The sequence below is a fragment of the Lissotriton vulgaris genome, chromosome 7 (assembly GCF_964263255.1).
Source record: "Lissotriton vulgaris chromosome 7, aLisVul1.2, whole genome shotgun sequence".
Classification (NCBI taxonomy): domain Eukaryota; kingdom Metazoa; phylum Chordata; class Amphibia; order Caudata; family Salamandridae; genus Lissotriton; species Lissotriton vulgaris.
Window position 1 is genome coordinate 422409110 of NC_141695.1, and position 288358 is coordinate 422697467.

The following is a 288358-nucleotide window of genomic DNA, read 5'->3' on the forward strand; positions in this document are numbered from 1 at the left end:
GGGAAATTGGTGCATCAGACAATAAAATAAGCCCGCAAACATGTAGAAAACTGCCCCAAAGACTCACCTGCCAGACCAGCACTGCCTGACTGCCCTCTTGGCCAGTTTGACATTGATTACACTACAGAAGTTGAAATTCATTCACATGGTTTTGAGACAACACTGGAACTCAAATCCGGTTCCTAAGTTCAAAGGTCAGCAGCTCTGGTTGTTAGACACATTGCCTCCCGCAGAGAGAGATTTATCTGAAATGGCTTGCTGAGCATTCAGAAGTGGTTAAGAGTTAATAGGCAGGGAAGGAGGTGGCACAAGCAGCAAGAAAGAGACCCACATGATGCTTTTGAGTGGGAGGGAGGGTTCCAGGTTGGAAAGGAGGCAGTACACGGTGGTAATAAAGACAGACCCACTGAGCACTCTCTAGTGGTTACTAGGGTGACCAACTGGCATGGGTGCGAATTCAGGATGGTCAGAGTAAAAATTCAGGACAAAGGGTCAAAATGCAGGACAAAAATTCAGGATAGAAGGTCATAATTCAGCCCAAAAATTTGAGACAAAACATACGTTTTACCGGCATATCAGAGGAAGTCACACAATAGTATATAGGTAAATAGACAACCAAAATAAGTTTATATAAGGTTGAGACAATCGTGCACAGTTTTCAGATTTTCAGTATGCGCGCAGCTTTGCAAAGGGACATCAGGCCCTTTCTGCTATCAAGATTTGTGCAGCAGAAGGCACACCAGATGCTGTCACTATAATAGGGCCCATTGTCATGCTATCTGTGATAATCGTCTGCAGTGTCAGAATGACAATGGGCCAGTCCACAGTCTTTGAGAGGTCCAGGAGGGGCTGCTGCAGGCAGCCCCAGCCTACAGATTAAAAGATAAGTGCGAGAGGCAACTTTTAAACTCATGGGGCCTCTCGCAGGGGGACAGCTTACCTTCCTGAAATTCCTGAATTTAATTTTAGTAAGATATCTGTAAGGTGTCTGTAATTTGGGGACCCCAAATTACAGATGCCTTACAGACATCTTACTAAAATAACGGACGGTCTGTGAAATTTACGGACAGTTGGTCACCCTACTGGTAACAAGGGACCCAGCAGAGGAGGCGACGTACAGTGGCAATAAAATATGACCGGCCGCCCAATCTGAATTGGTGAGGTGGGGCGCAGGAGGAGAGGGAGGGAACACTACACTGAACGCTGGCTACGAGCGTCATATTATTTTTTATGCAGATTTATATAGCCCGGACTTGACCCAAAGGTATTGGCGCGCTTTACATGAGCACCAGTTACGTTACACAAGGACACATGATTTATTTATTTTTTTGGTAGATACAGGGGGAAAGAGAATCGCAGGATGTGGAGTCGACCAAGGCTCAAACCTTGGTTTTTCAACTCCAAAGTCAGCAGTCTAGCCATGAGACCACATCCTCTCCCCAAATATAAAATGAATATGGGGGCTCAAATTCCAAAATAAAATAATACTTCTTTCTGGTGATGACTTGGGCATCATGATGTTGATGTTACGCCACCTTCAATAAAGATTTCCCTGTTCTAATGCAATCGTCTCAGCAACGACGCTCAACATCCTGTGATTCTGGGCAAATCACTAATTCTCCCCCTGCCTAAGAAAAATGAATGTGTCCTTATGTAATGCAACTGGTGCTCATGTAAAGCACTCTGATACCTGGTACCTTTGGGTCAAAATCGCACAATATAAAACTCTGAATGAAAAAAAAATAGAATTGGCCTGATGGACAAACTTGATGTGCACGGGTACTGAACCTGCCTGTTTTTACATCATCATGCTTGGGGAACATCCTTTACAACGCAGTAATGACACCGCAGTGCCATTACAACGCGGGTTTCACAACGCAAGTCGTTACCACGACTTGCGCTGGAGGGCGCTCTAGGCTAAGGAATAGTAGATTTACTATTCCAGCACTTTCCCTACTGTACGTAGGCTGGTGTTATAATAGTATATCTTACTATTCCTAAGTCCAGCACCCTACAGCGCAAGTCGTGGTAACGACTTGCGTTGTAAAACCTGTGTTGTGATGGTCTGCTGTGTTTTATACTGCGTTGTACCATCATACAGCCTCATGCTTCTGGCAGACCCCTTATGCGAATGGCTTCTATGGAAGAGAAATCACAGCAAATGGCATTAGCATATGACGGAGGGCTTCTAATAGCATACAGAGACCAGGTTAAACAGACAGGGATGGAGGTGGGGGGCGACATCCTTCATTAACCAACAGACATGTCAAGTACTTTTTCGGCAGAAGCGAACATCTTCTTCCCAATCATATGCTGTGCACATAACCACCACCAAGTGGGCATGGCCAATGCCCTGCTCTGTGTAGTACTCCTGAAAACATTTTTTAGGTCGAGGCTAGTGCAGCAAGCATGTGCTGTTAGCTCTGTGAGGCATGCTGTATTGGAGCATGCACTGGAAGCCCTGCCCACTCTCTGCCCATATTTGTTATTGGCTTGTGTCAATGTCCTTCGTAAATGCTGGCTTATGATTCGTAAGTAGGCTTGTTAGTGTCTCCTTGGTACCGCCTTTTCTTCATTTGTAATCTCCCATGAGAACTGACCCTTTTACTTCTGTTGTTACATGGTACGACTTCTTTAGCCTGGAAGCACTCTTTTATTTAATGCCTTCTGCTGCAGGCACAACATGCTTTTCTTTGCGCCATGCGCGCTTTCACTTGTAAAGCAGTCTGGGACAATCGAGGCCACTTCTTTTCAATGAAATAGGTCTCGTTAAAAATGTTAAAGGTTTTACCTATGTGTTATTGACACCTCCGTTTCAGTCTTTCCTTAGGTGAAGATGGCATGTAATGGTTAGAGGGCGGTGAAACTATTTAAACAAAACCGGTCTGGCTACAACCCGAAACTCCTGGCCCATTTATCAAAGCCTTGAAGTGAAATTTCAAATTACGTAACTCTACTAATGCTACTTTTTAATATAGCAGCAGCAACTTCTCAAAACTGCTCCCTAGGGACCTCCAGGAGCAGCTTGCGGTACTGCACCTAGGCATGCAGTGCTGGTGCCATGCTCACTAGGGACCTCTAGGAACAGCATGCAGTACTACACCTAGACATGCAGTGCTGTTGCCTTGGTCACTAGGGACCTCTAGGAGTGGCTTGCGGTACTGCACAGAGAAATACAATGCTGGTTCCTGGGTCCCTACGCAAGCATTTGCAATGCACTAGGTCTGGCACGATGGAAAATATGAGCTATTGGCGTTGCATTATTATTTACAACGCCAATACCTCAAACTATCAGTAATGCAATGCTTATTGCATTGCAAATGCTGGTTTTAGGTTGAGCCTGGCCAGCTCATGTGCTGCTCTTTGAGGCATGCTGTATTCAGATATGAACTTGAAGCTCCGCCCATTTTCCGCCCCCCTTTTTTTCAATTTGCTCCTGTTACTGTCCTTTCTAAATCGTTGCTTTTGACTCATGAATAGGCTTAGTAGTCCCTCCTTGGTACCGCTTTGTCTGCATTTGTAACCTCCCATGAGGACAGGACTTTTTTTGTTACACGGTCTGCTTCATTTAGTTTGTGAGCACTATTTTATTTGACGTGCTTTCCTACAATGCAGCACATAGCCTGCTTTACTATTTTAATCAGTAATGGCGGTCCACTTTAACTGTAGCGGCTGCGCTTCGTTATTTATTTTATTTACCAGCACGGCCCGCTGAAAGCATAGCGGCTGTGCTCCTTTCTTTATGTACTTTCACAGGTCGGTCTACTTTCACTGTAGCGGCCGCACTTCTTTCTTTAGTTAGGTTGCCGAAGAGGTCCACGGCCGCGCTCCTTTCTTTATTTGTCTTATCACGGCGGTCCGCTTTACCTATATTGGCCACCATCTTTTGTTTTTTTTGGAGTACTAGTCAATGGGGGCCGCACCCCTGGAGTGGGGAGGCGTGCATTTTGCACATAAAGGCATGCAGTCGACATTGGCTAGTACACCATACTCCCTTATATCCCAAGTTGTGCCCAACAGCATCCCACCCCTCCCGCTTGCCCACCCCTACCACTCCTCCGAAGTTGAGGTCCAGAGTTTAAGCTATTGGCATTGTAAATGACAATGCTTTTTGTTTGTGTTCGTTTCTAAACACATGAATAAAAGGCATTGCCATTTACAATGCCAATAGCTTAAAGTCTCGCAAGTGCGAGACCTATTGCATTACAAATGCTTGTTTAGTTAGCACAAATTAAGCACTGAAAAATCTAGTTTATCTATTTCACAACCAATAGATTTTGTCACAGGTCAGTGCCTCAAAAAGGCTGGCAAAGTGAGGTCTGGTCAATGGCGTCACGTATGGGATTGTTTGTTCCACTTCTACTCTTCTTTCAGCAGCACGGTCCATTTGGATAGCTTCAAATGTTCTTTTACAGCCAGTCCTTGGAGTCAGAGTTAAGACTTCTAAAGCACTCTGATGTAACCAACTTTCGACACAGGCCTTCATTATGAGTGACTCCTTAATTCTGATGGGGTCAGTAACAACAGTTACAGCCCCTTCGGAATAATGAGGTTTCTGGAAAAAACGCAGATTTCCTAATATTCGATTGTAGATTTCGGCTGCTAAAAGCAGTCAAAATCTCCAGGTGAAAGTATTGCCCACAATGAGGAATTACTGGGGGAATCAGACCTGAAATTTCCGATTTTAGCTAGTAGTTGCTAATTTCTTAGTGGACCGTCAGAGTCCAATTTGTAATGCCCTGGGTTCTCCCCACCCCGAGTCATAGGTACCCCAGAATCGGTAAGTAAGTGAGTGGAGAAAATCCGACTTTAGGGCCAGATGCATCAAGCATCCATTTTGCGATTCCTTATTAGTGAAAAATAAGGAATCGCTAATAAGGAATAGCAAAATGGAATGCATCAAGCAATCACTACAAAAATAGCTATTCCTTAGAATTCCTTAATTGCGACTCGCAAATTGCGAGTCGCAATTAATGAATTCCTCCCCATTCAGGCCCATAGGAATGAACGGGAAGATAATCTCAATTTGCGAATCGCAATTAGCGATTCACAAATTGAGATTGCGAGTTCAAGGGTGCAGGGGTGTCCAAAGGACACCCTGTTCAACCCCTGAATTTAATCTGTGCACATATGTTGCGCACACACATGCCCTTAGGGCATGTGTGTGCGCTACATGAAACTTTGAAAAAAGCACAAAAGTGCATTTTTCAAAGTTTTTGCAAATTACCATGAAGTTGTACTTTGTGGTAATTTGCGTGCCCTATTAACGAATTTGCTATTTTTGAAACTTTCATGCATTGCATTTAAGGAATCTCAATTTGAGATTCCTTAAATGCAAACAATCGCAATTTAGCGAATTCTCTATTTGCGATTTTTGCATTTGGGATGATGCATCCCAAATGCAAATATAACGGTCTCAAAGGGGCAGATTCTGAGAATCTGCCCCTTTGCGACCGGTTTTTAGCTCGATGCATCTGGCCGATAGTGCTTTATAAAACTTCTAAATAAATAAAAGCCCGCTTTCTTTATTCCAAGACATTATTTTTGTAGGCAACACACACGGCAATCAAATATCTGTGGGTTCGCGAAAATGGATTAGAAGACGCTTAACTAACTGCCATTCTAACTTTAATAAGAACATTTGGTATTGTGTGTTTTGGGAACTAAACTGTATGGCTATATGATATATTGCTTCATCATTTATTTAGCTTTCCTAACCGGTAGAATGTTCATGCAACAAAGATCTGCAGTGGTGAACAAGTTTAGTCTGTATTCTAAGCACAGCCACAAATCTGAAATGTGATCTTTTTTTATTTTTCAGTAAACGTTTCATTTTGAGTGGCCGTGGCCATCACTGAGACCACAGCCGACGAGCAATCTAATAGACAGGATTGAAAACTATTGCAGCTAACTCTGCTTGAATATTTCATCAATGCAAGATGGATGAGCTCAGGTCCCATAATACCCCGGAGCCACTCGAGGGATTCTTTGTGATCAATAACTAATGAATGATGAGGATCAACTCGGATCATTGATAGTTCCCATGCTGGCCGCCCACTTTCTGTGCACTTGACATCATGCTGCTTTGCCTACTGCTGTTGTGTAAAAGTGCTGGCTTATAACACCTGTGTTGAACTGCAGGAGGTGAGTGTGTTCATTGTCTCTGAGGCAGGTTAGTGGAGTTCTTCGTATGAGGACATTTACAAAAATAGGGTCAGATGGTGCATTCGTCAACTCAATCGCATGTTAAAAATGAGAAACTCTTCAGAAAAGACAGGGTGGAAACAAACATATTGTGCAATCTGTGGAGCTTTTGTCTGTTATTTACAATGTTACACCTGTTACATATAAAACTACACCTGTTTATATGCCAATGCGATCACATCCTGAGGACCACTGGCAGTGGAAATAGGAGATGGGTGAAGTGTTGATGAGATGAAGCCCTTTCTCCCCTACGGTTGAGATGCCACCACCTTCTGTTCATGTTGAATCCAGGCACCACAGCAGAGTACAGGCTCGCTTTAATACGTGTACAATGCAGTAGCGGCTCCTGGAGGGAGTGCTGCGGGCGGTGAGGCAGGGCGGGCGGGAGAGGGTCAAGGTGGGGGGTAGTAAACTCCAGCATAATGCAGAATGGAGGTAAGTAAAGAAAGAAAGAAATAAAACAAATGACATTGCACGCACTGCATCGCTATTTGGCAATGCAGCGCGCAATGTCATTTGTTTTATTAATTTATTTCTTTACTTACCTCCGTCCGTCCGTATACCGGAGTTAACTACCCCCCACCTTGCCCCTCCACCTCCCTCAGCACTCCCTCCAGGAGCCGCTACTGGTACAATGTTTGCAAAATAGCATCATTCTAGCTTTGGAGTAAAGGCAGAAAGGTTTATACAAGACATTCTTGGTTCTCTACAAATGGGCTCTGGTGTCTAGTAAAACTCTCTGTATAGGGGCTAACTGGCCGGAGACATCATGATAGGCTGACAAAAAGTGTTGGTAGTCCAGGGGCAGAGTCATCCAGCAAGTGGCAGGCATGCAACCGGCTTTACTTGTACTTACAGAGCACTGCTCTGTAGAGCCACACCACCTTTGCTTCCCATCTGTCATGGTATGCCAAGGGCTATATGCTCATGGTCCACATACTTTGGCAGGGCATCTAGAACTCCACACACATTGTGACCACAGACAGTTGTTGTTAAAAATGGGGTTTCTGTTTAAACCCCCAGGCAAGGCAGAACCCACCAATCTAGTCAGGGTAAACTAGATACACAACTCAGATAACCTGTGCTCTCCTTCGGGTAGCTTGGAACAAGGCAGTCAGGTTTTTCTAAAGAGGCAATGAGTAAAGTATTTTTGTAACATGCACACACACACACTCACACAGTGTATTGTAATGAATATGCCCCAGGAAGGTTCCACAGCGGTTTATAAAAGTAATGTATTGTATTATAAACAAAACAAGACCAAAACAATAAAAGTACAATATATAATTTTCATCTTATCACATAAAATGCCCACAGTAATAGAGAGTGCTAAACAAGCCACAAGCTTGCCACATTTTTCCGTCATTAAGGTAAACCCCTTGCTAGTAGCATGTACGATATTGTGGTTACTGAGAAGTATTGCTTCCTCACCATTGAAGTTCAAAACAGAGCGCAAAACAGCACAAGAGGTTAATTGTTGTATGGTCCCCTGGGTCTGGGGAAATTCCACAAAATGCAAACTGCCCACGAATGTGCGTGTCGGGACTAGAACCTCAGGGTCTGACTCCTCCTCAGACTCATGAGCGTGCCCGCATCATCAACTGACCGGCGTCACAACAGTGTGCGCATCGACAGCTGATGAACCTCACACCCTTGGATATGCCCTGGTCACCTGGGCAATGCGTCGCATTAAAGTTGTGCGGGAAAGTGCTACAGCCACTAGGAATTCGGAGGTGACTTAGATCGGCACAAGCACAGCTGGAACAAGTTGACCCTCATAGACGGGTTGTAGAATAGCAGAGCGCTAGGCCCTTGGCAAAGAGGAAAAGGAAGCACTGGTCGTTGTGCTAAAACCGAGGAGTGATCGATTCTGTTAGAAAAGGTGGTCTCTAATTCACGAGGGTTTCCACCTCTGTCCAAGTAGGGATCCTTCTTTCTAGTCAGGATAAGGGAGTTAGACTCCTAAAATAACCCCTGCAACCCCCTTGGTAGCTTGGCACGAGCGGCCAGGCTTATCTTAGAGGCAGTGTGTAAAGCTTTCGCACACAACCAACAGTAATACAGTGAAAACACTACAAACTTGACACCACACCAGTTTTAAAAAAGATCCAATATTTATAAACTTAAAATAAGAGCAAAACGAGAAAAATCCACCATACACTACTTAAAAAGTTATACTTTGCAAGAATACTTGAAAAACACAGTTCGTAGGAGTCGGTAGTCCCATCTGGGGCTACTGTGATGCTGAAACCAACAGAGTCTAACAGTTCTAGTCAACTGCGTCGTTAGGGGCCAGCAAAAGCATGATCAGACTCAGTAACAGTACCTTTCTCGTTGTGGCTGACACATTGGCGCTAGCCGGTCCTGGCAACCATTGCGGTTGTGTTGCAAAATGGAAGCGGTGCAGGGTGCAATGTCCTCTCCATGAGGTGCAGGCAGAGGCTCGGTGACGATCGTCAACACGGTGGTCGATAAAGTGCTGGCAGGTTGCGGTGCAGACGACCGTGCCGGTTAGCGAGTGCTGGCATTGGCCGGCCCGGACAGCTGTGTAGGACAAGGCGGTGTGTCGTGAAACTTACGAGCAGTGCCCCCAGCCACGATGTGGTCAAGGGTTTTAAAGTCAGCAGCAGAGACGGCGTCAGTGAGACCAGGATGGCGAGGTGAAGCGAGGCGGTGCGGAGGGCGGTGCCCACAGGTCACAGTGCAAGCAGCGGCTCCATGGCTGTTGCGTCGGTCATCGTCAACCGTGAGACCAGGGTTGCGGTGCAAAATGCGTATGGTGCGAGATGCGGACGGTGCGGTCTGCAGTGCAGTCAGGTCGCAGAGGCAGCGCCAGAGTCGGTGACGGGGTCTGTTGTGTTTCCCTCCTCTGTGGCAGCTGAAACAGATGTTCTAGAAGCCATACCAAGAGATTGGTGAAGCCTTTGGAGAAACTTCAGAACTGGAGGTAAGCTCTAATTCAGGCCTTTGGGAATTCTCAATAAAGAAGTTGCAGAAAGTTCAAGTCCATTCCTTTCACTGCCCAAGACAAAAGCAGCCACTGCAGGCCAACACAGCAAGGCACTCAGCAAAGTGGTAGTCCCTCCTCATAGCTTCTCCAGCTCTTCTTCTTGGCAGTCTTCTTGGCCCAAAGGAGTTCTAAAGTTCTGGGGACTGGGCCACAATATTTATACCACAAAACCCTTTGTTCTCTGGAGGCAGAGAGTGTTTTTTCCCAGCCAGAACCAGTTCTGTGCTCCATAGTGCAGCTTCCTGGCAGGAGGTGGAGACAGCATTGTCAGAGGCAGGCCAGGCCCACTCAGGTGAAAGGAAATTTCCTCCCCCTGATCTAAATGCAGCCCAGGTATATTCAGCCCAACCGTGACTCATCCGGCTCTCTTGAGCCACTGCTCCTCCCCAGCTCCTGTCTTCAATAAGCCAGACATGCAATACACAAACCCTGCAAACTGGATGACTAAGCAAGAAAATATCTACTTTCTAAAAGTGGTATTTTCAAACACAGAGTGTAAAAATCACCCCACTAAAAGATGCATTTTAACATTCTGAGTACAGGCATACTAAACTTTATTTTCCTACCTTGTTCCCAGGGCTAGTCATGTTTATAAATTGTTATAAGCAAACTCCCCATTCTGTCCTATGGGAACAGGTAGCCTTGAAATAGTGAAAGACGAAATTGGCAGTAGTTCACTATTAGGACATGCCACACACCAGGGCATGTCCCACCTTTCACATACACTGCACCCTGACCACAGGGATACCTTGGGCCTACCTTAGGGGTGACTAAAATGTAAGAAAAGGGAAGGGTAGGGCCTGGAAAGTGGGTGCACTTGCAAAGTCGACATGGCATTATTAAACTGCATACCGATACTGCAGTGGCACAATCAGTGCTGCAGGCCCAGACGCAGATTTTGATTTACAGGCCCTAGCACACTCAGGGCACTTTACTGGGGACTGACCAGTAAACCAAATATGCCAATCATGGAAACACCAATCCATAATAACAATTTACAACAGGAGCACTTGCACTTTAACATTGAAAAGCAGTGAGAAAGTGTGCAGAGACACTAAACCATCAAAAACAGAGTCCAAACTAGGAGGTCAGAAAGCAAAAAGACAGGGGAAACATGCCAAAAGCTGCCTAGTCTAACAGTCTCACACACTGATCTGTATCAAAACCCACTCGCCAAATTCACTAGTTACTGAGTCCCACAGCAGTGGAATGGGGAGGTCTTTGTTGATCATGAGTCCTCCTGAACATGGGGCAAACCAGCAATCCCTTGGAGAACACTTGTAGTTCAGCATAGTACAAAGATAGCATGAGCAGGTCAGCAAAGCAAGGCAGGTCAAAAAATGGCAGTCCCTCCTACAGCTCAGCAAGCAGCAGGCCAACACACAGAGCTGTCCTTCTGGAAATGCGCAAATGTAGACCCAGCAGTGTCTGTTTACAGGTCCAACGAAGTGTATCCTTAGAGGGATTCAGAGACCCAGTACTTATACCCAAAAGTGCTTTTTATGTGGGGATGACTTCAACACAATTCTCCGAAGTGCACATGTTCACATTTCAATCCAGTCCTGTCTTCAACCTAGCAATGGGGTAGGGGTGTCGATCAGACCTTTTTGTGGGGACACGACACCACCTATTCATGTGAAGTGCCAGCTCCTCCCCTCCCTCTTACCCAGGAAGACCTACCAGTATGCAGATGAATGCAGATGCAGTCGAGTGTCCTGTGTTGTGGTTGCTTAGAGGGAATGGGCAAATGTAGCTATCACGAATATATAGAAATTCGGGTGCACTCCTTTTTAATTCCGTTCAAAATCCAGTGAGCTTTGGTTCTAGTTTTAGCGTGCATCCTGGATATGTGGTACGCCCTTCCACCACATGGAGTAAATATACCACGATGAGTGCTGGGAGCATGAGTTCAGCCCCCTTTCCAGAAGCACTGCGTGAGTTCTGTCTGTTGTAATAAAGTATACCACACTTAAACTGCGTTGTGTTTCTTTTATTCACAATTCTTTTCAATTATATTCTTACTTCTTCATCACTTTCTTTTGTCACATGGAACCATCATTTTATGCATTTGTAATTCTAATGCTGTAGACGTGTCCATCAAGACTTTCATTTTCTAAAGCAGGAATATATACATAATTCATCCTCAATAGTGTTAAGTTTCCAATGCATTTCGGGCCTGTTTTGTGGCCCTTCGTCAGGGATTCACTATAAATGTAAACGGAAGCATTAGACTCGATATATGTACAACCCAACAATTAAAAACAATTTACAAAGCATTCGTTTATACGATGACATTTTTAAAAAAACGACGTTTTCCCTCTAACTGATCATGATTATAATGGAATTGAGTAAAGTGACTATTCGTCCTTCTTATGCAGACTAGATGCGACGAGAAATTGTGAAAACTTTTATGCCCTTATTTTAAATTAATAAGGTAACTCAACATCGTATACATTCCCCTCTTACCTATCCCTGACGAAGGGCCACAAAACAGGCCCGAAATGCATTGGAAACTTAACACTATTGAGGATGAATTATGTATATATTCCTGCTTTAGAAAATGAAAGTCTTGATGGACACGTCTACAGCATTAGAATTACAAATGCATAAAATGATGGTTCCATGTGACAAAAGAAAGTGATGAAGAAGTAAGAATATAATTGAAAAGAATTGTGAATAAAAGAAACACAACGCAGTTTAAGTGTGGTATACTTTATTATAACAGACAGAACTCACGCAGTGCTTCTGGAAAGGGGGCTGAACTCATGCTCCCAGCACTCATCGTGGTATATTTACTCCATGTGGTGGAAGGGCGTACCACATATCCAGGATGCACGCTAAAACTAGAACCAAAGCTCACTGGATTTTGAACGGAATTAAAAAGGAGTGCACCCGAATTTCTATATATTCGTGATGATTTACTTCAGCCCTACGTGCGAGGTAGCACCCACGGACCATACGGTAAAAAATCAAAAGGAACATAAATTCACCAGTCACATGTTTTACCAGTTCTCCTCGTTGAAGGGAGCCATTCGAACTATTCCGACGCCTAACGAACATTGTGGAAATATATTTACATGACTCGCAATTATTTGAACATTTATACCAAGCTCATACGTTTCTGAATAATATTACTATTACATATCGTTTTAAAATAACGGCGCGGATGTTTACACCTTAAGGGCGGGCGGGGTAATCTAATTAAAGAATGTTTTTCACGTTCATGTATATTCATCATGGTGAATCATGGGGTTTGTAGTAGAAGGAATGATTTTGAACAAATAGAGGAGGAGTTACGTCTCAGGAAGTGATAAGGGCAACAGGTGTTTGAAAGTGATTAAACGTTCAGTTAACCTAGGAAAGAGGCGAATACATACGAGATAGGTAAGAGGGGAATGTATACGATGTTGAGTTACCTTATTAATTTAAAATAAGGGCATAAAAGTTTTCACAATTTCTCGTCGCATCTAGTCTGCATAAGAAGGACGAATAGTCACTTTACTCAATTCCATTATAATCATGATCAGTTAGAGGGAAAACGTCGTTTTTTTAAAAATGTCATCGTATAAACGAATGCTTTGTAAATTGTTTTTAATTGTTGGGTTGTACATATATCGAGTCTAATGCTTCCGTTTACATTTATAGTGAATCCCTGACGAAGGGCCACAAAACAGGCCCGAAATGCATTGGAAACTTAACACTATTGAGGATGAATTATGTATATATTCCTGCTTTAGAAAATGAAAGTCTTGATGGACACGTCTACAGCATTAGAATTACAAATGCATAAAATGATGGTTCCATGTGACAAAAGAAAGTGATGAAGAAGTAAGAATATAATTGAAAAGAATTGTGAATAAAAGAAACACAACGCAGTTTAAGTGTGGTATACTTTATTACAACAGACAGAACTCACGCAGTGCTTCTGGAAAGGGGGCTGAACTCATGCTCCCAGCACTCATCGTGGTATATTTACTCCATGTGGTGGAAGGGCGTACCACATATCCAGGATGCACGCTAAAACTAGAACCAAAGCTCACTGGATTTTGAACGGAATTAAAAAGGAGTGCACCCGAATTTCTATATATTCGTGATGATTTACTTCAGCCCTACGTGCGAGGTAGCACCCACGGACCATACGGTAAAAAATCAAAAGGAACATAAATTCACCAGTCACATGTTTTACCAGTTCTCCTCGTTGAAGGGAGCCATTCGAACTATTCCGACGCCTAACGAACATTGTGGAAATATATTTACATGACTCGCAATTATTTGAACATTTATACCAAGCTCATACGTTTCTGAATAATATTACTATTGCATATCGTTTTAAAATAACGGCGCGGATGTTTACACCTTAAGGGCGGGCGGGGTAATCTAATTAAAGAATGTTTTTCACGTTCATGTATATTCATCATGGTGAATCATGGGGTTTGTAGTAGAAGGAATGATTTTGAACAAATAGAGGAGGAGTTACGTCTCAGGAAGTGATAAGGGCAACAGGTGTTTGAAAGTGATTAAACGTTCAGTTAACCTAGGAAAGAGGCGAATACATACGAGATAGGTAAGAGGGGAATGTATACGATGTTGAGTTACCTTATTAATTTAAAATAAGGGCATAAAAGTTTTCACAATTTCTCGTCGCATCTAGTCTGCATAAGAAGGACGAATAGTCACTTTACTCAATTCCATTATAATCATGATCAGTTAGAGGGAAAACGTCGTTTTTTTAAAAATGTCATCGTATAAACGAATGCTTTGTAAATTGTTTTTAATTGTTGGGTTGTACATATATCGAGTCTAATGCTTCCGTTTACATTTATAGTGAATCCCTGACGAAGGGCCACAAAACAGGCCCGAAATGCATTGGAAACTTAACACTATTGAGGATGAATTATGTATATATTCCTGCTTTAGAAAATGAAAGTCTTGATGGACACGTCTACAGCATTAGAATTACAAATGCATAAAATGATGGTTCCATGTGACAAAAGAAAGTGATGAAGAAGTAAGAATATAATTGAAAAGAATTGTGAATAAAAGAAACACAACGCAGTTTAAGTGTGGTATACTTTATTACAACAGACAGAACTCACGCAGTGCTTCTGGAAAGGGGGCTGAACTCATGCTCCCAGCACTCATCGTGGTATATTTACTCCATGTGGTGGAAGGGCGTACCACATATCCAGGATGCACGCTAAAACTAGAACCAAAGCTCACTGGATTTTGAACGGAATTAAAAAGGAGTGCACCCGAATTTCTATATATTCGTGATGATTTACTTCAGCCCTACGTGCGAGGTAGCACCCACGGACCATACGGTAAAAAATCAAAAGGAACATAAATTCACCAGTCACATGTTTTACCAGTTCTCCTCGTTGAAGGGAGCCATTCGAACTATTCCGACGCCTAACGAACATTGTGGAAATATATTTACATGACTCGCAATTATTTGAACATTTATACCAAGCTCATACGTTTCTGAATAATATTACTATTACATATCGTTTTAAAATAACCGCGCGGATGTTTACACCTTAAGGGCGGGCGGGGTAATCTAATTAAAGAATGTTTTTCACGTTCATGTATATTCATCATGGTGAATCATGGGGTTTGTAGTAGAAGGAATGATTTTGAACAAATAGAGGAGGAGTTACGTCTCAGGAAGTGATAAGGGCAACAGGTGTTTGAAAGTGATTAAACGTTCAGTTAACCTAGGAAAGAGGCGAATACATACGAGATAGGTAAGAGGGGAATGTATACGATGTTGAGTTACCTTATTAATTTAAAATAAGGGCATAAAAGTTTTCACAATTTCTCGTCGCATCTAGTCTGCATAAGAAGGACGAATAGTCACTTTACTCAATTCCATTATAATCATGATCAGTTAGAGGGAAAACGTCGTTTTTTTAAAAATGTCATCGTATAAACGAATGCTTTGTAAATTGTTTTTAATTGTTGGGTTGTACATATATCGAGTCTAATGCTTCCGTTTACATTTATAGTGAATCCCTGACGAAGGGCCACAAAACAGGCCCGAAATGCATTGGAAACTTAACACTATTGAGGATGAATTATGTATATATTCCTGCTTTAGAAAATGAAAGTCTTGATGGACACGTCTACAGCATTAGAATTACAAATGCATAAAATGATGGTTCCATGTGACAAAAGAAAGTGATGAAGAAGTAAGAATATAATTGAAAAGAATTGTGAATAAAAGAAACACAACGCAGTTTAAGTGTGGTATACTTTATTACAACAGACAGAACTCACGCAGTGCTTCTGGAAAGGGGGCTGAACTCATGCTCCCAGCACTCATCGTGGTATATTTACTCCATGTGGTGGAAGGGCGTACCACATATCCAGGATGCACGCTAAAACTAGAACCAAAGCTCACTGGATTTTGAACGGAATTAAAAAGGAGTGCACCCGAATTTCTATATATTCGTGATGATTTACTTCAGCCCTACGTGCGAGGTAGCACCCACGGACCATACGGTAAAAAATCAAAAGGAACATAAATTCACCAGTCACATGTTTTACCAGTTCTCCTCGTTGAAGGGAGCCATTCGAACTATTCCGACGCCTAACGAACATTGTGGAAATATATTTACATGACTCGCAATTATTTGAACATTTATACCAAGCTCATACGTTTCTGAATAATATTACTATTACATATCGTTTTAAAATAACGGCGCGGATGTTTACACCTTAAGGGCGGGCGGGGTAATCTAATTAAAGAATGTTTTTCACGTTCATGTATATTCATCATGGTGAATCATGGGGTTTGTAGTAGAAGGAATGATTTTGAACAAATAGAGGAGGAGTTACGTCTCAGGAAGGGATAAGGGCAACAGGTGTTTGAAAGTGATTAAACGTTCAGTTAACCTAGGAAAGAGGCGAATACATACGAGATAGGTAAGAGGGGAATGTATACGATGTTGAGTTACCTTATTAATTTAAAATAAGGGCATAAAAGTTTTCACAATTTCTCGTCGCATCTAGTCTGCATAAGAAGGACGAATAGTCACTTTACTCAATTCCATTATAATCATGATCAGTTAGAGGGAAAACGTCGTTTTTTTAAAAATGTCATCGTATAAACGAATGCTTTGTAAATTGTTTTTAATTGTTGGGTTGTACATATATCGAGTCTAATGCTTCCGTTTACATTTATAGTGAATCCCTGACGAAGGGCCACAAAACAGGCCCGAAATGCATTGGAAACTTAACACTATTGAGGATGAATTATGTATATATTCCTGCTTTAGAAAATGAAAGTCTTGATGGACACGTCTACAGCATTAGAATTACAAATGCATAAAATGATGGTTCCATGTGACAAAAGAAAGTGATGAAGAAGTAAGAATATAATTGAAAAGAATTGTGAATAAAAGAAACACAACGCAGTTTAAGTGTGGTATACTTTATTACAACAGACAGAACTCACGCAGTGCTTCTGGAAAGGGGGCTGAACTCATGCTCCCAGCACTCATCGTGGCAAATGTAGCTATCACCCAGCCCAGGCGTTTATTGGAGACATGCTGCCAGGCACACAGAGCAATAAGTGCAGAGAAATGGACATTTTTTAAAAGATGCATTTATAAAATAGTAAAGTTAAATCCAACCTCACCAGTCTGTAGGATTTATCACTACCATCCCAAACATATGAAACATGAAAAAGCTACTCCTCTCTTATCAGGAATTACAGCTTAAAGGTTTATTAAGGGAATCCTAATGCTAACCTATGAGAGGAGTCGGCCTCACAGTAGTGAAAAATGAAGTTAGCTGTTTGTCACTACCAGGACATGTAAAACCTAAAATTACACATCCCACCTTTTAGTTACACAGCACCCTGCCCATCAGACTATCTAGGGCTTACCTTAGTGGTGACCAATGTGTAATAAAAGTGGAGTTTAAGGTTTGGCAAGTAGTTTTAAAAGCCAAGCTGAAGTGACAGTGAACTGCTCACATAGGTACTGAAGTGGTAGGCCTGAGACAGGTTTTAAAGGATACTTCTGTCCGTAGCACAATCAGTGCTGTCGCCCTCTAGTAGCATTTATCTTACAGGCCCTGGGTACAGGTGGTACCACTTTACAAGGGACTTACAAGTAATTTGAATATACCAATCAGGTATGCACCAATCATAACATTTTTAGAGGACAGAGCACATGCACTTTAGCACTGGTCAGCAGTGGTAAAGTGCCCAGAGTCCTAAGGCCAACTAAAATGAGGCCAAAAAACATTGAAGGAGGGAGACAAAAAGTTCGGGTTGACCCTTCAGAGAGGGCCATTTTCCAGCAGTTCTGTTTTTGGCTGTCCTGTCACGGTCAGATGAAATACTTGCCCCATAAGAAATGGCACTGTGATCTATGCCAAGGGCCGGTTTGGTAACCCATATAAGCCCTGGCAAGCTTTGTCAAGCCAGCCCGGTGTGGTAGATAGTGAGTGCAGTGAGCGAGCCTGACCCCTGCAAGGAGGGTTTGGGGGGTTACCCCCCTAGAAAATTTAGGCAGAAATCCAACACATTTTTAGGTCTTGCCTATGCTGCACGGATGCCCTGCATAGGCAAAAAGACCTTTTGGAATGGCTTCGGCTTTTCAGCCAAAAATGTGCACGCATTCCATTGCCTTCAATGGCAACGTGTGCACGTGTGGCGATTCACTTGCAGGGAGCGCGCAGCGCCATATGGTAGTAATTATCCTGGCGTCAGCCTCTCACTCCTGCAAGTGATTTACAAAAGGGGGTGGTGATGAACAGAGTGTCTGAATTGAGCAGACCACTCTTACCCAGTCCAAAGATCAGGGCTTGATCCATCACCGTTATTTATCTCACTGCCCCATCCCAGCTCAGAACCTGGCTATATGCAAATCAGTCTGTCCCTGGCCCAGTGCATCATGGGAACAGGGCAGACTAAACTACCAAGCCAATTCTTTACCAGAAAGGAGACAAGCTACCGGGGACCGGTTTCTGGCATTTCAGCCTCTTCGGCCCGGCTTGCTTGAATCCTGATGGAGCAGTGAGAAAGGGACTCATGTCTGAGTATACCCTGCCACACCTATAGTGGCCAAAATCGATTTACAAAAGGGGGTGGTGATGAACAGAGTGTCTGAATTGAACAGACCACTCTTACCCAGTCCAAAGATCAGGGCTTGATCCATCACCGTTATTTATCTCACTGCCCCATCCCAGCTCAGAACCTGGCTATATGCAAATCAGTCTGTCCCTGGCCCAGTGCATCATGGGAACAGGGCAGACTAAACTACCAAGCCAATTCTTTACCAGAAAGGAGACAAGCTACCGGGGACCGGTTTCTGGCATTTCAGCCTCTTCGGCCCGGCTTGCTTGAATCCTGATGGAGCAGTGAGAAAGGGACTCATGTCTGAGTATACCCTGCCACACCTATAGTGGCCAAAATCGATTTACAAAAGGGGGTGGTGATGAACAGAGTGTCTGAATTGAGCAGACCACTCTTACCCAGTCCAAAGATCAGGGCTTGATCCATCACCGTTATTTATCTCACTGCCCCATCCCAGCTCAGAACCTGGCTATATGCAAATCAGTCTGTCCCTGGCCCAGTGCATCATGGGAACAGGGCAGACTAAACTACCAAGCCAATTCTTTACCAGAAAGGAGACAAGCTACCGGGGACCGGTTTCTGGCATTTCAGCCTCTTCGGCCCGGCTTGCTTGAATCCTGATGGAGCAGTGAGAAAGGGACTCATGTCTGAGTATACCCTGCCACACCTATAGTGGCCAAAATCGATTTACAAAAGGGGGTGGTGATGAACAGAGTGTCTGAATTGAGCAGACCACTCTTACCCAGTCCAAAGATCAGGGCTTGATCCATCACCGTTATTTATCTCACTGCCCCATCCCAGCTCAGAACCTGGCTATATGCAAATCAGTCTGTCCCTGGCCCAGTGCATCATGGGAACAGGGCAGACTAAACTACCAAGCCAATTCTTTACCAGAAAGGAGACAAGCTACCGGGGACCGGTTTCTGGCATTTCAGCCTCTTCGGCCCGGCTTGCTTGAATCCTGATGGAGCAGTGAGAAAGGGACTCATGTCTGAGTATACCCTGCCACACCTATAGTGGCCAAAATCGATTTACAAAAGGGGGTGGTGATGAACAGAGTGTCTGAATTGAGCAGACCACTCTTACCCAGTCCAAAGATCAGGGCTTGATCCATCACCGTTATTTATCTCACTGCCCCATCCCAGCTCAGAACCTGGCTATATGCAAATCAGTCTGTCCCTGGCCCAGTGCATCATGGGAACAGGGCAGACTAAACTACCAAGCCAATTCTTTACCAGAAAGGAGACAAGCTACCGGGGACCGGTTTCTGGCATTTCAGCCTCTTCGGCCCGGCTTGCTTGAATCCTGATGGAGCAGTGAGAAAGGGACTCATGTCTGAGTATACCCTGCCACACCTATAGTGGCCAAAATCGATTTACAAAAGGGGGTGGTGATGAACAGAGTGTCTGAATTGAGCAAACCACTCTTACCCAGTCCAAAGATCAGGGCTTGATCCATCACCGTTATTTATCTCACTGCCCCATCCCAGCTCAGAACCTGGCTATATGCAAATCAGTCTGTCCCTGGCCCAGTGCATCATGGGAACAGGGCAGACTAAACTACCAAGCCAATTCTTTACCAGAAAGGAGACAAGCTACCGGGGACCGGTTTCTGGCATTTCAGCCTCTTCGGCCCGGCTTGCTTGAATCCTGATGGAGCAGTGAGAAAGGGACTCATGTCTGAGTATACCCTGCCACACCTATAGTGGCCAAAATCGATTTACAAAAGGGGGTGGTGATGAACAGAGTGTCTGAATTGAGCAGACCACTCTTACCCAGTCCAAAGATCAGGGCTTGATCCATCACCGTTATTTATCTCACTGCCCCATCCCAGCTCAGAACCTGGCTATATGCAAATCAGTCTGTCCCTGGCCCAGTGCATCATGGGAACAGGGCAGACTAAACTACCAAGCCAATTCTTTACCAGAAAGGAGACAAGCTACCGGGGACCGGTTTCTGGCATTTCAGCCTCTTCGGCCCGGCTTGCTTGAATCCTGATGGAGCAGTGAGAAAGGGACTCATGTCTGAGTATACCCTGCCACACCTATAGTGGCCAAAATCGATTTACAAAAGGGGGTGGTGATGAACAGAGTGTCTGAATTGAGCAGACCACTCTTACCCAGTCCAAAGATCAGGGCTTGATCCATCACCGTTATTTATCTCACTGCCCCATCCCAGCTCAGAACCTGGCTATATGCAAATCAGTCTGTCCCTGGCCCAGTGCATCATGGGAACAGGGCAGACTAAACTACCAAGCCAATTCTTTACCAGAAAGGAGACAAGCTACCGGGGACCGGTTTCTGGCATTTCAGCCTCTTCGGCCCGGCTTGCTTGAATCCTGATGGAGCAGTGAGAAAGGGACTCATGTCTGAGTATACCCTGCCACACCTATAGTGGCCAAAATCGATTTACAAAAGGGGGTGGTGATGAACAGAGTGTCTGAATTGAGCAGACCACTCTTACCCAGTCCAAAGATCAGGGCTTGATCCATCACCGTTATTTATCTCACTGCCCCATCCCAGCTCAGAACCTGGCTATATGCAAATCAGTCTGTCCCTGGCCCAGTGCATCATGGGAACAGGGCAGACTAAACTACCAAGCCAATTCTTTACCAGAAAGGAGACAAGCTACCGGGGACCGGTTTCTGGCATTTCAGCCTCTTCGGCCCGGCTTGCTTGAATCCTGATGGAGCAGTGAGAAAGGGACTCATGTCTGAGTATACCCTGCCACACCTATAGTGGCCAAAATCGATTTACAAAAGGGGGTGGTGATGAACAGAGTGTCTGAAATGAGCAGACCACTCTTACCCAGTCCAAAGATCAGGGCTTGATCCATCACCGTTATTTATCTCACTGCCCCATCCCAGCTCAGAACCTGGCTATATGCAAATCAGTCTGTCCCTGGCCCAGTGCATCATGGGAACAGGGCAGACTAAACTACCAAGCCAATTCTTTACCAGAAAGGAGACAAGCTACCGGGGACCGGTTTCTGGCATTTCAGCCTCTTCGGCCCGGCTTGCTTGAATCCTGATGGAGCAGTGAGAAAGGGACTCATGTCTGAGTATACCCTGCCACACCTATAGTGGCCAAAATCGATTTACAAAAGGGGGTGGTGATGAACAGAGTGTCTGAATTGAGCAGACCACTCTTACCCAGTCCAAAGATCAGGGCTTGATCCATCACCGTTATTTATCTCACTGCCCCATCCCAGCTCAGAACCTGGCTATATGCAAATCAGTCTGTCCCTGGCCCAGTGCATCATGGGAACAGGGCAGACTAAACTACCAAGCCAATTCTTTACCAGAAAGGAGACAAGCTACCGGGGACCGGTTTCTGGCATTTCAGCCTCTTCGGCCCGGCTTGCTTGAATCCTGATGGAGCAGTGAGAAAGGGACTCATGTCTGAGTATACCCTGCCACACCTATAGTGGCCAAAATCGATTTACAAAAGGGGGTGGTGATGAACAGAGTGTCTGAATTGAGCAGACCACTCTTACCCAGTCCAAAGATCAGGGCTTGATCCATCACCGTTATTTATCTCACTGCCCCATCCCAGCTCAGAACCTGGCTATATGCAAATCAGTCTGTCCCTGGCCCAGTGCATCATGGGAACAGGGCAGACTAAACTACCAAGCCAATTCTTTACCAGAAAGGAGACAAGCTACCGGGGACCGGTTTCTGGCATTTCAGCCTCTTCGGCCCGGCTTGCTTGAATCCTGATGGAGCAGTGAGAAAGGGACTCATGTCTGAGTATACCCTGCCACACCTATAGTGGCCAAAATCGATTTACAAAAGGGGGTGGTGATGAACAGAGTGTCTGAATTGAGCAGACCACTCTTACCCAGTCCAAAGATCAGGGCTTGATCCATCACCATTATTTATCTCACTGCCCCATCCCAGCTCAGAACCTGGCTATATGCAAATCAGTCTGTCCCTGGCCCAGTGCATCATGGGAACAGGGCAGACTAAACTACCAAGCCAATTCTTTACCAGAAAGGAGACAAGCTACCGGGGACCGGTTTCTGGCATTTCAGCCTCTTCGGCCCGGCTTGCTTGAATCCTGATGGAGCAGTGAGAAAGGGACTCATGTCTGAGTATACCCTGCCACACCTATAGTGGCCAAAATCGATTTACAAAAGGGGGTGGTGATGAACAGAGTGTCTGAATTGAGCAGACCACTCTTACCCAGTCCAAAGATCAGGGCTTGATCCATCACCGTTATTTATCTCACTGCCCCATCCCAGCTCAGAACCTGGCTATATGCAAATCAGTCTGTCCCTGGCCCAGTGCATCATGGGAACAGGGCAGACTAAACTACCAAGCCAATTCTTTACCAGAAAGGAGACAAGCTACCGGGGACCGGTTTCTGGCATTTCAGCCTCTTCGGCCCGGCTTGCTTGAATCCTGATGGAGCAGTGAGAAAGGGACTCATGTCTGAGTATACCCTGCCACACCTATAGTGGCCAAAATCGATTTACAAAAGGGGGTGGTGATGAACAGAGTGTCTGAATTGAGCAGACCACTCTTACCCAGTCCAAAGATCAGGGCTTGATCCATCACCGTTATTTATCTCACTGCCCCATCCCAGCTCAGAACCTGGCTATATGCAAATCAGTCTGTCCCTGGCCCAGTGCATCATGGGAACAGGGCAGACTAAACTACCAAGCCAATTCTTTACCAGAAAGGAGACAAGCTACCGGGGACCGGTTTCTGGCATTTCAGCCTCTTCGGCCCGGCTTGCTTGAATCCTGATGGAGCAGTGAGAAAGGGACTCATGTCTGAGTATACCCTGCCACACCTATAGTGGCCAAAATCGATTTACAAAAGGGGGTGGTGATGAACAGAGTGTCTGAATTGAGCAGACCACTCTTACCCAGTCCAAAGATCAGGGCTTGATCCATCACCGTTATTTATCTCACTGCCCCATCCCAGCTCAGAACCTGGCTATATGCAAATCAGTCTGTCCCTGGCCCAGTGCATCATGGGAACAGGGCAGACTAAACTACCAAGCCAATTCTTTACCAGAAAGGAGACAAGCTACCGGGGACCGGTTTCTGGCATTTCAGCCTCTTCGGCCCGGCTTGCTTGAATCCTGATGGAGCAGTGAGAAAGGGACTCATGTCTGAGTAAACCCTGCCACACCTATAGTGGCCAAAATCGATTTACAAAAGGGGGTGGTGATGAACAGAGTGTCTGAATTGAGCAGACCACTCTTACCCAGTCCAAAGATCAGGGCTTGATCCATCACCGTTATTTATCTCACTGCCCCATCCCAGCTCAGAACCTGGCTATATGCAAATCAGTCTGTCCCTGGCCGAGTGCATCATGGGAACAGGGCAGACTAAACTACCAAGCCAATTCTTTACCAGAAAGGAGACAAGCTACCGGGGACCGGTTTCTGGCATTTCAGCCTCTTCGGCCCGGCTTGCTTGAATCCTGATGGAGCAGTGAGAAAGGGACTCATGTCTGAGTATACCCTTGTTGTAAATATTTTTGTCCACCCTAAGCGTGGAAGGGTATTCTCAGATGTGAGACCCTTGCTCATTGCACCATCAGTATTCAAGCAAACCGGGCCGAAGACGGCTGTAATGCCAGAAACCGGTCCCCGGGAGCTTGTTTCCTTCCCAGGGTAAGAATTGGCTTTTGTAGTTTGGTTTGCCTTGTTCCCATCATGCACTGGGACAGGAACAGACTAATTTGCATACAGCCAGGTTCTGAAACTGGGATGGTGCAGTGAGCTAAAAAACGGTGTTGGATCTAGCCCTGATCTCTTGACTGGGTGAGAGCTTTCTGCTTAATTCAGAGACTCTGTCCCTCACCATCCCTTGTTGTAAATATTTTTGTCCATCCTAAGCGTGGAAGGGTATTCTCAGATGTGAGACCCTTGCTCATTGCACCATCAGGATTCAAGCAAACCGGGCCGAAGACGGCTGTAATGCCAGAAACCGGTCCCCGGGAGCTTGTTTCCTTCCCAGTGTAAGAATTGGCTTTTGTAGTTTGGTTTGCCTTGTTCCCATCATGCACTGGGACAGGAACAGACTAATTTGCATACAGCCAGGTTCTGAAACTGGGATGGTGCAGTGAGCTAAAAAACGGTGTTGGATCTAGCCCTGATCTCTTGACTGGGTGAGAGCTTTCTGCTTAATTCAGAGACTCTGTCCCTCACCATCCCTTGTTGTAAATATTTTTGTCCACCCTAAGCGTGGAAGGGTATTCTCAGATGTGAGACCCTTGCTCATTGCACCATCAGGATTCAAGCAAACCGGGCCGAAGACGGCTGTAATGCCAGAAACGGGTCCCCGGGAGCTTGTTTCCTTCCCAGTGTAAGAATTGGCTTTTGTAGTTTGGTTTGCCTTGTTCCCATCATGCACTGGGACAGGAACAGACTAATTTGCATACAGCCAGGTTCTGAAACTGGGATGGTGCAGTGAGCTAAAAAACGGTGTTGGATCTAGCCCTGATCTCTTGACTGGGTGAGAGCTTTCTGCTTAATTCAGAGACTCTGTCCCTCACCATCCCTTGTTGTAAATATTTTTGTCCACCCTAAGCGTGGAAGGGTATTCTCAGATGTGAGACCCTTGCTCATTGCACCATCAGGATTCAAGCAAACCGGGCCTAAGACGGCTGTAATGCCAGAAACCGGTCCCCGGGAGCTTGTTTCCTTCCCAGTGTAAGAATTGGCTTTTGTAGTTTGGTTTGCCTTGTTCCCATCATGCACTGGGACAGGAACAGACTAATTTGCATACAGCCAGGTTCTGAAACTGGGATGGTGCAGTGAGCTAAAAAACGGTGTTGGATCTAGCCCTGATCTCTTGACTGGGTGAGAGCTTTCTGCTTAATTCAGAGACTCTGTCCCTCACCATCCCTTGTTGTAAACACTCCTGCAAGTGAATCACGCAGGCCCCCTCCTCTTTTCCCTCCCTCTGCTGCCGCGCGTGCTTGCTTCCTATGCAGTCTTTTCCCGTCCCTCGTGCAGGCTGTCCCCTTCCTCCCTTCTGGCCCCACACTGCACCTGATGCAACAGCTCCCCTGCTGTACCTAATGTTCCCTACTGCGTGCTGGGGTACAGAGACCAGAGCCGGCGCATATTTATAGATATGCAGTAACCGTGCACCTGCTAATAATGCAGCTTTCTCATACCGTTTGGAGGAGGGACTCGCCCTCGATTCTGTGAAGAACTCAGTGTAGGTTGAGGGCACCATGCGGAGGGCAGAGACAGTCGTCCACACTGGAAAGCATGCACACCGGATGCGAGTGCTGGGGTCTACATCCAGGTCACTAAAACAGTGGGAGGTGGGGGCTGCTATATTCAGGGACCCGCCCGGGCTTGTTTGTAATTGATGAATACGATATTGCGAGGGCATTGAAGGAGGCAGGAGCAGCGCTGAATCTTTGGGATTGCTCCTTCATCAGAGCGTTCTGGGTACCCCCACCTCCCCCCCACTCTTAGGGACATCTTTACCTCTGTCTGAGCCTGGTGCCGTCCTCTCTGGCGGGCAGAATCTCGCTCTATTCCCAGACTTGCCTCGAGAACCCGAACAGCAAGCAAAAGGTGGACGGGGGAGGCGGGGTTGCAATACCGAGACATTTTCTGTTGTTTAAACTTTTACTTGGGGAGGGGAGGCTGTTCCGTTGTGGTGTACAGCTTGTTGTTAATGTTCAATTTTTGGAGGGAGAAGTCGAGGAGTAAAGCATGAGCTTGCATAATGAGGATACCAGCTCCCTCCCCACTCGGGTCATCCATTGTCCCGGGCCATAGATTCCTGGCATTCCATTTCAGGCTGAGGAGAGATGCACCAAGAACGGCTCCTTGTGACAGTAGTCCCATTCCTTATGTTTATTTTGGTGCTGCAGCCCTGTAGTGGGCTGGGCCTGGAGCTTTGCAAGCTGCTCCCCCTCCATCCCCTCTGTCCGTCCCTGTGCACAGCCCGGGTGCGCGTCCACACTGTAGCACCCGATGTTGACCACTCCCATTCCATACAGACGTCAGCCAGCCGTTATCCTTCACTCTTCCCTGCACAAACTGGTCTATTATGCCCCTACCTCCCTAAATCATCGCCCCCTCCATGTGCACTGCTCCCCATAGTGCGCTCAACACACCGCGCCCCTTTTCACTCAATGCGCAGCACAACTCTCCCTCAGTCACAGCTGCACAATGAGTGGAGCCCGCCCTGACCCGGACGTCTTTTTTCCGTACACATTCCATCCACCCTTCCGCTGCACACTGTGTGTGCTCCTTTTTACACTGGTCCACCTCAGTCTTCACACACTGTACACTCTAGGTGCCTTTTAAAATGTTACTCATATGTTTCTCTACAGACTGCTCCCCAACATTTCCTCGACCCCTCACTGCACACCACAACCTACTCTTCCACCTGCATATTCAATCCATATTTCCTCGTAATCCACTACACCCGGTTGCTTCTTTTCTTGGTACACTGCTTCCAACTTTCTGCCTGTCCCAGACCTCTGTGCAAATTTTGCTCCGTCATTTCCTTCACACAGATGGTTCTTATGCCCCTTACTCTGCATGTCGTCCTCGCACACTGCTCCCCTTCCTTCCCTGGAAACTGTCCTTTTTTTCTTGCTTGTGTGGCACCCAACCTTATTTCCTCCCTTCTAGGTGCCAATTTAGCCTTGTTGCAGGAGCGTAGATTGGTCAGTAAGATTGGGGAGGCGTTGAAGATTTCGCAACAATCACGCTGGAATGTAGGGGTCTATTTCCAAAATTTTCAGGCATCACAGCAGCAGCCAAAAATGCTGTGCTGTGTGACAAGTAAAGAGCAGGACAGCGCCATTCGGACTGTCCTCCCCTCTTCATAGCGCCAGAGCACAACCAGATAGCTGTGAGCCACACACACCTTTGCACCATAGTTTAAGGGTGGCTGCGTGAGTCTAGTATAGGTTTTGTACTGGATGGGTACCCTTCCAGTACAAAATACAATGCTGAGACTAACTAACTTTTTCCTCTTTGTATGTGTGCTGTACAGTGCAGCCCACATGCAAAGTTGGAAAAGAAAGGAGAAAAAACAAGCATTGGCATAGCCAGTAGGTTTCACCTTTGGGACCTTATAAGTTGTTACTGGAGCCTTTCAATAATTTTTCTCACTATCACTCTTGGAAGAGGTGTGGCACAGCAGCCAGGGCGACTGACTCCAGAACCTGGGGGCTCACGGTTCGATCCCTGATGCCGGCGGCAGATCAGCCCAGCACCATGTGACTCTGGACAATAGCTCGCTTAATCTTCCCGGCGGCCCCCAGCGCCTTGACATCTTCGGGTAATTGTTCGCACTTTACAAACACTGGAGATTTACAAATACAAATACTGGACATTCACAGGGCCCCTCATCTCTCCATAGCCCCTCTCTTGCATGTATTTCATTTATTTTATAACGCCTCTCATTCCGATGCAGTGTGTTGGAGCACTTTACTTCACACACACATAGAGACAATAAATAATACGTGTGTAATTCAGTGAACAGAAAATGTTACAAAAGACAAAGGGGACTATAAGGTGTAGGATTCCCATGTCATCCATGCTTGTAGGTATATTTTAAGAGTGCTTGGTCTGGAGAAGCACAAACCCATGATTTAGATCATAACACAATGGTTAGGGTTGGCTTTACTAATACGAATTTATTTCTACCCACAAAAACCCTTTTTAGAAATTCTAGGATAATGAAAACTCAGAAAGAAACAACTTTCTTACCTGTGCCATGTAGTTTTCATGCAGCTCTTTGATGACACTTCATAGCTCACTGTGCTATATTATGATTGCAACTTATTAACTGCACAGTAACAAAAGGGTCTGTGTGACAAAAGCAGTAATCCACTAAGGTATGCACATAAAACACTGTTCTGTGATCTGCATGGTACACATCCTTTGCAGCAGGCATATTAACCCTCTGTGCTACCTTAGATGAGTCAGCACTGTCACTAGACAAAACTCTGATCTCTCTCCAACCGGTACATTAATCACCAGTGTTATCTTGAACCTTTTATTGTTGTCTGAAAACACTGAATATACAAGAAACTCTGCAGTGTGTACTTTCAAATCTGCTTCACTGCTGCAAAAATGGCCCCCCAGTAACAAAACTCGCCCCCACCCTTCCAGTCTCCCAGGAAAATCCCCGGTACGGCCAGTCCGGCCTTGTCTATGCCCAAAAAAATAATAGTTTCCCATGTCCCTGAATATGACCTACGCTCTCTTCTTCACTCCTACGAATCCGAGCTTTGGATCCCCATATCTCCTGCACACATACCCATCCCTACTATCCCCTCCAACCCTCACAGACCCTCCACATACAACAATAGAGGTACCATCAACAATAATCTTAGAAGAGTCTCACTCATTCAGGATCCCACTTCTTCCATCTTCACACCCCGACTTAAATTCACACTCCTGAACTGTAGATCGGCCTCTAAGCATGCAGCAGACATAGCTGACCTCATTATCACACAGGACTCAGACCTTATAATGCTAACCGAAACCTGGCTAACAGAATCCTCATTGCCACTCATTGACATTCTAGTACCCCCAAATTATGACATCAGATTAGACAGGAGTGGTAAAACAGGGGGTCGAATCGCATGCATACACTGCAACAACATCGCCGTTAATAGAGCCATATCCCTAGTATTCACCTCCTGTGAATACATATTCCTCGACACTAACAGCAACGACAATCCAATCTGCTCTTTACACATTATCTATCATCCACCCGGTGACAACCTCACCTTAACGGAACACATCATGGGCATTGTTAAAACGAACACCGGGCGTAAAAACATCCAAATATTCCTTGGTGATTTCAATCTCCATTGGAACGACCACAGCAACTCAGTGGTCAACAGTCTCAAAAACTTCCTCGGCGCTCTAAAACACACCCAAATTTGCAACAGCCCTACACACAATAAAGGGTAAATCTTGGATCTAATAATCTCCAAAGGTGATGCCATTCAGCGTGAGTCGATCAAACCTTGTGATTGGTCTGACCATCATATTATCACCTTCTTTATCAATGAATTAGTGAAACATAATTCGGTTCAATCCACAAAATCAAAGGTATGGAAAAGAGACCTCAAAAAACTAAAACTAACACATTACCCTCTGCCTATCACAACGTTCTTCTACCCCCTGCCGGCTCCTCTAATGTACATCATCTCACCAACCACTATCTCAACTCTATGACCTAGATAACTAATGAGGTTGCTCCCCTTCAACTAAAGAGAGTTTCTTCAAAAGTCTCAAAACCCTGGTATAACAGTCTACTTAATGAAGATAGACGCTCTCTGAGAACCTCTGAATGCAATTGGAGATCAGTCCCATCCGCTAAACACCTCAAAATTCTAACGGCAAAAAGAAATGCATGCTGCAGAAAGATCAAACGCACGAAAGCAGACTTCTTCAGCCACCAACTAGACCAAGCAAGAAATCGTCCAAAAAAACGGTTTGATTTAATCAAAAAACAATCTAAGGATGAACCGCAACGACTACAAGACACAGCACTTCCACAACCGACTTGTGAAGAATTCTCTACCTTCTTTAATCTAAAGACTGATAACATCAAGAAAGATCTCCTCAATGACCTAAGCGTACACTCTATTCACCACATCAATACCTCCCCCCTTATCCCAACTTCGGCACACCAAACCCATGCAAAGTTTGAAATAAAAAAACAATGCGGTATGGTCCTCCTTTGAAACTTACACTGAAGAGGCTATTGGCAAGATGCTCAGCACCCTGAAGCCAGCCAATCACCTCACCGATCCTCTTCCCGCAAACGCTGTCAAAGACTTAACCCCATTGCTTTTGCCTCTTTGAGCCAAAATCATTAACAGCTCACTTCAACAAGGTTGCATCCCGGACACCCTTAAAGTGGGACAGGTTTCACCCATCCTAAAGAAACCCACAGCTGACCCTACGGACCTAAACAACTATCGCCCTATTTCCAATATTTCTACATTGTCCAAACAATTGGAAAAATGTTTCCACCACCAACTGACAAAACAAATTGACCACTTCGACCTGCTTAACAAACATCAATCAGGCTTCCGTGCAGGCCACAGCACGGAATCAGCTATGACACACATAATTGATGATACGCTACAAATACTTGATCTAAACAGTACTTAGTATAGTAAAAGGGTCCATAATCAATGACCTGATCTTCTTCACGCATAAATCAGCCAAATGGCGCAAGGCCATCACAGAAATGTTGCGCATAAAAGACGTGAATAACATCCCGCATGGCACAAAAATACTGACTTCACCCTCAAATAGATGCAATGCAGAACTATGCATCACATTATATAAAACGGGAATAGTGCTGATACAAGCAGCCAATAGGGACCTTGAGGAATTTGAAAAGTCCTTCATAATTATAAAAGAAACTACGGAGGGACCAAGATACCAACTACCCACGACCACAGCTGATGCCACTCCGGACAACAATGATACTACCACGGAGGACACCAACCGAACTGGGAGACATAACACTCATACATCCAGCTCTGGAGCTATAACGGAAAGCGAGACGGAATCCCCAGAGAACGAGTCAGAAAGGACAGAGAGATCTACTAATAGTTCAACCGAAGAGCAGGACCAGGCCCCAAGGGAAGAGCTGAGGTCACCACCAGTCGTCGCGAATCTACTCGAAGAGGGTACCTCAGGACCAAGCGATCTACCCTTTGACCCACGACCGCGCGTGAATGCGATACCAGAGTCTTATAGACCCCCCCCCACAAACCCACGGATAGCACCACACAGCACAGATAATACCCGTGACATTCCAAACAATATCGGAAGCGACAACCTAACCAAGGATGCAAGAGAAGGAACAGCGGGACCGAGAACAGAGCAAGTACGAAGAAGAACAAAATGCAAAACCCGGATTGACAGATCAATCCTCTCTAAGAAATCACCTCGAAACCAGAAAGAAATTAGGGAGCTCGTGAAATTAGTAGGCAACATGGCACAAGGCTCGTTGGAAATTTCACAGGCAATTGAAAAAATGTGGGAGATGACAGTAAGCACGCACTCCAAGGTCTCGCACATTCAGAATCTAGTACTCTCCGCACAAAGAAGGAATGATGAGATGGCCTTGTCTCAAAAAAACAGACTCAATAGACCAGGCAGGACAAATCCCTTGTCAAAGGAAGAAACACTAGCCCTACTCCGAACATATGAACAACCGGACCGGGGAAGGGAGGAGAGAATCAAAATAGTACCAATTGATTCTAACAGAGTGTCTAGAAAGAATGACCGGAAAGCAATTCACCTCAACTTACAACAAATCCAGCTAACAGCAACTGAATCTGAAAAAGGGAACCCCATTAAGTCAGAAAAACCCTTGAATTGCCTTCTACTCAATTGTCGTTCTGCAAACAAACATGCATCAGACATAGCAGCCCTCATCATCAATAAAGAAATTGACCTGGCAATCCTCACGGAAACTTGGCTCAATGAATCATCATCACCGGTCATTGATCTCTTAGTACCACCTCAATATAACATCGTGAGACTGGACAGGCCAAGGCAAGTAGGAGGAGGTATAGCCTGCATCCACCGTTCAGAGATTGATGTCCGCCAAATTCAAGCCGACCCCCTGGAATCCTGTGAATACCTTGGTCTGAATATAAGATCATCAAGTAACCAAAAATGCAACCTGCATGCGTTCTACCATCCACCAGGTGATAATGCAAAGTTCACAGAGCAACTAATAGAGATCATAACGGCCAACTCCAATTCCACGACCAACAACATTTTCCTGGGAGACTTTAATTTACACTGGAACGACGATAATGATAAAACGGTTAACTCGCTCAAAGAGTTCCTGGCCGAACTAAACCTTACACAAGCATGCACACAACCTACACATGCACAAGGAGCGACCTTAGACTGGATTATCTCAAAAAAGGAAGAGACATCAATCCGCGCTATAGATCCATGTGATTGGTCAGACCATCATACCATAACATTCGTGATTCCCATAGTGAAAAAGGGTAAGACTGTGCAACCCCCCAAGTCCAAAAAAGCGATCCGAGATACAAAAGTCGCGAATATTGAGCTACTGGTTGCTAACTGCGAAAGAAGCCTAAAGCCACCTAATGACATGCAGAATGTAAACGAGCTGACCGATCACTACATAACCTCAATTGGAAATATTGTCAATGACACCATGCCACTAAAACTAAAAAGAGTCACAGAAAAGCCAAAAAATCCTTGGTTTAGTGAGTCACTGAATGAGGACAGGCGCAAACTGAGAATGGCCGAAAGAAAATGGAGACAACACCCTTCCTCCCCAGAGCTGAATGACCTCAGAAAAATCAGGAACCAATATAACAAAAAGATAATCAACTCCAAAAAAGAATTTATAAGGGCAGAACTTGACAATGCCAAAAACAGACCACGGAAACTCTTCGAGATCGTAAAGCAACAGTCTGATAAACTAGCCAAATCGGCCCAAGAGAACTCAAAAACGCCCTTAAGCTGCGAGGAATTCTCTGCATTTTTCACGGAAAAGACTAAATCGCTAGAGGCGGAGCTCTCAAACGCTGTGGCTATCCTTCCAACCCAACCGTTGCCGACCAGCGAGGCTTCCTTGACGGCAGAGAATACTAAGACAAAAAATAATGCAAATTGGGACACATTTGAATTATACGACCAGGACAAGATCGCCAAAACGCTGTCTGAAATCAGACCGAACAACCACTATCAGGACCCTCTACCTGCAAAATGTGTTAAAGAAATCAGCCATATCGTGGTCCCGATCTGGACCAAAATAATAAACGCATCTCTTGCACAAGGGATCCTCCCTGACTGTCTAAAAACAGGACAAGTTGTGCCAATAATCAAAAAACCAACAGCGGAAACAACAGATCCGAATAACTACCGACCAGTAACCAACATCCCCCTATTGGCCAAAGTAATTGAGAAATGTGTGCAGAGCCAATTGAAACAACACATCACCAAGTTCTCCTTACTAGACGAATGCCAATCAGGATTCAGAGCAGGACATAGCACGGAAACAGCGATCTTGCATATTGTAGATGACGCGCTTCAAGCCCTAGACCAAAATCAAGCATGCCTACTGATTCTACTTGACCTATCATCCGCATTTGACACGGTAAATCATGAAGCATTATTGTCCAGGCTGCAGGACAGGATGGGACTATCCGGGAAAGTGCTGAAATGGTTCAATTCTTTTCTACGGAACAGAACACAGCGATTTCTGGTTAACCAAGCAATCTCACCCCCTTGTCCTAATACAATTGGGGTCCCACAAGGTTCTACGCTATCACCGGATCTATTCAACCTGTATGTCGAACCTCTTACAGACATTCTTCGGAACTCTCAGATATCCTACCACATGTACGCAGATGACACGCAAATATACTTGAAGATCACCTCCCTTGATGACATCGTTCTAATGAATGAGACATTAAAGATGGCGTTACAATGGTTAACTACTAATCATTTGAAACTAAATGCCCATAAAACAGAATTCTTGCTAATCTCACCTCCAAGGAGCCACTCTGAAATAAAGGAATGGACCAAATTGGTGACTGCGCTTAACTGCACCCCAACCCTAGTCAACTCTGCTAAATCACTAGGAATCACATTGGATGAGAACCTTGACATGAAAGCCCACATTAATTCAATGGCGAAAAGCGCCCGCTACCATTTGAGCTACCTAAGAAGATTAAAACCATTCATTTCAGAGGCAGATCTAAAACTGGCTATACAATCTCTAGTTATATCAAGGATTGAATATGGTTGCTCCACATTAGCTGGCCTACCTAAAACATCCACAGCACCACTAAAAGCCTGTCTCAACGCAGCGGCAAGACTCATCACAGGATCTAGGAAATTTGATCATATATCTCCTCACTTGAAAGCACTAAACTGGCTTCCTTATGAGGCCAGAATTCAAATGAAGTTAGCATGTATTACCCACAAAGCTGTGCACTATAACACGCCAAGATACCTAGCCAAGAAAATCAAGCTATCGGGAGGAAACAGACCAACTAGAAGCGCCAAGGAGCTGCTGTTGCGGCCAGCCATCTTCCGAAAGAAAAAGTCTTATGACCGAACTTTCTCCGGAGCTGCCCCCAGAGTCTGGAATTCACTCCCTCCAAGTCTGAGGAAGATTCAAAATATTGTAACATTCAAACGGGAACTGAAGAGTCTTATGTTGAGTAAATACCTTGCATAGGGAAGCAGGCGGATCGGAGGTTCGAATACTCATGTCAGCGGATGGAGGGCCCTCTCAAGAATATTATTCAAGAATGTTATCATTGATAAGGAACTAACTCCTCACATAAGCCCTGACTGTGTCCTGAACGTTACCACAGTCCTAGGCGAACTTATAATTGTTTTCTAAAGCCAAAACTATATAACCTCTACCTCACTTTAGTCGTCGATATAGACATGGATATAAGCTAAGCCTCACCTACCTCTATTGCTAATTGCACATGCGTTTGGATTAGTTAGATTTAGGCACCCTTTCATAGCCACAGTTCCTCTACCTCATATCTGTTTGTTTGTATAAATGATTCTGTATTGCCAATATGTAACCTACCTCGATGTTAAGCGCTCTGATACCCACGGGTCTTGTTCGCGCTATACAAAACACTATAATAAATAAATAAATATACTTGCTTCCTCATCCTATTAGACCTCTCCTCAGCCTTCGATACGGTCAAACATGAGAACTTGTTGGATCTATTGAATCACAGAATGGGTCTATCAAGGACAGTGCTTAACTGGTTTTCTTCCTTTCTTCAAAACCGGACGCAAAAATTTAAGGTCAACAACACCCTGTCCAAACCTGTTCCAGTAACGTTAGGAGTCTCGCAAGGTTCCCCGCTATCCCAACATTGTTTAATCTATTCCTGGAACCACTCACTGAATTGCTGCAAGCGTCTAGAGTGCAATATCACATGTACGCAGACGATTCCCAACTATACCTTAAGATACACACCCCTGAAGACATTAAACTGCTTAACACACCGCTTGGGTACACCCAGACATGATTGGCAGAGAACCGTCTCAAATTGAACGCCTCAAAAACTGAATTCCTCCTTAAAGCCCCTCCTGCCAAAGTCTCCACCATACATCATTGGTTCAAACATCTTACGGCATTAAACATTGTACCAACCATTGTGGATTCAGCAAAATCACTAGGTACAACCTTCAACTGCAGCCTCAATATGCAGAAACACATCTGCAATGCAACAAAGGGAGCAAACTTCCAGGTAAATACACTGAGGAAGATGAAACCCTTCCTGCCCGCCAATACTTCAAGTTGGCAGTTCAAGCTCTAGTTATCTCTCGGTGGATTATAGAAGTGTCGCTCTCTGCGGCCCTTCCTAAAGCGACAACAGCTCCCCTTAGAGCCTCCATTAATGCTGCAGCGAGACTCATCACAGGCTCGAAAAGAAGCTCCCACATCTCCCCAGACTTAAAATCTTTGAACTGGCTACCATTTGAAGCCAGAATTCACCTACAAATAGCTTGCATGACGCATAAGGCCATACATCACAATGCACCCAGATACCTCACTCAGAAACTGACAATCTCTGGTGGTTCTTGATCCACAAGAAGTGCAGAAAACCTTCTATTGAAACTACAACGATTCAACAAGAAAAAAACATACGAGTGATCCTTTTCAGGGATGGTACCTAGGATCTGGAATGTACTACCTGCAGAAACCAGACTTATTTCCTCCACTGCTTCTTTCAAAAAGGAGGTAAAATCGATTCTCATGGCAAAATTCACATGATTATAGACTAATGAATCTCTGAGAACTCTTGCACCTACCCTAGTATTCCTTTTATGACAAGGGTCAACTTTATCACCTAGGCACTTTAGTTGCCTTTCCTTATCTCATTTGCTCTACGTTACACAAGATGTTATGTTTACCTGATCTATCTGCCTTATTTGTTGTATAAGTAACCTCTTTGCTGTATAAATAACTACTATATCTGTAAAGCGCTCTGATATCTGCAAGCGTATAGTTCACTCTCTATAAAACTTTTAAAATAAATAAATAAAATCAAACAATGGACTCCTGAAGGTAGATGACTAATGTTTAGCATTCATCTAGCACAGGCTTCTTCAACAAGTAGCTCCTAAGCTACTGTTATCTCACATGTGCAGCCCAACTTACTAAATTAGAGGATTTTCCTTGGTTGAAATATATGCATTCAAAAATAGAAAATTTTGTATTCGAGAAGAAAATGTGTGCATTCTCAGAATTCATAACCTGATGTTTGGAGAAAGATGGTTGAATATCCAAGCTGATATTTGAGTGATCAGCATTTATCCATGGAGAGTCTTATGACTAATATCATTTTGCTGCATGGAGCAGCTTTTGCCGTTTTATATTACCCATGTCAAGTCGTTCCAAATTGACAAATCCTTTTTTTTACAATATTGCTGGCAACCCTCCTGATGCAGTGAGGTGATCACTTCTTGTATTCTTGCACAGGGTAGCCACTAAGGTAATCTTGTCTGAGGGGCCACTACTGCAACACCAATACTAATACTAGTAGGGTGAATTTCATTTAGCAAAAAATAGCTCTTATTACATGACAGGTTTTAGACTCCTAATCTAGCATGTATTATACACTTTGATGTGCCTCGCAAATTTTATTGTAGGTGTTTTCTATTGGCTTCCAATTTATTAACCTCGGAATGATGAATGCTAAATTTGCCCAACAGGACTTGAAACTAATGACCTGCAGATTAGTCCTATCAATATTTTGGAATTCAGCACATTAGTCTACTGAGCTGCCTTACTGCCAGAAGTATTAGTTAGCCACCACGTATTGATAGGGGAGTGACTGTCATTTAATAAGCATGGCAGTAGCCATAGAAAGAAACCTAAATGGACTGGAAATATGCACATACGGACACCGCTTCAGGCTAGTTAGCCCCCATTGAGCCTGCTGGTGCATCATTGTCACAGCTTTGGTAGAGAATCTGTTAAGGATAAATATACCCAGTTGCAGCATTAATCTCACTATAAATAGGATTACCAGATGACTCTGTCACTGAGCCACCTTGTGACTAGTCCCAATCCCAGGCTTGCAGTGAACAAATGAATACATTCTGGGAGTGCTGGTCTTGGTATTTCAAGAGAAACAATCCGAAAATATAAGATGACCATAAACTCTCAAAAAATGCCCAGACCTGGAAAATGTACAACACAATATAATACACAGTCTTTTTTAACTCCACTGAAACAATGAATGGATGCTGCTCAGTCTGTTTTTAAGATAAATACAGTAGTTCAAATTATGACCGATTGATCTTCAACAATCCGCTCTATGGCAGACAACTCTCAGGCACACAGGAACTGATTACCTCTTTGTAGTGTCTTCCTCTAAGGTTGAGAATTCCTGCGCCATGATGTTCTGGTCACTGGCATTCTCATTAGAATGTTAGGCTTTGAATGTTGATGGTTGTCTTGAACTGTGAGGGCTGGGGGCCTGCTGCTGCGCAGCACCTGTCTGCATCAATAAACCTTATCTTCAATTTACATCGTGAGTGGTCTTCATTACTACAAAATACGTGGCGACAATCGAAGAAAGGTGTCTGCAGAACCCTCAAACAGAAGAGAGAAACTCTTACCTGAAATCCTGCTTTGATCAGCGAGGTGGCATATTCTTGTCGGTCCAGTCATCACTTTGTTAAATCGGTGAGATCGAGAAGGGATATCGCCGGAGCTGAAGCATTGAGGCACTGTGTTTGTTAAAAAAAAATTATATGCAGCAAAGGCAAAGAAGAGGACATTGATTTGATCCTAGTCCCAGGGTGTCACAGTACGTCATAAGGAAGTTGACGTTTCAGACTTCATGCCATTTTGGGCATTTCACCCGAAGTTGACTTGAGCATTAAAGTTAAAGTACGCACAAGTTCATGAATTGTCTACGTCAGTATTGACGTACGACGTATGGTAGAGCTAGAATTTCTTCTGGTAATTTCTCAATGCAAAACCTTCATGCTACCTCTTATTTACTGCTGAAACGGTGTGAGCCCTTGACACCATGTATTACCTTCAGGAGACTTTAAATCATCATGAACAGTCAAAAAATGCAATTATTATTTAAGCCAATAAAGAGAGTTGTTGAGTATTTTAAAGTGTTTTATTTTCTAGTCAAAAGTAAAGTTTTTCTCTGACCCTTTATTCATTAGTAAAATATCAATCAGGTTACAGAATTTGGAAAACAGGAAAAATAGCATTAATACAGAACACATTACAGTCTGCATATAAGTATTACATGTAGGAAAGAAAATGTGGCGCAAAATATCAGTCATAACTCTTAAAGAGTTTCTAAGAAAAATAGTCTTGCAAGGCTAATCAATAATTAAATAGTTTGCAAAAATCTCCCATTAAGAGAAATAAATGCATAAGTCAAATAAATCTTTTCAGACCTAATTAATTAGTCAAAGCATAAACTTAAAGTTTAGCATCTAATTCTATCCTAATCAGTTGCACTCTCTGCTCCTGTCTGTGTCTATAGAGCAAAAAACAGCCCGCCCTTCACAAGACCTTAAAGGAATGTGGCCTGCAGTGCCAAAATATGACGTGCCAGGACTTGGAAGAAAAAAATCACCAGGGACCCCCCCACCTGACTCTCCTCGGACGCCCAAGGCTGCCCCCGTGACGATCTCGTACCTAACCCATAGAATGTTTGATCTAATCTGTTCCTTCTCTCAAGAGCTCACACGCCACCCTGAAGCCTAATGAGCCGAGTAGCCAAAATGAGCAAGAAGCCAACCACGCCTCCAGAGAGGTCATTATTAATACTCCAATTCTTGGCAGACTACACAAAAATGTTTCATCTTCAGGAAAACTTGTACGTGATTGGTCAGTCATGATGGCATGAAATCTCACTATCCTGACTCATTGAAAATTCTAGAGCATACCAGTCTTAACAAAAGAAGCATACATGAGTAACTATATTTTATAAGTTTGCAACACCTGCTAGGAAAAATGTGTCATTCTAATTCTCTTCCTTCCTTTCACAGCGCAGTAGGACGGATATTTTTACTAACTGGTACATTGGCACAATCACAAGAATGTACAAAGTTCAAAGTGACCGTGACTCCTTCCGCAGTTTGAGTAAAGATGGTGTCTGCGCAGGCACTCTTCTCTTTAAATGCAAGTCATAGCCTTGCTGGATCCACAAGCAGCCATGTTTTCTTAGGCCCCAACAAAAAAAACAGACAAAAAAGAGAATATTAATTTCATGTAAATCAGCCCATTATGTTTCCCAACTCCATACTAATACCCCTTATAAATGTTTACCTAGCCAAGCTATTAGTTTGAAGCAGCTTTTCTATTATTTATGACAACAAATGCAAATGCAAAATAAATGTGCAATATGCAACATAGCATTTTTATGCTTTAGTGTAAAATTTAAAAGCACACACAGTTAATACAGCGCACACAGTTAATACAGCGCACACAGCAACATGCTTTAGTGTTTTAGATAGCTTTTCATGCAAAAAGCATTTAGCCCCATGTGTAGTGTTTGGTGCATTATTAATTCACACACATTATAAAAAGAGGTGTTTTAAACTAAACATGTTTATCAAAATATGCAACAAGCCAAAGTCTTTTAAGACATTGGAATACTTAATTTAGATTGCAAGGAATGAGCTGGGAAAAGAGAACCACATTCTATTAATCTTCAAAGCTAAAAAGGCCACTTTTCTCTACACTGCAAAAACAAATGTTAATTCAGGACAAGCATTTCAGACTGACTTAGGCCTCACTTTCATATTTTTCATGTGCCATGTTTTAAACTTGCACCAAAATGTGCGTGGCAATTTAAATGCAGTCTGTCTGAAGCACAAAAATAAAACAATGCCTGACTGCAGATGAAATCTGCTCCAATACGTAGACGCCATTTTGTGGTTGGCATTACAATGATTTAGTATACGTCGTTGAAGTAAAATAGACCTGCGTGCGTCATGTTTTAGACGAAATAAAAATAACCCTGTGAGTGCCATTTTTGCCGGAAAGGTCACATCCATGGTGCTTGCCATCAGTGACATGCACACCAGTTTATACGTTGTTCGAGTCAAAGACATATTTCATTTGTGCTTGTTATCGGTGACATGCACACCTGGTTGCAGATTGTCATCGGTGACACGCACACCAGTTTACATATTGTTTAAGTCAAGGGCATGCTTCATTTGATCCAAAGAATGCCTGCGCCATGATGTTCTGGTCACTGGCATTCTCTTTAGAATGTTAGGCTTTGAATGTTGATGGTTGTCTTGAACTGTGAGGGCTGGGGACCGGCTGCTGCGAGGCACCTGTCTGCATCAATAAACCTCATCTTCAATTTACATCCTGAATGGTCTTCATTAGTACTCTCTTCAATTCTTGAATCATCTTTCCTTTCTGGAGTGTGGTCCTTGAGCAGAGCAGTCCTAGGATACAGGGCAGCACCCTGGCTGGGCACTGACATTTACCACTGGTGTCCCCAACACATAATCCTGGTGCTTTCCAATGGGACAGCCAAGTGAATCCCTTTAGGGACTTCACTTTCTCAGAGTAACACGTCTGGCAGTCAAGGTTTACTCCTGGGAATTGAGGGGTTAGAAACTCTGATTCAGTATAACACCGTAACCAGCACTGAATAGCATCTATACGAGCTGGTAAGTGAAACAGACAAGTTGCCACTAAACTACAAAAGGCACAAATAACCAGAAGGTGCTAGCACTTTACGGAGCCAATGTATGACGTATATTTGGCCATGAGCTCTAAATTCAAGGGATACAGATTTGGGGGCTTTAATCCACCTCTGGTCCTTAAATTGCACTCTGTTACCAAATGTAGAAAATTAGAAATATTGATGTACATAAGCAACGTTCATTTCCCTTTTCCCACTTCTCTCCCTGCATGCACCATGAATACCGTAGAGCATTGACTGCATCACTCTGTCAGCAAAGGCCTGTACCCATGTGTACATGACAGCCATTTTAGGCACCCTAGCCTTTTGCCCGCCTAAGATTAGAAACACCGGCTTCCTCTCTGCGCGTATTTGAAACCCCCCCCCTCTCTCTCACATGCATGGATTAATGAAACCCTCTCCCTCTGTGCGACCCTGCCCTGAAAGGCAGCCCTTCTGCTTGACCCACGCAAACCCCCATTCCCTCTTGAAGAGGCCACCTTCGCCCCAGCTGATATAGCCCTCCCCAGCTGCACCTGACTACCACCGCTCACTCATGCATGAGTCATAAGATCTCTCTCTCTCTCTCTCTGTGTGCGACTCTGTCCCTGTGCACACCCTGACTCCCCCTTCCCCTTCTCCCTCACACGGGCAAGTCATAAACCTCCTTCCGCAAGATCCTGTCCTTGGTAGTCACGGCCGCGCCTGACCAACACCTCCTTTCCTTCCATGAATGCCCCTCTGTTGACAAGCCCTCCCTCCGCACTCGAGTGTCCACAGGGCATGAATACCACTCCTTTGATGACCCCTTCCCCCGAGTCCGACTGACCACACATGTCCGAGGCCATCGTCTAAGCCAGGAGATACCATTTACTGCCCTTTTTGTATGAAGTCACTCCTCTTCAAAGGACCCACTATTGATCCTGGCCACCCCACCCCCTGGGCTATGATCAGGCGCACACATTCTAAACAGTTGACAGAACACTCAGCTGCGTGATTGCCCTCCCCTCTTATCAGCAGTTCAAGGGTCCCTATTGTGAATGCATGTGGGGTAGGATTGACACGAGGATTATGGGGATGTCTTTTCCGTGTTGCACAATGTCATGATTGTAACACTAAAGTGTTTTGTGAAGTATAAAAGACGGAGTCTCAGCTCACTTGTTAGAGCACCTCCCGATGGCACCTTGTTTCGTGTCTGAAATGACAGGCTCTCCTCATGAGAAATAAACTCTGTTCTTTGATTCCGGCTCCCAGCGCCCGTCTCTTTATTTTGGTAACTATTCAGAATGGGAACTAATAGGCGACTTGCGCCACCAGCCTGGGCATCGATAGTAATGCGGGCTCATGTTCCACAATTGGCGTCCCAACGCGGGGTCCATCAGTGACATAAGGTCCAGTAAGAGAGATCCAGACGATGAGGTGAACATCTAAATGATCGGAGTATACCTGCCTTGAGAGGGCCCTCGTCCGGCTGCCGATTGAATGAACTTCACCTATTCTGAACGGACCTCTCTTGAGTGACCTACTGTCCTGACTGGAATCCCACAGGACTGCTGCGGTAAAATCATGGAGTAAGAGAACGATCGAGCGCTGGAAGGAGGAAGGCGAAGAACTGCCCACACGGTCCGGTCCGGGTAAGGTCGCGTAAATGCGACAAATTGTGAAATGATTGTCTGTTGGATAATACTAGTATTACGCTTTGTTGGTACCTCTGGAGATTCACCGTCTGCAAACGGAGAAACAACAGGCTCTCCCTTTGCAAGCAGTGAAGGATAGGTAACGCAGACTTTTGTCCCCGTTGTAATCCGTCGTGCCTATCTTCCTCCCCCACTGTTTCCCGAACTGCCGTTCGTGGATTATTGTCTGGAGATTCTTTGTCTGCAAACAGGGAGGAACAAGGTCTCTCTTTGCAGGTAGAGAAAGAGTGGGTAACGCAAACTTTTTGTACCCACTTATTCTCCCCACTGATTGTTTGATTGACCGTACATTAAGTGTTCGGTATTGGTTCTTTTGAGGTATTCACCGCCTGCAAACAACGGAGAATAGAAATATTCTGTCTAGTCTTTGCCCGCCGTGATAAGATAGGTAGTGCAGACTTTTGTCCCCGTTGTAATCCGTCATGCCTATCTTCTCCCCACTGATTGGTAGCCTGTTTAGCCCGGACCACTTATTAGAGTTGAACCATCCAGCTCCACTGGAGGGCACATCTAATAAGGACCTGTTCATTAAGTGTGGACTAGTCGCTATAGCTTATAATAGGTTATGGCATAAAAATACAAGAAAAGGAGTTGAGCGAAATCAGTAGGCCACTGAGGAGTTATCAACTTCGCTAAAAATAAAATAAGAAATGTTAGAAACAACCCGTAATAAGAAACATAAAAATGGCGAGGGAAGACAAGCTTGACACCAAGGCAAGCCACGAGGTAACTAGGTTCCGTTGCCTATTCCTGCCCTAAACATGTCTGCCTCATTGCCCACCACGCCCAAATAACGGTCACATGAAATAGATACAAATCAATAGGTACCTACCCCCATTCCGGAAACTCCCGAAGTGCCACAGGTCCGCGGATACGCCCATCCGGTAGGGGAGGCCTCGAGGCATGCGGGGCTCGCCTGGACGCAGTCGGAAGGGGAGGCTGTGGGGCGGACGGCCCAGAAAACGGTGATGGCCTCTCCTTCTCTCCTCTTCTGCTGCCCCTGCAGGCCACGGGGGGGGGCTGTCTTGCCTCAGCTCCCGACCACCCCCCCCCTCTGTCTCTCGCCTGGACCGGCCCGCGAAGAAGGCCGAAGCCAAAGCAAGAACGGCGGCGCTTACATGTAGTCCCGCCACATGTCAGCGCCTGGACAAGTGCAAGTAGTCCCGCCACATGCCGACGCCTGGATAGTTACAGGTAGTCCCGCCACATGTCAAATTCCTGGAGAGTTGGAGGTAGTCCCGCCACATGTCAAAAAAGGGGGGGGCTGTCTTGCCTCAGCCACCGACCCCCCCCCATCTTCAATAGCCGGCACGGCCAATATCGAAACGGCGGAGCCGAGGATCGGCGAGGGGTCGCTGGAAGGGGGAGGTGGCGCGAACGAGCCTCCCCCACCTCCCTCCAGGTGGAGGCTTCCAGCGACACCCCAACGCTCTTACTTAAAGAGGGTCCACATCGAAAAGCGGTCTTTTTGCCCGGGGCGGGCACATGCCCCATACCGTCTCTCCTCAACCTTGAAGATTCTATGAGAGCCGGGGGGGCCCCCGACCCCTCTGCATGGGTGCCCCCGTCCCCCTCACTGGGACCCGCGACATCGACACACTCCTGCCGGCGCCAGCCTCAGTTTGGAAATGGCTAAAACACAGCCAAAGTACAGACTTGTTCAGTTCCGGTGGAACACCAGAATGACCCGGTAGGAAAATTGTTGTTGCCCTCCCCACTCTTTGACTGATGGTCCATATTGTTAGACTGTTACCACATTGCGAAAAACTTTTTGAACTGCCAACGGAAGGTTCTGGTCCAACCATGAGTCATTGGAGACATTCTGACTATACCGGAACCTGCCTGACCTCGCCCAAAATGGCGCCGATACACGAAACGAAACTTTCGAACTCCCTGTTCACCCGGATTGCTCGAATATTGATGCTCTGAGATATGTATGCATTTTTGGACAATGAAAGTCGATAAGATGGATAGTGATTATGTGCTTATAGAAGAAAAGCAATACCGATATTGATCATGTGTTTGGACAATGAACTGATTTAGGGTGGGTACTAATTATGAATGGGAACAATGAATTGGTGTAATCTAGACAGTGAACGAGCATCTGGATAATGAATTAATGAATTAATTGAAAAACTGAATTCTTGATATGCATCATGCCTGCTCTGTAGTAAAGTTCGATACGATTTTATTGCACTGCCGCACTTTATGCAATGAACTGCCACCAACTTCTTTCTTCCTATGTACAGTTCCAATCTGCTCCGTGGCTGGTCCACTGGGTTGTAGGCCTGTATTTTATACACCAGCACTTTTTATTAAAAGCATTTTCGAAAAAGAAAGCATAGTTGTAGCGGTTGCATTAATGAGTTTTGAATGTATTACTATTGTGAGCAACGAGAAAGTATGATGAAGGCTGAAGGTTAAAAAGGACCCGATATTTAGCAGCTACATTATGTGTGACAGGCAGCCGGAAAAGTGTTTTAGACGCTTTTAAACGACACCACAGAAATGCCACCTGACCGCCACCCTTGCACGCAACCTAAAGGGGTCGCGACCAAGTAACTCATGTAGATACGCAGATCGTCAATGATTATCTATCTGACACTACTGGTCCCTCTGGGCTTAAACGCCGAGATGGCAAAGAAATGCACTACGTGGAGATAGGTCGAGTATGTGGTAGGTAAAAACATTTCCGGATTACTGCATGCTGATGTGGTTTGAATGCTGCCCCCCACCCCCTTCTTTCTCCTCCCTTCTGCAGGTCACGTCGGAACCTCGGCTGAAGTATGGGAGGACGATGACCGAACCACCGACGAGAAAGGGAAGAAGGGAATATGAGCATGGTCCTTATGACAATAAGTTCTTAAAAAGACGTAGACTTGACATGACTGTATCTCCTCAGAACATAGCGACTGGGAGGATGGACTGACATAGAGACTTGACGGGTACTGTATGACGAAAAATTGGCTCGAAATAACACGTTAGGGAATGTAACTAGACATTTGACTAGGTAGGGAAAGGACGAAAGAGAAGTGCACGGGTAAGGGTTACCAAGACTGAACCAATCTGGGGAATTAGAAATGTTGCTGATGTTCAAAATGTACTGCCCCCCTTCTCACACTCTCATAGATCTAGCAAAGCTGTCCAACTGTTCTCCCGATCAATACTTGCCGTTGCCTCAGCCGGAAGAACTTCCGACCAAAGGAAGAAACTGGAGAATGGTTTAAAATCCAACCATGGGTAAATAGCGCGACCAGGTTCATTTCTGATCGACTAACCAAGGTGTAAGTATTGGCAATTGAGAACGCTCGAAAAGATAACAGGCGAGCAGGAAATGGGAGGGAAAGGTAGAAAGAGCTAAGCACGTAGGTAAATAGGATAGTAAAAAGATAAATAGGATATATAAAAAAATATATATATATATATATAGATCTTGTTGGCCAACTATTGCTTTCTGTTTTTGTTGTGAATGTCTTATATATGTAATACACGTACTGTCTTCCTTCGTCTGAGTTTGTGTGTGTGTGTACTGTAGGGGTTTGTGTTCTTTCTTTGTTTACGTCTCTCCGTTACCTGACCCCCTACTGTTCTGTGTTATGAACGCACTAAATGACCTATTTTTGTACACGTCTCTCTCTCTCTCTCTCTCTCTCTATCTGTCTCTCTCTCTCTCTCTCTCTCTCTCTATCTCTCTACATGTCATGCGTGTACCAAATGGCTCATTTAGATTGCGGACAACTCTCACTCTATGAGAGTCTCCTTATTTCATCTTCCTTCTTATGGTAAAATCGTGCCTCACAGGCACCAGTCTGATTGGGTAATTATTGAACGCGAAGGCGTTCAGCGAAATTGACCGAAAACTAAAAGGATTGTATATCGCCATGTTACTACCTCTCCTTTCTGTAAAATGAATGTACTCGAATTGGCTGAGAAGGAAAGGACAGGTAAGACGACTAAGGTCCCCCAATCCGGCCTTTATAAGGGAACTGTATGTCAATGGCACCTTATTTTTCTGTTCATCAGAGACGAACGCCAACGTCCAGCTTGACCCCCAATGCCCAGATTGCCCCACTCCCTTTGCACCCAAGCGCGAGCGCCCGAAGCATCCCCGCCCCATTTGATAGACCCCAGCTGCTGTCCCGGGTATAAACATGATGACCATGAGTAACTGTCGTCCCTCGAGAAAAACTTGTTTTACCTGACTCTCGATGATAGCGCCCCCGCCCTGTTCGAAAAGGTTAGCCAGCCTTGAAGGGAAATGTTCCGAAATGTTGAACATGATGAAATGCACAGTTGATGGGAATATTATTTTGTCCTCACTTGAATTATAAATGGGACGATGAATAAACTTGGCATGAACTCAGTAGGAATGCCGACATATGCACTACTTGGTAATAGACCTCTGACTGTGACCGATGAGCGTATCTCCCAAACGCGTAGAATTAAGGGAGGAATTCACATGCATAAATGTCTTCGTCTGCCAGTTCTCTAAAAGCTTGTTTTGTACCTATTCAAAGATTCACGATCACCGGAGGAGAAGGGTCGGACGTGGCGTACAGCCTAGCTGCAGATCTTGAGACACATGTGACCTCGACCAAAGGTGGAGCCGCAGAGCAACAAGATACGGGACGAGACAGCAATTTCAAACGTGGAAAATGAAGCTTGATGGGCTGCCCTGAAGCCCTCCGTCTGCTAAACCACGTGTGCCTGGAGTCTCCGTCCCCCTTCTTTGGGCCCGATTGATGGGCCTGCCTGCTTGTTATCCTTTGCTCCCTTGGTCCCTTTTGTGTGTCCCAGGAACTCTGACCCAACTCCACTCTCTCTCCTATCGACTATTTGAACTACACACACCCTCTTTTCCACGTGACTTATTTCCAAAAGGAAGGCCAAAAGGAAGAACTGCATTCAACTGGGAATAGGGTGTTGCCACAGAAATATGGGTGCCGAGCATAAGGCGCCGACAAACGGATTGTTTAGGGAACAGGACTGTGGTCTAACAGCAGAGGACTGACCGCACCCTGCAACGCGTAAGGATAGACCCGAGCTGGACCTATAGCTCCACCGCCGGTGCTCAACAGCGCCAACGAAAGGACACGGACTAGAGCCTACCAGTGATGGCTCATTACTAAAAGACACTGTGACGAAGAGATCTTGTGTATTGAACTGAATTCCGCCCTCGACTACTTGATCAAAATGCTCATTGGTCACATTTTTAAGTCAGAAACATTTATGCTATGTAGTGCTTTGAAACAACAGGAACTCGACAAATGTAATATCCTATGTGCTGCATTCTGCCAAACACATCAACTGTCCATGATTATACGCCCTATGTTAGTATTGACAAATGCTAATTCTTTGACGGCACCTGTTTATATGTACCTTCATCGATTACAAAAATGAACATTGCTATGTAAAAAGGGGCGACTGTAGAAAATTAGAAATATTGATGTACATAAGCAACGTTCATTTCCCTTTTCCCACTTCTCTCCCTGCATGCACCATGAATACCGTAGAGCATTGACTGCATCACTCTGTCAGCAAAGGCCTGTACCCATGTGTACATGACAGCCATTTTAGGCACCCTAGCCTTTTGCCCGCCTAAGATTAGAAACACCGGCTTCCTCTCTGCGCGTATTTGAAACCCCCCCCCCTCTCTCTCACATGCATGGATTAATGAAACCCTCTCCCTCTGTGCGACCCTGCCCTGAAAGGCAGCCCTTCTGCTTGACCCACGCAAACCCCCATTCCCTCTTGAAGAGGCCACCTTCGCCCCAGCTGATATAGCCCTCCCCAGCTGCACCTGACTACCACCGCTCACTCATGCATGAGTCATAAGATCTCTCTCTCTCTCTCTCTCTGTGTGCGACTCTGTCCCTGTGCACACCCTGACTCCCCCTTCCCCTTCTCCCTCACACGGGCAAGTCATAAACCTCCTTCCGCAAGATCCTGTCCTTGGTAGTCACGGCCGCGCCTGACCAACACCTCCTTTCCTTCCATGAATGCCCCTCTGTTGACAAGCCCTCCCTCCGCACTCGAGTGTCCACACGGCATGAATACCACTCCTTTGATGACCCCTTCCCCCGAGTCCGACTGACCACACATGTCCGAGGCCATCGTCTAAGCCAGGAGATACCATTTACTGCCCTTTTTGTATGAAGTCACTCCTCTTCAAAGGACCCACTATTGATCCTGGCCACCCCACCCCCTGGGCTATGATCAGGCGCACACATTCTAAACAGTTGACAGAACACTCAGCTGCGTCATTGCCCTCCCCTCTTATCAGCAGTTCAAGGGTCCCTATTGTGAATGCATGTGGGGTAGGATTGACACGAGGATTATGGGGATGTCTTTTCCGTGTTGCACAATGTCATGATTGTAACACTAAAGTGTTTTGTGAAGTATAAAAGACGGAGTCTCAGCTCACTTGTTAGAGCACCTCCCGATGGCACCTTGTTTCGTGTCTGAAATGACAGGCTCTCCTCATGAGAAATAAACTCTGTTCTTTGATTCCGGCTCCCAGCGCCCGTCTCTTTATTTTGGTAACTATTCAGAATGGGAACTAATAGGCGACTTGCGCCACCAGCCTGGGCATCGATAGTAATGCGGGCTCATGTTCCACACAAAGGGGTGGAATAAATGACATCACCCAAAAATGTCGAATTAAAAAATCCACGGCATACGGAATTAGGATCCAGCCAACAAAGTCTTAGGTCTAAGCAGAGCTGGCTTTTCTCAAATAGCGCCCTGGACAAAAAACGATTTGGAGCCCCTCTCCCACTCTTCATCTTTAATTAGCACTGTGTTGGGAAAATGTGTGTGTGGGGGGGGGGGGGTATGTGGAAGGTGAGGGGGGAAAGAGAAAGCAGAAAAACAGACTGTTTTCTAACAATAATTAGTTAACACGCTTTTCTTTAGAACCTGGTTGGAGGGAGGCTGCTGCAGACTGCTGTGGGCAGCTCCGGCGCCCCACTGAAGGCCGGCGCCCCACTGAAGGCCGGCGCCCTGGGCATGTGCCCAGCTCGCCCTGTGGCGTTAGATGTGCCTAGTTGTTTAACTGGGACATGTGAGTGTTTTGAAGTTGATCGATTTGCTCGTCTTGGAAGACACACTTCAAATCCTCAGCAGTTTCCTTCTCTCCCCCGGTCCAGCAAGTCGATGCCAGTCGCTCGTCCCGCTGCGAGGCTGCAGGTAAAAGAAAAGAAAACAGTGCCCCACACTCGTCAGCCACCTCTTGGCTACTGAAGCAGACACACAGCCCCTCCAGACGCCATTCAAGGGCAAGGTGGCACTGGAACGGGCGCCCAGGCATGCAGAGGACGCAAGTCCCAAGAACTCTCATAGCAGATAACGGCGCAACCACCCCGTGAACAGGGCCAGGACCTAGCCTTGGCATCTGAAAACAATACAATCTAAAGATACAAGCCACAAGGTCGGGGAAAGAAACAATGAAGTCCATAATTCTGCACGTTTCTAAGTCCTGCAAGGTTTCCTCGAGCTCGATCGGAAGGTGTTTTATTCAGAGACTGGTGACTTAGAGATGTCGATTCATTGAACTTTTGATATATTTCCGTGTGGATCGCGTCTCTCTTTCTAATTTGCTTGTTTATCTGCGTTTGCATTTTATCCTCTTTGGACTGGGGGAGGGAGGATAGGGTAACTGCGTGCCGATGACAATAACTTTTCTTGAAAGCTGCAGTCTGTGCATTGAAAAAGCAATAAACAGAATCGTAAACAAAAGGCGAAATTGGGCAATTAAGTTGCTTGCTCAACAGAGAGATATCTTGGATGAAACCAATTACAGTTGATTTAGGTGAGGCCCTTGGAGCTGCGGAGGGTGGCGTGGGATGCCAGGGGAGCAAGCCCTCACAGAGTGAGCTTCCAACAGGAAGCTTTGTTGGCCTGTAGGCCGGGCTCCACCTTTCATCAGCAGAAGAAACGGCGAACAAGCCCCGCATACGAATTTATGTATGTGTTTGGTATTTGTGAAGTGTAAACCTAGCTGAAAGGCAGTGGGACGCTGAACAGCGGCAAAGGCCCAGATACTGCCTCCAGGTGACTGAAGCAGCGATCACAGTGGGATGGATGCGGTGAACAAGCCACCAATCGCTTGTACCGGAGCCCAAAGCAGGATGGAAGAGGGAAGTAGATGGAAGCCGGAGACAGGGTTTTAAAGAGTTTAAGCTAGCAGAGGGAGAGAGAAAAACAAGCATTTGCAATGCAACGGGTTTCGCATTTGTAAGCGTTAGAGTTTTCGCCACTGCTTATGCCCGTTGCTGCTCTTTACGCTTTTATATAATGTGGACGGCATGGTGCCGGCATCGCTCGCAGCAACGGTATTAATAATGGTTACGTAGTTGCTGGTAGCAAAACATAGGTGGGTAGGGAGCTGCTATTTTTAATACAATAGCTAGTTTTCTCACTGTTACCTCCTCTATATCAGCTGTGAGTGACCGGGGTAAATGGAAAGAGATCAGGCAGATTGGTATGCGGCCGCTATGACTATGAAGCTTTGCACACAGCACTATGTAAAAGCAGTTACACTTTAAAAGGAACGCATTTTAGTGGCGCGCGCAGTAGTAAAGAAGTGCGGCCACCATATACGCTGTATTTTAAAAAATTTAATAAAAACAATTTACAAAGGATATGCTTTAGCCGCGTTATATAAATGTGCTCGCTGCCATTATTAAAGTTAAAGGGATTGGTGGAAAGGCCCGCCGCTTTAAATATAAAGCTTAACATGCAGTGTAGTTATGCGCTCGCGGTAGCCTACAAACAAAGTAAAGCAGCAGACTAAACAGTGTGAATGAAGTGAAGGCAGACAGCACTGAAGAGAGACTATACTTAGGGTCTCATTTATGAGACTGTGCTCCACTTTTACAACGCCGGTGTGTCACTTATTGTGACCCGCCAGTGGCGTAAAAAATGCGCCTTGCTGTGCCACATTTACAAAGTGACGCATCTAGGTAAATGCGTCACTTTGTAAACCCCTGCGCCACATTATACCTGCGCCAGGTATAATGTATGCAAGGGGGGCGTTTTGACGCAAGAAAGGGTCATGGAAGTGACCACTTCTAGGACACAAATGCGTCAATTTCCTACGCCTGCCTCACAGCAGGCGTAAGACTGACGCAGGCCCTTTCACATGGAGCTTGCCCCATGTGAAAGGACACATTGCTGGAGTTGCATCACTTTTGTGACACACTCCAGCAATGCGTCACTTTTGCGCTTTACAGATGTCAGAAATTCTGACGTATCTGTAACTCCTTGTGCCATGATGCGTCATACTGTAAATATGATGCATCATTGGTGTCACAAGGAGGGTGCAGTGAAGAGTGACGAATCGCTGTTTTCACGCAGCGATGCATCCCTTTTCATAAATGAGGCTCTTAATCTTTGTAATGTGTGCAGGCAGAATACGCATTTTTTTTGACAGTTTTAGATAGAGAGAACATCGCCCAAGAACATATCATCTCTCATAACGGACACAGACTATACACTTTATTTCAGGCACAAAAAGATTTGCCAGTAGTTTTAGGATACTTAGCTGAAGTCAGGATTCGAACCACAGTTCCTGATGACACACATTCAGCAGCCTCTTGTAAAGGCTCGGCTCATTTTGGGCTTCAGATTCCAAGAGGACCTCGAGCTGAGCCAGAGCCAGACATCTGGCTCGCAATTTCAGTGGCTCGCCTACCTTGTCTGATGAAGTAGGGAGTTTGGTACTCTTGCCTAACTTTTGCAAGAAGCAGTACCTGGAACACCAGGACAGAGGGAGAAAGGACAGTACCAACCACTGGTACTGTACTGCCCAGTACTGCCCCTGTGCTCCAGGACCTCTAGAAAAGGCCTGACTGTGGGAAAACTGACCACCGAGCACCCCCCCCCCATTGGAAGAGTCCAGCAGGCACCACTGTCTCCAAGGCTCTGGTTCGATCTGAGCAGGAACGACCCCACCACCTGGAGTGACCTTTCTCCTCGTAGACCGTCCAGGCCACCCACCAGGAGGGAATTGATTTACATTTATTTAGCTGTGTATGCTATAAGCAGATGCATAGCCATGGGCATGTGAGTGCTGTACAAAGTGTTCATGTTAACCCCTTCCAAGCTCATGATGAGCTCAGCTCGTCATGAGGCACAGTTGAGCTGTGCTGATGACGAGCTGAGCTCGTCATGAATATAGTAGAATAGCAATTTCCAGCACAGGGGAAAAATAACCACAGCAGCGATGTGGTTAAAGCAATTCTAACGGAATCATTGTTGCAATAATCATTAAAATAAGGTGATAAAGTCCCGCTCCCGCCGTCCTGCTTGCTAGCAGCTGTACAAGGATGCACACTTCGTTTCATTGCCATGTGGGGAATGGGGCTATTGGACTTCGGCGGAACATGCCCTGCGCCATCTTTCTATTTTGTTTGAGTTGCTCCAGAGTTCAGACCATCGCACGTTTGTGTAACCTGCAGGGTTTGAGTGACTGGCCCACTCAGCATGAGCTGCAGTGGGTGAAAGGCCCATCCATGGGCTGTGCAGGGGTTGGGAATGGGGTTGTTACGGTGGGGGGAGGTGGAAGGGGTTTAATTAAACAAAAATGAAAAATATAAAATAAAACTTACCATCCTGCTTCCGAATGGTTCTCACGCTCCCACCGTCCTGCTTTCTCCAAATCCCTGCAGCTCTCGTCATGAAGGGAAGACGTCGGAGCAATCCGGCCGGTGTGCGGGGCTCTCCTTGGTGCATGGGAACCCCGCCTACACTCAGGTACGAGACGCCTGCCTTCTGGTGTTCGCGCTTCCTTTACTTTGCGCACTATTTAAAAACAAGCATTTGCAATGCAATACGACTCGTATTTACGCAAGACGTATTGCATTACAAATGAGAGCTTCCCCATTGAAGACGGCACAAACAGGAGTGGGGGGGAAGGGGGCGAAGAAACTGCAAACTGGCGGAGGGGACGGGGGGACACAGGGCAGCAAACAGTGTTCGAGTAAAGGGGCTGATGGACTCGGAAGGAGCAAAATGACGACACAGGCACCAGGGGGCGGGACTAAGAAGCCAAACACCAATTATAATGAAGTATTTATGCTTAAAGCCAATGAAAAAGATGGGCGGAAAGTGGGTGGAGCTTCCCCACTATAGTGTATACAGCATCTCTCGACGAGCCAGTGCATGCGCTGCCTAGGCGAAACCTAAAGAACGGGAAAGAAAACATTGACACTACTAAGGACAAAGAGTCTTCAGCCCTGTGATTGTGAATATAAAGACCCTGCTAGTATTTAAAGGAGTTGGAGTATCTGAAAGAGAATGAAGCTGTTGAATTTTGTAAAAGACTGGACCTTTGGGAACATAATCTCTAATTTGGGAACAGTCTTAAACGAGCTCTGTGAGACCAACTTGCAGATCTCCTGATACAGTGGTGCACAGCTGTACGTTACAGAAATGTATGACTGTATACCGAATTCACACCTCTCAGAAGTATTTTAGAATATATTATTTGAGTTGTATGCATGTACATTTACGCTATTTTCATACATTCCTGCACGTGCAGACTTAACCACTTCCCTTTGTCAGGTTAGGAAACTGAATACATCTTTAAAATGTTCACCTTTTTTCTAAAAAGTGAATTTCCAGGAAATGTCATTCCTTTTCATACAGATCTTATAAAAAGTAAGGATATTGATAAGTTTCCACACTTAAATAGGGATCATTCATATGCAAGATTATAAATGCAGATTAGTGTGAGAAAGGCATTGCAAATATAATCCTTTTTCCCACATCAAGCGCACTTCACACTTTTAAATGTGCAAATTTCACACCCTGAGCAGCTGCAATGCCTGGTCTGCGTGCTATTCATGCCATAGGCGATTCGGAAATGGGGGTGGTGATGATGAGAGTGTCTGAATTAAGCAGACCACTCTTACCCAGTCCATCACCACCCCTTGTTGTTAAATATTTTGTCCACCCTAAGCGTGGAAGGGTATACTCAGATGTGAGTCCCTTGCTCATTGCACCATCAGGATTCAAGCAAACCGGGCCGACGACGGCTGAAATGCCAGAAACCGGTCCCCGGTAGCTTGTTTCCTTCCCAGTGTAAGAATTGGCTTGGTAGTTTGGCTTGCCCTGTTCCCATCATGCACTGGGACAGGAACAGACTAATTTGCATATAGCCAGGTTCTGAGCTGGGATGGTGAAGTGAGCTAAAAAACGGTGTTGGATCTATCCCTGATCTCTTGACTGGGTGAGAGTATTCTGCTTAATTCAGAAACTCTGTCCATCACCACCCCTTGTTGTTAAATATTCATGCCATAGGGGCATCCCTTTTAGCCTGTGCCATTTTAAGCCAAGCGCCTTCATTCACACAGATGAATCTCGCCCTTATGAACCCTCTGTCTTCATACACTCTGGTGAGCCAATTACACTCCCTTTACTTCGGCTCTGGCCACCACCAGGACAGCCTTTTGGTGGTGCCCTGTCTCACAAGTGTCACACACCACCTCTGTGTATTGAACAGTAGGGTGACACACATCATACTAGTAGGTGGGTGAGTGATTTCTGTGTGCTCCTCTTTTATCCACCAGAACACTGGGCCAGAACCAATGATCCCTAGTTGGGAAGACTAAGGCTTTGTCAATGGTTGATGGACCTTGGAAGGAACTCCTCCATTTATAAATAGTAAGTTCCTTCTCCAGTGTGAACATATGTTTCCCTTTGAATCTGGCTCACTCTTCATTGTCCACTTACACCCCAATTAGGAATTCCAGTATAGAAAGTGTTCACTGAATCTTGCGACTGGGCCCTTGGAAAAGACGAAGAGAGCCTCAAGAATCTGCCGGCCAGTGGCTTGATTTCGCTGAATGCCTAGCCTAGTTTTTGGGTCCCACAAAGGTTCATGTCCATACACTCTGATGACTAGCCCTAGACTAAAAATATTATCAACCTTTTTTTGGACCAAATCAGGCCCTCGAAGATTGACAGGGATCTCTCAGAGTTTGCCGAGGTCAAAGCAAACTGCTTCTGCATGCCACATGTGCCGTTGTCAAAGTATGGCATCGACGTTTAATGCATGTGAAGTCAAAGCACAGTTCCAGCTGCTGTGAAGCAGTTCAAAACAGAAGCCTTCATAGAGAATCTACACATCGTTGGTCAAGAAAATGTTGGTCAGGCCATACATAAAAGTATCATGCCACTATGCAGCATAAAACCATATATAGTATGGAGTGATAACGCTGTGATTACAAGTACTGCCAATTAGAGATCAACCTGGTGTCAAAAAGTACAAAGTGACAGTCAAGTGCAATATAATGCTACAATTATAAGTTCTGTAAGGCCAATCAACCAGGTGTAAGCAAGTACATAAAAATGTCTGAAGCAAAGTGAACTAGATGTAAGAAACAGTTGTCTGCTTACCAGAAGGAATTAAAGAGTCTTTATACTGCACACCGGACACAGCGGCTCAAAGAGAAGTGCTCAGGGTTGTGCTTGCAGAGCCGTCCATAATGGAAGAGACAAGCCACCAAAGCTGCTGAGTGGGGTACAGAATAACTCCACAGGTTTCTGAAGAGTGAAAGTCAGTGAGGAGTCAGTAATAGTGGCATGTTGTTGTTTCAGTGGAGACCAAGGAAAAAATCACTCTTCCAGGTATTATTAAGGATGATCCAGAGGCCACTGTATCACAGGGTCCCAGGGAGAGTGACCTAGGAGCAGTCGCCGAAAGACCGCCACGTCACATTTCAGTAAGTTCTACACTGGTCTACAATGCTGCCATTTTCTTAAAACCAGCAAACACAACACGATGATGGACAGAGTGCTGAAACATTTCAAACACTCACCTCCAATCAAGAGATCTGGGTTTAATCCATAGTTCTTTTGCTCATCATGCCACCCAGGTTGGACCCAGCCATATGCAAATCCGTCTTGACCCTGCTCCTCATGGGAACAGTCTAGTCCAAAGTGCCAGGCAGGTCCTCAATGGACCAGAAACAAGGATCCTGGTACTGGTTTCGGGGCATCACCCCTCATCAGCCAGCCTAGCTTAAATCCAGTGGCACAGCGAGCACGGACCCACATTTGGGCATACACTGAAAGTAATGGTAGTTGGATATGTTTTGTCATTGACAGGGATGCGTCGAAAAACGTTATGCCTGAGGAGAAATACAATGAATTGTATCCTTTGCCACCACTTATGTCGTCGAACACCAAAGTGTACACCTGGTCTGCAGCGACACCCTTAAAAAGTCAAGGTTAATCTGTAGCAACAATAAAACACAGGAAAACAAAGGAGCATGCACCCTTCCATGTGCTTCAAGAGACAGCATCAAAGTGCCTTTCTACTCAGCTTTAGCATAGCTGCTGAACTACGACATGAATGCTCACCATGAAATAGTAAGTCAGTTCCCTTCGTTGTTTCATGGTTTGGTAAAGCTTAAGACTATGAAAGTAAAGTTGTATATTAATGAGGAAGTCCTTCCTGTTGCTCAGAGATATAGGCAAATTGCTTTTCATTTACAAGATGCTGTTGAAAAAGAACTTGAATCATTACTTAAGCTAGCATGATATCATTAAGTGTTTGACTGATCCAAGGCCATAGGTTTCTCCCATCGTGGTAGTGCCCAAAAGGGACAGTGAAGCATATGCGTGTACATGCGTCAAGAAACAAGGCAATTGAATGAGAATGACATCCAGGTCCACACCTTACTGACATGATAATGCAACTAAATGGTGCCAAGGTCTTCTCTCACCTTGATTTAAATAAAGATTATCCTCAGTTGAAACAAGAAGAACATTGAAGGTATATTACAACCTTTTCTACAGATGTTGGTTTGTTTAGATAAAAAAAGACTACGTTTTGGTGAGTTATTCACTGCAGATCTGTTTCAAGATGTCATTCGACATATCATACAGTGTGTCATGAATGCGTTCAGTTACAGCAATGCCATATTGGTTTTTGGAGCTTCCCAAAAATAACATTATTAAGCTCTTACACAAGTGTGACATTCACTTGCAGAAGTAGGTTTAACTTTGAATGAAGACAAATATGAGTTCCATAAGACAAGGCTAAAATTATTTGGTCATATCCTTTGTGATTCAGGCATGACACCAGATCCTGCTAAAGTACAAGCTCTGTCAAATGCTTATTCCACAAGATGTTTCCATTGTGCGTTCATTTCTTGGCATGGCCAGTGTTAGAAATGGGATTTCTGGTTGGCTAAAGCTTGCCCGGAAGCCAGGCAGAAACCACCACATTAGTCAGGGCAAGGGAGGTACACACCAAAGATAACCCCTACTCACCCCCTTGGTAGCTTGGCACAAGCAGTCAGGCTTATCCCGGAGGCAATGTGTAAAGCATTTGCGCACGCACACACCAGCAACAACATTCCAGGCACACTACAAAAGGAACCCCACATAAGGTTATATCAAAAATAGCCTTTGTATTCTCAAAACACATTAGAATATTTAACACATAATGTACACCGTGCCAATTGGCACTGGGCAATATTTACAAGGGATTATGTACACCTGACAGGGCCACATGGACCACTGTCAGAACCATCGCAAAGCGAACTTGGTAAAAGTAAAATAGATCATAAACTGTACAACCAGTAAACACTGTTAATCACTGTACTTTGCATCAGTCTGTGACATGAACTACATTATGCACAGTATCAAACAAGTCTAAATACCTTAGACCCCAAACACCTAAGTATAAATCACATTAGGGGTGTAAATCACACAGTGAAGCATAATCTCACTAACACAAACCATAATAGGCAAAATAACCTCATAATCATAAACCGTATTTAGAGGTATAAAACAGGGTGCGTAAAATATACTATACACAATACATTTCCAAGCACCAAAATCACCTTAGCACATAAATCACATTAGGGCCTGGCGCCCTATAAATGTAACAATCCCCCTGGCCAACTGGCCGTCTCAAATAGTCCACAAAGTCAGGGCTCCTGCCTAGGCAGCGAAAGTCAAGGATGCACAATCTGCGCAGGCCTAAACGTAGCAGCTGGCACTAAGTGCTGCGCAGCTGTGGATATCCAGGGCCCAGGAGTGAAACTCATTCCTCACTCAGACAGGCCCCCAACGAATTGCGCCTAAACGGAGCAGCTGCCCATGACTTGCTGGGCAGCTGGAAGTAGACACATGAGGCAGGGGCTCTCAGTGGCCCTTAAAGCCAATATTCCCCCTTCATTGGAGCCACCCGAGGGCTCTGGAAATAATGCGCCCACTGGAGCCATCTAGGCTCTGAAAACCAATATTCCCTAAAATGTGGCAGCTGCCCTCTAGCAAGCGGGCAGCTGTAAATGACACTAGGAAACCGGCACACAGTGCTTTTGGCCCCCACAGGACTTTTAACTAAACTTGCCCCATCGTTGGAGCCATATAGGCTCTGAACCAATAAATGCCCAGCATTGGAGCCACAAAGGCTCTAGAAATAAACATGCCCCCATAGCGTTGGGACAGCGCGCTGCCATCCGGGGCCGCCCTGGAAAATGGCACTGCCATCGTCCATGCACAGTTAGGGGGGCGCGGGCCCCTCGGGCCCTCTAAACAAGCAAGCGGCATCATGGGAGCGGCCCCCTATTAGGCCAGGGCCGCTCAGGAGAGGATGCTGCCATGCCCCCTGCCCAGCCCTCACTTATCGGGCTCCGGTGTAGGGTGTCTTCTTTGAGTCTTGCGGTGGGGCAGGCACCGGCAATGTGCATTGTGCCCCCCTCCGCCTTCTTCCCCATGTCTTGCCGGTCTGCCGGGGCTCCCAAACTTTCACGGGAGCCTCGGCGGGTATTACCGATGCAGCGGGGGGGGCTCTCTCTCCCTCTTGAGAGCCCCGCTGGTGGTGAAGGCACTTTCCTTCACCCGGGCCCCCTCCTGGGACCCGGGACTCTCCATGGCCACTTGGGGAGGCGGGGTAGGCTCCCGTCCTTCCCTCTCACAGCACCAACTTCCGTCCACCCCCTCCACTTCCGTCCAGCGGACCCGCCCACAGTCAAGTGGGCAGCGGATCGTGGCAATTGCTTCAGTGGCGACTATTGAGGGGCAGGCTCCCTCGGTAATAAAACTATACAACGGGGTGGGTACCCGCTTAATCAAGCAAAGTCGCTGGGTGGGCATCCGCGCATCCATTAAAATCACACACCATGACGCAGGGTGGGCACCTGCTTAACTCGAATATCGGCAAAGTCATGGGGGGGGCACCCGCGCAATTACATCTAGATAAGTGGGGTGGCACCCGCCATCACTGCATGATGGGGCAATTCCTATGAGCGCGGTTCCCTCTAGGGCAAAAGATGGTCAGCTGAGCACTGCGGAGCCCCCACGCTCCTCCTGCATGAAAATCAAATGTAGCGCTCCCAAGGCGCTAGTCAAGGCAAAAGACCAGGAGTAAAGAGCACCAAGCCAAAGGTCCCAGAAGTCCGCAAACCAGGAAACACAGGCAAAAGGTTCCAGGCCATAGCTGGGCCCAGGTAGGCAGCCCTCCTGGCAAGCCCTCCTGTGCCCCAGCAGCAGCACGCCCTGTAGCAATCAGTATCCCAAAGCAGAACAAACTCATGGGGACACAGCCCCTATTTTTATACACCATTTGCCTTTGTGACACAGCAGAGGGCTAGGAGAGAACCAGATACAACTGGTTAAGGAGCTCTTGAGCACTTTTTTTTTTGCTCAGCTCCTCTCCTCTATTCACAGGACAGGCCAGGGACATCAGATGCACCACAGGGGGTGGAGCGAGCATTGTGGAGGGAAGGCACAGCCCTATTCAGGTCCCAGGTGCAACTCCTCCCTCCCATCTACATGCAGATCTCCCCATTCACCACCGGGCAGACCCATCCTGGCTCCTGGAGCCAAGCACACAGGCCAGCCCCTGTCATTCACAAGCCAGACATACAATTCACATCAGGCAGGCAGACACTGCACACAGAAATGCCAACTTCTAAAAGTGGCACTTCTCCACTAGCCACAATCAATCTGTGCACACCATTGTGCAGCATTTATTCTCACGAGTTCGCACACACCAAACTCTCCCCTGTACTCCTCTCACATCAGGAACTACCAGGGTCTCACATAACCCCCATGCATTCCTATGGGAGGGCAGGCCAGTCTCACCACACATACACAGAGAGCTCACGCACTTTACACTGGACCACAGTGAAAAAGTGTGTGGAGGCCTAAAATCACCAACACTAGGTTACAGAAAAAGGCTAGGAGAATGCAAACAGTTTCGGGGTGAAGTTGCCAAAAGGGCCAAGTCCAACAGCCAGCTACTTTTCTAGATGTTATCTAAGACGTTTCAGGATTCACCAGTCATGCTCATGGTATTAAAGTTGTATTTTCCTCTCTTCTCTAGCAGTAATTCTGTTGGAGGTGTAGATGGCTGCAAGCAACTGTGCACCTTACAAGCTCTGTGGAATCTGCTGTAGTCATGCAGCCCAGTTCTCTACAACACAAAACTGTGTAACCCACAACTTCTGATTGATCAGTTCTACCTCTTCTTCAGTGACTGATATGTTCACTGTGGCATTCCAGAAAGTGATGCCTTTTTTTTGTCCAAAGGAATTTTATTGATTCTCTTTTATAACAAAAGAATAAAAACCAAAGCAAAAGCATGAAATCCAAAACAAAAAAATCTGAAAGCTAAATGGTCAGAGCTTCAGTGTTGCATTTATTAGTGGGAAATCATTTGCCAAGTATGTATGAAATGTTACAAAACAGGATTCAATTGCAAATCCTCAAAATTCTCAAGTAGGTGATATCTGAAAGTCAACTGTTACAAACTTGCTTAAAGGTTCAAACTAAATCACTTGAAATGAATAAATCCTGACAGCTTATATAAAATAGTGAATCGTGAGTCAAAATGCTGATGATTAAAATGATTACACGTATGATAAGAAGTGAGATTTATTGGAAACAACCTATCTAAATCTAAACTGGATAAGATTGGATTTAGACGGAATTCTCAGTACAGAAGTTTGATTAAAACTACATGAGATGTAATTTCCTGCCATTTTGTTCTGCTTTCTGTGTAACTGAAGTAGGGCTCAGATAATTTCTGCTTTACTTACTTTAGAGAGTTTGATGGTGTGTTTTTGGCTGGTATGTAATGAAGTAAGTGGTCAGTGCCTAAATAATGTGTTCAATATTCTCTCATTTTTGGAATGGTGTATTGATCTCTTGGAACCATGATAAGCCCTGTTTAATGGGAAAAGCGTTGGTATAGGGAAAAGTTGGTTATACCCACATTCTTAACTAGACATTGTCATTTTCTTGTTCTTGCATTAAAGATCATACTATTTTTGACCTGTTAATGACCTCAGCAGTAAAAATGGTGCTTGCCAACTGGAAAGAGACAAGTAAGACATCGTACAAGAGCTGACTAAACTGGATCAATCATCTCAGAGGGGCTGACAACATAGCTTTACAAGGCTCCCCATGGAAACCGTCAGAGAGGACACTATGGAACCTCCATGAATAAAAGAGTTCAACAAAGAATCATATTGCTGCCGTTCCAGCTGTATAACTGTATTCAAGAGATATGCCTTCATGGGTACACCATGTGTGCACTAACTAGACTGTCATGCTATGCAATTTAGCCAATGCTGACCTACCTTGCGCAATCATGTGTATAGAAATGAAAACGCTACTCTACAACTCGCCTAACCGCTGCTCCTCCCTATTTTGACTTTTTTTTCTTTGTCTTTCTTTCTCCTTTCCTCTGTCTGCCCTGTTGAACATCTACCAATGATCGACGGGGTAGGCTTGTATTATCCAATAAAGGGGCACCACCCTCATGTTATGCATGCCTCATGTAACATTTTGCCTTGGATACCCTTGCGTACCCTGATATACGCCTTCTGTATACCCAGTGAAAAACCAAGAAAGTATTTTTGTTTAAAATCATGTTATTAAGAGATCTAATATTTTAAAGAAGTCAGACAAGAGTCTTATTTAACACATGCTCATCTAGTATGGTGGTAAACATCATTTTGAAGGGTTCTATTTTTTCACCCACCAGGAGATAAATGTTGGTGGCCAGTTATCCAAGATCTTGTAAATCTTGTCATAAACTCCATGTTCATTTTTCTTGATTGTGTCCACAAGTCGTGATTAAACCAAAGACCTAGGTAGTTCAAATATGTTGGTTTCCACATAAGTCCTATTTTAGCCACAGACTCATGAACACCAAACTTCACATTTGTTTCTGTACATTGAACAGCCTGACTCCATATCATATATTTATCAATCAAGTCAAATAGGGTCAGAATGGATGACTTGGCTTTTTCCATGTCATCCACGTACATCACTAAATTGTAATTGCCTGACCCAAAATGTACACCCCTTATTTTATTGTTGAAGTGTATGCCTTCTAGAAGAGGCTCTGTTGCTATAAAAACCTATTATAATGTTTGTCCTCTTTCTTGTGCCTTGGCTGGCCCCTTCCTATCAAATGATGGGCAAGCCAGCTGTTCTGTACGATGCACGAAAGGGCATCCGTTTTCACTAAAGCAGTCATGTTTGAAATCAATGCGACCATTTCACATGCACAACTCTATCCACTTTCTCTTTGCTGCTCCTCGTTTTGGGATCCAATTCACACTGGCCCAACATTCACATGGAGATCTACAGAAGCTGGTGAAGGTAATGGCTGGCTCCTCAATTTGCACTTTGACCTCTTCCCATGCCTCAGGGAGCGAGGTGCTCTTTCGTTCACATTCTGGTTTTCCACTAAGAGGTGCCTCCGTCTTCATCATCAATGTCTAGCTCTCACTGTTCTAAGAATCCCAATTCCACCTTTATCGCAGTCTTAACAGCAATCTGCTAAGTTTCAGGAAGTATTTAAAGACCCACCTTTTGGCATAAACAGCCTATTTTCTAACAGCATAAATAGCCTATTTCCATTCTCACAAGTCCTGCTAGCTCTGGGAAGCCATGTACTCTACAGGAAATCGTTAAAAATAATAATAATAATCATGGTCCAGTCAGGGTTTCAAGGTACTTAGGGGCAGATTTACAATTACTGGCGCATCCCTGCAAATTAGAAGGGATGCGCCAGTAATTGTGCGCCGCAGCTCCGCCACCCATGATGCGCCGCATTTACAATGCGGCGCACCATGGGGCAAAAACGCCACAGATGCGTCACGCATCTGTGCCGTAAAGGCGGCGCATTGCTGGAGTTGCGTCGCAAGCGTGACGCAGCTCCAGCAAAGATCTGGGGGGGGGGGCCTATTCTTCCAATGCTGCATCAAGCCTTACGCCTGCTTCAAGCAGGCGCAGGGTTTTGACGCAGCATTGGCCTAAAAGTGACTGAGTGAAATCTTGTAGATTTCACTCAGCCACTTTTAGGAGGCGTTCCTGCGCCGGAACGCCTCCCCCTGCGCCGGAACGCCTCCTCATGGCGCAGGGCTTTACAACGTGACGCATCTCGGAGATGCGTCACGTTGTAAATACCCCGCACCATGGCGCATCTTCTGCGCCGCCGCTGTGTCACAAAAGTGACGCAACAGCGGCGTAAAAGAGGAGCAAGGGGCTTTTAAATCTGCCCCTAAGTACTCTTAGCAACACCACTCATTGTCGCAATGTGTATGAAACACGGGCAGGGTGACTTTGACTCTTTCTCCTCCCACTATTGAATCCCTCCTGGAATGTTCCTGTGGTTCTGAATGTCCTAATATTTGATCAGAAATTCTGCATCAGAGGACTCTTTCTGGATCTAAGTACTAGGGCTCTCTGCTCACCTTTACCAAATGTAGGTGTTTTCTGTTCTGCAGGGGCCACATAGGTGGAGTGACATGCCTGCATCTACAGGTCTCACAAACTACAACACCCACAGTGCTTTTGTTGTTTGTGAAACATAACCACACTGCTTTTCAAACAACTGCAGGCCCTGTGTGTTTCTCCTCGAGTTTGCACAACTCTTCCACCAGAGGCTTCTGATAAAACTAAAGCACAGAGCAGCAAAACACAACTGTTGGTGTGTAAGAAACACAAAAAATAAATGTGTGTATGGGTGGAACTCTTCATGTTCCGAACTCTGTTCACAACAAAATGTGTCCTAATGTGCGTCTCTATCCTGTGTAATTTACGGCCTCAGTTTACGTTCTTACATGCTCTAAGCCTCAGCAGCTGTGAGGTGTCTCTCTGCCATTCAGTAAACACCTTCGATCTCTTCAAAATAATACCACTGTATCCCAGACACGTCTGATTAATCTACACACCCTATAAAAGGTAAAGAGTGACACACACATTTTCTTAGACACCTGGCTGTGGGCCACTGCTGGCATTGCCTACGGCCTACGCTACGGTCCAGTAGGTCACAAAGTCATGATTCAGAAATGGCGGAGTCCATTTCAGTTTACTGGCATCATCGCAGTCTGCATCCCCGCTCAGCCCCGGTGCCACTAAGTCTGTTCCCTGACATTCATGGACACTCTCTGGTCGGACAGGGGTGGTGTCTGAGCCTTTGGACTAGGGGGCAGTTTTCACCCCCATGTAGCTGATACAGACTTGGTGGTGGCAACGGGCAGTCGCATTCCACTCCTCCATTTGCTGCTTAGTGATAAAATCAAACCTTTCGACGTCTTGCCCCGGAGGACACCTTCCACTGTCCAACGAAACACTCAGAAACATACACCTCTGACAATTATGGTTACCCGCTCAGGTAGTCTGGCCCATCTGACTGCACTACACTTTACCATCCCGTGGCTGGGTGCCTGTGCTGGCTGCAGTGCATCCGGAGCCACTAACTCTGTGCTGGTCAAGTTCGGGACCCCTTCTCTGGGGCCATAGGCTGGTCCCTGAGGTGTGGGCCTTGGGCTCATCAATGCCATGACTGTGTGGCCTTGCGCTGTATGCAGCCTCCGGGCCCAAATGCGTCCCACCAGGGCTCACACACCAGAGCAAATCCAGGCCGGCTCGGACAACGCATCACCGCAGGGACCACCTCCAAACGCCATCTGCCAGAGTTGAAGCGGTGGTCCTGACAGACTTCGTGGTTGCTCAGGCCTCTTCTGGCTGCCATCATCGGCCTGTTACCCTGCTCAGCACTTCAGGTGCCAGTGACTCTGTGCACCGCATGCCATTGTCCGTAGCTGATTGTGTTTTGTGCTGTGGAGCGGTTACGCAGGTTTGTCACCTCAAACAGTGTGGGGGCCCTGAGACGTTGATGGTGAAGATGATGCAGGTCTGACACACCCCACTGCATCCGCATCAGGAATGAATCGTAGGGACACAATCCGAGACTTTTTCTGCACATGAGAGTGCTCATCTCTAGTGTCCACAGCCCAGTGCACTGTGACCGACGGACACTTCTGTTTGCATGTTGGCTGTCCTGTGGACTTTATCCGGATCACCCCATGTTGCTCATCAGTTGACTCTATATTGCATGTGTTTTCAGTTTGCGTTGGCTTACACTCACCCCACACATCCAGCACAGGTGTCACTGTACATGTGGGCCGGGCGCATGTGCCTGTAGCCAGTTCAACATGATCTCTGCGTGTGTCCCTGTGGTCTTTTAGTATGCATGTGGTCCCTGGGCCCTATGACTTTATATTGTGCAGTGTACCCTAGATGCAGACTTGTCACCGGAGGCAGCGGTTTGAGGCTTGGACATGTAGCTTTGACGGCACCCACTCCATTCGTGAGGGGAGTGGCCACGGCCGTCGTACGCAGAGCCAATATGGGTGTGTGACTGCTAATTGTACACCCCTAGGAGTGGTCCTGTGCTGTGCATGTGCATCTGCATGTGTCTCAATCAAACAATCAATCAATCATTTGTAAAGCGCACTACATACCCGTGAGGGTCTCAAGGTGCTGGGAAAGGGGGGGCCGCTACTGATTGAACAGCCAGGTCTTGAATATCCTCCTGAAGGTCAGCAGGTCTTTGGTCTGTCGTAGGCTCAGTAGGAAGGTGTTCCATCAGGTGGGAGAAGGTTTTCCCACTGGTGGTGGTTCTTCGGATGCGCAGGACGTTGGCGAGTGAGAGGTTGGTGGAGCGTAGCTGGTGGTTGGGGATGAAGAAGGAGGGCCGTCTGTTGAGGTAGGCTGAGCCGATCTTGTGGAGTGCTTGGTGTGCGTGGATGAGGAGCTTGAAGGATATCCTCTTGTTGACGGGGAGCCAGTGCAGGTTTCTCAAGTGGGAAGTGATGTGGCCGTGTCGTGGTACATCGAGGATCAGTCGTGCCGAGGTGTTTTGGATGTGTCGTTTGATGAGCTTGGTAGGGGCTCCCGCATAGAGGGCATTTCTGTAGTCGAGTCTGCTGCTGACGAGGGCCTGGGTGACTGTCTTCCTTGTATCTGTCGGGATCCATCTGTAGATCTTGCCGAGAATGCGGAGGGTGTTGAATCAGGAGGAGGAGACGGCATTGACTTGCTTTGTCATTGAGAGCGTTGAGCGTTGTCTCACTGACCAACCCCAACTTTTAATGCCTGCATCTCCCCTCATCTCTCTCTCCCCCTATCGCTTCCTCCTGATTCCCCCCTTCCTCTCCCACTTCCAATGATCAACATATTAGCACTTCATTCCTTACCCGAACCCTGCCCTCTCACCCCATCTAACCCTAGATTCATCAGCCCCCATTTCATCCTCTTCCTCTCTGACCTACCCCAACCCCCAGCGCCTACATCTCCCTTCATTTCTCTCTCCCCCCATCGCTCCCTCCTGATTCTACCCCTCCCTCTCCTACTCCCAATGAACAACACATTAGCACTATATCCCAAACCCCCACTCCATCCCCCTTCCTCTTATCTTGTTCCTCTGACCGTCACCAACTTTTATTGCATGCATCCCCTTTCATTTCTCCTTCCCCCCTATCGCTCCCTCCTGATTCTTCCCTTCCCTCTCCTGTGCCCAATAAACAACAAATTAGCAGTCTATCCCAAACCATCACACTGCCCTCTCACCTCTTATACCCCTAGTTTCATCACCCCCATTTCATCCCCGTCCCTCTTACCTCATCCCCACGACCCTCCCCAACTCATATTACCTTCACCTACCCTCACTTCTCCCACCCCTTATCGCCTCTTCCTAATTCGCTACGCTCCAGTACACACGCCTCTCCTTTCAACCTCCCCCCAACATCCTTCCTCCTTGCAATACTTCTAACATCCAAAAAACATTACCTCCTACATCCCCCTCTTACCCCCTGATCTCCCCCGATTCCAAAAACACACTCCCTTCCCCACCTTCCAGGCTTTACACCTCTTCCTCCACACTTTATCCCCCCACTAAAGAACCCTAACTCGACGAACAGATCAATAAATACAGACCCTCCGCACTCATCAACTCACACTCTAGCTTCCCCTACCATTGAACTTGTCCTTTTGTCCCTCATCTTAGAACTCTCCTCTCTTAGAAGCGATATCTCACTCCTTAATAAAAATATCTCATCACACATTGACACCCTCCTCAACACACCCACATACTGTCAGCCTAACTCTATCACCTACAGAAACACGCCTTCTTCTAACAACCACACAACCTGCACATTACCCAATCAACCCTCACAAGTCGTGACCCCATACAAGTACCAGCATGTCCACACAACCACAACGTGGTACTCAACCAACAACCTCTGAAGCTAACAGTCCCTCTAACCTATCTATCTATCTCTATCCTCTAAAGCTAACAGTTCCTCGAACTTAACTATTTCTCCACCAACACCGTCGTCCAATTTACCCTCTAGTCATAAATCTTCCATCCCAGTTCTCTTAGGAACTAGAAGACTCCCCCTTCCGCCTTCCTCCCCTAGACAACTCCAACAACTTAGATATATCCCCACTTGGCCCCCCTCCCAATCGCCCGATCCCACTCCCTTATGTTGCACGATGACTAACTGCCGATCCGCCTCCTGCCCTTCGCATCTGTCTACTATTCCAGTTCTTTTAGGAACAAGCAAACTCTCCCCTCCTCCTTCCTCCCCTAGACCACCCCAACTACTCAAACCTATCCCCACTTGTCCCCCCTCTCTACCGCCAGTCCCCATCCCCTCTGCTGCATGCTGATTAACTGCAGATCAGCTTCCTGTCACGCTACGGAGATCGCTGAAACCATTCTTAGTGAAAACATTGACATTGCTTTCCTAACTGAAACATGGCTCACCTCCCACTCCACTCCCATCCTCGACTTACTTATCCCCCTGGTTATTCTATCATCAGAAAAGACAGAATCGAACAAACAGGCAGTGGTCTCGCCATAATTTTTAAAGCTGAACTTAAGATCTCACTAGTCAATCTACAAGACCCTTCATACTTTGAATATCTTTGCACCGATTTCATCATACCTGACTCCCCCACTACCCGGTAACACACTATCTACCACCCCCCTGGAAAAAACATCCCCTTTAGGGAAGAGTTGACTGATCTTATCATACAATCGTCACTCTCACATTCTAAAAATCTCTTCCTCAGTAATTACAACATCCATTGGAACAATAGTGCTGATCCTGCTGTCATCCTACTTAACGATACCATGGACATCACCAATATGTCCCAACTCTGCCATTCTCCCACACATAACAAAGGTGCCACCCTTGATGCTATTATAACGAGCAACGATCTAGCCTTCCTCTCAAATATTCTTGTGGTAGATTGGTCTGGCCACTACCTTATCCTTTTAACCATGGCCAAATCCACTACTCGCCACACCCCCACCAGCATATTATCTAAGAAATACACCTGCAACCTTCACCTTATTCTTCCGGGCGAATTGGAAACCGCAATTAAGGCTCACTTAGCTCTACCCCCTCTCTCTGACAGCACCACTGACCTAACCAACCATTATAACAATTCTATACTTGAAACCCTCGACCAAATTGCTCCAATCAAACTCAAACAACAAAAAAACCTCCTAAGTCTTGGTTTAATTCTGAACTCAATAATGAAAGACGGTCCCTTAGACATTCTGAACGGATCTGGAGAACTCATCCAAGCGTGAACAATCTGGCTATTCTTAGAACTGCTAGATCCCAGTACAAAAAACTCATATTTAACGAAAAAGCCTCCTTCCTATGTTCTCAACTGGATCAGGCCAGAAACCGCCCTTGAGAACTCTTTAACATTGTAAAAAAACAAACCTCCACTGGCCCTCCTAAAATATTAGCCTCCTTTGACAAATGCGAAGAAATTGCCAGCTTCTTTACGAGCAAAATCAACATGATCAAACTTTCCTTCTCTTCGCTCCCACTCTCACTCCAACCTACCACCATCCTACACACCCTCCCCAACACCCATAACTCTCCTTCGACCACCTTTTCCACACCACTCGATACCTCTGTTTCCCTCCCTGCTCTACTCCAACAGGATACCCTTCCAAAACAAACCCCCTACTAAAAACAATGCCTCTTGGAGCGATTTCAGTCCAGTAACAGAATCTATGATCACTAATATCATTGTCAAACAAAAACCTTCTGCCCACTCCAAAGATCCTCTACCCGCCCTTCTGGTTCAAAAACTTAAATCTATCATTGCCCCCATATGGACTAAAATGATCAACTCTTCTCTGTCCACTGGATGTGTCCCTGCCTTCCTTCAACTTGGTCAAATCTTGCCTATTCTCAAAAACACCACAGCTGACCCCAATGATCCAAACAACCTTCGTCCAATCTCTAACCTCCCATCCCCCTCCAAAGCCCTTGAAAAATGTGTCCTATTACAACTCGAGAAACATATTGTCTCCTTCAACCTCCTTGATGTCTTCCAGTCCGGCTTTAGAAAGGGATGCAGTACAGAAACTGCTATGCTTAATATCATTGATGACATTCATTCCCTTGACAAAGGAGAATCCTCAGTACTAATCCTTCTAGACCTCTCAGCTGCATTTGATACCGTCCACCACCCCACCCTCTCAGCACTCTTAAAGATCGATTCGGTTTGGAATGCACTGTATACAAATGTTTCTCCTCATTCCTACAAAATAGATCTCAACAAATCAAGCTTAGCCATTTCCTCTCTAAACCTCAACCTGTCTCACTCGGCGTCCCTCAAGGATCCATCCTCTCCCCTACCCTATTCAATCTGTTCATGGAACCACTCACCCTCATCCTCAAACATTCTAATATCAACTACCACCTCTATGCTGACGACACCCTATTATATTACAAGATCAAATCTCACAAAGACATCCTTCACCTCAATGAGACCCTGAAAAAAAATTCAAACCTGGTTCCATCTGAACCATCTCAAACTGAACCCCAAAAAACCAGAAATCATCATTTTCTCCCCCAAAAATAATTCTCTTCCCATTCAACTTTGGTTAAATGACATCAAAGCTCTAAAGTGCCCTCTCTCCACCTCTAATTCTGTCAAATCCCTAGGCATCAGTATTGACCAGAATCTTAATCTCATCCCCCACATTAAAAATGCATCCAAAGCGCTCTTTTCACCCTTCTCCACCTTAAGTAACTTAAACCTTTTATTCCTGCAGAAGATTTCAAACTTGTTGTCCAACATCTGGTACTTTCCAGGATTGACTATGGCAACGCCACTTTGGCTGGCACCCCTAAAATCCATCTTGCTCCAATTAAGTCTGTCCTCAGCCTTGCTGTTAGACTCATCTCTGATTGTAGAAAATGTGATCACATCTCCCCCGTCCTCAAAAATCTCAAGTGGCTCCCAATAGAAGGTAGATCCACCTATAAGATTGCCTGCATCACTCACAAAGCTCTCCAAAACACCCCTTTCTACCTTGCAGCAAAACTACACAAAGCAGGTTCCTCTAGATCCCTGAGGAGCACAAACTCCCTTGTCCTGATCCCACCTAGACTAAAATGTCAAAAGACCCAATCCTGTGCGTTCTCTGGTAACGCTCCCACAATCTGGAACTCTCTCCCAAAAGATATCCGTTGCAACCCCTCTTACCCTCTCTTCAAAAAAGAACTAAAAATACTTCTTCTCAACAAATATTGGGGTATCTAATGTTACTGACACTGTACATGTTCCAGTTATTGGGGTATCTAATGTTAATGACACCTTACATGTTCACTCCTCTCTCCTCTATTATGCACTCCTCTTTACTCCCCCTCTCTATGCCCTCATACTCTTACTCCCTCTCTCTTCACCCCCCTCTCTCTCCAAACTTTCATTATTCATCTACATCTTAATTTCTATCTCTATTCTCTTTGCCCCATTAGACATGCTGGTTAGACTATCATTTTGTAACTCGTTCTTGCTAAATTTTTAGTTTATTTCATTGTTTGTTTTCACCTGCCTTGTAAAGCGCTCTGATACTCTTGGGTCCAGTAGCGCTATATAAAACCTTTGAAATAAATAAATAAATAAATAAATAAACAGACACAACAATGAAATACAGGTAATACAATAAAACAATAAAGCGGAAGATGAACAAACCTACGACCTACCACTGGCCTCCCAGGGATGAGGCGCAGGTGGTAGCCTGCAGGTGGTGGAGGGCCTTGAACTTCCTCAGGAGCGGCAGCAGGGGCAGGGACACACAGGCGGTGCTGTGCGGAGGAGGAGCGACCTACCTGGTGGGGTCAAGGGTCGCTCTCCTCAGCGGCCGGCCTATATGGGGAGGTGGGAGGGAGGAGCAGCTGGGAGACGGGGCAGGGAATGGGAGGTGGGCGGTCGGGGGTGGGGCCACAGGGGACACAGCGGCAGGGACGATGAAGAAAACAGAAGGCAAAAGGGCACAATAAACAAGGGAAAATTAGTGGCACAGAGGCAGAAAGGGCACAAAATCGAGGGAAAACGAGTGTCACAGAAGGCAAGAGGGCATAGAAATACAGGGAAAAAATTGGTGGCAAAGATGGCAAAAAGGGCACAGAAATACAGGAAAAACAAGTGTCACAGAAGGCAAGACGGTAGAGAAATACAGAGAAACAATGAGTGGCACAGAAGGTAAAAAGGGCACAGAAATACAGTGAAATAGGAGTGGCACAGAAGGCAAAAAGGACACAGAAATACTCGACAAACGAGTGTCACAGAAGGCAAGCAGGCACAGAAATACAGGGAATAAATGAGTGGCACAGAAGGCAAAAAGGGCACAGAAATACAGGAAAAACAAGTGTCACAGAAGGCAAGACGGTAGAGAAATACAGAGAAACAATGAGTGGCACAGAAGGTAAAAAGGGCACAGAAATACAGTGAAATAGGAGTGGCACAGAAGGCAAAAAGGACACAGAAATACTCGACAAACGAGTGTCACAGAAGGCAAGCAGGCACAGAAATACAGGGAAAAAATGAGTGGCACAGAAGGCAAAAAGGGCACAGAAATACGGGAAAAATGCAGAGCCAACATGGGTATGTGACTGCTAATTGTGCACCCCTAGGTGTGGTCCTGTGCTGTGTATGTGCATGCATGTGTCTCTATGGTAGCTTGGGTCTCCTTTGTGGGGTGTCAGTGGGCCCTGTAGAGTGATAGACCCCTACGTATGTGTCCTGGTGCGCATTCCAAGGGTTCGGTCCCCTCCAACACCAGTTGGACCACCTCCTTTTTGCGTGCTGACACATGCCATTGGAGTGCCATGTGTGGGTGGGTTGTGTCTGTTAGGGGGATGCTGGATTCCTCTGCTTGTGGGTCAGTTGCTGGTAGTGTTCTGTCACCTCCGTAAAGCTGGTTTTCCTGCGGTCTGCACCACGTCTTCCTCTCTCTCTTCTCCTTGGCCGTCCCCGACCCGTTGTTCCTTGCTGGGTCACTGTGCATTCATGTTGCTACATGCTTTGACTTGTCTCTGGTGCATTTTTACTGGGGTTTTTATGGTGCATTGTCCCACCGGATGCATGGGATTTGCAGGCCTGTGGCTGGTTTTCTCTACTTTTTGTACCGCGGTTAGCCTCATCGCATGTTTTTTGTGTTCGCGTATCGCATTTTTGCAGCATGGCACTGATTTTCATGTGTACATTTGCCGCGTTGTCTTGTGTCTATCGGATGCTACCGCCTTGTTGTGAGTTCCACGTTGACACAGGGTTATTTTCCCACTATGAGCTGCAATGTTGAAAATTGCGTTACACTACTCTTGCTGTAGTTATCACACGTTCTTGTGAATATACCCCTCAGTCTGAAACCTCCTTCTTGAAAGTTCTGCTTTAACACCTTCTGAGCACCCAGTCAGCCAGGCACACCGCCAGGCATACAGAATCTCATTGGTTCTTACATTAACCTTCCTTTCTTGAGAATATACTTTGTTTGTGTCTTCTCCGGCCTCTAAGCATGTGGCTTGTTGTGCTTGCTGCCTAGAAAATCCCATGCTGTAGACCTCTAGGATAACATATATGCCCTCATTTACCTCTAACGAGGTAGCCCTTCACAAACATACACCCATGGAGTTTTGTCTTGGTGGTGTTCACCTCATTTGACAAGCCTCTGTGCTTGTGCGAACTGCTTTCAATCACCTTCATTTGTATGTGGATTGTTTAGTACTTCAACCTTGAAGCTTATTTTGGATTGTGTAAGTCAAACATCACTAAACCCCATAGCTTTCTCCTTGCATCCCAAGTTCTTCAGAATACTTGAGGCAGGGTTAGAACATTAGCCATTGAAATATGAGAACCATGTAAAGAAATCTGAGGGTTTTGTAACCGGTAATCAGACAAAATATCGAAAATAAAATATCGTAAAGACAAAATATCGAAGATAAAATATCGAAGGTAAAAAATATTGGGAAGCCAAAATATCGGATACAAAAATATCGTAATAGGTAAGTAAGTATAAATATCGAAAACAATAATATCGTATGACAAAATATCGACAATACAAAATATCGTGTAGTAATGGAAAAAATAAATAGTATAGGAAAATATAAAATAATTGTACATGAAATTTTGATAAAATGGTCTATCGAAAAAAATTAAAATATATTTAATTAAAAAATGTTTTAAAAAACATATCTAGTTTTAGGAGTGGGTAATTGGGTTTATAGGGGATAAGGGTGGGGAGTGTATTAAAATGTATGTAAAAAAACCTAAAATAATAAAACAAAATATAAAAAAATTTAAATTAAATATTTTTTTTAAATAAATTATATAAAAAATTAATAATAGATATCAAGTTTTAGGAGCGGGTTATTGGGTTTATAGGGGATAAGGGTGGGAAGTAATTTAATAATAAATAATTAATTAATATATGTTTTTAAATATTTTTAAATTATAAATAATTGGTAATTAATTAAAATTAATTAGTTAATTAATTAATATAATTTAGTACATATTTTTAATTAATAATTAATTGGTAATTAATTACTATTAATTAGTTAATTATATTAATTAGCTTAATTTTTTTATAATATCATATTTTTTGTTATTGTTAATTAATTTTGAAAAAATAATATTAATTATTAAATTTAATTAATTACAGCTAATGTGCTAATATATTTACTTTATTGTTATTGTTAATTAATAATTAATTGGTAATTAAATAATATGAATTAATTTTGGGTAAAGGAGTATTTTTAGGGTTCAGGGTCAGTTTTCAGTTTTTGGGTAAAGGGGCATTGCTTGGGTTCAGGGTCAGTTTTCAGTTTTTGGGTCAAGGGGTATATTTTGGGTTCTGGGTCAGTTTTCAGTTTTTGGGTAAAGGGGTATTTTTGCGTTCAGGGTCAGTTTTCAGTTTTTGGGGGAAGGTGTATTTTTTGGGTTCTGGGTCAGTTTTTAGTTTTTGGGTAAAGGGGTATTTTTAGGGTTCAGGGTCAGTTTTCAGTTTTTGGGTAAAGGGTTATTTCTTGGGTTCAGGGTCAGTTTTCAGTTTTTGGGTAAAGGGGTACTTTTTGGGTTCAGGGTCAGTTTTCAGTTTTTGGGTAAAGGGGTATTTTTTGGGTTCAGGGTCAGTTTTCAGTTTTTGGGTAAAGGGGTATTTTTTGGGTTCTGGGTCAGTTTTCAGTTTTTGGGTAAAGGGGTATTTTTAGGGTTCAGGGTCAGTTTTCAGTTTTTGGGTAAAGAGGTATTTTTAGGGTTCAGGGTCAGTTTTCAGTTTTTGGGTCAAGGAGTATTTCTTGGGTTCAGGGTCAGTTTTCAGTTTTTGGGTAAAGGGGTATTTTTTGGGTTCAGGGTCAGTTTTCAGTTTTTGGGTAAAGGGGTATTTTTTGGGTTCAGGGTCAGTTTTCAGTTTTTGGGTAAAGGGGTATTTTTAGGGTTCAGGGTCAGTTTTCAGTTTTTGGGTAAAGGGGTATTTCTTGGGTTCAGGGTCAGTTTTCAGATTTTGGGTAAAGGGGTATTTTTTGGGTTCAGGGTCAGTTTTCAGTTTTTGGGTAAAGGGGTATTTTTGGGTTCAGGGTCAGTTTTCAGTTTTTGGGTAAAGGGGTATTTTTTGGGTTCTGGGTCAGTTTTCAGTTTTTGGGTAAAGGGGTATTTTTAGGGTTCAGGGTCAGTTTTCAGTTTTTGGGTAAAGGGGTATTTTTAGGGTTCAGGGTCAGTTTTGGGTTTTTGGGTAAAGGGGTATTTTTAGGGTTCAGGGTCAGTTTTGGGTTTTTGGGGTACAGTCGTACAGGGTACAAATAAAATAAATTTAAATTCCATCAATTAAAGGAAATTACAAAAAAATAAAATTACACCTACTCTAATTTTATGTACACTGGATTTGGTATATTAATAATTACATTATTAGAGTCCAACATATACTCACATTTAATATACACTGCAAAATTTCTAATAAGATTGTTACATTATAGTAAGATAATGATAAAAATAGTTCAACATGATTGTAGAAACATTATTTTTATTTATGTTTCACAAATAAAATGTTATTTCATAACAAAAATATTTTTATTACATTTGGGTTAAAAAACATATTTTATAAACACAATGATAAGCAACTATACAGAAGCATTATTATTTTCATAATTTTTTTAAAAAATGACAATTATTTAAAATCTCTTTTACATATTGTAATTTCAGAAAGAAATGTAGAAATATCAAAAGTATTTTTCTATTATGATTTTTTCAACTTCATTTCTAAACATCAAATATTTATAATATAAGTCACACATTTTTAACACATTTTTAAATTATTATAATTTGTGACAATGTAGTTATATTTCTAGACATTGTTGACATAAATATTATTGTTTTCATAATATTTATTTATTACATTCATTTACATATTTGTTAATCAAATCATTGTAGGATTAAAGTAAATTTTTTTTTACAATATTAGAAACTTAATGTTTATTTTTGCCTATTTAGTTAAGTATAGATATTATATTTTATACTTGGGACTATTTTATTGCATTTGGGTGCTTTATTTTGTAACCGGGTTAGGTCGTTTTGGGTTATTTGGAAGAAGGGCTGATCGCGGTTGGGAGACACTTCACGTCGCTTCAGGTAAGGTTTATTTTATATGTTTTATGTGTATTTTTATGATGTTTTGAGACTAGTGACCTTATATTTAGTGTTGTTGAATGTGAGGGAGTTATGTTTTAGATTTCGAAAACAGATAATTACTTATGGTATATACACGTAGTGTTAGTCAGTTAACTCATTATTTATAGAGTGATTTTTAGTCTTTTAGGGTATATCTACAAGTGAAATCATCAATTTTAATATGTTTGTACCCAATTACTAGCTAATTAATGTGGGTGGGAATGTCTGTTTTCTATGTTTTTGTCATAGGTGTACGCTACATCGGAAGTTCCGTTTTTTTTTAAAGGAAGTGTTTGTTTGTTTAATTCAACACTGCTTTACAAACACTTCTTTACATTTTTCGGTTTTCCAGGAGCGATTCTTTCTATTTTTCTACTTTTTCGGGTTTTTTATGGTTATTCGATGGCTCGGAACAACGTGGATTTCTTAATTTTGGAACAGTTGTATTTTTACATTTGTTTGGGGGTTAATTTTGCACTACCTGGATTACTTTGGTGGAGAAGGACGTTATTGGATTGACAACATGATTGGTAAGTCCTTGCTTTCTTATTTTGTGTGGGTGGGTAATGTTATTTTTATTATGGAATTGTGTTTTACTTGTTATTTAGTTTTAATGTGTGCATATATTATAATAATATCTCTATATATTGCATACATTAAATACTTTAGAAGCTCACGTTACATATTTTTGCATACTTAGGTGATAGTTTTAGTGTTTTATAACATTTTGGGAATTAATTAGAGTAGTGTTTTGGCTATGATGTTTAGGTATTCTATGCCTTTTGTACTAGGGTAAAGTTTTACTTGTTCTTCCAGGTACTTGTGCATTTGTTTATTTTGCTTTGATGTTTTAGGGACAAGTTCAGTTACAGATTGGTCCATTCTAAATTCCTGGTAGCTCTGTTCTTTCTGTAGGCATTTAATGAAATGTTCTAGAGTAGGTTTGGTTCTGCCAGTTGATTGTACAAATGCATTGTTCCAACCTTCCACTGCATTGTTAGTTTTTGATTCTCCGTTAAGGGTACTTTTGTAAACGTTCCACCAGAGTATGAGGAATTTGGGATTTCGTCTGTGGCCAGATCTGTGGAGTCTGCCTACCCATGTGTCTTCAAAGTAGTCAAGAAATTGACTTAATTTAGCTTCATTTTGTTTGTAGAAGGGGCTGTCTATAAGCATGTTGTAGTATTCAGCTACATCTGTTTCAGGGACATAAGCAAGTGCAATGAGTTTTTTAATTTGGAAAACAAAAGAAGAGTTTGTAGCATATTCGACACTTAGGGTAGTTTTTTGAAGGTGTCTCCATAAACACTGGTTTAAATGATAATGGCAGCCTTGAATGCAGGTATGGGGGTGGATTTTTAGGATAGTTGAGAGCATTGCATGCTCAAAATCGAAAATGATTTTTTCTGGAGAAAAATCATTAGTTTTTTGTTTTACTATATTTAATAATTCCATATATGTGGAATTATTTTTGTTTGGCAACAGTGCATATAGCAAAGGTATGTTGCAGTTGTGGTACAGGTCATGTATTGTGTATAATTGGAAAACTGGTTTGGGACAGATGTTAAATGTTCCATCCATCATCCAATATTGGCTTTGCTGCAGTTTAACTAAATTCATATTGGTACCAAAAATTATAAGCCTTTTGTCATTGTTTTCGTTGTCGTAAACTATAAATGGTTGTTTATTTAAAGTGATTATTTGGTTTGCAGTTAAATTTATATCCTGATATGTTCTGGGAGATGGTGTTGTAGCAGTAGTAGCTTTTTTAGTTCGTGCTATAGTTCTTTTTAAGGAGAGAATATTTGGCATTTGGGTTGTGGCTGTTTTTGGGATTTTAGGAATGGCTTCTTTTAAAATGACATTTGTTTGCTTTTGGGAATCTGTACTAGCTTCTTTTATATTTTCCAAAGCTGTTCTAACTTCTATTTCAGTAACATTAGGTGGGTGATTGTGTTCCCTAGTATACAGTACTGTAGCTTCTCTAGTTGTTGCTCTTCCATAGCACTTGTTAGAATAATATTTACAACATTTCCAATTAACTTTCATGCCATATTGCTTTTCTTGTGTATAAGTGTAACTCATGTAGCATAGTAATAGTTTTCCTTTCTGGCTGGTCACAAATTCGGCTCCTTCGGTCATTTTGGACTTTGTATATCTATAAAATATATATATAATAGTTAATGTCAAATTAAATGTGATAAATAATCTATGTTAGTGATAAGTAGGAATGTTTATACTTACGTGTTTTAGAATTTACAGCAAAATTAGGAGTTGCTTGCTTCTTTAGTTGGGGATAATTGTTTGTGATGTTGTTGTAGCTGTTATGAAAAACATGAAAGTAGTATATTATTAATTAATGTTTCGGTACATTTGCAATGTTAGAGCTCATTTCTACTACAAAAGTGTATCTTCATGATTCACATTGTGAAGATACTTACATATTTTGTTAGGTTGGTCTTTGCCAGTATAGTTGTTTCTTCAGCTTCTGGAGAGTAGTTTGTAGTGTTATCTTAAAAAAAAAGGAACATATGTGTTAGAATAATCACCATGTTGGTACGTTTTTTAATAGATTATCTGGTAATTATGTTCTTTAATATACTTACTTTGTGATTAGTATCTGTATTATTCAGAATGTGGAGTTCTGTATTATGTCTGTATATCTATTCGTCGTGTTTGCTCTGTAAATAAACAATATATAATACAAAATAATTAGAACAGTTCTAAATGTTTGTATGGTTTTTCCACATTTATTTCATTTGCATAATACTTACTTAGTAAAATGTATTGTAGAAATAGTACTGATGTCCTTAGTTCATTAGTAGTGCAGTTTTCAGTAGTAGAATCTACAGAAAAAAAGAAATATGTGGGGCAAAAGTCATTATTTCTGTGTGTTTAGATTTATGTGCACATAATGAAACAATGTGAAATTACTTACATAGTTATTAGAATCTGTATTCCTATGCTTTGTTCACAGTTATTTTGAGTAGAATAGTCAGTAGTCGTAGTATCTAAAAAAATAGTTTTATATAATTATTTAGCATGTTAAGTAGTATGAATAGCAAAGGGGCACTGGGTATTTAGCAGGTAAGTAAGTAGTAGTAGCAAATAATGCAGTTTCTATTTTATTTACTTACTTAGAAGATGTAATAGTAGGTTGATAGTCTGGTTCTTCTAGTTGTTGTGCAGCAATTCGGATAGAGATGAATCTCCTTCAGTGACTTTTGGCAAGTAGTTTGTGCTTAGATTTTAATTGTTTATATAGGGGAGTGTCTGTACTAATTACTTTGCTATTGGTTCATTAAAAAAATTAGGGTTGTGATTGGTTAGTTAGTATATTTGAATTTCAGTTGTGATTACTTTGTAATAGAAGAGAAAAACCAAAAAAATTATAAAATTATACAAACTAGCATAGAATATTTTTATATGTGTAGGTGATATAATTATACCAATAGGATATTTTAGACAAATTAATAGTGTGTTTATAGTATTAATTTGAGTATTGTGTGTTTATTTAGATGTGAAAACATATAAAACGTTAATTAATTATGCTAACAAATGCATATAAAAAGTCGATATAGCTGATAATCCGATATTGATGTGCACGATATTTTTGATGTCGATATTATAGTTAATGTCATTACTTTTTGTAGAAAGCGATATTTTTGTTTTCCGATGTTAATGTAGTCGATATAAAAGTAAACGATGTTTTTGTATATCGATATTAAAAAATCGATATTTGTGTATATATCTAGTTAAGTATAGGAAGCCGATATTTTTGATTTAGATATTTTAGTTCCGATATTTTTGTACGTCGATATTGTGAATTTCGATATTTTGTCAGACATTCTTTGTAACCCAGCACATCTCCTATTAAACTTGCAGTTTATTTACATCGGCAATAACCATATTCTTGGCTCTAGTTGCATTGGAAATTACTCAGCAGGGTGCAGTTCACTTCCCCTAGCTTCTGAAAAGGTTTACAAGCATTGAAGGCAAGTTTCTCTTTTCCCCTCACTGAGCCACTTCTCCAAAGAGCAATTTTAGGACTGGTATCTCAGTATGCTTGGACATATAATATCCTCTCTGAATAAAGGTAAGATGAGTAATAGTACTCGCAGGTCTGTGCCATGAGAAGTACTGGCCATCAAGAATCGGGTGCCAGACGAAATAATGACCCTCACTTTGCAGAGCTGACAGAAACACCACAGAAACGGCTCAGAAAGCTCCACATATGAAGCAGACAGAGGACAGAGCAATGGAGACTATGGTCGTGAAGGGCAGAGACTTCAAAGTCACAGTTCCAGATTACCAAATCGGCAAAGTAGGTACCGGCTTATGGGCCCACACATTTTAGGGGCCCTATGACAATGGATCAAAATAATATTGATTTGATTTTGAAAGAAAATTTCAATGAAGCTTTCTTAAATTGTTTCTAATTAATTTTTGTTTAATAACATTATACTTGTTAATGTTTAGATTACTTTAATAAAATTGATTTATTAAAATTATTGGTTGGTAAAATTTGAAATGTGTTAAGAGATAATTTGCGAGGGGGGGCCCTGAAATTTCGACTGCCTCGGGGCCTCCACCGGGTTTAATCTAGCAATGCAAAATCACTACGACCTGTGTGGTATTTCTCTTCTGCACTATTATCTGCATGCAGAGTACTCTTTATAAAATGTAGTTATTTCATTGGGGGTTTGAGAATTGGCTGTGCGGCAGTTGGAATGAAGCGGTTGATTGCTGTGGTGTTCTTAATGAATATCTTTCTACTGCCAATTTGGTTGTAGTTCATTTTGGGGCCACCACGTCACAACATCGACGCTGCACCAGAGCTTTTAGGCTGGTTGAAAATAGATGCCCTTCCACTGTCGAATAGGTAGAACCCTCTAAAGACAATGTATGAACTGGAAGTTAGTGTCTGGTGACAGCGTTTATAACGGCTCTTTCGCATTCACATACATTTGCACCTGTTCTCGTTCTCACTCCTTTATTGTTTTTCCCTTCTCTGTTCCCTCGATCCCTTCCTGTTGTAGTGACGGAGCTACCCGGCCCATTCACGTACACTCCTCACGCACCCATGCACCCCGAGGGCGGGCTCGCCCGAGTGTATAAATAAAGGGGGTCAAGACCGCACTGGGTCTTGGCCCAGTGAGCAAATTGCTAGTGTGTCTTCGCATTAATTGCGGCCGAAGGTTGCGGCCTAGTCTATGTCCGTACGTATCCTGCCACTCCTGGACACTGCACTGGCGATGAAGGTGGGATAGAGACGTGTCGGGCCCCACACCATGGGTGTCTTCTCTCATTGTAGCCCGGAAACAGCCGGGAGCCATCCTGCTCTGTGTAGACATGCGCCTACCAAATAGAGCCGTAAAGAGGGAACGCTATCTCACACCCATGATGGACTACATCGTGGCCGACCTGAACAGCTCCAAATGGTTCACTAAACTCGACCTCAATGCGGGGTATCATCAGCTGGAACTCCACCCCAACAGTAGGAACATCACAACGTTCTCCACTCACGTAGGACTAAGCCGTTACAAGAGACTGAGCTTTGACGTCTCGTTGGCTGCGGAGGTGTTCCAGAATGCAATAAGGGAAACTCTCACAGGACTGCAAGGTGTAATAAACTTAAGCGATGACATCCTTGTGTTCTCCAAGACACTAGAGGAGCACCACATACACCTCCGGGCCACCCTTCAACATCTTGCAGACAACAGACTCACCCTGCACAGATTCAAGTGCTCGTTCTACCAGGAATTGGTAGACTTCTTCTGGTACATCTTCTCTATGGAAGGGCTGCAAGTGGACTCGAAGAAAGCGGAGACCATACGATCTGCCCCAAGGCCCACGCCAGCCTCCGAAGTCCGGAGCTTCATGGGGATGGCCCCGTACTGTGGCCGGGTCATTCTCAACCTGGCGTCCCTATCCGAGCCTCTGTGGGTTTGGTCCAAAAAGAAGATCTGAGGTTTCATGCCATCAAAGAAGCCCTCATCGATGACCAAGTCATGGCATACTTCCGCCCTTATCGGCGCATGGAGGTCATGGTAGATGCCAGCCCTGTAGGCCTAGGGGCAGTCCTGATGCAAGAGAAGGCCAAGGAATGGGTCCCTACTGCGTTTGCCAGCCTGGCGTTGACTGCAACAGAGATGCGGTATGCACAGATAGAAAAACGAAGCCCTGGCCATAAAATGGGCATGCCAGCACTTCAACTTGTACCTGTACGGACGCGAATTCTGAGTGGTCACTGACCACAAGCCTCTCGTCCCACTCTTCGCCGGCACATCTCGACTTGCTCCTCCCCGGATTGAGAGGTGGGCAGTGAAACTACAAGCATACCATTTTGAGGTGATCCTCCGGCCCGGGGCCAACAACTCGGCCGACTTCCTGTTGCGTCACCCTGGCCCGATCCTGCAGCTCCACGCACCGGTTGACGAAGACTACAACGAGGAGTTTGCCCGGATGGTCTCTCTCAAAGCGGGTCCAGTCGCCCTCACGCTCGAAGACGGTGGAAAAGCAACGGAATCAAACGAGTGCCTCATCAGTGTCAAGGCCACGTTGGTCAACTGGAAATGGCGCCACTTCCTGCACTGTGTCAGCTCCCTCACTGCAGAGGAGCAGCTGTTCTGACAACAAGTTTGGAGGGTACAGAGTGAGCCTAGTGAAGGACTACATGGAGTGGTCTTGCGGGGGACCACACTAGTGATCCCAAAGAGCCTGCAGAAGGAGGTGGTCCGTCTAGCCCACCAAGGCCATCAATGTGTCTCCAGGACCAAGGCCGGACTCCGGAGCAAAGTCTGGTTCCCAGGAATGGATGGTATGGTTGAGCAAGCATTATGGACCTGTCACTCCTGCAACATCACAGGCGGCGAGGCTGCTCCGCTAGCCTTGCCCTCGCCGCTGTCTCCCACATCCATCGAACGACCTCCTGAGACAGATCCTTCTCCTACCTCGCCGCCAAGACCTGGAACACCCTCCCTGCCCACCTACGACAGACCCAAGACCTATTCACCTTCAGAAAACTCCTCAAGACCTGGCTCTTTCAGCAGTAGCGCCACCCCCTCCCCTCAGCGCCTGGAGACCCTCCCGGGTAAGTAGCGCACTTTACAAGTACTCTGATTGATTGACTGATCGCACTCCATCCTGTGATTACTGAAGATCCGTGTCTGGACCAAAGTGAACATCGACTTTGGGCGGAACATGCTGGTGCTGGTTGACTCCTACTCGAAGTTCCCGGTGGTGGAGGTAGTGCCGTCGACAGCGTTCCACCATGTCAAGACAGCTCTAGAACGTGTGTTTGCCATAATGGGACTGCAGGAAGAGATCAAATCTGACACTTAAAGCCCTGCCTGCCACAGAGAAACACTCCCAGCCCTTCACTCTCAGCATGTGAAATCTGACTGAATGAACAACTTCCTGACATTGTCTGTATGGTTCCTACTGAAATGAGTTCATTAACTCATGCCCACTGATATATAAATAGTATGCACGGACCTGAAACAGAAGGAGGAATACATTAAAAGAGATTATTGTGGAAGAAGATGTGGATACCTCACTGTGACAATGTGCGTTCTGAGTGTTCCAGACCATGAATTGAACTTTACACAGTAATACATATTGAAGATTAGGCTGTATCAATTTAGGCATAACATGGCCGTACTGCTCTATGCAATTTTCCAAAATACTAACAAAGATAGGACGATTCTTCAGAGGATCCATCAGGCAAAAGTGATGGTTATTTGGAAAATTAGCAATTACGTCACAGACCTTGTAGCTATTTGAAGGTGGTAATTATTGCAGTGCAGAGATGCTATGAAGCAACTGAGCAAAATCAAGAGGCTGCAGAGGGTGGACTGAGGACTGTCAGATTATATGAATTTAGGGGCAACACTCAGTGTAGAAACAAATGGTCTTTGTATTGGTATTGGTATTGTGGTATACTTATATAGCGCAAACCTGTCACCACCAAGGGCATCCTGGCGCTTTGACCCATGATCCAGCAAATTCAGCAGCTCAGCCTGTCCTAGGGAAGAGGTAAGTTTTCAGCGCCTTTCTGAAGGCTAAGAGATCCTCAAGACTTCTCAGGGATATTGGCAGGGAGTTCCAGAGTTTGGCTGCCGCTACTCTGAACGATCAGCCACCCATCCTCACTCTCTGGAAGCGCGGAACTATAAGTAGCCTGGATGAAGAGGAACGTAAAGCTCGGGATGGAAGGTACCAGGCAAACATTCTCCGCAAAGGGATTGGGCCCAGGCCATGGATAGCCCTGAACACAATGCACACTGCTTTGTAGCGAACGCGTAGATGGACCGGCAGCCAGTGGAGTTCCTGTAACGCTGCCGTAGAAGAGCTGTGGTAGGGGCGGGAAAGGGCGAGTTTGGCAGCCATATTTTGCACCCTTTGAAGCTTGCCCAGAAGTGTTACCGGGGCCTCCAGAAGTAGTGCGTTACAGTAGTCAAGTCGACTTAGGATGGTACTTCGCACTACTTCTGGTCTGGCTTGCTCAGGGAGGAGGGGTAAAACCTTGCGCAGCATGCGGATCAACATCATGCACGTTGAGGTGGTCTTGTTTACGTGCAGATCCAGCTGCAGGTTGGGCCCAAAAATGACACCCAGATTACGTGCCGATTGTGCGGCTGACACCGTCTCTGAAAAAGAACTGCCTGCCCACAGATTAAAATCCCCAAGAATCAATAACTTGGAGTGGGAGCTTGAGAGTTCGTAGATCAGGTCAATGAGGAGAGATATGGAAGGTGCCGGTCCCGGGGGACGGTAGCATAGGACACCCGAGCAAAGTATCAGCTCCTGCTGTTTGACTGTAAAACCCATCAGTTCAAATCCCGGTACTTCTCGAATCTTTAGCTGGGAAAGGGTCAACGAGTCTCTATAAATGAACCCGATTCCCCCTCCTCGATTGAGTGGGCGCGGGGTGTGACTGATTTTATAGCCTGAGGGGCAGGCTAGGCCCAGCTCAACCTCACAGTCCTCCCGAGTCCACGTTTCTGTGAGAAAAAGGACATCGAGTTTTTCTGAATCGATGAGGAAGGCTATTTCCGTGTAGTGCTTGCAGAGGGATCTGACATTAAGCAGCCCACAGGAAATTGGCCTAATAGTTGGTTGCCTGATCGGGTTCTGACATGGTCTGAGTCTGAGTAGCTCAGCCCGAGAGTAGGCTATGCGAAGTGGGCCAGAGGGGCCAGAGGTAGCGGCCCTAAGCGCGTCCGTTGCGCGAACTGGCGCAAACGGGCTTACCTCTGGCGCACCTCCGGCGCCCCTACGGCGCCCTCGCTGCGCACCGTCGCTGCGCACTTGTCTAGCGGCCATCTTAAATGGCCGGCGGGGTGTCGCGTGGGTCCTGGCAGGGCGAGTGGCTCTCCCTCACCCAAGATGGCGCTCAGTGAGGAAAGACCTTCTCCCCACTCCAAAATGGCGCTCGCAACCGGCGCGATGGTTCTACAGTGCCCCCGAGTCCCTTCTGTCCCACAAAATGTGGGTGTACAGCAATTAGAGTGCGGGTAAGAGCTCCCTTAATTCCTCCTAAGCGGCGCTAGCAATTTAGAGTTAAAAGCGCGAACGCTCGGCGCAAACAAGATAAAACGAAGTAAAGTATTAAATTTTAAAAATTACAAGGCAGGAGGAGCGTTATTCACGCAGCGCAAATGCAGGAGTTAGAGTCAGACGGAAACGAGGTAGGAGGTCCTACTATTATTACCTCCTCCTCCAATGCGTGGGTCCTGGCAGGGCGAGTGGCTCTCCCTCACCCAAGATGGCGCTCAGTGAGGAAAGACCTTCTCCCCACTCCAAAATGGCGCTCGAAACCGGCGCGATGGTTCTACAGTGCCCCCGAGTCCCTTCTGTCCCACAAAATGTGGGTGTACAGCAATTAGAGTGCGGGTAAGAGCTCCCTTAATTCCCCCTAAGCGGCGCTAGCAATTTAGAGTTAAAAGCGCGAACGCTCGGCGCAAACAAGATAAAATGAAGTAAAGTATTACATTTTAAAAATTACAAGGCAGGAGGAGCGTTATTCACGCAGCGCAAATTCAGGAGTTAGAGTCAGACTGAAACGAGGTAAGACAACATACTATTATACTAACATACTAACTATTTGTAAAAAAAAAAAAATAAATCTCCGTTTAAAATTTAGATCCAGGCAGCTTAGTTGAAAAAAGAGGGCTGGCGGTAACAGAAGGAAGACTAAACTAAAGAGGTGGCAAAGCAGAAAGAACACTGAGTTTGTTTTATCTAAGAAGTTCCGGACACATTAGTTATTCAGTTTGTTCTCCTTGCCAAGGGGAACCTTCAGCACTCTACCTCTATGCTACCAGTTTTGACTTCATTTTTTGGGTTTATGCATTTTTCTCACAGACTAATCAGTCTAATGAACACACGCTATTCTTGGACAGTGTTCAAAGCGAAAATATTTCGTATGTTGGTGTATAAAAGAAGTAGTGCAGACTTGAAGTCATTGGAACTCAAGTGTATGCACACAAAGAAAGAAACAAAGCTAACAAACCAACAGTTACCTACACTGCTGTATCTTATCAGGATATTTGAGGCTTTCATCACGTTGTTCAACAAAATACTAAACAAGAATTTCCAAACTGTTTCTCGATTACAAAGAAGAATAAGTCTAGCAAAAATGCAAACATATATCAAAGACCATAAGTACATTGCTCTTTAAAGTCATATCAAGCAATTTATATGATATAACTTAGAGGAAAAGAAAAATGTTTCCCTTTTCTGGTGTCATGTTGAAAAAGACAGCATAGAGGTAAGAGCCTCGGGTGAGAGCCTATAAGTATAGAGAGTGCATCTAATAGGGTCTATGAAGTTGACACGAGATCTATCCCTTCTGTTTTTCAGCTGCGTGGTCCTGATGAGAACTCTAAACTTAGTCCGAGTTCGAAACGCGTAGACTAGTTTCTCCAACTATAGAAACTATTTTTAAAAAACAGAGTTCAAATGTATTGAATTTATTTATTAATGTATTTTGATTTAATGTACTATGGCTGGTGCTTTTCAAAGAATAACAAAAAAGTTTTTGTTTAAAAAAGTTGTAATTTATGGAATGTGTGAGTGTGTTGAATGTTGAATGAAAGGAAATGGAAAGTATGAAGTGAATATGGGAATGTAGAATGTAGTTTAGTAGAATTTTAGTAATGAAAAGAATTTGCTATGAGGAACAATGTAAATAATGTGATGGTATTTTTGCAAACAAAAAGGTTTAATTTCGTCATGTGAATAACAAAAAAAAAAGATTTATTCTAGGTAAAAAAGGAAGCCTAAAAGTACATATTGTTGCAGCTTCAATATGGTGTCTTATAAATGAATGAATGAATGAATGAAGGGGAATTTGTAAAGCGCGACTAAGCCCAAGAGCATCAAGGCGCTAGAGAGATAGTACCACTGCTTGCGAAATGGAGAGGTGCCGGGCTACACATACGCCTCTACAAAGAGCCAGGTTTTTAATTGCTTATGAAAGAGAGAGAGCGAAGTTAGGCCTCTCAGCTCAACGGGAAGTATGTTCCACAATTTTGGGGCAAGGTAGGAGAATGACCTCCCGCCCCATCTGTCTTTAGCAACTCGGGGAACGGTCATAAGTTTTTTATTAACGGAGCGTAAGGCTCTGCTAGGGGCATACAGGGATAGAAGAGACCTGATGTGTTCAGTGCCAGATCCATGGAGGCGCCATAGGTGAGACACAGGATTTTGAATTTAATCCTGGACTGCATTGGAAGCCAATGCAGATTTTTCCTGGTTAGGGTGGCAGAGGCCCGTCTAGGGGCGTCCGCGACAAACCTGGCCATAGCGTTCTGCACGATCTGAAGGCGATGGACCAGATTTTTGTTGATGCCTAGATATAGTGCATTGCAATAGTCCAGCCTTGATGCGACGAGGGCCATCACAACCTGCTTCTTGGATTCTGGAGAGAGATAGTGAGTGATTTTCCTCAGGATTCTGATAGCGTCACAGCAAGTGGAGACCGTTCTACTCACTTGCTTTTCGAAAGAGAGCGTGGGGTCCAACAGCACACCCAGATTGCGAGCTGATTGAGAAGGCTGGGGGCAGGCTCCGAGTGAGGGAGGCCACCAGTCACCTGACCAGATGTCCTCTTTGGCCCTGAGGCGGCTGGCCAAAATGGAAGGGGACAGGGTATCAAAAGCAGCTGTCAGGTGGAGCAGGACCAAGATGGTAGTTTGGCCCTGGTCGACCTTAGCGCAGATGTTTTTGATGACCACAGTTAAGGCGGACTCAGTACTGTGTGCCCTCCGGAAGCCATGCTGAGAAGAATCCAGCAGGCAGGAGTTATCCAGGAAGGCACTCAGATGATAGTTAAGGTGAGCCTCTAACATCTTGGCAGGGGCAGGGAGCAGGGAAATCGGGCGAAAGTTCTTAAGAATCTCAGGATACAAAGTGGCCTTTTTTAGCAGGGGCTTAACCACTGCCATTTTCCAAGAAGTGGGAAAAATGCCTTCAGACATAGCTGAGTTCATGACCTCCAACAGTGGGAGCAGCATGACCTCCCTGCACTCCTTGAGAATCTTAAGCAGACAGGGATCCAGAGGGGATCCAGATTTTATTTTATCCAGGAGCACATTGAGCTGTTCGGAGGTAAGGGAAGGGAAATTCGAAAGGGTGCTGCCGGGACCCGTAGACTGGCCTGCGGCAGCAGGGGTAGCGGGGGGAACCGCGGTCTCTAAGTCTCGGATCAGCGATTCTAACGCGGTGTGGATATCCACTATCTTGGTATGAAAAAAGGTGGAGATCTGGTCACACAGTTCCTGGGTCCCCTCTATAGGATCAGGTAGCTGGAGGGTGGACAGAGAGTCTATAATCCTGAAGAGCTCCCTGGGGGAATTGAGGGAGGTAGTCAACTTCGCAAAGTGGGCCTTCTTTTCCCCGATCACTGCCGCCTTGTACTCCTTAAGGAGATTTTTGTGTTTTTCCCTGTCCTTTGGATCCAGTTTAGACCGCCAGCGTCTCTCCTGTTTCCTGCAGCCCTGCCTAAGCACCTGAGCGTTTTGAAAAACCAGGGAGCTGAGGGTCTCTTTCTGGCAGAGTAATGTTTTTTAGGAGGGGCCAGAGTATCCACTGCGCTTGAAATAGCATGGGAGAGAGCGAGGGCAGCAGAGTTGGTATCCCTCAGCAAAGAGGGCCTAAGGCTGGACATAAAAGGAGCAAGAGTTTCATTTTTAATCCCTTTATAGTTCCTTTTCAACTCCCGTTTTGTCTCATAAAAGGAAGTTGCAGAGAGCATAAATGAGCATTCAAGTGAGTTAGCAGTACTTGTAATTGTTTAGTTGTGTTATTTAGAGAGGCTTGGCCTTACCGCTGCGAGTCCAAACCCAGTGGTGTTATTAGCTCCCTTTTCACTAACACATCTACTTATATTCAGACACATCCATTCATCCATTCGTATTTTTTATGTATAAATATAACCCCAAGTTAGGCATCTAAGCACTGCCAAACCAAATTCAATATTTTTAATAGTAATAATGAAATGATGAGACTGTTATAAAGATCAGTTATGCTGCATTTCAGTGGGATCATATTCCTTGCATCAGTTTTCCTCAAGACGTTCGCAGATAAAAAAAATTCAAATGCAAGCAAGGTGCTTTTACCAGGTAGATCTAAAGTAGAAGACTAATAAATTAATCACCCTTTCCTTTTGCTTCAAATAATAAACCAATGTCTTACATTTTAAAAAATAGATATATTTTCTACATATTTTGTTTAATGTAACAATGCAAAAATAATGTTCATCATATAACCAGTGCAGAACACTACTTTAACATCGTAGATAACCAGCCCCTGATTACATCATAACAAGTGAATTAATGATAATCGAGTCATATAATTCCTACTAGGGATCCCAAATATATTATTCCCTCACCAAAATTCCACTGAAAGAAGAAAACCTTTGCCAATTTTCCATTTAAAATCTGAGTTCATCCATATCTAAGAGTGTCTGCTACCAAGAAAAGATAACACACAACTCTTCATAATCTCTTTGAATGGCTATCCTTTCTCTCAAAATAAGAACATCTGCATTTTCAAATAATCTCTTGTGTGGAATATCTCCTCATCTGTACTCAGCATTATCTGGTTTTACAATTAAAAATAAGGAAAGGTCACGAAATTACATATCTTGACGACTGAGGGCTTTAATTATAATGCAGCGGCTAGGATACTTTGTCAAAATATGGGAGATATTCTATCTGACGCATTACAAGTGCCATAGGCTTTCATGCACTTGTAATGTGGCAGACAGGACATCTGACATTTTTCTGATGGATTATCTGTATATAAAACTTTAAATAAGGCCCTAATTCTTTACATCCTTCTTGGAGCAGTTAAATTAGGATTTTTTACGAATAAAAAGTCAGTTCCAAATATGCGACCTAGGGCCAGATGTAGGAGCCCTAATACCGGTCGGTAACTTACGAATTCGGCCGTTACCGACCGGTATTAGGGTTTTCTAATGTAGGGGGCCTATATTTTACCGATTCTGTAAATTTACCAAATCGGTAAATTTACTGAATCGGTATATTTACCGATTCGGTAAATCCAGATGTAGCTGGCACTTCAAAGAGTGCCACAGGTCCTTTAGGAGTCGGTATTTAGCACCCAATCCTATTGGGTGGTAAAATACCGAATTCAGGTGTATATGCACATCTGTGCATGTACACCTGTGCCATGTGACACACGGACATGCCCTTAGGGCATGTATATGTGCCACATGGCACACAAGCCTGGAATTGGGGTGCTACAGGGTGTCAAAGTGACACCCCGTTCCTCCTTGCAGGATTCAGTATTTACCGATTCGGTAAATACCGAATCGGTATTTCCCATTGATTCCTATGGTCTTCAAGGCCCATAGGAATCAATGGGAAATACCGATTCGGTATTTACCGAATCGGTAAATACCGAATCTTACAGATTCGGTAATTGTAAAATAAAAATTACCAACATCTGCCTCCTTCCTATTTACCTACTCTTAAATACCGAATCGGTAAAATTCGGTATTTAAGAGTAGGTAAATCGGAATTACCTACATCTAGCCCCAAGTTAGGTGCAGTGTCGGACGGAGGCTGTGGTCAGTGTGGGTTCACTGCTGTCCAGCCATCTCCTCCTGGATCTCTAACACTGGACTTTGGAATGGCATATGTATTAGATTTGTAGGTGACATAGATAATGGCACCAGAACTGAGCGTGTGTTTAGCCAGCGACTATGCCGTGTCCTGCTGGTGACAGACTGGATTGGTGTGAGGCCTGCAGGACCGTGGTGTAGGCCAAAGGTCGCAGTCAGCAAGTGCCCACAGACGCTTTTGATGTGAGTACTATGAACAGCCTTGGTGGCATCACATCGAAGGGAGTATAGTGACTTAACCTCAGCCTTAAATGATGTTCCCTGCCATGGTGTAATCAAGACCCAGTTCCAATTGTGTTTCCTACTTGACCACTGTGTATGCCGGTGGGGTACATCAACGAGAATGGAGTTCTGCGGGCCTGTGTCGCTGAGGCCGTGATGGTGGGAACAGGCTGCCAGGGTCGTGGGCCTCGGGCTTGGAGCTTGCACTGGCAAATGGTGGGCCCTCTTCGACACATAGCGGTGTCAGCAGGTGAGCAGTGAGGCCTGGGTGTGCAGGGGCGGGCAAGACGGTTTCGGGGACCAGTGGCCCGGGGAGCAGCAGGTGCACAGGATTGAGGGCAACACCGCTCACGGCGATGGCGATGGGCTTGGGCACGTGGCGGGGTGAGGGGCACTGCCCTGACAGGGACTTTGAGCATTCCAGAAGAGAACCACACCCAGAGCTACTTGCTTTTTATTCACATCCCTACTCTGGCCTGGCGTACACCAGGCCGGCCCACTCCACACATGCTTATAGGGGGGACGTAACAAGCTACATTTCCGCGATCGTCCCCACTGGCTAGGGTGACATGGTTGCGTCCACTGTCCAGTACACTCCATACACAGGCGGTGTATATCAACATGGATATGTGTGTGGTCTGCATACTGCAGTCTGGCCCTCACATCCACACCTCACTTGGCATTGTGTACATGCTTATTCATGGGTCACTTGCCCCCTTAGCACATGCCTGGTTCCCACCTCCCCCCAAAATCTGCTATCATGTGGCAGAGGTGCCATGCTCTTGATGTCTTCTGTGCATGGCTGACCCAGGTTCCCTCAGTGAGTTGTGCATTTGTGGCTGGTGGGTGGGCATGTTGTTTGGCATGTTGTATGAGAGTTTGTAACGTGCACACTCCCAGAGTTGTGAGCTGCATGATTGTGGCGTTGAGGTGTGCGGTATGTTTATTTGGTACTTAGCAATGAGCAAGGCATTGTCATAGGTGCCATCCTGGAAGCGCTGGTTGATGATGGACTGTCAGAAGATGTAGGAATAATGCACACTGCCTGGGGAGTTGGCAACAACATTGATGAAGAGTCCCCGGTGGTCCACTATTGCCTGCACATGGAGTGCGTGTGCTTTCTGTTGCGGTCATTGTGTGCAGGGTCGGCAGGGGGCACAATTACGACATGTGTGCAGTCTATTGCCCCCAAAACATGTGAAAAACCAGCTATGGCGTAGAAGACTTGCTTGATCTCCAGCTGTTCCTGTGCAGTGTGAGGGAAGTATAGGTACCGGGGTACCAAGCTGATGATGGCATCCAGGACAGGTTTGGGAAACTTTGATATGGCTGGCTGTGAGATTCCTCCGACTCTGGCGGTTGTTGACTGGAAGGTACCAGAGGCCAACAGATGCAGCACGGCCAGCAGCTTTGTCTGCGGAGGGATGTTGGTTGTCCTCTGTGTTGGTACAGTCAGTCAGTGGGCAATGATGTTCAGGATGCGGAGGATGGGCGTCCTTTTGAGCCTGTAGTGGGCAATCACAAACCCTGGTATCATGTCTGTGTGGCTGTTGTGTTTTCTGAAGGTCCACGGTCTGTGTCTGTGCTGCCTCTGTGGTGGTCCGGGGGTTGGTACAGGGGGCGTTCCGGGGGGTGGTGGCGCTCCTGGGGTGGTGGTGGTGGGTTTTGTGGCTGTGTTGAGGCTCCCAGCAACATGATCAGTAGCTCCATGGCATCTGTTGTTCTTCAGGTGTGGCTGTGGGATGGGCTCCCTTTTGTGGTGCAGGCTGCCGTCCGGCTTTGCACCAGGTCAGAGCAGGTGTTAAATTCCTGCTGCTAATGCACCTTATCACATGTTTTGTGATCTTATTGCCGATCTGGCTGGTGGTTGCAGAGTGGGGATGTCGCAGCTTTTTTCACGGGAACACCTACTCTGCATCTCATTAGTGATCGTTGCCAGGGTCCTCTGTGGCAATGTTTTTTGCGGCTGCTATCACAGGTAAACTTCTGCTGTGGGCTGTTAGCACCAGCTTGTGAATGGGGTGAAACATTTATCACCACTTTGGCTGCAATAAAGTGCTGTTAACTAGGCGATAGCTCCTTGAGAATATGCCCCTCAACCTTTTAGTGCTAAAAATATATTGCACACAAATGATAACATGTGGAAATCAGGTTTTAGGGAGTATTTATTATTTGTGCAACAGCAAGCAGAGTGTCTTGATTTGTTTTGATCCTAATAAAATCTTTGTTTTCATCACACTTCAGAATTACAAAAAAGTGGTTAATATTTGCTTTTCTAACTGCTGAATGTGCACAGTTCAATTACAGGTATTTACATGTTATTGAGTGATACAAAAAAGGACATCCTGCAGCCTTTCCTTTCACCCACCTGTACCCCTGCAAGATTGCAGCAAAATTCACTTTTTTTTCTATCTCTCTGACTGCAAATTGAGAGGAGCTTTCAAACACAAAATCTTGTGTTAAAAAAGCAAAAATTTGTTACAGGATACAGCCTGACATTGGGGGGCTTATTTATGGAATTTTGGCATAGGGCAGTGCAACAAGGCAACTTGCTGTGCTGCCCTACACCAAATTAAAAGGGCTGGAATGCACCATATTTCAGCAATACTGAGTATCCCTGTCCATTCTCCCTGCCTTGTTGCCTTTTTAGCAGCCTAGTGCCAAAGGACACCACCCTGCACAAAAATAATCCTAATAGAGGCATTTTCCTCTTTCTATGTGTGCTGCAGAATGCAACACACATGGAAAGAAAAAAAACCTAGGAGCAATAAACATATTTCTCCTCATTATGCATCACCACTGGAGGCATACGGATTTGGAAATTTTTTCAGGTTTACATTACTTTATAAATCTGAGATAGCGTCAAATTCCATGTTTGTTGCATGAGAAACCTCACCACAATGACCATGGAAGGCCTCCCGGGTGCAGAGTCAGGCAATGAAGCGATTTGCACTGCATTGCATTACTCATAATTTCTGAGGCCACTCAGAGCCATACAGGGTGGCTTTTGTGGCTTCATAAATTTAAATGAGAGCCCTGCATCATGCATGTACCACTTTACATGGTGCAAAAGTGATGCAGAGATCTCATAAATAGGCCCCTTGACCTCTGTCTTTGAAGCATTGCAAATGTGACAAGATAAATTCTGAATTTAAAGGTATCTTTATTTATTGCTTGGACTTTCTTGACTCCCCAAAAATCGACTCACAGCTGGGGAAACATTCCTGTAGAGCACTGTGTGCTGGTTTTCCCTCAAGCGAGATACTCATCTTCAGAGACATTAGAGCGCAACAGTCCGCCCCGGTCCATGTCACATCAAGGCCCTTGCGGCTGGTAAGAGAGAGGGTTCGTTTAACCCCTTGGCCGTGGTGGTAATTCCGCCGCGGTGCTGGGGGGGAAGGGAGGTCCGCACGGCACCGCCATGCTCGTGATGGAACCACTCCATCACAAGCCACGGGCGCGCTGTGCTTGTGACGGAGTAATTCCATCACGGCCCCGCACGCTAAATAGAATGCCTACGCAGGCGCAGAATTCCTACAGCGTGGGCAGGGCGGCCGCGCTGTGACAGAACCACTCCGTCACCAGCACAGAGCATCCGTGGCTCGTGACGGAGTGGATCCGTCACGAGCACGAAAGAGGTTGAAGCTAAACGACCTAGCCTTCAAATGCCTCCCTGGATGAGCAACGCCATACCTTACCCTGAGCATTCATGCCCTCATACCTTCCATATGCTCTCACCTTCTCCTGGTAGACAGGCACCAGGGTAAACCATTCCTTGAAGGGGGGTAGTCCGGTCCTACCAGGGCCCTGTATGCTGGAATAAATTGCTAACAGTTACACAAGGTCATTTCCTTCTCCCCCTCTGTGAGGCCTTGAAGGCCCTTTGTTTAGAGGACCATTCAAGCTGCTTTTTTAATGGCCTATTTTCTATTTTGTAGTGTGAGATAAGTGCTTTCGTTCATCAATTGCTTGTTCTGAATAATTTTTTTAAACAGTGAATACTCCACTAATCTACCTCAGTCAAGGCCATAACAAGAAGAAGAGCAGAGGGGGATGTGGAGACTGGTCACGTAGAATTCACTGAAAACAAAGTTGTCCTTTGGACAATTTTACAAAAAAGGGGCTGAGGCAATACACTATCACACCTAACACCTGGGGAAAAAATGATAATAGCTTAAAGTGTTGCACGGACCCGGATGATCAGCCCCTTTCAACTTTTAATAAGGAAAAACTTGCTTAAACATTAACAAATTCAAATAACTCAGCACCCCAATTCAAATATAAGGGACCACACTTTGTTTATGATAATTCTGCACAGATGTTATATTTTTCAGCACACACGTTATATATAATTCAGAAACTCTGTTGAATTTGTTTGGAAGATACTTCTTTATTCATGTTCTTTTTTTATTGTTTTCTTTAAAAAAGTTATTTTTTCTTTTCTTCAAAGTGCACCGTTGTCATAAACAAAATGTGAAGCATAAAATTCGAATTGTGGTGCTGGACCATTTGAATTTGTTAGAGTTGTCCTTGTGTTATAATTTGCAGTATTTTTGATATTACGAAACTTCAGGTCGTTCATTTTCTTATCACTCTCACAGGGTAGAAAGATCAGGATAGACATCCCTGATAAGGGGTTCTGCCTGTCCTAGACCTACACTGCCCCTTTAGATGCACCGGCCTGTTAAATAATATTCTCAATATCGTCAAACACAATGGTGCTTATCTGAGCTCCTGCCCTACTGACGGGGCTGACACACCCACAGAGCTCTTAGGTTGCTCCATGCACCGACCCTCATCAGATCTGTGCATGTGAAATGAGGCGCCTTCTCGGTCACACTTTTCAGTCATAAATGTATCATCATTGTTGACAGAAAATGAAAAAAGACTTAGCAGGAACATCTTACAAATACGACGTTTCAAGGACAGTAGCCTGTCAATAGATTTCCTCATTGAACTCATGTAATATTCTATTCATCAGTTGCACTTATTATATGCAGGTCAAGGTGAAATGCTGAGCGGAGCTTCCCGGTTTCAAACCTGGGGCCCAGGTCTCTGCAGCAGGTATATTAGCCCACTCAGCAACCAGATCTACAATGATAACAGATGATTGGCTTGCTGCACACCAGGCCATTTGCACACTGCACTCACAATAAGCAAAATTCGACATTATTGTCACCGAGCTCATTTTTTAAGTTTCTCTTCAATCATAAGTTATTGCTTAACACAGCACATTCGATGTGCTATGTTTAGCAATAACTTATGATTGGAGAGATGACGGGAACTTTAACCCGGTGGTAGCGGGAGAATCCGAGGAGGCCGTCATGGGGTGTGGCGGGGCCAAACACGGTTGTCGCACAGGGCACCCCTAGCGCTAACGCTGGCTCTGTTCGCGCTGCTCCACTGGTGCCAACTTTCTGCTGTGCACATTGCATCACCGGAAGAAGCTTCACTTTCTAGTTGCCTCATGTAGAGTCAATGTGTATATTTTTCTTTCTCACCCTCTTTAGCTAAATCCATAAATCCGTATAGAAATTGGGCAAAGACCTGAAGGGACTATTGTGCTCATTAGTTATTCGGAGCCAAATTCCGGTTGCTCAATTATGAGTTGTGTTGCCATTTTCCCCCTGACAGATACCTGCAGGACAGACCTGTCGAACTTTATCTTGGGGGGATGAGGAAGCCCACAAAAAAAGCTAAAATACGAGATATTCTGTGCTTTCAAAACGAATTCTGCATTCCTGTTGAAAAGTTGGAATCAGAGGTATGTACCATGATTTGATCCCACAAGGAAGAACACATGACGCTCCCGACACAACTTAATCCCCAGGACAAAAAGAGGCAATAAATATGCTTGGAACCGCAACGTGATACTTTGGCCAGCTTCAATACATATTAGGTATTTTTCTATCAATCAATCAAATCCGTTGTTTGTTCTGTGCAGGAAGGAATACCTTCCTGCACAAAAACAATAAATGGAGGCATTTTCCCTCTATGTGTGTTGCTGAATGCAACGCACATAGAAAGAGGAAACAACGAGGAGAAATAAAGTTATTTGTTCTCATTGCGCCTCCCCTATGCCTCCCCTGGTGAGGCGTAGGCTTTAGACGCATTCCCAGGTTTACAAAAGGTTTTGAATCTGGGACTGTGTCAAATGCAATGGGTTTTACATGGGAACAGCCACTGTAACGCCCCTGGCATGCCCCCCCTTCGCAGTGCGAGGCAACGCAGGGGCTTGGGCTGCTTTGCCTCACACTATATCTACAAGGCCATGAAGAGCCACGCAGGGCGGTTTTACGTGGCCCTGTAGATATGGCACTGCACTGTGCACTGCCGGAACATCAATAAAAGTGACCTTTCAGCAGCACACAAGGGCTTGTAAATGAGGTCCAAAGTGTCCAGTGTGTTTTCCTGTCAATGCTGGCTTCAGATATGCTAAAGGTGTGCTCAGCAGGGGCAGTGATAGTCACCAAGGCTGGGTCACTCACAGTCCAGGACTCTGCTAGCTAATCTGGTTTTGGGGTGGGGGTTCTATGGCTCTTATAGCCATTGGTCAAAGTCCAATGATAAGTTCTAGTTACTTATTGCCCTCAGGTTAGTGAACTTATATGGTCAGGTCCACACTACACATTTGCATCATGTAGCCGATAGTGCCATGATGCCAAGGTTTGCGTGCCGCCCGCTTCCCGTTCTACATTGCGTCATATGAAAGCACACATTAGGTTGCCGTCAACTTTATAGCTTTAATATTTTCATTATGCTTGCCACCTTACTAGCATGTAGTGCATCAGTCCCATAGCATTTTATACAATATTCCTCCCGCATTGGCAGGTAAAGTGTCATTGTCATGCATCTTGTTCTATGCCAGATATCCAGAAGCAGATATGAGACCACATATTTGCTCAAATATGTGATTAGATCGCCCCAAAACAATATTTATCAACTTGAACCCTCGTATCCAAAATGTCGGTTTATAAAATTACTATCTATTAACATTTTTGATCAATTTGGAAATGGCTGAAAGACAAAATGAAATTTCCCATTATATATATATAACATTATGTTTAACAATAATAAGGTAATAGACACAAAGCATTTCAAATGACAACAAACATATGTCCAGGGTTTTATGTGTGAACTGCTTATATTTAATAATTGTGTGTTACAAAGGCTGTACATTTTGTGAAGCATATAGACACACAAGGGTGTGATCATAATCAGGTGATTTCCCACCAGTAGAATGGCTAACAGAAACAGCAGTTTACCCTCCCGTTAGTATCTATGCACTTGCTAGATAAGGCATATTTTCAGAAATAAAAATATATACTTTTTTTAAAGGATTACACTCAAAATAAAACAAACAGATATTAAGGGGAGGTTGAGCTGTAACAAAAGATGTCCATTTAAAATTACTAAAATACATTATAAAAAATAGTAAAAGAAAAAGTACTTCAGAAAAGATATTTTTCCAAAAGATTTGTCAAAAACACTATTTTGACAAATAAAACTGAAGTAGCAGCCAGTAAAACCAAATAGGGTTCTTTTTAACACCATTTCTCTTAAAAATTCGAAATTAGACTGCTAGCCATTCCTCTTCAGAGTTTCTTAAAACGCCATCTGCTTTCGGAATTACTGAGTGGTGCCAAGGGATTAGTTCATCTTATTCTTGCAAAATAGCAGTTCCAAGTTTTTCGACATAAACTGTGAATGTAACTAGTCAACATAATATGTGGTTCCCGGCGAGGCTCATGATTATCACCCATATCCTGACTATGTATCTTCGGCTACCACACTACTACAGTAACTCCTCTAAGAAATAGCTTTTATTTGCAAAAAAAGAAGACGTGGACTTCGGTCTCATCACACAAATTAAATGCCGGACACCCACTTGTACTTCCACACGACCATTTGCCCATGAAAGCATGCAGAGGGTGGCAGCCATGGCGAAACTGGACATATAGTTTCCTTGCTAGTGCCGGGCGGATTTCATCGAGATATGCATCCAGCCTGCAGGTGTCTTTTATTTCCAGGAAGAGTGAAGTGAGGGTGCCGTGTGCGGGTTCTACATGTAGTTTTGTGGATATTCTGCCCCAATAGCTAGTACTCAGAGACTTTCGGGATATGCTCAAACAGGCTGCGTCGGGATTGTCCCATAAATGTTTTAGTCCTATTTCATAGAGGCTCTCCCTCAAAAATAGTAGCCATGGCAGCTTCCCTTAGCCAGGGAGTTTTAGGATTTCAGAAAGCTCTAGTCTGTACTCAGATAATTCCTGCGTTCCCCAAAGGCGTCACCAGAAGATTAGTGGCCTGCAAGCAATTACCTCAGCAATGGATCTAACCCCTAGGTCCATACGCAATGGAACCAAGGGGGAGCTTATTGGTAGCCCAAGCAATTGTCTAAGGAAGTTGTTCTCTGTAATGGCTAAGGACCTGTGATTAGAGTGCCCCCATATAAGGCAGCGCTCCTCGCCTGGCTTTTATAGATCTCCATAACCGGGCTAACTGGCTTATGGAAAGTCTTTCTAAAAAGCTTAGTTTTTTGGTTTGTGTCAATTTCAGGTCAGATTTCTTAATCTGAGCCCCCGTCTCATATTTTCAGTAAGGGTTAGGCCCAAATAGTCAAATACAGAGACCTGGTTCAAAGGGATTCCATGCATAAGTGGGTTTGGGCGTGTGGATTTACTGGGGTTGAAGATCATGAATTTAGTTTTATTGATGTTAATCTCTAAACCCATACTACTACAAAACTTGCAAAACCCATCTAGAATTCTTTGGATGCCCATTGGCGACTTGGAGAGGAGGAGAGTATCATCTGCAAACATCATAGCAGGAAAATGCTTTTGGGTGATTTTTGGAGCATCTGTGTCTTTGCATGATCTCAAACCATTATCAACCCTTTGATGTAAATGGAGAACGGGGTGGGGGCAAGCACACATCCCTGCCTGGCTCCCTTTTTGACAGGGATGGGCTGCGTTAATTCCGCATTTTTCCTAAACCGGATTTGGGCATAATTTCCATTATGTAATCTGCTCAGTATATTTAAGAGATAAGAGGGAAGTCCCAACTCACTTAAAACCCTCCATAGTGCATCTCTGGGTACCAAATCAAAAGCACTCTATCTACAAATATTCCCCAATCGGGGCAGTCAAGCTTGTTTTTAATGCCTGCCACGTTCCAGGACATGATCTTAAGCTTGTCTGAATCTCTATTACAGCCTGCAAGACCCCTCTCCTCTAGAATCTTTGCTTGAATAGCAGTGGCTGGTTTAGATACAATGCCTGGAGTTATTACCAAGGGCTTGTTTGGGGGATCAAAGTGTATTGTGGTATCTGCTCCCCCAGCTGCATTGTCTTTGTTTCCCTTGCTGTCACATGGGTAGACCGGGGCTAATGAGTAAGTAATACCAGATTGTAATACCATAGGGGTAGGGGAAGGTTTAGGGCTGGCAGGTGAGATTGGGATTAAGGGGTGATCAAGGAGAGTGATTTCCCCAATGTGGGTGTTTTCAGTGATCATGGTGGGGTTAATTTCTTGCGAACTAGGTGACTTCTGGTTAAGGTCCAGGAATTTTCCCATTGGGTGATCCATCGCAATGTATGTCCAAGGTTGCCCCATAATAAAGAGTCAATCAACCTCCTCTAAGGCCCCAGATCTATTTGCCAGGGCCAGGTTGAAGATATAGGGTTGCATTAAAGGTGGGCCATGTCCTGTCATTGGCTGTGTCTGGTGCCATGTGTTGTATTTAACACTGGGACCTTCCCTGCCTTCGTTGGAAAGTAGTGGGACATATGGGGGGCCCTGCCCTGTACTTTGCTGATACTGACACCATGTGTGAAGCCTCGGTCTAGGATTGTCCCTTTCATCATGAAAAGCTGCTGGTACATAAAAATGAGTGAGCCGGGACAGTCTAATAGTTGTACCTATAAATGGAAAACAAATGCTTGAATGCAGTAGACTGTACACAGTAGTGGGGTTTCTGAAATTAACTATAATACAGTCCCCCTGACATCTTTGGGTTTGTTGCCCAACCAACCCACTCTACGTGTCAGGAGTATTTAATCAGCATTGGCAAAATTAAATTGGCTGTGTCTGGCAAACAGATGTAAACATTTTTTTGTCCTTCTTTATGAGATTGAACTCCTGTAAGAACGATGACATAAGGAGCGGAGGCTGGTGGGAGGTTTATAGTGGGCAAATCCATCACCTCCCCACCTCTCAGTCTCGTAGTGTCCCTCTTATCATGAAGTGGCCCAGTGGTACCCTCGTGTCCAGATACAGTGCCCCTTTCTTCATGGCCTTTCTCATGCTATTTGTTTTGGCCCTCCTGAATGGCGTTTGGGTCCCTGCTAGTAATATTGGACTTCACTCTGATCTTAGTAATACCAGATTCGGCTGGATCTGCGATCACTTTGTCGATCTCACTTGCTGGTGTACAGGGCTTAGATACTATCCTAGCATTGCAAGTGCATTTAATGGTAAGTAGGTCCAGACAAGCGCATATGTGCTGGTAGAAAATGCTGGTGTCAGCGGCTCCCAAATATGAACTTTCTCTGATGTGACGGGTTTTGTTTAGTGCCATAATTAAACCATTCACAATACATCAAGTGTTAGTACCTTATAAAATTAACTTATGGGTAGAGTCCAGCATTTTCCACAACTTTGTCCTATACAGGCGCAAGCCCCGCGCCCATCCAAAATGCAGCTAGTAAAGTGCATCAACCACCCTCCCAACAGACACCTGGAAGCACGCAGAAGTCAGGCCCCTCCTCAAGAAACCCACAACTGACCCCACCGACCTCAAGAACTACCGACCCATCTCGCTTCTCCCCTTCACAGCTAAAATTGCAGAGAAAACAGGGAAATGACTCAATTCATGGAAGAGAACGTCCTCCTCGACCCGTCCAAATACGGATTCAGAAGCAAACACAGCACCAAGACCGCCCTGCTCATCTCCACGACAACATCCGCACCCTCCTGGACCATGGTCACTCTGCAGCCCTCATCCTACTCGAGCTATCAGCGGCTTTCGACGCCCGTCTCCCACCGCACACTGGTCACCAGACTACACGACGCTGGCATACAAGGAACAGCCCTGGACTGGATCCGATCATTCCTCACCGAAAGAAGCCATAGGATCAGACTACCACCCTTCCTCTCCGATCCCACACAACTCACCTGCAGAGTCCCACAGGGATCATCGCTGAGCCCGACCCTCTTCAACATCTACATGGCCCTGCTTGCAGCCATCGTATGACAACACGGCCTCAATATCGTATCCTACGCCGATGACACCCCGCTCATCCTCTCATTAACCAAAGACCCCACCACTGCCAAACTCAACTTCCAGAAAGGAATGCAAGACCTCGAGTCTGGATGACCAACAGCTGCCTGAAGCTCAACGCTGAAAAGACAGAAGTCCTCATCTTTGGAACCACCCCTTCAGCATGGGACAGCACCTGGTGGCCCACCTCCCTCGGTAGCCCACCTACCCCCTCAACATCGTACTTGACTCATTGCGCACCCTGAACCGACAGGTCAAAGCCGTCACATTCAGCTGCTTCAACACCTTCCGCATTCTCCGCAAGACCTTCAAATGAATCCCCCTGACTCAAGGAAGACAGCCACCCACACACTCATCACCAGCAGACTGGACTATGGAAACGTGCTCTACGCCGGCATCAACAAGTCCTTACTCCACAAACTCCAGACAATACAGAACACCGCCACCAGACTCGTCCTCGGCACTCCCCGGCATGAGCATATCAGCCAACACTTACGAAGACTTGACTGGCTTCCTGTGGAGAAAAGAATCACCTTCAAAATCCCCACTCACGCCTAAAAATGTCTAGACAACAATGGACCCAAATACCTCAACGACAGAATCAACTTCCACGTACCCAAAAGGGACCTCGGTTCTTCCAACCTTGCACTGGCCGAAACCGCACGCATCCACAGAGCCAGAGCAGGCTGAAGATTCTTCTCTCACATTGCAGCCAAGACCTGGAACGAACTACCGGCAGACATCAGATGCACCCCCTCCCTGAACACCTTCAGGAAGGCCCACCTCAAGACCTGGCTCTTTGGCTAACAGATCTCCGGACCCCCCACCCCCTAGCTTGGCATGATCAGATTATTAAATTCAACTTATTAACAGCACAAATCTCCTGCCTATCCTAAATACTGAACTTAAAGTGCAGTGCATAACAGCTTTTACATAATTAAACCTTTCATTTAATCATTACAGATAGAACTTACTTAAATAACATTTTGAATCCTCTCTTCCTTAAATATTACATATATCTTGTCCTGTCTCAGTCTAAAGTGCTATATATTTTACTTTCTTGTTTCATCCATAAATTCCCAAACTTCCCAAAGTTTCTTAATAGCCCCTGCCATTTTTGCATAGGCCTCCTCAAAGGTTTTGCTACGTACCATTTTTGTAGCCAATTTAGGTAGGCTGGAGATTTGGTTGCCCTCCAATTCTGAAGGATCAAGGAATGTGCTACTAAAGCCGAAATTGCCATAAATTCTTTCTCCCCTTGGGAGATTGGAGCATTAGAGCTCTGCCTTACAGACCCAAACAATGCTATCTCTGGTTCCGGTTCTAATTTTCGCTGTAAGCCCTTGTTGAGGGCAGAAAACACTTCCTCCCAGAAATGGGTTAAAAGCGGGCAAGTAAAAAAATTTGTAGCCAACCACCCTGACCCATTTGTTGGCAGCGAAAGTACTTGTCCTCTATTTCTGAATACATCTTATGTAAAACTCTTGGTGAATAATAAGACATCCAGCATGATAAAAATGCCCTTCTTTTGAAATTTGCTGCTCTTAGTGCTTTATTGCCATGCAGGTCAATCTCCTGCCATTCTAGTTCTGGAAAATTGCACTGTGTTTCTTGGGAAATCTTATCTAAAAAGCTTGTTACTAGAGAGTTTTACCTTTGATTCCGTAGAAGTCTGTCCAGTTTACAACTCCCCTTAGTTTAGCTCTATAAATGGCTGTTAATATGGGCGCCAGGACATGGTTTAATTGAGAGCAACATTTTTTCACAAATTGAGTAATCTGAGAAAACCTTAAAAAATACGGCTTACAGCTATCTTCCCACCTAGCCTGGATCTCCTGCCATTTTAAACACCTTCCCCCTACTATAAAGTGGCCCAGTTCCCTAAACCTGTTACTTTCCCAGAATCTTATCTGGCTATTCTGTATATGTAGGCCCAGCATTTTGCATTCTGAGAGTTTTAAAAACTCATATCCCGCAGTTTAAGCCTTCATATGATAGACTGCCCGTATCTATCCCGGAATTTCTGTAATGTCTTATTTCGAGTCTTTTTTGGTAGTTTCGCCATCTTGATAAAAACTGAAGTCTGAGATTCTGCTTCCTGCCCCATCTTATCTGCAGAAAAACTATCCAATGATTCATTGCCATCTAGCATTCGAGCCATTATATTCACAAACGTAGCTTCATTATAGGTTCCCACCAGGGGTACTGCAAATCCCCTTGCCTTATGTCGAGTTGAAGGACTGAAAGTCTTACTCATTAGGCCTTTTTCTTCCAAATAAATTGATGAAACATAACTTCCAACTGCTTAAAATAATGGTAAAATGGACATTTTTATATGGGTTACCCTACCGATTAATGTAAGTGGAGGAAGGGTCCCTCTATCTAAAGGATTTCTAATCTTTGTTATCATCGCTAAAGTTCCTCATAGCTGTTAGTAACGTAGATACCTCAATATCGAATAGGGTCTAGAGATTGGGCTTGCTGTTGCAAAAAACTTGGAAGAATTTGACTGCTTACGTTGAGTAGCAGGATCTCAGTTTTATAATGATTAATGTTATATTCCCCAATAGATACAAACCACATCAATTCTGACAATGGTGTCCTGATTTTTTGTTCCTCTTGCCTAAGGTAAAGAATAATGTCGTCTGCAAACAATTTCAATTTAGACATACCTGACAGAGGTGCTTTTATCTGCATGTTATCCCTAATCTTAACAGCGAGTGGGTCTATAAAACAAGCAAACAAAGCCGGGGATAAAGGACATCCCTGGCGAGTTCCTCACCTTATGTCTACCCTTCCTGCTAACGGAAAGTTTATAAAAACTAGGGCCTGAGCCCCTTGATATAGGTTTCCCAACATTTGTGTTATCTGCATTGGAAATCCCAACTTTGTAAGGACAGCAAAGAGAGAATCCCAGTTAACCAGATCAAATGCTTTTGCAGCCTCAACCGTCATGATTAAGGCAGTTTGTTAGATTTAAAAAGATTAATTTGCTTGAACTAAAAAAACAGTGTTAGATGACATGTATCTTCCTGAGACGAACCCCGTCTGGTTTTTATGTATATCCTTCTGTGCTATTGGAGAAAATCAATTTGCTCAGATTATCATTAGTATTTTATATTCAGCATTCAGCAGACTTATTGGTCTATATGAGTTAATATTTTTAGGGTTCTTGTCCCTTTTTACAAAACTAACTATAGTGGATTCCTTAAAAGTAGAAGGTACCTCCCCTCCTATTCTCACAAAGTTAAAGAGCTCTACCAAAAACGGTGCTAATTCCTCTGAGAATACCTTATAGAACTCAGTTGGTAGGCCATCATTTCCTGAGGCCTTTCCACCCGGCATTGAGGCAAGAGCACTTTTAATTTCAGTTAAGGTAATTTTACTCTGTCTGTTCAGTTGTCAGCTGTGGGAGATGAATGCCCTCAAAATATTGATTTATCGCCTCGTTTGACACCGTATATTTAGTTGTATATAACTTATAATAATGGTCCACAAAGATTTTTGCAATTTTTACCTTGTCAAAAGTCAATACTCCTGACTCTGGTTCTTTCAATTCTGTAATTAATGTGGCTTCCTGCTTAACTCTGCTAGACCAGGTGAGCAATTTCTCCACCATTTGACTCGCCTCATGTATGCCCTACTGATACATCTGGGAACTAGCCATTTCTTCCAAGAATACATTTTTTTATTAGATGGCTTACCTCTTTCTCTCCTCAGGTTTTATATCTCCAGGAGACCCATTTAAAAGCAAATATACCTAAACTCTTTATACCTGAATACTACTCAACTGCTCTTTTTGCCTCTGCAGGGCTAGGAGTTAGAGGAGTAGCTATTTGTTTTGGGCAAGGGATTAATTGTGAGATCTGTCAAGTTACGAGAGACCCTCAAGGGAGGTGGATTTGGATCATTGTCAGGGTGGATGGGACATTTGTTAATTTTGTAAACAACTATGCCCCTATTGAGGATGATCCAATAGCTCTCATAAATATTAATGAGTTGGTTAGAGGCGTAGAGGCGTAGAGGGTCCTATAATATTAGGAGGTGATTTCAACTTTATTCAAGATTTAAAAAGAAACACCTCTAATAAAGCAAAAAAACAACTAAAGCCTATGACAAAAAAATATGAAACTTCATGAAACAGGATCATCAACTCATAGATCCATGTTGTGAGGGGCATCAAGGTGATACACAATTTACTTGCTACTCCCATCAATTTCAGAGAGCTTTCCGTATTGATTTCTTTCTTATCCCTCGCTATGTTAATTGTCTAAGCACTGATATCAGGGCCAACTAATTCTCAGATCATTCACTAGTTACAATTGAGATCAAAGTAGAGGTGGAAGGGCGGGAGAGATCCAGGTGGCAGATGGATTGGCTCCTCCTTTCGAACCCTAAATGGGTAGAGGACATGAAAGAATGGATTAGGAGGACATTCTTTCAGGCGAATAAGGGCACAGCAGCTCTCTTCTCGGTCTGGGGCCTTCAAGGCAACACTGTGGGGCCAGATGTTGGCATATTCGGCAGCGCAATTTAAGATGCGGAGACTACAAATAACTAAATTGCAATACGCCGGTGGGACTGCTTTAATAATACGGAAGAATAGCTGTAAGGGGAGGTGCTCAGAAGTGGAGGAACACATAACTAAAGCTAAACAGGACCAAGAGAATTTTTTACTCTGCACTACTGATCTCTGTTTTGTTGTAAAACGTGCTATTGACGCTTCCTCCACTATATGATCATGACAAAAAGTGTCCCTGTAACCCCCATTCAAAGTCCATACAATTCCTTCCTGATTCTAGCTGCATTCAGTCACAGGTAAGCCTACCTTGGTCATTGTTTTCATGAATTGGTAACACTTTCTTTAGCAACTCCCGAATCTCTTATCTGATTTTATCTTCTTATTGTACGTTGGCTATTTTCTATCTAAAATTTTACCTTTAAATTATTTCTTTATCTTGATGTTTTTTTGTTGGTTAGTTGCATAACCCAACACCTCCTGCATTTCTTTTGTAATTTGTCTTACTACATAAGCCAAGCTACAATGATGTGTTAAGAATAAACTTGAGGAATACTGGTGTACACTTGTAATTACTTCTCTCTGGGCAATTTGGGAGCCAGGTCCCAGCTCAGGGAAAGGCTATGAGTTCTCCCCAGCTCTCTCACAGAAACATAGGGGCATATTACCAAGCAATAGCGATAATTATCGCTATTGCTTGGTTAGCGTGAAACATTTACCGCTGAGCTGCGGCGATTTTTACCGCAAATAAACCTTGACATTACCAAGGTTTATCGCAAATGCGATAAAAATTGCCGCGATGCATGAATATCGCTGAAAAGTCAACGATATTCATGCATTACTGAGCTAATGCTCTTAGCCATGTTATCCACCTCCCATTGGATAACATGGCTAAGAACTGCTCAGGGCAGGTGTTAGCTTTTGGAGATATTCGCGCTTAGCACGAATATCTCTAAAAGTTGGTAATAGGAGATAGCGATGTTAGCGACTGTTTTCAGTCGCTAACATCTTGGCACGCCCACTTTGCATGTCATTAGTGATAAATATCACTGACATGCAAAGTGGGGCCCAAGAAGGTCGCTATCTCCTACTAGCTGTCGCTAACTGGTGCTAGCGATAGCTAGGTAATAGGGAGATAATTTTATCTCTGCTTTCTTGGCTTTTAAAGCCAAAAAAGCGGAGATAAACCCCCTTGATAATATGCCCCATAGACTTTCTGTGGGATTCGCCATATTACTGCTGTGTACAGTCGTGTAATGCAAAATGCTTGGCCCCACCCTGCAGAATGTGATGAGTGGCCCCTGAGTCTTCCATATGTCAAAGATATTCATTGGCATTTGGCTCAATGGGTACCTGAAGGGTGGGTGGGCACAGTGGGTGTGCCCCTCCCGGTGGGCGCCCTCGTTGCTGAAGGGGCGGTGTAGAGGGGGGGGGGCTGCAGGCACCTGCTTTACTTCCTTGAAATGGTCCACAGGGCTTTGTCGGATAATGCCACCCTATTTAAATTAGGGGGCTAGCATGAGGATGCTGGTGTATTTTAAGTAGTGAAAATAGTACATCTCTCCTCATCAGATAATAACTCTGTTAAGTAAATACGAATATATTCTATATCCCCGTACAGTATGCTTCTTTTGAAAAAGAAAGTCTATATCAAGAAAAGAAAGAATAGGTTTGTTTGCTACCATTTGCTCTTCATAAGTATGTAATTTGTAGGAGACAGTTGCATTACCTGATTGTTCTTGTAAAGGGTTGTGAAACAAGTAAAGGCAAAACAAGGTGGCCAGTTATGCATTATTTTGCACGTATTTTGCCAAACCTGTTATAAATCAAGGTAGAGGTTTAGATATATTGTCGTAATTAAGCAAATCTGCATCTCTGGTCCGGAAGTGTTGTCAAAGATGGGGGTAGAAGGTATGGTATGTTTCCAGTAAACTACAGGACATTCACATAGCTGAAAATTGCTATTTGAAGTAACATGCATTTACTCAGACAAAGGGTGAAGAAATAGTACAGATTGGCAGATGTATGCCTCTGGGGATGTTTAACCCCTTGTCTGCTGATGACGGAACCGCTCCGTCATCAGCTGCGGTGGCGCTGTGCTGATGACGGAGCGGTTCCGTCATGGCCCGCTCGCTGCTCATGCGCGGCGCGAATTCCGCGCCTGCGCTGAGCGTTCTATTGAGCGGGGCGGGCCGTGACGGAACCGCTCCGTCATAAGCACAGCGCCACCGACGCTGGTGACGGAGCGGTTCCGTCACCAGCATGCGGCCGCCGCGCGGCCGTCTCACCCCCTTAGCACTGCGGGAAGCACTGACCTTTGCCGCCACCGCCGAGAGTCAGTTGAGGGCTGACACAGCACCAGGGAGCTTCAGGAAACATCGCCGCCACCGCCAAGAGTCCTAAGGCACCGGACTCCGCGCCGCCGCTCCGGGAGACCACAAATCCCGGCAGGCCTCGCGGCGGCGCGTGTAGCGTGACGCGGCTCGCGCCCAGAGAGCGCCAACGCCTGCATAAAGACCGGGAACCCCGGCAGAGCGGGGGGAAGCACTGACCTTTGCCGCCACCGCCGAGAGTCAGTTGAGGGCTGACACAGCACCAGGGAGCTTCAGGAAACATCGCCGCCACCGCCAAGAGTCCTAAGGCACCGGACTCCGCGCCGCCGCTCCGGGAGACCACAAATCCCGGCAGGCCTCGCGGCGGCGCGTGTAGCGTGACGCGGCTCGCGCCCAGAGAGCGCCAACGCCTGCATAAAGACCGGGAACCCCGGCAGAGCGGGGGGAAGCACTGACCTTTGCCGCCACCGCCGAGAGTCAGTTGAGGGCTGACACAGCACCAGGGAGCTTCAGGAAACATCGCCGCCACCGCCAAGAGTCCTAAGGCACCGGACTCCGCGCCGCCGCTCCGGGAGACCACAAATCCCGGCAGGCCTCGCGGCGGCGCGTGTAGCGTGACGCGGCTCGCGCCCAGAGAGCGCCAACGCCTGCATAAAGACCGGGAACCCCGGCAGAGCGGGGGGAAGCACTGACCTTTGCCGCCACCGCCGAGAGTCAGTTGAGGGCTGACACAGCACCAGGGAGCTTCAGGAAACATCGCCGCCACCGCCAAGAGTCCTAAGGCACCGGACTCCGCGCCGCCGCTCCGGGAGACCACAAATCCCGGCAGGCCTCGCGGCGGCGCGTGTAGCGTGACGCGGCTCGCGCCCAGAGAGCGCCAACGCCTGCATAAAGACCGGGAACCCCGGCAGAGCGGGGGGAAGCACTGACCTTTGCCGCCACCGCCGAGAGTCAGTTGAGGGCTGACACAGCACCAGGGAGCTTCAGGAAACATCGCCGCCACCGCCAAGAGTCCTAAGGCACCGGACTCCGACCCGCCGCTCCGGGAGACCACAAATCCCGGCAGGCCTCGCGGCGGCGCGTGTAGCGTGAAGCGGCTCGCGCCCAGAGAGCGCCAACGCCTGCATAAAGACCGGGAACCCCCGCGTCGCTGGACGCGAGCGGGACGCCCGGAGCGAAGCCCGGGCAAAGGGCGGGCCGTCTGTGGCCGTCAGTGGACTGCAGTGGACGGGCGGGCCACCCCTCTAATATCTAACTTCTGTATCAAAGGTGAGAATTAACATTGGAGTACAAAATGAGTGAGAGTAATATCACTGATGCTGAAAATAAGGCTATTGACACTTCTGTCTCCCTCATCACTTCCTTTGAGTCAATGATAGACTCTGCTTTTAATGAAATAGTGGAGACTGAGAGAAGGTTTTCTATGGGTTCCCATTCCACTTATAATAAAATGTCTCTCACAAGTATCACTAGCTGTCCCAATGGAGACGTTCACATAAACCCGGAAATTTTAGTGGTAAAATCATCACATCCCTTTGTTGATGTGCCCACTATTACGGATGATGAAAACACTGTCACCTATATAGCACAAGATTCAGCTTCCACAACATCAGGGGTAGCAATATCTAAACCCATACGGACAGTGACATCTCCAGTTTCCCTCCAGACAGAAAATGTTTCTACCATCATAACTGCCTCGCAGGATGATGCTATTACTTTGGACAACACCGACTCCAGTTGTAACAAAACAGGAAGGGAAAAACGCAAAAGAGGTACAACTAAGCAAAGTGCTAATAAAAGGAAACAGCCCCTATTCCACAAAAACCAGCCGACACCGCAAAGCCTGTGGAATAAAAATACACCTATAGGGGCACAAATTGTCCTTACAGAGGATAAAGATTCCGCTGATATGGGCAGTACTTCTGATGTATCTACCACTCACCAGCGCGGGAATTCAAAAACCATATGGACCCAAACAGCATTAATGGGTGATAACTACAATCTATCTAGACAGAATGGAAACATAATAGAAACTATAGTCGACACCATTTTTAACCGGATTGAAAAGCAAATGATCAGTCAGTTTAATAATATTTTTAAAAGACTGGACAGATTAGATAATCTGGTCAAGACTGGGGAAACAAAAAAGAAGGGGTCAATTGTTTTGGACCAAGTTAGAGCAGATCGCCTCTTGAAGGAATTGGAAAATACAAACAATATACTGTCATTAAAGTCACAGGATACCACCAGTACCTTGGGTGGGGTATTGACCAATCCTGCTTCTTTACCCCCATCTACTACGTCATCAATAACTAAACCCATAACTACTAAAGAAGGGCTAACTGTGAATAAAGCTAACTTAACAAAACCGATTCCCATACCTGCTCCCAGGAAAGTTGTTACTCCATCTACTTCTAACATTCCTGTTCCAAATAGCAACAAAGGCCCAATTAAACCAACTATAGCCCCAAATGCGACTGCTGCTAATAATACTGTGGGGACCGGCTCCCAAGGGTCTACCAAATCTTTCAAACATCAAGGACCAGCTTTACATTTGCCACCAGATGCTTGTCCATTTGTATTGATTTTAGCGGGTGTTCCACCATTGAGGGAGGACCAGGGGGAATCATGGGTGCTTATGGCTAATCGGCCAACATTGCCGTCTAACCTAGAGTCTGCAGTAGATTTATTCAATGCTTGGGTTAATCAAAGTGTCACTGTGCCCACCAATAAAGGGGGCTGCACACGGGTTAGGTCATCACCCTCTAAACCCTGGTTCTCCCACGCTCTCAGGGAACTTAAAGTCGGCTGTAAAAAATTGGAGAGAGCCTGGCGCCGCGAGTTCCGCCCTGATTTGAAGACTGATTTGCGGAGGGCGCAGAAGGTTTACTACGCGGAAATTAAAGCTGCTAAAAGCAGGTACTTCTCTGATAGGATAGAGAAGGCGGACAAGAATGGCAAAGAAGTCTTTGCCATTGTTCAGAGTTTCCTCTCTCCCTGTGCTGCCTTCCCAGTTCTTCCGGCTCCTGTTCTCTGGTGTGAGGAACTGTCCTGCTTTTTTGATAACAAAATCATCAAAATCCAAGAGGAGCTCCGAAATTCTTGCGATCTTCTTCAGCCCGCGTTACCCTTTGCCAGTTCTGGGGTGAAGCAATCTACCAGCCAATTTTCCACCTTTGAGCCAGCTGTGCAAGCGGACGTGCTGGCCATCCTGGAGTCTCTTAAGTCAGGCTCTCCCTCTGACCCGTGCCCCGCTAGGGTTCTGGGGGGTGCTGCGAGCTTGGTATACCAGGAGGCCACTCATGTGGTCAATCTGTCTCTGGCCTCTGCCTCTGTGCCCCTTTGTTGGAAACAGGCGAAATTGCTTCCCCTCCTTAAGAAGTCCGGCCTGGACCCTCTAGCCACGTCCAGCTATCGGCCGATATCGCTGCTCCCGGCACTGGCTAAGGTTTGTGAGAAGGTGGTCTTTAGGCAGCTGAATAATTTTATTGAGTCCTCTCAGGCCCTGCATCCAGCTCAATCGGGCTTCAGGGCGGCCTTCAGCACCGAGACGGCTCTGGTGGAAGTCTCGGAGGCCATCAGGGAGTGTTTGGATGGAGGCGGCAGTGCGGTCCTGGTTTTGCTGGACCTATCTGCCGCCTTCGATACGGTACCCCATGCTCTGCTGCTGAACCGGCTGGCCGAGGTTGGTCTGTCTGGCGCGGTTCTGGCCTGGCTGTCCTCGTTTTTGTCGGAACGGACGCAGCAAGTTTGGATGCCTCCCCACGCCTCGTCTCCCAAGAAGCTCAGCACAGGGGTCCCCCAGGGGTCGACGTTAAGCCCTCTGTTGTTTAACATTTATATGACCCCGCTGATCCATCTGGATGAGCAGTGGGGAGCCAAAATAATGGCGTATGCCGACGACACTCAGCTGTTGTTTACCTGGCCTAAAAATTGTTTAGATGCCAGTGTCGTCCGCTCTTGTCTATCCAACGTCTTTCGGTGGCTCCTTTTAGCCCAACTTAAATGCAACGAGGACAAGACTGAGCTGTTGTTTTATGGCAATTTTCCGGCCAATTTTAAGGATCTCATCTGGCCGTCCGATTTTGCTTGCCCCAGCTCTCTTGGAGGCCTGGCTAAAAACTTGGGGGTCTGGTTTGGACAGGATCTTAAGTTTGAAGCACACCTAAAAAAACTTACGGCGACCTGTTTCTTGACCCTCAAGTCACTAAAAAGATTCCTTCCACTGCTCCACAGGGAAGCAAAAGAGACGGTTCTGCGTGCTCTGATCCTATCAAGGCTGGATTACGCCAATGCTCTCTTTAGTGGTCTCCCTAAATACCTCATTAACCGAATGCAGATTATTCAGAATGCGGCGGTTCGACTTCTCTTCTCTCTTCCAAAAAGAACTAGCGCATCTGTTTATCTCCGAAAGGTACAGCGTATTGTGTTTAAATCCTTGGTTCTGGCCTTTCGTATCCTGCACCAACAGGGACCACAATATTTGCACAAAAGGTTCATTTTCTATACCCCTCGCCGAGCACTTCGATCAGCTAATCTCCTTCTGATGGACATGCCTAAATTCAGATATGTGAGATTGGGTGGTCAGTCTATTTCTGTCCAAACAGCCCGAGCCTGGAACACCCTGCCGCTCCCTCTGCGAGCGTCAGCGACACTGATAGAATTTAAGAAAGGATTGAAAACCCACCTTTTTAAACTCAGCATCTAGCTGTTTTTCCTCTCTCTTTGGTTTGGCTCTGTTTTAGCTCACATATCGCGCCAGGATACTCTGTAGTAGCAGAGCGCGTAATAAAATATTTTATACATACATACATACATACAACTGAGAAATAAGAGCATAGACTGGCTGACTAAACACAAAGGTGTTGGATTTGATATCTCAAGAGAGATTATATCTGCACGTAGGGTATCGTGGGTTGGCCCTTTACTCAAGGACAAGGAAGGTGACTGTATAGTTCTTAACTTTAACAACCCGGGGACCGTAAGAAACCTCCTTAACAAAAAATTGCAACTATTCATCCATCTCTACTGTTGCAAATATGTTACCCCTGAGTTACTTTTATAGACAATTGGCCACACAACCTCGCCCACAATTTATGCAATTCCCTTTGCCATCAATGCATTTCCAACCACCATCCATGCATTTTCAACCACCATCTATGCACTTTAGGCCATCACCTATGCAATTTCAACAACCTTATTTCCCATTTCAAACGTATAACAGATTTGCACCCCTTTCGGATCTGGATATGCAAGGCTGACCATCCTCGACTATATCTGGCGAACTACCCTTGACTCCGTCATCCGAACCTGTGATTGTTCCTGAATCCTCGCCTCAAAGTACTCCGAGAGAACCTCCTCAGACCCTTGTCCATCTGCCTTTGGACTCTGAACTATCTTTAGTCAGTTGGAATATAGCAGGTTTAAAATCTAAATTGAAAATCATAGAGTGGCACAATTGGGTTAATAATAATTGTGACATATTGTTGCTACAGGAAACTTGGAGCACAACATCACCAACTATTGAGGGCTTTTGTTGTTATAATCTCAAGGCTTCCCCGTCTTATATGGGGCGACTAGTGGGGGATTATCTATCTGGTCCAAAATAAAATGTGGGGTGCAAACTAAGTTGATCCCAACACCAGGTAATTGCTGTTTTATGGCTATAATGTACATTAACAGATTGAAATTATGTATTATTAATTTTTATAATAATGATTTTGTTAGCCATTCAAATGGTAATTTTATATTATTGTTTAATTTTATAGATGAAATTATGGGGGGGCAAAAGTACGGACCCTTTGATGGTATTTGCATCGGTGGGGATTTTAATGCACATATGTATCGCCATAGTCCAATATGTAAAAACGGGGAAGAATTGAAAAATCATATAGCTTCCCGTGACCTAGTTAATGTTATGGATATTGTATGTACTAGCGCAAATAACATAACAACTCCCACTTTTATAGGTCAGGGTAATGCCTCCACAATAGATTATATTTTCACATGTCCAAGATTAGGTGAAATTATTTTAAAAGCAGAAGTCATCTGTTCCATTTACAGCGACCACTACCCGATTAGAATTAATTTACATAATCCCCAGACCTCAAGGGTTGCAGCGAAGTTAGTGGTAGGGCCTCAAAATCAAGTATTATCAACGGATAAATTGAGACTAGTATGGAAGGGAGCTGATAATAAAGGAATACTCTCCAGAGTAATTAAAAAGCACCCTGAGACGGTAGAGACTTGTCTGTCTTATACTAGTCCCAGTAATGAGGTGGTTGGCGCTTTTGGTGACCTATGCAGGGCAATTAGAACTGAATCCTCCAAACCTGTAAGGCAGAACATCGCCCAGGTACCTCGTTGGTTTGATTCCTCCTGCTCTAGGGCCAATAGGGATTTGAGGGCAGCACTTAATATCAATCCAAGGGACTCTCAACTAGTGAGAGAATTAAGATCAAAATATAAAAGTGCCTTACGAATTAGATCGGAAGCCCTAGTAATTAACCATTGGGAATCCCTTACGCGTGCGGCCAAACTGAAGGACACAATGGGTTTCTGGAAAGAAGTTAAGTCTTTAAGATCTTTTGGTTCCAACATCAACCCAATTAATAGCAACATAACAGGCGAGGCGTGGGTAGAACATTTCTCCCAAATCTACGCCTTATCAGCTACCCCTCTAGACACTGTCCCTTTACTTCACAGCACTGAACCTCTGATTTTTTCACTCTTAGAGGTTGAGGATGCAATTACTGATAGTGCTAGTAATAAAGCCCCAGGCCCCGATGGCCTTTCTATTGATCAGATAAAATCAGAAATTAATTTCTGGGCACCCCTTTTATGCAACCTATTTAATAACCTAAATGACAGCTCAATCCCCGAATCCTGGTCGAACAGTGTCATCGTCCCTATATTTAAGAAAGGTGACAGGTCTGATCCCGCCTGTTACCGTCCGATTTCACTGATCGATAATACATTAAAAGTCCTGCGAAGGGTAATTTTTAAGCGGATAAGGGACTGGGCTGATGATAACAACGTCCTTCATTGTAGCCAACTGGGATTCAGAAGTAAAGTAGGAACTGTTGAACAATGTTTAAACTTAAATTTAATTATGGCTAAATATATCATTGTCAAAAAATCCCCTCTTTATCTAGGTTTTATGGATTTGAGTTCTGCGTTTGATTTTGTTAACCGTTCTAAGTTGTGGTCACTTTTGCTTGATTATGGTTTAGACGACTCACTGGTGTATTTTCTTTCTTACTTACATAGGGATTTAAAAGCGCGAGTAAGAATTAATAATGATGGCGACTTATCTGATGATATCCCTATCAGCAGAGGAGTCAGACAGGGTTGCGTACTTGCCCCACTGCTTTTTATTTTATATATTAATAGGTTAAGTAGTACCTTGAGTGAGATCATTAAGGATGTCCCAATAATAAACGGCACCCCCATTACTACGCTACTCTATGCGGATGACGCTGTATTAATGGGGCGTACACCGAAAGCTTTACGCATTTTAATTTCTGGGTTTGTTACCTTCATGTCCGATCTTGGTCTAAACACCAATTTAAAAAAATCTTTTATAATGAATTGCGGACCAAAGAAGTATAACATTACATCAATTAAATCCGGCAACGATATGTTAAAATGCACTAGCACTTTCCCCTATTTAGGGTTGTTATTCTCCAACTCAGGTTTATGGCATCAACATGCTGCCTTCGCGAGTAATAAAATTGGCAAATCAATTAACTCGATCCTATCCCTTCGCCAACCAAAATTGGCTGACGTCGTTACCCCCCTTCTTACCATCTATAGTACCCAATGCCGACCAACTGGGACTTATGGAGCTGAAGTATGGGGTTACTGTAACAGCTCGGCCCTCCAGGTGGAGGAAAATAGATTTTGTAGGAGGGTGTTAGGGGGAGTCCCTTGTGCTCCCACTCTGATCTGTCACAATGAATTAAGGTTGCCATATATTGCTGATTTTATTAAGTCGAGGCCTGCCATTTTTTGGATTAAAATATGGCTAAACCCAGCGGCAACACTAACGCGCAGTATTATAACTGACTGCTTGTCTAGTGATAGATCACATTATATACCCTGGCTTAATGCTGTTAAAAACAGTTTGCAGCGTGTGGGACAAGGAACTTTATTTAGCTCCCCTGATTCCATTATACCCGCCCACAAGAATATTATTAAACGGGCATTAATGGATTTATATACTGAGGAAAGGATGAGTTCAGAATCTATCAAACCAGTGGTCAGTAGATATCTATGTAACATTGACTTAGGTGTTGACAATTCACATAATTCCATAAGATATTTGTCAATGCCTATAGGAAGATGGAATCGGAGTCTCTTATTTAGGTTTCGGGAGGGAAGCATAGTCTATTTGCTTAGCTTCCCTATTGGCTACAACAAAAAACTTGAAGAGTTGGATTGTCCCTGTTTTCACGGTGGAAAACAAAATTTATTACATTATTTCTTTTTCTGTGGCCATTATAAATTGTACACTTGCCAATATTTAAAACCAATCCTCCGCAAGTATAATTTACGAGACTCTATTCCTGCTCTGCAATTTTTACAAATGTTACATAAAGACGATGTCATTTACTCTGTCAGTTGTTTCATAAAAGCCTGTGTAAAATCAAGGGCTAGTATGGAACATGGCTAATGGACTATAGTATTATGCCATCCCATGTATTTGTGCACTTTATTATTATACTAGCTACTGAATAGTGACTCCACTGTATATGTGTTTGTTTTGAACCAATTCTCGTGGGAGAACACAAGTATATCTGAAATTTAAGGACACTAAAGGACTAATGTTCCTCTCGTATTATGTGGTATGCTTTTTTGCACTGTATACTTTATGCACTTTATGCCATATATGCTGCTTAATCTAATTGGATAATTTGTTTTTAATCCTTAAACGAGTTTTTAAAATGTTTTTAAAACTTTCTGTATGTACTTTTATGGATGTACTAAATCCGAATAAAGATCATTTGAATTTGAATTTGAATTTGAAAAGTAAAGGCAAAACAAGGTGGCCAGTTATGCATTATTTTGCACGTATTTTGCCAAACCCGTTATAAATCAAGGTAGAGGTTTAGATATATTGTCGTAATTAAGCAAATCTGCATCTCTGGTCCGGAAGTGTTGTCAAAGATGGGGGTAGAAGGTATGGTATGTTTCCAGTAAACTACAGGACATTCACATAGCTGAAAATTGCTATTTGAAGTAACATGCATTTACTCAGACAAAGGGTGAAGAAATAGTACAGATTGGCAGATGTATGCCTCTGGGGATGTTTAACCCCTTGTCTGCTGATGACGGAACCGCTCCGTCATCAGCTGCGGTGGCGCTGTGCTGATGGCGGAGCGGTTCCGTCATGGCCCGCTCGCTGCTCATGCGCGGCGCGAATTCCGCGCCTGCGCTGAGCGTTCTATTGAGCGGGGCGGGCCGTGACGGAACCGCTCCGTCATAAGCACAGCGCCACCGACGCTGGTGACGGAGCGGTTCCGTCACCAGCATGCGGCCGCCGCGCGGCCGTCTCACCCCCTTAGCACTGCGGCGGAATAGCCGCCGCAGTGAAGGGGTTAAAGTGTCTTGTTTGTATACTGTGTTGGAGGTTCAGTTTGGGGTGATCTGATAAGTGGCTTGAGGTAATTGGCATATTGGGCTATTAACTGAGGTCAGTGCAGTCCTGACAGGACTACGTCTGTGAGAGGATGAGGCTGTGGAACTAACTGTACATTTGAAAACTATACATGTTAATTGGTCCAAAATCTACGTACATTGTGGCAGATTTACAAGCCCCTTGCACCACTTTTGCGACACTTTTAACATGGGAAAAGTGACGCAAAAGTGGTGCAAGGTGCTTGTAAATCTGCCCACTTGTGTTTTGTACGTATGTTTGTGTGAGTATAGTATCTCCCCTCTAAAATATATAATTTCCAGGGCCGGCCTTGGATAGAAAATAGGCGCCAAAATACAAGTGGCCCCATTAGTTTATCAAATAGCTAAAAAAGTGGCCCATGTTTGCAAATCATTGCAGTTTAGAACTTGTATACATATGCTGTATTAGGGTTTTGCAAGATATTGAGACTGCATGGATTTGAGATTGCTGAAGGCAATGTTTGTTTGCATATCAGGCGGGACACTTGACAGTTAAAACCAGCTCACCAGACCAGACCATAACACAGAGCCACAGACAGCCAAAAGACGATCCGCACGCTGACCTTCTAGAGCGGCCATTCGAGCCCTGCCTGTTTGCCCAAACGAACAGTCTGACCCTAATAATTTCATATTCTGGTAAGAATATGTGGTGACAGTTTGGTTACAGGTGAAAGCATCTATAGAGGACTATATTACTATTATTTACGGGTATGTATATATCGGTATCTGTAGGATGGAAATTTAACTTGGGAATAAGGAGCAGTAGATAGCAAGAGGGAACCAGGGATGTGATTTAAGGTCATTTACAATACAGTAAGTAATAGGTAGTAAGGAGATTGTGCTAGTTTCTATCTTGAAAAGCAGAATGGCAGAATCTCATGTTGATTTGTCTCCAGTCTATCCATGTTCTAGCTCCTGGTGTGGTGGGCGCTGTCCACCTAAGGTGATTCATTTCTTGGCCAGGAATACAAAGGATTGGCTCCTGAACGCTCCAATGGCGATGCAGCTGGTCTTGAGTAGGGTGCAGGTTTGACGGGGAGGCTGACGTACGACCCTTGCAGTTGTAGTGCTGTGGCCGAACTTCTTCAAGCATGACAAGAGCAGCTGCAGCGTGTAGTGTTCCATTCAGAGGTGCCAATGCAGTGTTGGGGAGGAAGATGAGCAGAATGTTGCCTTCATCTTGATGAGGTAACACCACTGCATGCACTGCGGTTCTGTTGCATATATTGTTTAATAGGTCACACACACTAACTGGTAACAGCCACCTCAAACTACTAATGCTTTTGATAGGACAGTAGATGTGGTAGGCAAACCCCTTCCACAGTCAACATTCCTTGTGTGGCGGATTGGTTATCTCATAATGTTCAGTAAACCTCTAGGCCCAGTGGAAGTCCAGCTCTGCTCAACTAAGTAGGCAAAAGGCAGGGGCATGTGTGGTGCCCGTTTGATGGGTGGGGTTTTTATGTGAGTATAATCTGCGGTTGTTGCATTCTTGGTCATTTGAATTCAGTGATCCACCTTCTTGCTAGGAAATGATATAGACTAATGTATCTTCATGCTATGTGTAAACTATAGGCATGCTCTTTTGAGTATATGCACACATAAGATGTTGGCCTTTATGAGGTTGGAATAAGTACTCTAAGCTCTTCATACATCCTGCCAGTGCAAGTTCCAGATTGGTAAAAAGTAGGAAGATGACCATTCACAAAAATCAGCAATTGCCAGTGCTTACCAAACTTGTCAACGGAGGGAGCGGTTACGATTCCCTAAACTGTCCAGGCTACAGGCAATAAATACCACGATGCCAAGGAAAGCCATGTTTTCCAGAAGGTTTTGTTCACAGACATTACATAAAAGAATACTGTTAATAATTGGGTTTCTGGTTCGCTGGGTTATGCACCTAAGCCAGGCAGAACCCACCACTCTAGTCAGGGTAAGGAAGTTACATACCCAACATAATCCCTGCTCACCCCCTGGGTAGCTTGGCATGAGCAGTCAGACTTATCACAGAGGCAGTGTGTAAAGCCTTTGCGCAACACACACACACAAGTGACACAATAAATACACTAAAAAAGAGACTCCACCCAGTATTATAGAAAATTAGGGTTCTGTGTTGCATATATTAACATAGACCACATAAACCAGTAAGCACTTTGCCAACTAGGCATTTGTCAAAACATCACAGTTAGTGCAATAAGATAAAGATTTATATGTTGAACAAGTCATGGAAACACCATCACTGTGCACACAATGTACATCCTGAAATAATATTCGTTACCCTGACAATGCAAGGTAAAAGCAATACATATCATTACATCAAGGCATGAAATGCAGTAGTTAGGTTAGGGGGAGAAAACACATGATCTAGCACTCGTTATCCTGACCAGTACAAGGCATCAATAACATCCTGAGATCAGCAAATACTGTGGTCACGATCATCAAGCATCACCTTAGGGTAGGCATTGTATCTTAGTTGCAAACAGCCACCATATTGGGCAGTCATGCGCTCCTCTGGGTCGAAAGGAAACAATTAAAGCACCCAGTATATCAAGGTTCACGTATTTAGGTGTGCACGATGTCTGGACCTCCACATCTGGCCACAAACACACAAAAAGAAGTTCCTTTCCAAGTATTTGGCAAGTCTGTAGACCCTCGTTGTTACATAGACTAGTTAACTTGATCACCCAACAATGGAGCTGCTCAGATGCAGCTCTTGGTAAAGCTAACAGTGAGAGCGCAGATGGCCTCACCCCACTTACATGCCTAATCCGCTCCTCAGTCCATCCATGGGTGCTGAGTCCCAGTTCTTGGGCAATCCAATGCTGGACAGTGTTGGTAGCCTCTCACCTTGGGCCAAGTTGCAGGGCTGCAGCATTCAGTGAAAGCCTACGGCAGCCGGGAATGAGGCCGACTACTCCAATCCTCGAGGTGGGCACCCCCCTACTCCAACACATGGCTGCTTACCTGTAAGGGGGGCCCATGTGTGGATTTCTGCTGTTCAGCAAACGGATCCCCAGACAGGGAGATGTTGCTGGGACGGCACTTCTCCCTCTGGCCACATACGTGGTGGATCCCTTTCCGAAGGGAGACCGAGTTTAAACTAAAGCTTCAGCTGCTACATGGATTTCGGACCCCAGTGTGAAGTTCGGTCTGACAAAAAAGCATTCACTACGTGCTCAAGTTTAGGGTCCTATGAAGCGCTTCTCATGTGCTGGTCTGACAGAGCGCTCAACACGCTCTGGTCATCAGGAGGGGAAAACACACACTGCTTTCTGTTCCAAGGCAGCGTAATCATGGAATTCATAGATGTACCACCTGAACAGGGCGGGGGCCAGACCACCCATCCCTGGAGAGCCTTCGGGGCATGAGAGCACAGATCAGGCAACAGACCAGCATATGAGGGTCCTAATAGCAAGGTTGCAGTCCTTTTTGTGTTTAAAGTATTTTATTGAAGCAGGGTGGGGTAGGAAACCACAGGGGAAGAAAAAGATAAACCACAGGATTCGCTCAATCGGTGCGTATGATATAGCAGATACAGCAAAGCGGTTACATCTTTCCAATAGGCTTCATCAGACTCGGAAACTCAGCTTTCGTGCCTGTGGTCACATACAAATAACGAGGGGGGGGGAGGGAAGGAAGGACGGGGGGGGGGGAGAGGAGGAGAAAAATAGGGGGGACAAAGAAAAAGAAATTAAAGGGGGGGGGTGGAGAAGCAACCCCGCTCCAAAAACCTACCTAACCAAACAGAACCCCCCCAACTACCATACCCCAACCCACCCCCTGTACTGTGCCATTACCATCAGCTCTCTGTTCATAACGAACCTCCCGTAATCCCCGCTAAACAATGCCAGCCCCGTCCGATCAGACAGGCGGGTCCGGTGGCGGCGTCAGCCGTAGCAACCTAAGATATCTGGGACAGGTGATCTCCCGAAATTCAGAGCACAACAGGCTATGAAAGGGCGCCCATAGTTCTTCAAAAGTATGGGTGTCTCCCAGGGCGACTAAGGACATCTTCTCCATTCCAAGGACATGCCATAATCTATGCAGCCAGCCAACTACAGAGGGAAGTGTGGTAGAACGCCAATGTATGAGAGTATTTTGCACCGCCGACCCCAGAGCAATCGCAATCTGTCTACCTCTCCTGGACCTAAGGGGATACATCAACCCATTTGGCAATCCCAGTAGAACATAGGCAGGGAACCTCGGCAGCTCTATCCCAAAACATTTGTCCACCTCACCCAGGACCTCCTCCCAATAAGGAGCCAGAAGGGGGCATTCCCACAGTATGTGCGTAAGAGTACCAGTGTTGCCACAATTGCGCCAGCACGTCCCTGGTATTGCCCTGTCCATCTCGTGCAGTTTCTCCGGGGTGCGGTACCAATAGGTCGAGATTTTGGTGAAGGTCTCCGTAAGACCCGTGTGATAGGCCGAGTGGCGTGCGCGAAAGGAGATGTGTTCCCATTCCTTGTGGCTCAACACTCGCCCAAGCTCCCGCTCCCATCGTTCCCGACCGGGGTTGTGAATATGAAAGGAGGGGGGTTGCAGCATTTTATACAAATCTGAGATCAGTTTAGCGTCCGACGTGCGAGTGATTAACCAGCGCTCATACACCGTGATCTCCCGGTGTGCCGTATCGCGCACCTGGGGCTGAAGTGCCCAGTGACGCGCCTGCATGTATCGCATGCGCTCCGCCTCAGGGAGGCCGTAGTCCCGCCGCAGGTCCTGGAAGGGGACAACTCCCTCAGGGCTGTACAAATGATACAAGGTACAGCAGCGGGCCGCCCGCCAGCGCTCATAAGCACCGTACTCCATCCCGGGGCCGAAGTCCGGGTTGCCAATGAGCGGCGTAAAGGGAGAGGGGAAGGTAGTAAGCTCATGCCTAACAGCCACTGAGTCCCACGTCCGAAGCGGGACCCGCGTCACCAAAGACGCGTAGAGGTTAGGGGGTCGATGGGCCCGCTTCAAGAATGGTACTTCTTGCAGCGTCCTACCTGCCACCGCCTGATCCTGGAACAGCCAGTGCTTGTCAGACTCCCACCGGCTCCATTCCACCAGATAGCGGAGTTGGGCGGCCTGGAAATATTTCCTCAAGTCCGGTATCCCCAGCCCTCCAGAGTCGGGCGCCAGCGTTGCAATGCTCCTCTTAATCCGCGGCCTGCGGCCCTGCCATACGAACCGTGCGATGGCCGACTGGGTCTCCGCGAGCCACCCCGCGGGGGGCTGAAGCGGCAACGCCCTGAAGAGGTAAAGCACCTGAGGCAGGAGGGTCATCTTCACCACGGCCACCCTGCCTAGCAGCGACAACGTGCCCTTATCCCACCGGCCTAGTTCCTCTTTGATTTTCGTGCTCAAAGCCGCATAATTGGCCGTGACCATCGCCCGAAGGGAGGGCGCCAACAGGATCCCTAAGTATGGAATCCGGTCCTTCGACCAGCTCAGAGGGTAAAGCCCCTGTAGTTCCGCTCTGGTGGCGCTAGCAAGCAAGATATCAAGGGCGGTAGACTTCCCTAGGTTCACCTTGAAGCCCGCCACTTCGGTGAATAGGTCCAATTCCGCAATGCAAGCCGGTAGCGACCTCCGCGGGTCGTCTAATGTCAGAATGACATCGTCCGCGTACAGGCTAATCGCATGATGGAATTCACCCATCTTGACTCCGACAATGTTGGGGTTCTGCCTAACCCGTTGAGCAAATGGCTCCATGTATAGGGCAAAGAGCAAAGGGGACAATGGACACCCCTGTCGCGTACCCCGTTCAATGGGAAAGGGCCGAGAGCTGCCTCCGTTCACTCGGACCACTGCAGATGGAAACCGGTAACAATTGAAGATCAGGTGACGGAACTTCTCACCTATCCCGAACTTGCCCAGGACCTTCTCTAGGTAGGGCCAATGTACCCTGTCGAAAGCCTTCTCCGCGTCTATGGACAGGAGCATCCTCTCCCCTGGGATCCTGGAGGCCTTCTCAAGGATGTGGGTCACCCTCTTTGTATTGTCTACTGTTTGCCTGATCCGAATCAACCATGCCCGGGAGATGCAATGCCAAATGAGCCGCTAATATACTGGTGAACACTTTCAAATCCGTGTTCAGCAACGAGATAGGACGATAGGACCCACAGGCGGTCCTGTCCTTGCCCGGTTTTGGGATCACGGAGACCGTGGCCTGAAGAAATTCGGAGGGGATGGCACCCGGCTCCGCAAAGGTGTTGAAAAGGCGGGTCAGCAAAGGCGCCAACTCCTGACAGAAGGTCTTATAAAACAGAGGGATAAAGCCATCCGGGCCTGGGGCCTTGCCCGGTTTGAGCCGGGATATCGCCGTGATCACCTCCTCGACACGGATTTCACGTTCCAGATACTGAGCCTGATCTGGCGTTAACGACGGGAGCGGCACCGATTCTAAATAGTCCACCTCTGCCTGGGTAGAGGAGGCCTCTCCAGTGTAGAGGTCAGCGTAAAAGCTGCGAAAGACATCTGCTATTTGCTCATCGGCCGTGACCAAACCTCCGGCCGCGTCAACCAGTTCCTTCACTCGGTGCTGTTGGTGCTGCACCCTGAGTTTGTTGGCCAAGAGCCGCCCGCACCGATCTCCCCCGTGTAATACTTGTGTTTCAGGCGAAGCATCGCATACTCCGCCCGATCCATGTCCAGGGCAGCCAAAAGTTTCCTGACTGCCTTCAGCTGCCTCCAAACCCTGGGGGCCCCCGTCCTATGATGAACCTGTTCCAGCTCCCTCACCCGCCGGGTAAGCTCATCCCTCTTGAGCTGTCGATCCTTATTCTCAGCCGAGGAGATAGCTATAAATTCGCCCCGGAGCACAGCCTTCAGGGCTGCCCACTGTGTCGCGCGAGAGGTGTCCTCATTATCGTTCACACTCTGGAAATCCAAAATGGCCGCGCGGATTTGGTCCACTGTCGACCGCCTGTGCAGTAGCGTGTCCCGGAGCCGCCAGACCCCTCTCGGCCGAACCACAGGCGGCAGAGTGAAAGCACCCTCCACCGGCGCGTGGTCGGAAAGAGAGAGGACCCCCATATCCGCGTTCGAAGCCAAAAGGAGCATTGGACCCGACACAAGTAGATGGTCCAGTCGCGCATAGGACCTGTGAGCATGTGAGAAGTAGGAGTATGCGCGGGTGGTGGGGTGGAGGTGGCGCCACATGTCATGCAAGTCCAGCTCCTCAAGTCGAGCGCGAATCGAGCCCGAGAGCTCTCCCGACTGGTGGTGCCGCTGCACAGACCTGTCCAGCGTCGCATCGAAAACAAGATTCAAATCACCCCCCCAATACTATGTGCCTATCAGAGGTGGACGCCACGTCTTCTAGTGCCCTGTGCAAGAATTGGTCTTGGTGGTCATTGGGGCTGTAGATAGTGCCAACGGTCATCGCTAAACCCCCCACCCTGATCTTATATGCCAGAAGTCTCCCTTTCTGTTCCGCTACTTTGTGCAAAACCTCTCCCCTAAACGCCCTAGAAAACAAGATCGCCACCCCTGCCGTTTTAGAAGCGCTAGAGGAGAACAGCTGCGTGGGGAACTTGGGGGTACGCATTCTAGAGCAGTCCTTAGCCAGCAAATGGGTCTCCTGCAGCAGGCAGACATCCGCCTGGGAGTTCTCCAACAAAGATAACACAGCCCGCCTCTTAACCGGGTTATTCAGCCCTTTCACATTTAAAGTGATCACTTTAAGCGCCATCAAGGAGGGGAATCAGTGTAGCACACACCAAGAAGCAGAGCCCAACAGGCAAACATGGAAGTCACCACACGAGGCCTCAGCACAGAGCGACTACGAACATCCCCATGGCACAGTACAGTCCCCGAACCCCAACGCCCCGCAACTGGAAAAAGCCCCCCCTCCCCCCGGGACCCCCCACATCCGAATCCATACCACTCCCAACAACAAACCCCCCCGCCAGTCCCCAAATTCAAAACATCCCCCCGCTGATCCCGTTCCCGTTCCCCGCTTCCCAAACTTTCCAAAAAAGACATTGTCCCAGTCGGTCCTTATCGGACAAGGCTGTGGTAAATCAGTCTAGTGGACGTCCAGCCACCACCTCCAGCACTCGCCATTCCTCCCCGCCCTCCCCCCGAATCCCCGCACCTGCAAGAAGAAAAAGCTAGAGCAGACTCCCCCCGGAGTAAGTTCAGGCCGTCAGGGCCACTTCGCCATTCGCCACCACTCTGGAGGCCTCCTGGATAGCGGCCGCCATGTCCGCCCCGATCGTGGGCGATCCCGGCCGTTCCGACGGTGGAGGGCTCCTCTCCCCCGCCTGCTGCCATCCGTCACGGGTGCTTCGTCTACGACGCGGCGCCGGGGTGTCCGTATCAGATGCTGTGAGGCCCAACACCGCGCAAACATCCTGGAGGGACCGGAGCTGGTGCAAAGTACAGTTCCATCGAAAAATCAGGCGGAAAGGGTGCCCCCAAGAGTACTGTGTCCCATGCTCCCGGAGGAAGTCGGTAGCGATCTTGAACGATTTCCTCTTTTGCAGCGTGACCGTGGATAAGTCTTGATACAGGGCCACGGGGTGGTCACGGAAGCGGAAAGGCTGCTGTCCACGCGCTTCGCGGAGGATCCGCTCCTTCAGGGGGAAGTCCGGGAGGAAGGCCAGAATGTCCGGGGCGGGCGCCGTGGCTCTGCGGGGGCGACCCACCCGATGTGCCCGGTCTATACGGATCTGAAAGTCTTCCGACTCCCCCAAAATTGCACGAAAGAGGGCCACCAGGTATGCAGTCACGTCTTCACCCTCCTCTCCGGTCGGCACGCCACGGACCCTGATGTTATTCCACCTGGATCGATTTTCGAGGTCCTCGGCGTGGGCCTGCAATTCAATCTGTTGTTCCCGCAGCCGCAGGACCTCCTGCTGCAGATGGGTGATCTCCTCGTCCCTAGAGTGACCAGCTTCCTCCACGGTGTTGACACGCTCCCCCAGGGAGTCCATCTCTCTCTGTACCTCACGGACCTCCCCGGCCACCTCACGCTTCAGCGTTTGAAAGTCCTCCCGCAGGGAACTGAAAAGCGACTCCAGAAATGATCTTGTCACCGGGGGTTCTCCGCCATCTGCACCCCTGGCCGGGGCCGGGGAGGTCGTGGTGGGCTGAGTTCCTCCACTACGCAGGGCGCCGCGCCCCAGCATGTCCGGCAAGGTTCGGTCACCCCGTCTCTGGCCTCTAGCGTTAGACATTTCAGCTGTGTAGGGGATGCCGAGGCTTTCCGACCGGCAACGGGAGCAGCTGTGCCGGCACAGCTATACACCAGCCGGGGCAGCGCCACACAAAGAGCCCTGGAAAGGCCGAGTCGCCAGGCCGGAGTTCACAAAATGGCCGCCCTGTAATATCGATGGGCCAACGCCCAAGAAGGAAGGCCTATCCTCGTCTCGGGTCCGGTAGCGAGAAAGCCAGCCGGTAGGCAGACTCACGAAGCGATGGTCGCCGGGGTCAGCAATCCCAGGGAAAGATCTGCTCCAGGTGCTCAGTTCCGCTACTCCGCCGCCAACGACCGGCCGGAGCGGCCTCTCAGGACGAGCCCCTTCAAGCCCCGGACCGGCGTAGCAGTGCGATGCCGGCTCCGCCTCCGCCCATCTCCTCCGCTCAACTCCGCTCCATGCGTCCGCCGTTGGCCGGCTCCGGTTCGCTCGCAAAGTCGCTGTCGACTCCCACTCCGACAGCACAGGCACTTCAGCGGGCCTCGCACAGGCGGCGGAGCGCTCCGTCAGGTTCCGAGGCCCGGAGGTCTCGCGGCCACGGCTCACACACAGGCCGCTCAGCGGGCTCCGACCCAGGCTATTCCGGACAGGATCTTACCCCCGACGGGGCATACAAGGCTCAACAATCGATCCACACCTCCACCTGGGGCTCCAGGCTCAGTCACCGCATGATCCGGGGGGGAATCAGCGGATACGAGCGGTGCAGGATTTCAGGGGCCCGGGAGCTCTCGGCGAGTGCGACCTCTCAGCCCGCCATCTTGGCCACGCCCCCTGCAGTCCTTTTTGTAGCCCAGCAGGCCAGAGATCATTAAAACAAGCCAGCAATGTCTGGTTATAACTTACATGCAGTGTCTGAAACCATGGGGTCAGAGCCCCTTTACTTATACTCAAAATGTCTTTGATGTGAAGGTAACAACACCCACAACCTATACAAATGAAAAGCATCAACACCCCTCACTCTTCCAGCCCAGGAAGACCATTCAATATGCAAATGAATGCCAATGCAACCCTTTAACACCTAACCCTTCCTGTGTGATGGCTGTATGAAATGTATGCACAAACCCAGCTGTCACTCTACGCTAGACACGTTGATTGGAGCCAGACTGCAAAGCACAAAGAGACATAAGCACATAGAAATACTGACCTAAACGTGGCATTTCTAAAATCGTAATGAAAAATCCACCTTCACCAATAAAAAGGATTTACAACCACTATTCCAAACATAGCAACACTACTCCTTTCAGATCATAAATTACCACTAAAGAACATATCAGGAAATTCCCAATGCAAACCTATGAGAGGAGCAAGCCTCACAGCAGTGAAGATCCAAATAGGCTGTTTGTCACTACCAGGACCTGCCACACAATGAAGGCACATGTCCTCCCTCTTACCTACACAACACCCTGCCCGTAGGGCTACCTAGGGCCTACCTTTGTGGTGGCCTATGTGTAGTAAAAGGGAGGTTTCTGGCTGGGCAAGTATCTTTAAATGCCAAGTCACTGTGACAGTAAACTGCGCTCACAGGCTCTGCAGTGGCAGAGGCCTGAAAAAGGTGTGTAAGGCTGCTTCTGTGGGGGGCACAGGTATCTCTGTAGGCCCACTAGTAACATTTAATTTACAACCCCTGGGTATATGGGATACCACTGAGCAAGGGACTTACAGGTAAATTAAATATGCCAAACAGGTATAGACCAATCATCCCAAGTTTAAAGGAGAGAGCACATGCACTTTAGCACTGAATAGCAGTGGTAAAGTGCCCAGAGTCCTAGAACCAGTAAAACAGGTCAGCAGAAAAAAATACAGGAGGAAGGCAAAAGGTTTGGGGATAACCCTGCAAAAAAGGCCAGGTCCAACAAAGACAAACAAGGAATATCTTACCTGACACCCAGGTAATGCTAAAGAAACAACACAGTAAGGTACTGGAGCAGGAACCCAAGTGCCCAACTAACCAGAATGAACAACATAAGTAACTAACCGGCGTAGAAAGCCATTTAATACAATGGAAAATTGGATGCATACAACACACTTAAATACTACAGTTACCCGGATTGCCCTGACACTAGGGTTTCTAAACATGGGGGCTTGTTTACACGAGGCCTGAACCTTTTTTTCATGCTCTGGTGGTGCACGCCTCTCAATTATATCTATGAGTTGACGCAAAGCCACCCTGCGTGTCTTTGCATGGCCTCATAGATATGAAGTAAGGCGAGGCAGCAGGAAGCACTGCGTTGTCTTACTGTGCATCAAGTAGGTGTCATGTCACATGATGTGGTGTAGCAAGGGGTAAGGGGAACAGTCCACCCCAGGGCGGCATGAGTTTTGGGGGCGGTGGCCCCCCGCTCTTCCCTGCCGTCCCGTGGGAGCAATCATCAGCACCCCTGCCTTTTAAGGTAGCCCTCGCAGGGCGGCAATAGAAGCAATCTCCTGCACCTCCACTCGCAAGTGAACGTCACGGGTTCCCAAAGGTCTAGCTACACCAGTGGTCACAATTTTGATCACTGTTAGCATTTCACATTGCCCACCACTCGTAACCTTTTGCACTGCATATTATTGTACACTCTTCATACTTTTCACCACCATTACCTATATATATATATATATTTCCGGCCCACCATTCTAGGCTACGGTTTTTACAGCGCCAAGATGCTCCGTGGAGCGATAGCATGCGCTCTATAAAAACTATTTTACAATTACAATTACAATATATGTGTATTGCTTTGTATAAACATGTATAATAATTATGTTTTTAAAAATATACTTATTCGTTTGTTCTGCTTAACAAAATGTTCATATTATTGATTGTTAGATCTGGGGGTCTCTAGTTGGCAAAGGTATTCACCTTTGTCCAAATAGGGACCGTTACTTCTAAGTCAGGATAAGGGGATTACACTCCATAATTACCCCTGCTCACCCCCTTGGTAGCTTGGCACGCGCAGACAGGCTTATCTCAGAGGCAGTGTGTTAAGCATTTGTGAATATACACAGTATTACAGTGAAAACACTACAGATGGACACAACACATGTTTTATAAAAATAAGTATTCTTTATATAGACTGAAACACAAGACAACAAAGGATAAAAATCCACAATACTATACTTAAGATTACTTAAAAGATGATTAAAGTCTCTTAGTTCAAGTTGTTGGTAAATGCGACAAAGTTCTCAACAAAGTACCTGGATGCGTAACGCAAATTGAACAAAAGGCTCGCAAAAGGGGAGATGCGTCGGTTCCGTGACCCGGGGGAACGGTTGCGTCCTTCCTCAATGCTTGCACAGAGTAGGGGACTCGTTGTGAGCCTTACCGGTGCGGAGTTGATGCGTAGATTCTCGGCCTGCGGGCCCGTTGCGGTGCGCAAGATGGCGCCTTGATGCGATGCGATGATCCGATTGCGATGAAAGAAGATGGCGCCCTTGATGCGGCGATGCGATGACGCCCTGGCAGCCTTGCGACGACTCTGTACTTTGGAGCCGCGACAGGCCCTGCGACACGCTTTTCCGGTGATGCCCTGGCAACTCTCTCGATGGCTTATTGCTTCTCCGGTACTGCGACAGCAGGCAGCTTTGATGAACACACGCTTCCAGGAAGATGCGACGAAGGCTCGCTTCTCCGTCGTTGTGATGATTTCAGCTGTGGCGGCGGCACGCTTCTTCTCGATGCGTCGTGCTTCCAGCTCCCAGCGGCACACAAGTGACTGGAGTCAGAATTCCCAGCAAGGAAATTCAGGAGGGAGCTGGAGGTGAAGTCTTTTGTCCCTGAGACTTCAGCAGGAGGCAAGCACAGTTCAAGGTTTCTTGTTCCAGAAGTGATCTAATTTCTTGGGATCAGGGTCCCAATATTTATACCCCAAAAATCCTTTGTTCTCTGAAGGAAGAGAGGGGCTCTGCCTAGTCCAAATCAGTTCCTGAGCACTTTGTTTACATGACTATCTTCTTCCTTTCCCTATGCAGGGCAGAGACATCAGCCGCCCCACAGGAGGTGGAGCCAGCACAGGGGAGGGAAGATACATCTCTGGAGCACTCTGTTGACATGATTCCTCCTCTCCTTTCACAGTGCAGGGTAGAGACATCAGACACGCCACAGAGGGTGGAGCCAGCATTGTAGAGGGAAGGCCCAACCCTATTCAGGTCCCAGGTGCAACTCCTCCCTCCCATCTAGATGCAGATCTCTCTATTCACCACCGGGCTGCCCCAGCCTGTCTCCTGGAATCCCCCAGCCCTGTCACTCACAAATCCAGACAAGGAATACACAACCCAGCAGAGGCAGGCTCAAATGGTTAGGCAAGCAAATACCCACTTTATAAAAGTGGTATTTGCAAACACAGAATATTAAAATAAACTTTACTAAAATATGTATTTTATTATTCTGAGTTCAGGCATACTAAATTCAAATTTCTTCTGTGTTCCCTGAGTCCGGTAGGATTATAAAAATGTAATAATCTAACTGCCCATTCTGTCTTATGAGAACAGGTAGCCTTCAATAGTGAAAAACGAAAATGGCTGTAATTCACTATTAGAACATGCTACACACATCAGAGCATGTCCTACCTTATACTTACAATGCGCCCTGCCCTTGAGCCTACCATAGTGGTGTCTAATATGAAGCAAAGGGAAGGTTTAGGGACTGGCAAGTGGGTGCACTTGGCCAAGTCGACATGGCAGGGCTAGACTGCACCCAGGCCTTGCAATGGCAGGCCTGTGACTCACTTTCAAAGCTGCTTCTGTGTGCGGCACAACCAGTGCTGCAAGCACACTAGCAGCATTTGATTTTCAAGCCCTGGGCACACACGGTGCACTATACTAGGGGCTGAAAGATAAATCAAATAACGAAATCATGGAATAACCTATTAGTACAATAATTTAACACAGGGAGCACTTGCACTGTGGCAGTGATTAGCAGTGGCACAGTGTCCAAAGCATAAATCCAGCAAAACAGATCAAAACAGAGGAGGCAATCCGTCAAAAATGGAAGGGAGACTCATGCCAATGATGCCAGGTGGAACACTGATAGTTACATTATTCAATGTTTTTAACATGTATGTATGTGTCTGCATAAATTAGTAAATCGTTTATCATAAATATTTATTACAGTTGCTTCATTATTGAATTACAAAAAAAAGGATTTCAAAGTACAACACCTGAAAGCTGAAGTTTTAAAAAATACATCTTTAATCTACATATACTACCATCCTGATGCATACATGTTTATATACCTTCCATGTATCTATATAGTTATTACTTTTCTTCTAATTCAGCATATCCTACTCTATTTCTCATCCTACACCTTTATCAATATATCCTCTACCTTCGCTCTCTCATTCATCCCAAACCCAATACCACTACTATGACCCCTAAAACAACCCTTTCTAGACTCTTCTCTACTCTACCCATCCTTGCATCATCTCATATCTCTTTACTATTCAGATCTCCCAAACAAGCCTTTCTAAATCAACCCTTCCCTCTGACTCTTCCCCCTCCACCTCTCTTACTCATCCCAAGCCTCCTCCTACTGCTATGAGCCCCCCCCCCCCAAAAAAAGACATTCTAAATCCTTCCCTCTTCTATGCCTCCACTATCTTTTTCTATCCAAATAACTGACTAGCATATCAACCACTCAAATGACTTTCATATTTTGAATGAAATGAAAAGACCATTTGTAAAGTGCAATAGCTACCCTGAGGCGTCCTAGCTCTGCAAACAAACGCGGGCAAGGAGGCTGCTGAGGTCTATTAGGGTTTGTTGAAAAGCAGTGTTTTTAGGAGTTTACGGAAAGGTAAAAGGTTGGGCTCTGCCCGCAAGAGGAGGGGAAGAGAGTTCCATAGTTTGGCTGAGTTATAGGCAAAGGAGCGGCCACCACACCTTGTTCTCTTGATTTTGGGGACTAGGGCGAGGAAGGAAGATGCTGATTGAAGCTGTCTGTTTGGTTGGTAGTGAGTGATTAGTGACTGGTTGATGGGCAGGCCAGTCTTCCTGAAAGCCCTGTGAACAATGCACAGGGCCTTAAATGTAATTCTTCCCTAACCAGGACCCAGTGCAGGCTCTTTAATCCTGAATTGGTTGAGTGCAGACGGGGGTCTGAAGTATTGTGCGGGCTGCACAATTCTGGATAATCTGGAGTTTACAATTAGTAGATTGACGGGCCCATAAATAGAGGGCATTCCCGTAGTCCAAGCGTGACAGGGTGAGGCCCTGGACCATGATTTGTCTTGCCTAAAATGGGAGCAGAGGAAGGATTTTCCATAATAGCCTGAGTAAACCATAGGTGGAAGCTGAAAGCTTTGCTGCTTGAAAGTTAAAATTAAGGGAGTGGTCCAGCCAGATGCCTAGGCTTTTAATTGTGTTTTTTGGGGCTGGAACGCGGCCGAGGCAAGTGGGCCATAGTAAGTTTGTATTAAACGAGGGAGTGTTTCACCCAGGTAGGGGACTTCTTCGCGGAGAACATTATAATGACACACACAGACTTCACTCACCTACATCATACCCCCGATACGTTCTTCCTGTTGCACGCACAGGTCACATGTTACATAACCTCGACATGGGCACAGGATGGGGCGGAACCACCCACGAACTCGCTTATCACAATGCAGTATTTGATGGATACGGGCAGCCATCTGACGAGGTGGCTGTCGGCTGGCATCAGAGATAGGAGGGCGATCACACGGCAACCTACTGGAACACGATGGGAGGGGATATAGGACGTGCAATGGGAGACAATGAATGGGAAAGTATACTTAAGTTCCCCAAAAAAGTATCCCGCAACCCAAAATTCAAATTTATTCAGTTGATGATAGTGCACAGGGCGTACCTCACCCCCCATGCTTTGCGTGCCATGTTCCCAGACGCAGAGGATTCCTGCCCCAGGTGCAAGGTGAATGATGCTAGACTGCTTCACATGTTATTGGACTGCCCCAAGCTAGGTTATTATTGGACAACTATCCACACAATTCTGGCGAAGGTGGCCCCGGGCAGACCTTACGCAACGCCATTATACAGTCTGCTAGGTATCGGACACAGGGAAAGGAAGAGAAGCGCAGCCTCCCGCTTTGCTCATCTGGCGCTCTTACTAGGTAAAAGATTGATAACAATGCGCTGGAAATCGCCCAGGCCACCGGACCCAGAGGGATGGTACAATGAGGTGCTGAGATGGAGCAAGGCAGAGGGTACGGAACTGAGGAGGGAGGAACGCAGAGGACTAAGGAAAACACATATATCATTAGAATGGGAGGCAATATTAATAGAATTTGAGGTTTGTGCGGGCTCACTAGTAGAATCGGGAAGTGGGGAATAGGCCCAGGTATACGGAACTGCTGGATTCCTACTATTATAGAAGTAATGTGTCAGCGGGATGGAAAGGAGGGTTGTAGGGGAGTGGTATGTCACATGATCAGGCAGAAGAACACACATGAACAGAGAGGACGGATGTTAATGAGCAAAATATGCGACGCAAATGCTTAATTATGTTTGAATTGTAATGCAGAAACGGAGTTGTGTGGACAACGAAATGCTAAGTGTGCAAGAAGGGGGAGGGGGTTCAAGTCTTTGTTTCGGGGAGTTCGAGAACAAAAATCTGAAAATTGTAAAATGTTATAATAAATGCGCAGAGGGCATAGAGATGTAAATGTATTAAATGTATACGTGAGACCTATCAGCTTCTCTGTACTATGCATTAGCACAATAAAGAAATTTTCACAACAAAAAAAAAACAAGGGAGTGTTTCCTAGGAGCATGAGCTCAGTTTTGTCCCCATTCAATTTTAAACAGGAAAGTGTCATCAAGTTGCCCACCTCCTCTAGGCAGCTACTTAGATTGGTTGGGGAGATGTACGGCTAGTTGAGGGCCACCACTAGCTGAGTGTCATTGGCATAAGTGATGATTTTTATGCCGAAAGGACGGACAATCTCTGCTAGGGGGCTCATAAATACTTTGAACAGTGTGGGGCTCAGGTAGGAGCCCTGAGGTACACCACAACTGAGCGGCAAACTGGTGGCAGCGATGTCACCCTCAAAAACATGAAAGGAGCGATCAGCTAAGAAAGATATAAACCAGGTTTTGGCATTTCCTGACACTCCTAAGTTCATAAGTTGGTGTATCAGTATGTCGTGGTTTACAGTGTCGAATGTGGCACTTACGTAGAGGAGTATAATTGCAGCAGAACCTCCTTGATCGAGGATTTTCACTGTACTAATTCACCACTAAAACGTTATGGGTTCTGGAGCAGGGTGCTACTCGCCAAAAAAGCACTACAACACCTTATCAGGGTTAGCAAGCGCTATATAAATGCAAACCTTTTTCCCTTCTCGATCCCTCCACAATCCAAATAACTGACTAACTCATCCACCATTCAAATTACTTTCATATTTTCACTATACTAATTCACCACTAATCCTTTATGGGTTGGGAAGTAGCCTGCTACACACCGAAAAAGTGCTTCAACACCCCATCAAGGGTAGCAAGCGCTATATAAATGCCACCCTTTTTTCCCTCTCCTATCCCTCCAAAATCCTTCACAATCCAAATAACTAACTAGCATATCCACCACTCATGTTACTTTCATATTTCACTATTCTAATTTAGCACTAATCCTTTACGGGTTCCGGAGTAGCGTGCTACTTGCTGAAATATGCTTTGACGCCTCATTAGGGGTAGTAAGCACTATGTAAATGCAATTACAATACAATTTCCACACTATCAGCGCCAGGTTCTCACATTGATCGCCACTGCCTTATTTTATATTGCTAGTGCCAGCTTCTCCCACTGACCACCACTGCCATCTTCGGTGACAGTTTTTCACATTGCACACCGCTGCCATGTCTTCACACTGTCAAGGAAAGACCCTTGCATAGCCCTTTAAGAGTCTCACATTGCCATCCTTTGGCAGTCCCTCACACTGCCCACCAGTTCCAGTCCCTCACAATGGCCTCCATTTATGTTTCCTTTTCCTTAAACTCTTGACAGCCAATGGAGTGACAAATGCAAGGCAATGTGAATGTATGCATGATCCTCTCCAATGCTCTTGTTTTATATGGCATAGTGTAAATGCAACTAGAGAATATGACTAGCTTGCTTCATCCACCCCCACCAGAGGCTATGGCAGGTGAATTTTCAATTGAAAACCTACACAAATACGATTTATGATCAGACATGCAGATTGCTTCTAGCTCACTTGTTTGCTTATCTTTTAAAAACAACTTTTAAAGGTTCGGCTGCTCATGTCTGTAAATATAGCGGCAACCCATTTACCTCCAGACTCCCTTGAGGCTATGCATCAGTGGGTCCTACAGCTTATAATGCATCCATTGTGTGTCTCTCCATTGTGCTAATGCATTACCTTGTGATTCAGCGGCCTTGTAAGGTAATATTTTTTTAAAAAGTAGGTTATTATTGCTTGGCCTCTCCAGCTCGTTCCTCTGCATGCCAGCGACGCTGAAAGGCTATAATGGAAAATACCAACTTGAAATAAAAAGAATGTAAAGTACTAGTAAATGGCATTTTCTCAGCTCTCTATTCATTTGGTTTCACGTTCCCTCTTCGCGCCTATTTTAATTTTAGTTGAACCTTCTGCAAAGATCAGTCACGGGGTTAGCAGCCCGAATGGCAACATATACAGAAGTAGCTGGAAGGAACCCGATGGCCTTTTCCATATCAAATGATCAGATATGCATAGAGCAAAGTACTGCAAACTCCTCGTGGCGAGCTGAATTATAGCGTTCAACCTGCCTGAGGCCTTTTCCCACGCAGACAGGTCTTTGGATTCATGCAAATTATCGGGCAGACCTCACTTCCGGTCTAATGCCCTCTAGACTAGGCATCTTCAAAGAGAAGCTCGGGAGCTACTGGTGGCTCTCCAGCTACTTGTGACTATGAGGAGCTCTCCTATGTGCAGCTCAGCCTTCTAAATGAGAGGTTATTGCTTGGATTAATTAAGATATGTATTGCAGAATTTAAAAGTGTATATTCAAGATGAAAATGTCTGGAGAGAATGGATTGATTTTTCAAGTTATATTTACATTCCAAGTTGATAAAACTTTTCTGGCAACCCTGCCTGATGCACTGAGGTAATCACTACTGGCAGCCTTGCATAGCGTGGCCACTAACATAATGTTGCCTTTACAATGCTAATAATATCAGCAAGATTATTATTGACCATGAGTAGCTGTTGTTATAGAAAAGGTTGGAGGCCCCTGCGCTAGACAGATGGCACTTGTACGCAGGGCCGGACTGGCCATAGCTGGCACCGGACATTTCTACGGAATGCTGCTAGGATTGGGGCCAGTTTTAGGCCCCTTGGGGGGCGTTTTTGTTACCGGGGTCGGCAATATCGGCCCCCTGTAACAAAATCGGCCAAAACTGGCCCACGCAAACTACTCGGCTGCATTTCCCCTCACCCAGGGGGAGCCGGCTAGGCAGTTTGCCAGGGCCGGTTTCTGTTCCCAGTCTGGCCCTGCTTGTACGTAGAGCTCAGATTCAAGGTGAAGACAAATAAAGCAATCTGAGATCTCATCAATCTAGGATAAACATGCATTGGTATTCCCATAGTGTCAATCTAGCTGGGAAGCAATGGAGCTTCTTGGAAAAGTGTTGGTTTCAGGTGAAGAAAATTGATCAGTTGGGCAGGTCTATGAATCATGATAACACGTACGATTTTTTCATGTTATTATAAGTGCTTTTTCAAGGGCCTCGCTTGCATCCAAAAGGGTTCATCCAATCTTGACTGGCCAGGCAGGGCATTGGGTAACCCCTGTGAGGAAGAGAAATGGGCTTATTAGACTAAGTGACCATTAACCCATCCACTCTCAGAAGCAGACAAGAGAGCAGTATGCATTTATGTAGTCTTATGTCAACGTTGCTACAATCTGTAGTTTGCATGTTCAATCCAGTAACAAAGGATAAACTACAAAGCTAAGGCTTTCATCCTTCCTACAGGATGCTGTCTACCATCTTGACTAAAGTTATTCCTTCACCCTTAAAATGAGACATTTGTGATCAACTACTCTTTTTAGGAGGCTATTGGCCCAAAACCCCTGATGTACACCATCATGTTCTCCTTCCTTGAAGAAACCAGTCTCTGCCCAATGGGGATTGTGAACTATCGCCCATTCACTAACCTCCCATTGCTTAGAAAGATGCTGAAGAGGATGTGAGACTGCCCCAAGAATACACTGAACTGAACTGAACTGAACACTATCCACCCATCACAATCATCAGTCTAGTTTCAGGACTTCAAATGGCCATTTCATCAGAGAAGAACCGATAAGATCCGAAAAGTATCACTAATCAAATACTGCTTTCCTAAAATAAAAAGGATAAAATAGGAACTCACCACTGATACTCCTCCACCTTTCAGCAATCTAAACTACCAGGGAGCACAGCATTCTACTGCTAAGGGCCGACAAATGGGTTGGAACATTTCTTAGAATCGATCACATATTCCTTATCCAACTGCAGGCAGCAAGTTATAATTCTAGTTTTGGATCTTTACTCTTGTGCGATAACTACCATATAGAGTTCCCTACATGCCTCCACTGTCCTGCCTCCTATTCATCATTTAGAGGCACCATACAGCATACCTCATGGTACAATGCAAGGTAAAGCACTATATGTGCACTGATGACTCTCACATCCACTTCCAACTGGAAAATGGGGCAGTGAACCAGCATAACATTACAACAAATCTAAATCAGAACATTTTACTGAGTGAGAGTAAGCTTCCTATTTATCACTACAGCCCAAATCGAGGTCATGTTATTTAGAAGAGCAGCCATAGACCAATCGCCATTCATCGGATCCCTTGAACAGAGGCTCATTTAATTCTACTAATGAAAAACCTCAGCATGGTATTCTACTCTGAACTCTCTCTCCTTCCCTAGCAGGTTGTAATGACCAATGGCTGCAATATGCAGCTTTCCGTCTGGCAGAAGCTGCTCCTTCTCCTCTACAGGGAAGGCTGAATTTCCCATAATAAAGTCCTGATGATGCCATCCCTTGATATTTGTTATGTCATCTACACTGAACTCCCAAAGAAGCTCTTCAATAGTCTGTGACGCCTCTAATACCAAGCTTCCAGAATGGGACTGAAACTATGGAGAAGGGGCACATCAAGCCGGCTCTAAATGGTTCCTAGTGGATTCAAGAATTACATAAAAAGGTCCTTTGTGTTCCTGTTTTGTACTCAAATTATACTGGGACCTAGTCTCAGACCAGCAACAGAAATGCACACCACACTATGGCCCACTCATGTGCTCATGGTGACCAACTGCATGTCCTTCCTCCAAAAACATCTACAAATAAAGGAAACATGGTGGATAGACCTTTAGAAACTAGCCCCTAATGTCGTGCAATAGCCTGAGATCAAGCTGGAGGTGTAAACCAAACTAACTGCACCCCAGGAAGGATATAAAAACGGAACGGTCCAAGTACAATTGCATGTGACGTTCATGGGGCTGCAATGAAAAAAATCAGATGTAGGTCTCTCTTGTGTTCTGTAGTTGATTTGTTATTCCTTGGATGACTTGATGTTTCATATGCAATCATGAATGATCGATTCCTGCTTCCAAAAATCAATGAAATGGTTAGTTGCTCAAGGGTGCCAAAATATTCTCCACAATTGACTTATCGGCCGCATACCTCCAAATCACCTTGACATTTGATTAGAAAAAGTACACAGCATTCATCACCCCATTTGGTTGCTATCAGTTTAAAAGGATGCTCTTTGGACTAGTATCTGTGGCCGCAGTTTTTAAAAGTCATATGTTCAACTTGTTTGGGAAGGTTCTTCCAAGATGACATATTTGTCTTTGGTGGAGATAAAAGTAGTCATGACTCCAGGTTATGGAAAATACTAGAGATTTTGGCAGGAAAAGGTTTGACAGTAGACGTTTCAAGATGCAAATTCATGGAGGGAAAAGTGACATACTTGGGGAATGAAATTGGAAGTGAAGGAATCAGACCAAAGAATTCACTCATCAATGCTATAAAGGATGACCCAGTTCCAAGTAACACGGAAAGTATAAGATCCTTTTTAGGATTTGTGGAATACTGTTCGAAGTTCATTCCTAAGTTTGCTGAAAAAAGTTTCCATTTGCGTAAACTTCTGAAAACTAGCATTGGCAAAGCCAAGAGGTCCCATCTTTTAGGCTTTGCCAATGGTTTTCACTGAATCTGTTCAGTATTTAAACACAAACAGTAATGTGCCTTACCACACGGTAAACCACAAGTGAAGGGGTGAGGGTGAGAGCAGTAGAATCGGTGCCTCCTCCGAGTAGGTTGCGGCACCTGTGGACCACCCGCTTGTGACCGCCCCTCCATGGGCTATAATTGATGAAGCAGTGGGGAGACCAGCAGAAAAAGTACAACAAAAGTACGGCGTGAGGGGGGAAACAACATGGACAACGGGAGGTGGGTGGGAGCATGTTGAACCGGACAACAGCACGAGCCACAGCTATCACAGGAACTGCAACCAAGCTCAGGAACCGTAACCAAGCTTGTAAGAAAATTACAAGTACAACCAAGTTTGTTATTAGTCATTAGAGCCCATCGCAAGCACACCCATTACATCCAAGCTTCTGAGGACACACATCGCTGCACAGCACTGGTGCACAGAAAACACAGCTGCACTGTTTATTACAGGAACAAAATGCAAACGAGGTTCCAAGGCTGCGGCAGTGAAACAGCAAAAGTGGTCAGAGACACGCAACAATTGGCAAGCTTCGGCCCACGCAAGCCCCGGCAAAGCGTCTAGTCCGGAACAGTATATGGGTTCAATCGAAGTGCATGACTCACAGCCCAGGTCTCCGGGCTAATACGGGTCACAATCAAAAATGCCCATCGAACATAAGCCTCAATCAGACTTTTAAACAAGCGAGCTGCAGCTAGGCGAAGCTTTAAAGAACTTGAAAGTCCAGCTGCAGCCACCCGAAGGGCGGCCACGATTGGCTCAGTTTTGTCTCCCAGAGGCTACCATGTCCGGGAAGGTTCATTCACTCTTTCGCTTTGATCACAGGCGTGCTGATATTCGGGCCCCCATGTCGGGTGCTGGCAGCCTTGCTGCCATCAGACAGTGTATAATTTGCAGAAGCACCCAGCCTCTGGTTTGGGCCTTCTCTTCCCAGTAAGCGCAGCCTGGCTTGGAGCACTTTCATGTATCACTCAAGGGGGCGCAGAGCACCTCTTCAGGGGAGAGGATGAGAAACACGAGCCGGCGCTGACGCACAGTGCTTTGGAACAGTCATATGAGCTGCAATCAAACCAGGTGAGTGGGTATGTACAGAAATGGTGCCTATCTCTGCACCTCATATGACCCGTCAAACGTGGCTGTGCTGGCAGGCAAGCGAGGGCTTCCAAAATAGGATCTCTCTGGCTAGAAAAGCATCTGACAGTGTGAGTACTCAGTGCGCCAATCCATCTACCGAAAGCGAAAGCACAACCAACGAGGAATGCAGCTGCCACACTGCACGCCGCTGCTGGCGCCCGCATACAAAATGCTGTTGGAGTGAACAGTTGGCAAAAAGGTGGGACACGCGCCCGCCTTTAGCCATTTGCGGGCTACAAAAACAAAATAACACAGGCAAAAGCCAACCAAATGCATGGGGGGAGTCAGACCCACACAGAAAAGTTTTTTTGATTACAAGAAGCCTTGCAGGGTAGCACATGTGCGCTGACTCAGGCTCGACCTAAAAACATCTACATTTCAATAGTCGAAGTATTGTCAAATGGAGTTTGACCAAATCACATCTATTATTGACAAAATTACCGCATTGGATTGTTTTGATCCAAGTCTGAAATGCTGTATCACCAAGGATGCCAACTGGCAAGGGTTTGGGAGCAGTCCTGACACAGAAAAATATATATTATCATTTCATCAAGAGCTCTGTCACCTACAGAAGAGAAGTATCCAATCATAGAAAGGGTAGCCCTAGCATGTACTTGGGCTTTGGACCATTTTAGTGCATTCGTGTGGGGAAAACCGGTTACTATATTGTGCGACCACAAGACCCTTGAGAATTTAATAACGATCGAAGGAACAGTCAGTGCATCAGCAAGGATCTCCAGGCTATCAATGAGAGTGCAAGACTACATCCATAAATTGGTATAGCTACCCCGCAAAGACAATGTGGTGGCTGATTGTCTGTCTTGATTGCCTGCTAAGTTAGAAGAATGTGAAGATGAGGTTTGGAATGGTTTCCAAGTTGCATTCATATATGGTGACGGTGGTAATACGATGTGCAAAGAAGAGTGGCTGAGTGAGTATGAGAAGGACAGCGCACTAGTCCAGGTCATGGAATGTATGGAAGGAAATTGACCTAGGAAAAATGAGTTAACAGCAGAAATCAAACCATTTTTGGAGATTAGGTCACAACTTACTGTGGCTAATGGTACCGTTATGAGGGGAAAGATAATTATTCCTCCAGAGAGACTACGAGAATGTATAAATGCATTGTACCATGAGGGCCACTTTGGCATAGTAAGGACAAAGTGCTTACTAAGAAGTGTTATTTTGGTGGCCAAATATGGATGCAGGGGTTGAGAGGTTTGTACGGAAATTCTTAATGTGTTCCGGTGCTGATAATTCATTAAAAACTATTAGACCTCCCAGGAATGATTATTTTGTTCCTAAACAACTGTGGGAAATGGTAGCCCTTGATTTTGTAGGTTTAGAACGGTTTCCAAGTTGCATTCGTATATGGTGATGGTGGTAATACGATGTGCAAAGAAGAGTGGCTGAGTGAGTATGAGAAGGACTGCGCACTAGTCCAGGTCAAGGAATGTATGGAAGGAAATTGACCTAGGAAAATTGAGTTAACTGCAGAAATCAAACCATTTTTGGAGATTAGGTCACAACTTACTGTGGCTAATGGTACCGTTATGAGGGGAAAGATGATTATTCCCCCAGAGAGACTACGAGAATGTATAATTGCATTGTACCATGAGGGCCACTTTGGCATAGTAAGGACAAAGTGCTTACTAAAGAGTGTTATTTTGGTGGCACAATATGGATGAGGGGGTTAAGATGTTTATACGGAAATTCTTAATGTGTGCCGGTGCTGATAATTCATTACAAACTATTAGACCTCCCAGGAATGATTATTTTATTCCTAAACAACCTTGGGAAATTGTAGCCCCTGATTTTGTAGGTCCTGTTGGAGAAGAAAAGATGTTCATTATTCTATTAATGGATCTAATTCCAAGATGGCCAGTGGTTGAAGTGGTCAACCGAGCTGACACCAACTCAGTTTTGGAATTTCTTCATAAGGTTTTTGTTTTGGAAGGATTACTGTGACAGGGTGTGCGGACAAGACATGACTACCCCAATGGACTGGTCCGCCACCCCCCTCTCATCGTGCCCCTTCTCCCAACAGCTGCCGGAATGCCCGTGGACAGAAGAACAAGAGGCGGGCTGGTCGGCTGATATCCACACACACGGCCCCTTTAACTGTCCGGACCACGAGGAAGAGTCCACGCCCCTTTTCAGCGTCGGAACGTCAAAAGGAGGAAGTGGAAGAGAAGCGACGGACGGCGTTTCCCTGAAGGAGGCTGGAGTAGGAGTCGGAGTAGGAGAAAGGCGAGACCAGAAGGATACAGAGGAGGGAGCAGAGATTGAGACCCAGAAGCCAGGAGGCCAACGTTTCCACTCTTCGCCCCGCCACGTTCCCACGGGAAGAGCGTGGCTTCAAGAGGTACGGGGTCAAGTGGCGGGTTGGGTGGGGCGGAAGAGTCAGCCCCGTGTATAAATTTGTAAAGCTTCCCTTCTTCCCCTTCATGTGCACTCTCTCCTCACGGATTGTATCTAGAAGCTGCACTGTCACTGGTTCCCCTCACTCCCGGCCCTGACTAGTGTAACGTGGTCATATCAGTCACCTGATCTGCTTTTCCTTTCTTTTCCTGCCCCGGAGCTGAGGAGAGCAGAACGGAGAGACGCTCCCTTCCTGAGCCCACCAGTATTTAACGCCATCACCAGGAGAAACAAGCAAAGCTGGAGCAAGCTACCTTTCCCTATGACCCCGCGGATCACTCCAGGGACCAAGCAGCACCCCTACTAAGAAAGACGTATATCCCAATAAAACCCTCACTTAAACCCTTACTCAAGGCGCCAGTGTTTCTCTTTACCCCTAAACCCCCTGTCAGTCCGAGTATAGTAACGGAAGAACCGGGTAACCCGGACCCCTTGGGACAATTACCTTAAACTGTTTTAAGAGATAATGGAGTGCAGTTAATTTCTAATGCATTCAAGGAATACTTTAAAAAGGTGGGTGTGCTACATAAAACTACCTCCCTTTACAACCCAAGCAGAAATGGTATGGTTGAGAGATTCAACTGAGTTGTGAAGAGAGTTATTCAGTTTGCTATTGCTAGCAATTGCGACTGGGAAATACAATTGCATAAAGCAGTGTGGGCATATGGGATAATTAGGAATAAAGCAACCAGTTTGCCTGTGTTTGTAATTATGAGGGGCCGCAATCCCAGGTCTAAGTTCAACCCAAGTTGGTTACATCAGGGTTGAGGAACAATGAGCATTTGAAGATGAAAATATGTTATGCCAATAAACATGGGGTAAGGCCAGTGGAAATTGCAGTGGGTGATTGCGTTCGCATAAAGAAACCAGGAAAGATCAAGAAAGGGGAGAGTCAGTTCTATGTGGTGGAAGAGGTGTGGCGCAGCGGCCATGGCGACTGACTCCCGAACTCGGAGGCTCACGGTTCGATCGCCGGCGGAAGATCAGCTCAGCACCATGTGACTCTGGACAATAGCTCGCTTAATCTTCCCGACGGTCCCCAGTGCCTTAACACCTTTGGGTAATTGTTCGCGCTTTACAAATACTGAACCGGAAGAAGTAATTGAAGTTCTTAACAATGCAGTGAGAATGAGTAAGTAGGAAGGGTTGGAATCTAAAAAGGGGGGCCCACAGTTCTGAAGGTGAGTCTGAGAGTTGTACGCTTAATGACCAAGAACAGAATTATCATTGGTTGGATCCTGAAGACATAGGGAACAAAGATTGAAGACATGAGTCAAATTCTTCTTTTGTAACAGGAAGAGGGTGCTGGTGGAAGTGTAAATGAGCATGGTGGGAGGAATAGCAAAGAAGTGGTAGGGGGTGAGGATGGTGATGGGCATTTGAGATCAACTGAAACTAATGACAGCTGGATAGAGAAGAACATTGGTGAAAGTGCGTACGAGTTGGAGAGGAGTATTGGCAGAGAGTAAGGAGACCCCCAGAGTGGTTGAAGGATTTTGTGTGTAGTGAGAAAGAATTCTTTGGTAAGGAGTAGATTTTAAGTAGAGGTTTTAGACATGCAGTAACTGTAGGATGCACCTTTTAGTGGATGACCTATTCCATGTATATATTTTAGTTTTTGTTAAATTTCTTTGTATATATTAAAAGTGTGGGGGGGTGTTATGCTCTGTTGTTTCTATGTTATTCCTTGGATGACTTGATGTTCCACTTGCAATGTGAAACATCAAGTCAGACTGAGAATGGCTGAGATGAGCAGGAGAGAGGATGTGTTACCTGGCGGCTCCAAGTTAATAACAAGTGTGCTTCTACTGCCCTGTTCTTGTGCTTTTGTGCCCCCTACACTCAGCAGTCTCCCCTTCACTGAATGGACTCTAAATTTGCTCCGTTCTAGTTGTACTTTGGAAAACCCTATCAAGTGGTTTTAAGTAACAATAAAGTAACATGCTTGAACAATGAGACTTTCCGAAAAGGTTTAAGTATAATTCACTGTTAGAAATGGGGTCTCTCATTGGCAATGGTTGCCCCTTTGTGCAAGTAGGGACCCTTCTTCCTAGTCATGGTAAGGGGGATACACTTCTAAAATAACCCCTCCTCAGCCCGTGGTAGCTTGGCATAAGCAGACAGGCTTATCTCAGAGGCAGTGTGTAAAGCATGTGTGCATGCATACAGTAACTCAGTGAAAACACTAAAAAATGGACACCACTCTGGTTTAGAAAAGCAATTCTTTATCTAAGCCAACGAGACCAAAACTAATAAAAATCCAACATACAATATTTGCAAGGACCGCTGAAAAACACTGTTCCTCCGAGTCTGTAGCTCCATCCTGGGCTACTGTGATGTGGAAAACAACAAAGTCTAACAATTTCAGCCGACCACATAGGTACAGGTCAGCTAAAAAGGCAACAGACTCGTAGATAGTACCTTTCTTGTTGCGTCCAACACGTTGGTGTGAGCTGTTCGGGACAACCATCGTAGTTGCGATGTGAAATGGAAGCGTTGCAATATGCAGTGCCCTCACAGTGCGGTGCAGGCAGTGGCTTGGTGGCGGTCGTTCAACGGCATAGGTGAGGCCAAGGCTTACGATGCGGAGTAAGGCAGTGTTCGATGCGGTGCTGGCAGGTCACGATACAGGTGGTGGAGCCTGTCACTGTTCGGGCGGGGCAGCAATGGTGTCGGTGACGTCTGGACAGAGTGAAGTGAGGTGGCGTGGAGTCCAGTGCCCACAGGATGCGGTGCAAGAAACAGCTTGGTGATGGTCGCCTAGCAGTGTCGGTGAGACCAGGGATGCAGTGCAAAGTGTGGCAGTACCTTCAGGACATAGAACCAGTGACGGACTAGGTGACAGCAACTGAAACCAGTGGTTCCAGAGACGGTATCCAGAAGGAAGGTGAGGTTTTTGCTGTTCCTGAGATTTCTTGAACAGGGGGCAGGCTCTACCTCAAGCCCTTGGAGATACTTTGTCAAGCATGATACAAACACAGTTCCTCTCCTTTGCAGAAACAGCTACTGCAGGCCAACCCCAGACAACACACAGCAAAGGGGCAGTACTCCTCTTCCAGCTCTTTTTCTTGGCATATGTTCCTCTTGAAGTCCAAGAGTGATTTAAAGTTTAGGGGTCTGAGCCCCATTATTTATTGTGCAAAATCCTTTGTTTTCTGGAGGCAGAGAGTGTCTGTGCTGAGTAAAAAACAGTTCTGTCCTTTCTGGTGCACCTTCCAGGTAGGAGGTGGAGGCATCATTCCATTCAAGTGTAAAGGAAATCTCCCCCTGCTCTAAATGCAGCCCAGACATATTCAGCCCAGCCCTGACTCACCCTGGAAAAGCAGAACAAACCTCACACCCTAAGTGGCTGTCTGAACAGAATGCAAATCCCCATCCCCTGTCACCCCAAAGCCAGGCAGTCAATACACAATCATAACAGAGGCACACTCGATGGCAAAGCAAGGAAATACCTACTTTCTAAAAGTGTTATTTTCAAAACAAGAATGTAAAAAATATCCTTACTAAAAGATGTATCTTTAGGTTCTGAATTCAGGCATACCAAACTCCATTTTCCAATCTTGTTCCCATGGGCAGTTATACTCATAAGATGTTATAAGTAAACTCCCCATTCTATCCTATGGAACAGATAGCCTTTGAATAGTGAAAAACAAAGTTGACAGTGTTTCACTATTAGATGCTACGTGTATCTTGACATGTCCTACCTTTCAAATACATTGCACCCTCCTCACAGGGGTACCTTGGGCCTAACTTAGGGGTGAGTCACATGTTAGAAAATGGAAGCTTAGGGCCTGACAAGTACACTTGCCAGGTTGACATGGCAGTACAAACTGCACAAAGGCACTTCAATGGCAGGTCTGAGACCCTTTTGCAAGGCTGCTTGTGTGGGTGGCGCAATCTGTGCTGCAAGCCCCCCAGCAGCATTTGGTTTACAGGCCCTGGGCACACATGGTGCACTGTACTAGGGACTTAGCAGTAAATCAAATAAGCCAATTGTTAACACACTAATCCATAACAACAATTTACAGTGGAAGCACTTACACTTTGGCATTGAACAGTGGCAAAGTGCCCAAAGCATCTAGACCAGCAAACTTTACTTCCAACATACAGTAAAACACAGGAGGCACAGGCAAAAATTACAGAGGAAATACATGACAAGGATTCCAGGTCTATAAGTCACCAAATAAGGTATTAACCAGTAAGTGTCTGCATTTTTCAAGTTTTCAGCTCTAGGGGTTCAAACATGACGTACATGACTTTTCTGACAGTTACCTCTACCAATGATATTTCTCAATTGTTGATCCTATTGCTAATAGCATTCAGCCCTCTGTTCTTGAATTTATCGAAACCGGAGTGCTGACGATGAGAAAGGAGTTACAAAATGATGAACAATGTGTTTAACATTTTTGGAAATGTGGCAGTTTGTTCTAAAGGTGTTCCAAATTCTTCTGATTAGTTTCCCCCGAATTTTAGAACTATTTCTCTACTTTATAGATAATTAAAAGGTTTACAGAATATGCTTCAAATGTTTCATACAGTATACAGGAGATATCATCAACAGTACTGCAAAGAACAGGTTTTTTTTTCAACAAAAATAAAAAAGCATCATCTTTCGAACAATTGGTACCAAACTCTCTTGAGCTGCAAAACAGTATTTTGCCCTCGCAAAGACAGCACCTAAAGGTAAAGCACAATAAAACCAGTCATACTCGCTTAACCTTACAAAGATGACCCTGCATGTCCTCAATACAGAGGAGTGTAAAAGGATAGGTGCTACAGCTTCCATTTTCGAAAGTAGATTTCAAATATTAATCTCATTAACCATCCAATGTTAATTAATTCTAACCGGAAAGGATTCAGAATAGGCACACACCCATTTACTTAATCCGATCTCTCGGATACATTTAGGAAATAATTTGGAGAGTGTGAAAAAAGGGAAGTAACACAGAACAACAATTTGTATTAGGGTTAAACAATAAAAAAAAAAAGTGAATGATGGATGCATTATCATTTCACTCTTTAACTGAGCCAAAACTAGAGTATGTGGCACAGTGTCTAATTTAAGGATTTTATTATTATTATTATTATTATTGAAGATTTATATTGCGCAACAAGTCTACCCGACAGGGATCTCTCTGCGCATTTGGTAAACATAGTGCTAAGGACTAGAACAGGGCGTACAGCAGTTAGAAGAGCCAAGTCTTTAGGAGCTTCTTAAAGTGTTGCACACTGTGGCAGGCCCGTAGCTCATCCGGCAGCCGATTCCAATGGAGAGGGGATTAGAATTAGGAGATTTGGGTTTGAATGTTCGCTTTCTACCCGGCCTAAATATTTGATTGGAGAAAAATCTATGTATCTTAATCATATAGCGTACATAGGGCAGGGATTTTTAATAGTTCAACCAGTAAGCCTGATAATGAAGTTACTAGTAAATGCTGGCCACGCTATTTACACAACAATGTAGGGCCTAATTAGGATGTCAGGCTGATGCAGACCATTGCAGTCTGGATCCAACCGACCATAGGGCGTCAGAAACATCCATATCCCAATTGCAGCTTGTGTGGTGGGCGGAAAAAGGCGGCAGCACAAGCAGCCATAGTAGAGGGTCAGTGGTAAGAGGGACCTGCTAGGGGCCCCCAAAGACACTTTCCGACAGCCTTTCCAGGTTGGAGAGGCTGGCATGAAAAGTCTGTTGCAAAGTGCCATCATAATTCTGAATGTGGAGCATAGCTCTGCCGTCATGAGGGGATTATGGTGGCTTCTGACTCTCCGACTGGCCACTTAAGCCCATCAGAAGCTCATCAGAATCCCCCCGCAGGTTTCACTCTGACTGCCATCATCTTAATACGGCGGTTGGACTGAAACCTATGATGTCGGGTGGAAAGCCTCCAACAGCTGGTCAGAGGCTTTCCGCCCAACGACATAAACTGGCCCTTAGTTACAGGATTTTCACTGACTGCAAACAGACCAGCAGTAATGGTAGGGAATAGAAAAAGAGACAGCAAGCAAGGGGTTTGTATCTGCAGAAGCGGCATGTTGGTGATTGCCTGAGATTTTGTAATGGTTTGTTCTTCGTGATTGTAAGCACTGCTGTATTTTAAATTCCATATTAACTGTGTGTTATTCATCTGAACAAATTGTGAATGAATGAGAACTATTATGTATTGATCACTACCTAAGAGAAGATGTCTTGGTGCTCAGGAAAGTGTGTTTATTCTAGACAGCACCACAGCATTAATGAGGAAGAAGTACTGATGAGCGGAGGAAAGTCAAGGTGTGTTTTTGAGCAGATCATGTTGGTCGTTCCAAATTTTCAACAGCTAGGCAGGCAAAAGCCCAAAATGAGGTATAAATAGCAAAACAGGCGCAAGTGATGTGCTCATTTTATTGTTACTATATTGCTTGGCTTGATCCAGAAAATAGGATCATGATAGGTTCAGAGGTTCTGGATATTGCCATCTCTCTATCAGATCCATTGGGACTCAGAGATAATGTCTCTCATGCATGATATCATTACTGCAGTCTTCAGTTCAACTTCATTGCCTCTCATCGGTCAAGGAGAAAGTTGTGTATTTGAAGATTCAGTTTGTGTGCATGGGCAGCTTCTGTTGTTGGACTTATGTAGAGATAAAGAAGGAGCTATGATAACATGGAGCCCAACAGAGAAATATGTATGAGACCCCAGTTAAAGACCAGTTCGACCACCTGACCTCACTCTGTTAGAAATGAGTGCATCCCTGTCATTGCCCATATCCGTGACTTTAGCCCAAGTTTGATGGAATTTCAGTTTAGATAGAGCGATTCACCATGTGAAATTAAGCAGACAAATAAAAAGTGTTACCACCATTGGATGCCCATTATTGAATAATTCCAGCACATACTGACCACAATCCAACATTGTGAATTCATCTTTGTGCAGAAGGCATGTTCTGCTAAATATCACTATCAAAAACCTACATACCTGCATGGCCGAAACACTAGGGGGCATATTACCAAGGGCCCTTATCGCCGCTTTAGCTGGACTTTTTCCCGCTAAAGCGGCGATAATTTTCTTGCCCAATTACCAAGCTAGGCGATAGTGAGCATTTTGGGGCCCGCTTTGCATGTCTGCAATATTTATCGCTAATGACATGCAAAGTGGGCGTGCCAAAATGTTAGCGACTGAAAACAGTCGCTAGCATCGCTATCGCCTATGATCAACACAGGCGTAGCTTTGAAAATATTTGCGCTAAGCGCGAATATCTCCAAAAAGCTAACTCCTGCCCATACCAGTTCTTAGCCATGTTATCCAATGGGAGGTGGATAACATGGCTAAGAGCATTGTCACGCTAATGCGTGAATATCGCTGTATTGACAGCGATATTCACGCATTTCGCCTGATTTTTATCGCTTTTGAGATAAACCTTGCTAATAGCAAGTTATCTCAGCGAAGGGCGCCGATAAAAATATTACCGCTAACCCTACTTAGCGATAAATATCGCAGTAGGTTTGTAATATGCCCCTAGATGCTTCAAATTCTAGCTCTAAAGATTTTCCAAAACACAACACATATTTTCACTTACCATTAGGGGATCTATGACCAGGCAGGTTTTTAAATCAGCGAGGGGCACTAGATAATTAACCCAAGTACTTTCTAGGCAGTTTGTATGACTAATGGTACACAAGAATATCAGAATTTCTCCAACTTTAGAGAGATTGTGGTGTATTTTGTCTACTTATTAGGAGGTTTCCATTTCAGGAGATGCATGGTTCATGGGGATTGCAGCACAACCACAAAAACTCCAGCAACTTTCAATGTATTAGCTCAGCCAAGCTGCACCCAACATTAAAGTAACCACACTCCGTGTTCCATTTACAAAGTTAATTGTTAGGCACATCACAAGAGATAGAAAAATATTATCTAGTTTCCATTATGTATAGAGTTTGTGAAGGCACAAATGTAACTGGGCTGCATCATTATGGGTATACCTTAGAGTGCCTCAGCCCATTAGACTGTACATGAGCAGTCGCTTGAGTGTCTAACACATCACAGCAGGGACATTACCAGATATGTGAACTGCAACCTAGTGCTACTGTGAATTTCAACTTACCCTATTGGCAAAACTCTGAGTGAAGTACGGTGTTATTTCTTCCCTTGTTACGGATTGCTTCCCTATGTATTCCGTTCTTAACAATCATACGCTCTGTTTCACTAATTCTACAAGCTATATATTAATCCATAATGCAGGGTACAGTGTCTTAATAATTACGCACACTAACTGCTACTTAGGGCATGATGATATTTGTGTGCATTTTATTATATGATATATTGTTATATCGTGTTTACTGTGTATGTAACTTGTGTTCTCAAAATGACTTCAGCTATTCACAAATGACCTGTTCTGTGGACTCCCATACAAACTCTCTACCGGTGGTGGCTAGTGATCTCTGAAAGCGGTTGGGAAAAATACTTTCAGCGAGTTAGTGAGACCACTGAGCTCAACATCTAGGAGGGATCTGATACTCCCATCCATAAAAGTGTGGAAAACAGAAACATTGAGCACTGTAAAGCACAATTTTATCATAGATTTGCTAAAAAAAAAATTTGTAGAAATTGAACATACTTTTTTGCATGCCAAGTAATCTTGGCCCTCACCAAGAGTTGACCTCATTTGTTCCAGAATTTGCCATGTATGGACCTCACGTATCAGTCAGTCAGTCAAAAAAATACTTTATTTGGTTTGTCACAACCATAAAGCATACATATACAAAATTTCAATTAAAATATCAAAAGATAAAAATTCATTTACTTAAAATATGTTTTATCATTCCTTAATTAGACATTTTATTCCAGACCCTGTCTGTAGTCAGTTTCTGCTTTTTGAAACTGATTCTCTACAAAGTTCATAAATTTTACCCCGCGGCATATTAGGATGTTTGAACCTGCTCCCATCCAGCTGGTAACAGTTTGCCTGCAGGTGCGGATCTGTAACATATTAAAAATTGGTTTCAGTAAAGTTTTCCTCTTTTCTTTGGAGGACTCACATGTACACAGGAGGTGGCACAAGGTTTCCCTGTGGTAATCACATAGTCTACATCTTGGTCCCTGGTGTGTGTCCTTCCATGACGGGATCAAGTCTTTTGAGAAATGGTCACCCTTTCTGAGGGCCATAAATTTTATTTTTAAAGATAGCCGGAAGTGCGCCATGAGGTAGGGTTGTGGTTTTAATCGTCTGTACGAGTTTAAAATGGTCCATGCATGTCGCCGTTTGGCCTAAGTCTTTTTATCTTCTATCAAAGATAGAGCTTTTGCATTTAGCTTGCAAATCTTTTTAAAGGATGATTCTTCTGGTTGACTGTTCCAGATCTCCTCTATTTTGAGGATTTCTAGTGACGCTCGCAGATCATCACCCCATGAGTTGGGTTCCTGTTGGTCATATTGTTTTTTAATTTCTTCCCAACATAAGTTATTTAAAGATCCTGTTTCCGCCGATCTCAATTTCCAGCACCATTTCACTAGGGCTGCTTTCCTTTGATATATTTGATTTTGCAAGCCAAATTCCAGCCTTATTTGTGCCGGGGCTGATCCTTTGTATAGGTGAAACACGGATTTGTATATTTTTGTCTGTAAGGTGTTTAAAATGGCTGCTTCTTTCCCATGCCATATTTCCAGTCCATATGAGAGAGATGGTAAAACTTGGGCTGCCATTACTTTTAGCAGGTGGTCGTATGATGGGCATTGCAATTTCTTTTGGAGGACTCTGTACGCAAAGCTCAGTGATTGTGCTTTTGCAGCGATGATTCTTTTTTGGTCTAAAAGGGACATGTTTTTACTTATTGTGACCCCCAGATATTTGTAAGCATTTGTTTCCTCGATATGTTTGCCTTTTGTGTACCACTTGAAAGATCGTCTGCTAGTGCCCGCCAATCTCACCACTTTTGTTTTTTTGATGTTTAATTCCAGGCCTTCTCTATCGAAATAGTCTGTTAATTCGGATATTGTTCTTTGTAGGCCTATCGGTGTTTGGCTTAAGGCTACAATATCGCCCGCATATTGGAGGAACTGGATGCTTTCATTAGCCAATTTTGGCGGGTGTCCGTTCACGTTCTGAAGTTGGTCCTTCAAATCTGCCAGATATATATTAAAAAGGCTTGGAGAGAGCACGCAGCCCTGTTTGAGGCCGTTTCTTATTTTTAATTCTGCGGATATTCTACTTCCATCTCCCAGCTTTACTTTTGCCCATGTTCCGCAATATAGTGCCATTATTGTTTCAATTAATGCCGGCGGAAGACCCCAAAGATCGAGTTTTTTCCATAGGCGTTTTCTTGGAACTCGGTCGAAGGCGGATTTCAGGTCTATGTAGCAGGCTATTAATCCGGTCTTCCTTTTACCTGCTCCTTCGATTAATAATGACAAAGCTGAAAGATTGGTCAAGCAGCCCATGCCTTCCCTAAAACCAGTTTGGAATTTGGGTACTATTTTATTATCGTTTATCCATTGTCGTAGGAGAGTCAATATACAAGATGAAAAAAGTTTTGCCTCCACGTCAATTAAAGCTATTAATCTATAATTCCCGGGTTCCATTCTGCATCCATTTTTGTGTATTGGGTGGAAGATGTTTCCTTACCAGGACTGTGGAATCTTTTTTTCTTTATGAACGTAATTAAATAGCGGTGTTAGGTATTTTGCCCAGAAATCGGGGTCATATTTGAATAAGGCGTTTGGCATTCCATTTGGGCCTGCTGCTCCTTCCGCTTTCATTTTTCTTATTAGGGCGGTTAATTGTTTGATAGTTGTCAGAGGTGCTTGTTCCTCTTTATCAGTACTTTCTTGCTGATCATTGTTCCTTTGTCCAAAAACTGTTTCTTTTTGGTCTTCACTTTTTTTTGGGTTTTTATTTCTTTCTTTATTGTTTGGGTAACTATGGATGTTGTATAGACTGTCAATATAGGCGGCCCATGTTGTTTCGCTTATTCCTATGTTGTAATGACCGCCAGCTCCTTTCGATAATTTCTTAATTATGTTCCAAAATTCTCCACTGTTTGGTAGCTTACTTGTTCTTAAAAGATCTTCCCAGATTTCCTCTGTGTGCGATTTTTTTGCTTTTCTGCAATCCTCTTTATATTCTTTTCTCATTTTTTGTATATCGTTATTATCTACTTCTTTTCCTAACCTTTTTTCTGCAGCCTTTATTCTTAATTTTTTCGCAATTTCCCTTTTCTTATCTCTTAGTTTAGTGTTGTACCACGGCTCTTTGTTTGCTTTGTGTCCATAAATTGCTGGTGTGTTTACCGAGAATTTTCCTAACACAAATTTATGTATGTTCTCCCATTTTGTTGTGGGTGATTGATTTTCGATGGACTTCATAAAAATTCATGTTCCAGTACTGAGTCCATTATCTCCCTTTTTACAGGACCCTTGCATTTGATTTTCTTCAATTTGTATATTTCCTGGATTGCGGTGAGAAATTCTATTTGTGTTTTCTCTTCGATGTTTTTCCTCATTTTGGTCTCTTGTGGGAAATGATCACTCTCCGGTCGAGTTTGTATTCCAAAATGGGCTACATTCTTTTTTAGTTTGTTACTTGTTAGGGTAAAATCAATTGTGGAGTTCTTTTTACCACTTGAGAAGGTGGTTTTGGCGGGTATGTCTCCCTCCATATTTCCATTTAGGATTGTTAAACCTAGGGATTCCAGTTCGCTCCATGTCTTATAGATTTTATACTTGTTCTGGTTGGCTTTTATTAAGTTGCAGTTGAAATCACCGGAGATAAATATCTCGTGGGATTGATGAGTTCTGTGTAAGGTTTTTATCAAATTTATTAGTATTAGAGCTTTTTTCATTTTTGGGACCTTGTCTGGATGAATATATAAATTTATAATTAGCAATTTCCATCCTGGACTCTTTTTGCTTGCTTTTGTCTCTACTTTGATCACTTGTATCCAGTTCTCCCCTGAGTCGAGCAGTTCAGTTTTCCAGTTTAGGTCATTCGTAATAAAAATGGACAGACCTCCCCTTGGGTGTCCATACTTTTCACATTTTTCTGCCATTATATGATGTTCCTCATATCTCATGATTTGCCTCGGGGTTACGTTCCAAGTTTCCTGGAGTAGTATTATTTCAAATTTGCTCAGGTAGTCTATTGTCTCTTGATCTTGGGACATTTCTTTAAAACCGTGTACGTTCCATGAGCAAATCCTTATTTTTCTCTCCGGTTTTGAGGTTAAATTGGTGTTTTGTCTTTGTTTTTTTTGTACTAATTTACCTACATCAGGATCAATGAGAGTTTAGTGCCTGTGCTAACCAAGACCAATCTTTATGTTCCTTCAAACCCTGGTACTGCTGCTTTGTTTTCGTACTACTCAGGTCTTGTTTGGAAATTGATTTATTTCTTGCTCCCTTCAAGATTGTTTGAGTTTTATCATTTACGTTATTAGGTTGAGGGATCTTATTGTTTAATAAGGGGAATGGATATTTTATTGGAGTTTGACGCTCTAAAATTATTCCCCATTCTGTAAAATGTGTCCTAGTCGAGAAAATAAGCTCTGCTATTTCTTTAGATGCCCAGGTGGTACAGCTTATTTCCGTGTCCTTATCTTTGTTTCCTTGGATGAATTCTACTGATTTCAGGTCGCTTGTTGTTATTCCCCTTAGTTTCGGAATCTCTTCGATTAATCGCAGAATATTTCCCCTGTTCAGCATGTCTGATTTACCTTTTGTTTGATATTCCGGCTTGAACAGTAATTTACATTCTGTTTCCGTACTTGCTGTTTCGAGATATCGGGTTTGATAAACTCTCCTTTTTCCCTCCGTTGGATCAAATCGAATATAAGATATTTTATCGTTCTGGCAGACCGTGGCTGTTAATTCCGGTCGGGTGTAATCTACCGCGGGTGCTTCTTTTAAGGGGTACGTTACTTCTCGACCTATTTGTGTATTGCTTGTGTTTTGTCCTATTTTGTTATTTGACTCGATTTCGTGATAGTCTCTGCAAGTTCTTCCTTTATTTCCTACCGTGATGATCAGACCAGTATTTGGTTCCCTCGCTTGGTCTGCCTGTATTTTTTGGATTTGCTCTTTTTCCATTTTTTTCTGGTTATATGGTGAATTTCCTCCTATGCGCCAATTTGAACCTTTATGAGCCGATGTTTCATATTCCCTTTTTGGCTTATTTTCCTGTATTTTTTGTTGTTCTGTGGCCTCTCTATGATTTGTTTTTAATATCTCACTTTCGTCATTGACTTTGTTTGTATATGATTTTTCCTCGTCTTTTGATTTACCTTGTGTACTTGCTGTTGTTTTATTCTGCTCTGGAAATTTTGGTTGTTCTTCGGCTTCTTCTGTGTTTTTTTCTTTATTTCCATCTTCTTTGGTAGAGGTATCTGTCGTCTGATTAATTGGGGCCTCTTTCGTCTTTTGTTTGAATATTGCAAAGAGTTGTTTTACCTGCTTACTTTTAGTAGCATTTTTTCTTGCCTTCCTTGCCCGTTTCCGCTGTCTTTTGGTTAGGGGTTCTGCCGTACCCAATGAACCCATTGTTTTGTTTTCTTCCGGACCTCTCTTTGTTGGCTCATTTTCTTCTGTGTCGTTTTGAGTTTTTTCTTCTTCGATGGAGTGGGTTGTTCTATTTTGTTTTCCAATTTTTTTGGCCTCAACGTTGGGATTATCACCTTTGTCGGTTTTTAAGTATGTTACTGCTAGTATTTCTTTCAAGATTTCTGGTAGGGTTGCTAGTTTATCTATTATGTCCTTGCAGACGCAATTTTGTTCTATTAATTTCTCTTTCCATTGTTTTTCTTTCTCCTTTTCTTTTGTGAGGTATAGCGAAATTTTGTCCAATTTCGAATTTATTCCCGATATATGAGATGCAATTAGGTTCATCAAATCTACCTGCACATCAAGTTTGTTTGATTGAAAGTTCAGCGCATTGACTGCTTGATGTAAGCTTTTTAGGAGAACATCGCCCCAGAGTGCGGATTTTACTTCGGTTTGTTGCAACTGTACCCCTGTTGACCTATTTAAACTTTCTGAGGAAGAGATAGTTATAGGATGTTCTTCTTTTGTCGTATTTTTTGCTGAGTTGGAAACCTGGCTCTTACTAGTAGGTTGTCTAATTGGGCTTGATGTAAGGATTATTGGGGAGGATGTTGGCTTCCTTTTGTGTCCATTTACGTTTCCTTTCCCAAAGCTTTCGGAATGTTCCAATTTTCTCAAAATTTCGAGACTCAGTTGCATTGGATCAGCTTCCTTGTGTGTGTTTTCTTCGAGCATTCTCCGAAGTTCTGTTTCTTCGAAGATCGAGAATGATTTGGACCACTCAATCTTTTGGGCGCTTTTCTGCAGATTTGTTTGGGATCCTAAATTGCTTTGATTTATGAGTACTGGGCTGTTTTCATTGACCTCATCTGGTGTTTTATTTGGTGTTAACTTTGTTTGATTGAAGGGTGCATGAATTTGTGCCGAGGTTTTTATTAGCCACTTTTTTATTGTCGATTTTTCTTTAAGATTGGGGCTCATACTTATTTCCAAATCGTTTCTCATCTTGGGTTTTTTACGTGATGAAGTCAAGCAGGTTGATTTTTTTGGACTTTTTTGAGATTTTTCTCCATTGCTGTTGCTTTGCATTACTGCCCCTTGCTCTTTTGAGAACTGAAAATTGTACTTCAATTTTTCACCCCCAAACTTGAAAGGTTCGGTCATGGGGATATGTGCCTGGTCAGATTGTTCGTTGCCGGTTGACTCTTCTAAATTGCTTTTATTCCCTTGTTCCTTTTTTCCTTTTACAGCCAGCCTTCTTTTTGCTTTCTGTATTCGAGACTGTCGGATTTTTCCTGACCGCATCTTTCAAACTGCAATTTTCCTGGAAGTTTTCCCTTCCAGCTCGTATACTGCGTTGTCTTTCCCAAAACTCCCCAAGCCTGTCTGCCGCTTATGCGACAGCTGCTGTCGGGGGAGTACACGTGGCAATGTGGTCAGGGGTTAGGTGGCTGGCTTTATGGTAAGAATGGTGAAAAATGGTTATGTACTCTCCACCCCCTTTGCTCTGGTTCCAAAACTAGGTCGACTCTTTCCGCAAGCCCCACTGGACTAGTACCGGATGTTTCTGATTACCCCTCTTTTTTCTGCTGTCCCCTTAGACCCTTAGACCCTTAGACCCTGTTCCTTTGCTGCTCCTTACTTGTTTTCAGCTTGAGTTCGTAGCTCGCCTTCTGGAACTTTGCCTCTGCCTCTTTTGCTGGCTCTGGCTTGTCCCAGCTCTCAAAGGTTCTCCGAGTAGCTGCTCTTTATGGCTCGTGATCCCTTGTGATCCCTCGTGGCTCCTTCAGCTCCTTCAACCCCTTGCCACTCACAAACCCAGCTCGCAGCCCCAGATTATGCTTTGCTGCTCCACTGGCCTCTCAAAATTCCGGACATCTCCTTGCTATTCCTTGTAGTAAAAACCTTGTGGATTTGGGGGAAGTCAGGAGATCTGCTGGTATTACTGCCCCCTTTTTTCCTCAAACGGACGGCTTTTACCGGCTTTTACTTAGCGGGCTGCAAAGCCGCTGAGCGCCTGATCCCAGAGTCCGTCTGCTCCCGCGGCGCCTCAGCAGTTTTTAAACAGTCCTTAGCGGTCTCCTCTCGGCTCCCCCCGGCTTGGTGCTTCACCTCCGCCCTAAGCTGCTTGGGAAACACTTTGCTTTGCTGCAGATTCGTCTTCTCTATGAGACGCCTTTTCCAGCTTTGAGCTTCAAGCTTCTTACTTCGAGCTTCTTACTTCCTGACGTCTCTCGATTGTGCCTCCGTTGTAACTCTATTTGTAGCACTCCTCCGAGAGAACCGGCCAGAACTACGTCCACGGCCGGTTCCTCACACCTCTCTCGCTGAGCTTTGGCCCAGGCGGGAGCTTAGGGTCAGGCTGCCGTCTCCCGCGCGGCTCCCGAGTTTTGCTGCCTGAGCCCGGTTCCTGTGCGGCACCTGCGGCTCCTTACTGCTTCTGACTCTTCTGCTTGGTTTTTGCTTGGCTCGATTCGGCTCCTGGCCGCGGCTCCAACCAATTCCCCTCTATGACCCTCTTGGTCTCTGAGGGCTCCCGGCACCCGATACTTCCGTGATCTCAGTAGGGCGCCGCCGCCGCCCCTTGCAGCTCCTCGCAGCTCCGGCTTGCGCTGCTCAGCTCCTTTTCGGCTCTCAGTTCTTTCGGCTCAGTTTTTTCCGGCTGGCGGCTTAGCGGCTTTGGTGATACGCCGCTACAACCGCCTCACTCTGCCTGCTTGAATGCGGCTACGGTTTATGATATACGGCTTCAATGGGACGCCGCCGCCACAGCTCCTCGCTTGCTCCTCGCTTGCTCCCGCTCGGTCTGCGATCTGCTCAGACTGCTCAGTTGCTCTCTAGCGCCCTCAAGCCGTCGTCTACCAAGAATTACTTCCAGTATGCCAGAGCATACATTCCTTTTGATTATTTGTAGTTTTCTCTGCATGTGCATTGTTCATGTTAGGACTTTTCAAGGGGGATAAGTAGCTTTGTGGTGAGTTCTTTGCATTTAGGCAATCCATATTGTCCCTCCTTGGATCATATCTTCTTTACTCAAGAGATAGTGCTGTGAGTCTCCATGGTTCGGATCATGTGCTCGCCGCACTCTACATATTTAATTGGCCATGAGATGCAGGAATATAATCAGTGGTGTCACTAGAGGGGTGCGGGGTGTGTGGACTGCACTGGGTGACACCATCACATGAGGTGACACCGTGGCAGGCCTGCCCAGTATCACGCATCACATCAGGCGTGTTTGGGCACCATCCCTGCAACGCACCGCCTCTCAAATTAACTACTGGAGCACATTTCAATTCAACCCAACATGCACACATGCACTGCACTACTAATGTTATCATCCTCAGAAGGATGAAAGGCTGAGCGGCCTGAAACGGCAACTAAACTGTAAAGATAATGTCAAAAACAGATCCACGCACTGGATGCCCAGGTCCACTGAGCGCCCAGCCTAGCCAAGTGTCCCTTTAGCTAGATCTGAACGTAACCACTGGAGGGCATAGCTGCTTCCAAATCCCTGGGCACTGGCCAACGCCCTTATTTCACTGAAAGAAGTAAACCGCTTACCTGGACTGCAAAGGCACAGCCGCAGATGGCGAGCAAAAGGGCCCGTTGCGAGGCTGTGGCACTGGCGGTGAGCATGGCTTGCTATGCACAAGATAGAGTCCCTGGTGACTGCGCATGCACACTGGATAAAAGATGCTTCATGCACATATATCTATCTATATATATATATATATATATATATATATATATATATATATATATATATATATATATATATATATATATATATATATATATATATCCGTTCCACACTCCTACTGATCGGCAATGAATTCCGACTCTCCAAACGTAGGTACAGACCACAAAACTGCGCTTCATTCAAATTAAAGGTGGTTTATTGTTCTTCTGTCCCCAGCATGACGCGTTTCGGCTGCAACACGGCAGCCTTGATCACATGACCATAAGAACCAATAGGTGCAGTTTATATACTATGTGTGTCCCCAATGAAAAAACGTCAGCAATACATGGACATAAAGAGAATACTTAGTTATCGGAGATATTGTCTAAAACCAAATATGCATTTTTACATTGGTCTATTTACAAAGGGAAAGGTAAATCGATATATTTACACAATAACTAAAAAATATATCATACATTTCATTTACCAATTGATTATAGTGCTATTTCCAATCAGTCCTCCTGTCTCCCTTGTCTATTGTAAATACTGGGCATGTTAACCCTCTCCATGTTCTGATTAATATAAAAGTCAAAATTGCTGCAAAGTTTCATATTTCAGGGAACGTGCACATATTCTACTTAATAAAGTGCCTAATAGTGCAGATGTGCAAAATAGTGCATATTAAAACCAAGTGTCCAATTCATATGTACAACTGAGTGCATTGGTAATGGCACGCTAAATATACCTCTAATTATGAAGAGTTACATGCCACCCACAAACAGAAGTGGTTGTACTGACAATTTTATCAATGCTGAAAACCTCATTAGACACAACTAATGATAAGACAAAAAATGAACATTATGGCATAGTGCCCATATTATGATCAATTGAAAGCCAGGAAGGATACGGGGTAAATCAAGGGCACCCTATATATTCAGAAAAGATACCCAATAAAATGTTTTCTGGGATCCCTATGCGTATACCTCACAGAATAACCGGGCCCACTGGATCAAGAATTGATCTAATAATTTCTACCACTGCCCTATCTGGTCCCTGAAAGATGGTAATGTGGCAGGTAGGTGTCCAGTAATCATGTTAATCTACCCGGCTATAGGAAGCAATGAAGGTCTTCCCCTGTGTTTAATCCATTAGGAATCCTGGTATCTAAAAGCAAGATGTATTTGCTCTCAAGCTGTCTTAAGGCTTTCTCCCTATTTCCCCCTCTGATGTTTTTGGGCACCGCATCAATAATGAAATACTTCAATTCATTAAGATTTTTGTTGTGGACCAATTCAAAATGCCGAGCGACAGGGTAATTAACATCTGAATTGACCACTGCTCGTAGGTGTTGCAGAATGCGGTTAAAAGCCTGTAATTTAGTGCTGCCAACGTACCTGAGACCACAGATACACTGGAGCACATAAACCGCAAAATCTGTACGGCAGGTGAAATGCTCCCTGATTTTAATGGGGTTAGGATCAAATGCAGAGCAGTACTCGCTGGTATTTACGCCGAACTTGCACGCTCTGCAAGAGATACACTTGAAAAAGCCACATTTATTTGAAATCCGATGAGGTTTAATTGCTACCTCTGGACTCGATTTAACCAACACGTCCCTCATGGACGGAGCTCTTCTAAAAACCACCGCTGGCTCAACTGGTATAAGTGGGGCTAAACTGATATCAGTCTTCAAAAGAGGCCAATGCTTTTTCAAAATCCCTCTCACTTTTCTGTGATCTTCATTGAAAGTTGTTATTAGACTGATGTTATCACTCACTGTCTCATCCTCCATCTCCACCGGACAAGATGTAGCCCCAGCATTATTTGAGGCGAGATAATTGTCCCTGTCCAATTGGTTGGCCCTGTCTCTTGCCTCTAACAACAGAGCATCATCATACCCTTGAGCACGGAATCTTTCAAGAGCCTCATGCTGACATCTCTCAAGGTCTGTTGGGGTGCTACAGATCCTCCTCATCCTTAGAAACTCCCCGTAGGGAATGCTCCTGATCAGATGGTTAGGATGGGAGCTACTCGCGTGCAGTATTGCATTGCCCGCTGTAGTTTTCCTGTGCAAACGGGTATGTAACCCACCCTCCGCAATGTAAATTTCCACATCAAGAAATTGGATAAGGTGGGTGCTGATCTGGGAGGTGAAGCGTAAATTAAGATTGTTGACATTAATCTTATTGACAAATTCATTTGCTGACTCCAGCGAACCCCTCCAAATCATGTATATGTCGTCAATAAAACGCCAAAAATGTATCATACAATTAGGGAAACACTCAGCAAGTGTTCTATTGAGGACATGCTCCTCCCACCACCCTACATGTAAACATGCATAGGTAGGAGAGAAGCATGCCCCCATTGCCACTCCTCTTAGCTGTTGGTAAACCTCCCTATTATATAGGAAGTAATTGTTATTAAGACATAATTCAAGCATACTCAATAACATATTGCTGTGTTGACTGTAAGAAATGCTCCGTTTACTCAAATAATATCTTACTGCATTCAACCCATTCACGTGAGAGATGCTGGTGTAAGTGAATTAATGTCTAAAGCGATGAGTACATAGTCATTTTCCCACTTGATACCTTTGATCTTAGACAGGAAATGGCCAGTGTCTTTGATGAAGGATGGCAAGTTCTCCACAAATTCATGCAAGAATTGGTCCACATATCTAGAAATAGGTTCTAGCAGACTCCCCTGGGCAGAGATGATAGGATGCCCAGGGACCGGAAATGATTGTTTATGAATTTTCGGAATTAAATAGAAAAAAGGCGTGACTGGAAAATCATTCTTCAAAAAGGCATGTTCCTGTTTGCTCAATAAACCAAGATGCCTCCACTGATTTAATTCCTTGTGGGTCTTTTCTTTAAGGCTCTTGATGTCATTAAAGCTACCCTTTTTGTAGCAGGCGGTGTCACTCAAATGCTTTTCTGCTTCCTCCATATAAAGGCTGCGGGGCCAGATGACAGTATTACCTCCCTTATCAGCCTTATTGATTATAAGATTAGAATCACTCCTTAATTTTTTCATCAATTTGTGGTATTGTCTTTCCATATATTTGAATCTTTTCTTTCTGCGCGTGATGTTGGTCTGCAATCCTTTTAAATCTTCCACTACTATATCACAAAAAGCATCAATATTGTCTTTCGGCATTATTGGATAGAAAGTGGAAGGAGGCTTAAAGGTGGTCACACATGGATGATTCATAGAAATCCCTACCCTGGATAAATTTTCCTGAGTAGTGCCTGGTTCAAATTCTTCATCACGCGCTAGTTCATTCGCCACTTTAAGAGCCTTCGTATCAGCAATCTGAAACTTTTTAGATGGTTGGGTGTTATTTGAAATATTCGTTGCTCGAGCCTGAGCATTATTCAGTTTAAAATGTTTCCTTAATTTTAGTTTGCGAATGAACTTGAACACATCTATGCATGTCTGCACATAGCTAAAAGAATTCTTTGAACAGTAAGACAACCCTAATGAGAGGAGTCGCATTTCCGCTTTGGATAAGGGGGTATCGGACAGATTAATAACTGTATTGTCTTGTGAATCCTGTGCCTCTGTTCTAATTGGGGTTGCAGTTGGTCCCAAGTCCTGAGTGTCCACTAAATTATTAGGGGTCAAGTTAACTGCTGCTGTTACCATTTCTTCCCTTTCCCTCTGCCTCTCTTTACAAAGCCTCTGCCTCCTGAGTTTCCTCCTTGCACTGCGCTTTTTGTTTGCTGTTCTTCGTTTAGTTTCCGCTGTTGGCGAGTGAGCGGTCGCAGTGTTTTGTGTCTGTCCTCCACGAGAAAACCCAGTTCCTCAGAGGGCGTGTATTTAGTGGTTACTTGTCCTAGATTGGTGCCACCTGTTGCTTCATCATCCGATTCACAACTACTCGTTGCTGAGCTCAATTCTGGTTCCGATACTTACGATCTTTGATCATTACCAGCTGTGAGAACCACATTTTTAGCTGCCAGGGCTTGTCTTTTTGCGTTATCAAATTTGCGCGCGAATGTGAAAATCCTTCCCGTTTCGTAGTCATTTTTATCACGCGCAAACTTGTATTGCTTGCGCATACTGATTGTTTCCTGGTGTTTTACCAGCCTGGCATCAATCTCCTCTCTTTGCTTTTTGATGAAATCTTTGTCTTCTTCATTTTCTAGCTCTTTATTTAATTCCTCTATTTCCTTAAGGATCTCAATACGGTCTATTTCCGCATATTTTATGAGTAGACAGACCATATTCATTGAGGCGTCTAAATTCAAGGTGGCCCATTCTTTCAACAGTAGAGGATTGGGGTTTTCAAAAGATGGCGCTATGAGCACCCTCAATCCCCTCGGAACTCGCCCCACATCCTTATATTTCTGCAATGATCGGTGCTCCCACCATTTGGTGGTTTCAGTTCTTAACAACTTTTCCAAGCGTTTCATTTTACTCTTTAAATCAGTTGCTTTTTCATTTGTTTTAGTGGTGTCATTTTTAGTTTTCAGCGCTGGTAAATTTACAAATATCGCTTCTGCCAATGCCTTCCGGTTCCTTAAAGCCTCTGCTGGCGTGGACATTATGCTTGAACAGTAAACCCAATACTTTTTACTGGGAAACGAAAATACGATTCCAAGCAGTCTTAAGAGATAATAGCGCTTGAATCCTTTCACCCGCAAAATGGTATGCCTGTAAATCGGCAACAGCAGACTTAGTCGGCTTACCCGTCAGGGATCAAACGGTGCTTCGTTGATGTCCTCCGACTCCTCCAAAGCTCCGATATAGAAACCTTCAGGTACTCCGGCACTCCGCTGCGTATCTCACCAACGCGGGGGGCTGTATGCTCTCTTACTCCTTCCGGGTTAATTGGTGCTTAGCTTCCGCGTTTGGCCGCATAACACAGCAGCCCAAAAGGTGAAAGGAGGGTCCGTAAAGGCGGCAACGGCCGTTAACCGCCAAATAGTAATCCGTTCCACACTCCTACTGATCGGCAATGAATTCCGACTCTCCAAACGTAGGTACAGACCACAAAACTGCGCTTCATTCAAATCAAAGGTGGTTTATTGTTCTTCTGTCCCCAGCATGACGCGTTTCGGCTGCAACACGGCAGCCTTGATCACATGACCATAAGAACCAATAGGTGCAGTTTATATACTATGTGTGTCCCCAATGAAAAAACGTCAGCAATACATGGACATAAAGAGAATACTTAGTTATCGGAGATATTGTCTAAAACCAAATATGCATTTTTACATTGGTCTATTTACAAAGGGAAAGGTAAATCGATATATTTACACAATAACCCAAAAAATATATCATACATTTCATTTACCAATTGATTATAGTGCTATTTCCAATCAGTCCTCCTGTCTCTCTTGTCTATTGTAAATACTGGGCATGTTAACCCTCTCCATGTTCTGATTAATATAAAAGTCAGAATTGCTGCAAAGTTTCATATTTCAGGGAACGTGCAAATATTCTACTTAATAAAGTGCCTAATAGTGCAGATGTGCAAAATAGTGCATATTAAAACCAAGTGTCCAATTCATATGTACAAGTGAGTGCATTGGTAATGGCACGCTAAATATACCTCTAATTATGAAGAGTTACATGCCACCCACAAACAGAAGTGGTTGTACTGACAATTTTATCAATGCTGAAAACCTCATTAGACACAACTAATGATAAGACAAAAAATGAACATTATGGGTTAGGGCACTGGGTGACACCAACCCTAGTGACGCCGCTGAATATAATGATCGATCTGCTTGTTGCAACACAATGACACCATTGCACATCACAGAAAGTCTCTTTCAATCATGTGCTGTAAGCACGCACGGACACGATTTCTTTGTCCAAAGGAATCACGTAGTGTAGCCAAAATCCAAACTTTATTTCTTTTAAAACACAGTTCTTGACAGCCGACACGCGTTTCGCCCCCTATGGGCTTTCTCAAGGCAAATCTCCAATTTGTACAGTACTTTGTCTCCCAATACTAGTGTATTCCACGCTCCCTTGAAAGGAAGTCCGCCCAATATATATCATCCAATTCTAGTGGCACACTATCAGAGGTTGCGGTTGTCCTCACTTATTTTCAATGTGGAGCCATGATACGTTCCATCATATACTCCAAAGACTGTCTCCAACCAAAATCACGTTCACAACCAGGTTGTGCAGATCGAATATAGCAAACTCCTCCTTCTTTTGTAATCGCTCTGCTTGTTGTTAACTTGACAATAGTGGTTTCGCCTTTATCTTTTTATCAATACACTGCTTTGACCTTTATACTCGAAGAAATTTTTCTAGTTGTGCTTTTTCCATCATCTTCACTATCTGAAAGGTGGTTTTAGTACACTTTAGTACTTCCTGTTAGTGCAATGCTTTATGTCGGGACTTTCCAAGGGGTGTAAGTAGATGCGTGGTGGGCTTCTCCATGTTACAGGGCGTCATATTATTCTCCCTTGGATTTTACTCTTTTGGCTTGTGAATTAGCTTAGGATACTGATGTTTTCGGAGCCTTCTCTAGAATATGACCTGAGCATTCATCTCTCTAGACCCTCTGGCAGCGCACAATTAGTACATTTATCAAATTGAGGCAGAGAACCCGCTGGACTGTAACCCATGAACCACCTATGTATGACATGAGGATGGTTCCTTCTGGGCAACAATCAGTCCGGTTGGACCCACAGGAGTATATTTTGTTAGTAGATTCCAAACCTACTTTCACCATAAATAGGCACACTCGAGAATAAACACTAAGAATATATTTTTATGACTTTTATTAAAATCAAGATACTTTCCTAATGCATATTATGTGTATAGTTGTGACTATATCAATCAATCAATCAGGGTTCTTATAGAGTGTGGCTAATCACACGTTATGGTTACCCAAGGCTCTGGGGAGGGTCTGGTGTGTTATTCTGAAGTTCAGTCGAAGAGGCAGGTCTTAAGGTCCTTCCTGAATTTAGGCAGTGAAGGTGATTGCCTATAACAACAAACAGTCTAGTGGTATAGCTAAAGCAGCGAATAAACAGAATATTAGAAAGAATTGTAATTATATTGGTAGTTTACATTTTCACTGCTTTGCTTTCCAACCCCTCTATTCTTACAAATAACGAAACTATTTTATCACCAAAAGAAGCTTGTATAGGTTTCTTATGTCGCCTTGCCATTCACATTCATACCTTAGTCGAACAATGGAGGCACTGTTCCATATGAAGAGAGCTGTTCTCTCTTTCTCTGCGTGCAACAGCTGTGGTGTCTAGACAAGGCCTGTCTGGACAGAATACAGCTTTTCTCTCTGCGAACCCAATCTCTCAGCTATCTGGTTTAAAATCTATTTTCAGATTGTTTTGAAAATTGCAGGCTTCTTATTGAGTGTTAGCAAAACAGCAATCAACATATACATTTTCTTATTGAATGTTTGTAACAATTACTATGGCTTTCACATACTTTTGCTTCTATGCACTGTTGATTGAAATGCATGAATAAACAATTGCTAAATTATCACATTACACTGAAATAAACATTGAACAATATATGCATGCTTACAATGCTAAATGTAATCTGTGTTTAAAATTGAAATATTTGCACTCGCTTATAAGAATATATGAAATACAAAGGGGAGTGTTGGAAATTACAGTCTTTTGAATGATGTATGCCTAGATTTTTGCTGTGACTTTTTTGCTGGATGTGGAACTCTGTGCACTTTACCTCTTTGCCAGTGCTAAAGTGCATGAGCTTCCCAATTTAGCAAGGTGAAATTGGCATCCCCTGTTTGACATATTCAACTTTCCTATCTTTCTCTAGTATATGCTGCAAATGTGTACCCAGGGACTGTAAGTTTGACTGAAGCACCCATTGTGCCATCCACTGCAGTGTCGGTGTAAACAGAACCACAGGCCTACCCTCTGTAGTTTAGCTGTGCAGTTTTAAACTGCATATACGACGTGTCAAAATAATCCCCTTTGACAGGCCTAAAACTTCCTTTTAAATATCAATAAATCAACCTTAAGTAGGCCTTACTGCTCATAATCAGAGTGCATTGTATTTAACCCCTTCCATGCTGGTGACGAACTCCAGCCGTCATGCACTAAAGTGCTCGTGTGCTGATGACAGCTGGGGTTCGTCATGGCCCGCCCCTGTTCGTTTGTTTACCGCACAGGGGCTGAAACGTGCCAGCATGGAAGGGGTTAAACATAGTTCAAGATGAACCACAATAAAGTCACTAAATTAACCTGTTCTTAACCCTCTAGCACCTTAGTACGAAGCAGTCATACCACACCCAACAGGACAACAGTGGACTCCCTGCCACCTCAGACACCCTATAACGTTTGGTGAATTCTTTACAGACATGACTGTGCATTTTATAACTATATTAATGACTCTTTGATTCGCCACCTTGAGAAAGCCCCAGGCCTGTGTGACCAGAAGGGGCAAAACACATTTTGGCTGTTGACTTTCTATACATTTTGGTTCATTGCTTGGAACCAGCACCTCAATAAAAGTGCTTTACTCATCTCAACCAATTGGACCTATGGATCTATATACATCATAAGTCAAGAAAATACTTGTTCACTCTATTTATCCTCTAATCTTGTAAGACTTAACCTGTGGGCAATGTGTAAAGTGTTTATGCAGCACACAAACAGTACTAAAGTGTAAACACAAAACAAGGGAATTTAGAAAAATAAAGTATATTTTATTAGGCAAAATGATACCAGAACAGGAAAAATATGCTCAGTAGAACAGGAGATACTGAATTTTAAGGTTTTTAGTGAAAATTGTGCCAAGATGCAGAAACCGCCACTCTTGGTTATCTAGCTGCACTAGCCTAGGGGAAAGTCACAAGTTCAGGTCGACCATGATGGAGTGCAGAACGAGTACGGGGACCAGGTCAGACTTGCTGAAGATGTACCTTTTGATGTACCATTTGAAGTACGTCAAAAGAGTTCCATTTCATTCAAAGGAATCCGCGAAACAGTAAGCGTTTGCTCAAAGAGCAGGCTGAGTATCACCGACTGCTGTTGCTGTAGCGAAAAGAGCCAGTCATGGCTGGAGCTTTGCATTGGTGGATCATGGATGGTCGCTGTTGGTGAGTAGTGCAGGTCTCGCATTTCTGGTCATTTTAGACAGTCATTATCAGCGCAAAGAGCAGATATCATGGGAACTTTGTGTTGGCAGTCATCACAGAAAACAGAGTCTTGGTGCCAGCAGGCCTGTTTGCGGTCCAGGGGAGCCCAACTCTCACAATTTCACCTTTTCCATGTGGAAGAACTCTCACTGATGACAGCCAAGGGTTCAGGACCTAGGGGGCACCTCTTGGAGATCATGTCTTACTTCAGCAGAGGCTAGCAGCAGGGCTAAGGCAGGTCCAGTTGGTGATGGTTAGCCTGGCAGTTGCAGGTAGGCCTTTGAAATCTTGTTGTGTCCCTGTAGCTCACGAAGAAGGTCATCCAACTGACCCTTGGCGTCACTCTGCACAGCCTTGAATCAAGGAAAGCAGTTCCAAATGACCTTCTTTAGACAGCAAGACAGTCCTCTGAGCAGCAGGGCAGGTATTTCTGGCAGAAGGGCAGTCTTCCTTTTGAATCTTCACTAGTAGTGTTCTGATAAATGGCTCTGTAGGTCCCTTTTTTATACCCGGTGCCAGCCTTTCTGTGGTGAATTCCCTAGTGCACCACCCAAAACTGGTTCTGGTCAGTTGTTCTCCTGGCTCCAAACTGTCTAGGGTGTCCAAGGCAAGGGCAGGCCTGGTGTCAGGGTCCTTTGTGTGTTGTATTGATGAGGCTTTTGAGTTGTAACCAGGGCAGGGTGCAGATCCTCCCAAACAATCCTGCCTGAAATACCCTCCCTTGGTTAAAATCAGTTACCATTGTTAAATGTGTGGGTCCAATACACATTCTTGATGGGGTGACGATTAACAGGCCCTGGAAGCTGGAAACTCAAATAAAAACGTTGGCCATTAAAACGCCAACTTTCTAAAAGTATAACTTTCCAAATTACAATATAAAATCAAATTTTAACATTAAAGATTGTGATTTTAAATTGTAATTCATTTGAGTGTAAACATCATTCCTCTATCTGACCCCAATCTGAAGTTAGCACTTATTGACTGAACTAAGATAACCCAGTGTTAGCCTATGGAAGAGATATGCCTTACAACCGTGAAAAACTTTAGGAGTGTTTCGCTGCCAGTACATGTAAAGCTGAATTTTAGATTACTTTGGAACCGAGGAGGAACCTTTCCCGAGGAGAAAATCTGAAGAGCTGAAGGAGAAGTACTGCCCTTGCTGTGTGCCTGGGGTTGGCCTGCAGTTGCTATTTATGCCAAAGGAAGGACAATGGACTTTGCTGTGTGCTGTGTCCCCCTGCGTGACAAGGACTTTGCTGTGTGCTGTGTCCTGAAAAGAAAGTCTCCAAGGGCCTGAGAAGAGCTGGCCTCCTGTTGTGGAAACAGAGGGATATAAAAGTTTCCAAAACTGCTTAGTGATCAAGAGGAACCTGTTGCCAAAGAGGACAGCTGAAGAGACTGAGAAGTACTGCCCTTGCTGTGTGTCTGGGGCTGGCCTGCAGTTAGCTGTTTCTGCTGAGTAGAAGATCAAGGGACTTTGCTATGTGCTGTGTCCCCTGCTTGAAGAAGAACTTTGCTGTGTGCTGTGTCCATCTGAAGAAAAGTCTCCACAGGCCTGAGAAGAGCTGGCCTCCTGTTTCTGAAGTCCCAGGCGCAAAAGAACTTCACCTCCAGCTTCCCTGACTTCCTTGCTGGAAGTTCTGACCTGCCCTGTGGTGCCTGTAACTGTGTGTAAGGACCTTCCTACTGGGAGTTGGAAGCGCGACGCAATGAGGAAGAAGCGTGTCGCCGCTGCCGCTGTTCACCGTCGCATCCCCGGAGAAGTGTGTCGCTGGACCGTCGCATCACTAAGGAAGCATGCCGGTGCTGCTACTGATCACCATCGCATCACCGGAAAAGCGTATCGCAGGGCCTGTCGCGGCTCAAGAAAACACAGATTTGGCCACACGGCCATTGGGCGTGCATGCATCCCATCCACATTGACGCATCACCCCAAAGACGCCATTTTATTGCATCGCACCAGATTGTCGCAATGCATCGAGGTGCCATCTGGTCGCATCGCAACCGGAGCGCAGGAAGAATCGATGCATCGCCTTCTCTGCGACCCTTTTGTTTGTTCTGCGTGACGCATCTAAGGTACTTTGAGAGAAAAGTGTTGCATTTACCATCTATAAGTTTATTTTTGCAACAACCCTGCTTAAAGACATTCTACTGAGTATCTATATGTTGGATTTTTGTCATTTTTGTCTTGTGTAGTTTAGATAAAGATATGTATTTTTCTAAACAGGTGTGGTGTCCATTTGTGGTGTTTTTACTGTGTTACTGTGAGTGCTGGTACAAATACTTCAATCAATCATTCAGTGCATTTATAGAGCGTGCTACTCACCCGTGAGGGTCTCAAGGCGCTGAAGGGAGGGGGGGTGCTGCTACTGCTCGAATATCCAAGTATTGAGGTGTTTCCTGAAGGTGAGATGGTCCTGGGTCAGCCGTAGGTGGGCTGGGAGGCAGTTCCATGTCTTGGCGGCCAGGTAGGAGAACGATCTTCCTCCGGTGGTGGTTCTGTGAACCCGTGGGACGGCGGTGAGGCTGGCGGAGCGGAGCTGGCGGCTCGGAATGTAGAACGTGAGGCGATTGTTGAGGTATTCGGGCCCACATTGCCTTTGGGATAAGCCTATCTGCTCGTGCCAAGCTCCCAAGGGGGTGAGCAGGGGTTATCTAGAGTGTCTATCCCCCTTACCCTGACTAAAACCAAGGGTCTCTATTTGGAAAAAGGTACCTACCTCTGCCAACTAGAGACCTCCAGTTCTAACAGTTCCTGTATTGCTTTATTTTTTGGTTTGGGTGGGGAGGATTCTTTCTAGAAAGAGATGCTCTCAGAGCATTTTGAGTGCAGCGGTTTCTCCCTTATTTTTTACAATCTATATTCTTTTGCTGTTGTCCATCCCGGTTCTTATTTATAACAAAAAAAAGGGATAAAGTCTGCTGACCCTATCTAGGCGCCTACCCTGCCATGGGTTATGGTGGGTCCAAGACTCTAAAAGGTGGGACTGCTGTGTTTGCCTCTTTGTCTTGGTCATGAATGTCTGTGCCTGTCTTCTCCTTTTGGAGTGCAACTGCCTGGGGTCAATTCCTCTCCCTTTGGAGATTCGTTCCTCATGTTTTTCCGTTCATCTTTTTACTCTGTGTGGGCTGCTCTCTCTGGTTCTCCTTCCTTTTCTGGTTCCTGATTTTTTACAAAAAGTATTTGTTTCAGGGATGTGTCCTTTTCTCACATTGCCTGTCCTTCTCCTTATCCTCTTTCTATGTTAACGTCCTCCTTTCTTCCTTTTCTGATGGCTGTCTATCTGTCATGGAACACGAAAATGGTCCTGACGCTTTCTAAAAAACTGCGCGGTTTTTTAAAAAGACTGACACTGGCGAAGAAACTGGACCGGGTGCTGGATGGCCTCACTGCGCTCTGCCTTGTAACTTGTGACATCCAGAGACACCTATCATAGTGTCCATCCAGAATCTAACGCATTAATCGCTGTGACTTGACCACCATACATATTTGAGGAAGATATATTTGAAATTACATTTCTGCGTCTGGACCATTTTCGTGTTCCATGCACACTGGCATTTGCATTCAAATAGAACTTGTGTGGACCACAAAACTTATAGACAGCTCTAATTCGTTATCAAAGATTCAGGTCCGCCATCCGTGGGTCATCATACTGCAGTGCCGTTGGCGTTCTAATATATTTTTTTGCCCTGAGGAAACCCAATCTGGGCGAAACGCGTTAGCTTTCATTTCTGTCAAGATATTGTTTGAAGACTGCAATAAAAATATTTGAAGAACAACTTGAAGGACCGCTACTCTTTTTGTGAACATATATGAACACTTTTTTTGAAAAACAACTTGATTGATGCACTGTATTCAATATTGTTGCCTCTCTGTTCTCTATTTTGTCTGTATAATTAGGGTTCTTTAGCAGTGGACCTAAGAGGCGGGCAGCGATGGCAAATAAGGTTTTGCTTTGACTGTCGTGTATATACTAGGGTAGTGCAACTGTTGATTCCTACTGCTATTCGTTGTTTGTTTGCTTCTGCTTAGGGACTTTTTTTCTGTTTAACTGCCTCTATTAAACTGTCTTGATAGAAAACGACCAGCTGAGGTCAGCAAAATACCAGAATTTCTTTCTGCTGAGGGGCTTTCTTTTCAAACAATTTCTGGCAACTGCAACTATTTAACTTTCTTGATAGAAAACGAACAGTAGGGGTCAGTAAAATACCACAATCCCTTTATCATACTCTAGATTCCAGTCCATAGAAATTGTCTTCAACAAGACCCATAGACAATAATATTTTTTTAAAATCTGGTATTTTCAGTGATATGATCACTGAAAGCCCTGATTTTATAATAAAAACAGCTTTGGACTATACCATTTCCCGCTGAAAGGCAATATTTCTCTCCATGTCTTCCCATACCTGGCATGTCACGCAGTTTGGTGCTAACTTTCCTTCCATGTTAAAGAACAGTAGATGTTTCAGCACCCATGCTAATGTGCTGCATAGCTAAATACAAATAAGGTCCCAAAGGCGAGACCGATTGTATTGCAAATGCTTGTTGACTCTCCGTTATCTCTGACATCGCAAAGTTCCAATGTCACAGTACTGCTTTGTGGCTCATGGTGTTAACAATCTTCAAGAGTGTCCTTCCTTTGTTATCCATCAACTGTAGGAAAATTGTTGTGCAGGTAGCAGTGAAATCTTGCCTGCATTATAGGAACTTCCTGTATGTGAGGTTACCCAAATACTTGCTAGTCAGATAGTGAAAAATATTAATGCAAAGTTGATTATTGCATATTTCCCACTATCTAGTAAGCATAAATGGCTTTTATTCAGTGCTTAATTTGTAAAATACGAAGTCTAGGTGCTCAAATGTTTGTTGGAGGCCACACCCATGTTTCCCAGTTCCACCCACTTCCTTCACTAGCTCCACCCACTTCCTCTATTGGCTCAACCCACACCCTCAACTGGCACTCAAGCCATAAACCGTGAAAATGGCACACATGTCCTCAGGCCAGAACGCATGGAAACGTTACACATAAGCACCCATGCCATAAACCAAACCATGGAAATGTCACACCTAAGCAAGCACCCAAGCCATAAACCGTGGAAATGTCACACTTAAGTCCTCAGGCCACAAAGCATGGAAATGTCACACCTAAGCACCCAGGCCAGAAAGCATGCCATAATTCGTAGCAATGTCACACATAAGCATCGAGGCCAGGGCTAGGGCAAAAAATGTGGAAATGGCACACATAAACATCAATGATGCAGGCCATAAACCATGGAAAAGTCACATATAGGCATCCAGCCGGGGTGTGTTGTTGACTTCCAGCCATAGTAAACCAGTGCTTAATTTGTAAAAACATAAGTGCCAGGACCCTTTTCGGGAGGCCATTGCAGCTTGCACCACGTATTTTCCCTCCATGACAGCACTGCTAATAGCAGTACCAACACAACTACTACACATGACTCTTCATGAAGTGTGACAATTCAGACTATTTCAAGTCACTAAAAGCTATAAAAATGGTGTGAGCAGTAGATATTATTCATATATAATGTATATTACATTTTTAAACATCTGTTGTTGTGCTTAACTCAAAATTAGACAGACAGCGCCACCAGGTGCCAGACTTTCATAGGTACTGGAATACAGGTGTTGAAAATTAAGTGCCGGTACCGAGCACTGGAAGACACCAGCTGAAATTAAGTGCTGGAGTGCTGCCTTTACTGCACTGCTTAATTTGTGCCAGTGATGGTAACACACCCTCGTTTTTGAAGAACTGTACTTATTGTTCAACATCAGACTAACTTTGACTCCGAGCAGGAGAGAGAAAGGTGAGAAAGATTGTATGGCGGAAGGGAAGGGTAGGGAAACAGAGACACACGAAGAAAGCCGGCTTGAAAAAGAACACACAAAAGAGAAAGTAGTGCAGAGTGAAGAAAGAGCCATGATGAGGTGGAATCAAGACCAGACAGCCTTCGTAGTTTGCAACATTGGCATTCAGAAGTTCTCTCAATGGTCTCGAAAGACAAACTTTGGGCCCCTGAATTTCTTTTTTTCACACATTAAGCCCTAACTGGCTTTCATAGAGCTTGCCTTGTCAGCCATGTTGTAATGGGACAGAGACCTGCAACAAGGCCTCATCCTTACACTTTCAGGTTCCCATCACCAGCTGAGCATGGGACCAGAATACAAGAGGGTTCAATAGGTCAATGGCCTCATGCTCAGTTTTTAAGGTCATAAATGAGACACTTCTCCTGACATATAAACAATATGTACAGTTCTTTTGAAGCGGGAAATAAATCTGGGCCTCACAGGTCAGTCGGGCAAAGAGCGCTCCTGGTTGAAAGGTGTCCTAGTGGGCAACACTTCAGTGTGTTTCTGGAATTGATCGAAGTTTGGCGAGGCATGAAATGTATGAGGCCTCCAAGTGTAAATGAAATTAGAGTCACTCTTGCGCCTGTCTTGTGCTGTCAGATAAATAAATAACATTAGTCTCTATGTTTGGCATGCGCTATGTTCACCCACTTAATAGAACTGATAAACTGAAACTGGAGGGAGGTTTAAAACGGAGCTCCTACAGACTATGCTACTTATTCATTTATGGTGCCCCGTTATCAGGAATGTGATTCCCTCCCTGCACCCTAATCCTCCCAAAGTTGCCGATAGCAGGGGTGTAGGTATTTAAAAATCATTCAGTTAGCAGTAGGCTGGTGAGAAGAGGGGCTCATTGGCAGCTTTGCTACAACAACCCACGCCCCCTTCAAACACACTGTGTGAAAAGCAATGATGAAATTTGAGGTGGTCTAAGAGAGGCTTGCAGCTCTGCGGTGCTCTTCACAGCTGAGAGGGTGGTCTGAGAGGGGCTGTGCGGCCTGAGTTTGCCGGGAGTCTAGGGGAAGAGGGTTTGGAGATAGAGAGCGCAACAAATGCTAAATACAGGGGTCAGAAGGCGCTTTCCGTTAATATGAAGAGATGGGCCTGCAAATAATCTGCAAGGATTCAGGTGATACAAATTACAGGATCAACACTGCTCTTGTGTTGCTGCGCTCGCTCAATGAGAATCCAGGTGACGAAAACAACTGAGCTGAGGCAAGATGGCGGCCGCGTAGGACGGCCGGGAAGCAGCTCGATTGAGGAGATGCAGGAATGAAGTAGTATGACTCCGCAAACGTGTACCACGGAGCCATGGAGCTTGTAGAAACTGAATACCCAGTTTAGCGGGAGACGCGAGACGCGGGAGACGCGAGGTGCAAAAAGGATTGAAAACTCGAAACGCGCTAGAGGGAAAATCTGCCATATGAGACTGACTTGCCGACGGCCGCTTAAGCGGCTGCTTCTGGATTTGCTGCAGGTGGCGAGGAGGCTGAGAGGTGGGTCTGCTGTTGGGCTGCTGGCGGAGACTGCGGAGTTAGCAGAGTTAGCTCTCACCAAACAAACGGTGCGGAGCTCACTGACAAAACAGAGCCAGCAGCGGAGCAGACAGCTCCGGTCAGCGGAATCTTGGCAATTAGAGACCCAACCGAATTGGCAAGTGAACTTGCATCAAAGTGCTGAGGGGAGGATACCGAATGCCCTGGAGACCCCCACGGACCTGAATTTGGAGGATAATAACTGGGACAGCATTAAATGCGGTAAGGAGCAGTTTGGGCTTGAGGAAAGGAGGAGGGAAATCATGGCTCCTAAGATTAGTGCAAGTGCCAAAGCCGCCGCAAGGAGGAAGGCTGCAGCAGAGCTCGCGGACTCTATGGCAGATAAAGAACTAGAGGGCAATAAGAGGAAGAAGCAAGTCTCCCCAGCAAAAAAAATGGTACAGCAGCAAGGGGGCAGTAAAGTAAACCTAGACTCTCAGGGCACCACCCCGATATCTGATATATTTCAAAAGTTGAGCAAAAATAAAGACCCTAATTGTGAGGCTTTTCAGGCTATGGCAAAGACTGATGATGTTGATGATGCTGGGAGCCCCAATATCACAGGGGAGGTATCCCAAAATGCTACAGTTACCACTGCTCAGCCCAATACTGCCGGAAGCACAGAGGGGCACGAGAAAGGGGGGACGGATCCTGCAGGCTGTCCAGCAGGGGATTCTGGGGTCAACGTATTGGCGATACCCCGAGTGTTAGAAGAGATATTGGAGGATGATACCGGGGGAGACTCTAGTGACAAAAAGGAAGCCCCAAGTGAGGCATTCTTCTCAGTATCAGAGGGCGGTGAATGGTCGGAGGAAGAGGAAGATAGTCTGGATCAAGAAGTCAGTGGTTCAGATACTGACAGTGATTTGGAACAGGACGAATTTAGCCCCCCGATAACCGCAGTGAAAGCCACGGTGGGAGCGAAAATACACTGTCATAAAAGAGAACAACCGATGACCAAACCAATCCCAGATACATTACAGCATTACAAGATGGTGTTTAACCTTTACTATACTCCCGCTAAGCTGTTTCAATGGGGTAAAAGAGATACTGATAGGTGTCCAAGGTGTAATCAAGGCCCGGCGGATTTATTGCATATGTTTTATTCTTGTCAGAATCTTACGCCAGTTTTAACAGAAATGGAAAAGTTTTTATCGGGGCTGCTAGAGCGTCAAATTCCTCTATCCCCTACTACTGTTTTGATTGGCAGGGATGAAAACCTTATAATCGAACAAGAAGCCGAAGCTTTTATCTTTCTGTCTGTGGCTGTTTTTAGAATCTTAATTGCGGCGGCCTGGAAAGATCCGATAGCTCCCACTTTTCAGATGTGGCTTACGAGATTGCTGGGGACTCATAATATTGAGGAATGCCTATATAGCTTTAAAGGTAAAAGGAGAAAAGATTATGGTAAAAAGATATGGGCTCCTCTTAGTAATTGGAGAAAAATGAGATGAATAATCTGAACAGTCCTTGGGCCGATCAGGATCGGATTGACTCTCCTTTACCGTTTTGGAATGTAACTTTTTCCTATGAGGCTAGTCTTGCGACAAGTTTTGGTTGATTGCTAAGATCTGGAAGATGTAGAAGATGTATATGTATATATTATTAGTAATGTCTGATTTTACCATTTTCTTATCCAGCTGATATCTGTAAATATGTTTTTTATATTCTGATCCATCTCAATAAAAAAAAAAAAAAAAAAAAGAGAATCCAGGTGACAATGTTGGGCCCAATATGGAAATTTTCCATATTGCAGACCGCAATAGCAACGGAACAAAATTCTATAGTTCATAGAATTTAGGCTATATGATGCTCTCTCGGTCACCCCTGGTGCTGCCATGCCCCTTGTGTACACTGTGATGGTCACCGGCCACCACAACTTCCACTGCAACCACTTGTCACTCGCCAGGACTGTAAAGTCTCCGCCGTCCCAGAACCATTTATCCACCTCTGAGTCTTAACCCACACGACTCATGAATGTCAAGGTAGACCGGGTAACGGATTTGGCACGATGCACAACAAATTTTATTAAGCCAAGATCAACAATGTGTGTCAAGCTGCATAACTATCACAGACACAGCACAAATAGCAGGTGCCTCAGTCTTTATGGAAAACAGCTGCAACGCGTCTTTGCAGTCTTACCTGTACACTGTAGTTGTGAGCTGAAGCCTGTAGTTTCGGCTGACTACAGAAATGGCCATTGCTGCTGTCTTTTACCTTCTGCCTCCACACCGCCAGCCAGAGCCCCACAGCCTATCGCCTGCCCAGCCAGAACCCTCGTGATTACCACTTTCCCAGTCTCGGCATGGCCATAATTCAATTTGCTGAAGGCGGCGGCCATAGTTGCAGACTCATTAATGACCTTAAAAAATGAGCACGAGGCCCTTGACCTATTGAACCCTCTAGTATTCTGGTCCCATGTTCAGCTGGTGATGGGAACCTGAAAGTGTGAGGATGAGGCCTTGTTGCAGGTCTCTGTCCCGTTACAACATGGTTGACAAGGCAAGCTCTATGAAAGCCAGTTTGAGCTTAATGTGTGAAAAAAAGTAATTCAAGGGCCCAAAGTTTGTCTTTCGAGACCATTGGGAGAACTTCTGAATGCCAATGTTGCAAACTACAAAGGCTTTCTGGTCTTGATTCCACCTCATCATGGCTCTTTCTTCACTCTGCACTACTTTCTCTCTTGTGTGTACTTTTTCAAGCCGGCAATCTCCGTGTGTCTGTTTCCCTATCCTTCTCTTCCGCCATTCAATCTTTCTCACCTTTCTCTCTCCTGCTAGGAGTCAAAGTTAGTTTGATGTTGAACAATAAGTCCAGGTCTTCAAAAACGAGGGCCTGTCACTATCACTTGCAACAACTGGCACAAATTAAGCAATGCAGTAATGGCAGCACACAGTGCTTAATTTCAACTGGTGTCTTCCGGTGCTCGGTACAGGCACTTAATTCTCAACACCTGTATCCCGGTACCTATGAAAGTCTGGCACCTGGTGGCGCTGTCTGTCTAATTTTGAGTTAAGCACAGCAACAGATGTTTTAAAATGTAATATACATTATGTATGAATAATATCTACTGCTCACACCAATGTTATAGCTTTTAGTGACTTGAAATAGTCTGAATTGTCACATTTCTAGAAGAGTGATGTGTAGTAGTTGTGTTGGTACTGCTATTAGCAATGCTGCCAGGGTGGGAAAATACATGGGGCAAACTGCAATGGCCTCCCAAAAAGGGTTCTGGTACTTATGTTTTTACAAATTAAGCACTGGTAATGTGGCTGGAAGTCAACAACACACCCCGTCTGGATGCCTATATGTGGCTTTTCCATGCTTTATGGCCTGAATCATGGATGTTTATGTGTGACATTTCCACGGTTTTTGGCCTAGTCCTGGCCTGGATGCTTATGTGCGACATTGCTACAGATTATGGCATGCTTTCTGGCCTAGGTGTCACAGACTGACAGTGTGCCTCATACAGCGGGCTGCTGCTGCGGCATCCAATTTGTTCTATTGAACACACAATCACGTGCAATATCTTCATCAGGGAGACCTGTGTGAATTTAGTGAACAGCCAACATCGTGTGTAGACCCGGCCCTGAAATTTAAGTGCCGGTGCTTAGCACCGGAAAGCACCGGCGCAAATTAAGCACTGCTTTTTAGTATGGTAACAAGTCTAGTGTAAGTCTTTCTGCATGATACACAGAGATTTCTATGATAAAGGACTCATTTTCATCCACAGAAATTTTCACAAATGTCACTCTTCTCACTTGAGAAGTTTGAACTCTGCATTTGGCTTAAAAACGCCAACCGTCTGGAAGGTGTTTTCTTCAATGGAACAGCTAAAGTCTGGAGTCAACTTCCAGTTCGAATAAAAAAAGAATCCAACCATCTTAAATTCAGAAGACTCCTGCAAATCTGTCTGTTCTGTAATCAACTCGTGTTGCAAATATTTTTCTCTGTTCTCTTTTCATTTTCCTCGACTTTCTATCTTAAGAACCTGAATGGTGGTGGTTGGGAGACCCTTCGGGGTCTCTTTTGATATTATAAATTCAATAATATTATCAGCAGTAATAATATCCATAGTAATAATAATAATAAGAAGGATGATAATGAGGGCAGGGCTGTTAGATGCTATCTGTTCCCCCGTTCTCATGTGAAAAGGCTATATCAACCTCTCTGGGGCTATGAAAACCTAGCCAGGTCTGCTTCGAGCAATGGGGCGGACAGCATGAGGTCAGCCCGCACTTGGAAAAAAGAAAATAAAAAAACGCGATTAAACAGAACCCATGTTAATCAGGCTTAAGCCACAAAGATAGAAAGAAAAAAAGGTGTAAATGAAGAAAACAGGGAAACACACTTGGTCAGTTGGGTTGATTACAGATCTCATCTATGCAACTCCCACGTTTTATGTGAAATGACAGTGGGATCTGTAGGTGATTTTCGTTTTGCAGTAGTCTGTGTTTCTGGTTTACTATTTTCACTGAGGTGACTGATATGGGAATACTCAGATGCCTGTAAATGGAAAATATATTGAAAAGACAGCATTATTTGGTCCCAACATTGTGCGTTCAGCGAAACAGATGACCACAAAGAAGGAAATAACAAAACGTTGGCATACTACATTCAAAAGTGCTAGTGCCATAAAATAAGTTCTATCTAAACACAATGTCTCATTCCTCCCTACTAGACTCTCATCTCCTTGGTGTTCGTATTCCTCATTTCTGTGAGTAGTATATTAAGAAAAGGCCCACTGGTTTGATATTTTGTCTTGGTTTCATTACACATTTAGGGGCTCATTAGGATTGCGGTTTTTCCGCATCCTCGGGGCCGGCGGAAGCCACCGCCGGCCCAGAGGATGCGGAAAAACCGCATCGGACTGACCAAAGACCCACCGCCACATTAGGATGGCTAGTGGGTCCTGGTTTCCGTCTGCAGCTTTTCCGCCGCGGCTGGCTTACAACCACGACGGAAAAGCTCTAATCTGGTGACGGTGTCTCTCAGACACCGTCAGGCAGATTAGGATGGGATGTAAAACATGCTTTTCCGCGGCGGCTTTTCCGCGGCGGCTTTTCCGCCATGGAAAAGCATGTGTAACTTCACTGCGGGGGCCCGTTGCGGGCCCCCTAGGTGAAGGGGGTGTAGGAGGTGCACATGGGGGGTACCTATGTACCCCCCTGCATTTGTATGCAGAAAGCGGCAGACACCGCGAGGTGCCTGCCTCTTTCTGCATGCAAATGAAATGACTGCATTTTTAACATTGCCGCGGGTGCAGCTTGAAGCCGCACCCGCCGCAATGTTAAAAATAGAGGATGTGACCGCCAGGGTGGCGGTCACATCCTAATCGCACAGGAGGGGACTCCGCAGCCCATGTGGACGTCCCCTCCTCCTCAGTGATCGCGGACGGACGCAAGTCCGTCAGCGATCATAATCGGCCCGTCTCCAGTCAAATGATTAAGGCCCTTAGTACAAGGAGCGCATGGAGTAGTATTTGTTATTTATTGCACCTTCCACAATCCAACACAATGGGGTTCTGAATTTAGTGGGTGCTATAAATAGCACCAATAAATCATATTCTATACAAATGTTGCATAAAGCATGGATTTTGGTGCTAACTGTACCAAAATCATCATATCGGGGTAAATCAGGTGTAAGCTGTGAGAATCTGTTAGGAGCATGGAGTTTTTATCACACCTGGCAAACAGAGTTTAATAAAGTTGCCACGATGTATAATTCCGACTACTGCTGAAACAGGGTATGTCCAAATGCCCTTGTAATTATTTCTATATATTTTTCATTATGTAACGTGTGAACCTTAGTTCCCTCTTGGATAAGGTTGATGTAATTTCTTCTACTTGGTTTGCCTATGCTTAGTTATTCCGTACTTGTAGTTGTTTAAGACTGCCTTCCTCATTCTGTTCTCGAATTAAATGCTTGTGTTCTGAAATGTTAGGTATTGCCTTGAGAATGTTATATGCTGCAGTTACTCCTTTAATGCTGTGTGGATAGGATGTTTCTTTATCCTGTAATACTTGAAGAATAAATCTTTCATCCTTCAACCAATTACCGGTGTGCCCCTCTTCGTTACACTGGCGACGATCTGGCTTGAACCCTGCAATCATCCTGCAATTCATCTTCAGATAACTTCTTCCACGGATTTTATTCATACAGGCAGAGAAGAACGTCCTAACACCACCAAGACTCATGCGGTAAAGCATTAATTTTCATCAACTCAAGGTACTGTACAAATAATTCCTTTAATGCGTGTTGGATTAACCGATTTTAAACTAAAGAAAATCTATTTCTTCATTAATAAGACATTACATTGACTCTTTCGTGTACACAATTTTATCGGAGGATTTCTCATCTCAGCGCGCATTATTTATACAAACTGCTCACGCTTTGAAAAATAAAAAATATTATTGGTGGATTTCTCTTCTCAGCGCGCATTGTTTTTTTTTAACTAACTTACCTCGTGCGCACAACCTTCTCGCGCTGTTCCTCGCGCTCCCTGTTGCTGGTCTTCGTCACCATGGAGCTTCAACCTGAGCACGTTGTCGACTGCGTCATCTTCTTTGACGCTGCAACGCCAATGTAAGGCCAGCGCGCAGTTGTCTAGGCAACGTCAAGCTTCAAACATCATCAAGCGCATGACAAGAGATGCAAAGACTTCGTCTCCTAGCAACACATAAAGCGCTGTTTATCAACTCTCAGCACACTCTTTCTCCGGTCCTTTGTTTCTGAAAGACTTGTGTCTATCCACTGCACATGATTTTTTTCAACTTCCACGGTTTCATTCAGCTTGTGTTTATTTTCCTCGACGGTGATAAACACACCACTTAGGAGCTTGTGTTTACCTTCACACGGAGCCTTTTTACAATTCAACAAGCATTTCCAAATGTAAAAAAAATCTTCATTTTAATTTACTTTATTTCTACTACGGTGATAAACACACTAATTAGAGAGTGGGTTTTAAAACAAATAAAACTCATCATGTGTTATTCATTTTCAGACTGGCATCTTCAAAAGTCAACAAACATTGATAAATGTAAAATCAACCACGTGTTTATCATTTGTTTTCTTCCACGGTGATAAACACACCTTCATTTTGTGTTTGTTATCCTAAATCGGTGATAAACACACCTACACTTATTTTATTTTTCTACAACACGTGATAAACACACCTTTATTTTGTGTTTATTATTTTATCAACAGTATTCTTGTTGTATCTACAGTAACTACCTTTTATTTTTAGCGTAATCTCTTCTTTAAGGTCTTTAAACAAGCACAATGTCACTTCAGTACCTTTCTTTGTGTCTGACTCTGGAGAACCTTCAATTCGATGGTCAAAGTGGAAGAAGGTTTTCCTAAATTATGCAAGAGTTTGTGGTGTCTCATTGAGTGCGGAAAGGAAATCTGCCCTCCTCTTGCACTGCTTAGGTTCAGAGGGACAAGAAGTGTTTGAACATTTATCTGAACCCAATGATGAAGAATCTGATGGTTTAAATGAGTTTGAGGTTTGTCTTAAGAAGCTAGATAAGCACTACCTTCCTAAAGTGAGTACTGTCTTGGAAAGGTACCATTTTGGAATGCGTATGCAACTACCACAAGTGTCTGTTGAGGTATATGTCACCCATCTGCGTAAACTAGCATCGACATGTAAGTTTGAAAACACTCCTGAGGAGCACATTCGTGATCAATTTATGTTGGGTTGCAACATTGAAAAGGTGAAGGATGAGTTATGGCAAAAAGACGATCCTAATGTGGATAAGATTCTTTCTATTGCCAAGCACTTAGAAGAATCTCTTGCCTGTGTTGAAGTAATTAAAAAAGAGTTTACTGCTACTTCTAGCACTGATAAGGTACAAAGCATAACTAAACAAAGTGTTAAAAAACCAAATGATACTACAAGTGTGAATTTCAAAAAGGTCCATAATTTTAAATGCTACTGTTGCGATACTGTCAGCCATTTGGCAAATGATAGATCATGTCCTGCCCTGTCTGCTAAATGTAAAAGTTGTGGCAGGATTGGACATTTAGCTAAAGTTTATATAAAAAAAAAATGAGTGAAAGAAGTTGTTATACAGAATACTTCATGTTCAGAATTTGATGAACTTCACGGTGGTGAAGTCATGGTTCAATCAGTTGAAAACTCAACCAAAGCATTAAAGAATCCATTTGATGGTGTTCAGTGAATGGTTGAACTGTCAAAATGCTTTTTGACTATGGTGCAAAAATCACACTAGTTCCAAAAGCATTTTATGATTCCAATCTGATTGGCAAGATTAAAGTTTTCAAGCCTGATATTAGACCTTTGGCTTATGGGGACAACCTATTAAACTTTTTGGTTATTTTGTGGGAGAAAAAGAATATAAAGGGAAGATTACTGCTGGGAAAATATATATTTCCTGCAGAGGCTATTGCTTCATTAGCTGGATTCACCAAGCCGAACTGGGTGTGATGCTGTTCCCTGGTGCTGATCCTTGTATTGTTATGATAGACTCTTTTACCTCCTCAGCTAATCAGATTGAGAAAAATGTTATGCACAAAAATGAGGGTACGGAGAAGTTGGTCAATGTTACTTCCGCTCTGAAGTTAAAGAAGTCTTTAATGAGAAGTTAGGATGTCTCTCTGACTACACTCATAAGATTGTTCTCAGGGAAAACACTATTCCGGTCTCATATAAAGTACGAAGTGTACCCCTGTCATTGAGAGAGTCTATGAGAAATAAGTTGGAGAAACTCAAAAAAGAGGGTATTATAGTGGAAACTGAGGCAAGCGATTGGTTAGCACTGGTCGTTTTTGCTCGTAAAGCTTCTGCCGAGATTAGGTTATGTGTTGACCTTAGGAATCTTAATCGTGCTGTTATAGCCGACAAATATCCTCTCCCTAACATCTCTGAGATTTTTGACTCAATTAGAAGGGGCTGATGTATTTTCTACCTTGCACCTGAGGGCAGCATACCACCAAATCAAGATAGATAGTGAGTCTATGGATTTGACAGCTTTCATTACACCTTTCGGTACCTACAAATTTACACAGCTCCCTTTTGGTCTCAACTCAGGTGCATCGGTCTTTCAGTGAGACATGAAGAATGTTTTACAGTGTTGACAGGTGTTAAAATATATCAAGACAATGTTCTCATACATGGTGTGTCACAAAAAGAACATGATGAAAGACTCAGCTGTTTTGTACAGATTTAAATCTCGTGGTTTGACACTTCGGGAGAACAAGTGCAAGTTTAATCTTGGGGAATTGGATTATTTGGGACAAAAATTGACTAAAGGAGGTGTAAGACCTACAGATCGTTTGGTCAAAGCTATTGAAAATCTTGCTGTACCCCAGAATAGAGATGAATTAGTTACTTTTCTTGGGATGGCAGAGTATTACAATAGGTTAATTCCCCAGTTTGCTTCACTCACACATACCTTAAGATAACTCTTAAAAAAAGGAATGAAATTTGTGTGGTCTCCCAATTGTATGAATGAATTTGGTGACATTAAGAAAGCTCTTAATAGTGCACCTACTCTTCACAGTTTTAACTCTTCTGCCAAGTCAATCTTGCTTACGGATGCTAGCTCAAAGGGACTGGGGGCGGTACTCAAACAAATAAGAGGGGATAAAGAAGTGACCATCATTTCCTTTCTAGAGCTCTCGTCTTTGCAGTTGAGAGTCAGTACTCCGTCATTGAGAAGGAGACTTTATGCATTTTCTGCGCCATTAGAAAATTAAAAAAAATTCCTTAGGGGAAACTATTTTATTGTCCGCTCAGACCATAAACCTTTGAAAGATCTTTTTACAAAGAAAAGCTTAGAGGCTGTTTCTTCAAGAATTTGTAAGTGGATTGTTGCTCCTCAGGATTATGATTTTGTGGTGAACTACATACATGGTGTTGAAAACAAAGTGTCAGACTGTCTCTCTCGTCTTGTTCAAATAAATTCTAATATTGATTCAGAGAACATGGGTGACTTGTGGGATGATGATGGGTGCAAAGTATGCAAAATTATTACAGATGTTTTGAGTGAGAAAGAGTGGAAAGAGTCCCTCAATGAAGATGCTGTTCTTATGAAAGTATCAAAACTGGTGACTGAAGGGTGAAAGAGTGTGAAAGATCTTGATGAAGATGTTTGCAAGTACTTGAACGTTCGTGATGAACTATCCATCAGCTCAGGTGTTTTATGGAGGGGTACGAAACTTGTGCCTCCTACCTGTGTCAGGTCAAGAATCATCCATCAGGCTCATGTAGGACATCTTGGTATCTCAAAGACCAAAGAAAGAATTTGTATGCACTTTTGGTGGCCAGATATTGATCTGCAAGTTGAACGGGTGGTGAGAGATTGTGCAGCATGTAATACATGTGGCAAAACATTGATGACAAGAGTTCAACCAATGGTAATACGAGAAACACCTACCAAGTGTTGGAAGGAGATTGCTCTCGATATTTTTGGACCTATTTCTGGTTCTTCAGGTCTATACTTTGTGTTAGTTCTAATTGAAATGTTTTCTAGATGGCCAGAAATAAGAGCTGTAAGGAGCATTGAGACAAAAGATGTTATCGGTTTTCTAGAAGAGATCATTTCAAGAGAGGATCTTCCTGACTCCATATTGACCGATAATGGAGTCCAATTGGTCTCAAAAACAATGGAAGAGTACTTAACAATAAACTGGATTAAACACATATGGCCGGGATGCCTGTTACCCCCTCCCAACACAAATCCCCAAGGAAGGGAAGACGGACGCAGTTCTGAACTTTTGGAAGGCGGGAGGGAGTCACCCTCCCAGCCGTATTTATTAAAATATGAAACAAAATTAAAACATTAAAATAAGCGTTTCATATCATGTACAATTTTCATTTATTACATTTCGATGAAGACATGTTCATTGGCTAACCTTAACAAATCTCTAGTACAAAGGTTTTCCTAGCCGAGTCTAACATCCTGCAAATGCATACTTTCTAAATTAAAATTGTACATCCTAGCATTACGGGCCAACGGCAAGGTCGCAACCGGTGTCAGATCCCTACTACCAAAACTCTCGCCCTCACGGTGTGAGTGGCGGCCGCGCAGAGGACTGTTCCCTCTGTGCCAACTCCAATTTCCCTTGTCTTGTGGGGCCCCCCATTTTAACTCGACGCCATCTTAAAGGTCGTCCGAGGACCCGTGTGAGGTGTCTGTAAGAAGGCAGCGTGGACTCCCCCTCCCACGCCACACTGTCTATCACATCCGCCGTCGCGGATATCCGGGCCCCGGGAAATTCGTAGGAGGGGCATATAGCCCCCTCATCCCCTGGAAGGGGCCTATGGCCGTCTTCCCCTAGGCGACCCATACTTAGTGGGTGCCGCCTCCCCGTGGGAGGGGCCAATGGCCGCCTCCCCCCGGGCGCTCCCATCCATAGTGGGTGGCGCCCCCCTCTAGGGACCTTGAAATACTGCTCACCGATCATGACCTTACCGCCCGACCAAAAAATAAACACGACATTTGATTACCTACTAAGGGAGAAAATTATGCTGTTTATTTGCAATATTTATCAATGCTACAAGAAAACAGTACCTTCAGACATTCATCATATCACTAAACTAGACCTTTATATACCGCTAAACAAAGGGAAGAAGATGTTATCAAAGAGAATTACTTTATTGCAGTACTAACATTGCCATAAGGGGCTGGTGGGTGGGTCGAAATTGCTCCTTGTTCCATCGAGGGCTCACGTGCAATGAGTGGGTGCAGCTTCCAAGCAAAGGAACAAGAGGATGCTTCTTCGGATTCCCGCTCTCTTTATCCATCTTCGGGAGGGTGTGAACCCTCCGCTGGTACGCCTACTGGGCGTGGCCATCGGTGTAGGTGTCTAGGACAACCCCTCTTGGGCAGGAAAAAAGGCGCGCCCCGGCTACGCCGCTTCGGGCATACCAGCCGTGACACGCCCCCGCCCAAAATGGTTTCCCGGGGGGATCCGGGCCCCCAACCATACGTTCGGGGGGACCGAGTGGTCGCCCCTTTCCAATCGATGTTCTCTCTATCATCCCGAAACCAATGGGATGGTAGAGAGGTTTAATCGTGTACTCAAAGAGACCATACAGTTGGCTAAAGCTCAGGGAAAAGACTGGGAATTAGAAATAGCTGAATGTGTAAGAATCTATCGGCTCACTCCTCACTCCACCACCAATAAGGTCCCTTTTGAGCGGTTTAGAGGACGCAGTCCCAATACTCATCTTTTTCAGTCATGTATGAGAGACAATTGTCTTGCTTCCAACTCTGAGAAAGTTTCAGGAACTAATATTTCTGATGATCATGATAATTCATAGAAGTCAAAATGTGTAAAGAGGAAAAGTTACTTTGACAATAGACATGCTGTTTCACACACTCATGTGCAGGTCGGTGACAGGGTAAAAGTTCACTTACCCCAGAAATTTGGTGATTTATCGAAATGTTCTTCTCCTTTTGTTGTTACAAAATGCTGCATACAAACTAAGTGATGGTTGCATATGGAATTTAAATAGAATTGCTGTTTTAAAACACAATGTCTCTGTTATACCTAATGTACAAAACAAAACTAATTTAAAGGAAAGAATGTTGCAGAGGAGTTGTCGTGTTAAGAAAATTCGTATGTCTCTTCATAATTTTGTTTTGAAGTAATTGTGTAAAGGGGAAAGGTGTGTAATATCTTCTACTTGTTTTTGCCTATGTTTAGTTATTCCTTACTTTTAGTTGTTTTAGACTGCCTTTCTCATTCTGTTCTAGAATGAAATGCTTGTGTTCTGAAATGTTAGGTAATGCCTTGAGAATGTTATATGCGGCAGTAACTCCTTTAATGCTGTGTGGATAGGACGTTTCTTTATCCTGTAAAACTTGAAGAATAAATCTTTCATCCTTCAACCAATTACCGGTGTGCCCCTCTTCATTACAGTTGACCTATGGAAATGTATTAAATATCCTTAATAAATTAAATGTTGGCACAAGTCCAAAAAGCTATGAGCCTTAAGAGTCATGCTATTCAATGGTTTGTAAATACTTGACAATGTGGTTCTTTGCAACACCATTCTCCACTCTGTTTTGTTTGCTGATTACAGTGGCATGGAGGAATTTAGAAAATACTGCAACAACTTGAAGGTATCCACAAGAAAAATGTATTATGTAGTAACTTTCTTACTAGGGCGGTGGAGCAGAACAACTCCTGGAGAGAGGATGCAAGTGGAGAAGATTGACAGGGTGTTTCTAGTGCCTAAACTGGCAGAAAATCTGCAGTGTAGTGTACAACACATAGGCTCATGCACATACTCGCCCCCAGTCAAAGGTGGGCACAATGTGTGTTAGTAAGGCAGAAGTCAGGGAGCCAAGTAATGCCAACAGTTTTTTTCAAAGCTTGCCCACATCTCTGATGCAAGTTGAGACCAACTTTGAATAACCCGCCTCTACCTCTGATTGGCTGACCCTTTAATTAGTCAGACTAGGTGAATGGAAGGTAAAATCCGGGAGGGTCAGCCGTTGCTGACTGCCTGCATCGGGTTTTCGTTATTGCTTGCCTGCTCTGTATATTCTAGGCTGACCTTGGCGAATCAGGCCACAGTGTGTTGCTGCATCCCTGGATCAAACAATGTAGGTGTGGGCTCTGGGGAAGGAATTTTGCAGCCTGCAATTGAGTGAATAAGCAACTAAATTAAGTAGTTGTTCAGCATAGCTTTCGCCCAAAAGCTTCATGATGCTAGTATTATGAAAACCAGTGGTGAGATGAGAAAAAATGGACAGAAGGTATTGAGAAAATAACCACCAGGTACCAAAGTCATATTATATTAGCGGAAAAGGTAAGATTATTGGCCCTCCAAAAATGAAAATCGTTAATGAGACTGAGTGATACAGAGAGCTGATTGCAGAAATGTGATACAAGCATGAAGATGGCCTTGCTTTTGAAAATAGACTTTTTAACTTGTCTGAAAGACAAAAGCGAGAGAGTGCCTTAGTTTAATGAACATTGCATGGCGTATCGCTGAAATCAGATTGATTTAGATCCTTTTCCACAGAAATCCAAATAAGCAAATAACAGTACTTTGAAACAAATACACAGCTTTTCATCTCTTGAATCCTTCTGATGTCTAGCACCACACAGTAAAAAGTGTACTCCTCAAAACCTGGCTCTCATAAACAGTGTATACATACAGTAGTTTCTAAAGCAAATATTTTGGTACACAAATGATCAATGACAGGAGAGTGGGGGCCCAACCTCTCAGTTAGACTTGACTTCCTTGGTGTGGTTTTTGCTGTAAACTTTTGCCTTCAACCCTCCTTTTTTGCTGAGTTTGTTTTTGCTTTCCTTAGGACTTGACACTTTACCACTGCAAACCAGCGCTAAAGTTCTTCTGCTCTCTCCTTAAAACATGGTAGAATTGGCTTGCACTCAACTGGTGTATTTCATTTATTTATGTGTCCCTAATCACATGCTACTACATATACCAATAACCTGGCAATTAAATGCTACTTGTGAGCCTGCAGCACTGATTGGGCACTCACCTTAGTGGCTCTTTCAAACATATCTCAGGCCTGCCATGCAGTGTGTGCGTGCAGTTTTAAACTGCCATTTAGACCTGGCGAAATAAACATTTTTGCCAGGTCCAAAACTTCCTTTATAATACATAAAGGCCCTTAGGGTAGGCCCTGGACAGCCCAGATGGCAGGGAGCAGTATATTTAAAAAGTAGGGCACGTACATTTAAGTTTTACATGTCCCAGTTGTGAAAACTCACACATTCATTTTTCAATACTGCCAGGCCTGCCTCTCACGTAGGATAACATTGGAGGTACCTTATTGTATTTAATATGTGATTGTTTCCAAATGAGAGCAGTTTATGTTTGGTGTCTTTGTAGTTGTAATGAAAAATCCTCTCTCATGGTAAACTCGGATTTTGATTACAATTTTGAAAATGCCACTTTTAGAAAGTTGTAATTTTCCTGCCATAGCCACTTTGTGCCTGCTCACTGTCTCTGTAATCAACTTGTGTTGCAAATATTTTTCTCTGTTCTCTTTTAATTTTCCTTGACTTTTTATCTTAAGAACCTGAATGGTGCTGGTTGGGAGACCCTTCGGGGTCACCCTTGACTTTATAAATTCAATAATATTATCAGCAGTAATACTATCCATAGTAATAGTAATAATAAGAAGGATGATAATGAGGGCAGGGCTGTTAGATGCTTTCTGTTCCTCCCTTCTCATGTGAAAAGGTTACATCAACCTCTCTGGGGCTATAAAAACTTAGCCAGGTCTGCTTCTAGCAATGGGGTGGACAGCATGAGGTCAGCCCGCACTTGGAAAAAAGAAAATAAGAAAACGCGATTAAACAGAACCCATGTTAATCAGGCTTAAGCCACAAAGATAGAAAGAAAAAAAGGTGTAAATGAAGAAAGCAGGGAAACACACTTGGTCATTTGGGTTGATTAAAGATCTCATCTATGCTACTCCCACGTTTTATTTGAAATGACAGTGGGATCTGTAGGTGATTTTCGTTTTGCAGTAGTCTGTGTTTCTGGTTTACTATTTTCACTGAGGTGGCTATGGGAAAACTCAGATGTCTGTAAATGACTGTGTGTAACTGACAGTCGGGCTTTGTGTGTTCCTTCTAGACAGCCGCACATTGTAGAGAGCTTAGGTGTGCCTCAATGGACCATCACTGGCGGGATGGGAAGGTCATGGCCATAGCCCTACTTACATATGAATAGGCTGCATCCTGCCTCCACTCAAAGTGCTGCAGCCCCCCCTGTTATTAGTCTGAGACCAGGGCAGGGAAGGCAGGAAACCTCTGCACTTCAAAGGGAAACCTCTAGAAGTGTATCCCACTTCAAATGAATGCCCAGGTATACATATCGGGCCTCGGACACCAACTCTTCTGTGCACTTCTTGACCTGTGGAAGACTCTGCAATGAAGATGGACTGCTATGCTGCTGAAAGGACTGGCACTCTGCTGAACTGCTGCTTTGAAGGACTGCTGCCCTGCTGTGTTGATCTGCTACCCTCTTCCCTGGGTGAGAAGGACTGAAACCTCATCTGTTGAGCCCAGGATCCCAGAGTGACTGCTAGGGCTAGTTGGCAGGCCTCTTGACTACTGCCTCAGGGACAGAAGGCTCCAACCACCTTGAACCTAGTGCCTGGACTCTGCCACCTGTGAGTCCTACCCTGACAAGTGCATGCCCCCAATCCTGGTTGTGCTCTTCCAGCCCATCTGTGGATCCAGCAGTACAAACACATCTCTGCTGTGCGGCAGCACTCCGAGCACAACCAATGCATCCTCTCTGCTGCGAGTATCCTCCCAGCACCTGGACTCTGCATCGACCTTCTAGCCCGTAATTACAAGGGAATTCAGTGCAATCACTGTTATACATTCCTAGAATCCAGCAGTCCTGGATCCCAGTATCCTGCATGCTGACCCTGAAGATCTTCAACTTCTGTCCTAAAGATCATCTTGCAAAGTAACTTCCAATATTTCATAGTGCCAATGTGGGTAGGTATCTGACCCATTTGCCATTATGACATTTTATCACTTGGGTGGGCCTTTATGTATGCCTACACCACTTTTTCCATGAGTGCTTCCAAGTTTGCGAGAAGCGAGAATCTGACCGCTGATTGCCTAATCAGTGTGCTCCTACTTTCCACCATGGGGCCTCCAATTCATCCACTAATAGGCACCTGTCCACTGCAGAACCACACCTCCTTTTACATCAAGAGAGAGACCCCATGGGGTATTCAGGTTTCCCCTAATAAGATTGTTCCATAGAGCCCTTTTGCCTCTCCCAAGCACAGCACTTTGCATGAAGCCCAGATCACGCACTGCAAAGTACGAGATGCCATCTGGGACCTCACTGCTGGGTTGTTTCTCACGATTCTCTCGCCTCCTCAAAACCTGTTAGGGATTTCACCCTGCACTAGGAGTGCTTTCCAGAGCTAGGTCCTTTAATTCCAATTTTGGCAGTTTCAGGCACAGATGTTTAAATATTCTAGTGGCCAATGGGGAGCGCAGGTGAACACATCTTACACTATGAGTTTTTAGCCATTCAACCTTTATTGTGAGCAATCTTGGAACACCCTGGCACCATAGTGGCCCATCGTAGATATTATGTGGACATTCTCAATTACATTGTGTCTGTCCATGGCATGACTGTGCCAGTTTTGCTATGCCTTGCTGAATAGTAGCAAATACATGAATTGTGGGCATTCCTGATGTTAATTTCAGATATTCCTGCTTAATCAATTTCTAAACATTGATATATTTTTGGGCGCTCTTGGCAACATTATGGTAATTTCAGGCATTAAAGGGATCCTTCCCTTACAAATTGTGGGCATTTCTCATGACATTCTGGCAGTCTTTGGCATAGTACTGTCATACTTTGAACTACCTGGCATTAAGAAGCAAATCGTTGAATTATTTAGGGCATTCTTAAAAACCTTCCAGCTATACCTGGTGTAATGTTGCTCATCCTTGACACATTGTGTGTTCTTAGAAAAATTGTATCTATTTGAATAATAGTGACCATAGAACAACGTGGTCTTTTTGGGACTAATTTAGGCTACACCTAGCATATTTGTGGTGAAAATATCTTCCTTATTGCGGAACTTGCCTCTATATTAACCCTGGGAAAAGCACTACGCGAAGTTTGCGCAACTTTGCACTACACGAACTGCACGTAGTACAGTGCAAACATGCGTAGCATAGTGCAGAGGCCATTTTTTGCTTGCTCGCAGTCCTCAACGTCAAGTTGGCAACTGCGAGCAAGCAAAATAACATCCTCCCGAGACCTTTTCCTTGTTAGCGATCAGCAAAATCAAGTTGCCGATCACGAGCATGGAAAATAAACCTCCCGGCGAGATTCTCAACGAGGGGAGGTCAGGTTTCTCATTGCGAGTGGTCACGCATGCTTGCGACCGCTCGTGATTAGATACTACCAGTCCGCGTTGAGAAAGCTGCAGCTCGAGTAAAAATCTACTCGAGCGGCAGAAAAGTACAGCTTGCACTGTGCAAGATGCCGTTTTCAATGATTGCACAGTGCAGGACACTTGCCCGCACTGTGCAAGACACCGCGACACAAGACAGCGACACCGCGGACACACGTCCAGACGAGGGGGGTCCATACGATGCAATTTACTGGGAGTCATGTATGCCCTCCACAGAAATTTAAAATGCAACAATTTGTGCCGGTGGTTTGGAGACACCTGGTGAGTTTGTGCACAGCACCGACCCCATTGTACATCTGACAACGGATAACCTAGATCCTGCTCCCACACCGCCCGTACACCAGTATTGTGGCATGGAAGCTGTGCCACTGCCGCCTTTTACATCTGTGCCACCAGGTGGCTCCCATTCCCGCCCAGCACCCTCCTTCCATTCCCAGCGAAAGTCATCAAGAAGATCGCCAACAGGCAACTGACCTCCTTCCTCGAAAATACCAACATCCTGGACCCGTCCCAATATGGATTCTGCAGCAACCAGAGCACGAAACAGCCCTCATTGCAGCAACCGACGACATCAGAGCCATGATGGACAAAGGAGAAACCCCGGTCCTCATCCTCCTGGACCTCTTGGCCGCCTTCGACAACATCTGCCACCACACCCTCCACACACGTCTCCACAATGCAGGAATCCGTGACAAAGCACTGGATTGGACCACCTCCTTCCTCTCCGGCAGAATTCAGAGTGTCCGTCTCCCCCCATTCTGCTCTAAAGACACCAAGATCATCTGCGGCGTACCCCAAGGATCGTCCCTCAGCCCAACACTCTTCAACATCTACATGGCACCACTCGCCAACATCGCCAGATCACACAACCTCAACATTGTCTCCTACACCGACGACACTCAGCTAATCGTCTCCCTCACCAAGGACCCTACCACCGCCATATCCAACCTCCACGAAGGAATAAAAACCATCGCCAAATGGATGATGATCAGCCGCCTGAAACTGAAGTCGGACAAAATGGAGGTCCTCATCATCAGTTCCACCCCCTCCGCCTGGGACGGCTCATGATGGCCAACCGCACTGGGAGCTACACCGATGCCCACCAACCACGCACGCAACCTGGGAGTTATCCTTGACTCCACATTGTCAATGTCCCAGCAAGTGAACACCGTCTCCTCCTCCTGCTTCAACACCCTCCGCATGCTCCGCAAGATCTGCAGATGGATCCCAACTAATACCAGAAGGACAGTCATCCAGGCCCTCATCACCAGCAGACTGGACTAGGGCACCGATCTCTATGCATGAACATCAGCAAAAATCCAGAAACGACTGCAACCCATACAGAAAGCCTCTGCAACAGTCACACGCAGTAGCTTATGCCATGCCCAGCTGGTAGTGGACACTGTCTGGATGCCTTGCGGATCCCGAGGGAACCGAGGTGGTAGCAGAGTATTCAGAGGGGCCCGGAGCACCAGGTCAGCCTCAGGTCTATAATACGGGATCCGAATATCTGCACAGTACCAGTGCCCAGCATAGCTCGCTTGTGCAACCAAATAGCAAATCTGAAGATTTGGTACACCCAACCCTCCCCTCTCATATGGCAGTACTAAAGTATCCCAGGTATTGCGGGCCTTTTTACCTCCCCACACCAGTCATGTTAGCAGTGTGCGTAGATTAGAACAAAAGCTATTGTATTGTAGTATAGGAATATTTAAAAAGAGGTATAAGAATTGTGGCAATACTACCATCATGATTATAGCTATCCTTCCAGCCATTTATAAGGCAGCCGCAACCAGCTTTTAATGTTTTGTACCAACTCCTCGACCATTGGGCCATAGTTCAACTGAAGAATACGATCCTTATCCCTATGGATGTGGACTCCTAGATAGAGTCATCGCACCAAGTCAGTGGGTAATCCACAATTCTAGCACAGGTTGCCTCAGTCAGTTGGAGTACCTCTGACATCTCCCAATTACTACGGCGGACTAAAGCATCTTGACCATGCGGTCCAAAGCTCCAGCGCTGCCTGGCTGACGGCCTGAAGAGACTCGTTTGGTGATGTGTATTGTTTATTTGTTTTCTTACAGGTTGGACTTTTGTTTATTTCTTTTCATTAAAGTTTGGGAGGGATGTAGTGTCCAGCTGGACACGTTCTAGTGCTCTACCCACACTATACACCCACCCATCACAGGCGGCACCGGCCAGGTGACCCTGGTAATAAAAGGGGCCAGGCGCACATGCCCTGGGCCAGTTCCGGTATTGCACCACCGTGTCCGTGTGGTCCTTTTACCCAGCATGTGGGCCTAGGGCCCACGACACCACAACCTCCATTAGGTGCTTGGCAAAGGGCAATTTACTGTCTTCCACTTTCATTTCCAGCTCCCATGATTTAAGGTTGCTTTTCATGGCTTAGGAATGCTGTATATTAGACTCTGTACTTTAAAAAAAATGTGTTGAGTGTTTAAATGATCTAGAGTGAACAGTTCCCTCTGCTTGTTGCCAAGAATGTCCTAGTGAATGTTCAGTTTGATCTGCATGGTCGGAATGCTGCAAGCGCTTTTCACCAGGTGGTTTCAGAATTCTCTGAGCCTGGGCAGGTGTAAGCGCAGATTCATTTTGAACAGGGGATATCACCGTGAGATTCTTCGTGAAAGGAACACCAAGCCTGGACAACAGGCCTCTTTTGAAGATCAAATTGAATGCACTTAAAACCATGGCCGCAGATGGAAGGACCAGAGGCGCGGTGCAGCTGAACCTCCGGGCATCCTGCCAGACTCCACAGTGGCTCCAAACCCCCCTTGCCACAAAATGGACTTTTAATTGAGTGCTCTGACAGTGCCTTCCTCTGGGCCTCTTTGACTTCCGCAAGACAATCTGTAATAGGCTGTGCTAACAGGAAGAAAAAAAACTAATTGGATTTTTTTTTCATTTGTGCATATTGTTTTGCATCCCGTAGTCTTTCATTCTATTGAAATAGGCTCAATTAATCAATCAATCATGGTTTTGAAAAGTGCAGCTACTCACCCGGAAAGGTCTCACGGTGCTTGGGTTTGAGAAATCAACAATATTTTTAAAGGGGGTCTGTTGGAATGGATGCCTCAGCTGCAGCGATATCTGGATCCTCGGTACGAATTTTTGATCATGGGTGAACACGGATCATGTATGTGCACCATGACTTTGACCTGTCTCACTGATCGTGGACTTAGGGAGTGCTACTGCCATTGTCAAGAATTGTATAGCACAGGCGCAATTGTGGCAGCATTCTGTGTTTTTGTAATAGCAATCAGTGAAGTGAACAGGCCTTTTTACCTGTGTCACTGGAGCAGGGGTATAGTGCATGCCCCTGCAGCCCATGTGGCCCAAGGTGGCCCTCAACCCTTCAGGGGACCCCCATTCATTCAGAGGCCCTCCATCAGCCCAAAATCAATGAGTGTATGTGAGATACAGGAGACTTTGGAGCCCCTCTTCATATACTGGAATGGGGCCTAGTGGCCTTCTCATGCAAAGTTCTGTTGCTGTGTGCTTAACTCTCTCTTGGCCTACATTGTGTTAGTATGTAGTGCTGTGCAGCATATGCATATCTGTGTTTGTGTGCTGTGATGCATGTGTGGCTGCATGTAGTACAGTACATGGAGGACTTTGGGTTCGATACTGGAAACCAAGGTCCTGGATAGGCATGGAGGTGGAGGACTCACCCCACATGGATTTGTGGTTTGCCACATTCCTGTGAGCTGTATGGACACACACTGGAGCAAGGGAGAGCCACGCACTCCAGTGTATTTCGAAAGGGTTCTTTGATTCTGAAAAGAGCAGTAGTCAGTAAAGCCTCGGCACATTATCAGGAAGAGGATGGGCTGATAAGAGAAACATGGCAGAGGGAATAATAAAGAGAAGGGCTGGGACCTTTGTTACTTTTTGTTATGCATATGTCACGGAGACTGACATGCAGGTGTGATCATCAAGTCACTCCCATAGCCTATGTTGTGGAGCTATTAGGGTAGCCACGCGCTGTACAGAAACTGCAGAAGAGAATAGAATAGCTATCAAGACTGGAGTTGTTCCTGCTGTGACAGATTACTTCCTGGTTGAAGGACAGGACAGAGGAGTGGGTACTTAAAAGGAGGCAACACCCCCAAGCTAAACTTCAAAGACTGAGACATTAAATCACATCAGTATATAGAAACATGTCATAAAAAGGAGAACTTTATTCTCCCAAATTGTCACATTTTTTATAGTCAACTAGTAGTAGTAATATAATATACTGATAGGGGCTTTCAGCAAGCCCTCTTCATCCATTGGTCTGCTTTTGTGTTGTGTTGTGTTTGTGTTGCTCACATTTTTCATGATGCAATGAGTCAGACACGTTCAGGCATCGGTTCCATTCTCTGGGTGTGACGGAATCCTATGCTTTGCTTTCACAAGAAGTAATTCACACACAAAGTAGTTCCATTACGTTCAGGGACTACCATGGCAATGTGTGGACTTTAAGATCAAAAAATTGTTTTACTTGTTGCCCATCTTTTTGTTTCTAATTTGACGAAAGCCCAAAAGCATTCCCATCTGTATAATTTTGTAAAAGCCATAATAAAATAAAACAAGCATTGACAAAGCAAAAGGGCTGGCAGCCAATGCTTTATTTTGGAACCCACTCTGGCAACAGCTCAAAACCCAGTGCTGATAGGGTGAGCTGGGCAGTCTGTGCATTTCACAGGTTCCCTTATGTCCCAGAGAAAGAAAGAAGAGAAAAAGAGAAAGTGAGTAATAAAATGAAGCGAGCAGAGCATTATTGTGAGGAACAAATACAGTGTGACAGAGAAATGGGTATGGTGATGGCGTGTGGGAAAAGGGTAAATGGCTACAATGAGGGTGAAGACTGGGCCCAGAAGTCTGAGTGCCAAATCTGGGACATCAATATACTAGTGAATAGCCGTGCATTGAAGACTACTGGTTTCATAGTGTCCTCATTTCTTCTTTCTTTGCTCAGGGCAATGTTGCTTGTAAAATAAAGTGCTCCTGTTAGTATTGAAACCCATTTCTTGTCTTTCTCCTTCTTCTGGGCAAGAAGACTTCTTCAAGTCTGAGGTTTGTCCCCATTCCACTGAAAACAGGAGAGCTAAGGAATAATAGGAAGCAGATTTATCCACACCTGATCCTTCCACCTTGCCATTACCAGACAGCCACTTATGAATGGCTTTGTCCCACCGCACTGGCTCTAAAATACATTCTTTGTATGTCTATCATCAGGTTTGTGGCTTTAGTCAAGCACCAAAGTCTTCAAAAAAGGTTTTAGATGGGGAAGAGTGGTCGTACTGGGGACATAATGAAGAGAAGGTTGAATGGCAGTAGCAGGGAAAGGGGATCAATGAGTGTGTCATAGAGCCCCCTGATGTGCCTGGTTGTAAGGTAAAACTAAACCCACTAACTCTCTCACCAACTGTTCCTCACTATAGAGTAGAACACCACCAGAGCAGTTAAGTTGCCAGTTATGTTTAGAGAAGCTTTGCTAAAGAAAATATTTGAGCTTCTGGTTAGTAGGAACCATTCAGTCTAAATCATGTAGAAACAATGTGTGTACCCAGGGCACACTATAGTCTTCCCTAAGCTTCAGAAGTTTCTTTGCCTGGCCATACTTTGGGTTAGTAGAAGTGCTCATTCACAGTCATCTGTGATCTGTTTTTGAAAGCTATGTACTCCGGGACATATTTACAAGAAAATAATGCAGCGCGGTGCTGCAAGCCCATTGCTGCACCAAGTTGTGTCATTAGGAAAGTGCAGGGATGAGTCATACTTGCAGCAATACGACACATCCCTTTGCTTTCCTCTGCAATGGGGTACGATTGGCTGCCTAGTGCCAACACAGGCACTATGCATCATTGTGCAAGGGTGCCTGCCATGCAGTGATGATTGTTTTGGTGCAGGAAGGAACACCTTACCGCACAAAAACAATAATTGATGGCATTCTACTCCTTCTATGTGTGCTGGGTGGCTTTACATGGCCATGTAAATATGGCTCAGCATTTTCCGCCACTGGAGGGTCAAAATAAGTGACGCTTAGGTGGCACAAGGGTCTTGAAAATATGCCCCTCTGTTTTAAGGGAGCTATACTTTTTACTCAAGCTGATAATTTGGTGTAGACATAGCTAAGAGCACTTCCCGTGTCAATGACCTGTTCACCAAGCAATTCAAAATTACAATTTTTCAAGAACCCGTTTCTGATCTAGCAAACTCTTCACCTGAAAGCTGCTGGGTTTCCAGTTCGTGACATATCCAGCATTTAATGGGTGGAAGTGAACATTGCATAACAGTCTCACCCTCCCCTCTCCTGTCCTTGCTGGTGGAAATATTGTGGGCAAATACATAGACTTCTTTCTGCAGAATTCCTCTACTTTATCTCTGCACATGAGAACAGTTGTTTCACCACAGCAGTGTATAAAGCCAGGTTGTAAGCATCTAAATTAGCTAAACAAATATCATTCCGTATCTTTGACACAAGTGGGCCATTCTTACAAGGCGAAAAGAAAACTGCTATTTTATTAAGATTCATTTTTATTAATTTGGGTTCACAACACCTTTCATGGATTGTCTCCTTGTGATGAGAGGGATCCCAACAAGTGTTTTTACTAACACACATCGACACAGTCATGCACGACTAATGTTAATGTCTTTTAGGGTTATTATTGACTTGAATGTCATGTCGTTGTTTCCCCATTTTACGCTGCAAGTTTCATGGCGTTGCCATATGTGATGCCTTATGTGTGATAAGTATTGGTTTTGCATGATTGTACATTTTGAGGGACTTCTGCTTCATTGTAAGATGGAGGGTGCAGGATCACCAGGAGGGTGTCTTGGTACTGGCAGCTGATGTTTATTGTCACCTAACTCATTGATAAGCATTTTATCACCTTTAGAAGGATGGAAAATGTGTGCAATCAAATCTGTTGCCATGGGGTCGTACACAGATCCCTCATGTGGATGCATTAGTCTACTGAGCCACCAGATGTGAACATTTAATTGGTTATTGGCAGTACTGGTCATCTAGACACACTCCACATTTTTTAAACAATTCTTTAAAAAATGCTCTTTTTTCAAATGTAGTACAACCGACAAACTACCCCTCCAGTCCCTATTTGGTGACACGTTTTCCGACAGCCAGCAAGACCTTTGAATTTGCTTCCTGAGGTCCGGCCACAGTGGCCTATAATGGTCCATGATATCAGTCTCGAACTTTTTGGCCCCTTCTCAACTCTCAGCCCCCCCCCCCCCTTCTCACTCATCTTGTCAGAAATTGTCTATCATCCCCTTCTATGACCCCCAATACTTTTATAAATATGTTACTGCATCCCTGTGCTATGTATATTTGTTCTTCCACCCTCATAAACCAATTCATGTTAGCTTCCTGCTGCCTCCTGGTCAGGCCCCACAACATCCTTCCCTGCCACCCTCTAGGCCATGTTGCAGTAGAGGAGCATGTATCTATCAAACGTCTGTTCCCTCGTACCCCTAAAATCACTACCAAGGCGTTCAGTACCAGAAGTTTCCCTAAGGCCTGAGAGATCTTGTTACAAACCTCCTTCCAAAACACAAAAATGTTCGGACAGTCACATAAAATGTGTACAGGAGTACCCCTCTGTTTGCATCCTCGAAGGCCTCTATCAGACGTCGTCCTGCCCACTGTGAATAATCTAGTTCTGGTGTAGTATGCGCAGTGCACAATCTTCAGTTGGATCAACGTAAAACATGCTTGAATCGCCACTACCCCCCAGGTATCTGTATGCTTCCCCCCACTCATCATCCTCCATCCTACCCAGATCCCCATCCCCCATGTAGCCTCTGCTTTGGGGTAGCACTGTTGGTCAGAAGCTTGCTGTAGATGGCAGAAATCACGTGGCGGTGAAGAGGGGCATCCATTATTTTATATTCCAGTGGGCTCGCTTTCAATATCTCTTCGCCATGGCTTATAATGGTCTTGAGATGGTGCCACACCTGAAGGTACATAAAATATTGTCTCCTAGCCAGCTCACATTGGGATTAAAGGTTTTGAAAAGTCAGCACTTCCTAGTTTACCCAGACATCTCCCAGTTTTGAAATATCTTTCACAAACCACTTCCTATGGCCCTCAATTCGCTGCTGTGGTGCCAACCTCTCTGCCTCCCACAGTGGAGTCACCAGAGTAAGAACTCCCCGCCATCCCCTCCATTTGGTAGTTTTCTCCCAGGAGTCTATGACCATTGTGATAGGGGCTTCTAGTTCTTTTGGACTCTTGTTCCTATGTATCCATTTTACATACTCCTAGACCTCCAAGGACCTTGTTCTGATGGTTCGTGCAGGAAACAGCATCGACAAACGTAGTTTCAGGTAAGCTTTATTCAGAAAGCACAACCTGGCATCCGACCACCTCGACAGTCCAGTGCAACTGACACTGTCCGAGTGCCGTCAGCTTAACACTCTAAAGAACTCAGAACACACACAGACATTCACGAGACCACACAAGACCCTCACGAGGCACACATCATAACACATCTTCTTCCCTAATAGAAAAAGAAACAAAAAAAACAAAACACAAAATTAATAAACAACATAGTCATTACCTAGGAGGTCTACGCACTCTACGTTCAGAATCTTGTTGAAGATCTAGACTGCCACCACTCCTGCACCAACATCCAAACCCTGATCAGTGAACTGCCCAACGGAAGAATCTGAAGAAAGACCAGCCTCCAACAAAACTCCAGAACAACCACCGTCCTCAATCACTTGTTTGATGGAACTACCCTTTTGATACAAAGCCACTCTCCTTAAATTCCACCTCTCACCACCATCCAAGATGACAAAGAACTTTCCTACCTTGACCACTCGAAAAATACCTCAGAATTTAGTCAAACCAGCTCTAACCCTAACAGACTTCACTTTAACCCAATCTCCAACTTCGATTTTATCCCCTACAACATCAGGAACACTCTAACCCTCAGAAGATATCCAAATCTTAAGCCAACCAGGAACTAACAGTGAACCAGGAACACGTCTCCTCATGACCTTAAACGGAGACTTAGCCGTGACACAATGTACAGTGGTCCGATACGCCCACACCATATCATGCACAATTTTTTTGGGAGGTAAATCATTAGCTAAGGCCAACTGAATGGTGCCTTTAACCATTCTATTTGTCCTTTCAACAATACCATTTCCCATGGGATTATACAAAGACGTACATGAATGCTTAACACCCCATTTGTCAAAAAAACACTTCATCTCATTAGATGTTAATTGAGTTCCGTTATCCGTCAAAATCATTTGAGGAACCCCTTCATGCATAAAAAGATCTTCAAGAACAAAAATCGTTGACCTTGTAGTGATGTCTCTCATGAATTCCACACATAACAATCTTTAATGAATGTCCACAACCACCATGGCAAAACGCATATCTTCACCCAAATCAGAAAAAGGACCTATAAAGTCCAAACAAATATTGCCCCAAGGTTTGCCTGGATCATTGATCTGTCCCATAACACTCTGACTGCCAATCTTCAGTCTCTTCTCACTGTCTTTGCAAGCACCACAAGCTTGTACCCAACCTTTAACCTGCTTGTCCATGCCCGGCCACCAAAACTCTTGTTTGATCCTTCTAGTTGTCAAACTTTGGCCCAAATGGCCCTCATGCGCAAGATTGAAAATGTGTAACCTGAGACCAGAAGGTGGCACAAAACGGTTACCCCTCATGATGACATTTGAACAAGACAAAGATAATTCATCCAAAATTTTCCAAAAAGACCTGATAAAGACCGGGACTGAACTTTTACGTGGAGCTCCATTCTTTATCAATACAATGAGACCCTGCAAAGTGGAATCTTTCTCCATTTCTGACATCCACTGAACCTTGGAGAAAACCCCCAACGAACCCCCACAAACATCACCAACAGAAGCAAAAGCTTCCTCATTATGCAAATCCTCCAACAAATTTTCATCAACACACTCCCAATCAAGAGCTAAACGGGACAAGCAATCTGCTTGGATGTTACGCCATCCATGAATAAAAACCACCTCATAAAGAAACTCTTGGAACCTGGCTGCGAATCTGGCTAAACGTGCAGAACCCTTCCCTGCACCCCCAGCTGACAAAATTTTCACCAAAGGTTTGTGGTCAGTGCGTATGACAAATTTCACACCCCACAAATACACCCTGAAGTGTTCCACACCCCATGCTGCAGCAAGAGCCTCATGCTCAATCACTGAATAGTTTTTCTCAGCCAAAGTTAACAACCTAGAGCAAAAGCAATAGTTTTTTCAGTGCCTGCCTGTAACTGAGAAAATATCACTCCAACACCAGTAAGACTAGCATCCACTGTTATGAACGATTTACAAGAGGGATTAAAAGGAGATAGAATCCCTGCATTACAAATCTCATTTTTGATGCGACAAAAGGAATCAGCTTGTTGCTGCTCCCACGTAAATCTAGCACCCTTCCGTAACAAAACCCTTAAAGGTTCCGAAATAACAGCAAACCTTGGAACAAATTTTGAATAGTATTCAACTAGTCCTAAAAAGGACCTGAGTTGATCCTTATCTGTAGGCCGCGGAGCATTCTCAATCGCCATCAATAAGTTTTTCTTTGGAGAAACTCCACCACTAGAAATGGTGTAACCCAAATATTCAATTTCCTCCACAAGGAAAGTGCACTTGCTTTTGTTGACAATCAAACCAGTATTTTCCAATCTGCACAAAACTTGACGTAAAATGGTGTTGTGTTCCCTTACAGACTCCCCGGAGACCAAAATGTCGTCTTGAAAATAAATGACACCCACCAACCCCTCAAACATGTTGGACATCATGCGCTGGAATACACTCGCAGCCGAGGCCAAGCCAAACGGCATGCGAGTAAATTGAAATGTGCCTTCAGTTGTAATAAATACGGTAAGTGGTTTAGATTCAGGATGTAACCTGATCTGGTGGTAGGCACTTCCGAGGTCAATTTTAGAAAAGTACCTACCACCCCCACTAACTGCAAAAGCTCACTAATATTAGGCAGAGGGAAGGTGTCAACAATTATATCCCTATTGAGTGATCTCAAATCTATGCAAAATCTAAGGCGGCCATCCGATTTGAGCGTCAAAACCACCGGAGAAATCCAAGGGGAAACCTCCACAGTTTCTATTACCTTGTTGTCAAGTAGATCACGAAGCAAGTCTTTCAAACCTTGCCTGACTGACAAAGGCACTTTCCTAAGTTTATGATGTACTGGTGTAGCATCGGGTTTCAAGACAATCTTGTGAAATGTAATTCTTGACACAACCCAATCTATCTGCAAATATACCACTAGTATTGTTCTAAACATCACCAATTGACATGTCGTCACCCACAACCATAACACAATTGGGAGACCTCGGATTGATTACAATGTGTAAGTCAAATTGGTGCATCCACCCCTGAATAGGTGGACCATCTTTGGCAATATACACTTTCCCTTCTACACTCCTGGAGCCAAAAGTAATAACCCCCAACATATAGCCAAGAATATCAATAACCTGACCCTGATATCCTACTGGACTGATGTCCTTTTCAGAAAGTAGCACACCTTTCCAAAGTCTGGTGAATAAGGATTCTAGGATGATAGTAAAAAGAGAACCTGAATCCACCATCAAAAACACGTTTTGCCCGCAGACAGTGAATTCCACAGAGGGACGTGTTACTCTCTGAGTATTAATGTCACAAACATCGCCAACAAGATCATAACTCTCATGTTGTATAACTAATACTCTATTGGAAGTCTGAGAATTGTCAGGAGAATGTAAAACATTGACTTTAGATTTGCTCTTGTCAGCAATATCACTTTGCTTGCACATCCTTGAATAATGCCCTTTTTTCCCACATTTCCTACAAATTTGTTCAATTGCATAACACTTTTTGAAATCCCCCAAATGAAACTGACTGCCACAACGCCAACATTCTTTCCCCTTAGGTTCAGAAGAAAAATTCACAGTGGGATTAGCTTTGTGTATACGTTTTGAAACCACACTTACATCGGAATTATCCTCTGAAGAGGAAAAATCAACATTACCAATATGCGAAGAAGAACTTGAAGAACTTCTATTACGCCGCTCAAGTTCTTTAATACATTTCTGTGATTCTTCAATCACTTTAGCCATATATATGGCATCTTTTAACGAAGGATCTTTAGCCACCCAAAGTCTCTCTTGGATCTTCCTATGGCGACATTGAACAATGGGCTGGTCACGAATAAGTTTGTCAGTCATAACTCCAAAACGACACTTAATAGATAATTCACGTAACCTAGAGACAAACTCATCTATGGTTTCGTGTTCAGCTTGTGGTTGTGTGTAGAATCTATATCTTGCCATAAAAAATGAACTTCTTTGGCAAATCTTATCTCAAGCCTTCTAAGGGCTTCTTTAAAAACATCATCCATCGGTTGACCATTTGGACCCATAGCTACAGGTAAATACTTGAAAATATGTTGGCCCTCATTGCCCAAGGTGCTAAGTAATAATGCCTTCTTCCTCTCAGGATGAAACTTTTTCCCATCCAGAGCCACTATGTAATTTTCTAACATCTCAACCCAATCTTCCCAATCTATAACAGGAGTACCAGGAAGAGATAAAAACATAGGAGGCGTAACAACATTGGTATTCATTTCCTAACAAAATAGAAACAAAATAACGATATATGTTGTAGAATTAAACAAAGTGAAGATATCTGCACCAAAACAAAACAAAGGTGTGCAAATCACTGTGTAAATACGTGCTTATGAAAATATTAGAATCTGCACAAAATAAAAACAAGGTGTGCAAATCACCGTAGAGATAAGGATGTCAAATGAAGACCAGGTGTGCAAATCACTGTATAAAATTTGCACCAACTTGAGGAGACCACGTGTAGATGTGCAAATGAGTGTAATTCAAGTCATAACATGCACAAATGAGATTTAGTTCAAAGTCAATTTTGTAAATGAAATTGAAATAGTCAAATAAACTGAAGCAGTCAGAGTGTAACAGCAGCTCCACAGTAGCTTAGCGCTGTACCTTAGATACAGTACCTGAAATCGGCAAACAACTCCGTAGAATTAATCAAGTATCACGGAGCAATCCGGAATTCATGTGAGGAAACAGCTGATCAGAAACAAAATGGAAGCACGTCGCTGACGCAAGACGTTACACACGCATGCCAAAGCTTTTAGTTGACATAAAATGGCTGCGTGTAACGCTGCGTTTCAAAGTAAAACGTGCATTCCAGTGATGCCAAAAATGACGTGATGAAGGCACAGTCAGCCGTTGGTCACGCTCACGACCAATTGAAAGAGGAAAACAACGGAAACTCTGAGATTAACAGGATAAAGTACCTCTACGAGTCGCGGGAACCAGGAAGACGTGAAAACCTCACGGATATCCAAACAAACGAAGAGAGATGTCAAAGATCACCAGGCTGTGCTTGAACACGATGGAAAAAAACGTAAAATTGCAGCAGGGTTCAAGATATCACTTCAAGCATCGTCACCAAAAATGTTGTGATGGTTCGTGCAGGAAACAGCAGAGACGAACGTAGTTTCAGGTAAGCTTTATTCAGAAAGCACAACCTGGCATCCGACCACCTCGACAGTCCAGTGCAACTGACACTGTCCGAGTGCCGTCAGCTTAACACTCTAAAGAACTCAGAACACACACAGACATTCACGAGACCACACGAGACCCTCACGAGGCACACATCATAACAGACCTCCTGTCTGCCCATAGGAAGAGTTCAGTCTGTTGAGCAAAGGACTATTCGTTGTGCTCCACTAATTGCATCGCCCAGTGGTACAGGTGGAGGTTCGGCAAAGCGATCCTGTATCAGTCACCTTTCTTGTGTCTCTATCACTATGTGTGACACGTTCCCAAACCAGAGTAAAAGCCTAGTCTTGGCATCCACCAATTTGAAGAATTGTTCAGTAATCTCAAACAGGGAGTTTTGCAGTGCATACAGGAATTACGGTAGAATGATCATTTTATAAAGGATTGCCTACCTAGCAATGACAGCGGGCGGTGTCTTCACTGGCTTGCATCCGTTTTATATTCCCCCAAACTGCCTACCTAGGTTGTGAGAGTACAAAAGGCCCCTGTCTTGCGTCCTGTAAACGCGTAAGTACCAAAACCCTCCCTGCTCCCATGGGGGGGGGGTCCATCCCGCCAAAGGGTGTAGACCAGATCGGGTCTAATTCATACAGAGGCCTGAATAGTGTCTGAACACACCGAATATCTGCAGAATCCTGTTAATGTAATCCCCTGGTTCATCAAGATAGAGGAGGGCATCATTGGCATAAAGTGAAACTACATCTTCACCTCTTCCCAGTCGTGGTCCCCGGATTAGAGCATATTTTCAAGTCCAGTTGACCCCCGGTTCAATCACTATTGCAAAAAATAGAGTGGACAGCGGACACCCCTGTCTAGTCCCTCTTCTCAGGGGGAATTCTGCTGAGTGTGCCCCATTGGCACGCACTCAGACTGTGGGATTGGAATGAAGCAGTTTGACCCAGGCACAGAATGAAGGGCCAAAACCCACCTGTTCCAATACCCCCTGTAAGTACAGCCACGCCTTTTATGCGTCCAAGGCCATGAGTACTGGTGGCTCACCCATTCCCCCCTCTCTTGCAAAACATCTGAAAGGATGCCAGAGACTGTGCCTGATAGGTAATAAAGCCCGATTGCTCCTGTCCCAACATTTAGTGCATAACTCTCACCAGGTGGTCAGCAGGTATGCCTCCACATTTAGGAATGAGATGGGGCAGTAAGAGGAATACTGGGCACCCCTTCTTATGGATAAGAACTACCCTTTCCATTTGGCCTTGAAGAGCATGGCCCGTATTGGTTTATTACTCTTGATACATTTAAAGAATTCTGAGGGAAGCCATTAGGTTCGGGAGCTTTTCTGCTATGCATTTGAGACACTGCCTCCACTATCTCTTTTACCAAGATTTCGCCACTAGAGTGGGCATTGAGATATCAGCCAGAAAGTCCCTCAGGTCTTGCTTGGCAATGGTGTCTATATGTGGGGAGTAGAGGTGTCTCAGGAAGTCTTCAAATGCTGCTGCTGATTCCACCTCTCAATGCTGTGTCTGCTCCCAAACTGCATTGTGCCCCCCGTTTATTAGGCATCAGCACTGCGGGTAGATCTCTTCACCGGGACAGGTCACCGCCTGTCTGCCTTTGTTGAATGTGCCATGCTTCTTTAGGGGGTGGGAGGGAGGTACTGCCTCAAGGAGGTTCTATGAGGTCCTCGTGGGACCCTGCCAGGCAAAATTCACTCCTTTCTGTTCAACCTGGATACCATTCAGCAGAATATTCCTGTTGAGTGTGAATCAAGAAAGATTCTGTGCATCTGAGAAACTATTGGATGGTGCTTGGGCTAGACAATCTACATGTATGATGCACATGCACAATTAGGAGTTTCATGCTGCGATTACCAAATGGGACTCAAAATATTTTTGGCAGATATTAATATTGCATGGACCTTTAGGATACAAATACGGCTTTATTCACTTGGAGGTGTCTCGCGTCCCCACTGGATCAAATATTTGACCCTGATGATGCCTTTTGTAAGGCGAAACACGTTGGCTGTGTTATGTTGAGAATATACAATAAAGACAAATTCTGCACCATCATCTAAGACGAACAAATTCTCATTTTATTGAATGTGGTTTTCATCAACTATGATTGTTGCCTCTCGTTTTAAGTATATATTTCTGTATTAATGTATAGTCAATGTGCAGCTGACCATTGAGGTGGGCAACGGTTGTATCTACTTGTTCCAACTGTTATTTGTAGGGACTATCTCAGGCTGTGCAGCGTCAAAGCCCCTGGCTGCATTCCCCCCTTCTTTTGTGTAGCAGTTGATATGAGCTAGAGTCCGATCTGAGATGGAAGACCCAATACAATGTTCTAAATCGCATCTCCAGGCACAAGAAGATTAATTTTGTTTTCGAAATCTAGTGAAATGTCCTGGGCTCCTGCATCCCTAATGATTCTTTTGCCCACTCTAGTATCAAAAACTGCGACTGCCGCTGCCACTGGCTAAAATGCGTTAACTTACACTAACTAACCTCACTTTCCTTTCACTCTGCAAAAAGGATTTTCATCGCCGATTATCACAGATAATTATTGCCATGTTTGCACTGTATTAACAATGCATAGCGCAATGGCTATAATTCTTCCTGTGATAGCGATGTTTTCCATGGAACATCACTGGTTTTCTAGCAATGTTCCATGGAAAACGGCAATATCCTTGGTGATAGGGCCTGTTATCTTAGCCACACAATCCGGCCCCCATGTTAGGTATGCCTTAGTCAGGAATTTGAAATCAAAAGAGAGAGCAAGGGATATTATCACTCGGAAGTGAAAAGAGATACCTCCTTTTCCCCTGATAGGAATATTTATGCAAACAAAAGAAGGAGTATCCCCTACGTCAGGTTTTTGAAGAAAAAACTTACGGAGGGTGAGTTGTTTGGCAAAAAAAGGAAAAAGTCAACCTTTTTGATAGGAAACCCCTCACTCACCACCTAGTGGTGACTTGCTTCATCATCGGGGTCCACCCTGGTGACCTAGCGTCACCAGGATGTGCTTCGACACCTGGGTTACAGTGGAGCAGGTTGTGACTGTATGTGCAAAAAAAGTGTTAAAAGTTGTCCTGGTTTAACTTAAAATCAATTTTTATTATAAAGTAATCAGAACAATGTTAAAAATTGCTGGCGAGATACTCCTTGATGAGTTACGGTCAAGGTATCTCTATATGTGTCTGAGTGGCTTGGTCGACATGTTTCTACCATCAGGGCAGTAGCCCGGTATTCTTCAGGACCAAAAACAGGTGGATGGGAGGTGTGTGCCCCCTAAAAGGCACACCCTGTCCTGATCCCCTGTAAACCAACTGGAAAAATAACCAGTGGTAGATGTGCTCTTTTAAAATAAAGAGAGCCGTCTGGTTGCAAAAAAAGGAAAAGAGACTTAGCCGAGCAGAGGAGGATAGGAGTAGGTGAATGGCCGTTTAATTCTCCCGCAAACTAACTTGGTTTGGCGGTTAGAAGAACCTACCCCCTGCCCGTTGAAGTAATCTAGAGGCTTATAACAAGTCTCTTTTCCTTTTTTTGCAACCAGACGGCTCTCTTTATTTTAAAAGAGCACATCTACCACTGGTTATTTTTCCAGTTGGTTTACAGGGGATCAGGACAGGGTGTGCCTTTTAGGGGGCACACACCTCCCATCCACCTGTTTTTGGTCCTGAAGAATACCGGGCTACTGCCCTGATGGTAGAAACATGTCGACCAAGCCACTCAGACACATATAGAGATACCTTGACCGTAACTCATCAAGGAGTATCTCGCCAGCAATTTTTAACATTGTTCTGATTACTTTATAATAAAAATTGATTTTAAGTTAAACCAGGACAACTTTTAACACTTTTTTTGCACATACAGTCACAACCTGCTCCACTGTAACCCAGGTGTCGAAGCACATCCTGGTGACGCTAGGTCACCAGGGTGGACCCCGATGATGAAGCAAGTCACCACTAGGTGGTGAGTGAGGGGTTTCCTATCAAAAAGGTTGACTTTTTCCTTTTTTTGCCAAACAACTCACCCTCCGTAAGTTTTTTCTTCAAAAACCTGACGTAGGGGATACTCCTTCTTTTGTTAGTCAGGAATTTAACAGACGTTAAAATTCCTACGTTAAGACATACTTAACGTGATTTGAAATATCGCTAACTCTCGTTGTTAATATGACGAAGCTGGGTTAGCAATATTTTCCCAAGGGAGTCTTGTCAGGCACGCCTCCTTTGCATCTCATTAGCGATGCAATGGGAGGCGTGCTGACAAGGGGCGCCAATGCAAGGATACATGCGCTAGGGTGTCCTTGTTGATAATGCAATAATATTATCGCCCCTTTTTGCCCAAAAACGGGCTCTGAAGCGGTGATAGTATTACGTCGCCCCTTGTTAAAAGGCCCGCAATTCTCAATATTATGCCTTATTACACTCTGGATTCCCAGACACCCTCACAACTCTAGCAGAGATGTTCAAAACTCCACTGCACCAGGCTTGGCAGTTCGGGCTGGACTGTTCCCATGAGGCACAGGGTCAAGACTGATTCGGATATGGCCAGGCCTAAACTGGGGTGGCATGGTGAGCAAAAGAATGATGGATTTAACCCAGATGTCTTGACCGGGGGTGAATGTTTTGATTTGTTTTGCGTTCTGTCCATCAATTGTGTGTCTTTTGCTTCCTTGCCCTAAGTGCACCGGGTATTGCCAGTCGTGGATCCCAGGGTCACTGTGCCACTGGATTCAAGCTATCTTGGCTGATGAGGGGTGAAACCACAAAGCCAGTCCTAGGATGCTTGTTTCCAATTCAGAGAGGACATGGTTTGGCAGTGCGGGCTGGGCTATTCCCATGAGGCACAGTGTCAAGACTGATTTGCATTTGGCCAGGTCTAAACTGGGGTGGCATGCTGAGCAAAAGAATGATGGATTTAACCCAGATCTCTTGACTGGGGGTGAATGTTTTGATTTGTACTGCGCTCCGTCATCAATTGTGTGTCTTTTGCTTCCTCACCCTAAGGGCCTGATGTAGGTAATTCTAATTTACCACTTCTAAAATACCGAATCATACTAATTCAGTATTTAAGAAGTGGTAAATTAGAGGGGGGGGGGAAATGTAGGTATTTCAGATTCGGTAAATACCGAATCGTTAAGATTCGGTATTTACCGATTCTGTAAATACCGAATCGGTAAAGCCCATTGATTCCTACGGGCATTGAAGCCCATAGGAATCAATGGTCATTATCGAATCGGTATTTACCGATTCGGTAAATACCGATTTTTGCAAGGGTGCAGGGGGTGTCACTTTGACACCCTCTGGCACCCCAATTCCGGACTTGTGTGCCATGTGGCACACAGACATGCCCTAAGGGCATGTCTGTGTGTCACATTGCACAGGTATGCATGCACAGATGTGCATGCACACCTGTATTCGGTATTTTACCACCCAATAGGATTGGGTGGTAAAATACCGAATCTGACTGGCCTTTGGGACTCAGAAGAGTCCCACCGACATATGGAAGTTACCGAATCGGTAAATTTACTGAATCAGTAAAATAGGACACCTACATCAGGAATGACCATTTACTGGTCGGTAAATGGCCACCTACATCTGGCCCTAAGTGCGTTGGCTATGCCCAAACGTGGGTCCCGGGCTAATTATGCCACTGGATTCAAGCTATCCCGGCTGATGAGGGGTGAATCCCCGAGACCGGTACTAGGATGCTTGTTTCCGGTCCAGGGAGGACTTGGCTTGGCAGTTTGGGCTGGATTGTTCCCATGAGACACAGTGTCATGACTGATTTGCATATGGCTAGGTCTAAACTGGGGTGGCATGGTGAGCAAAAGATTGATGGATTTAACCTAGTCTCTTGATTGGGGGGGAATGTTTTGATTTGCTCTGCATTCTGTCCATCAATTGTGTGTCTTTTGCAAAACTCCACAAGCCCAGGTAATACATCCGTCAGACACAGTTGCCCAGACTCTGATAGAATGATTCAAACCATTTTCAAAGCACATAAAGCCCAGAATCCAAGGACATCAAATGGCGCTAAAAAAAGACCCCAAACTCAGACATCCAAAAATATCCATGCATGCACTAAGACTCTCACATAATCAAACACACAATCAGATATCAAGGCACGCCTTCTGAAACATAAGTGTTGGGTTCTGTACGCATATCTTATTGCATTGTGCCATCATGATAACAATGACAGGTAGCAGAAACCTGGAATGTTGATGTTGGCTGCTGCTCTGCCAATTGCACTGTTCTTACCTGCAATAAATCATTGAAACCTACCCAAGACGTGTCTTCTTTGGGAATTCTTCAGTTGTGACAAAGCGGATTTTGGAACCGACGACCGGCAGAACAGCTGTTTTTCAAGAACAGAGGGAGGCTGCTGTCTAAGACAGGACGAACAGTGATATCTCATGTCTTTTATCTGCCGACACTGTTTATTGCATTTTTGAGTGTTGCTGTGTTGGCATCGGTAAAGAATACCACAAGAGCCACTTTGCCTCATTTTCATAGTTTTCATGGTTTTCAGCTGAGGCTCCGCTGTAGTCAGCAATTTTGACATGTGCCACGGACGACCTCTGCAACCAGGAAACTGTATCTATGCAACCTAACTAACAACAAGAGCGGACATCTTGTGGTCTACGCAACCTTGCAAAATCCTTGTGTGAAACGTTTGTTGCCCAGCAACTGCTTTGTCATGTTGGTGAGCCCTGAAGCGGCTGGGTCTCTAACGCCGACGAGCGTTAGAATGGAATGTTAGAACAGAGGTGATTTTCTAACAGAAGTCAGCAAACTGGCATGGCATCGAGCATCAGAGCTTCTACTCAAGCGAGCACTGAAGAGACATCTAGCTGTTCTTTGCGTATCGGTGATGCGCACACCTAATGCACAGTGAGTACTATCGGAGCCTTTTTTTTTCTATGTGTGTTGCAGTCGTTAGTGATCCACATACCTAAATTACAGCATTTCGAACACTTCTGTACTTGGCTTTATTACTCCAGATCACCAGGAGGTGATCTGGAGTAAGATTTTCCTTGCTCGAGCTTGCCAACTTAACGTTGGAGAGCGAGGAAAAATAATCCGATATGTGAAGTTTTTCGGAACTCTGCACCCTATGCGAAGCATGGAGTGGAAAAAAACTCTGCAAACTCCGCAAGTGGAGAGGAATTTCATGCCAAGGCCTACTCATTACGAACACAATGTATTAAAGTTAAATCCCAATAGTTTCAAGAGGCCATTCTGTCAAATTGGAATTTCGGCTTGTTCCATTGCCATGATGGTGGATGCTGAATAAACTTTTAACTTTATTGGTCCAGAGGAGTGGAACCGGTAGATGTTTTGGGTGAATTTATAGATTTCTGAGTGTTAAAGGGCACTGTACCCCAGACACAGTGTATGTAGCAAGAGATAATTCTTGCCTATTAGGATGGTTGGAGCAAAGGAATTTATTTAGGCTTCATCTTGGACCCAAACAGCTCGGGCACATTTTACTCAATGATGTATGCAAGTCAGTGTGTTTGTATATGAGGGTGGTTGCAAAGCATCTTTTCCTGCAATCTGTAGTGACTGGCTTGGTAGAATCAAGGATTTTTCCAATCGCATAATGTTGAAAGAGAGTGACAAGCCAGTGGTTCATAAACCTAGATAAGTGGCTTTTGCTTTAAGGAAAGAATTGTGACAAGATTGTGAGTATTTATTTCGGCAAGGGATCATCAAGTCCATTATAAAATTGGAGTGGTTGTGCCCTGTAGTGTTAGCCAGGAAGGGAAATGAAGCTCTCAGAATGTATATAGATTTGATAGACTTGAAGGATAGGATATGGGTGGATAGGCATCTGTTGCTCAATAAGACTGAGATGTTAGGTTCTTTGAAGGGGGACAGAGTTTTTACCAAGCTTGACAAGTCATACTCCTACCACTAAATCATTGTGGAGAGGTAAATTCACCATGTGAGATTGTTTGTGACTCCAGGTGGCTCATTTAAATTTAAGAGAATGCCTTTCTGTTTGACGTCAGCCTCTGAAATATTTTTAGAGGGTGGTAGAGGCTTTGTTTATGGGGTTTCACAACATGACGTGTTTCCAAGATGGCATCCTGGTGTATGGGAAAGATATGGAGAGCCATGGCAAGATGTTAGGGAGAGTTTTATCCATTTTGACTGAGAGGGATGTTACCTTGAATTCAGAGAAATGCAGACTTGCAGGGGATTCAGTAGATTACTTGGGCTACAAATTGCCTGCTTTGGAGATGGAACCTGTTAGAAATTAGGATCTCTAATTGGCAATGGTTTGCATCTTTATCCAAATAGGGACCCTTGCTTCTAGTCAGAATAAGAGGGATACAATTCTAAATTAACCCCTGCTCACCCCCTTGGTAGCTTAGCACGAGCAGACACACTTATCTCAGAGGCAGTGTGTAAAGCATTTCTGAACACCTACAGCAACACAGTGAAAACACTACAAATGGACACGATCAATTAAGAAAAAAAAGTAATCTTTATCTAAACAAGACCAAGCGGCAAAAAATCCACAATACAGCATCAAAATTAGGCTCTTCGATGGTAGAAATAGTTCAGTTCAATGCAAGTTGTAAATGCAACACTTTCCCACAAAGTACCTTAGATACGTCACGCAAAACAAACAAAAGGGTCACAGGTAAGGCAAAGTGTCAGTTCCTTGCTTTGGGGGAGGCGGTGCACCTGTTCCTTACTGCAGGGCAGGGGAGGCGATGCGTCAGTTCCATACCGGAGAGGAGGGGATGTGTCACTTTATTACTGCGTTCCAGATATTAAACTTGAGTGAGGGAATGCCATTCCCCTTCAGCCTTTTGACACTCGTGATCCATCAATTGTAGTGAGAGAAGCCAGTCAGCACTGTTTGGATACTGTCCTATTGCAAAAAATAGAGGGTATAGAAGAATTGGTTGCATTTGCCACATGGGCCCTACAGGGTGCATAATCCACCTACTCTGTAATTGAGCAAGAGGGTCTGCCATGCTGGTGTGTCATGGACAATTTCAGAAATTATCTTTGGGGAACTGTGTTTGTCATCCAAATAGAATAGACCACAAGTCTTTGGTCAACATGTTTACCACAAGTAGGGCCGGCAAAGCTACTCCTCGTATAGTCAAATGGCATTATAGAATGTTTTAATTTCAATTTCTGTTAGAATATATTCCTGGTGCAAAGAATGTCTTTGTGGATTGTTTGTCTAGGTTACCACTCAAAAATTAAGAGACAGGGGTGGAGTTGGAGGGATATTTTTGTGTGGTAGCTTCATTAGAAGGGTCTGATTATGAATGTATATCAGCGGAGGATTGGAAGACGGCTGTGCAGGTGGAGGAAGCGTTTCAAGATGTAGCTGGTATGTTGGGCAAGGGTTGGATGTCTAAGGACATTAGTCAAGCTGTGAATGCTTTTAACCCCTTCGGTGCTTGCGTCAGCCAGCACCGAAGGCGCATGTTCGTTGGCCAACGAAGCCCTGCCCGCTCATTAATTCTCCAGCACTGCGGGAGAATTCATGCCGTGGTTAATGAGTTAAACATGTGTTTCCTAAATTGAATCTGAAAGAGGGGGTGATGAGAAGGATGGATTTGCCGAGGTTTCACGTAGAATACAGAGTAAAGTGTTGGCGTTGGTTCATGAAGAGCACATTGATATGAGAGCCATAAAGAGAAGGATAAGAGCGATCAATGTGTGGAGCATTATGTGAGGGATTGTGTTGCTTGTACAGTGAGTGATTAAACTCAAGTTACTTTTCTCAGTGTGGTTGAAGCAATACCCGTTCCGGAGAAGCCTTGGGTCAAGTTAGGTTTAGATGTCATTGGACCAATGTATGTATTGAATGATTGGAACTGGTATGGTTTGGTGCTGGTGGACTATGGTGGACGGTGGCCTGAAGTACAGTTTGTTAGGTCAGCTACCACGGAGGAGGTGACAGAGTTTTAGCAGGCTTTGGGCCTGATTTAGATCTTGGCGGATGGGCTACTCTGTCGCAACGGTGACAGATATTCCATCCGCTGAAATATAAATCCAATTATATCCTTTGGGATTTATATTTTGGCAGACAGGATATCCGTCACTGTTAGGCCCTTTGTTTCTGAGAGAGGGTGCCCTGGTAGAATTGGTCACTTACAATGGGGTGCAATTTTTGTCCAAAGAGCTCCAGAGATGCATGTCAAATTAGAGTATAAAGCACATTAAAATCTCCTTGTATCATCCCAGCAGCAATGACTTGGGTTAACGTTGTAACAGGATCATCAAGGACAACATTAAGTTGTCTTTGGTCAATGGTTTGGAAGAAAGAACTTAAGACTTTACGTACCACTTCCAGCTCCACTACCAATGTGTCACCCTTTGCCTTGTTAAAGGGTAGGTTTATCAGGGTTTAGCCCTTGCGCCTGCCTAAACTACAGTTCCCAGGTCAAACGGGCCTGAAACTACATGTCCCATGACCCTTTTCCGCCGATCGGATTTAGCGCGGTCAGACTGAATGGGCAGCGCTCGTGATTTGTTGTTTGTTCAGCGGAAGCGGCTGCTCTCGTTTCCTGAGTTCCAAGGAGCGACTTCAAGGGGAGCGTCCAGCCTTGGGTATCGTTACAAACTATTTTGACTTGCTCTTATGTTTGTTTATAGGAGCGCTATGCGCTTGTGTCTTTGGTACATTGAGACAGTCCTTGCTCCATTAGGAATCGTGTTTGTTTCCTCGTCTTCCCTGGCTAGGGAAGAACTAGTTGTTTTATTAGCACCTGGATTGAAGGGTCATCGAATTCAAGTGGCGGAGTGCAGGGGGAGTCCTCCGCATTTCCGTCATGAAGATATGAAGCTATTTTGATATTACTGTGTGGAATACAAATGCCAAGGCGGGCGGCAGTGGCATTTATGCTACGCCTCACCGTATTTGGTTTTGAATTGAACCTTGAAAGGATTGTATAAGGCATTCATTGGTGTAGATGACGTAATCTATACCGGTTGCTTTGAAATAGGATCCAGCACTTTATTTACTGTTCGTCACGTTCTCCTTCTGTGGTATTCTACGACCTGAATATTGGCCAAGATTCGATTGGCTATATTGATTACTTTACTTTGAGTGATCTCACTCTGGGGGGAAAAGAAGGAAAGGAGAGTACCATCGTTTGGATGCTAGAGTCATAGACAGCACAGCTTCCTTTCCCTGCTGTCCCTTCCTTTCCCTCCCTGGGTTTTCCCCTGTTGGGGTTTTTCCCTTACCGTATCGCTCAAATACCCTGTGTTTATATGTTCAGGGTGTTGGGGAGGTCCGGAGGTGGAGCTTATCACTGCGAACGAATCCTGCAGAGTGCTGATCCTGACAGAATCACAAGCCCAAGAATAACACTCTGCCCGGTTTGTTTGTAGTGATAATGGCGACCATGGAGAATGTGTTACATGCTTTAGTCCTGGTCCAGCAGGAGCTGACCTCGTCAAAAGCAGAGACAACCGCCTTAAGAGATAAGGTGGAACAGTTGTCTAGAAATCCCTTCAACGCCTCTTCTCCTGCATCTTCTGTGCAGGTGACAGTGCCCCCACCCATTCCTTTGGCCACGCCTGAAAGGTTTTCAGGAGATCCTCGTAAAACTCAGGTTTTTCTAACCCAGATATTACTCCACTTTTCGTGTAAACCGGCTTTGTTCCCTAATAACCATTCAAGAGTGGCTTTCGCCATATCCTATTTAGTGGGGGATGCAGCCAATTGGGCTGTGCCATTAGTTAAAAGCAATGACCCCATCTTATCAGATTGGACTGCCTTTAGGGCGGAATTCGAGAAAGTCTTTGATCGCAGGGCAACTACATTTAGTGCAGACAAGGAACTCCTGGAGTTGAAGCAAGGTAAAAGTGAGTTAATCACTTATTTGACCACGTTTAATAGGTTGGTGGCTGAGGCCGAATGACCTGAAGAAAAAAGAATGTCCCTTTTCTGTCAGGGGTTAAAGATGGATTTAAAGGATGTGGTGGCTCAAGTTGACCCTCAACCCAAAACATGTGTGGACATGATTAACCTGGCATTAAGATTAGACAGTCGTATGACAGAAAGAGGGGGTAACAGGAGAAGATGGGATAGAGGAACGTTCCATTATGACCGTCCCTCTCAAAAGGCATCTGGAGGGACAGAAAGCAGTCCGGAACCTATGGAGATAGGAGCACTCAGAGCCCCGTTATCTAAGGCAGAGAGGGAAGCCAGGAGAAGGCAGGGCCTGTGCATGTACTGTGGGAAGAAGGGGCATTACGTTAGAGAATGCCCCTCCAAACCCAAGTCGTCTAGTGTCAGTAGATTCAAGAGAGTAGCTGTTTCAACCACAGTACCTGAGATGGAACAGTTGGAAATTAAGAGACCAGGGGCGGAAGGGGAACCGGAATGGAAATTAACCTCTCTATCCACAATCGGGATAGGGGAAACCGAGTCACATCTGGTCATCGGAATGACGATGGAATGTGAGCACAAGTTCCATCAGGTGTTGGTTATGTTGGACTCTGGAGCAACAGGCAATTTCATTGATGATGGCCTGGTGTCTCGCCTGGCCTTACCACGCGTTCCGAGAGAGAATCCTGAGGAAGTCCTAGCGGTAGATGGTCAGACTTTAAAATCAGGCCATATAACTGAAAGGACCAGTGAGGTAGGGCTGTCTGTGGTTATGCTAGGGAACATACACTCCGAGCTTTTAACCTTGAACATCATTACAGCCCTTCAGTATGAGGTAATCCTAGGCATGCCATGGTTATGTCGTCATAACCCTGTTGTCAACTGGAAAACTAAGACTTTCAAGTTCTTGCCTGAGTTCTGCCAGGATCATATGGTGCTTGGTCCTTCTGCTCACGTGGCTGTTCTATCCACCCCTTATTTGGCAGCTACGGCCGTGGAAACAAACGTACAACTCCCTGATGAATACAGTCTCTACAGAGATGTGTTCAGTGAAGTCAAAGCAGAAAGCCTTCCCCCACACAGGGAGTACGATTGCCACATAGACTTGATAGAAGGGGCTACCATTCCTACTTGCAGGGTATATGCATTGTCAGTACCGGAAACTACCCACTTGAAGGAATACATTGACTACTACCTTTGCTTGGGGTTTATCCAGCCTTCCCGATCCCCTGCAGCCTCCCCTCTGTTCTTTATTGTGAAAGCCAATGGGGACCTAAGGGCTTGTGTGGACTATCGCGTCTTGAACAAAAACACTGTACGCAACCGTTATCCTCTCCCCCTCATCTGCGTCGTGCTCGACCAGGTGAGGGAAGCAAAGATCTATACCCGTTTGGACTTACGGGGGGATTATCATCTGGTCAGGGTATGCGAGAGGGATGAATGGAAGACGGCGTTCAAGACGCGATATGGTCTCTACGAGTATCTGGTGATGCCCTTTGGGCTTTGTAATGCCCCAGCAGCTTTCCAATTTTTCATCAACGATGTTTTGAAGGAGTACCTGGACCACTTTGTGGTGGTGTATATCGATGATATACTGATATACTCCCAGGATGAATCCTGTCATACAGATCAAGTGAGAAAAGTTCTGGAGAAGTTGAGAGAACATCGCTTGTATGTGAAATTGAGCAAGTGTGAGTTCAGGGTACAGGTGGAGTTCTTGGGGGCGAACCTCAGCCCTAAAGAATTGCAGATGTCAGATTGGAACGTCCAGGCGGTTCAGGAATGGCCAGTTCCAAAGAACGTGCGGGAAGTGCAGAGTTTTTGGGGATTTGACAATTAGTACCGCCGTTTTATTGTACAATTCTCACAAACGGCTGTCCCAATTACCAGGTCGTTGAGAAATGGGGTTCAATTTGCATGGACTAAAGAGGCTGATGAGGCATTCAAGACCCTAAAGAATGCGTTCATTTCGGCTCCTGTGTTGGCACACCCTGTATTAGAACATCCCTTTGTGGTGGAAGCCGACGCTTCGGAGGAAGCGATAGGGGCTGTATTGTCTCAGAGAGATCCACTTACAGGTCAACTCCATCCTGTAGCTTACTTGTCAAAAAAACTGAGCCCTTCTGAGTTCAATTACACTATTGCAGAAAAAGAGCTGTTGGCCATAAAGCGTGCTTTTCAGGAGTGGAGGCAATACCTGTGGGGGGCTTGTCATGCTGTGACTGTATACACCAACCACAGAAATCTTCAGTACATGACTTCGGCTAGGCATTTGACGCAAAGACAAATGCATTGGATTCTTTTCTTTGCTGAGTATAACTTTGTAGTGACCTTTAGACCTGGCGTAGACAATAGGAAAGCAGACGCTTTGTCCAGACAAGCGGTGCCAGATGAGCAGCAGGAAGAGGTCCCTCATGCCATAAACCCAGCAGCCAAGGTGTTGTGTGTGGTTCGTGCGGAGAGTTTTTTGGATGAGGTTAAGAACTCCAGGCCTTTGATGGCATGGGAAAGATGGGTTACTATCAAACCTGGAAGGTCTGTGAGACAAGGGCCGCCTTTCCAAGGTGACTGTTTGTACCTGCCCACAGTTGAGATACAGAAGAAGGCTTTTGTATGGTGTCATGAAGCGCCTATGGCTGGTCACCCAGGAGTTACTAAAACAGTGAGTCTGCTTCAAAGGGATTTTTGGTGGGACTCATTGGTTAAAGATGCTACTCATTGGGTCAGGTGTTGTGAGGAGTGTGCTAGACCAAAGGAGGAGAATACAAGAAAGAAAGGTCAATTGATGCCCATGCCCACACCTGGTCGCCCATGGCAGAATATAAGCCTGGATTTCATAACGGATTTGCCCTGGGATCAGGGGTGTTCAGCTATCCTGGTAGTTGTTGATAATTTGACTAAGATGGGTCATTTTATCTCATGTAAGAATCTCCCCACGGCAGGTCAAACTGCCCAGTTACTGGCTTCTCAGGTCATACGGTTACATGGCATTCCCCAGGTGATTGTGTCTGATAGGGGACCTCAATTCATTGCTCGTTTCTGGAGAATGTGGTGTAAGGCTTTGGGTGTTGATTCAGCTCTTTCAACAAGCTTTCACCCGCAGACCGATGGGCAGACGGAAAGGCTGAATCAAACCTTGAAAAAATACTTGCAGTGTTATTCTAAGGAAGCACATGAATCATGGGTGGACTTGTTATGGATGGCTGAATTGGCATATAATAACGCGTGGCATAGCTCTACTGGCATGTCTCCTTTCAAGGCCAATTACAGTTAGGATGCCAGCACATTGCCCATCACCTTCCCACCTGAAGTAGGCAACCATCCCACTGTGATGGCTCGCATGCGTACATTGAGGAGAGTGCATAGAGAGGTGCAGAAACATTTGTTGAAAGCCAAAGAGGTGTATAAACGTTGGGAGGATAAGCACAGGATTCCTGGCCCTCAGTTTAAGGTGGGGGACAAGGTGTGGCTATCCACCAGGTACATCCGTTTTAAGCTAAGAAGCGTATTCCATTCGCGCTTTATTGGCCCCCATCCGATAGTGAGACAAATCACCCTGTGGCATACAAACTTCGGTTGCCTTGCAATTTGAGGATTCATCCAGTGTTTCACGTACAGTTTTTGAGGGGGCTTTCACGTCCCAGAGGAGGGTGCCCCCCACCCATGGAATACGAGAGTGGACCTGAGTATGAAGTGAAGTCTATTCGTGAATCCAAGATGCGCAGGGGTGTGCTATGGTATTTGATCTCCTGGAAGGGCTATTCAGTAGAGGATGACTCATGGGAGCCTTGGAGTAATGTGCATGCGCCAAGAGCCATAGCTTCTTTCCATCGGAGGTTCCCGGCCAAGCCTGGCCCTAGGAGGCGCTTGGGAGGAGGGCGTACTGTCAGGGTTTAGCCCTTGCGCCTGCCTAAACTACAGTTCCCAGGTCAAACGTGCCTGAAACTACATGTCCCATGAGCCTTTGCCGCTGATCGGATTTAGCGCGGTCAGACTGAATGGGCAGCGCTCGATATTTGTTGTTTGTTCAGCGGGAGCGGCTGCTCTCGTTTCCTGAGTTCCAAGGAGCGACTTCAAGGGGAGCATCTGCTGCGTTAGGCGTCCAGCCTTGGGTATCGTTACAAACTATTTTGACTTGCTCTTATGTTTGTTTATTGGAGCGCTATGCGATTGTGTCTTTGGTACCATTGAGACAGTCCTTGCACCATTAGGAATCGTGTTTGTTTCCTCGTCTTCCCTGGCTAGGGAGGAACTAGTTGTTTTATTAGCACCTGGATTGAAGGGTCATCGAATTCAAGTGGCGGAGTGCAGGGGGAGTCCTCCGCATTGCCGTCATGAAGATATGACGCTATTTTGATATTACTGTGTGGAATACAAATGCCAAGGCAGGCGGCAGTGGCATTTACGCTACGCCTCACCGTATTTGGTTTTGAATTGAACCTTGAAAGGATTGTATAAGGCATTAATTGGTGTAGATGACGTACTCTATACCGGCTGCTTTGAAATAGGATCCAGCACTTTATTTACTGTTCGTCACGTTCTCTTCCTGTGGTATTCTACGAAGCTGAATATTGGCCAAGATTCGATTGGCTATATTGATTACTTTACTTTGAGTGATCTCACTCTGGGGGGAAAAGAAGGAAAGGATCGTACCATCGTTTGGATGCTAGAGTCATAGACAGCATAGCTTCCTTTCCCTGCAGTCCCTTCCTTTCCCTCCCTGGGTTTTCCCCTGTTGGGGTTTTTCCCTCACCGGATCGCTCAAATACCCTGTGTTTATACGTTCAGGGTGTTTGGGAGGTCCAGAGGTGGAGCTTATCACTGCGAACGAATCCTGCAGAGTGCTGATCCTGACAAGGTTGGCTGCCACCAAACTGGTTAGGCCCTGGATGTGTGATTTGAAGGTGTCTGATGTGAAATGCAAACAGGTTAAGGGCAGGTATGAGCGGGCTTGAGGGAAGTACGTAATCAGAAAGACAGCAAAAGGGAGACGAGGTGATGTTTGAAACAGGGGATTGAGTCAATGAGAGGCTAGCTGGAATAATTGCACAGAGCCATTCTAAATTTTGTAATCCTACAAAAATTGAAACGTGAAGGGAGGGTGGTTCCACTAAGCAAGAGAAGGCGGTGGAATAATGAGAGGTTAGTCAAACAGAGAGGGGTGGAATATGTTCTCAATGAACTGGGCAAGTTTTCACTTGTGTGTGGAATGGAAGAATGCTGAGAGCGTAAAGGGAGATAAGACCCCCTGCATGATATAAATATTATGTTGATCTCCAATGTTAATGTTTTGAGATGAATGAGTGCTCTGCTAGTTATTCTTCTCAACAGTGCGGTTAATGCAACATTCTTTGCAGCCTCTAATATTGCCAGTTTATATTGTGTTTATATGTGTTTTATTCTGAGGAATGTATCCATGTCATTCATGTTTTGCATTATTGTTAACGTTTGGGAATAAGTTTAGTTTATTTTTAATTTTTTTTATTAATTTCTGATTATAGGGGAAGGATGTGTTGGGTTCTACTCTGAGAAGTTATTGCATCGTGCCACCATGACAACAATGACGGATGGCAGAATACTGGAATGTTGATGTAGGAAGGAAACAGCAGTAGCTGGATTCTGCCTGCTCTGCTGGTTACACTATTCTTACCTGCAATAAATTGTTGAAACCTACCCAAGTCGTGTCTTCTTTTGTGAGCTATTCAATAAGCCCCACATTACACCCAAAACTAACTACCAGCAGACCCATCCCATCATGCATCAACTCTCAAATACCCTCACTCAGCTGCTGCAGAGACCAGTAGATTCCCATATATTCAGACTTCAATACCTGTAAACACTCCTGACTAAACATAAACCACAATACAGATCCACAAAGACCATGGTAGAGCCAAATTCACTGTCCGCACACTGCTTAACAAGCATTTTTAAGCTTAGGCATTTGAACGAATACATCATAAGAGCTAGATAAAAGGATGGATAGAATGAGCTGATACCGTCCGTTTTATCTCCCAAAACTCAGGAAATAGTGGAGTGTGTGAAGGTGAGGGAGTGCCAGGGATGTGGAGAGAGTTTGGAGTGACAGTAGTGCATTGAGAACGAGAGAGCAGTGGAGTTACAGCTAGTAAAGGCAAGACCACAGTGAAGTGGCAATGAGAACAGAGGAGTTACCAGAGTAACAGAAATGGGTTCTCAAAAAGGGTGAAACTAGTGAGAGAGCAGTGGAAAACATAAGAAGAGAGAGAGATCAGTGAGGTGACAATGCAACAGAGCAGTAGAGTGACCGAGAAACATCAGTAAGTGACAGGAGAGAGAACAGTTGAGTGACAATAATGAGCATGGTAGAGTGACAATGAGAGAGAGCAGTGGAGGGATGCTATGAGGAGGGATGTATGACGGTACGACGCGGGCTATTACCACGCGTACCGTTACAACGCGTGTTTTACAAAGCAAGTCGTTACCACGACTTGCGCTGTAGGGTGTGGACTTAGGAATAGTTTAATTTACTATTCCAACACCAGTCCCCGTGGACAGTAGGGAAGGTGTTGGAATAGTAAATTAACTATTCCTTGTCCTTGAGCGCCGTCCAGCGCAAGTCGTGGTTACAACTTGCGTTGTAAGAGACGCGTCGTAATGGTAGCGCGGGGTAACATCCGCGTCGTAAATGATGTTCCCCATGAGGAGTTGTGTTCCATGTTTTGATAATTAAAAATATATCACAGGGGGTAACAATAAAATAGAGAGAGTGAGCAGATAAGTGACAATCAGAGTTAAAAGTGGATTCAAAATAAGATGGTAGTAGAAAGAAAATGACAAACCAGTAAAAATGTGTGAGAGTTGCGACAATGACATGAAGTTGTGGCAGTGTAGAAGCAATTAGAGAGGGCACATGAAATAAACAAAATGAGAAAGAGCAGTGGAAAGAAATTGAAAATAACAATTAGAGTAATAAAGGGGAGTGACAAGCAAGTGATGACGGGATTGACAAGAAAAAGAGAGCGAGCATGAGCAAGACAGCGCGGACGGAGAGCACCGAAAATAAAGGTGAGAGTACAGTGGTGACAATTTTCCTAAATAAATGCAATTCATTAATTTACAAAACTGGTGACAATAATTTTACAAATCGCTACTTAATTTTTTTAACACATTTTATTGACTTATATGTAAGATTCCAACATGGCCAAAGCGGCCCATGGAAGGAATGATCAAGTTTGTTACTTGCATTTGAAATATAAAATGTATTAACAGCTCACTAAGTTCTCTGTACCTTCCCCTGTCCTGAACTCACTCTTATTTAACTAATCTACAAAGACTCTCTTATTTTGACTAAGCTTGCAGGTTAGTTCATGCCGATCAGCGGTAGTGAGGTTTGTTGTAGTTAGCGGAGTAAAAAATTTGCTCATATACTTATGACTTTTCATCGCTTATACTCAATAAGCATGTTTAATTGCCCATGGAAACAGATTTGAAACATTTTGCATTGCTTGTTATTTATTGTGGGAATACCGGTAGGGGAGGGAGGGGTGAGAGGAAGGTAGACTCACTGATTCTAGTTGGTAACCCTGCACCTAATAACAGCCATTACAAGTTAATAACTCAGAATGGGGCAAAAGGTGTAAGCCTGGTATTACCGGGTTCATATCCGCAGCTTAAATCTGATTCTGGGCCCAATAGCGCTCGCTTTTCTGATCAAATTTACCACCAGCTCGGAGCAGGTGGTAAAAGGGATTGGGGCCTTGCTGAGGGACATGGTACCGTGGTTACTGTGGTTGGGTGAGTGTAGTATTCCTTATTAAGTTAACTTAGAATGCGCTTTGCATTCTTTCTACTTCATTCTTTGTATGGTGTTCTATAGAGGGGTGGTTGATAAGTTACATCTTCCTGGGACTTAGATGGGAGTGGTTGTTCAGCTGCCTTCTTGTTTTCCAATAAATGTATCTACTACCCACCTCACTTGTAAGGTGATACTTACATCACATTTGACGATGAGCGGGAGTACATTGAAGACAGCGTTCACTCGATCGACAAATTTCAAAGGTATTCTCGTATTTTTATTGTGCGTGAATGCACCAGCGACGGTCTCGTGTTGATTGTGCCTTTGATTGCACCAGATCAGAACGTATGTTTAAAAAGTCTGTTTGAGCTTTATTTGACTTATTTGGGAGATGGCTACATGACTTTATGAATTAAAATTGATTTGATTGCAACAGTGGCTGAATTGGAATTGGATTGTGCTTTGAATGCACCCGCGGCAGAATCATTTAATTTTGGGTCATTACTCATTGTGATTTTGCATTGATCTATCTGCTTCTTTCTACGTTTCAAACAGCGCATTACAGTCACATTTGGAAAATAAATAGCCAAGTATTACCTGTGTTCTTTTTCTGAACAGCCACACTCGAGTCTTCACCTGTGTTAGATTCGATAAAGAATTTCTGTTACATTGTTGTACGGCAAAGGATTGTAGAATCAAGGAAGTTCGCAAAGCATGCTGGGAGAAGAGTGATGTCATACGCACGTAGATCGTCGGCCATTTTGAGTTGGTCAAAATTATTTGCTGATTCTTTTTTTGTGAATGCTGTTATGACTAAAGATTTATTGACGCACTGATATTTACAAATATTAAAGTTTTTTGAGCGCGGACAAACAATGATTCGCACACTTATATCCGAGTAAGCATTTTTCTCTAGTTTTTTTTAATTTATGCGAATTTACATCGATGATTCGCACATCTAAGCATTTATCTCTAGTTCATTTTAATTTATGCGGATTGACATCGATTATTTACACATCATTTATTACAACTCTTTATTCCAAATAATTTATACAACTCAAAGTTCTACTAAGGAAAAGGAAAAGAAAATTTACTAGCATATTATTTAGCATCAGCAATTTGTTGTGAATTTATCAAAACTTATATTTACTTTGACCTCGCTATGTCTAACATTGTAGCGCCACTACATTTTCTACCTGTTGCTGGCAAACCTAAGATGGAATGGGATTTATGGTATCCTATGTGTTTGGCCTACGTCGAAGTTTTAGAGGAAGATGGTTGTTCTTCAAAAAGGAAACTTGACTTGTTTCAACATTGTTTAGGTGGCCAAGGAATTAAAGAATTCGCAAATGTACCCCACTTGAAGGTTCTGAAGAAACTGCTGTTAAACAATTAAGCACCAGGTTTGGAAAGAAAATTAATACAGTGATGGAGAGGTTCAAATTTTATTCACAGACTCAAAAAGAAGACAAATCTATAGAAAACTATGTATCTGCCTTACGTGCTCTAGCTGGTTCTTGTGCATTTGATACCATTAACTATGAACAAGTACTTAGAGCCAAATTATACTGAAAGCTAAAAGTAAAAAGATACAAGAGAGATAATGGCTAGGCACAGCGTCTTCTTTAAGTGCCCTAGTCAATATTGCTAAGGGCATTGAACAATCAGATAGGTTCGTTAGTGAAATCAGAAGCCAATCTCAGAGTTTAACCATCAAAATGTAAGATTCTGTATCAGAAGTATCGCTTGTAAAGAGTCAATCTTTCCCAAAGAAAATATAATTTCCTAGTAAAAAAGACTTTGGAGCTAAAGACAATAAATTTGGCAATAAACGTAACTTTATAATTTAACTCTCTGAAGGAGCGGAAATCGGACCGCAGAAGGCGCTTTGCTGTTTGCCACCGGCGCTTTGCTTTGTGAAATCGGACTTGCTCTCCACCTCGCCGGACCCGCTACGCGGGTCCCGCAGCGTGGCACTTACCGAGGGGCTGCTGTTCTGGGCTGTTCTACGGACCGGCAGGGCTGCGAGCAAAGCAGGGACTCCGTGGACCAGGAGCCCCTGCGAGCCCCATCAACATCAGCTGGGCTGCTCTCCCTGCCGGCCGCGACCCCGCCCACGGAGCTTTAACTGGCGGGATCTCCTGAGCCTAAACGGGACTCTCTGAAGGAGCGGAAATCGGACCGCAGAAGGCGCTTTGCTGTTTGCCACCGGCGCTTTGCTTTGTGAAATCGGACTTGCTCTCCACCTCGCCGGACCCGCTACGCGGGTCCCGCAGCGTGGCACTTACCGAGGGGCTGCTGTTCTGGGCTGTTCTACGGACCGGCAGGGCTGCGAGCAAAGCAGGGACTCCGTGGACCAGGAGCCCCTGCGAGCCCCATCAACATCAGCTGGGCTGCTCTCCCTGCCGGCCGCGAACCCGCCCACGGAGCTTTAACTGGCGGGATCTCCTGAGCCTAAACGGGACTCTCTGAAGGAGCGGAAATCGGACCGCAGAAGGCGCTTTGCTGTTTGCCACCGGCGCTTTGCTTTGTGAAATCGGACTTGCTCTCCACCTCGCCGGACCCGCTACGCGGGTCCCGCAGCGTGGCACTTACCGAGGGGCTGCTGTTCTGGGCTGTTCTACGGACCGGCAGGGCTGCGAGCAAAGCAGGGACTCCGTGGACCAGGAGCCCCTGCGAGCCCCATCAACATCAGCTGGGCTGCTCTCCCTGCCGGCCGCGATCCCGCCCATAACGTGTATCAGTACTTTAAGGCCCTAGCACGCCCGCTGCGCGGGAGCGCGCGGGAGAGCGCCCGGGAGAAGCCCGGGACAAGGGCGGGACCGTCTTGGGCCGAAGGAGGCCGGGCCGGGCCCCCCCTCTTGATCCCCTCGAGTGCAACAATCAAGGATATGCCTACGCCCCCCCCACGGGAAACGCCCTCCAGGGATGGTGCCTCCTGTTCCGGGACACTGGACAATTACTTTAAATCCAATAAAGGTGAAACGGACTCGGAAGGCTCACTTGAGAGACGTAGGGCGGAGCGTAGACGCTCCATTGAATCTATGAAAACCAGGCCTCTGCTAGATATCATTCCCCACCCCACCACCCAAGAGGGAGGTGCGCTATCCACTAGCCTAGACACCTCAACAATAGAGGATTTCCCTGCTTTATTAAGGGAAGTTTCTTCGACCCAAGGGACACCACCTGACCAAATCACAGAGTCAGCCCCCTTAGAGATCTCCCATACCCCTGTCGACTTGGTAACTCAAACCCAATCAGTACCAATGGCCAATAAGAACAAGCCTAAATTAAATGTCATGGCAGAGATACACAGGCCCCCACCCAGTAAACGGGCTCGGAAATCAGCGGGGGGACGGGGGAAATCCAAAACATCGCACTTGGATTTCGGTAAGAGGAATACTAACACTATCACATCGAAGAATAACACGGAGATAGTTCCACCATCTAAGCTCCCAAACACTAGCATAATTGTGACTTCCAAAGAGCCAGAGGCTGACACACCGAATCCTAATCATCCATTCTTTGCTAAGGGGAGCATTGAATTCTTACTCCGCTCCCTACTGCAGCCCATTACTGACAGTCTAAAAAAAGTTGAGATTAGGCTTACTTTACTAGAGACTTCTCTTACCACTCTGAATTCTCTAGTAAGTAAGCAGACAAAGTTAGTGGAAACTCACTCCTCGGGTGGGGAACCTTCTAAAACAGAAACCGCAGCTAACGATAGCAAAGCCCCCCCAAAAAGCACGCCACCGGCTGCCCCACTGCAACCCCTTATGTCTGTCCAACTCCAAGCACGGCACAATAACGCAAGCACCAGATCTACTGATCCAGTGGCTTTAGCCCCACATAGTTCACATTTAGAGCCCACTGGAACAAATCAAGATCAGGTAAATGACCTTCCACCCACGCCAGCTTGCCCAACCCCTAGACCACGGAGGCCAGATCTCCCACCCGAGGCCAATAGATTAACGGTGGTCCTAGCTGGTGCCCCCCATCTAAGATCAGGAGAACATGAGGATTATCAATCCCTCAAGAAAAAGGTAATCAAATGGTTAAACTGGAACCGACCCCTGCCACCTCACTTTAATAACGAAATCATTATGGTGAGGAGGGTTCCATGGCTAGGGAAGACCAGGAAAACCATAGTGGGGGACTGCATCCTGGTAACCCTTAAAGACCCAGGCACGGTTCGACACATCTGTGAAGGAATGAACCGATCCCTCGATTCCACGATACAAACCCTCCCAGTATCCTTTTTCTTTCCCCCAATTCCCAGGCACCAGGCTCAAACATATGATAAATGGACAAGGGTGGACTATAGACACAACCATAAAGGCTTTGCCCAACGCCCATATTACCAACCACCGGACACACCTTTTTGCGATTTTAATCGCTTTAACTGTCTGAACGGGCTGGACGGGGTCGACTGACTTACTGCCCATAAGTCTGCGCTAAGGGAATCAGGCTTATGTGGCCCCCCGGACCCACCGATGATGTGCCCTGTTGCAATTCCGGCCCCACTGAACGATCTATCCATCCCAGAACACGGCCAAATTGAACTCTTCAACCCTACCACTGATGGAGCACTTCTTGCAGAGCGAACAACTATGGTTCCTTCCCCTGAGGGCGAGGGGGAGCTGGGATCCACGGAGTCATATGCTCCTTCTGCTGCCCCAGCTACAGGCCCTATAACGCAAGTGGAATATGATCTTACCCCCTCCATCCCCCTTGCCATGACACCCCCATCCATTGAACATTTGAGGATAATCTCTTGGAACATTGCGGGACTAACAAATAAATTGGAAGAGCCTGCCTGGGGAAAGTACATAGAAACTGGTGACATATGTATGTTCCAGGAAACCTGGGCCAGAGAGGACTATGAGTATCCAGGGTATGCATGCTTTTTCATTCCAGCCAGGTGGGAAGGCAAAGGCCGACCTTCAGGGGGTCTCGCGACATGGATTGCTGTTCACCTGGGCTGTGTGGCAACACGGCTCCCATGCTGCACCGACGACATCCTCGCGGTCTTACTAACATGGCCAAATAAAGTTAGCCTCCTGCTGGTCAACATCTATTCTAGGCCAACGGGAAAGGCAAAAGAATCACCGACTTTTAATGAACTGTCGAACTTTTTATCTGAACTGTCGACTGATTCTTACTATGTGGTGGGTGGAGACTTTAACTCCCACTATGAGCCACTTCCCGGCCTTCAGGAAGGATTCCTATCAGAAGAAGAGGATAGGTGGGCAGTACCAGGGGCTGATGTGACTCCTCCGAAAGCTTGGACCCCGCTAGCATTACAAATTACTGCCCTCACGCTAAGGTATGGTCTCAGAGCGTGTAATGGGCGAACCATTTCGGATACACCAGGCAAAATTACTTATAATCGCCAGGGAAGGGAGTCACACTTAGACTATATTCTGGTCCAACTAACGAGGTGGCCATTAATTCAGGATTTTAGGGTTATTGACAGGATGGACAGTGACCACAATGCACTCGAGTTAGACCTCGCCCACCCAGCACCGCAGGGTTTAGTGACCCATGAGGTAGAGAACCATCCCCCGCTCCTTTTAGACAACACCAGGAGAAGAATTAGGTGGGAGCATATGGTCACAAACAAGGACAAAATCCCACTGCTTTATGCAGAGATTACTCCCATCCTGGAAACTGTTGGGGCCCTGGATAGTGTGGCAAACCAAATAGATATAAGGGGTAAACTGTCTGATGCCCACAAAGATCTCATAAAAGTGGCGGCACCTCATTTGACACGCAAAATACAAAAGCCAAGAGTGAGGCCCCTAGGCAAAACACAATGGTATAACACAGCCTGTAGGCGAGCCAAAGCAGAACTCCTTGGAGTCATTAAGGATGGCATAGGAGGGGAATGTCTTAAGCAATGCAGACAAGCTTATAAGAAGCTTCTCACACAAGCCAAAATAGAATGGGAGGAAAACCAGTGGGAAGAGCTCACAAAGGCCCTAGCAGTACAAGATCAACGACTGTTCTGGAGAATGGTGAATGGGGGATCAGAGAGTCTTCACTCGGCAGTGGAGCCTAACATAGCGCCGGGAGTGTGGCAGGCCCACTTCGAGTCGTTATATAGTGCTGAGCCTGGAGAAATCCCTGTGATAATTGAACCAGTGAGACAGGGCTTGCAGGCGGACCAAATAACATTAAGTGAGGTAACAGCTGCTATTTCAGGCCTGGCTCCGGGGAAGGCGCCTGGGCTAGACGGGCTTCCGGGAGACCTGTACAAGCAGGAGTCCACCGTCTGGGCGCCCTACCTCGCAGCCCTTTTTAATGGCGTCCTTGGTGGGATGGAAATCCCCAGTACTTGGCTGGGGGCCGAGGTGGTCCCGATATTTAAAAAAGGATCCCCCTGCTCCCAGCCAACTACAGACCAATTAGCCTGATAGATGTAGCACAGAAGCTGTTCGGCAGGGTCCTCCTGAACAGGCTTCAGGAATGGATTGAGGAGGTGGGCGCCCTCAGTCCATACCAGGCAGGCTTTAGGAAAGGGGTATCAACCGTAGACCAGGTCTTCAGACTAAATCTGATCTATTGGAGGACAGTAAGGTTTGAAGGCGGTAGTCTGTACACGATTTTCGTGGACCTAAAAGCCGCCTTCGACCTTGTCCCTAGGGGTAAACTATGGGCCATCTTAGCAGGGATGGGCGTCCCACCAGATATCCTATTGACCCTGCAGAGGCTCCATCATAATAATTATGCCCAGGTGAGGTGTGGGAGGTCGGGGGAGCTGACTGATAGATTCCCCGTGGGCAGAGGGGTGAGACAGGGTTGTGTGCTGGCGCCGACCCTGTTTTGCCTCTTTGTTAACGGGGTAATCGCCCATCTAAACGCCACCGACTACACAGATGCCCCCAAATTGAATGGCAACAGTGTACCCGCAATAATGTTTGCGGACGATACATTGTTGGTATCCAAAACAGCCATGGGCATTCAAAAGATACTTGATGCTTTTGTGGCCTTCTGCCAGGATAGAGGGTTGGAAATCAATGCCTCAAAAACCAAATATATGGTATTGAACCCAAACACTAAACAGCGCCCAAACCCCCTACTGGGAGTAGTACGACTGGAAAGAGTAGCCACGTTCGAATATCTTGGCGTGACACTCAATGAAAATATGACCTGGGAGAGCCATCAAACGAGGGCTAACCTTAAGTTAGTACAAACTACCGGGGGTATTTCCCGGATGATGACTGGTTCGACCTACCGCCCATTGGGGGCCCTAATTCAGATATATAAGGCACAGGCAAGGGGGGCTATTTTGTATGGGGCTGAATTGTGGGGGCACATTCCATGCCGGAACTTGTCAAATACAGAAAACAGGTTTTTAAGGCAAATTACCGCACTTCCCCCCAGCACTCCCCTTCTCCCCCTGAGGCTTGATCTAGGGCTACGGCCACTTGCCGACGAGACAAGCCTAAGACCCATTGCCTTCTGGCGCAGGCTATGGAGCAGCGACAATCTCGCCGATTACAGGGCGGAACTGGTCGAATTATTAAAACATCCTAAGGCGCTCAGTATCCCTTGGGTCCAAAACATCCAGTCAGTTTGCACAGATATGGGGCTCCCTGAATTGTGGACTGAACCAGCAGATACAGCACCAAGAATCCCCAGGAGAGCACTGGCGAAGCTGTACCACGAGCACAAAAGGGTAAGGGCTATAGCTACCCAGACGGAGGGGTCCCTTTCCTCTATATTTTTGCAAACCAAGGATTTTTATATATTTGAGAAAGCTCTGGACCCTGTTTACCCCATACTCTCTAGAAAGTTATTCCTCCAGTGGAGATACAGCACACTCCCACTACGGTCCTTTTGCAGTACCTGGTCAAAAGTCCCTTCTACTAAGTACTGTCCCCTCTGTGCTGACAAAGAGGAGAACGATTTGCACGTGATCTTTTTCTGCCCAGCATACAAGGCAGCAAGAAAGTACTGGCTGCTGCCCTTGATCAAGAATTTGGGTGGCAGGGAATATGGACCGATGTACAGGATTTTGAAAAGTGATGCTTCCGGCCCAATTGTCTTTGCACTTTCCAAATTCTTTACGAATGTTTGGCACACGCGTAGTCGTCTTTTAAAAACTGCTGGGTAGATTGTAGAATTGCTTACTTTTTAATAATCACTTGCATATCTGGTTATGGTTTTTAACTGCATGTACTGATGTTTTATATGAATGTGTTGGAATTTATGTGATTTTATTGTTCATGTATCTTTTATGACCAAACGGTCGAAATAAAGATTTCTAAAGTAAAGTAAATTTGCTACAGATGTGGCAGTTTTGATCACGTTGGAAATTTCAAAGGATGTCCGGCGTTGAACAAAATTTGCGTCAAATGCAAGAGAACAGGTCATTTTGGGAAAATGTGCAGATCCTCCCAGAAAGTGAACTGTGTTACCTCTGAAGAAAAGAATATTTCTGAGCAATTTAGTGAATTCAACTGCATTTCATGTGTTTGTAGCAACAACTGTAAAGATTTTCCATCATGTGTAATATCAATTGATGGGAAAGAAGTGTCAATGATGGTTGATTTGTTTGCCTGGTATTCTATAATTGGGAAAGATGTCTATGAAGAATTGTGGGGAACCAGAACATTTCTACCCCCAGATATCAGGCCTGGCGGATATTCTGGACACAAAATTGATTTAGAAGGATTCATATCGGCAGATTTGGATTTTAAAGGGAGAAGAACTAGAGGTAAAGTGTACATAGCTGCCAAGGTGGTATCTATACTAGGATGGCCTCACCAAAAAGAGATGGGCATAAAACTTGACCCTAATGCCTCACCACCTGTATACATTGTTTCATCAAACATTGAGGAGTTTGTTTCAAGTATAAAAAACATTTATCCAAGAGTATTTGATGAGGAACAGGGGAAATATGTTGATTTTAAACACAAAAATTAATCTTAAAGATACTGCAGTTTCTGTAAGAGACAGAGTATGTAATTAGCATACCATAACAAATTAAAGGATATGTTATCAGAACTAGTTACATGAAATATTATTGAACCTATAGAATCTTCTTCTTGAGTTTCTATGGTGGCCCTTTCACTTAAAAGTAACAGGGATCTTCGTTTGTGTGTCGATCTTCGCAGTCTGAACAAAGAGATTTGGACAGACAGACATCCTTTACCTAACATACATGAACTGATTTCCACTCTTTCTGGGCCTCTCTACACTAGATCTTGCCAGTGCTTATCACCAGGTAATGTTACATGATGAATCAAAATGTTTAACTGCATTTATCACACCTGAGGGTATGTACCAATTCTTACGAATGCCATTTGGTTTAGCAAGTGCTGCATCAGTTTTTCCAAGGCTTATGAAAGAAGTGTTAGAAGGTTGTTCCGGAGCAATTGCTTTTCAGGACGACGTCTTAATTTCTAGAAAAGATTGTGAGAAACATGATGGTAATTTGAAAGCAGTTTTGAATAACATACAGAAGATAGGTTTGGTACTTAACTTTTCATAATGCAAATGTAGACAGGATAAAGTCGAATATTTAGAACACGAAATATCTAGTGATGGTATTAAACCCAAATTTGATCATATGGCTACTATTTCAAAAGCACATGCATCGACTAACAAATAGCAATTGTTTCTTTTCTTGGCCTAACTGAATATCATAGTAAGTTTGTTCAAAACTATGCTTCAAAAGTATTTTCTCTACGAATGTTGTTAAAGAAAAATGTAACATTGAGTGGGGCAATGACCAACAATTAGCTTTCGAAATATTGAAAAAAGAAATCAGTTCTGCCCCTTTCTGAAGACCTTTTACTATTGGGAAAGAATGTATTGTAGCTGTAGATGCTAGCAGTACAGGTTTAGGTGCAGTGTTAATGCAAAAGAATTATGGAGATGAACAGATAATATCATACGCTTCCAGGTCATTAAGTGGTGCAGAATACAATTATTCCACCATTGAGAGAGAACTACTGGCTTGCACTTGGGCTGCTCAGCATTTTTGCCAATTTTTTGGGGGCACTAAGTTTCAACTAAGAACAGTCCATAAGCCCCTAATTAATATGTTAGCTGCAGGAGGTGGGAGAACTCTCACAGCTCATTTGGCAAGATTAGCAGCTAAGTTGCAAGAATACCAATGTAGTGTTGAATACATTCCTGGCCGTTTGAATGTGCATGCTGATTATATGTCTCGATTACCTCTGCCCTATATTCCTGATTCAGACAATATTGTGGAAGAGTGTGAGGAAGCCTATACCATAGAGGATGTTAATTATGGCGCAGTTGTGGATTCTGAGGTTATTTCGGAAGATATGTGGAAAAAGGCCATGGTTGAAGATGATGTTTTCAATAGTGTTGCTAAATATTTACAAAATGGTTGGCCAGAGGAGAGGAAATTGAATGGAGAGGTAAGCTTATTTTTTAAAATCAAAGATGAACTTATGTATTTGCAAGGCATTATTACCGGAGGTGACGTAATTGTTCCTCCGTATGAAATTAGAGGAACATTTGAAGCTTTTTCTCATGAAGGACATATGGGTATGTCTAGCACTAAGAGGCTTTTGAGATAATTTTATTGATGGCCCAGCATAGATAGCATGATTGACAGATGGGTTAGAGAATGTGTTCCATGTTCCAAAAGTGACAAATCAGTTAAACCTTTATCTATGGATGTAACTCCTTTTAAATACTCCCAAGGACCATGGAGAAAACTAGGGATTGACATTATTGGTCTCTGTTTCTTACTTCTTCTAAAGAAGTATTTGCTTTGGTTCTAGTAGATTATTTTTCAAAATGATCAGAACTTAAGATTGTAGACAAAATTACTTCAGCCCAAGTTATAGAATTTCTTGATAATGTTTTTTGTCGGGAAGGGTTACCTGCAGAACTAATTTCAGACAATGGTACACAATTCATAAGCAAAGAAATTGAATTGTATTAAAAGAAATATTGTATTGTGCACAAAAGAGTTTCAAATTACAACCCTCAAGCCAATGGTCAGGTTGAGCGTTTTAATAGAGTTATAAAAGAGTTGATTCAGCTGGCTTTGAAGAGTGGTATTGAGTGGAAAAAAGCTTTACGTGCCACTTTACTTACATATCGTACATCTCCTAACTCAGTTACTGGTTGTTCTCCTTTTGAAATGTTAAGAGGTAGGAAACCTGGTTCAAAACTCATGCCCTGGTGGTTAAAAACAAACAATTCATATGATTTAGTTTTGGATTTTTCACAAGTTAGGGAACGTGTTCAAAAATACCAAGAAAAGATGAAGAAAAATGGTTACAAGCATCAATTTGCAAATCATAAAGTACAAGTAGGAGATTTAGTACGTGTGAAACTTGGGGGTTCAACCAATAGAAGAAGGTCCAAATGGTCTGATCCTATGAAAATCATTGAGATATTTAGTAAAGTGGAGTGGTGTGGGTCACTGGTTAGAGGCGGCAGACCCGGAAGCAGAGAACGGCCCAGGACCAGGGTTCAATTCCCGACGCGGCAGGGTCGTGGACCAGGGTCAGTGGACTCGATAATTCTTCGGTGCCTACTCTAACCATGGATCACACTTGGCAACTCTGGGCATTAGCTTGCCTCATCTCTACAATGGCCTCCCACATTCGCCGGGGATGCCTGGTTTCACCTTGGAGATACCCAGTAGGGACCATCTCACAGGGATAGCCAGGACAGGTTCCCCAGCGGTCTACAGCGCCACGACGCCTCAGGGCAGCAGTGCGCTTTACAAGAACACATATATTACATACATTACATTACATTTACATTACATTAAAGCTGTTAGAGTAGAAGGTGGAACAATTTGGAATTTCAGACGAATATCTATGTACGGATCCAAAAGTGTGGTAAGTGAATCACAAATGATTCCAAAATCTTCAAAGAATATTGAAGAAGAAGAATTTCAGAATTTCTTAGATAATCTTAGTGGCGTTGAGTCTACTTCCAATGTCTCTAACAATACTAATGTTGAACCAAGTCAGGTTCCAGTTGTAAACCAAAGTGTTGTTCCTATAGAATGTACACATGCACTTGATAAACAAGTGGCTGAGCCTAAAAGAAGTTCTCGAATCAGAAATGTACCTGTTAAAATGAAAGATTTTGTTTGATTTTAATTGTCAGGTACCTTGTTGGCTTTGCAGTTTCTTGTGTATATATAGTTTTTTCTTTTCTTACGGTTTGTTTTCAAATATGTTTTATGAGGTATAGGTTGTTTTTTTATATTTTTGTATTTTTTTCGAAAGGGGGAAGGTGTGTAGTATTCCTTATTAGGTTAACTTGGAATGCGCTTTGCATTCTTTCTACTGCATTCTTTGGATGGTGCTCTATAAAGAAGTTACATCTTCCTGGGACTCAGATGAGAGTGGTTGTGGAGCTGCCTTCTTGTTATCCAATAAATGTATCTACTACCCAACTCACTTGTAATGTGATACTTACATCAGTGAGCCATGGCAGGCATTTGTGAAACTGGGGAGTATGAGCAGAGGAAGGTCAGCATCTCTGCCTAAAGTCTCTACTCTTCTCCAGCTGCATCTTTACAGGGTGCCAATCTGCTCCTGGCAAAACTGGGTCAGATATTTCTGAGCCCAGTACTTTCGAGGTAATGCATTGATTCCTTATTGCCAGGGTAAGCGATGCATTGATTCCTAAAGCAGCACAGGGGAGGTGATGTGTTGATTCCTTACTGTCAGGGGAGATGATACTTTGATTCCTTACTGCAAGGGCAGGTGATGTGTCGATTACCGGCCTCACTGCCTTGATTCCTTACTGCTGGGCCATGTCAATGAAGAGCTTGGCACACAGGGATGATGTGTCAAATATCTGGACATACTGGGTTGATGCAACGGTGGCCAAACAGGTAATGCATCGATTTCTTCAGCTGCACAGCAGGGCCTATGTCGGAGTCGGAGCGTGTGCCTCAAACATCGGAGACACAGTGTTCAGGACTTGAGCTGGGGCAGTCTTTAAGCCACACAGCAAGTGCAGCGTTGATTCTTTGCCGCACCATGGTGATGCATTGTATCAAGAATAACAGGTGCTTGAGATCGATGCAGGGATTTTCAGATTTCTTTCCAACAAAACCCCCCTGCAAGAGCCCATAACTGGAATTGGCACCACTTGGCAGGTCAGAACTCCCAGCAGAGGAGTTCATGGGCTGCAGATGAAGTCTTTGATGACTCTGAGATTTATTAACAGAAGGCAAGCACACACAAGCCCTTGGAGAACCTTGGCAAGCATGATGTAGAGTAAAGTCCAGTTCTTTCACTGCCCAAAACAGAAGCAGGTCAACAAAGCATAGCACACAGCAAAGAGGTAGTCCCTCCTGACAGCTTCTCTAGCTCTTTTTCTTGGCAGAATGTCCTCTTAGTCCAGAAGTGTTCTGAATGTTATGATGTCACAGTTCCAGTACTTATACCAGTTTTTGCATTTAAAGTAGGCAAACTTCAAAGGAAAGTCTTTATAGTGCACAAAACCTGCCTTTCCCTGACCTCGCTCCAGACACACAATCTTTTCTCTGACCAGATTCACGACTTTCGGGATCCAGGCAGGTCTTGCTGTGACTGATTTGACTACCCCAGTGGCGGTGCCTTTTACCTGCATGTGTCTTTGTAGAGCCAGGAATTCATTGAGATCTTATGATACAGTCAAAGGTTTAATCATGTCAAATGGTTTTTCATCCACCACTGTGCTTTCTAGTTGAGATCAAGTACCCATAGTATCATCCCAAATAGGACTTCGTAAGCAGTAATACCTCCTAGGGAACTTCTTGGTATATTGTTGAGGGCTCTTTGGACCCTGTAAAAAGTGATTGACCCAACTACCACCCGAACCTAATGCCGTTGCTGTTAATGATTGCTTTAAGTCTTGAGTTTTCCTCTCCAAGACTAAATTTACCTCTGGATGGTACGGAGAGGAGTACCGCAATGCAACACCCAAACTTCCCATGGCCTTCTTGTAAGCCCTAGAAATAAACACGGGCAGTGGTCAGAATGTAAAGTGCCAACTGCGTATGTCCCTAAAAAGACTCGCAAATCGTTTGTAACAGTTAAAGCGTCAGCCAAGCACTGAGGCCAGCCCCATAGGAATCTAGAGCATGAATTCACTGCCACCAAGATATACTTGTAAACCCCATCCGACTGTAAGGGGTGGCAGTGGTCCAAATGGACACAAGCGAGTGGTCTGTCTGATATAAGTAATGGTGTCTGCACTGGACGTGCCACGGTGGAACCCTTAATCTGTTGACAGATGTCACACTTTAGGACACAATTCTTTGTCTGTGTGGTTAATCCTGGCCACCAAAAGCATTGTTTCAGTAAAGAAACCATCATGGTAACTCCTGTGTGCAGAACCGAGACCCTTGTGTACAGCTAGAAATAGACCTAATCAGCGACTCATGTTTGGTATTACTCTATCTCCACTCCTGGAATTTGAGCATACAGAAAATCTTTTGCATCTAATTTGTAGGAGTACTTGAGTGGAAAACCTTTCAGTAAGGCTGGGCTGTTTTTGCTTGAAGCAATGGCAGCTACCATTATCTGTCCGCCTATTCTCATTTTTGAACAAGTGACTGCAGCTCTGGCAGCAGTACGTACTGCCCCCTTTGAGGCTTCATTGGTCAATTAATTCCTTTCAACGTGAACGCCATCACGATAATGACTCCATGTGTGTATCACTTAAGCTCTTGGTAGTTCATTTTTCAACTCAGCTACCTGTTCCTATAGCATTTTATGCTTAATTGTGCCACCTTTTGAGTCTTTAACCTATTTTGACACCAGTAGTGAAGATATTAATTGTATGACTGGACACAATAAAATAATCACACACACTCAGTGTGGGGAATTCTCGATCTGTATTTATTAGTATCAGTAACAGGGCTTTTAGTTCTGCCAGCTGTGCTATGCAGTCTCCTAGAGACTGTGTCTTTGTACTGGTAGGATGGAACTTGCCTTCCTGCATACGACACTTCACAATAGCACATACGGTGCTGTATAAGCATGGGCTGAAAATCCGTTCCGCTAGTGGAATTTGCGAATTTTTGGCAATTCACGTAAAATTGTCAAAGAATTCGCAGTTTGCGAGTTGGCGGATTTTTTTTGCTTGGTCGCGCTTCAAAAATACAATCTCGCACGCGCGGTGTTGAATTACCGTGATTCTGAGTTCGCCGAGTTGTTTTCCTCACAGTTTGCATGCGCTGTGCCGTTTTCGATCTGTCTCCGTGATAGCGCAAGACTTTTGGACCGTGAGTACGTCATGGCGTGATCGTGCGAGACTATTCGACCGCGAGTACATCATGGAGTCCCGCCATCTTGCCATGCAAGACTTTTAGAACGCGAATACGTCATAAGAGCCCGCGAACAAGTATCGCAAGAGTAAACAATAGCGAATACGTAGATGCGACGCAAAGCTGACATCCGGCGGGAGATTTGAACAGCTTGCTTTCCCGAAAACGCAAATATTGCAATTCTGCACAAGAAATCTATCGCTGGCAGCATAAACCTTCTGAAAATGATGATTTGGATCAGAATAACTCCTCAAATTGACATTTGGCTGCACTTTTTTGTGCAAGTAGTGCATTTTGGGGGGGTTGGGAGGAAGAAGTGCCCCAGAGTCTCCAACTTCCTGTTCCTGTCCAGCAGGCTCCTCCCAGTGCTTTGTCCATGTCCTGGTCACTTTTCATTTGGATCTGGAGCTGGAAGGATTACTCTGTGTGGCTGCTGCTGGATATTTGTATTTGAGGACTTTTTGTTTGGATCACTTTGAGATTTTACAAGTAAGTTGGTGTTGTTTGTTTGGGGCATTGCAGTTGCTGCAACTACAATTTATAAACTTTTTCACAACTTTAAAAAAAAGATATTGTGGGTAGGGTCCGTATCCAGTAGGCCCAGGGTTAGTCATGGGTGCATGATACAACTGTTTCTGTGAGTTTTGTCGAACTTAAATATCATTGACGTCATGGATGGCATGGAATTCAATAGCTCACTGTTATATCTATGTGGAAGTTTTTTTTAATTTTAGTGTGCGTGTTAAAGCCACACTAGCCAGTAGGCCCAGGGATAGTCAGTGGTGCATGGGCCATGTCTATCTGTGGGGTCTCTTGAATTTAAACATCATTTAGGGCATGGATGCCATTGGATTGGGGTGATTTTTGTGTGTATTCCAATTTTATGGGTGTTGTTGGAGCCTGGTCCAGGGCCTGGCCATGTGGGTGGGGCCATTTTGAGGTCTGGTCCAGGGCCTGGCCATGAGAGTGGGGGTCTAGGGGACATTTTGAAGCCAGACAGTGTGCTTGGTGCCATAGGCCTGCGCCCAGTCTGCCTTGCTTTCATCCATTATGCCCTGGGGTACTCAGTGGTGCATGGGCCATGCCTTTCTGCGGGGACTCTTGAATTTAAACATCATTTAGGGCATGGATGCCATTGGATTGGGGTGAGTTTTGTGTGCATTTCGATTTTTGGGTGTTGTTGGGGCCTGGTCCAGGGACTGGCCATGTGGATAGGGCCATTTTGAGGCCTGGTTCAGGGCCTGGCCATGTGGGTGGGGGTCTAGGGGCCATTTTGAAGCCAGGAAGTGTGCTTTGTGCCATAGGCCTGCACCCAGTCTGCCGTGCTTTCATCCATTATGCCCAGGGGTACTCAGTGGTGCATGGTCCATGTCTTTCTGTGGGGTCTCTTGAATTTAAACATCATTTAGGGCATGTATGCCATTGGATTGGGGTGATTTTTGTGTGTATTTCGATTTTTTGGGTGTTGATGGGGCCTGGTCCACGGCCTGGCCATGTGGTTGGGGTAGGGGGGCATATTGAGTCCAGGCAGTTTTTGCCACAGGCCGGCAAGCTTGCGGGCCAGTAGGCCTAGGGTTATGAATGGGTGCATGAAACAACTCTCTCTGTGTGGTCTTTTTTCTATTAATTTAAACATCGATTTTTGATTAGAATTGCAATTTTTATTTTGGTTCTATCCGTTTTCGGGTGTGTTGTGTTAAATACTCAACAATGTCAGGCGTTAGCATGCTTTTTTACTGAAAAAATTGATAAAATCATCCTAGATATCAAGGCAAACAATACAGAACCATCCTCTCCCTCTGACTCAGTACCAACTTCCCCTTGTTACAACTTACTGGAATCCTGGCCTGCTCTTTCAGTAGACAAACTGAAATTAATTCTTAAGACCATAAAATCCGGCTCCCCCAGGGACCCCATCCCTATCAAAATCATTAAACAACTTGGCGATAACTCATTGGAGATCATTACAAATCTTCTGAACTCCTCCCTCGATCTTGCCACTGTCCCAGCCTTATGGAAACATGCCATGGTTACGCCCCTTCTGAAAAAACCGACTGCAAACCCGGAAATCCTCGCCAATTACAGACCCATATCCCTGCTCCCGGCATTTTCCAAATGTTTGGAGAGACACGTGCATTCTGCTCTAGCTACTTTTGCAGAAGAAAACTCTCTACTACATTCATCACAATCTGGTTTCAGGGATGGCTTCTCTACAGAAACCGCTCTGCTTGGAGTCACTGAACACATCCGAAAGCTACTTGATCGAGGTCAGACGGTCGCGTTCGTGCTATTAGACCTGAGCGCGGCATTCAACACCATCTCCCACGAAACACTTATCAAAGAATTGCACAAAAATGGTGTACGAGGAAAGGCACTGGATTGGATCCGGTCCTTCCTGACTAACCGAACCTTCCAGATTACATCTTTACGAGCCGTTTCGGATATCCTGCCTGCATCCCATGGAGTGCCCCAAGGGTCCATTCTCAGCCCTCTGTTCTTTAATTTATATCTCAAACCCCTGGCCGACCTTGTTGAACAATCGGGTCTCACTCTTATGAACTATGCCGACGACTCCCAAATCATTTTTTCCCTATCCGAATCCTGTCCTCACTCCCCTTCTTTACTCAAAGAAGGACTCCTAAACATCCTGAACTGGATGACAAAAAACCAATTAAAACTAAATGGCGACAAGACGGAGATACTGGTCCTGGGAAAAGATCAAGATCTGTGGAATCCCGTATACTGGCCTGACCAGATGTACTCCGGTGACCCACACTCGAAATTTGGGCTTCATTCTGGACAATTCCCTATCCATGAACCAACAGGCCAGTAAAGTAACTGGCCTATGCCTCACCATAGTTAAATGGTTGAGGAAGATCCTCTGGATGCTGCCTCTGTCCACGCAAAAGACCGTAGTCAATGCCCTCATTACATCAAGGCTTGACTACGGCAACATTCTGTACCTGGGCGCAAACAAATCTGTAGTCGGCCGACTGCAGGTGGTGCAAAACGCAGCAGTTCGGCTACTATGCAATATTCCCAAAAACTCCGGAGTCTCAAACCATCGTCGGGAACTCCATTGGCTGAGGATTGAAAACAGAATCCGCTTTAAAGCCCTGAACTATATGATCAGAATTAAAGCAGGTGCAGCACCTAAATATCTTCAAACCCTCGCCTACCTCTACACTCCTAAGCGTAACCTTCGGTCGCAGACGGCAGCCTTTTTCTGCGTACCGAGATTCAAACGGGCGAGAACAGGTGGCAGATCCTTCGCCCATCTGGGACCTTCCCTCTGGAACACGCTCCCTCCCTTCATCCGAAAGGAAGAAAATTACATCAGATTCAGAAAGCTTGTTAAGACCTGGCTTTTTGAACAATAATACTCAATAGCCATTACCCCTCTTTTTCTGTCCTCAAACTAGCTGTGTCTAGGCACCGGGAAACCCTTTTTGGGTAGCTGTTGCGCCCTATAAATTGAAAAAATAAATATAAATAAATAAATAATAATAAATGCCTAGTTGCATAGTATTAATTGAAGCCCAACATATGCAACATTTATTTAACTGATGTTCCTCTGGCTTCTTTGCTTTTAGGTGCACAAAGACAGAAAACCAGGAATCGTCCTCATCATCATCACTTGTTGTAGTGCCATGAAGAAGTCCTGCTGCGGTGTGTGCACAACTTCACGTGACGCCACGTGTGGTGGCCACACACCACTCTGCAACTTGTGCAAATGCGTCCTGCTGTTCTTTCTGACATCTTAAGAAGATGGGCACAAAGAAATGTGGCCGTAGTTCCTCTACTAAGAAAGTTGCCAGTGCCACTGCCAGTAAGAAGGAGCAGAAGAAGCAAGTGGCGCCACTTACCAAGGAGACTGGTGTGCCGACCGACACTTTTTTGGGGAAAAAAAACGACGCCTGCAGCTGTGTTGTCCGTCGGGGCCGGCAAGCTTGCGGGCCAGTAGGCCTAGGGTTATGAATGGGTGCATGAAACAACTCTCTCTGTGTGATCTCTTTTCTATTAATTTAAACATCGATTTTTGATTAGAATTGCAATTTTTATTTTGGGTCTTTCCGTTTTCGGGTGTGTTGTGTTAATTATAATAAATGCCTAGTTGCATAGTATTAATTGAAGCCCAACATATGCAACATTTATTTAACTGATGTTCCTTTGGCTTCTTTGCTTTTAGGTGCACAAAGACAGAAAACCAGGAATCATCCTCATCATCATCACTTGTTGTAGTGCCATGAAGAAGTCCTGCTGCGGTATGTGCACAACTTCACGTGACGCCACGTATGGTGGCCACAGACCACTCTGCAACTTGTGCAAATGTGTCCTGCTATTCTTTCTGACATCTGAAGAAGATGGGCCCAAAGAAAGGTGGCCGTAGCTCCTCTACCTAGAAAGTTGCCAGTGCCACTGCCAATAAGAAGGAGCAGAAGAAGCAAGTGGCGCCACTTACCAAGGAGACTGGTGTGCCGACCGATACTTTTTTGGGGAAAAAAAACTATGCCTGCAGCTGTGTTGTCCGTCGGGGACCAAGCTGGGAGCAGCACTTCCGCTTCATTAGTCGCAGTACCACCACGCCGAGTTAGACCCGAGCCCATAAGTGCCACAGAGGCAGACACTTTAATTGCTCTTTCACCATCGACCAGTGATGTTGGAGTTGACTCATCGCAAAGTAGCATCCAATCAACGCAGGGTGTAACTCATCTGACGAGTGTTCAACCACAGCCGCAACGACAACCACAGGTGCAACAAGGAGAGGCGCAAGGAGAGGAGCAAGAAGAGGCGCATGGAGAGGCGCATGTAGAGGCACATGGAGAGACCCATGGAGAGGCGCATGGAGAGGCGCATGGAGCGGCACAAGGAGAAGCACAAGGAGAGGCACAACTACCCACAATACTTGTTCCTCCGTAAGTAGTGGGCACATCAGGAAATCGAGATTCATGTGGAGGTATCAGCCGAGCAAGCCACTCCTGATGATCCATTGTCTTCCAGATCACCAGCAAGGAAAAGGTCAAGGAGGGATAGCACAACTTCTTCTTCAAGCCCACTTCCTTCTGATGATCTAGATCTTGATTGGCACCCACCAATTCAGTCTGAAAGGGAGGCACGCCATGAGCCGACAATGCTAGGTAAAAGGAAGGTTCCCGCAAGGTTTTCAGTTATGGGTGATGACGAAGAAGAAGTCGAAGTGGTGTATTCTGCTGCTGATGAACAGTCTGACGATGACGACCCAGTCATCTCCAGCCCCAGCGGGCATGCAGCAGACAGACATTTTTACCCTATCCCGAACTGCTGCTGTGCAGGATGATGTGGGCGGCGTGGCACTGGTACCAGCACCAACACAGGTAACTACTACACCAACATGACCTACAGCTTCCATATTTCAGAAGGGCCGGCAGGGACCTCCATCCAGCTCGACCTCCATTACCTCAAGTAGTGGTGCTGTAAGTGCACAACAGAGTCAAATTCCACCACGCCCATCCTCCACTTCATCTGGCATTGAAAGTGGCACCTCCACCACCACCACCAGAAATTTCAACTCCCCAGTTTGGGACTTCTTTAGTATTAGCAAAAAGGCGGAAAACCACGTTATTTTTTCGATTTGCAAACAAGTAGTTTGTCGGGGTAAGTTTGGTACCAACTATGGAACCGGAGGCCAGAGAGGTCATCTCCAAAAACACCACAGCATCCAGTGGGAGGTGCACCTAAGTAACATCTGGAAAGCCAAAAGTAGAAATCCAAATGTAGCCATTAATATTGCATCTGAAGATGATGACGAGGAGCTGATCGTACAGGGGGGAGGTGAAGAAGCTAGAGACATTTTTTCTGGTACACACAGTACCCCTGGCAGCAGCACTGCAGTGGCATCGCCCACACCCTCTACCCCAGCAACATCTAGGTGACACAGTAAGAGTCTGGTAGAGACACTAATGCAAAAAAGTGGTATTAAGATAGAATATCGACGGGAAAATATCGACTAGCATTAATATCGTGGTAAGAATATCGAAAGAAAAAAATATCGTATTAGTAAATATCGTTGTAAAAAATATCGTTTTGTTAGAATGACATAAATATCGTCAAACAAAAATATCGATGAATAGAATATCGTTGACTAAAAAATCGTTGTATATAATATCGACAAAAAAATAAAATCGTTGTATATAATATAGAAAAAAAAATATAATGTGTTTAAAAAAAAAAAAAACAAATTATGTTTTTAAAAAACTTAGAAAAATAATTTTAGTAATAATTTAAAAAAATTTTTTTTTTTTACAAAAGATTTGTTAAAATTTTAGTAGCGGGTTATTGGTATTATAGGGGATAAGGGTGGGTAGTAATTTAAAATTTAATATAAAAAATGATTAAAATAGGAATTTAATCAGAATTCGAAATTTAAATTTTCTAAATAGAATTTATCACGAAATTTTATTTGTAATCATTAATTAATAACTCAAAATTAAATTGTAGTAGTGGGTCATTGGTATTTTAGGGGCTAAGGGTGGGTAGTAATAAAAAAAAAAAAAAAAAAAGTTACATAATAAAATAATCGAAAGTAATTCAGAAATAGAAATTTAATAATAAAATTTAGAATTATTTACGAAATTGTTTTTGTAATGATAGTGTAAAATTTCATAATAATATTTTAGTAGCGGGTTATTGGTATAATAGGGGATAAGGGTGGGTAGTAAATTAGACAATGTGTATTAAAAAATATAGAAAATTAAGAACAATTTAGAAATTTAATCAGAATTCGAAATTTAGAAATCAAAATTTGAAATTGTCACGAAATTTTATTTGAAATATGTATATTGTTTACTATCCTGCACATTCCCTGATATAAGTTTGATTGGAGTTAGAATAGTAATTCTTTTTAATTTTAATGTCCAGCACATTCTCTGAGTTTAGTTATGTTTGGAGTTAGAATAGTAATTTATTATGGTTTACTATCCAGCACTTTCCCTGACTTATGTTGGATTGGAGTTAGAATAGTAAATTAGTATGGTTTATTATCCAGCACTTTCCCTGACTTATGTTGGATTGGAGTTAGAATAGTAATTTATTATGGTTTACTATCCAGCACTTTCCCTGACTTATGTTGGATTGGAGTTAGAATAGTAAATTATTATGGTTTACTATCCAGCACATTCCCTGAGTTAAGTTATGTTTGGAGTTAGAATAGTAATTTATTATGGTTTACTATCCAGCACATTCCCTGAGTTAAGTTATGTTTGGAGTTAGAATAGTAATTTATTATGGTTGATTATCCAGCACTTTCCCTGACTTATGTTGGATTGGAGTTAGAATAGTAATTTATTATGGTTTACTATCCAGCATTTTCCCTGACTTATGTTGGATTGGAGTTAGAATAGTAATTTATTATGGTTTACTATCCAGCATTTTCCCAGACTTATGTTGGATTGGAGTTAGAATAGTAAATTATTATGGTTGATTATCCAGCACTTTCCCTGACTTATGTTGGATTGGAGTTAGAATAGAAATTTTTTATGGTTTACTATCCAGCACTTTCCCTGACTTATGTTGGGTTGGAGTTAGAATAGTAAATTATTATGGTTTATTAACCAGCACTTTCCCTGAGTTATGTTGGATTGGAGTTAGAATAGTAAATTATTATGGTTTACTATCCAGCACTTTCCCTGACTTATGTTGGATTGGAGTTAGAATAGTAAATTATTATGGTTGATTATCCAGCAGTTTCCCTGACTTATGTTGGATTGGAGTTACAATAGTAATTTATTATGGTTTACTATCCAGCACTTTCCCTGACTTATGTTGGATTGGAGTTAGAATAGTAAATTATTATGGTTTATTATCCAGCACTTTCCCTGAGTTATGTTGGATTGGAGTTAGAATAGTATTTTATTATGGTTTACTATCCAGCACATTCCCTGAGTTAAGTTATGTTTGGAGTTAGAATAGTATTTTATTATGGTTTACTATCCAGCACATTCCCTGAGTTAAGTTATGTTTGGAGTTAGAATAGTAATTTATTATGGTTTACTATCCAGCACTTTCCCTGACTTATGTTGGATTGGAGTTAGAATAGTAAATTATTATGGTTGATTATCCAGCACTTTCCCTGACTTATGTTGGATTGGAGTTAGAATAGTAATTTATTATGGTTTACTATCCAGCACTTTCCCTGACTTATGTTGGATTGGAGTTAGAATAGTAAATTATTATGGTTTATTTTCTAGCACTTTCCCTGAGTTATGTTGGATTGGAGTTAGAATAGTATTTTATTATGGTTTACTATCCAGCACATTCCCTGAGTTAAGTTATGTTTGGAGTTAGAATAGTAATTTATTATGGTTTACTATCCAGCACTTTCCCTGACTTATGTTGGATTGGAGTTAGAATAGTAAATTATTATGGTTGATTATCCAGCACTTTCCCTGACTTATGTTGGATTGGAGTTAGAATAGTAATTTATTATGGTTTACTATCCAGCACTTTCCCTGACTTATGTTGGATTGGAGTTAGAATAGTAAATTATTATGGTTTATTATCCATCACTTTCCCTGAGTTATGTTGGATTGGAGTTAGAATAGTATTTTATTATGGTTTACTATCCAGCACAATTATTATTATTTTTTATTCAGCAGTATCTATTTATTATTTTTAATAAGAATAATATATGTTATGTAGTAATATTCATTTCATAAATATACATTAAAAACATTTTTATAACATTTTTACATTAATATGACGAGTCTAAATTAAGAAACACATTTTAAAAAAAATATTTTTATTGAGAGTTTAATTTGGTATTGCAAAGATATTACAATTTTTCAAAAAACATTTTACATAATTTTTGGTCACAAATTATATAGCATTTTTTAACATAAATACTGTTTGTATTATACATAAATTATTATATTAAATTTTAATAATTATTATTAAAATTTAATATATTACATATTTATGATGGAATTGTTTTTATCAAGATATGTACATAACATAATTTTACATTTTGTAATATCTGAGAAAAATATTTAACAATGAAATACATTTTTGGAATAATAACCAATTAATACAAAACTCTTTTAAACATATTAATGTTTCTTTTACAATATTCATATGTTTTGTAACAAGAAAAAAATATTTATTAATACATATTGCATATATTATGCTATTTAATACAATTTATTTTTTAGTTAAAGGCTATTTTGTCCTATTTTAGTTTTTATTATGCAGCCATTTTATTTTTGGAACTTCACTTTTTATTCTATCAACATCGTTGTTTGGGTCATTTTAGAAAACGGAAGCTCGCGGTTGGGAGCTGTTTCTTGTTGGTGAAGGTAAGTTTGTTTCACTTTACTTTTAAAGATATTTAACTTAAGTTTAGTGATAGTTGTAGTGTGTACGTGTCGATATGTGTAGTACTTTACATATTATGTGCGAATTACGTGTTATTTAGCGTCGTTATGGAGAACGTACTTTGTGAGGTAGTTCGAACAAAAGTAACGTTTACTGTTGTATCAATGGATGATTTAATATTGTTTTTATGTCTTATATGTTATGTGTAGGCTATGCGTATTTCCAATGTTTTGAGGTTTGTTTTTTTTCCGATAATTTACAGGTCTTCGTTTTGGTGAGCAGATGGACTGTGACGTTTTTTTTAAAGCAGGTACATATTTTTGAAAATGTCCTGCATTTTCGGGGTTTCTACTTTTTTTATTCGTGAAGATTTATCACCTTTTTCATGGTTTCAAATTCGAGAGGATTGCAACGGGAGTATTATCAAACAGTTGTATTTTTTGCATTTTGTTGGGATTTTTCGATATTGGATATGGATAGCTTTTGGTATTATTCCTGTGGAAATCATCACCATGGAACATTTTCTACAGCAGCAGAACCGTAAATAAAAGTGATATTTACTTTTGGGTTGCATTGTGGTATAGTCTACTGTTTAGTTAAATGTTATATTATTATGTCTTGTAAAAATATATTATTGATCATTTTACATGACATAATATTACGACATTTAACTACATATAATCTTTAATTACAATTTGCTCACTTTTTGGGAATGTATATTTAAAGGATTGATTTAGCTATTAGATCTAAGTATGCTAGACCTTCTATACTTGGGTACATTCTAGTTTTTTGCTGCAGATATTCGTACATGTTTAATGTTTGTTTACTTAGTTTAGGGCCAATTTTTGAAAGTGATTGCTCTATTCTGAGTTCTTGGTAGCTTTGCTCTTTTTTAATGCTTTGGATCAGTTTGTGAAGTGTTGGTTGACTTCTTCCTAAAGTGGCTTGGAAGGCATTATGCCATCCTTCAACTGCGTTATTAGTTTTAGCTTTCTGGGCTATTGTACTAGCATAGACATTCCACCATGGAATTTGAAATTTAGGTTGTCTACGGTGGCCTGAACGATGTAATCTTCCAACCCAGGTATCTTCAAAGTAGTCTAAGAAGGGAGTTAGCATTTTTTCATTGGTGCGGTAGAAAGGGCTGTCAATTAATAAATTGTAGTAGTTAGCTACTTCTGTTGTTGGTACATATGCTAATGCAATCAACTTCTTTATTTGATAAGCAAAGTTACTGTTTGTACAATATTCAATGCTTAAAGTTGATTTTTGTAAGTGCCTCCATATGCTTTGGTTGTAGTGATAGTAACAACCTTGTATGGAGGTATGGGGATATATTTTAAGGATAGCTTGAATCATGGCCATTTCAAAGTCAATTACAATTCTTTGAGGATAGTAATTATCAGTTAATTCTTTGATCGTTGTTAAAATTTCAACGTAGGTAGTATTTGTTTTGTTTGGCAGCAGAGTATAAATTAGAGGGATATTTGTATCTTGGTATTCCCCATGAATGGTGTAAAGTTGATAGAAAGGTTTGGGACAAACTTTAAAAGTCCCGTCCATCATCCATGTTTCACATGATTTAAGCTTTTGCAAATTACTATTAGTAGCAAAAAGTAAAATTCTTTTGTCATGACTGTTGTTGTCATACATTAAGAATTTTTCCTCATTATGTGTAATGGTATATTCTGGATATATTTTTATATCCTGAAAATTTTCTGGTGTTGGTGGAGTTGGATCAGAAGCACGTTTAGTTTTAGCAATTAATCTCTTTAAGTTGGGAATAGAAGGTAGCTGTCCTGTTACATGTTCAGGCACTTTGCTTAAAACATTTTTCAAAATGCTAGTGCTTGTTTCTTGTGATCCTGTACTAGCATCTTTCAATGTTTCTAGTGCTTCTCTCACTTCCACTTCAGTTACATTTGGTGGGTGGTTATGCTCACGTACATTTACCACATTGTTATCAACAGTTGTTGCTCTACCATAGCATGCATTTGAGTAATATTTACTACATTTCCAATGGGTCTTATTAGCTTTCACTTTTTCTTGGGTGTAGGTGTAACCCATGTAGCTCAGCATTAGTTTTCCTTTTTGCGAAGTAATGAAAGTAGCTCCAGTTGCCATGTCTAAGGTAGATCTGTGGAAATATATATATGTCTTTTTTAGAACATTGAACACCATTTTAGAGGTGTGTATAAGACTAGGCAAAAGTGTGAACATATACTTACTATGTGGCTTCACTGGTAAACCTTTTATTCTTATTTCTTTTTCAGAATTGTCTCCCTTTTAAGTTCTGTAGTAGTGTTAAAGAATAATAGAAAGAAATACTTTAGTGTAATAGGTGTATAATTTTACTTTCTGAATTGTTATACATATACTGACTATACTTACTTGATGTAGTAGAGGATGTTGGTAGTGTAGTTGTAGATAAGCAAATAATTTTGTTGAGTCTGTGGAAAAATTTATCATTGTGTTACTTGTAGTATTTGGATGATAATAGTTGGATACATATTATTTACATTGTACATTTACTTAGCAAGTTTAAATAATTTTTATCAGCTATCTAAATAGACATGGATAAGGTAGTTTATAAATGTTTTTACATCTAACTGTATTGTCGTTGTTGATAAGTTCAACATGTTTAGTTTTCACTCTAAAGATCAACAGTTTTAAAAATAGGGACTTTATCTACTTATAGTAACTTCGAAGGAAAAATGGTATTTAACTTACTTGAAGTGTAGTGTGATGTATTGTAGTTGTAGTCGTTTGTTTGCATTCTCTTCTCTCAGCAAGGTAACCGTTTTTCTCCAAGGTTGGGCCAAAAATGGTAAATTACGTTAAGTGTGTCATTGTATTTATATTAGTGAGTTAATTAATGGTACTTTTTGATTGGTTCAATTAGTGAAAATTCAAATTCATTGGTTGAGAACTTTATTTGGCATGGGAAAACCGTTATTTTCGTAAGACTATGTTGTTTCACTGTTTGTTTGTAAAAGAATGTATTACAAAGTGTTATAAGTTACATTTTTGTGTAATATTTAAATAGTTTATATGTTGAAAATACAGAAATGTTTATCATATTTAGGCCATCGGAGTGTAATATAGTATCAGTACAAGTAAAAAAAGTTTCCCTATATAAATATTTTATGTTACAAATAAGTAATAGGAAAACAAAAAAAAAATATGTGTTCATAGTTTTGTGGAAAAAATAGCAAAAGAAAAGAGTAAAATCAAGAATAGTGTATTTCGAGTTCTAAACAAAAAGACAATATTTTTTGTATTTTTTTAGAGCACATAGGTCGTCGATGTTAGTGTAGTCGATATATATGTCAAAGGTAATGTTATTTAAAATAAAGTCGATAATGTAGTAGTCGATATTTAAGTAGTCGATATTACTGTGAACGATATTAGGGTTGTCGATAAAAAAATATCGATATTTGTGTGATTTCTAGTTTAAGTATAGGATGACGATATTTATGTAAGCGATGTTTTAGTGACGATATTTTTATCAGACGATATTTATGTTAACGATATTTGAACATGGAACCCAAAAAAGTACATCAATGAGCCTAACTGGGCTGAAGAAGTATGGATCATCATCAGATATGAAAAGGGTCCAGGCCACCATTAAAAGCATGTTTTGGTCGGAGGCGCCATTCGAACACAACCACTCAACGGCATGTCTTTATAATGCAATGCTGGCTGCCTTCTCCATTTTTCTTTCGTGGAAGGGGTGGGTTTTTTAGAATTTTTAGAATTTGTGGCAACAGTGGAAGGTGGAAGGTTCCTAGCCGGTCCTATTTTGCCAGAGTTGCGGTTCCAGCACTACATCAAGATGTGCTGGACGTGATTGGGGCAGTTTTGCAGAAGAGTGCTGTTCACACTATCCACCTGACAACAGACATGTGGACCAGGTGCCAAGCCGTTGATTACATGTGCATCACTGCACACTGGGTCTCTTTTACAGGGGTTAGAGAGAAGATTGCTGCAAGCTACTCGGAAACATGCCACAGTAGCCATGCTTGCCATGGAGAAATCTCATACTGCAGTAAACATTTTGGAGGAGTTTAACAGTAAGGTCTTTGAATGGCTGGTGCCAAGAAAGTGCATGATTGGTTATGTTTCCACGGATAATGGCAGTAATATAGTTAAGGCCATGTTTGATGGTGGCTATTTTAGAGTGCCGTGTTTGGTGCACAGCACTAACATTATTGTTCAAGATTTCTTGAAAAAAGAAAACACAGTCAGCAAGTTAATGACCATCTGCCGAAGAATCTGCACACATTTCAGCTATTCTTTTAAGGCCCGGAAGCAGATGAGGATCATTCAACGTGACCGTAGAGTGCCAGTCAGATGACTCATCCAGGAGGTGGCAACACGTTGGAACTCAACCTTTTACATGCTTGAGCGTCTGTTTGAGCAGTACTTGGTAATCAATGAGTATGTCTTTAACGCACGGGGTGCTTCTATGAAAGACATGAGGCGAGAGGTGAAGGAATGGGACCGAGTTAAAAGCCTGACAGACATGCTTCGCCCTTTAGAGGTCTTCACGCGTGAAGTCAGCAGGGAGGACTGTACTTTGGGCAAAGCTATTCCATTTTTGCGCATGCTAGAGCACCAACTGAACGTGGTGTCTTCGACGTTCCAAGATGATGCTGAAAAGCAAGACGCATATCAGTTAGCGGAGAGCTTATTAAGCCACCTACTTGACAATGTAAGGCTTAAAGGAATACATTCTCAACAACATTACATTTGTGCCACTATTCTGGATCCACGGTACAAAAAAGGCACTGGCCAGCAATGCATTCATTCCTTTTTATGAAGCAGATGTTTCAAAGTGCAATTATTGACTAGCTCTGTCAGCCACTCGGTTTGAAAAAGAGCGGCAGGAAATTGAAGGAACCACCACAAATACTACTGAAGCAGTAGGCCATCCGGCGTCAAGGTCCACTTCTGTGGCCGAAGGCAGTCACTTTCCCTCAGAGCTGTTACCGACACCAGCAACTGTATCATCATCATCACCTGCACCAGGCCCAGCCATAATATTGTCGGAAGCGGATTGGATAACTCATCAAGGGTTTGCTCGTTCCATTGTTCATGCAAAGGCAACAGATGGTACGCCGCAAAGTGGAGCACCCCTGGAGGACCATGAGTGGATGGTGCAGGCCTGTCTGGATGACCCAACAGAGGTCTTCTTTGATCAGAACCCATTGGTGTATTGGTATGGGAAAAAGGGCTCAATGACCACTGATCACCAAGCTGGCTATAAATTATTTGGCTTGCCCATTTGCAAGTATGTCTTCTGAATGTGTTTTCAGTGCTGCTGGTGCCATTGTACCTCCAAAAAGGACCCGCCTCTCGCCGAAAAATGTGGAGAGGTTAACAATGATCAAGATGAATCAGCACTTCATACCACCAGATTACAAAATATGTGAATCCACGCAGGAAGAAGAGGACACCGACTCAGGTGACGGAAGTTCTTCTCTGTTAGCTGACCTACTCCCGTTTCAATTCACAGAGTTTGAGGACAAGCTCTACTTCCCTGACACCTAGGCCTGAAATACTGGCTTTATTTTTTTCATCCTTATTCACTTGTATTCCTGTGTGTCTTTCTTTGTTTTGCAACTTTTGGCACAACAAAACTCTAATCACAACAAATCCATCAGCAGCACTGTCTTCGTCTTATTTCCTTATTGAAGGTGTCGCTGTCTGCATTCCAGAAGTTCACAACTCAGTCGTGCTCCTCTAGCCTCCTCCTCCAGACCCCCCTATCCATTTCCCTCAAGGCAGATGGCCGGATTATGCAGATTCAAGAAACTGTTGCTTCGTAGACGAGTCTCCTCAAAAGAAGTGGGACTGGAATTACTGACTTGGCTGACTGTGACTTCTGAAATTGACACAAGAGGCTGCCCTGTGGTCCTTCACTTAAGAATAATATGCTGACAAAAATTGGAACAGGTAATGTATGAATGAATGGTTAGATGGCATGCACTGGACAACACTGGCTGTCTGGCTCTGATGAAAGCAATTGCTGTTTGTTTGTTGTGCATGAAATGAATCCTATGTGTTCTGTTATTATTTAATCTTTGACACACTAAATGTAACTCAAGTCTACTCTGTTTTTACCTTGTTTAATGCAAATTGTACTCCTACTGCAGGGGCCACTAGGTTGCATTTTTTAACATGGAAAATGTCATTGGACTCACTGTGTGTAGACTGTGACTGCATGAACAACATTGAGTTTGCCAATATCATGATGATGATGATGAGTCTTGATGATCAAAGTTACATAATATCTTTACAGTCACTCACTGGGATGGATGGATCATCATCGTCGGTTTACGGAAGAACTATGGCCATTTCGAGAGTGGCAAACAGGTAAACAAGTCAACAACAACCACAGCAGAACTACATGTCTGTCTAGTCATGGTATGGAGTGGTCGAGCCAGTGTGGTGTTATGCCAGACTCCGGACAGCGGTTCATGTACAATTGCGGCTATGTGGCTAGCTGTATAAAATTAGATCTGCTTTGTCTGTCTGTGTCAAAGAGGTATGCTACATGGAGGTTGGTTCACTCAGTGCTGCCTGCCTTGACCGTCCGCATGTCCCTGGCCTGCTATGTGCTAATTATTATCCTGAAAACAGAGACTCATAGTAGGCACTTTAGAAACGATGCACGTATGTAATATACTGTCGCCTCTGAAAGTGAAAGTGTTATTTTTGCACTACACACCGTACCTTATATTTTTCCTCCGGGGTGTTTTAATATCCCTTTCTGTTTTTCCATCGACAATTACAGGCCGGCACTTACCCTGTTTGATGGGAAAAACATTAACTCAGGCTTACCATAGCAATCCGTAATTCCGCATCCGCCAGGCAGGCAGTGGACAGTGTGGTCACCAAGATTGATTGACAGAGCGCCCGATGGAATGGAGGAGTACCGCGAATAAGAGGAATGGCTGAATGCATGCAACTTCCCAATTTGACCATGACAACTACAACATACAGTTACAGTATCCACTTCACTTGTCCTTATCTTTTAAATAATGTTATTGTTGTGAACTTCTATGACTGCGACTTTGTGTGTTTGTTCTCTGCTTCAAATTCATTCCTACAGCTATTTGATAAGTTTCTTTGCTATTTTTAAAACTAATGTAATGTACTACTAGGTGTTTATTCTCTCTGAGGGCAGATAGGCAAGTGAAATTGCGTAATTAATCCAGCCCTGTACTGTCTAATTGTTTAGTACTAGTTAGTAAGTTGTAGTAAGTACTACTTTTTAGTAACCTAACCATCCATTTAGCAAACAACTTCATGCATGCACTTCCTTTATGTCCCTTAAAAGATTTATGGATATCTTCATATCCAAAGATTTGTTTTTCTTCATTTGTTGTTTGTCCATGCTGTGTTTTTTTTTCTATCTCCAAAAAACTTTACCGAAAACCCCCATTCCCATCCATTTTTCAAACCCTAACCCTCTTTTCCCGGGCTGTGTGGTTTTCATTGAGGTGTGACTAAATGACACCAATAATTCCACATGCTTGCTGGGGAGGATAAGGTCAAAGCAACAGAAAATAAATTTCAAGGCAGGTCAAGGAATGCGAGGATATATTCCTATTGTGCTTGACAGTGACACACACCCATGAGTATTTGCAAATCAATTCAGAATTTCATGTCCGACTCCGCCATCGAGAGATTCATCACCAACAACATCCTCCAACATGTGACGAAAGCTTACGCTGCTGTGTCCTTCAGTACTAGTTCTTGTAGTAGCCATAATCCACGCATCTACTAGTTTTTTTTTGTTGACTTTATTTTTCAATGTTTTGCAAATTTCAAAGCAAGAAAAAACCCCCTCCAAGGCATTGTTAAAAACATTTTTACACAGATCGACGGACTCATTATGGCACATCTCGGATTTGGACAACATCTGAAAGTACACACGTTCATGCAGAATAGCAGTATAACAAGCAGATAACATATGACATGGTGAGGAAATCAGGCCAGTCCCTGCTCCGTGCACCATTCGAGTAGCCCCTCAGGTGGCCCCTCCCCCTTCCCCCTCAGATTCTTGCTTGGAAAATATATCGCCACTAGTCCCTTCAGAGTTACTGTATAACGAGCGCCCATCTGCAGCTAACTCTGTTATACACATGGTTCGCCATGCCAGCAGATCCTTCTGGAGCTTCCCAGCCCTCCTGGTGTGTTGCATGTGTGTCTCCTCTGCGAGTGTCCACTCCCTCACATCCCGGAGCCATGTGTCTACAACCCTGCATCTGGCCAGCACTAGCATCAATTGCAACAATTTGTATGAAAACCTCCGCTTCCTTGGCTTTGGGACTAATGCCAACAGACAGTGTAAGGGTGTTAGTTCGATTCGGAGACCAGTGGTGGCCGTTATATGAGCTACAACCCCTGTCCAAAAATTCCCCACCAACGGACATTCCCAGGCCAGATGCAAAAATCCCACTTCAGCTGCGCTGCACCTGGGGCAGTTATCCCTTCTATCCTCTGAGAAGCGACTCACCGACTTTGGATTAAGGTAGGTGCAGTGCAGAAAGTTAAAATGTATAAGTTTAAAGCGCGCATTACAGGACTCCCGCCGCGTCAATGCCCCTATATGCTTCCGTTGTCCCCGATCCAGAGGTGCTCCCAGGTCCACCTCCCAGGCCGCCCAAGCCAGTGGCTCCGGAGGGGCAGAATCATGCCTCATGGCTGCATACAGCAAAGCTATCAACCTACTTCCTCTGCCGCAGGACAATATGATATGTAAAGTATGGGCCATCGGGGGTATCTACGGACACTGTGGCCAGACCAAGCGCACAATAGCACGCAACCCTTGGTAATGTAAGTATTGCCCGCCACTTAGGCCAATTAACTCCTCTGCCTGCTCATGCGTGATGAAGCTCTCCGAGGGGTATAGATTTGCTAGGAACTCACAGCCCCCGTCTCTCCATTCTCAGAAGGACATGTGGCGTTCTATTTCTACCATGGGGCCAGTATCCAGATCGGTAAATCCCTATAAAAAGGGGCGAGCTTAGGACACTTTCTATAAAGCGTTGCCATATGCCGGCTGTATGTCGTACCACATAGGGTAGCTCGGCGTCGGCCCTGGCCCCACGCATCAGTGCCAGCTGAAGCTCCTGCATTGTCGCCCTTCCTGCAAGTAGTCGCGTCTCCCATACATCCGTGTCTGCGAACCATCTGCCAGCCAGAAGTATCTGTGCGGCATAATAATAAAGATCAAAGTGTGGGGCTTCCAACCCCCCTTCCTCAAAGGAGCACACAACAGTACGGAGGGCAACTCTGCTGCGCCGACCCGCCCAGAGCAGGGATGTGAGCAGCGTGTTAAGGGTCCGGAAAATCCTAGGCGGTAGAGGCCACAACGTGTCCTGAAGGACATATAGTGTCCTTGGAAGCATCACCATCTTGGAGACAGCCAGCCGCCCTATTAGGGACAGTGGTAGAGTGTTCCAGAAGGACACGGATTGCTGGAGAGACTTAATCACCTGGTCTATGTTGCGTGCGAGCGACTGCTTCTCTGTCAAGGCCACATGATTAACTAGGTATCGGAAACTGGTCTGTTCCCAACGCAGCCCAAGCTCTGGCAAGTCTTCCAGGGGAACCGCTGGAAAACCCGATAGCCGGAAAATAAGGGACTTACTACGGTTGAGCCGCAAGCCTGACACCTCGCCAAACTGGTCCAGGTGATACAGTAACCTCGGGAGGGCCTCCCTCAGAGTTTTTAGGTAAAACAAGGCGTCATCCGCATACAGCGACAATATGTTGCACGTGTCACCCACCTGAATACCCCACTGTCTCATCTCAGTCTATATCGTAACAGCAAACAGCTCGATGGCTAGGGGAAAAAGTAGCGTAGAGAGGGGGCAACCCTGTCTTGTGCCCCTTCCCAGCTGCCACTCCTCCGATCTCGCTGCTCCTAGATGCACCCTGGCTCAAGGGGAGCTATATAGTATACGAATCCAACAACTAAAATTGGGCCCCAGGCCTCCTTCCGGAGGCCCTCCTGCAAGTAGCCCCAGTCAAACGCCTTGGCCAGATCTATGGAGACCAAGACCGTTTGTTCTTCCCTACCTCGTACTTCGTGCTGTATATGGTTCAGACGTCGTAGATTCATAGCTGTGTTCCGCCCGGGAATAAAACCGCATTGTTCTTGATGCACTAAGTGCTCCATGTGGGGTGCTAGCCGTGCAGCCAATAATTTAGTCAGAATTTTGATATCGGAATTTATCATGGTAATCAGCCGATATGATGAGGGGTCATGTTTGTCCCCCCCTGGTTTCAGGGTCATGCATATTTCCCCCTGAGCCATGCTCTGTGGGAGCACTCAACTCTCGAACGCCTCATGGAAGACCTGTAGGAGGAGTGGTGCCAATACATCCTGGTTTTCTTGATAAAACTCCGGCGAGAACCCGTCACTTCCCGGCGATTTTGCACGCGGTAAGCAGGCTAGTGCCACGCGGATCTCGGTCAACGTCAGGCCCGCATCTAATTCCTCCCTATCCGAGTCCGAAAGGATCGACACATGCAGTTCCTGTAAATAGGGGAGATATGAGACCTCCGATATGTCAGGATCTGCCACGTATACTTGTCGTAGATGGGATTGGAGAACCCTCAAGGAGGGCCCGCTCCCAGTAAACCACGTGCTTGTTCAGGTCCCGTAAGGCTACATTACTCTTGGGAGTCTGTTCCCTCCTTAGAATCCAAGTCAGGAGCCGCCCTGACTTATCACCTTCCCGATGAAGGCGTAGCCTATATTGGCCCAGGGTGTATTTGTCGAGTCTATCCAGTATGTCTTGTAGCCTAGCTCGGGCTGCCTGTTCCTCTAGTTTCTGTCGGGCACTGGGGTCCGCAATGTGCTGGAGGTCTCGGAGAAGCTGTTTCTGAACTCCATAGGTAAGCCCCATACAAGCGCCCCTCACTACTGCCTTCAGGGCCTCCCATTTAGTGGCCGCGATAAGCCCCTCTCTCCCCAATTGAGGTCCACATAGTCCCCAATGGCCGTTTCCACGTGCGCTTTTCCTACTTGGTCGCTGAGCACATCCACCGGGAGCCTCCATGTAGGAGCACAAACAATCGGAGGCCCCCACTGAACCATGCAAGCTAGTGGAGAATGATCCAATAAGAAATGAGCCTGGTGAGTAACCTCCACAGACATAGTAAGCTCAGCATTAGCCACTAATACTCTATCTAAACGGCTGTGGGTATTGTGTGTGGGGGAGAAGCAAGTGTATACCTTCTGTGTTGGGTTCCGTTGGCGCCAAACATCCACTGCCCCTATGTTTCCCATGACCTCCCTGAGCTGTACAGTCATACAGGGTTTTGTGCCCTCCCGGGGCGGAGACCTGTCCAGTGCTGGGTCAAGAATACAGTTAAAGTCCCCAAACCAAAGTGTCGGGCCCCCAGGTCGTGAATCAAGACGTCTTGTAAGGCCCTAAAGAAGGTCGGGTCATCCGTATCGGGTGCATAGGAATTTAAAATGACAATGTCCCTGCCATCCTGTTTAGCCCGTAGGAGCAGATATCGACCATTAATGTCCCCCTCCATATACTGCATAGCGAACGGTACCCCAGGGGCCACCCAGATCAGAACCCCCTGGCATATGTAGAGAAGGACACATGAAACATATGTCCGCGCCATTTTTTGGCTAACTTCTGTGCCCCCTCGTCTTCTAGGTGGGTCTCCTAGAGGCAAGCGATGGACACTCTATGTCTCCGGAGGAAGGAAAGGACTCTGTATCTCTTAGCGCATGTGCCTAACCCCCTCACATTCCAGCTCAGAAACGTGTGTCCCATGATTTCCAAATAATCTACCCCACCGCAACCGCCCGCTCCCAGTGTAGTTCATCTCCGGTGCCCGTAATACAAACGATGCCTAAAACATTCCCCTTGAACCTTCCCTTCGAACAGTCCCCCCCTTCCCCCTTCCACGAGCAATATACCAGCAACAACCAAACATGCCAATATGCCCTTTCCCTGCTGGTGCCAGGACGTGCACAGCCACCCCATTCGCCCAACAAGGCAATATACACAGAGAAACAAAAAAAGAACCCCCCCCCACCCTGACTCCCCTCAAGACCCAATTCAAGACATTTATACCTTGCTCATACTGTTGAGCACAAATCTATAAATAGTCCTCTTCCCCCTGACCATGCTCACTCGCTCCCCCTCTCTCATACCGTACCTAGAGCAGAAAGGCTGAGGTAATTGAAAATGTTATGGTCAAGTATGTCCCCTAACGTGTACCCCAACGTCTTCATGTACGAGTTTAAAGTGCATGTAACTTTCCTCCGCAACCGAATCTGAAGACGCAAATACATTTGCGTCCAACGTTAACATGTCCTCTATCAGATCCACCATGAATGGATTGATAATTCAGTTCCTAACCATGCCTTGCCAACGTCTTTACATGGTGCACTTTCACGTTTTCCTGGCTCTGCAGAGCTAGGCCCTGATTTCTGCCTTCGAACCACTTCTGTCTCTGTCTCTGAAAGCTGGCACATGGAGATACATCCCTGACCTCTGCCTTACTTCCTGCCAAGCGAAGCGGTGCCTGGCTCGGCCTGGCCTGCCTGCCAAAACAGTATTTTGCCTTCAAGTTATCAGCCAGCCTCCTCGAAAACACATTCCAGTCTAGTGAAATAGGTAAACAGCTTCCCGGCTGCAGAGCAAAGGGCCAAGCCTTTCTGTCTCCTTCATGTAATTCATTGCTCCCGTTACCATGGTAGGCCCATGGCCCCGCGCATTGCACTTAGACACATATGCATTCAGTATAGAATACCCTCTGCCCGAGAGACCTTTTACTTCAGATTAACATCCCCCAAACACAAGATATCAGACATGTTATAGGAACAGGTCGATCTGACATGCCAGACTTCTGTCTCCCCTACTAGTGCTAAAGTCAAGCCCTCAGTTTTCCCCAGATACACGTCAATCACACGTCATACCAGCTGCGCGCGCACCCAGGTCATAGGTTTTAGCTGACTCTGCAGAATCCTCTATGCACCCACCCACTTATGACACGTTTCTGTGACGTTTCCAGCACACGCCTCCGTGCACACCTTTGTACACGCCTTTTTGCTACGCACATGTGTTCTTATCATATTCTTTTCACTTGTCACGCCTACTGTATCCATCACCATTGTACAGTTTTACTATATATGTCATGTACTGTTAATAAATCGTTGACATCTTTCTGCCATCATTGCATATACCCCCGAACCCTTGTATTGATGGAATTGATTTCCATGGCTCGAGCCATCCCGATTAAAGCCCGTATGACTCAGACACCACGGACTCTGACTCTCATTGATTGAGCTATTCTTTTACTTGTCAGTAATTATATGGAAAAACGTATACGGTAAAATATATTTACCGCATAATTTGGCGCCCGAATAGGGACCCCTCCCCCACCCCACGTGCCGGCGATGCGTCGCAGGCCTTGCCCCCTACCACAGCCGTGACGGACTCCTATGCGCATCTGCAGGTTTTCCTGTATCTCCCTCAGGCCTACGGAGGTGACGGAGACTGCGGTCGACATCCAGACGAGGCGGTGAGGAGTGCGGAGGATCCCGACCAGAGCCCAGCCGAGAGAACAGTGTCCGAGGTGTCCAGAGGCCCACCTGTCCGAAGTGTCGAGGCGCATGCGTAGTGCGCGGCAGCAGTGACGTCGTAGCAGTCCAGTCTAGTCGAGTTTCCGAGGCCTTCCGTTCCGTGCTTCCCGGTGAGTACCGTTGCTGGGGACGCATCAAGACGGGTGCATTAATTTGTATCCGGTCAAGACGGGTTTGGGTACACAGATCCGGTCTGCACTGTTTTAGCAGTGTATCTGTACTGTTTAGCAGTGCATCTAGTAATTCAGTTCAGTGATTCAGTATTTTGTTATAGAATGTTTTAGTCAGTATCTGTTTGAAACGTTTTAATGTGTTTAATGTCGTGGTATGAGTGATTGTTTGCATTTCATTTCTGTGTTTATTGTGATCACGTCCAGAGTAAGGTCACCATGCCGTTATTCTCAAAGTTAAAACAGATAGGAACTAGGAAAGGGATACTCGAAGAAGCAGTACCCGTCCCACCTAGGGACACTCCAGGACATTTTATGTACCACAAGCATGGCTTAGATGCCATACTGTACTTAGACTTGTGGGTGGACTATACGAAAGACTTGGCAGAGAATCAGAGATGGCCCGTTACAGGGACATGGGATGCCGAGTGCATCATGAGAGTAGAAGAAGCGTTATGGAAAAAGAAAGCCAGACAATCACAGAAAGATGCCATAGAATTGTGGCGCAAAGAATCGCATAGACGAACAGAGAAAGAACTCAGAAAAGCAGTGAAAAGTAGAGAGGATTCCGAGAAAGCTAGAGAAAAGGAACTACTAGAGGAAGGACAGTGAGTCAGAATGGAACAACACGATAGACAGAGTAATACCCTTATTACAGGACTGTATCCAGTTCTGGCCGAGGGCCTGCCCAAGGCGACCCCGGAAATACCAAATGATCTGCCACCTCCATTGGTTCCGACTAAAGTACGTCACAAAAAGACCGCAGCGGATATTTTCCTTTCTTCCTATTTAGATGATGTAGCTCCCGCATATACCAATGTACCCGTACAACCTGCTAATAATAATCTGCCACAGCATATTCCTGCTGATCAAGCCACGACCCCTCCACGTCACCAAATTCCCGCACCTGTTGTCACTTCCCCTACTGGTCCCCCTACTCTTGGTCCTCTTAACCCTTTTGCTACAGATGCGACTCAGAGTCAGTCGTCCCCGTTAAATGTACCTTTCCCGCACCCATTGACGACAAGTCATTCTCATGGTTCTGCCACGGGAGGTGCTTCAGGAGGTCCCTATCGCACTCCGCCACAATTGCATCGATTGACAATGAGAGAATTAGCCATGCAGCGTACCCCTAAAGCAAGCCCAGCTGAAAAGCTCAAAGAAATAATTGGAGATTGTAGATACGATCCAGTTCCTGGCAAGCAAGGGGACCTGTTGTTAGCATCATTACGTTTGAGACGTGTTACAGATTACTTGATGACATTACCAGAAATGCCAGAGCATCTAGACAAAATATATCACTTCATTCGATCGGGGAAGGGTCCAGAATGTGTTCGTGAAGCCATGGCATATCAGAAAGTCGAGACTCAAGGGTTATTAATGCGATTTTTGATTAATTGTTTGATTAGGGAACAAGATCAGACAGGTTATTCTCAAAAAGAAATGGAAGGATTGACAAAATGGAGTCAGAATATTGCAGATTGTAAGCATGACAAAGAGAAATGTATAGATGCCATGACTAGAAAGATCCGTAAAGTAATAGTGGCAATACATGCCCGACGCCAAGCTGATAAAACACCCGAGTCAGACGACAAAGAATCCTCAGAGGAGGAGGAAGAAACAGAGAATCCAGCAGCGACTCAAGGCATGATAGCTTACGTAGGCAGGGCGAAACTCCCTAAACAGTATTCTCCCATTCGTCCAGAAAGCAAGAAACGTTACCTTTCCCCGATACCAGAGCAATGTTCTCTTGAACATATTTTCCAAGTTACTGATAAAATCCTGAAAGAAAGAGTAGGTTATCATGAACTCAATACCTTACGTGATCAGGAACTAGCCCGGTCCGCAGTCCAATGGGCCGGGGATGACAGTATATATAAAGATGATTTAGTAGTACAAACATTTTTAAGTCTCACTCCAGAAGAACAGCGACTAGCTGGTATATACATGACCCAACATCTTATTGTACAGTATGAAAACCAACAGTCTGATCCAGGTCCATTGTATAATCTATTGCAAGACTTACTCCTGAATAGATGGAGAGGCCTAGGTACTGATTTGATTAATGTAATTCTCGAACAACGCCATAAATACAGAACGTTCTTGACTCCACATTTCGTTCCAGTTCCACCCCCAGTAAGCTATCCTTTTCACCTAGACAGACAGAATCCTTTACGAGAAGTACATCCAATCCGTAAACCAGATGATACACTTGAACGCGTATTTGTATATACGCCCATAACTAAAATGGAATTATTAGAAATGAAGAAAATAGTCCCTAGTCATGATAAAGATCCAGCAGGGTTTCACCGTAAAATAAAAGATATGTTACTCATGGGAGATTATACATCCCCGATATTATGAAAATACTGAAAGTATTACTGCCTGCCGGTATTTACGAGAAACTCAAAGAAAAAGAATGGGAGGTGGGAGATAAAAAGATTAATTGGACTGAATTGGAAAACGAAGAAACCGGTCGAACCCCAGGTTTAGGTCTTGGGGAGAAAACTAAAGCATTACCAGGATTATTAGTACAGGTTTTGCCAAGATTATTGACAACTAAAAAGGAGGACTGGGATGCAATCTCAGCCTGCAAACAGAAACACGACGAAGACACTAGTGATTTTTATTCTAGATTCGAGAAATGTTTTATTATTAATAGTGGCCTGAAAACAAGTAGCGAGTCTTACCCACACCTATTTGTGACCAAATTAGTCGAGAATTCATTACCCCAGGTTAAGAACCGTGTATTGAAAGTTGAGAGCACATGGCAAGCAAATACGCCTTCCCAAATGTTACAAATGTTGCAGTACCACCAGAACAGAATCAGGGAGGAACATGATCACAAACAGAGACGTATGAAAGATACGAAAATGAAAGTATTAGTTGCTCAGTCAGTTCCAGCTGATGGTCAGAAAAGGGGTACGACACAGTCCAATAATTCGGCGGCTCCTGTTAAAGGGACATGCAATTATTGTAAACAGCCAGGTCACTATGTAAACAATTGTGCAGTTCTGAAACACAATATAGCCACAGGTAAAACTAAAGAGAGACCACGTCCACCTAGACAGGACCAGGTCCAACAACATATTCCACAGAACGTGCAGCCTATGCAGGTTCCACAACAGACCGTAGCGGTACCACAGCCCCAGCCTATTGCCGTGACACAACATGTCACACAGCAGATGTACCAGTATGCACAATCCGACTACCCCGATTATCAGCAGTACACATGAAACAGCCTAGAGAGGGAGGTTGGCTTGCCTCTTATTGAGGTTCCTGTAGATCAAGAGGGTCCTTATGTACATAGTCAGGTATTAGGAAAGGATAGAACGTTTTTGATTGACACAGGGGCAAGCAGAACGACCATTAGTCATGACGAGGTTCCAGGGGCACCCCTCTCAGGCTCACAGAATGTTTCCCTTGGATTTTCAGGAAAGCCTATTGTTAATGAAGTATCGAAACCTGTTCCCCTTGCAGTTGGTCCATTATCCCGTACTACAGATTTATTGCTCACGAAATCATGTCCAGAAAACTTGCTTGGTATCAAGACACTGAAAGCTCTAGGAGCTGTAATTTGTTGTTCTCCGGAAGGAGTAAGGCTGTTCCTTCGTGATTTTAAGGGTCATTATGTGGTGAGAGATTTTGATCCCAGGTTACAGAATGTTCCCGCACATCTATGGGCACAAGGCCCCACTGATGTAGGTTGTATGCACATTACACCATACCGTGTTACACTCAAGCCAGGAGTTGTACTGCCCCGAATCCGACAATACAAGTTACCACCTGATGCTGTAGTGGCTTTACTGAAAATCATTGACAAGCTCATTGCACAAGGAGTGGTTGTAGAAACCGACTCGAATGTTTGTAATTCCCCTATCATTCCGATTCTTAAAAGCACTGATCCAAATGCACCTCCAGTCTATCGATTAGTGATTGATTTGCGAGAGTTAAATAAATGCATTGTACCACAGTATCCATTGGTCCCAGACATCTCTTCATTATTGACAGCTATTGATTCAGAGGCGACGTTCTTTACTGTAATCGATCTCAAGAACGCCTTCTTTAGTGACCCCATTGATCCGGAAAGCCAATACCTTTTCGGATTCTGTTTAAATGGCCGTAGCTTCAAATTTGCACGCGCCCCTCAAGGATTCACAGAAAGCCCTAGCATCTACAGCCAAGCATTGAAACGACAACTTGACAGTATTCACATGCCTCCGAACACTGCCCTACTCCAATACGTCGATGATCTGTTGATCACCGCCCGAAGTGAACAAGAGTGTGAGCAAGCATCACTGACAGTTTTGTATTTCCTGGCGGACAAGGGACACAAGGTGTCCCCTTCGAAGTTACAATTCTGTGCCCAGCAAGTGGTGTACCTTGGGCACTTGCTGTCCAAGTGGGGTAGGCAGCTGACACCTGATCGTATCCAGTTAATTGCACATCTTCCGCAACCCAAGACACAGAAGGAAGTACGAGCCTTTATTGGACTCACTTCTTATTGCAGACAATGGATTCCCTAATATGCATTTCTAGCCAAACCACTTATACAGTTGACAACACAGGAGGCAGCGTCTTCGTCTGTCCTCCCTTGGACTCAGGAACATACACAAGCTTTTGACGAATTAAAGAAAGCCTTATGTCAAGCACCTGTTTTAGCGACACCATGTTACAGCAAACCTTTTACACTTTTTGTCACAGAACGCGATGGCACAGCGTTATCGGTTCTCACTCAGGTTCAAGCAGACAAACATAGACCGTGTGCTTATTTTTCGAGTACATTGGATCCAGTAGCCCAGGCCTTGCCTGCGTGCTTAAAATCAGTTGCAGCAACAGTTCTAGCTATCAGACAAAGTGATTCCATTGTATTGGGACATCAATTGACAGTACAGGTTCCACACTCTGTGGAAGTTCTCCTAAACAGAACACAGACTCAGCACTTGACCATAGCACGACTGACAGGTTATGAATTGACATTATTCCAACCACACATAGAAATCAAACGCTGCAATACACTGAATCCTGCCACACTTTTACCATCGAGCACAACAGATCCTAATCCACATGACTGCGTGGAGGTCATTAACACAATCACGAAGCCCAGACAAGACATGACAGATGTTGCACTACCCGATCCGGACCTGACACTTTATGTGGATGGTTCATGTATGAGAACAAGCACAGGAGAGCTAGTGGCCGCATATGCCGTGACCACTGAAACTGAAGTCTTAGAAACACATCGCATTGACACCCTGTCAGCTCAAGCAGCAGAGCTCATTGCTCTGACCCAAGCCTGTATACGAGCCAAGAACCTTAAAGTAAATATATACACAGATTCACGTTATGCATTTGGAGTCGTACACGACTTCGGTGTCCTCTGGCAAGAGAGAGGTTTTCTGACCTCTCACGGAGCCAAAATCCAGCATGGTCCCCTCATCCAAGCTCTGTTGGAAGCAATACATTTGCCTAAAGCCATAGCCATCATGAAGTGCAAAGCACATACAAAAGTTACAGACACTATTTCCCAGGGTAATGACCTGGCAGATCGAACAGCGAAACATACAGCCCAGACTCATACTCATACGACTGATATGACAAAGACTGACGTATCTTCACTGACACATTGCATGACAGTTAGGGACCCCACACAAGATGTCATTGACATACAGACACATGCTACTCTAGATGAAATAAAGAAATGGACTGAACAAGGAGGGGTCCAGACTGAACAGGGATGGATGACGAAGGGAAAGACCACATGGTTTCTCCCCGACTCTATGGTTCAAGTTATTATCAACACTGCACACAGTCCAGCACATTTAGGAGAGAAAGCCATGTTAGATAGTTTACAGAACCTCTGGTTTAACAAACATTTACGAGCAGCAGCAAAACAGAAAGTGCGTACCTGCATGATCTGTTGTCAGTTCAATCCAGGAAAAGGTATTCCCGTGGAACGAGGTGGATTTCATCCTCCCGACCATCCTTTTGAAGTCCTCCAGATGGATTATATCCAGATGGACAGATGCCGAGGATTCAAGTATGTCCTCGTAGTTGTATGTGCCCTATCTCGATGGACAGAAGCATATCCCGTCCCAGATTACACTGCTCCGACCACTGCCAAGCAGTTGGTTCGTGAATTCTTCCCACGGTACGGTTTGCCCCGTGTCGTGTATTCAGATAATGGTCAGCCATTCTCGTCCGAACTTATGAAGCAGGTTTCACTTCTGTTAGGTTATCAATGGAAGTTTCACTGTGTCCGACATCCCGAGGCAGCAGGTCTCGTGGAGAGACACAATCAGACTCTGAAAACTCGTCTTGCCAAAGTGTGTAAAGAGAAAGGCGTAGATTGGATAGTAGCTTTACCAGTTGCCCTCTTTTATATGCGCATGGTAGCCCATTCTAGGACAGGGCTATCCCCGTATGAGGTGGTCTTTGGTAGGCCTCCTAATATGTGGGGGACGCCTATGCCACGAAAAATAACTGATGTTGACAGTACTATGCTGACAGATTACCTTGCTTCCTTGATGTCTGCACTACTATCATGTCGTTCACAGGTTGCAGCAGCCTTTCCAGACAACACCGAGGTGTAACCGCATGAGCTGGTCCCAGGAGATGTCGTCGTAGTTCGCAATTTCGATCGGTCAAGCCCTCTGGAGCCCCGCTGGAAAGAGCCGAAGATCGTTTTGTTGACCACAAGGACCGCGGTGAAACTAGAAGGAAGAAAAGGCTGGCTCCACTCGAGCCATGTGAAGAAATTTTATGGACTTCCGCCAAAGACTGAATCCCAGCCCTATCGCATTCCAGACACTGATACTAAACTCCCCCTGGTAGAGAAAACTCCTCAACAGGAATATCGCATGAAATTGAGGTCTAGTAAGTCAGACAGTTTAATTGTTTAAGTCCCCCTCGGGTGAAGCGGTTAGACAGTTTCTTGACATGTACAAGTTAGACCCCAATAGAGAGAGAGATAGACAGGAGATCAAGAAAAGAAATTATTGTAAAAATCTCCGAAGCCGTTGTATCTGCACGTTACTTATTATGTTTTTTCTGAGTCTTACGTTAATCTGCATCAGTTGGATGTTATATATGTACTTTCCTATTGCACATTCTTTTCCTAATGACACAGCTGAGCACACGTTTAGTGAACTACCCCCACATGAGTTGTCTTATCGACTTGCACTGCGCAACAATACATTCATTCGTATGCTACACCATTCTCACCAGATCAACAATGCTACTAATTGTTGGATATGTGGCCGACTCCCTCCCTATCAGAACTACAAGGGAGCTCTGCCCCTCTTTCCTTACCCGTTTACACATAATGGTTCCTGTGGTGCATGGTTTAGTTTAATATCTTCTTTAGACACTGAATCCAGAGTTTCCCAAGGCAAATGGATATGGGGAAACCTGAACACAGTCATGAACAAAGCATGTTTCCCAGACGAAGAAGGTCTTCCGCAAATGACAGGGACCGACCTAGAGAATGAAGTGTATGGATTAGGAAACTTTACACTTAACCTCATGATTCTAAATGTTCAGTCAGAAACTAGTCCAGACTTGCCATCTATATCAGTCTTACCAGCAAAAGGTACATTATGTGTCAGAAAGAATGGTTCAGTACATCTAGGCCATAGTGACTGTACTACTGTGGTCGAATTCAGTGATGAAGGCAAGTCTACATTCAAAGCTTCCCGACATTCCTATTTCATTTGTGGTTATACAGCTTATGTACGTTTACCTCCAGATTGGGATGGTACTTGTTTCATTGCATTCCTATTGCCACCAGTTTTTCTAGCCCCATCTGATTATCACAGGAATTCCCGCCTCAATCTCTTTAGACACAAGAGAGATCTCCCAATCGTTGATCAGACTGAAACTACATGGGAACAATATACAGATTTCAATAAAGGATTCTTTCCTTATTAAGGCACTGTCTCCAATAGTAAACTGATACGCAAATTAACCAGAATCCTCGAAGCAGTAGTGAATGAGACTACTTCCGCTTTGGGCAACTTAACAGAGGAGCAGTCCGCTATGAGACTTGTTGTTCTTCAGAACCGCCTTGTCCTTGACGTCATCCTGGCCGATAGGGGCGGAGCTTGTAGAGTCATCGGATCCAGTTGTTGCGTGCTTATTCCTAATAACGCGCCATCAGTCTATAAGGCCATCACCAGACTTCACGAAATTGCCCATCAGATACATCAGAACCCAGGCTCCTGGACTTGGTCCGGTTGACTCTGGAGTGTAATAACAGCCTGGGGATGGAAGCTACTGTAATTCCTAGGGATTATATTGGCCATAGTATTCAGTTGTTGTCTATGTCTTCAATGTGGGCCAGCGATTTGCGGCTTGTGCGCCACAGCTTGTATTCCCAGCTCAAGTCCACGTTCCCATTCCCGACTAAAGAAAGAAGAACAGATGATGTTATATGAACAGATAGATGGTCTCATGAAAATAGATATATCCTGATGGGTCCGTAGGGGACAAGGAGGGAATGAGGTAATTGAAAATTTTATGGTCAAGTATGTCCCCTAACGTGTACCCCAACGTCTTCATGTACGAGTTTAAAGTGCATGTAACTTCCCTCCGCAACCGAATCTGAAGAAGCAAATACATTTGCGTCCAACGTTAACATGTCCTCTATCAGATCCACCATGAATGGATTGATAATTCAGTTCCTAACCATGCCTTGCCAACGTCTTTACATGGTGCACTTTCACGTTTTCCTGGCTCTGCAGAGGTAGGCCCTGATTTCTGCCTTCGAACCACTTCTGTCTCTGTCTCTGAAAGCTGGCACATGGAGATACATCCCTGACCTCTGCCTTACTTCCTGCCAAGCGAAGCGGTGCCTGGCTCGGCCTGGCCTGCCTGCCAAAACAGTATTTTGCCTTCAAGTTATCAGCCAGCCTCCTCGAAAACACATTCCAGTCTAGTGAAATAGGTAAACAGCTTCCCGGCTGCAGAGCAAAGGGCCAAGCCTTTCTGTCTCCTTCATGTAATTCATTGCTCCCGTTACCATGGTAGGCCCATGGCCCCGCGCATTGCACTTAGACACATATGCATTCAGTATAGAATAGCCTCTGCCCGAGAGACCTTTTACTTCAGATTAACATCCCCCAAACACAAGATATCAGACATGTTATAGGAACACGTCGATCTGACATGCCAGACTTCTGTCTCCCCTACTAGTGCTAAAGTCAAGCCCTCAGTTTTCCCCAGATACACGTCAATCACACGTCATACCAGCTGCGCGCGCACCCAGGTCATAGGTTTTAGCTGACTCTGCAGAATCCTCTATGCACCCACCCACTTATGACACGTTTCTGTGACGTTTCCAGCACACGCCTCCGTGCACACCTTTGTACACGCCTTTTTGCTACGCACATGTGTTCTTATCATATTCTTTTCACTTGTCACGCCTACTGTATCCATCACCATTGTACAGTTTTACTATATATGTCATGTACTGTTAATAAATCGTTGACATCTTTCTGCCATCATTGCATATACCCCCGAACCCTTGTATTGATGGAATTGATTTCCATGGCTCGAGCCCTCCCGATTAAAGCCCGTATGACTCAGACACCACGGACTCTGACTCTCATTGATTGAGCTATTCTTTTATTTGTCAGTAATTATATGGAAAAACGTATACGGTAAAATATATTTACCACAAGGCCCCTTTCATACATCATGCCACACACACATTCCTTCCTGAATCTATCCCTGAGAGGACCAGGATCTTGTCTTATGGCATACACTTCTCTCCCCCAACCACTCAGCTATTTCAAGATGGATCCACTGTCTCAGGAGTCCCGACCTCAGCAGTTTCAGGAATCACTGGGGCAGTTAGTGGTATGTCTACCGCCGTGACCTGCAGTGTATCTAGGACTGATAGTTCTCCGGGCCCCATAGATGTCGAGGGCGTCGTGTCCTCTCCAGCTTTGGATGATTCCAGGTGCAAGACACCATCAGCTCACACCATTACTCTGCGTCTCTCCTCACTTGTAGCTGCCTCAGACCGGCGTCGTCCCTGTTCATACGACTTCTCAGTGCTCGTCCCCATGTCCCGCGGTGACCACCACGTTTGCCTGGTGGAAGGTTGTCTCCCCTGATCTCCAACCATTCCCAAACTTCTTCCGAGGAATCAAAGAATTGGGCGTTCCCCTGAGCCAGGACCTTCAGTTTGGCCGGATATAGCAGCATGTACTGCAGGTGCATCTCCCGGAGCTTCTGTTTGACTCCCAGGAAGGACTTCCTTTGCTCTTGAACTTGCTGGGTGTAATCCGGGTAGATGGAGATTCTGCTGTTTTCAAAGGTGAGGTTCGCCGATTCTCTTGCTGCCTTGAGGATGCAGTCTCTGCCCCGATGATTAAGAATTTTGGCGATTAGGGCCCGCGGAGGTGCTCCAGACCGTGGAGGTGGGACCAATGCTCTATGGGCTCGCTCGATTAAAAGACCTTCGATAGGCCCTCGGGCATAACTGTGTACGAATCCAGTTCTCTAGGAAGCGTTCAGCATTGACCGCCTCTGCCCGCTCCGGCACTCCAAGGATTACGGCGCGCCCTCCTTTCCGTGTCCTCTGCTCTTCTCTCCAGGTCTCCAGTCATTGCCGCGAGTTGTGCAACTGTTTTTTTGAGGGATGCCACCTCCCCTTGCAGCTGTTCCATGTTTCCTTCTGCGTCAGAAACTTTATCGGCCACATTCCACAGATCCGTCCGCAACAGATTCACATCTATGGACACCGTTTCTATTTGGCGCTCCAGTGCCGAGTGTGATCCCTGGATCGCCTTAAGCATCTCGGCCCGGGAGGGCTACGAGGGAGCCTCCACCCCCTCATTTTGGCCCGACTGTCGTGTGATCTGCTGGGACGGTAGTCTTTGAGTGGTATACTGCGTTATCGTGTTTGGCTGTGTGGAGCCCGACATCTTGTCCTTCCGCATTGCAGACGCTCCTTGTGTCCTTTGCGACTCCCTGATAGGTGGCAGGCCTCTTGATGCTTATTGACTGTACTGTCTCAAGGCCAATCTCCGATCCCAAGTTCCAGGAAACTCTTCGTAGGCCCACATGTCAATCAGCCACCACAACACTCCCAGGGGGCCTGTGGCTGTCACAGATTGCTCAGCAACTTAGGGGTGTCCCTCTGTGCCCCTCGCTACCACATCAGAGGGTCAATTCTTGTGCCCCGCCGCTACTTCACTCGCCAGGCACCACTGCTTCTGTGTAAGGAGGTACCCCGAGCCGCAGATAGGCAGCGCAACCCTTTGGTCTTGCAAAGTCTCTTATCCGTATTTGGCCCGTCCACATGTGTGATCGCCCTCCCTGCCAAGTTTCCTCAGGAGGCCAGCATGTCCGATTATCCGTAGGCAGCTTCCGCCCCCTTGTCTGCTATGCCTTGCCGGGAAGCCCTCAGATTGCCAGCCCATCGCCGGTCCCACCACGGAGGCAGCGTGGCTCTCAGCGTTGTGTCCCACACCTCAGGGTAGCTACAGACATGCCTGCTAATCTTCTTGTCTCGGGGCCATCCCTCCAGACCGTACCCTCAGTCTGACTGACACAGGTGGTTCCATGGATAGCAGCTAGGGCCTACACCGGCCCCCAGGACCACAGCAATGATACCGGCCCAAAGGAGCCTACCCATCCTCCGTCCGATGTCAGGATCTGAACTTCATGGCCGGCTCCGATGACATTCAGTCCCGGGGCATTCCAGCCGGGCCCAGCTCGGCCTCCAGATCACGCAGGGCTGTTGTCTCTCCCCCGCGCCGGGCGGCGCAGGGAGTCGCCTGGGCACCTCCTTGCCGACTGTCCCACCGCGACTGCCCACCACGCTCCAGGCCCCCAGAGGACCTCAGGTTCCACTCGGCACTCAGCCCAGCCACAATCGCTGTCTCAGTTAGGCCTCAGGGGCCCCGCCCCCACCGGAGGTGCAGGCCGCAGCCCAGTGGACTCGTCCAGCGACAGCCGCCTCCACACCCCCTTGACAGGGCACACTCTAGACTCCCTCTACCTCCGCGGGCCCCCACAGGCAGGCAAGGATCTCAGCGGCGATGGCCCACCACGATGCAGGCGAAGGTCCCGGGGTCTCGGTCACGCCGCCGATTACGCCCCCAAGCGCTGCGATACCGGCAGGGAGGGCTCCGTAAGCTCAGGCTGGGACCCCCGCAAGGCTACTCAGGCCGGGTGCTCGCCAGCAGTAGGCTCCGACATTGCGGAAGCAGGTTCTAAGCCTCTGGGCCTCCGCAGTTCCTTTTGCACCAGCCGACGCCACTCTCCAGCCGCTGGCCTCAGACCCCGGCCTCGTGTAGTTCCAGGGCCGGGGCTCCTCAGCGCCGATAGTCTCCTCGGCGTTGCTACCAGCAGGACGCCTAATATCGCTCCAGAGGGTGACCCCAGGTGTTAGGGGGTTGGACAGTGCCCGATTGCACTCCACAGGAGCCCTTACAGGATAATAAAACAGGATTTCAGGGCCGATATGGCGGAGCCGGAGGAGCTCACGTCCTGTCAGCCATGCTGCTTGGCCATGCCCCCACGCAACTACTAGTTAACTTTTGATTGAATACTTTAGCATTGCTTAGGCTACAATTTATGGCACTGTTATTGTGTACTGTACTATCGTACTGTTCTAACTTCTAATGCTCCTCTCAGGCCACTCAATGTCTCATTTCCTTTTTTTCATATGCTGCTACTGCCAGTGTGTACAACTACTACTACCACCACAACGATGCCATTTCATCCGTCCAGGATTACATAGCCAACCTTAATCGCCATTTGCCATGCAGCCAGCCCTGTGCCTAGCCCTATTCTCAAACACGAATCACAGGTAAGATAAGCATTTTGGGGGAGGAAGAATAATGGAGTAGGAGGAGAGGAGAGACTGTAGTTCCGTAGTTTGAGGGTCTGAGGTTCGGTGGTTCCGAACCCGTTCAATAAAGGTTGTCGGAAATAGACGATTTTAGAATCAGCGGACTGCAAATCATGAGTGCGGTATGTACGAGTGTTTTCGCAGTAATCGATCGATGATAACACTATGCATTCTGGGATTTTGTTTAAACCCTCGGGTTCCATTTTGTGAACGGCAGCCATTTTGTGTGGTTGCCCTCACATAGGCCGATGACTGTGGCCGAACGAGTCTTTGGGACACGTACACCTTAGCTGACTTCTGAATGACCTGGCCGAACTGACTCCTTGCCCGAGGCTGACCTCGCTGAGCCAGTTCCTTGTTAAGCAGCTGGTCAGATAAAGATCAAAGAGCAGGACGTGCCGAAGTTTACAGTACACTGCACCCACCTTTTCTATCTTGCTTCCAATCTGTTTCTGCCCCTTCCTTTACGACATAATTACTGATTTGGGTTGAGGTTTTATGATGGGTTTGCCCGGCCTGATCGAACAAGAAATTGGAATGTGCTTGGTCATTTCTGGTGGGCTGGACAACGGAAAGTGGGTTTGTCGTCATGCGATATGTTTGAAATGGCATTCTGTGATTGGTCAATTTGTATGTAACCGATACCACCTTTGGAATGTGATTTTTGGCATAAAAGACCATGCTCCGCTCATTGAATTTGTGCAGTCTCTAGCGAACCACCCGTGTAGTGCTTCGTAGACCTCTGCTCCTGTTTGCAGCCAATAAACTTTGGTCTTTGACGTCATCAAGAAGCGTCCCGTGTCTCCGTTTGCCGAGGCAGGGGAACTCGAAGGCATCGGGCGTTTTCCCTGGCGCCGCTAGGTTCTAAAACCTGGTCCTTCAAGACTGACGGTAGTACTAGTAAAGTAGTAGGACAATTGAATTCACTAACTCTCTCAGTGGAACTTTTGTACAAATTTGGGCGATTACTTAGACAATTTGAATCAAGCAGCCAGTTAAGTTTCAGGAAAACAAACGTACAGTTAACCCCCCCCCCCCCGCCTCCCCCACAAAAAAGTAAAATCGCGTATGCTATGTTTAAGTAGAAAATAAATACAAAAGTCCAAAAACCCCAACGCCCAATTCCCACCCCCAAAAGTCTTTAAAAAAGGAGCAAGGGACAGTCTCTCTCTCTCTACTTTCCTGCTCAAGGTAGGCCAACCGCAGGGTCAATCGGTGCATACGAGCCTTGCAGGTACTGTGGGGGGCAGCTGTTGTTTTCGCTGCTCGGTGGCGGAGGGTGGCTGCCGTACCGCTGGAGTATTGCGATGGCTGTATTACCCAGGGGCAGCGGAGGAGGATGCAGCTGTTGTGGATGTTGACTGTGAGTCATCCTCCTCCTCTTGAGCCACCAGCCGCAGATATTCGGCAACAATTGCCTCCAGCTTCCGTTGCCTAGCCCGGATAGCCAACTCCTTCCTTGATAGTTTAGAAAGATATGAAGAAAGAAAATAATACTGTAACAATACTCTTTACGATTAACACAAAATAATTCAACAGAAAGTTGTGAACAGTAGCACTAGCAACTTGCAAGCACAGTACATAACATTTGTGGCATGTATCTATCTAACCTCCCACTTCGTCGGCCTCTGCTCTAACATTAGTGGGAGTTTCAGGAATTCTACTAGCACTATATAGACTCTCTACATTAGACTCAGACAGTGCACCAGTCTTCTTCTTCTCTCTTGTTTAGCGAAATTAGTACGTAAACTTGTGGAAGCCGGCATAATGCCAGCGCAGTCAGCTTGCATGCCAAGAAAAACAGGCGCAAGCCATGATGACGCAGACTTGCGTTACTGTTACCAGTCCAGTACATGCAGGTGGTGAAGCTCTTACTTTTCTATTATGGGTGGCACTGGCCATACTCTGTTACAAGGGCTACTGCTCAATTAATTTAACTTTCACCCTGCCCTGCCCCTGACTACTACAAAATGAAAATGAAGAAGATAAATAATATGATCATCTATCCCTTCACAGGATATTTGCTTATATAAGGGATGACTTTAGGTGCTTGATTTTTGTTGATTGAGTGTACACCGATAGGCCACACATGAATGACAGAGTTGTAAAAAAATTATTAACAGAGTTTGTGAGTGGTCCCCGTAATCGCCAGAGGAAGGCACTAGTGAGTTGTGACTTGACTTGATAATGTGAACTATACAATATAGATACACAATATATGATGTGCTTGCAAACTACCGTTAGTCAAGGGAGTATTCTGAAAAATTACAACTTCTACTTTCCTCGGCTTTGCTACTCTGGCACGGACGTGCGGTGTTACATGCTCTTCAAAGTAACACTCTTTATCCAGTGACCGTCTACTCTGTCTACATACACCTATGCTATCTATGAGGAAGATACCATCCAGGCATCCATCCATTCAAAGTAAATGTCAATCATTCTTCTTAATGTCTCAACTGGACAAACCTTACTTTTTCTCACCGAAAACACCCTTTTTATTTTATTTTGTAAACCACCAGCCATGCATCCATGCTTGACCTGCATTTGAATTTGAACCGAAGGATATATTGCACACACATACAGTTTCTGTTTCACCCACCCAGGCAGTCCTCTTTTCTTTCTCCTTCCACCCATCCTTGCTTCAGCTTTCAACCGGCCATGCATCAGATTCCCAGCCACCTGTGCCTGCATTCAAAAACACGTATCATTCTTTGCCAGTCATTAATTTAACTTGCTCGTCCTTCCTTACACCCTTCTTTCTCTTTTGTTCATCCCATCCATCAAGTTCATCTCTGATCTGACTTGGCTTCTCGATAAAACTTTCACAGCTGAGTGGAAGTCAAATTTAGAGGAGGCCATTGGTTACTCGTCAACTCCCGCCGCTAATGCTATTGCTAATGCGAAGTCAAGGGTGACTGTCTTCTACCTGGTTGTCAAATCATTGTTCTGAATTTGTAAGTCTTCTTAACAGTAAAGTGTACTTGTACTGTACAATATATACACCCCTGCAGCGAGCCTACTCTGCAATCTCAATAAGTAAGGAATATAATAGCTTACCACTGCCCGCCACTATCGTGGCATCCCCCACAGCAGTTCCTGCTGACACCGCATCCGCCCCTGGAGTGACCACCTTCGCGCTGGCCCCGGCACTGGTGGTGGGCTGTGCCAATGGTGTTACGCCTAGAAAATACATTTAATATTTTTAGATGCCATATACACCACTCCCTATTTGGTCTAGGAATGAAAAAATATGTTACTACATAAATGAATTTAATTATTTGTGACTCTCTAGTCTAAACTAAAAATTCCTCTTTCGTAAGGGAAGGGTGTTTTTTATTTATGCTTAGCCATAACATGCAACACTTTTTGGCACATTTGATGAATGCTTGATTTTTACCACGCACCATTTTTCTCATAACAGACAGAAGCTTCCCTTCTACGAACAAGAACAATATGTTACTCGGAGTTGTCATCATCACCACCAAGACTTTAAGTTCCAGCCAGGTGTGGGCTCTCCCACAATTAATGTGTAAAATCAGCCACTGTTCAGTTTACAAGAGTTCACCGTTTATCTTACATGAAGCTGATTTTAATAAATGTTTTTATATAATGCGCAATTGAAATTTAATATAGAGAGTACACACAGAGCTAGTTGTTTTACTTTTAATAAAGCTTTAAAACTTACATAGACTCTGTGGTTTTTGATCATGAGTGAGTGAGCGAAAGGGTTTGCAATTCCGTGACTCTGAGAGGTCGGGACTCTGACTCCGTAGTCTTATGTTCTGGGTTGTATAATCATTGGGGATCATTGCTGCATTCGGGAGCTAAATAATGACTCTGACACACTAGCTAGTCAGTAAGGAGATTGGGAGTTCAACTTCTGTTATGACTGAGTTATGTGGAAAGTCTAACTGCGCCTATTATCACCAATGCCCTATTTCTTGTCCATAGTTCTGTATGTGCAGAATAGTCCCTGCAACAGTAGTAGTATGCCCGCCTATCCAATCAAAAAGTAAACTAGTATCTTATTCTTGGTGGCCATTGACATTTTATTGTTGGGAATTGTCAAAGCATAAACATTAAGAAGACTTCGATAGACATTATGGACAACCCAGAGGACTGCACTCAGTGCCTAGAGCTATTGCTGAATAGGAGTTTTGTTTAACACCTTTTGCCAACTGTGCAAGCTTAGCTAGCTATACAGGCAGACTAATAAAATAACAGTTGCACAGAGAGTCATAGTAGAGGCAGGATAAGAATTTAGAAACAGTCTACAAGAAGATCAAAGACGATTTAGGAAAAAATAGAATTATGATGAACGTTTGGATTAAGTAGGTGCTGTAAAAGTTAGGGACGTATAATTATTAATATTAACAGGAAAACTTATTGGGGCCAGCAGAAGAGCCCTCGGCAGACCGATCCTGGCCTTCCTGCTCCGCCGGCGGCACCACTGCCACCTCTGTCCTCTTGCCCCTGGGAGGAGCTGATGTACATGAAAGAAAGACATAAACATGGATGATTATTGTCAACGAAATCAAACATTTAAAAAAAACAATAACAAATTATTTCGGGGAAATAAACAACAATTGCACTAAATGTATTGACCTATCTGATGTGGTCTACTAGGATATTAGTATTGCTGGATTCGCGGACCATATACTTGGAAAGTTATGTAACTCACTAAACCAACTACAAAAAGGTTCTACTAGTACTGGCAGCACTCAGCCGAACGCAAAGTGACAGACACAGTCCGTCATGATTGCAGACCACTAAAAAAATTTCTACTAATTAACAAGTCATAATATACTCAACCTATCAATCCACCACCACTATCTTTTCTTAGTGGCAGGAGTACAAAGGAAGGACTAGACTTGAGTCTCTAGTCTCTCTAGCATTACGCAGTTCTGTAAAGTACACTAATACATAACCACTCAAGCCAAATGAGCACAAAATTGAAAACAAGTAAGCATAGTAGCACCGCCACTGACTGTCACAGAAGCATTTGAAACATAATTTACCTGCAATGTAATCAGCAGCATTCTTGCTCTTCGGGAAAAATGTATATTTGCAATATAACACAGAGCAGAAGAAAACAAAGTAGTTATTTAGCTACTAGTACTCACCAAGCCCAGGGATTTCGACACCAAGCAGGTCAAGCAGGTCTTGTTCCCGGTCCAGGTTGTCGGACCACCGGTGCGTCACCTGGTTGTAGGTGCGCCGGACCCCAGACTCCCGATACAAGGCCCGGCACACCTTACCCCACAGCTGGCGACGCTCCCGGATGCAATACCCGGTACCGGGCCTGCCACCTGCCACAACGGTCTTGGGGAGGTGGCGCTGTACAAAGAAGACCAGTGAGGCAACCTCCACCACGCTAAAGATCTCCCTAGGACTTACTGACTTCCCCTTAACCGCACGCAAGGGAGCTGGCTACGGGGTGCGGGACTCTTCCCCTTTGACTTGCCGGCTCCCTTTGCCATGGTCCTGGGTCAAAGAAAGGGAAAATAGGAAAGAATAGGGAAAAAAAGTAAAGAAAAGAAAAGAGAGAGCTAAAAAAAAGTAGTTATTAAAGTAACAAAAAGTTGAAAAAAACACAAAATATAGATGTAAAAAAATAGAGAGATAGATAATGAGTAAAACAGATCAAAAAAAAGTTCAAACAAACAAAGGATTACAAAGATTAAAGCTGGATAGAAAAAGCATGCCCAGAACCATAGCAATGAATGAAAAACAAGATAGCCGTGCCCATTGCAACCACGTGGGTAAGTTTGTGCGATATTTCCCCCGTGAGCACACAAAAATGGATGCGAACACGCAATCGCTCTCCGCAAGTAGGAAATGCACAATGCGAACATGCAACTAGTGTCCAGAAACGGAAATACGCAATGCGAACACTGAAAACCAGATAGAAGCGCCCATGTACGACCACATGGCTAACTTCGTGGTAGCCGCGCTGAAAAATATCCTGTTAGTGGATTTTGCGGACCACAAGTACGCTTTCGCATGAATTCGCGGACCGCGAATTCGCAAAATTCGCCCATACTTAGTGCTGTATTCTTGTTCACTACCTATGGCCGGCAGAGCAGAACTGTCAATGTAAATAATGTATTCATACTGATTA